This window comes from Acomys russatus, chromosome 8 (assembly GCF_903995435.1).
Source record: "Acomys russatus chromosome 8, mAcoRus1.1, whole genome shotgun sequence".
NCBI classification, from domain to species: domain Eukaryota; kingdom Metazoa; phylum Chordata; class Mammalia; order Rodentia; family Muridae; genus Acomys; species Acomys russatus.
In genome coordinates this window covers 17,257,170-17,498,096 of record NC_067144.1, presented here as the reverse complement: position 1 = coordinate 17,498,096, position 240,927 = coordinate 17,257,170, and the positions used below count along the sequence as shown (strand labels likewise).

Sequence of the window (240,927 nt, the reverse complement as noted above, 5' to 3'; positions counted from 1 at the left end):
ACATGTAATAAATAAATGTGAAAGAAAGAAAAGATAAAGGAAACAACCCTGGCTGAGCGGTGGTGACACACACCTTTAATCCCAGCAGTCAGGAGGCAGAGGCAGGTGGATCCCTGTGAGTTTGAGGCCAGCCTGGTCTACAATGTGAGTCCAGGACAGCCAAGGCTACATAGAGAAATCTTTTCTTAGAAAACCAAAAAAAAAGAAAGAAAGAAAGAAAGAAACAACCCTGACAATAACTTTGCTGTGTAAATCTCCCCATCTGCACAGAGTTGCAGTCTCCTGTCTCCGTTTAAATTGCTCAAAGTGCAACCTGAAAAGGATTTGAGGGTGATGGCCTATGTGAAATGCATAAGCCTAAGGTATTAATAACTTAGCAGAATCTTCTATTTAAGACCATCTTCTCTTTTTTAAAATATTTATTTTTTTATTTATTATATGTACAGTGTTCTGTTTGCATGTACACCTGCAGGCCAGAAGAGGGCACCAGATCTCATTATAGATGGGTGTGAGCACCCTGTGGTTGCTGGGAATTGAACTCAGGACCCTGGGAAGAGCAGACAGCGCTCTTAAGCTGTGAGCCATCTCTCCAACCCCAACTTCTCTTTGAGCAGGAGCCAGAGTTGGATTATTATTAGAGAGCGTTGTTCTTGATCTTATACGCTGTGTCAAGTGGGACATGACACATGGAGTTCTTTGCCTACCAGTCCTGTGTCAGGTTGTCTGGAGTGAGTGATGTCACTGGATTCTAGTTATCAGGTGCAGCCTTGGGTGGTAGTGGGGCTCCTGTCTAGAAGGCATTTTTCTTTTTCTTTTTTTCTTTTTTTCTTTTTTTTTTTTTTAGTTTTTCGAGACAGGGTTTCTCTGTGTCAGCCTTGGCTGTCCTGGACTCACTTTGTAGACCAGGCTGGCCTCGAACTCACAGCAATCCACCTGCCTCTGCCTCTGCCTCCGGAGTGCTGAGATTAAAGGTGTGTGCCAACCACGCCCGGCTTAGAAAGCATTTTTTTGACTATGCTCATCACACTGGACAACAGAGAGGTAACCCCCCTCAACTAAAAATAAAAGTAAATAAATACAAGTATTGGGGGAGGGGGAATAGGAAATCAGTGAGATGAAATGGAGAGCCTGATTTAGAACAACAATGTATAAAGGCATGTCTTATAACATTTAAAATGAGATGATGAAAGATGAGGAAGTTAAGGGAGGAACAATCTGGATTTACTCTGGGAAGTGAGAGCCTGAAGCCCAGAGCATGACAGAGAAAGTCATATGCAATGGGAGTGAAGAAAGGAGAGGGGTTTGGACCTTACTGTAAAGACAATGTTGTTAGGAATAATAAAAAACAAAGAACAGGGCTAGAGAGATGGCTCAGAGATTAAGGGCACTGACTGCTCTTCCGGAGGTCCTGAGTTCAATTCCCAGCAACCACATGGTGGCTCACAACCATCTGTAATGTGATCTGGTGCCTTCTTCTGGCCTGCAGGTGTATGTGTTGGCATACCACTGTATACATAATAATAAAATAAATCTTAAAAAAAAAAAAAAACAAAAAACAAAGAACAAAGAACAGCAGATTCCAAAAAGCAGGGAACACAACTCCACCTTTCTGAAAGAGAGATGGCCTCACAGCTGTGGGAGGTGAGTGGCAGCCTCACAGCTGGGGGGGAGGTGAGTGGCAGCCTCACAGCTGTAGGAGGTGAGTGGCAGCCTCACAGCTGGTGGGGGAGGTGAGTGGCAGCTTCACAGCTGGGGAGGGAGGTGAGTGGCAGCCTCACAGCTGGTGGTGGTGGGGGGAGGTGAGTGACAGCCTCACAGCTATGGGGGGTGGGGAGTGAGAGACAGCCTCACAGCTATGGGGCAGGGGGGGGGAAGAGGTGGCAGCCTCACAGCTGGGGGAGGTTAGTGGCAGCCTCACTGCTGAGGGGAGGTGAGTGGCTGTCTCACAGCTAGGGAGGGAGGTGAGTGGCAGCCTCACAGCTGGGAGGGGGAGGTTAGAGACAGTCTCACAGCTATGGGGGGGGGGGGTTGAGAGACAGCCTCACAGCTATGGGGGAGTGGGAGACAGCCTCACAGCTATGGGGGGGTGAGAGACAGCCTCACAGATGGGAGAGGTAAGTGGCAGCCTTGCAGCTAGGGGAGGTAAGTGGCAGGCTCACAGATGCAGGGGTGAGGGGTGGGGGATGGGGAGGTGAGTGGCAGCCTCACAGCTGGGGGAGGTGAGTGGCAGCCTTGCAGCTAGGGGGAGGTGAGAAACAGCCCCACAGCTGCGGCCTGGTGTGAGTGGGCCTGAAAGGGAAGAGCAATAGGAGAAAGACCATGCCAGAGACTTCATGATGAAATCCTGTGGGGAGAAAGAAAGGCTTCAGGCCCAGGGAAGAGCTGAATTATAAGACAGCGCCCCCCTGGAACATGCTCAGGGCCCTGAAGGAAAGTCTTCAAATCCCAGAACATAGGAGGTTTCCGATTTTGTAAGGGGTTGGCAGCATTTCCACTCCTTGGCCTAGCCTACTTGACTCCTGGCACAGAGGCAGGCACCAGGTACGACTACAAACTTATATTTCAGTTTCCATGGAGAAAAGCTGGACTTGCTTTTCCAGGCATAGCTGGGGCCTGACAGTTCTTTGTCACAAGGAAAGACTTCAGGGGGGCGTGCCTTATCTCTGGCCTCTTAGAGAGTCCTGGTCTTCAAGCAGCAGATCTAACAAGCAAAATGTCATAGATGCTTTTAATGGAAGAGGCCTGCGACCTGATTGACAGGGTTTTTGTTGGTTTGTTTTTGTTTTGTTTGTTTATTTGTTTGAGACAGGGTCTCTATGTGTAGCCTTGGCTGAAGGGCTAAGGGAGGCAGAGGTAGGCAGATCTCTGTGAGTTCCAAGGCCAGCCTGATCTACAGTGTGAGTTCCAGGTTAGCGGGTTAGCCAGGGCTACATGGTGAGTCCCTCTTTACTAACTAGTTAATAACCAGTATTGAGCCGGGCGTGGTGGCGCATGCCTTTAATCCCAGCACTCGGAGGCATAGAGGCAGGCGGATCGCTGTGTGTTCGAGGCCAGCCTGGTCTACAAAGTGAGTCCAGGATGGCCAAGGCTACACAGAGAAACCCTGTCTCGAAAAACCAAACCAAACCAAAACAACAACAACAACAAAAACAAAACAAACAAAAAAAAACACCCCAGTATTGACAATACGGACTAACTTACATGTTGGACCCCACCGCTAAGGTTGCGTCCTTCATGAGCAGGTGAAATGGAGGACTGCGTCAGGGCTCCCTCTTCTCTGCCTGGCCTGGGGAGCCGAATCCTCACACATCCTCTACCTGAGGAATGTCCTATAGCCCTTAGGGAAATTATAGGTCCGACTCCCTATCTCCAGGTAGTCTGTTCAGCAAGCACCTGGGATTCCTGGAATACTTCCCTATGCTAATGAGGTACCTTAGCCCTTCAGCCAATGACATTGACCCACCCTGGATTTCCACACCCACTCCCCAAAGTTCTATATAACCCTCCTTCACCCTGAGTAAACTTGATCTGCCCCACAGCTGATCCCAGAGGGTCATTTCAGTCATACTCACAGGCCACCAAACCCTCAGTTCGTCACCTCTGCTCCCTTGTTTCCTGTGAGGTGGCCAAGGACCCCAGAAACAAGGGAGACCTGCATTTACATACTGTCATTAAAAATGGAAAATGATGGCTTGGAGAGATAGCTGTCTGCTCTTCCAGAGGTCCTGAGTTCAATTCCCAGCAACCACATGGTGGCTCATAACCATCTGTAATGACGCCTTCTTCTGGCCTGCAGGTGTATATGCAGACAGAACATTGTATACATAATAAATAAATCTATTAAAAATGAAAAATGAGAGACAGGTAGATCACTGTGAGTTTGAGGCCCGCCTGGTCTACAAAGTGAGTCCAGGACAGCCAAGGCTACACAGAGAAACCCTGTTTCGAAAAAACAAAAAACAAAAAAAAGAAAAATGTTCTATATGATGGAACATTTAATCATTTTTAAAAGAAGGATGAGGCTGTAGATACTGCTCCTTGGTTACATCCATGCTGCTCTTGCAGAGGGCCAGAGTTTGGTTCCCAGGTCCCATGTCACATGGCTCAAAACTGACTCTAACTCCAACTCCAAGAGGACCTGATGTCTCCCAAGTGCTGGGACTAAAGGCCTGCGCTACCACGCCCAGCTTTTTCTTTTCTTCTTTTTTTAAAAAGACTTATTTATTATGCATATATACCTGCAGGCTAGAAGGTGGCACCAGATCTCATTATAGATGGTTGTGAGCCACCATGTGGTTGCTGGGAATTGAACTCAGGACCTTTGGAAGAGCAGTCAGTGCTCTTAACCTCTGAGCCATCTCTCCAGCCCCCAAACTAGCAGTTATTATTATAAAATATTTACTCACCAAGTGTGTAAGAAGCAGGGGCGGGGGGGGGGGGGTGCGAGGGGAGGGAGATGGACAACTCACAAAGCAGAAAAAAAAAGTTTTCTTCTTCTACCACGTAGGTTCTGGGAATATAACTCAGGTCCTCAGACCTGCAAGAGCCTTTACCCCACTGAGTGTCTCTCTGCCGCCGCCCCCCCACCTCCCCCACCCCCACGTCATTCTTCGCAGAGCGCCAGTTCTTACTTTTTTTCTACCCTTTCCCTTGTTTTGTTGTTTTTCCAGTGGGGTGTGTGTGTGTGTGTGTGTGTGTGTGTGTGTGTGTGTGTGTGTGTGTGTGTGTGTGTGTGTGATGTGTATGTTTATTGTACTGGAGCAGGCAAGTTGACCGCACTACCTCTAAGCTACACCTCCAACACTTAGGCCTCAGCCTGCAAATCTTGGTGGCACTTCCCCTTACTGGGTTTGATTTGAGCAAACTATTTTGGGAAGCTTCAGTAAGGAAACTTGTACAAAGTGCTTAGTTCAGGGGGCTGGGGAGCTGGCTCAGCAGTTAAGAGGACTTGGCGCTTTTGCAGAGCAGAGATCTCCGTAACTCCAGCTATAGGGGATCCAACACCCATTTCTGGTCTCTCTGGGCACCCGTACTCACATGGCGTACATTTACACAGACAGACATTTAGTTTGCTTTCTTTTTCTTTCTTTTTTTTGGGGGGGGGGGGGTTCGAGACAGTGTTTCGCTGTGTAGCCTTGGCTGTCCTGGACTCCTTTTGTAGACCAGGCTGGCCTGGAACTCACAGCGATCTGCTTGCTTCTGCCTCCGAGTGCTGGAACTAAAGGCGTGCACCACCACCACCCGGCTTTTTTTTTTTTTTTTTTTTTTTCCCCGTTTTTTCAAGACAGGGACTCTCTGTGTAGCTCCGGCTGTCCTGGACTCATTTTGTAGACCAGGCTGGCCTCGAACTCACAGCAATCTGCCTGTCTCTGCCTCCCGAGTGCTGGGATTATAGGTGTGCGTCATGCCACCATGCCCAGTTTTAGTTTGCTTTCTATTGCTATGTTGAGCGATATTCAAAAGCAGCTCGGGGAGGAAAGGGTTATTTCCCCTACAGACTAGGAAATAGAGGCAGGACCCTAGACACAAAAACTGTAGCAGAGGTCCTGGAGGAATGCTGCTTACAGGCTGACTCCCCACTGCTTGTTATACACCCCAGGGCCACCCCTGGGATGACACCGCCCAGAGTGGGCTGGGCCTTCCCACATGAGTCATTAAGAAAATGCCTCCAAACCCGGCAGTGGTGGTGCAGCCTTTAATCCCAGCACTCGGGAGACAGAGGTAGGTGGATCACTGTGAGTTCGAGGCCAGCCTGGTCTACAAAGTGAGTCCAGGACAGCCAAGGCTACACAGAGAAACCCTGTCTCGAAAAACCAAAAAAAAAAAAAAAGAAAGAAAGAAAATGCCACGCCGGGCGTGGTGGCGCACGCCTTTAATCCCAGCACTCGGGAGGCAGAGGCAGGCGGATCGCTGTGAGTTCGAGGCCAGCCTGGGCTACAAAGCGAGTCCAGGACAGACAAGGCTACATAGAAAAACCACGTTTCAAAAAGCCAACAAAATAAAAAAATTTTAAAAATTTAGAAAAACAAATAAATCATGGTATCATGAAACCTGGAACAAGGAAGAAATGCTACGGAAAAACTGCGGCAGAGGGCCAGAGGTAGAGTAGTTGAAAAGCAATCTCGTAAACCGAAGGCTGGATCTTGAGGTGGGTAATCTAAAAACTGAAAAGGGAGTGAGGGAGGGAACACCGTGTTCACATCCACAACGCTGTTACTCCTTTAGTATAACAACTGCGATTCATCCGGAGCCCTTCTACCATTTACCCCTGTCCATGTGGGCGGTAACTCCTTCGCATTTTCCCAGCCCAGAGGGAGAGGATTCCGAGTCTGGGCTCCCAGAGAACAGCCTTGCCCTGGAAGAGCCTCTGCCAAGCTCAAAGCTTGTTGTGGGAGTTAAAGAAACAGAACTGGCTGGCCCTTGTGTTTGGGAGAAGAAAGGAAGGTGGGGGCTTAAAAACGAGCTGCTGCTGTGCTCACATTTGGGTGAAATGGGATGTTGTCTTGCAGTGTCTGTCCCAACGTGCCTTTTCTCTGGCTGCCTGTTCAACCCAGTACACAGTACCATTAGCCTTTCAAAGCTGCATCAGAAAAAGGAAATAAAGCTCCATGTGACCGGTCTCTGGCCTATTTTTGGACTCTTTTTGGCTAGTAGTACACATAGTATTTTGCTCACAGAAACCCACACAGACGACCAAGCCTGAAGTCACATGACTTTCTATGGGCAAGTGTCAAATGTCAGGGGTTACCTTGGGAAAGCAGAGACAAGAAAAGCAACCGGTGCTCATTAACACGTGAAGTTCATGGGGGTAGGGATCCTGGGCACACTTGTGGGTCAGCCTCCAAAATGACACGCGAACTTACTGTTCCTATGAGTCAGACCGCTGGAGAGTGTTGGTTTACTCAGGAAGATGTGTACCCAGATCCCTTCTGAAAAGAGGTCAGTCAGCTTCTCACACAAACCAAACAGAAAGCAAACGGAAAGACAGGCATTTTCATTTGTTCTCCATACCATAATAGGTAGCAAGTGATTTTAAAACCTTCCTTCAGTGATTAGGTACATTAGAAAACTTTATTCTTTTTTATTTATTTATTTTGTTTTTTTCCACACAGGGTTCTCCTGGACTCATTTTCTAGGCCAGGCTGGCCTTGAACTCACAGAAATCGCCTATCTTTGCCTCCCAGTGCTGCAATTAAAGGCATGTGCCCAGCTAACACTTCATTATTATTTTTTATTTTTTGGTTTTTTGACACAGGGTTTCTCTGTGTAGCCTTAGCTGTCCTGGACTCACTTTGTAGACCAGGCTAGTCTCAAATTCACAGTGATCTGCCTGCCTCTGCCTCCCCAGTGCTGGGATTAAAGGCGTGCCTCACCACACCCAGCTTAACACTTTATTTTTTAATAAAAAATATTTTTATTATAAATGTTGTATTAGCCAGGCATGGTGGTGCACACCTTTAATCCCAGCACTCAGGAGGCAGAGGCAGGCAATTCGCTGTGAGTTCCAGGCCAGCCTGGTCTACAAAGTGAGTCTAGGACAGCCAGGGCTACACAGAGAAAACCTGTCTCAGAAATAAAAAAGTTTTATTAAAATATTTGTAATAAAAATCAAAGTGAAAGTGATTTTATTATCGTGTACCTCTTAGAGGATTTAATAGGTCAGTCCTCACAGAGGAGCTAGAAGACACCCTACAAGTCCCTGGAGGCCCAGTGTCTTAGTCAAGAATTCTAATGCTAGGACGAACCCCCATGACCAAAAAGCAAGTTGGGGAGGAAAGGGTTTATTTGGCTTACACTTCCACATAGCTGTTAGTCCCAAAGGAAGTCAGGACAGGAACTCAAGCAGGGGAGGAACCTGGAGGCAGGAGCTGATGCAGAGGCCACGGAGGGGTGCTGCTTACTGGCTGGCTTCCCATGGCTTGCTCAGACTGCTTTCTTATAGAATCCAAGACCACCAGCCCAGGGATGGCACCACCCGCCATGGGCTGGGCCCTCCCCCATCAATCACTAATTGAAAAAAAAATGCCTTACAGCTGGATCTCATGTAGGCATTTCCTGACCTGAGGCTCCTTCCTTTTTGATGACTCCAGTGTGTCAAGTTAACACAAAACCAGCCAGTATACCACATGTTATTCTTAAGCCTGTGATTCAAACACATATTAGTTTGAGGCCGGTCTGGGATAAAGAGTGAGTTTCGGGCCAACCTGGGCCACAAAGTGAGACCTTGAATCAAAACAAGCAAGCAAGGAGTAAGCGCAACTGAGGAAGCCAAAAGCAGCAAGGAGATGCTGGTGTTCTCATCCAAGCAACAACGAGATGCTCGTGTTCTCATCCAAACAGCAATAAGATGCCCCTGTTCTCATCCAAGGAACAACGAGATGTTGGTGTTCTCATCCAAGCAACAACGAGATGCCGGTGTTCTCATCCGGGATTCCAAAGTCTAATAACATCAGCTTGTGCACAATGAAAGGAAGGCCGACAAAATTCTGTTTTGAAAGGCCACATCTCAACCTTAGACTATGTGACAGGGGTGGTGTTTTACTGGCGTGCTAAGAATGGAGACAGGCCTTGCCTAGAGGAAGGATTCTGAGTGCCCCCTCCCCCTTCTTCCTCCACCCTGCAACAAATTCAAGAAGAAGTTTGGGATGGTGACGTGCTGGAACCTTGTAACAGGAAGGGAACTAGGGCTACTACCAGAGCCTGGCAACCTAAGTAACAAGTGGGCTGGAAGTGTGGCAGGTGGATATTTTTTTGCTTTGGGTCATCTTTTGACCTTCCTTCTCCTTGGGATGCTGAATGGCGTCTCCTGTGGGCTCTGTGTTTAAAGTGTATGTTCCATCTAGGGGATGTTTGTCTTTGCATGGACGACAGTTTGATACCACACATCAGGAGCTGTTCTGCACAGAACAACCAACACCCCCTCCCACCCCCCCACCCCGTCCAGGCTGTGAGCAGGCTACTAGATCTGTGTGAACGCCAACATGTCCCCTGGCACAGTGGACCTCTGTGAGTGCTTGTGGAGTGAAGGAATGACGGAGACCTCTCAGAAGGGAAAAAAACAAAAAACAAGAAACAAAAACCCACCTCACTCCCTGGCCCGGCATCTTCCCACAACAGGTCAGAGCTCTGCAGTCCACTGCGCTCAGTTAAATGTTGTTTTGTTTGTTTTAGTGTGTATGTGTGTGTGTGTGTGTGTGTGTGTTTTGTTTCTGTTTTTGTTTTTCCAAGGCAGGGTTTCTTTGTGTAATAGCCCTAGCTGTCCTGGACTCACTCTGTAAACCAGGCTGGCCTCAAACTCACAGCAATCCGCCTGGCTCTGCTTCCCGAGTGCTGGGATTAAAGGCCTGTGCCACCATGTATGGCTAAAATGCTACAGGTTTGCCATGCATAGTTAGTAAGAAGTGGAGAAGATCACCCAGTGAAATGAGAACAGAATTATCTCAGACTATTCAGAGATTGAGTACATGGAGCCTAGAGAGTGGGGTTTTCCTTTCCTGGGGCTAAGCCGTCACCTCCCTGGTCTTGGACTTGGGCTCATCTTCTGAACTAAGAAGCATGGATACTATTCCTTGTTCTCTGAAAACCTTTACTGCAGTCGCTGACTGAACAAATGTTTAAAGAAAATCGAAATGTATTTATTTTATATATAATTGTCTTACTTCACGTGTGTATATCCCCCATATATGTGGCTAGTGCCACCAGAGGCCAGAAGAGAGCATTGGATCCCTAGGAACTGGAGTGATGGATGATTGTGAACCATCCATCATGTGGGTTCTGGGAATCGAACCCACGTCCTGTGCAAGAGCAACAAGAGCTCTTAACTGCTGAGCCATCTCTCCTGCCCCATGAGCAAATGTTTATGGATTAAATGCCAAGCACTTTGCTATATCCAAAAGATGCAACCATAAGCTGCATGTTGTCTCTGCCTTCAGATCTGAGGGACAGGACAAGGAAACCAAGTGTTAAGTAAGGAAAAGAAAAGTTCGAGGCCAGCCTGGTCTACAAAGTTAGTCAGGACAGCCAAGATAACACAGAGAAAGCCTGTCTTGAAATACCAGGAAAAAAAAAAAAGCCGGGTATGGTGGCACACGCCTTTAATCCTAGCACTCTGAGGCAGAGGCAGGTGGATCGCTGTGAGTTGGAGGCCAGCCTGGTCTACAAAGCAAGTCTAGGATAGCCAAGGCTACACGGAGAGACCCTGTGTCAAAAAACAAAAAACAAAAATCCACTTTCTCCTAAATGCAAAAGAATGAATGACATGATGTGATTTGAGTCATTTAATGTAAAAAGACATTTGGAGGCTGGAAAGATGGCTCAGTGGTTAGGAGCATGTATTGCTCTTGCAGAGGATCCAGGTTCAGTTCCCCTCACTCACATTGGGTAACTCATTAGCGCTGGGACGTCTGACTCCAGAGGATCTAATGCCCTCTTCTGGTCATTGCAGGTACTTGCACTTACAGACACAAACACAATCCTACATTTTATTTATTTATTTATTTATTTTAATTTGGTTCTTGAATTTCTTTTCCTTTTCATGCAGCTGGATTCCATGTCTGGTCCTGAAAACCATGGGATACACAGAGATGCTGCCAGCAAAAAAGTCTCCCCCAGGCTGCAGTGGGAGAGTGAGCGGCAGGCAACCTCACACCACCTCTTTGCCATTCGGCTCTTCGTTTGGCTAGACAGAGGCATGTGGGTTCTCTCCTCCTCCTCCTCCCATCACCACAGGCTCTAGTGTAGAGCTGGATAATCTTCCGCTGTGTAAAAAGCTGCTCAGTGCAATGTAAATACTGTAAAGGAGTGTACTCCATCCTTTCTTCTCTTGAGGCAGCTTTGCCTTCACCATAAGCAGTTTTCTATAATAGTTAGATTCATTTGCACCTGGCTAAAATACAGTAACAACAACCCACTCCAGTTCTGTTAGGCCACTCTTTATGTTTTAGATTTTCTTTTTAATTTTCAAAAAATATAGCTAGGCATGGTGGCAGATGCCTTTGATCACAGCACCTAGGAGGCAGAGGCAGGCAGATTGTGAGTTCAGGACCAGCCTGGTCGACAAAGTGAATTCCAGAACAGCCAAGGCTACACACAGAAACCCTGTTTCTTTTTTTTTTTCCCCCAAGATAGGGTTTCTCTGTGTAGCCTTGGCCATCCTGGACTTACTTTGTAGACCAGGCTAGCCTCGAACTCACAGCGATCCGCCTGCTTCTGCCTCCCGAGTGCTGGGATTAAAGGCGTGCGCCACCACGCCCGGCAGAAACCCTGTTTCAAAACACACATACACACACACACACACACACACACACACACACACACGTTGTTCATGTTATATGAGTGTTTTGCCTGCATATGTGGCTATGTACCACTTGCAGTCCTGGTACCCACAGAGGCCAGAAGAAGGCATTAGTTTCCCTGGAACAGGGGTTATGGATGGTTGTGAGCTACCATGTGGATGCTGGGAATTGAACCCAAGAACAGGGAAGCCCACCAGTATGCACTAATGGCAACACCCTGGTTGTCATACACCAGTTAGCAAAGAGCAGAGCTACAGAAGCCAAAAGGCCAGGCCAGGACATTTAGGGACTTTCTGGAATCGTGGACTAGGTTTTGAAAGACTGGGCCTTTGTTACCCATTTTAGCAAGTGTTGGGCCTACATGCTGGGTTTTTGGCATCAGTTATGCTAAGACGTGGAGGCCTGTTACAGCAACAAATGCTCGTAACCACTGAGCCAGCCCTCTAGCCCTAGATTTCTTCATAATCCCCGGGAAGACACTAGACATACATAGCTCATGAAGGCCATAGCCCAGTAGATCAGTTCACTTCTGAGAAGCGGAGCCCGTGCCCTTGGTCCTGCTCAGTATCTGATTTGGTGTGCTTCCGACCCTGGGGCACTTGAAACCATCTCCATGCTGGCTTTTGGTAATGCGAGCAAATGCAGTCCTGTCTGCGCACCAGGTAGCTAATAGCGCAGAGCAGCTTGGTTGCCCGAGGCCAAATTCAGCTAGCCCTCGCTTTGTAGACCAAGCTGGCCTTGAACTCACAGCGATCCGCCTGCCTCTGCTTCTGAGTGCTGGGATTACAGGTGTGTGCCACCGTGCCCAGCTCACCACCATTTTCTTCTAAATTAAATATGATGGGGACCAAACAAAGCACGTTGGTGACAAGATCCCACAGTACCCACAGTTCAGAATCACTAGTCTAAAATCCGTTTGTTTTGTTTTGGGAATGGAGGGCATGTTATAGGTGGGTTTTTTTTGTTTTGTTTGTTTGCTTTTGAGACGGGGTCGCTCTACCTTAGACTGGATTTCCTGCCTCTACTGGGCAAGTGGTAACATTACATGCATATGCCACCATGCATGGCTTCAAGTTTGTTTTTACTGTAAAAAAGAAAAAAATCTTTTTAGTACTTCAGTATTTTCTAAATCTCTCTCTCTCCCTCTGTCTCTGTCTCTCTCTGTGTGTGTGTGTGTGTGTGTGTGTGTGTGTGTGTGTGTGTTGTACGACTATATCACACAATCCTTCCTCAGCCTCCTAGCTGGGATTATAGGTGTGTAATACGTGCAACCATGTCAGGTTTTAAAACATTTTTTAAAAAATATTTTTATTTAATTTTAATTTATGTGCATTGGTGTGAGGATGTCAGATCTTGGAGTTACAGACAGTTATGAGATGCCATGTAGGTGCTGGGAATTGAACCTGGGACCTTTGGAAAAGCAGACAGTGCTCTTAACCCCTGAGCCAACTCTCCAGCCCCTTTTTTTGCTTTTTCAAGACAGGGGTTTTCTGTATAGCCCTGACTGTCCTAGAACTCAAATTGTAGGCCAGGCTGGCCTCGAGCTCGCAGAGATCCACCTGCTTCTGCCTTCTGAGTGCTGGGATTAAAGGCATGTGCCATCACCACCACCTAGCTTCTTTCCTTTAATTTTCAAAATTCCATGCATAATGAAATATGATTCTATCTACCCCGCATTTCTTCCCCAATATGCTCATTCTTATAAATTCATGTCTGTCTGTCTGTCTGTCTATCTATCTATCTATCTATCTATCTGCCCTAGATTCACTTAGACCTTATCTCACGTAGCCCAGGATAGCCCTGAACTTATTCTGTAGAGGATGACCTTTAACTTCTCAACCTCCTCCCACCCCCCACCCCCTGCCCCCCCTCCACCTCCCAAGGACTGGTGTTGCAGGCATGCCATGTCATATCCATTTTATTACACTTGGCTCTTATTGTAAAAATACGATCAGAGATAAAATACCATGTTTTAAGGAGGTTTGATGAAATCTAATATGTCTTAGTAGTGTCTTTATAAGTGGGCACTTTGGGAATCTCTTTATCTTCTTTGCAGCATTAGGGATGGGACCTGGGCCTTGGGCAAGCTTGGCAATTACTCTACCCTTGGCCACGACCCTAGTCCTGGAAAGGGGTTTTTCATCCCTATGTTATCAGCCATATGCAGGGCCAAAGGACAGGTGAAAATGCAGGCATATTAACCTGCTGCCATTATTATAACAAAGGGCTAGGGCTGGGTGGCTGCCACAGCAACCAGTTGCTCACTGATCAGCCTGAGATGGCGACGGCACTGGGGTTGGTCTCTTTTGAGGCCTTCATATTGGTTTCTGTCTCAGGGATGTTATCAAAAACCTAACACGGCAACTTAAGGGTCTCCTTTGGTTCCCAGGTCCAAGGTACTGTTCATCACAGCTTATTATTCTATATAAAAATCCTGGATTCTAGGGTCCCTTTGTGACTCGGTGTTAGAGCAGGTGTCCAGCAGGCATAAGACTCCACGTTCAATCCCCACAAACCCATTCCAAGAAAAAAAAAATCCAGACCCCAAAGTCCTCACTTCCTTCAATTGCCCCCCCCACTTTATACAGGGAGGTGGGGTACATTTTCTTAGAGCCAAGGTCTCATGTAGCTCAGGCTAGCCCTGATGCCACTATGTACCAGAGGTTAGCCTTGACTCCCTTGATCTTCTTGAATGCACCCCCCAAGTGCTGAGACTACGGGAACATGCCATCAGGTCCAGTTAACCAACCCTTCTAAAACCTGGTTTCTAGCAAGCATTTATTTTGTGACCTTGTCTCAAAAGCATGAGGAAAAACAAACCCGTGATTTCAATCTAAAGCACTCACCTTGATACTTGCTACCTTACTGTGTCTTGAACAAGAAACAGACTTCAAGCTGTGGGCTGAGCGTGAAATAGATGAGATCGATAACTCCAACTGTGAGCATGGAGCAGGTGGAAACACAGCTTCTAACCATCACGGTCCGTCTTTCCATGCTCGGACACTAACCCGGGCTTTAATTCGTTGCGAGTGTGCGATAGACACCCACCTGTAGCCATCACCATCTCCCCACTGTCATCTCGCAGGACTTTTATATTGTGATAGTCTGTCGTACTTTGGATTATTTTTTTTTTCCTGGCTGTCCTGGACTTGCTTTTGTAGACCAGGCTGGCCTCGAACTCAGAGTGATCTGTCTGTCTCTGCCTCCTGAGTGTGGGGATTAAACGCATATGCCACTACATCTGATTCTTTTGTTTTCTTTCTTTCTTTCTTTTTTTTTTTTTTTTTTTTTTTTGAGACGGGGTTTCTTTGTGTAACAGTCCTGGCTGGCCTGGACTCACTTTGTAGACCAAACTGGCCTCGAACTCACAGAGTTCCTCTGCCCCTGCCTCCAAAATGTTGGGATTAAAGGTGTGTGCCACCACCGCCTGGCGAACTGGGCAAAATTTTAACTAGGACAGACCTTTCTCAGTTTTTTGTGGATGGAGTCAGCTGACACATGAGGGTGGATTGTTTCTATTCTCACTAGTTTGTCTTTCTCCAAAAGGTTGCCATTTGGCAAGATGGCTGAAATCCTGTGTCTTAGAGTTTCATTGCTCTGAAGAGACACCAAGAGTTGACCAAGGTAACTTTTGTTTGTTTTTCAAGAAAGGATTTCTTTATGTTATCTCGGCTGTCCTGGACTCACTTTGTAGACCAGGCTGGTCTCAAACTCACAGCAATCCACCTGCCTCTGCCTCCCAAGTGCTGGGATTAACAGCCACGCCTGGTTTAAGGCAACTGTAATTTTTTTTAGCCTAGCAACTTAAAGCATGTTTTCTTTTCTTCTTTCTTTCTTTCTCTCTTTTTTTCCCGAGACAGGGTCTCTCTGTGTAGCCTTGGCTGTCCTGGACTCGCTTTGTAGACCAGGGTGGCCTCGAACTCACAGTGATCCGCCTGCCTTTGCCTCCTGAGTGCTGGGATTAAAGACGTGTGCCACCACTGCCTGGCATTTTCTCTTATTTTTTTCAGATTTTTTTCTAATTTCTTTTTTAACATATACAACTCTTATAAAGGTAAACATTTAATTTGGGCTGGCTTACAGTTTCAGAGGTTCAGTCCGTTATCATAGTGAGAAACATGGCAGCGTGCGGGCAGACGTGGCGCTGGAGAAGCCTAGAGTTCTACATCTTCATCCACAGGCAGCCAGGAGGCTTTCATTCCACAATGGGCGGAGCTTGAGCAGAGGAACCCTCAAGGCCCGCCTCCTCAGGGACACACCTCCAAACAGGCCACACCTCCTAATAGTGCCACTCCTTATGGTCAAGCACTCAAACACATGAGTCTATAGGGGTAAAACCTATGTGTACACGGAGAAACCTTGTGTATGTAGCCCTGCTCTGTAGACCAGGCTGCCTGCTTCCTAAGTGCTGGGACTAAAGGTGTGCACCACCAACAGGACTGTAATTTTTTTTCCCCAAACATTGCTTACCTCCCACCTGACTCTCTCTAAAGTCGAAACAGACTGGCCCACACACTGGTTACCTTTCTGTGCTGGCCAGTTTAATGTTAACTTGACACAGGTAGAGAGGAGAGAACCTCAATTGAAAAATAACTCCAGAAGATCCAGCTGCAGGGTGCTCTCTTAGTGACTGATGGGGGAGGGTCACCCCTTGGCTGATGACCTTGGCTTCTATCAGAAAGCAGGTTGAGCCAGGGCGTGGTGGTGCCCACTTGAAATCCCAGCACTCTGACAGAGGCAGGTGGATCTCTGTGAGTTCAAGGCCAGCTTGGTCTACAGAGTGAGTCCAGGAAAGCCAGGGCTACACAGAGAAACCTTGTTGAAAAACCAAAATACAGGGCTGGAGAGATAGATCACAGGATAAGAGCGTCGTCTGTTCTTCCAAAGGTCCTGAGTACAATTTCCAACAAACATATGTTTTTGTTTGTTTTTAAATGGTCCAGGTCGGGTCAGAGTAACAGAGCCGGCCTGGTCTTCATCTCCGTGAGGTCTTCTGCCCTTGGACCCTTCATGTAGAATATTCTATGTCTTTGGTAGGTCAAAACAATCTCACGATTTGACCTCATACTTGGTCTAACTCAGTCTTCTCATTTGGTTTTGTACCAGGTTGTCTCAGACTTGTGGTCTTTATGTTATGAAACTTTTGCCAATGTTGAAGTATGAAAATATTCCAAGCATTGTGAAAATTAATTTCTCTAGGACACGCTGTCTGCATATGCCTGGGGACTTGGGTCAGGATGCATGGCTGGAGTGGAGCAAAGCTTTCAACTCTCGGGCTCGCTAGTTGCTCTGCCATAGGAGGCCATCCAAAGCAGCTCCTCACAGCCCACTGCAAAGTAAGCCCCCCGAAGGTAGGCTCTCCTTGCCGGCTCCTCTTTACGACATTTGATTCATAGGAAAGAAGAAATAAGAAAGAGGAGCTAACAGCCGGGCGTGGTGGCGCATGCCTTTAATCCCAGCACTCAGGAAAGAGAGTCAGGCGGATCGCTGTGAGTTCGAGACCAGCCTGGTCTACAAAGTGAGTCCAGGACAGCCAAGGCTAACACAGAGAGACCTTGTCTTGAAAAACCAAAAAAAAAAAAAAAAAAAAAAAAAAAGAAGAAGAAGAAGAAGAAGAAGAAGAAGAAGAAGAAGAAGAAGAAGAAGAAGGAGCTTTAGCTCAGTGTTAAAGCACTCTAGCATAACCACAGCTCTCACACACACATGTACATGTTTTAAAATTATCTGTATTATTAGTATGCCTGGCTAGAAATCAATCAAGACACAGACACTTGTTATATTTTAAAATAGCCTTAGTTAACCTGGGGCAGAGCAGATATCAATCCCCTAAATTACCTCCCATAGTGGGGCAGCCATGGGATCCCTGTCTCACTCCCATGCCATCTGGCTCTAATAATGTCTATCAAGCTACCTCCTATCCATAATCCCAAATACTTGCTAATGTTCTTCATCTGGGCCAAATCTTCCATCCACACCGGCCACGTGTTTTTCTTCCACCTCACCCATGATGGCCTTCTCCTCCTCTCTCTTCTTCTCCTACTTCCCAGGATTCCTTTGCCTCTCTAAACTGGGAACCTTAGCCACACCTATCTCATCTGCTCTGCCCAGGTGGGATGGCTTTTTATTAATTAGCATCAAAATACATCAGCCCATCCCCCAACATACACACATGCACATACATATACACACAGCCACATGCGCACACACACAGGCACACACACAAACATACCTCCAGTTCCAGAGTATCTGACACCCTCACACCAATGCACATAAAATAAAATAAAATAATTTATTTAAAAATAAAGTTTTAGGGCTGGAGGGATGCCTCAGAGGTTAAGAGTACCAACTGCTCTTCCAGAGGTCCTGAGTTCAATTCCCAACAACCACATGTGGCTCACAACCATCTGTGAGATCTGGTGCCCTCCACTGGCAGGCAGGTGTACATGCAGGCAGAACACTGTATACATAATAAATAAATCTTTAAAAAAAATAAAAATAGTTTTATTGTTATTTATGTGTGTGATATCTCTTTTGTGTGTGTGACACCTATGTGTGTGATATCTGTGTGTGTGTGTGTGTGTGTGTGTGTGTGTGTGTGTCTGTCTGTCTGTCTGTCTGTGTCTTAAGGAACCCTTCCCTGCAATCTCTCTCCTCCATTTTGTGCCTATTGGTGTCTAGGGAGCATCTGGAGCTGCAGGGGGTGCTCATTGCTTTCTTACAGTGATGAAAGAAGCAAGCTAGAACACTTTCTTTCTTTCTTTCTTTTTTTTTTCTAGACAGGGTTTCTCTGTGTAGCCCTGGCTGTCCTGGACTTGCTTTTGTAGTCTGGTCTTGAACCCAGAGATCCGCCTGCCTCTGCCTCCTGAGTGCTGGGGTTAAAGGCATGTATCTCTACATCCAGCCAACACATATTTTCTTGAATCCTTTTCAGTTCTTTAAAACTTATTGGTGGGAGCTGAAGAGATGACTTGGGTTATAATGCAAACTGCATTTCTATAAGACCCGAGCTTAGCTACCAGCACCCACATCAAGTGCCTGGTAACCACCTCATAAACTCTAGCTCCGGGAAGACAGGGGATACATCAATTCTGGCATTCAGAGGTACACCCCACCCCTGCACATTTACAAGTATAATTAAAATAAATAAATATATTTTTTAAACCAACTATTAGCCGGGCGTGGTGGCACACACCTTTAATCCCAGCACTTGGGAGTCAGAGGCAGGCAGATTTCTGTGAGTTCAAGGCCAGCCTGGTCTACACAGTGAGTCTAAGATAGCCAAGGCTACACAGAGAAACCCTGTCTCAAAAACAAAAACAAAAAAAGCAAAACAAAACAAACAAACAAACAAAAAACCAAAACAAAACAAAAAACAAAACCAACAACCAAACCCAACTATTGGTTGCGTGTCTATTAGGTAGTCCAAATTTTTAATCTCGACACTCGGAGGCAGGTGAATTTCTGAGTTCAAGGCCAGCCTGAACTACAGGACAAGTTCCATGCTAGGCCTATATCGTAAGACCCTGTCCTCCAAATAAAATTAAATAAGCAAAGTACAGTGGCAGAAGTAATTTGCACTCATAGGCCACAGTCTAAAGACAAAGATGGGCTGCAAAGCTGGGAGTGTGGCTCAGTTGTAAAAAGCTTGCCTGGCTTCAAAAGGCCTTGCGTTTAGTTCCCAGGCATAAAACAACAGCGAGAGATGGGTCCCTCCACAGATTTCATAATCTCGTGTGGCACCTGTGGTTCAGATGCTGAGTGTGAGCAAAGGCAGCACAAGTCACAGGACAGGACCAACTTTGGGGTGAGATGGTACCTGGAGGAGATGAGCCTTGGCTAAACAAATCTTAGGTGATAAGTAAGGCTTTGGCTCCTGAGATCGCTGGGAATGGCTTGTTATGCACATGGAAGACTGTGGGAGACACAGCGCCAGCCAGAGCTTGGCGCTGAGAGCAGGATTATGGGTACAGATCTAGACCCTGGCTCCCCTAGCCAAGGTGTGGAGATGAGGCTGTGTGGAGGCTGGTCCAAGATCATGGAGGTCCTTGGGAGGCCGTGCGTTTCTAAGGTCTGCCTTCTTCTCTGTAAACAAGAATCATGGGTGAGGATGGCTTCTAGGAGAGGTGTTTTCAAACGAAAGTTTAACAGGAGTGATCCTCAGGGGAGAGGCATTTTCCTCTGAGGAGCTCCTGGGGATAGAAGGTCAGCATGGATTTGTTTTGGGGTGGTGGGGGTGGTGGCAAGGGTCACTCTGAGGCCCAGGTGGCATGCCACACAAAGGCTATGGAGCAGCAAACTTAACCTGGGACCCAAGCACTTTCCTGTTTCAGCTTGCTTTTTTTTTTTAAGATTTATTTATTTATTATATATACAGTGTTGTGTCTGCACATACACCTTAAGGCCAGAAGAGGGCACCAGAGCATATTATAGATGGTTGTTAGCCACCATGTAGTTTCTGGGAATTGAACTCAGGACCTCTGGAAGAGCAGCCAGCGCTCTTAACCTCTGAGCCATCTCTCTAGCCCCCTGTTTCAGCTTTCTGTCTCCATCTTCCCCAACTACCTACACACCATGTCGCACTTTGCCCCTCCTCTGCTGAGTCTGCGGGGTGTGCTCATCTGCAAGGTGAATCAAATGCCAAGGCTTGACCCCCCCAGAGTGGTCTCCTTAACAGATGTCCTGTGTCGTAGAGTCAGTTCAGTCAGACTGACTCCTTTAGATTGGTCTCGCCAGCCATCCCCCTCAGCTTGGTTCACAAAGCCGAGCTCTCACAGACCCTCCCTGCCCCCCCTCCCCCTCCCCCCAGTGCTGTCCTCTTCCCGCCGAGGACACTCACGTGCTTTCACTCCCAAGCCTGTGTACACATGGCTCTCTCTAATAGGTTTTCTCTGCTGACGAAATGAGCCAATTCAAGTCAGATTAAAGCATAAAGACAGATTTTTTTGGTGGGTGCAGCTCTCGGGTGGGTTCACCAAACCCTAAGAATGAGGCCAGGGAAGTGACTTTGGGGAGGGAGACAGAGATGAGGGGGAACAGAAAGAGAGAAGGAGCTTGCACACCACAGGGAGAGAGAAAATGCAGAGAGAGGGAGGGAACCAAACTGTCTGGATTATACAGGGACTCCCAGGCCCTGGGCAGGAAAGTTGAGGGTAGAGGGTGGGTGGGGTATTTCAGCCATGCCCTGTAACAAGTAGGGACTGAGGGATGCTGGGAAAACCTGGAGGCCAGGTCCACTTTGGTATCTTAAATATGCACCTCAGGCACTTTTCTGAAACCCAACACTCTGTTCTCCCATTCAGCCTCTGGGAATTGGTCTGTGATACTCAGTGGTAGTGGCCTCTGTGAGTGGTTCTGCCCCCTCCACCTTGGCTCCATTCTCTAGGCCTTTCTTTGTCTGTCTGCCTGTCTGTCTCTCTCTCCCCAAGCCCTTTCATTTCCTTTGTGTGTATCCCCGTGGTCTTATCCATCACCACAGCACTCCTTACATGCTTGGTTCACGTCCTAGACCCAGGAGGGTAAAGACCTGCAACCCACCACAGAAACACAGTGTATGTTAAGTTAGGCTGCAGCTGAGGAAGCCCCAAGCCCAGATAAGCTGAGGTGACACCTCATGACAGAACAGCCAATCACCCATCTTGTCCTAGACATGCCTCCATCCCTCCTCCCCCCAACACACACACACACACACACACACACACACACACACATACACACACACACACACACATACACACACACACACACACACACACACACACACACACACACACACACACACATCAACTCCAGCACTTTGCAGCCAGTAGGAGGATGGCTTCCTGGTCCTGCACCCTCGCAGCAGCATTTGCCTGTGTGACTAGACCAGGATCATGTGTGGGCAACGTATCTGTGTGGTGCTTTACAGAAACAGCATGGTACAGGGCATCATTTCCTAAGCTTTTATAGAGAATCCTTTGATCCTCTTCTGGAGAACGTACATAGATAAAGGATTTTAAAGAGGAATGTGGTTAAATACGTTTTGGAAAGTCTGGAAATTATGCACTCTCCTTGAAAGATGCGTACATATTAGCACAGAAGAGCTAAGGCTGTTACAACTGAGCACTTTTGAGGGCATTCTTGGGCAGGACAAATGGTTTGGAGTCTGAAGATATAGAGCCTAGTTCAAATCTCCTTCCCAACCAGAGTACAGATAGATGTGCGGTCTTCAGTCAGACACTCCCCTTCCTGGGGCCTTAGATTCCTCATGTGTGAGTCCCATCTAAGGACAGCTCAGCCAAGAGTGTTTGCCACTCATCTGGGAGGCTCTTTGCACTGATTCCAAATGTCACAATTGAATTAGGCGTTTCTAATGGTCTGCCTAATCCTAATTTTCTGTCCAGCTGGACAGCTCTGGCTTTGGTTCCTTTGCTGGGCTTTTAGCTTTCAGGGGTGCTAACTGCAGTCTCAACCCTGCTCTCCCACCCAGAGACAGCCGGGTGCAGGCTTGCTGTCATGCTGCAGCCATGTCCTCCTGACAGCTGGGTCGGGACTGCTGGGCAGCTGTGAGCTGTGTGTCAACACCACAGCCTTTAATCTCCTGAAATTCGATGTTCTTCGGTCTCCTCATCTGCAAGGGATGAACCCAGCAGTTTAATCCCAGCCCTAGGGAGCTAGAGCCTGGCAGGGGATAAAGGTGTGGTGGTGGCTGGAGAGATGGCTCAGTGGTTAAGAGCACTTGGCGTTCTTTCAGAGAAACTGGATTCAGTTCCCAGCACCCAAGATGCTCAGAACCATCTGTAACTCCAGTTCCAGGAGAGCCAATGCCTTTTCCGGCCTCTGCAGGCAACAGGCACACATGTGACGCGCGGACATACATGCAGGCAAACACTCATATACATAAAATAAAGATAAAGATATCTTTTTAAATATCATTATCTCAAATTGTTAACATCAACAACAACAAAACACCAACAATGGATTATAAAGTGAAACTTTGGGTACAGGAAGCTGGTATTAGGGGGAAGGTTGCTGATTATGAGCCAGAACCATGAACGCCTCAGATAGCCACAAGGAGAAAAATGGGACCTAAATGTCCTATGGCCGTGGGAGCAGATGCTCCAAGCACCATCCCTTTAAAGTGTAGCTGTGGTGCCAGTGAGGTGACCTGTGTGTTTAGTGACCTGAATTCAATCCTTGGGACCCACCTGGTTGACGCAGAGAACCAACTCCTGAAGGTTGTTCTCTGACCTCGCACACACTATTACACCTGCGTTCATCCACCCACACGAGCACAAGATCAATTTCTGTAATATAAGAAGAAAGTACATCTGGCTCACGTCAGATTTTGGGATCTGGGGTTCACACAGATGGGTTGGCTGAGGGGCATTTCCCACTGGTAGAGGCTCAGAAGGGCCTCAGTGCTCCCAAGGGCAGTTCCAAAATAGCCAATGCTTAAGACCCGGAACGGGCATGGTGGCGCACGCCTTTAATCCCAGCGCTTGGGAGGCAGAGGCAGGTGGATCTCTCCGAGTTCGAGCCCAGCCTGGTCTACAAAGCGAGTTCAGGACAGCCAAGATAACACAGAGAGACCCTGTCTCAAAAACGTAAAACAAAAGAAAACAAAGAGCCGCACGACAAATGGGAGGTCAGTGTTGTCATCTGAACACCACCTCTGCTTCCCTGTCCTGAAGCAGCACAGGGACTCCTGTGTTCCACGCCGTGCTCTTAGCTTTGTGGGAGTGACAGGCTGCATGCGCAATGTGTGCAATGAGGATGTGACCACGCCAAGGTAGGCTGAGGAGAAGGTTTTCCTGTAGACAGGAGGGAGAATGCAGCCAGAGGCACCTGAATGAGTCCAGAGCGGGGAGAAGGACTAGTTAACTAGACACGGCCAGTAGACTAGACAGGGCCATGAGAAGGGGTGCAGGGAGGGAGGAATGGGAGAGAGAGAGAGAGAGAGAGAGAGAGAGAGAGAGGGAGAGAGGGAGAGAGAGGGGGGGGGCAAGAAGCTGGGGAAAGAGAAACCCACGAGCTGGAGATGGTTAGGGTAGGGGGCGGGGTGAGAAGAGCTGGGAGGAGCCAGAATGCCAGCATGGACTCTGTAACAGATACTCAAGGTGCCGAGAGAGCCTGGAGGCCAGCATGCTCTTTGGAATGCCAATGGGTACCCCAGTCAGCCATTTGTCCTGGCTTTCCTTTTCGACCTGACATAGATGTGTACAGAGCAGTTGGTATAGGGGCTTTGTTGAAAGTGTTTAGTGGTTTTGTTTGGTTTTGTTCTTGAGAGAGGGTTTCTGTGTAGCTTTGGCTGTCCTGGAACTCGTTTTGTAGAGCATGCTGGCCTCGAACTCAGAGATGTTTCTGCCTCTGTCTCCCAAGTGTTGGGATTAAAAGCATGTGCCACCTCGGGAGGGAGGCAGAGGCAGGTGGATCGCTGTGAGTTCGAGGTCGGACTGATGTACAATGTAAGTCAAAGACAGCCAATGATACACAGAGAAACCTTGTCTCAACTCTGCCCACCCCCGCCCCCAGCCAATAAAAAGCATGTGCCACTATGCCCAGCTTGGGCAGTGTTTTTAACCAACCATAAGGGTGATAAAATGATACCCCCCCCCCAGAAGAACTAGGGAAGTTCAGGGCTTTTTCCTTTTGTTTTGTGTTTTTCTTGTTTTGTTTTTGTTTGAGTCAAGGTTTCATGTAGCCCTGGCTGGCTTTGAACTTGCTACATTCCTCTGAGCTCCACCTCCCAAGCTGGGATTATAGCTGTGGGTCACTGCACCCAGCCAGGACTCTGTCTTATCTGTGCCATCTGTCACTCAGCCTAACTTTACCAGCACACTAAATGACTCTATTTCAGCTAATTTTCTCTCAGAAATTTTTTTCTGTTTTGTTTCCATATAATTAAATTTATCTAAGATAAATATACATTTGACATCCATTCAGATTCACCCAGGTAGCACAGGTTACTTCCTGAGTACGGACTGAAGTTGGGAGAGCTGGAACAAGAAAGTGACCATAGAGGATATTTTTTTGTTTTGTTTTTTTGAGACAGGCCCCCCCCTCAAGATTTTTTTATTTATTTTGTATACAGTGCTCTGCTTGCATGTCCACCTGCAGGTCAGAGGAGGGCATCAGATCTCATTATAGATGGTTGTGAGCCACCATGTGGTTGCTGGGAATTGAACTCAGGACCCTTGGAAGAGCAGGCAGCGTTCTTAACCTCTGAGCCATCGCTCCAGCCCCAGGCTCTCTTTTTGTAGCCCTGACTGTCTTGGGAACTCACTATGTAGACCAGGCTGGCCTCTAACTCACAAAGATCTGCCTGTTCCTGCCTCTTGAGTGCTAGGGTTAAAGGCATGTACCACCATACTATTAGCCTTCTTGATAATGTATTTATATTTTATGCATGGGTGTTTTTCCAACATATATATCTATGTACCACATGTGTTCTTTGTGTCTAAGAAATCCAGAAGAGGAAGGAGGATTCCTTGGAACTAGAGTTACAAATGGGTGTGAGCCACCTTTTACATGCTGCGATTTGAACCCAGGTCCTCCATAAGAGCAGCCACTGCTCTTAACTGCTGACCCATCTCTCGAGCCCCTATTTATTGATTTTTTTTTTTAAAGCAAGAAAATGTCTTTGTGTTTTCTCATGAAGCACTGAAAGTTTCCTAGCTAGAATCTGCAATCAGGGAGAGTCACACACAAAGGGACAGTAGTGAGACAGCACCGCACGTGCTGGGATGTGGCGTGTGCTGGGATGTGACACGTGCTGGGATGTGGCGTGTGCTGGGATGTGACACGTGCTGGGATGTGGCGTGTGCTGGGATGTGGCGCGTGCTGGGATGTGGCGTGTGCTGGGATGTGGCGCGTGCTGGGATGTGGCGCGTGCTGGGATGTGGCACGTGCTGGGATGTGGCGTGTGCTGGGATGTGGCGTGTGCTGGGATGTGGCACGTGCTGGGATGTGGCGTGTGCTGGGATGTGGCGTGTGCTGGGATGTGGCACGTGCTGGGATGTGGCGTGTGCTGGGATGTGGCGTGTGCTGGGATGTGGCGTGTGCTGGGATGTGGCATGTGCTGGGATGTGGCATGTGCGTGTTTGGAAGCCACAGTTGGGCTTTTTTCCTGCAGCTTCATCTTGTTCCCTTGTACTTGGGGAGACACAGCTGGTTGCAGTGCTGTTACCCTGCTCAGAGCGACCTGACAGGAGCAGCTTGGCCTGTCTGCCAGCTCCCTGCCGGCCCCAGGGAAGGGCAGCACTAGGATGCAGGTCTTAGAGGGGTAAACAGGGTGCAGAGACCCTGGAGGAGACATCTGTGTGACATTCCCACAGACTCTGGAGGAGGCGTCCATGTGACATTCCCACAGACCCCGGAGGAGGTGTCCATGTGATATTCCCACAGACCCCGGAGGAGGCATCCATGTGACATTCCCATCTGCCACTCCTCTGCCACAATGGGACTCTTCCTGAGGGGGACAGCTTGGATGCCTTTGCTCTGCTGGAAGCTAGGGGACTCCTGAGGAGCCCTGCTTACGATGGAAAAGGATGATTCACACAAGGAGAGACTAGGAAACACCTGAAAGCAGGGGTGGGTGTGAACCCCACTCTCAGGTTGCCCCCAGCTCAAGGCTCTGTCCATATACTTGCACCTGACCACTTACTTCAGAGGGCGGCTGTGGCCTGTGAGATGGCTCAGTGGTTAGAGGCACTTGTCATCAAGACTGATGATCTTAATTGCGTCTCTAGGACTCATGTGGTGCAAGAAGAAAATCAATTCCCTTGAGTTGTCCTCTGACTTACACACACAAATGTGTGCATGTGCACACACGCATATACGCTTATCTACTGAGCAGTATCCTGAACCCTTTGAGCTCTTTCTTATTAAAAAAAAAAAAAACCACACAAACAAAAAACAAACCACCACCAACAACAACAACAACCAAACAGTGATTTTTATCAGACTCACTCAGGTAATGGAGAAAATTCTCCCATTTGAAGATTCGTCACCTGAGTGGGGGGCATGACTCAATGGTATATCCAACATCTAACCTGTGTGAGGCTTTGGGTGCTGGGAACCAAACAGGCTCATAGGTCCCAGGATTAGGGCATGGATGTCTTTTGGGATCACTATCCTCCCCATCACGCAGGTTGTGTCTGCCTCCTTGGAAGCCTCCTCAACTGCCACATCCCAGCTGTGCCACATCCCAGCTGTGCCACATCCCAGCTCTGCCACATCCCCGCTCTGCCACATCGCAGCTCTGCACAGTGCTCGTCCCACACGAAGCTCGAGAAACATGTGTTCAGTTGATGGGGGAGGAATAGTAAAGTAGACAAACTGAAAGTGTATCCCCGCAGCTTTTGTTTCTTGCTTTCACTTTGGGGTTGGTTTTTTTGGTTGCTCTATGTTAGGATCTGCAAGGACAGAAGGAGCACCTCTCTGACTGAGCAATCTGTTCTCCCAAATGGCCTGGAATTTAAAAAGGAACAGTTGTAGACTCCAGAGGCTGTCATGTAAGGCAGGTGGAGCTCTAGGCTACAAGTGAAATGTAAATACACAGTCTGCCTGCAGCCTACAGTAGCAACGCTTACAGTTCTTTGTGTATACCCTGTACCTTGTGGTGCTGCAGCTGGGACCTCAAGGACAAGCCAAGTGAGGTGTCTGCAGGGTGCTCCATGCCTGCTGGAGGTGGCATCCTTCCAGATGACAAGCAGATGGCTGGACAGGAAGACCCCGACTTAATCATCTCCATTAGCAGCCAGTGGGAAGTGGCCATGTCTGTGAAGAGGACATTGGCTCTGTCACCAAGATCTGACCGCACAAACTCCAACCCAGCAAAGCCCAAATTGTAGGGCCAGCTGGTGTCCGCTTCTGCCCCTCAGTGAGATGTCTGTAAAGGTTCTCCCCAGTGAAGACTGGTCGGTGTACCTACTGCTGCCATCACAGAAGCCCCTAATCCCAGAAACTCCTAGACCAGTGACTTCTACCCAGGGCCCTTTAGTGTGGTGAACAGCAAGCCTCCCAGGGATGGCTCACTCTAGAAGTCTGTCCCAGCATGCCCCTGGACCCTGGGGTACAGAGGCCTTTGACATGATAGAAAGAGGCCGTGGAGTGAAAATTTTCCTAGTAACCCTGTCTATCTTCACAGTTCAAGAAATCTCTGTGTTGTGCTCTCTTTCTCATCTGTAATATTTAACTAAAAATTGAATTATTAAATGTTGGAGGTTGGGCTGATGTATTTTGATGCTAATTACTGGCTCCCACGGTCTGCTTGCTCCCTGACAGGCACATTCTCACATATTTCAAAATGATGTTAATTATCTTCCCTGAAAAACATATTCCTGTTTGACATGAAACCCGGGCAGGGCCGGAAGAGGGCGTGGCAGAGGTTCTTGGACTTGAGAGTGGAGGATCTTGGGAAGGAAAGGAGACAGCAGGGGAGGAGAGGGAAGGAGGCAGCCGCCACGGGTGAGGTGGGTAAGAAGCACATGGCCAGCATGGATGGAGGATTTGACCCAGATGAAGAACATTATCGCATATTTGGGATTCTGGATGGGAGGTCGCTTGATAGAAATTAGAAGCAGATGGCATAAGATTGGGGCAGGGAGATATGGAAGGTAGTTTAGGGAATTAATATCTGCCCTGCCCCAGGTGAAGCAAGGCTGTTTTAAAATATAACAGCTGTCTGTGTTTTTATTGATTGATAACGGGTTAGAACATACTGCCGTAGTAATTATAGGGCTAATAATAAACATTTATTAGACAATACCTTTAAAATACCACAATAATTAAAATGTGGTTGGAAAACATATTACTCCATATTAAGAACAAATAAATTAATGAGCCACAAACAGCCCTAACACAGATGGCAAGGATTGGAAGACACATCTCTCTAAGGACTACACAGAAACTGTCAAGGCACATGGAAAAATGCTAAACTCCACTGGAGAATGCAAAACCTCTTAGGTGGCCACCTCATACTGGGTGCAGTGGATCTACTTTTCCGTTCAGACAGAGTCTCTCACTATGTAGCCCAGGTTGGCCTTGAAATTGAGATCTCTCTCTGCCTCAGCACCACCACACTCAGCTATAAATAAGCAAATAACAAGTGTTAGTGATGACGTGGCAAAGGGGACGAGGAGCCGTGTGGCCACCGCGAGACAGGCTGGTAATTCCTCGGCCATTTACACTCAGAACCCTGTGATGCAGAAATCCCAGTCCTAGCATACACAGTGCCCAAGACAGTTTAAATCAGATCGCAAAACATTCCTGTTGTTCACAATAACCAGAGAGCAGAAAGGACTCCCATGTCCTCCAACAGATGGAGAGATAAAAGGAGCGTATATAATGGTACGCACGGGAGGCAGGAGAATTGCCATGAGTTTAAAGGCCAGCCTGAGTTACATAATGGGACTTTTGTCTCAAAGGAAAAAAAAAAAAAAAAAAAAAACCTTAGGGCTGGGAGGTGGCTCACTGAGGAGAGCACTTGCTGTCCAATTATGACTGAATTTGGATCCCCAGCGCTTGTGGGATCCAACCTGTAAGAAGCTGAGCATGACAGTAAATGCCTGCCACCTCAGCGCTGGGTGGAGGCGGGCACAGCGTCTGAGGGCTCCCTGGTCATTCCGTCTAGCCAAAACGACAGGCTCCAGGTTCATAAGAGACTCTGTCATAAACAGCATAGAGGGGGAGAGGAAGAAAGACCCCACATGGGCCTCTAACTTCTACAAGTACATACACAGGTGAGTGCATGCATATATCCATACAACCCAGGCGTGCACACACGCGCACACACACACACACACACAGACACACACACACACACAGACACACGCACTTACACTCTAAGAAGACTAAGATAGGAACATTTTGCCAAGAGAGAGAGGAGTGTTCAGTGAGTTAATACTGCTCCCAGGTGAGAAGCACAGACCCCGCTAATCCCAAGATTTATCACACACAGAGATGCTTAATTACAGTGGTCTGGTGGAGATTTGCTCCACTCAGCATTTGTAACAGCATAGGAAGCATCCAGCTTGGTTCTGTTAAATCCACTGTGTGTGTGTGTGTGTGTGTGTGTGTGTGTGTGTGTGTGTGTGTGTGTGTGTGTGTGTGTGTGTATGTGTTTCCTCTAGCTTACAGCTGGGAAACCAAGCCCGGAACCTGGAAACAGGAAATGAAAAAGAGGCATGGCAGCGCACTGCTTACTGGCTTGTCCTTCATGGCTTACTCAGCCTGTTTTCTATACAAGCCAGGATCACCTGCCCAGGGGTGGCACTGCTGCCCCCTGTGGGACTGGCTCTCCCACACCAACCAGTCATCAATCAAGACAACTCATACTTACCTATAAGCCAATCTTTCTGCTTGTTTGTTTTTCTCTTGTTGTTTTGTTTTTCAAGACAGGGTTTCTCTGTTTTAGTCTTGGCCGTCCTGGAACTCACTTTGGGAGAGGCTGGTCTCAAACTCACAGAGTTTTGCTTCCCCCGTCTCCCTGGTGGTGGGATTAAAGGTGTCTGGCACCGCGCACAGCCTTAGAATATACTGCTCTTGCGAGTACTGAGCACTTTTCCCAGCGTCCACATCAGGCAGCTCACAACTTCTTGTAACTCCAATTCCAGGGAATATGATGCTATCTTGTGGCCTGGTCAGGCATTACACTCAAGTGCACACATGTATATACTCACACCCAGAAACATAATTAAAAATAAAAATGGAATCTTATATTTAAAAAAGAGACAAAAGCCTTCACTTACCAGGAAACTGGGACAGAGGGGAAGGCATCCTATTGGGACTCTAAATGGGAGACGCATGGGAGAACAGCAAAATAAAAGGATACAGAGGGCCCTAGAAATCTACAAGTAGAACAATATGATAGGCAGATTTGGGCCCAGGCGTCCTGCTCAAACTAAGGCACCAGCCAAGGACAATACAGGAGGTAAACTTTAAACCCCTTCCCTGATCTAGCCAATGGTCAGAATATTCTCCACAGTTGAGTGGAGAGTGTGATACGACTTTCTCACGTACTCTGGTGCCTCACATTTGACCATGTCCCCTGGAGGGGGAGACCTGGTGGCACTCAGAGGAAGGACAGCAAGTAGCCAAGAAGAGACTTGATACCCTATGAGAATATATAGGGGGACGTAATCCCCCTCAGAAACAGTCATAGGGGAGGGGAATAATGGGAAAATGGGGGGGGGGGGGAGGAATGGGAGGATACAAGGGATGGGATAAACATTGAGATGTAACAAGAATAAATTAATTAAAAAAAAAAAAAAAAAAAAAAAAGAGCCCTAGTAGAGAAATGAGGCACAAGTAACTGAAAGGAGCACTCTGTATGTTCCTGGCAGAGCAGGGGCCAAGGCCTTAATCCTAACTTGGACCATATTTCCTGTCAGGGTTCATTGTACACATAAGGAGAGTGACTTGGGTAAGGACAGAAGGGGAGTCTGTCTTTTAGGCCCCTGGGAAGCAGATGCAGATGCTTGCAAGGCAGAGCGGGTGGCAATGCGCCCCATGCTTGCACCCACACATGGAAGTGATGACTGAGGCTTTCATCGCTGGACACAGTTGACGGCCCCTTGCTTTGCTGTGTGGTTGTAGGATGGCAGTTATCTGGTGAGGGGCGTTTGGGGCCCAAGGAAGGAACACTGCTCTGCCTGTCCTAACTCAACCCTCAGTGTCCTCTGAGGACTCCTAGGTAAGTACCCCGGACAGTTGCTGTGAACATCCTCTGAGTCTCCCAGTGGAATCGGGAGTTGGTTCCAGTGCACAGTACATCCTGGCTCTCACTGAGGTGGGAACATCTCTGGGGTCATCCTGAGTGAACCTCATCCTGTTTAACTCTCCTGCCTGCTGTCCTCTCAACTCTGTGGGGTCAGTTTATCAGGTCCTAGGGGACTGCTGGAGTGTCACAACCCATCTCCCAGTCTGAGGGAGTGCTGAGGACCTGCTCTCAAGGGCAAGGCCTTATGTGTGTGTGTGTGTGTGTGTGTGTGTGTGTGTGTGTGTGTGTGTGAGACACACAGGATCCTGGCTTGTGGACTATTTGCTAGAACTAAGGAGGTCCAAAAAGACTAGACTAAGGGGTGGGCCAAACAGATTTTGAGCTTTCAGAGCAGGCATCACAGGGCAAGCGCATCACAGGGCAAGGGCATCACAGGGCAAGCGCCTCTTGCTCATTTTTCTTCAGATATTCTTTAAAAATTAATTTTGACCTAGAGCCCAAATATTCTTAAATATTTTAATTTTAAAACATTTTATGTGCATGTGTGAGTGCCTGCATGTATGTGTGTGTACCTGTTGCTATCAGAGGCCAGAAAAAGGGGTCAGATCCCTTGGAACTGGAGTTACAGATGGTTGTTAGCTACCATGTGGGTGCTGGGAATCAAACCCAGGTCCTCTGCAAGAACAAGAGCTCTAACCACTGAGCCACCTCTTCAGGTCTATTTCTTTAAATATCTGAGAAATATTTCATGACCACCTGCTCAGTGTGTGACAGGAAATATTCTCTTGTTGAGACTACATTCTTTTCTTTTTTTGGTTTTTTGAGACAGGGTTTCTCTGTGTAGCCTTGGCTGTCCTGGACTCGTTTTGTAGACCAGGATGGTCTCAAACTCACAGTGATCCTCCTGCCTCTGCCTCCTGAGTGCTGGGATTAAAGGCGTGTTCCAGAGACTACATTCTTTACACATGCTGTTCCATGGATGGGCGAGTCTGGAGGGAAGTCTTTGGCTCTAACTGGGCAGCCCTCCAGACCAGCATGGTGGAATTGAAGATGCTTTAAGTGGGGGGAGGAATTCCCAGATGTTCCCTCCAAAGAGCCTGCTGGCTGCTCCTGAGAGAGCTATGTGCCAGGCTTGTTCACTTCAGTAACAGGCGACCGTGTTTCAACACAGTGACCAAGCCATCGGGACGTCCGGGCTGCCTTTTGGACACAGGAGGGCCACAGCAGCCAGAGCAGGGGAGATGCGTGCATGCAGGTGTGCGTGTGGACAGTGTGCTGTAGAGAGGCCATGTTGCACCGTTTACTGAATCGCTCCCCTACAGAGGGATGTTTATATTCTTTTCAGCACAACGATTTCCCTATATTTGGTTGTGGTTCCTTTAATTTTTGCATAGTGGTCACAAACAAGAAGAATTAAAAATAAAGCAAAGATCTGGGCATGCTGACTCATAACTCCAGCGTTCTCGAGGCTGAGATAGGAGGGTCATCCCAAGTTGGAGGCCAGCCAGCTGGGGGGTGGGAGCTGAAATAAAGAAAAGGAATAAGGGCCTGGAGAGATGGCTCAGTGGTTAAGAGCACTGACTGCTCTTCCAGAGGTCCTGAGTTCAATTCCAGCAACCACACGGTGGCTCACAACCATCTATAATGTGATCTGATGCCCTCTTCTGGTGTGCAGGTGTAAATGCAGACAGAGCACTGTATACATAATAAATAATAAATCTTTAAAAAAGGAATAAAGCAATGAACTAAACACTGGGGATAAAGAAGAGTAAAGACGTCTCTATTCTCTCTCTCTCTCTCTCTCTCTCTCTCTCTCCTCCTCGCTCTCTCTCTCATCCTCTCCTCTCCTCTCTCTCTCTCTCTCTCTCTCTCATTCTCTCATTTATTTTTGGAGACAGAGTTTCTCTGTGTATCCCTGGCTGTCCTGGAACTCACTCTGTAGATCAGGCTAGCCTAGAACTCATAGAGATCTGCCTGCCTCTGCCTCCTGAGTATATTCAAATGCTGAATTCTGGACCTGTTAGAGGCTGGTCTGGTGCTAATTGCTGGCCCCAAAGATCTAGTTGCTGCCCAGAGGAGCACATTCTCTCATACACCTGTCCTTGTGTAAACCTTGCTCTTCCTACTTAAAGTCAATTAGTTAATAAAAAAGGCCTACACCTGGACAGGGCAGAAACAAGGTAGGTGGGGCAAAAGTTTGGGGAGGAGATAGGTACAGAAGATAATGGAAGCTAGTTTAGGGGCTAATATTGGCTAAAATGGGGCTATTCTAAAATAAAACAGGTATCTGTGTCTTTTATTGAATATGATAGCGGGTTAGATTATACTGCCATAGTAACTATAGGCTAATTTTATAAGCATTATTAGATATATTTATTTTATGTATATGAGTGCTTTATCTGCACATATACCTGCAGGCCAGCAGAGGGCATCAGATCCTATTATAGATAGTTGTGAGCCACCATGTGGTTGCGGGGAATTGAACTCAGGACCTTTGGAAGAGCAGCAGTGCATTTAACCTCTGAGCCATCTCTCCAGCCCAGTAAAATAATTTTTGTTTTTGTTTTTTGAGACAGGGTTTCTCTGTGTAGCCGTGGCTGTCCTGGACTTGCTTTGTAGACCAGGCTGGCCTCGAACTCACAGGGATTCACCTGCCTCTGCCTCCTGAGTGCTGGGATTAAGGCCTGCATCACCATGCCTGGCTAAAGATAATATTTTTTAAAACCTGTTTTAGAGCCGGCAAGATGGCTCAGGGGATAAAGATACCTGCTGCCAAGCCTGATGATCTGGGTTTGGTCCCCAGGATCCACTTAGTGACAAATGAGAACCAACTCCTCAAAGTTGTCCTCAGACCTGTGTTGCGTACATGTGTGCATCCACATAGCACACACACTAAACAAGATACACCTATGTGAAATAAAAGAAGGCTTGAACTTACACACTGCTAGGAAAACCAGACCCAGAACAGTCGGAACACAGTGTGTATGTGTGTGTGTGTGCGCGTGCGTGCATGTGTGTGTGAGTGTGTATGTGTGTGTTTGTAGATAGGTTAAATATCTTACAAGGCCGATTGACTGATTCACTTGTAATTACACAGAACTAGGATGCTGCAAGTCAGCAGCCAAATTATCTTTGAATGGCTCTTGCCATTTCTTGCACCTTCTGTGTTTGATCTTTGATCCTGTGACTATCAGGTAAAACCCTGTTTTCAGATGTACAAAGAAGACCCCTTAGCTTCCACCAACCAAAGGCTAAGGATGCAATCAGACGGCATCTGAAGCTACAGTAGTGACCTCCCATCTTTGCTGTGACCTGCCTGGTGTTTCCACCAATGGGAAAACTGCTTGGTTTATAACTTTCTTTGTTCTGGTGCTGAACCTGCATTAAACCGTTACCATGGTAACACATGGTACTGGGGAGTAACCTGCATTTCTGTTCCCTGACCACAGTCACCCATATTTGCCTCCACAATAAACTTTCTTATTCCCTTTGAGGTAAGAGCTGTGTCTTTGTGTTAATGGTCACCACACTAAACCATCTCTTTTGCCAAAAAGCTACATGTTAAACCTTCACTATTCCTCAGACTGCATTCCTGATAGACAGAGGTTTCCTTCCTGGCATCCGGAGCCCAGCATCTCACCTCACAGTGGAGGCTAAGTGTGTTGCAGACTCTGGATGTGGCTGCCTCTCTGTTCTCAGTCGGTCCCGTCTCTTCTCTCTGGAGACTCTGCTATAGTTTGCACTGGGAAGGTCCCCTGAGCCTCATAGGCCAACAGCTCAGTCCTCAGCCTTGGCACTTTGGGCAATTGATATGGTCAGGGGATTGTGAATTAGCAGAGAAGTCAACTGGGTCCTAAGTCAGTCCGGGGACTGAGTCCATCAGTGGGAAAGCCTCTCACCTGCCTTGGTACAGGACTGTGGCTGACAGACATTTTGCTTCACCAGAACACTATCCCCAAGCATTAAGGAACACTTACACAGTCTATCTCCTTAGCTTTCTTAAGTTGACTGTGAGAAACGCAGCAGACAGTCACACAGTTACTTAGTCATGTCTCATCACACCTTTATGTATTAGGAGACTGAAAGTCCATGGCAAAGCATTTGAGTCAAGTTCCTGGACCATTTTTAGAGTAGGGACAAGTTCATAAAGACATCATAATTTAGAGAATCAAGTTATGCAAACAATTAGGGATTCTGATCTAGTATTCGAGGAAAGCTGGGGGTGGGTCCGCAGAGTTCGTAAACTGAACAATTCCTTAACTGGAAACACTAACACACGCATGAAGTCCTTCCTGACAGCGGCACGGGTCGGGCTAGGAACCGTGGCGGTGTAACGGGACAACACCCAGTGTCAGCCTGACTTCCCATGGGCAGCCAGTCAGGAGTGGCCCAGCTATTCCAGGCACTCGGAGCCGCTGGGCAGCTGTGGTGAGGCAGTCACACCCACTGGTCTTTGCGATTACCTACCTGCAGAGGTTTATGCATCCCGGGTCAAATCCGTCAGACTCTTCCCACGACCACCATTGAGTGTGCACGCACAAGGATCCTCCTTCAGCCTGTAGCACTTGTGATGCGCAGCAGGAGAGACCTAAGGCGGGGGAGTGAGGAGCGGCTCGGATGCTGTGATTTAAGTAGTTTCACCACAAAGCTGTTGAGTCCCTAACGTCTACTGAGATTGGAACAAGTATCCGGCCTGGTTGGCACTGAGTGCTAATATATACTGAATCTAAGATATAAAATGTAATCTTAAGATAGAAAGGCAGAGGATAGGGTGGAGAGATGGCTCGGTGGTTAAGGATGCTTCCTGTTCTTTCAGAGGACCAGGGTTTGGTGGCCAAAACACAGGTCAGGTGGTTCACCACAACCTGGAACTTCACCTTAGGGGATCCAATCCCTTCTGGTCTGCAAAGGTACTCACGAACACACACACACACACACACACACACACACACACACACACACACACACACACACAAAATTAACCTAGAAAGGCAGAAGACCTTTCTACATACATAAAAGGATACTGGCTATCCACAGAGCACCAGGCTCCACAGTTAATGTTTTTAAATTATTTATTGTGGGGGTGTGCTGCAGCCTGCATGTGGAGGTCAGAGGGCAACATTCAGGAGTTGTCTCTCTCCTTCTACCATATGGGTCTTGGGAAGTGAACGGTTTGTGGCAACAAACCACTGAACTATCATACCTGCCCTACATCACGCATTTATTTTTATTTATTTATTTATTTATTTTTGTTTTCTTTCTTTTTTTTTAGGTTTTTCAAGACAGGGTTTCTCTGTGTTATCTTGGCTGTCCTGGACTCACTTTGTAGACCAGGCTAGCCTCGAACTCACAGTGAACCGCCTGCCTCTGCCTCCCGATTTTTTTTTTTTTTTTTTAAAGATTTATTTATGGGCTGGAGAGATGGCTCAGAGGTTAAGAGCACTGGCTGTTCTTCCAAAGGTCCTGAGTTCAATTCCCAGCAACCACATGATGGCTTATAACCATCTATAATGAAATCTGGTGCCCTCTTCTGGCCTGCTGGCTCACATGCAGGTTGCATACTGTATAAATAATAAATAAATCTTTTTTAAAAAAAAGATTTATTTATTATGTATACGGTGTTCTGCCTGCATGTACACCTGCACACCTGAAGAGGGCACCAGATCTCATTATAGATGGCTGTGAGCCACCATGTGGTTGCAGGGAATTGAACTCAGGACCTTTGGAAGAGCATGCAGTGCTCTTAACCTCTGAGCCATCTCTCCAGCCCCACATCACATACTTAAAATACCCGATTTATTCTGAAATGTTCTACTCTCAGGACTGCCTTGAGATTGCTGCATCTCTAACACGGCCTCCCAAGTGCAGAGATTACAGGGTGGGCCTCACCTAGCTGAACATTTGTGTATGGTGTGCATGAGGGCTATGTTGATATCTGTGCACATGCAATTAGGGGACAGAGGGAGATGTCAAGTGTCTTCCTCCATTCGTCTCCACCTTTTTGTGTGTTTAATATGCATGTCCTGTGGGAGGGCAGGCGTCCTCGGAGGCCATAAGGGGCTTTGGAGTCTCTAGAGTGTAGCCCACCCCTTAACTGAGGTCCTGGGTATTGAACAAGCAAGTGCTCTTACTCTCTGCATTACCTGTCTAGCTGCCCTAGTTTTGGGGACCCTCTCACTGTAACTGGAGCTCCCCTATGAGCCCCTGAGCTCTTCCTGTGTCTGCCTTCCCGACCCTGGCGCTGCAGGTTTGTGACACCAATCCTATTTCATGTAGGTGCTGGGGTCCAAGCTCAGAGCCTCGTGCTTGCATGGTGAACACTGTACTGAAGGAGCCACATCCCTGGGCCCTTATCCTGGAAACTTTAAACCTGAACCTTCAGTGAAACCATAAAAGTTGACTCCTTCATTTAAAAAAAAAAAAAAAAATCACTGAGCTGGGCATAGTGGTGCATTCCCATAATCCTAATATTTAAGAGGTGGAGATGGGAGGATCAGGAGTGCGAGGCCAGCTCGGGTTACAGGAGACCTAGTCAAAACAAAGGAAAATCTGTGAGAAAGGCTGGGAAGGAAACGAGTAAAATCTGTAACAGGGTTCCCTAAGTGAGCTATTTTATGACCACACGGAAGGAGAAGACGATAAGACATTACGAACCTTACTGTCAGCGTGATGAGCAAATACTACTAGGTTTATTTCAGTACTTGAATTTATTGTTTGTAGTCGTGGGCACTTACATGAAATAGTTAGAGCCGGGCGTGGTGACGCACGCCTTTAATCCCAGCACTCGGGAGGCAGAGGCAGGCGGATCGCTGTGAGTTCGAGGCCAGCCTGGTCTACAAAGTGAGTCCAGGATGGCCAAGGCTACACAGAGAAACCCTGTCTTGAAAAACCAAAAAAAAAAAAACCAAAAAAGAAAAGAATCTAAAGATTATTAGGAAATCCCCATATAGCTCTCTGCTCAATAACGAGAATCTGATCAGCTGCACAAGCACGTGGCTGCGTGTCATAGCAGAGCAGCTCCAAGTGCATACTGGGAAGGCAGGTCCAGGCCCGTGGGGGCAAGGATGCTCGCTCATACCCACATGTGAGTTATCCGGAAGTCGCTCTCCATGATGACAGCCATAGTGTTTTCACTATGTGGTACCTGAACGCTCAGGCTGGTCATGGAGCGAATCTCCTGGGCTGCAGCAGCAGCAGCAGCAGCAGCAGCAGCAGGGGTCACAGTGTTCTGGGGAGATCTGTCTGGTCTGCTTTCTTCCCAGCTCAGCTCTTCGAGGGCTGCCCCTGTCCCTGTAGCTGTGTACATGACCTGCCCTGCTCTGGATGTGCGACAGCTTTGCTCACATGTACATAAATCTTTCCCCAGTAGAGTTCATGGCTGTGTTTGTGTTTCTTATCTAGGCTTTAAAAAGGTAATGGTGTTTAGGTAAAGACAAGCTGCAAGTTAGTTTCCATTTTTATTAAAGCTGTGTTCTTCTAAGGAATATATTACACTTCAAGTTCACCACCATAAAGACTAATTTTTAAATCTATTTTACTTATTAAAAATGTAAACATAAAAGAATTTTCTCTCCAGTCCCAACCTAATTAAAAAAAAAAAACCACCTTCTTTCCAGCTCAACTCTTTCTTCAGAATGAACAGCGCAGACTTCAGCAAAGCCTGTCAGTACTCCAGAGCTAGGGCAAAGGTCACAGCAGGGAGAACTGTACCCATGTGAAGCCGGCTGTACGCCTTTGAGAGATGTCCATCTCCTGCAGGGCCCACTCGGCTGTCTTTGGAGACGGTCTTTGGAGCTGCTGCTGTTCATGCAGCTTCTAAGCACACGGCCGGGCAAGGCGTGGGACACAGAACGCAGGCTGGAGACTCCGGGAGGCTGAGCGTGCCCAGCAGTGACCTAGCCCTCAGCAAGTGTTAGCGTGTAAAGATTTGGAATCACCCAGAGGTTTTATACATGGCTGCATTCGGTAAATTTTCTTCCTTGTTTCAGGTGAAGGGTGGTGGCAAAGCAGGACTGAGATACTGTCTCTCTCTGTAGCTCAGGCTGCTCCTAAAATGGTAATCTTCCTGCCTCTGTCTCCCGAGTGCTGGGATCACAGGTGTGACCTGATTACAGGCTTAATCTGTAATTCTAATATTGAAGAGAACGCTGATAACATTTCAGGAAATACTCTGATATACTTAATTGTATCTTCCTAAAGCTACTTACAGTCCATACAATTATAGCTTTAAATCTCAATAAACTCTAAGCCATCTTAGGCTGAAAACTAATGCTAAGCGTAATTCGTAACATTTTTAGAGTGCCCATTTGGTCTTAAAAAATATAAGAATACTATAGGGAAAATGTGAGGATTACTGGAAGGATGTTGTGCAGGAGAAAATTGGAGGAGTCAACACACAGACTATCAAACGCTTCCCAGCTCCTTTCCTGCCCCTGCCCAAGGCCCCTCACATGGCTTTGCTTCCTTCCTGTGAATTCTGGGAAAACCTGAGACAAGTCACTTGGTATGTTGGACACCCAGGACCTTAAAACACTTCCAACGTCCTGTTTGAACTGAACACCGAGGTAGTCAGTTTTTATAAGCACTTGACCTTTCTGATTCAGGAAGGGACTCCAGTCGGTTGTCCTCGACCCCTTGTCTCCTTCCTGCCTCTCCTCACTTCCACTCGGAGCACCCTGCCTGGGTCCTTCCACGGGCCACTGGTTTTGTCCTTGTGACGTAAGAGGGCTAATCTACCACAGACCACTAGGGTGAAGGCTGTTTCAAAATTCTACAGCTAATTCTGCACCGGAAGCTCAGACTGCAGAAGCCATTCCTTTGTTGCTATATCCTAAGTGATGACAATGAGCCCCTTACGCTGGGTGACCGTCTAAGTCTTGCTAAGCACACTGTGTGGCACTGGCCTCACTGACAAGGAAGGGACAAAGCAGTGTAGCTGGTGATGCTCTGGAGTTCAGTGTTTTCTTGACACCGGCTGCGTTAAGTTTCATGTTTGTGCAGAGGAAACGCTGGGACACCACATTCCAAGCTTAATAAATATATATTAAAAAAAAAAAAAAGGTCATTTGTAACATTTTCTCCAGAAAGTCATTAGTGCAAATATAATTATATTAATTAAAAAATAAAGCAAAAATATACTTCAAGTATAAAAAGCACCATGCTTGGAAACAATACTACCTAAACGGCATTGCTGCACAACAGTCGAGATGCCGTCGAGCCGTCACAGGCTTTCAATTGACTCCACAGCTGTTTGTGGTGAAATTCTTTATACGTTTTATAGGATGATTCATAGTCATCATAGGTATGCAGGCTTAATGTGCACCTCATTCATTCATTCTTCTTCTTTTTAAAGGCAGCTTCATCTCACTATGTAACCCTGGCTGGTCTGGAACTTGCTTTGTAGACTCAACTGGCCTTCTACTCAGATATCCACTAGCCTCTGTCTCCCAAGTGCTAGGACTAAAGGCATGTGCCACCACGCCCAGAATATTGGATATTTCTTTAAAAACATACTTGCTTTTCTCTTGCTTTGTACAACTTAAAGAGTACAGAACACTGGCAAAACATGGAGTGCTGGTTGCAGACCAGGACTTCCTTTTAGCTGAGGTTGGCGGGGGGGGGGGGGGGGGTAGGACCCTCAGCTTTGCACAATGATGAATACCTCCAACTTATACTGCAAGCAAGCGCGTCCCTTAAGGTTCTGCCTTTGAACAAAGGGCGAGGCTGCTGCAGAGCACAGGGAGTGCTACTACTTAGCACCACAGTGTTTCCCTCTCCTACACGATTCCTTTCCTTTCTCTCCTCCCTGAGCAGTGTTTCACACAGCCAGAACTGGCTGCAAATTCAAGTTCCCTATGGAGCTGAGGATGACCTTGACCTCATGATCCTCCTGCCTCTACTTGCCAAGTGCTGGGATTCCAGGCCACCATGCTCAGCTTTACTTGTACACTTCTTAAACAGAGCACTTAATAGCTGGATGCTGAATGGAACTCAGGGAGGAAGAGGAGTGTGTCCAAATGTCATGTTTCATCTAAAAAATTGTTTTACATTTATTTGTGCATGTGTGCATGTGTGTGTGTGTGTGTGTGTGTGTGTGTGTACGCGCGTGTGTGTGTCAGAGGACAACTTTCAGGAGCTAGTCCCGTTTTTCTTGCATGTGGTCTCCAGGAATCAGACTCAGGCTATCAGGCTTGACAGTAAGTGCCTTTACCACCAAGCTAGCTTGCTGGTCCTAAAGGCTGCGTCTATAACCCTACAGGAACTGATTATCTTTAGAGAGAAAAACAGGACATCGCTTCTAATCAAAGGATTTCAAAGTTGAGTTACTAGAGGGTTGGTAAGCTCTGCTACATGAGAGAACTGCGTCACAGAATCCATGTGGTGCAGAGTGTCAAACGTGGGGGCAAACGGACATTTAAACAAAGGTCAAAGAGTCAAGGATGGCCCTGTGGGCAGGCTGGGCGCCAAGCCTACACTTTGCTGTTAGGAAGCAATTCAGGTCACCTTGTCTTAACTGAGGTTTTCTTCTTGTCCATGAAATAGCTTTCCAATATTAGCAGTTCTTCTGTAGCAGCTTAGTACTCTTGTAAGTACCTGTATGCCAGTCCAGGTATGAACCTTAAAGTTTACAGAGGCCAGAGAGGCTCAGCTGGGTTTGGTGGATTACAGCTGGTCTGAACATTACCGGAAGCACACACAGTCATGGGCCTTCTGTTCGCACGATTTCAACACTCTTACAGTGCACTGCACTTCACGCTCTCCCACGGTTTTCCACGCTGCTATGAAATGAAGCGGACACTGAGCTCAGCTGGAGATGACTGAGGACTGAGGCTAACAATACATGGCAGCGAAGGCTCAGCGAAGGGCCACACAGCCGGCAGGAAAGGCAAATGCGCTCAAGCCAGAAGCGTTAGCAACATGGAACTGACAAGCAGCATGACAGTGACAGTGTGAGTGGTTTGTGTCCGGGTGTTCATTTAAAACGTGTGCAATGGTGACACGGGAGATATGACCATTTCTGTACTTGGGAGGACAGGATCATCAGCTTAAGCTCTGCAGGGCTCCACCAGCTGAGTGACCTTGGTGCTCATGGACTTTCAGTTAATGCAAACGCTGAGGTATGTGACCTTGGCAAGTTCCACCATCTGCCCCGCATTTGAAGGAGAGCTGCCAGGAGATTGCGCATACGTAAACTAAGGAGCCTTGGGCACTTGTACCTCCTCTCCACGATCCGAGGGGGCTGCATGGCTGGTGAGGAGCAGCTGCCACGGAGCTATACACTTCACAGTCCTACTGCGGTCAGCACTTCCAAGCCAGAGGTCGGGATGCCAGCTCTGCTGTCGGCATGGCACCATCTGCATGGGCGGGCGCTCACCCAGGTTTTGTGCTTTGTTCATAGGAACATGACAAAACTGTCATCTTGAGAATTTGCTTTTCCATTCCTAGTGCCACACACACAGAAGAAATCCAGCCAGCAGAGGAAACAGATTGCCTAGGAGGAGCCAGAGCGTGGCCACCAGGCTAGAAGAACAGGAGCAGAGATCTAGGGTAGAAAACAAAACAGGCACATTCTGGGGTTAGAGCATCCCAGTACTGAGCAGTGAGCAAGGACCACCTTTAGAGAGTGGGAGGAAGAGCGCCTAGAGCCATGGCTCACTGGTAGAGCACTTGCCCTGTGTGCCTGAGGCTGTGTGTTCAATCCCTAGTGCTCCATAAACAAGGCATGCTGTGCACTCCTGTGATCCAGGGGGTCATTACAGAAAGCTCCAGGCCACTCTGGGTGACAGAGGGAGACCCTGTATAGACCCTGTTTTACACTCAGTTCTTTGCTGCTTCTTGCCCAAGCGTAGGCAGCCATCCTCCTAGGTTTGTTGTGCAGTGTGGCTTTGTGGTACTCCTTGGCTCCCAACTGCCAGTGCATCTTTTCCCACAGAGCTGTCCCACTTATAGAAACTTTCACCTATAAACTGAATGACACCCTAATTTTTTTTTTTTTTTTTTTTTTGGATACAGGGTTTCTCTATGTAGCCTTGGCTGTCCTGGAACTCACTGTGTAGACCAGGCTGGCCTCGAACTCACAGAGATCCTCCTGCTTCTGCCTCCCAAGTGCTGGGATTCAAAGCATGTACCATGACAACCTGGTGACATCTGCTACTTTTAAACAAACCATGGTGGGCTGAAGAGATGGCTCAGCGGTTAAGAGTACTGGCTGTTCTTCCAGTAGACCTGTGTTCAGTTCCCAGGGGACCCAACACCCTTACACAGACAGACATATAAGCAAAGACACCAATGTACATTAGAAAGACTGTAGAGCATCAGAGGGTGGGGGGAAGCCCAGAGGTAACGGTGCACTCCAGGATAGCCAGGGTTACACAGAAAAACCCTGTTAAAAACCAAAACCAAAACCAAACAAACAAACAGACTGACTGTGGAACTTGCATTTAACTGACTAAAAAAAAAAATACTGACAGTTGGGAAAAACAGCATATAATATTCTAAAATGCTACCTTGCTGTCAAATCACTCAGACCATAGAGTCACTTTAAATTAAGGATTCACGAACTCTGGGCTTAGCGCTCAGTGTGAACCCCATCAGTGTGAACAGCCTTCTGAAACCAATCCTTCCAACCTCCTGCTAGTTCTAGAGGAAGCACTGGACGTATCACCTCACAACAGCAACTAGTCCCACGGAATGAATGTGGGTGCTGACCATCCCTAATCCAAAGACCCGAAATACAAAGTGTTCTCGGACAGACATGACTTCACTTGTGGAAAATTCCCTATCTGACCTGACCAAAACACAGGCACACCAAAAATACTGTATCAGATTACTCTCAGGGCATGTGCACAAAGCACAAAGCACACAGAAATGTCAGTACGTCGGTGTCTTTGCATTTAGGTCTCAAAGACAGCTCACTAGTGTATGCAAACATTCCTAAATCATAAAACCCTTGAATTCCAAACCAATTCTATTTCCAGATGTTTCGGATGAGAGCAGTCAGCTACCCTGAGTACTCTTCAGGGAGAACTGTCTCTTCCTTACAACCCAACGCCTTTCTCGTGTTGTGTGTGCATTTGTGTCTCGGGCACTTTTCTCCTCTTTGTAGGTGCCAATCCCTTTTTGAGCTGTGTGTGCCGACACATTTAAAGGTGTGCACATATAAAGGTGCACAGAAGCCAGAGGCTGCCGCTGGGCTTCCTTTCTTTTTCTTTTTCTTTCTTTCTTTTTTTTTTTTTTTTTCCAGACAGGGTTTCTCTGTGTAGCGTTGGCTGTCCTAGACTTGCTTTGTAGACCAGGCTGGCCTCAAACTCACAGTGACCCACCTGCCTCTACCTTCCGAGTGCTGGGATTAAAGGTGTGTGCCACCACACCCGACGAGTTCCTTTCCTGTACACTTCTGAGATGAGGTTTCTCAGTGACCTGAATTTCACTGACTGGCTAGGCTGGCTGACCAGGAAGCCCCTAGGGTCTTCCTGACCCCACTGCAAAGAGCTGGGGTTACAGGCAAGCACTACTGTGCCTGGCTTCTTATATAAGTCCTGGGGATTTGAACTCAGGCCCCCCTGCTTTGAAAGCAAGTATTTTACCCACTGACCCATCTTCCAGACCCCTTTTTGAGTATCTCACCTGATTATAACTAAAATATATTTTGTTTCTTTTTGCATTTGGTAAGCAGAATTTTGTTCATTCTTAGTTTCAAAAAGAGCAAGTGTAAGAGCCACTGCCATGGCCTTGAGAGAGTTGCCGGGGTCTTCCCCCAGAGCGGCCTTGAGAGGGTTGCTGGGTTTTCCCCCGAGAGCCTTCCTCATCCTTGCTCTTTACCAGCAGGATTTTCCTAAAGAACCTCAAATCAGAGGAAAAGGAGCCCAGTGGCGGTGGTGGTGGCGCACGCCTTTAATCCCAGAATCAAGGAGGCAGAAGCAGGTCTCTGTGAGTTCAGGCCAGCCTGGTCTACAGAGTGAGTTCAAGGACAGCAGGGCTACACAGAGAAACCCTGCCTCAGAAAAAAAAAAGGGGGGGGGAGCACAGAGCATGGCCTGCTCGAGTTCTCCTTTCAGTATCGTGTGAGGAACAGCTCACTTTACTCTCTCCTCCATTCCTCCAATTGCCAAGGGTACACTCACCCAGAGGAAGGGCTCTGGTCAGGTTAGCAGCTGGAGGGTCAGTCTCAGGCGGGCACTGCTCACAGAAGTCCCAGCAGGAAGGGCACAGCAGGTTTCCATTGTGAATCCAGCCGTTCATCTGAATGCGGACAGCGAGGACCTGCCCAGCGCGGCTACACAGATATGAGGTATCTTGAACCCAAACCTTCAGACCTTGAGGCGAGCAAGAAACCTTGGAATAGGGAGAAGAATTAAGGCAGCAAGAGTCTGTTTGTTTTTCTTCTTCTTTTTCTTTCTCTTTTGGTTTTTTGAGACAGGGTTTCTCTGCATAGCTCTGGCTGTCCTGGAACTCATTGTGTAGACCAGGCTGGCCTTGAACTCACAGAGATACACCTGCCTCTGCTTCTTAAGGGCTGGGATTAAAGGCGTGCGCCACCACAGCCCAGCTTAGCTCAGCTCTTGTAGCTAACACACACTAGGAGTGTTTATAGTTCAGGTCTGAGAATCACACTCTTTTTTTTTTTTTTTTTTTTTTTTAAGATTTATTTATGTATACAGTGCTCTGCCAGCATGTACACCTACATGCCAGGAGAGGGGGCCAGATCTCATTATAGATAGTTGTGAACCACTATGTGGTTGCTGGGAATTGAACTCAGGGCCTTTGGAAGAGCATGCAGTGCTCTTAACCTCTGAGCCATCTCTCCAGGCCCAGATCACACTCTTCTATAATGTCCTGGTTAGTTTAATGTCAACTTGACATAAGCTAGAGTCATTTGAGAACATGCCTCTAAAAGATTAGCCTATAGGCAAGTCTGTCTGGCATGGCACTTTCTGGATTATTGAATGGTGTGGGAGGGACATGCCTACTGTGGGGGGTGCCAATGCTCGGCAGGTGGGGTAGAATTGTGTAAGAAGCCAGGCTGAGACAGTCATGAGAAACAAGCCAGTAGGCAGCATTCTTCCAAGTTGTTCCTGCCTCTAGGTTCCTGCCCTGAGTTCCTGCCTCCAGGTTCCTGCCCTGAATTCCTGCCTCCAGGTTCCTACCCTGAGTTCCTGCCTCCAGGTTCCTGCCCTGAGTTCCTGCCTCCAGGTTCCTGCCTCCAGGTTCTTGCTTTGAGTTCCTGCCTCCAGGTTCCTGCCCTGAGTTCCTGCCTCCAGGTTCCTGCCCTGAGTTCCTGCCTCCAGGTTCCTGCCTCCAGGTTCTTGCTTTGAATTCCTGCCTCCAGGTTCCTGCCCTGAGTTCCTGTCTCCAGGTTCCTGCCTCCAGGTTCTTGCTCTGAGTTCCTGACTCCAGGTTCCTGCCCTGAGTTCCTGCATCCAGGTTCCTGCCCTGAGTTCCTGCTTCCAGGTTCCTGCCCTGAGTTCCTACCTCCAGGTTCCTGCCTCCAGGTTCTTGCTCTGAGTTCCTACCTCCAGGTTCCTGCCTCCAGGTTCCTGCCTCCAGGTTCCTGCCCTGAGCTCCTACCTCCAGGTTCCTGCCCTGAGTTCCTGCCTCTAGGTTCCTGCCCTGAGTTCCTGCCTCCAGGTTCCTGCCCTGAGTTCCTGCCTCCAGGTTCCTGCCCTGAGTTCCTGCCTCCAGGTTCCTGCCCTGAGCTCCTCCACTAATAGAGAAGGACCTGAAAGTTGTAAACTGAAATAAACTAAACTGCTTCCTCCCCAGGTTGGTTTTTTGGTTTCTTTGCTTGGTTTTTCAAGACAGGATTCCTCCGTGTAGCCTTGGCTGTCCCAGACTTGTTTTGTAGACCTTGAACTCACAGGGATTGGCCTGCCTCTGCCTCCTTGAGTGCTGGGATTAAAGGCATGTGCCACCATGCCTGGCTCCAGGTTGTTTTTTGTCATCGTGTTTTGTCACAGCTATGGACATACTATAGAAAACTCATCAGTTTGGTGTTCTCCATTCACAGAACTCCTGGGTCTGGACCTGTTCATTGTTTGTTTGTTTGGTTTGGTTTTTTGAGACAGGATCTCTCTGTGTAGCCTTGGCTGTCCTGGACTCCCTTTGTAGACCAGGCTGGCCTTGAACTCACAGCAATCCGCCTGCTCCTGCCTCCTGAGTGCTGGGATTAAAGGCGTGTGCTACTGTGCCCAGCTGGTTATGTCCTTAATACAGGGGTACCCTCATCTAGGGTGAGTGTCTGCTGTACCTTCCCCCTTCTGTGGTGCTGGAGATCAAAGCCAGGTCCTTGAGCATGCAAGGCAAACACTCTCCCACCGAGCTCCACCCCCGGTTTCCTCTAGAAACTTTTTGACACAAAACTGTACATTACTGCCAGGAAACAGTGCTGCTAAGGTCGCAGTCTGCTTCCTCTTCTCTACCTCAGGGAGCTCAGACGCTCAGACCCTCTACCTGAAAAACGTCTTGTAGTCCTTAGGGAAATTACAGGTCCAGCCCCCTTTCTCCCAATAGAACCTGTTCAGCAATCACTTGGGATCCCTGGATGCCTCCCCATGCAAATGAGGCATCTCAGTACCTTAGCCCTTCAGCCAATGGCCGTTGCCCACCTTGGATATCCCCACCCCCTCCCCAAAGCTCTATATAAACCTCATTCACCCTGAATAAAATTGATCTACCTCCCCACAACTGGGCCCAGAAGGTCATTTGCATTCATGCTCTTGGGCCAGTGAATCTCAATTTATCACCTCTGCTCCCTTGTTCCTGAGGACCAGTGGCCAACGACCCCAGGAACAAGGAAGAGCCACACATTGCCTTACAAAGTATCAAGGACAAAATTACATATTTTCCATTATTTCTTCAGGATTTATGCCCAGAAGTGAAAGGAAAGAATCTGTTAATATATAAATAATCTGCTTTTATTTATTTATTTATTTAAAGACAGGATCTATATAGTCCTAGCTTGGCCTGGAACTTGCTACGCAGACCAGGCTGGATTTGAACTCACAGACATCCACCAGCCTTTGCCTCTGGAGTGCTGGGATTAAAAATGTGCATAACCACGCCTGCTAGCTCAAATTATATAAACTCCAAACAGAAGGTTAAAAGCAATTTCTCTCAAAGAAATGGCAGTATTTTCACAAACCATAGAACTCAAACTAATAATTACAAAACTCAAGTAAGTGAAAGGAATGGCCAGTAAATCACCTATATAAGCTTTATCAATTACAATCTCAGATAGGAAAACACATGGAATAAAATACATGTTTGGATAGTGGCTGAGGCCCCGGTTTACCTGGTAGCACCCACTCCCCCAGTCTGGGTAACTGAGTTTCCTCTCACACTGTTCCATGACAAACGCTGACTTCTGAAGCAGGCAGACAGAGTGCGGGCCGTACTTCTCTGCACCGTAGTTTTTAAACCTCTCTGAAACAAACACAAACAGTCTTTTCTCACATTGACTGCAACTACAAAGAACAAAAAATTAGGCATTCTACTCATTATTAAACATTGTTCTGGGGATGCAAAGACAAGAAGAGGATTGCAAACTTGAGGGCAGCCTGGGCTACAGGAGACCTGGCTTTAACAACAGCACAAAAGTGGATTAAAAAACCTAACGGTTACTGCCTATATTCTCCTTGGCTGGTGCCTTAGTTTGAGGAGGACCCCAGGACCCAGATCCGCCTGTCATAAAGTTCTTCTTGTAGGTTTCCAGGACCCTGTGGATCCTTCTATTTCCCCTTTCTTCCATGCTACTCTCACCTAAAGTCTCAATAGGATGTCCTCAGAGAAAGGATAGCAAGTTACCAAGAAGAGACTCGATACTCTAAGAGCATATATAGGGGGAGGAGGTCTCCCTCAATCACAGACATAGGGGAGGGGAGAAGGGGGAGGGAGGGAGGAATAGGAGGATACAAGGGAAGGGCTAACAATTGAGATGTAATATGAATAAATTAATAAAAAAAAAAGCGCTGAGGCAGGCCTGGGGCTCACATCTGCAATCCTAGATCTTGGAAGGCAAGGCAGGATGAGCGCTGTGCGTTTAAGCCTGTCTCAGAGGGAGACTACCTCCCAGAACAAAAACACATAAACAAATCAAATTTGCCCAGTGGAAAATTTCAAACTTAAAAAGGATAAACAAGACTCCAAATTCAACTGGGGTTTCAGAAAAGAATCAGTGTAGGCCCCATGTATCTGGGCTAATTGCCCACAGAACCTGGCACTAAAAATCAGGGATTGGATACCAAAACATAAGTCACCCTCTGGGTGGCCTAAGTAAGGTGTCCCTCTCATGTGACTCAGGAAAGGTTTTTGGAGGTAGTGTCTGGCTGCGTGGTTCAGGCTGGATCTTCCTGCCTCCGCCTCCCACAGGCTGAGATTTTTGTATCTTCAGCTTGTGGTACCTTCTGGAAACTCATATGCTAGTTGCAGGCTAAGCCCATAGCAGCAGATGTGTGGGTGACTGGCCTTTTAGTCCTTTGTAGGCAAAGAGATGGCGTCTTTAGATTCTAGTTACAGTGTTTTCCTTATGTTTATACGTTGCATTTATAATTTGTATGTACACACGTGTGCCTGACATGGGGGTTTGGCCAAGCATACAAGGTGCCTGTGTGAAGGTCAGAGGACAGCTCTGTGGATTTGTTCTCTTCTCTCACTTTTACGTGGGTCCTAGGAATCGAACTTAGGTCACCAAGATTAGACAGCAAGTGCTTTTATCTGCTGATCATTTTGCCAGCCTGAGTTTCATGTTTTACTTTATTTTTAAAGATTTATTTATTATGTATACAGTGCACATTAGATCTCATTATAGATGGTTGTAGGCCACCATGTGGTTGCTGGGAATTGAACTCAGGGCCTCTTGAAGAGCAGTCAGTGCTCTTAAGCACTGAGCCATCTCTCCAGCCCAAGTTTCATGTTTTTTTTTAAATTTTATTAATTTATTCATATTACATCTCAATTGTTAGCCCTTCCCCTGTTCCTCCCATTCTTCCCTCCCTCCCACTTTCCCCCTCCCCTATGTCTGTGATTGAGGGAGACCTCCTCCCCCTATATATGCTCTTAGAATATCAAGTCTCTTCTTGGTAACTTGCTATCCTTCCTCTGAGTGCCACCAGGTCTCCCCATCCAGGGACATGGTCAGAGAAGGGGCACCAGAGTTCGTGTGAGCGTCAGATCTCACTCTCTTTAAAACATAGAGTTTAAGTAGTCCATGTTGAAATAGTATATACAGAGAAGAATTTTATTTTCTATAAGTTTTTTTAAAAAATCTTACTTTTATGAGCTATGAAAGAAGAGGGAAAACAGCAAAACCAAATCTACATAGCATTTATCTATGAATTTCAAGTCTTTGAAAAGAATAACAAACCGTGTGCAAAGCAGGGTTCAGCAACTATAATCCAAGCTAAATCTTGAGACCCTGTTTATTTTGTAGTCTCTGTAACCTTCCATACTATAGAGGGCAAAGCCTGAAACATTTGTGTTTTTAAGAAGTGGTTGAAGCCAGGTGTGGTGGCACATGTCTTTAATCCCAGCAGAGGCAGGTGGATTGCTGTGAGTTCAAGGCTAGCCTGGTCTACAAAGTGAGTGTAGAACAGGCAAGGCACCCTGTCTTGAAAAACCAGAAGCAGGAGGAGGAGGAGGAGGAGGAGGAGGAGGAGGAGGAGGAGGAGGAGGAGGAAGAGGCAAGATTTAAGCCAGGCATGGTGGTGCACATCTGCACATCTTTAATTCTTTAATCCTAGGACTCAGGAAGCAGAAGCAGGCTTATATCTTGAGTTCAAGGCTAGCCTGATCTACAGAGTTCCAGAACAGCCAAGACTACACAGGAAAAGGCTGTTTCAAAAAACAAACAAACAAACAACAACAACAACAAACTGTATGATGTACTCAGCCCTCCATCACTGGACTACTGACCTGGTTGGTTCTCCAGTATCCTACAGTCCGAGCTGCGCTGGTATTCCCCACTTAGGTGCCAGCTGAATTCCTGACTGAAAGGGCAATAGTCAGCGATTTCTACTGACCCCCCATAGTAAGGCAAATCCTCCGCAGCTATTCCGCTGAGCTCATCAAAGTACTGTGAACAAACCACAGGAGGGGAGACAAGTAAGACCAAAGCAAGACTGCAGACAATTACAACATCCTGCCTGTGCCGTGTGCCATAAAATGGTAGATCAGTCTTCTCCATAAACTGTACAGTAAAGATGATGTAACATGCCACATAGGGTTTCTTCAGGGCACTATAGCTTTAGAAATAAGTGGTAAGGTAATTAAGTTACCTATTAAGATGATGAACTTGGTTGTTTTAAAAGGAAGACTTAAAATTGACACTTAATATTTTCCTTCCTTAGCATGAAGTGTCAAACTAGGATTAGATTGTGTTAGAATGTTTGATCTTTAAAATTGTTTCTGGGCTGGGCATGGTGGCACATATCTTTAATCTCAACACCTGGGAGGCAGAGGCAAGTGGATATCTGTGTGTTTGAGGCCAGCCTGTTCTACACAGTGAGCTCCAGGACAGCCAAGGCTATGTAGAGAGACCCTATCTCAAAAAACAAAACATTTGCTCTCTGAATTGCTGACTTGAGCTTCATGAAAAGTTAGAGGAGTTTTGGCTCATATTGGCTTAGAATTTCCAACAATTTTGGAAATGGCCCTAATCATACTTCTGTCATGTTGTACTCTGTATTTTTATGACATGGTAATTATAAAGTAAAAATATTGATAATTCTGCTACACACTAGAAATGCTGAATATCCTGCAGCAAAGATTGAACTATTTATGTAAAAATAAATGAGCACGTCCACCTCATCAGCGTGCGTATCTACCTCATCAGTGTGAGCATCTACATCAGTGTGTGCATCTACCTCATCAGTGTGCGCATCTGTCTCATCAGTGTGCGCATCTATCTCATCAGCATGTGTATTTACCTCATTAGTGTGCGCATCTGTCTCATCAGTGTGCGCATCTGTCCCCTCAGTGTGCGCATCTGTCCCATCAGTGTGCGCATCTGTCCCATCAGTGTGCGCATCTGTCTCATCAGTGTGCGCATCTGTCCCCTCAGTGTGCGCATCTGTCCCATCAGTGTGCGCATCTACCTCATTGATGTGCACACCTACCTCATTGATGTGCGCACCTACCTCATCAGTGTGCGCATCTACCTCATCAGTGTGCACATCTACCTCATCAGTGTGCACATCTACCTCATCAGTGTGCGCATCTACCTCATCAGTGTGCACATCTACCTCATCAGTGTGCACATCTACCTCATCAGTGTGTGCATCTACCTCATCAGTGTGTGCATCTACCTCATCAGTGTGCGCATCTACCTCATCAGTGTGCACATCTACCTCATCAGTGTGCGCATCTACCTCATCAGTGTGCGCATCTACCATCAGTATGCACATCTACCTCATTGGTGTGCATATCTACCTCTTCAGTGTGCACACCTACCTCAGTTAGTGTGCACATCTACTTCATTAGTGTGCATATTTACTTTAGTCTTTAATAAGTGGTAAAAGTATACACACAGGGAAAACAAAAAACAAAACTCCAAAACACAATACAACAGAACCAGGCATGGTGGCACATTCCTGTAATTCCAGCACTTGGGAGATGAAGGCAGGTGGATCTGTGGCGTGTGTAGTGAATTCCAGGCCAGTTGGACCAGAATAAGACCTTGATTCACAAACACCACAGAACATAGGAGGAAAAAGAGGGCTGATGTAGCATAAAACTAAAGCACAAATATGAAATACCAGGCACCATTAATGGACTGTGTTACAGCCTGCACCCCCTTTTGGGGAGGCTGAGACGCAAGGACTACTAGGCCTCAGGAGTGTGGGGCCATCCGAGCAATATAGCAAAAATTATAAACACAGAGAAAGTATAATTAACTTAGGGGGAAAAACTGGAGAAAAATTAAAGCTATTTATATGAAATAGTCTGAATACGAAGGGAGCAAGGCACCAAGTACATTGTAAACGTTCACATTGCGCCAGCAAGATCACATGACTGTAAATCCCAGCACATAGGAGGCTGAGGCAGGAGGACTTAGAGGTCAGCCTGGGCTGCTGGGCACCCTGCCTGGAAAAATAAATCACACTCAATACTAATAGACTGTGGTTCCTAGAGGTCTCTTTGCCATCTGGTGGTATCTGATGTACTCCGTGATGTCAAGTCCATGTTGGAACCTCACTACTGAGCAGCTTCTGAGACACTGTGTCTCACTATTGGTTCCTTTGTGAGGGACCTTAGAGACTAAGAACGGGAACTTGATTTGTTGTTCACGACAGGGTCTTGAGTCTGTGAGCGCCATCATGCCTGCTTCATGAGAGGAAATTAAGGTCAGACTGGAGACATGGAGCCATTTTATTCACCTTTTAGAAAAGGTTTAGAAAATATTTATTTTCTTCTATTTTTTAGGTATTTAAGTATTTTCTCGCCTGTAAGTGTACTATGTGCGCACTCAATGCCACAGTGTTAGCTCTACCCCCTTGACCAAGTTTTAGGTCCCACAAATCTAATTTTTTTTTTTTTTTTGGAGCAAGGTTTCTCTGTGTAGCCTTGGCTGTCCTAGACTCCCTTTGTAGACCAGGCTGACCTCGAACACACAGCGATCTGCCTGCCTCTGCCGCCCAAATGCTGTGGATTAAAGGCGTGGGCCACCACCCCTGGCACGAATCTAATTATTTTTAAAGCAGACTTCCACATCTTCTAGTTAGCTGGATTAGAGTAGCTAAATTGTTTTCTTTCAAGATTTTTGTTTCTGAATAAGTTAGAGAAATTTAAAGAAGGAGACATTAGCAATGATTAGAAAGAAAAAGATCAAGTCAGGAGCTGGGATGGTGGCTTAGTGGTTAAAGCACTTTCTGGGCAAGCAGGAGAAACTTCATTTGCTCCTTAGCACCCTGTGACCCCGCTGTTGAGGAGATAGGACAGGTTCCTAGGATTTCCTAGGCTGCTATCTCAAGGCACAGCAAGGTACTATGTGACTTTTTCCCCCCCGAGACAGTCTCTCTGTGTAGCCTTGGCTGTCCTGGACTTGCTTTGTAGATCAGGCTGGCCTTGAACTCACAGCAATCCACCTGCCTCTGTCTCCCGAGTGGGGATTAAAGGCGTGTGCCACCATGCCCGGCTTTACTATGTGAGGGGTCTGCAGACATTCTTTCTCTTTTTAACATAGAAAACACACAGGAACGTATATTTTTAAAAAAAGATTTAAGAGATTTTTCTTTCTTTCTTTCTTTTTTCTTTTCTTTTCTTTTTTTTGAGACAGGGTTTTTCTGTGTAGCTTTGGCTGTCCTGGACTCGCTTTGTAGAACAGGCTGGCCTCGAACTCAGAGAGCTGCCTGCCTCTGCCTCTGAAGCACTAGGATTAAAGGTGTGCACCACAGTGCTGGATGCGATTTACTTTCTTAATTAAAACAGAGACTACTTTTAAAAAAATTCTATTCTTAAAGCTGGGCTGGGAACTAGTGTTACCTGGTACTCTGGTGGTAAGGGGTTAGGAAATCTTTGCAGGTTACACACAGCGACGGCTCTCTGGTCCTGTCTGCATGTCAACTGCAGCGGGTTACTCCTGAGCGTGTCGCAGTACGGGCTTGGCACCTGCCTCCTGCGCACAAGGAAGACAAGTTGCTGTCAGGATATTTTCCATGCCAACAGCCTGTTGAATGGAGTCTGTACAGCTTGGCATCACATTAGAAAGAAAACATCACAAATCCATCATAGAGACTGTTTTTCCAGCTGTAACAGTTTATAGTAAATTCTGATCAGGTTATTGAGATTTTCCCCAGAGTAGAGGGGAGGCTGAACATAGATGTAGAAGATTCATCTGGATGCTATGAGCATTATTTCACCTTATTAAAGAAAATTCCATTAACCCTTTCTACACCTCCGCCAGGAAAATCTCATTCCGTAGGTCCACAGTCTGAATTAGCCCAACCACTACAGGGACATTTTAAAATAGAAAAAGTCTGAAGTTTCATTTCTCCTTCCTGAAGACGGAACTGATGCATTTCCCCTCCTTCATTTGAAGCACAACTGAAGTCCCTAGATACAGGAATGACCAAAGCGAGAAACATGGAAAAGCAGAGAAAAGAGGTTAGACTAATAGGGCAGTTCAAGCTAGCCAATTTAAACTACAGGAGCCGGGCACGGTGGCACACGCTGTAATCCCAGCTCTCAGGGGGCAGAGACAGGTGGATCTCTGTGAGTTCGAGTCCAGTCTGGTCTACAAAGCAAGTCCAGGACAGCCAAGGCTACTCAGATATCTCGGGGGGGGGGGGGGTGGGGGGGGAGAAAAGAAAAACATTTTTATTTTTATTTTTTATTTTTAAGGAAAAACATTTTTGTTTTGTTTCATTTTTTTGTTTTTCAAGACAGGTTTCTCTGTGTAGCTTTGGCTGTCCTGGACTCACTTTGTAGACCAGGCTGGCCTTGAACTCACAGCAATCTACCTGCCTCTGCCTCCCGAGTGCTGGGATTATCACCATGCCTGGCTAGATTTAAGTTTTTAAGAGAAGGAAGACTAAGTTGAACAAAATGAAAATAAGCCAGGTATGGTGGCGCACGCCTTTGATCCCAGCACTTGGGAGGCAGAGGCAGGTTGATGGATCTCTGTGAGTTCGAAGCCAGCCTGGTCTACAAAGAGAATCCAGACCAACCAAGGCTACACAGAGAAACTCTGTCTCAAAAACAAACAAAACCAAAATAAAAATAAAAGCTTAGACTAACCCTCAGTATCCACTAGGAGTTGTTTTGAACACACATATAAATTGCACTTTAAAATAAAGCCAGTATCGGAGCTGAAGAGATGGCTCAGAGGTTAAGAGCACTGCTTGCTCTTCCAAAGGTCCTGAGTTCAATTCCCAGCAACTACATGGTGGCTCACAACCATCTATAATGAGATCTGGTGCCCTCTTCTGGTGTACATGCTGGCAAAACACTGTATACTTAATAAATAAATCTAAAAAATAAAGCCAGTATCTAGCCGGGCGTGGTGGCACATGCCTTTAATCCCAGCACTTGGGAGGCAGAGGCAGGTGGATCACTGTGAGTTCGAGGCCAGACTGGTCTACAAAGTGAGTCCAGGATGGCCAAGGCTACACAGAGAAACCCTGTCTCGAAAAACCAAAAAAAAAAAAAAAAAAAAAAAAAGCCAGTATCTAAGTGTGATAATGCAATCCATTACTATTCATTCTATTTGTTTTTCAAAACACATGAGATTTGAGTAAGATATGGTGTAAGGAACACGATGGGGGCTGAAGAGACTGCTCAGCAGCTAAGAGCACCAGCTGCTCTTCCAGAGGACCCCGGTTCAATTCCTACCACCCACATGACAGTTCACGCCTGCCTGGTACTCCAGTTCCAGGGCTTCTGACACCTTCACACAGATATACATGCTGACAAAACACCAATGCACGTAAAATAACTAACTAACTAACTAACTAACTAAAACCATTTTAGGTAACATGATGTACATGCTCTGAGAGCCATATCTAGTTTCAAGTAACTACGAAGAACAGAAAACTAGAGCTGGGCGTGGTAGCGCATGCCTTTAATCCCAGCACTCGGGAGGCAGAGGCAGGCGGATCGTTGTGAGTTCGAAGCCAGCCTGGTCTACAAAGTGAGTCCAGGACAGCCAAGGGTACACAGAGAAACCCTGTCTCAAAAAACCAAAAAAAAAAAAAAAGAACAGAAAACTATATAGTAATATTCCTCATAAATATGGATCCAAAGCCCATAACAAAATGCTGGTACACAGAACTCAAGAACGGACAGAAACAGCCACGTGCCAAGACTGAATGGGGTTTATTCCTGGGATGCAATGGTGGTATAGTATTTGAAAATCAAGCAAAGCGACGCACCACATTAGCAGGCGAGAAAGACCACATGATTATATAAACTAAAGCAGAAAAGCATTTGATAAGATTCTATATCCATTTGTGTGGTTTAAAAACAAAACTAAGAGTGAGAGAAGAGAGGGAAATTTCTCAAGTTACAGAGAACCTTTAAAAGCAGAAACTCAACAGCTTCTTGTTGACGATGGAAGACTGAATGTTTCCACTCTAGTTGGTCTGTGCACTGGAAAACTCCATAGAATAAAGATGGTAATTCACCTTAAACAAATGCGCAGGCTTAATGCTGGATGCGCCAAGCCATCTTGTCAGTACTTTTTTTTTTTTTTAATATATACAAGATTACTGTAAAAATTACATAGAAAGGAAAGAAGAGAAACAATAAAATTATAAGGCAAGCAACGTTCGCGGCTCTGGCCACCTTACTGTGGATTCAAAACAACCCCGTAGTAACTTATGATCTACCGTGAAGAACTGATGGAATATTTTCTACACACAGTGGCTGGTATTTTATGCTCATGACAAATAACACAGCGAGAGGGGAACTGCACAAAGACACTGTGTGGAGCCGCGTTCTTACTTTTGCCTCTGCTGATCGATCCAAAATTTACAGCTCTTCCTGACGAATTCGCAGCCCATGCCTCGGCCCCAGTCAAGCCTCTCAGCCATGCTGTAATTTGCTTTGTACCAGCTGTGGAAACAATGCAGAGAAAGCAGCTTTTACCGATCTAGCACCTATTACAGATCGCAGCGACATGACAACAGCGGCATAAGAGGGACCCAGGAGGCCATGGCCACAGCTGCACATATGTATAGGCCTCGCTAAGGCATGTGCGCGTGCGCGCGCGTGTCTGTCTGTCTGTCTGTCTGTCTGTGTATATGTGCTTGTGTGTGCACATGCTGCACATTATTGTGAGAAAGTGTTTTAAATCAAAGGCAGTTTGGTCACTAAGACTCACATTCCCTGATCCTTCTGTCTTCCCCTCCACACTGACTGACAAAGCACATCTGATTGCTTATAGCAACGAGAACCCAGCAGCGGGATGAGACAGCAGCAGCACACCAGGGCTAACGGGTGTGTGGGTAGCCTGATTTCATTCTGTTGCATTGGTTTTGAACAGAAAGAATTGCACTGCCAAAATACTCTTGCTTTGTTTGTGAGTGCTCCTTTGTGTGATACTGAGATTACTTCTAACAGGATCACTGCAGCAAAAGGTGGCTTTAATTTGCAGTATATTTGCCTTGTGGGGAAATACTCTTTTCTTTTTTGGTTTTTTCGAGACAGGGTTTTTCTGTGCAGCCTGGACTGTCCTGGTCTCACTGTGTAGACCAGGCTGGCCTCAAACTCACAGAGATCCACCTGCCTCTGCCTCCCAAGTGCTGGAATTAAAGGCATGCGCCACAACCGCCCAACCCGAAATACTTTCATACTGAGAAAACGCTGCAGGTTACTGAGTAGAGGGTGATTAAGGTGTTACTCCACACCCGGGTAGGCACTCCCCTACATCCTGACTCCTCCTTGATGACACTTTCTTGTAGCACTTGCTATCTGCTAGGCACTCTGCTGACGGCTAAGGCTACTGCAGTGAGCAAACATCCTTTCTGCTTGCAGAAAATTTCTGATCTAGGGACTAGGGAGATGTTTAGTAGTTAATAGTATTTCCTGGCCAGAAAGTGATGGTTTATGCCTGTAATTCCAGCCCTCAAGAGGTGGAGGCAGGTAGATCTTTGTGAGTTCAAGGCCAGCCTGATCTACAAATCCAGGATAGCCAAGGCTACACAGAGAAATCCTGTCTTGAAACAAACAAATGAAACAGAAAAAATACTTCCTGCTCTTCCAGAGGACTCAAGTTCAGTTCCCAATATCCACACCCGGCAGCTCACGGCTGCCTGTAACTCGAGCTCCAGGGAACCCAACTGATGCCTTCTGCCAGCCTCTGTGGATATCCACAAACCTCTAACACAGACACAGACAAATAAAAAGCTGGGTGTGTGGTGCACCCTTTAATCCCAACACTGGTAAGGCAGAGGCAGGCACAGTTCTATGAATTCAATGCCAGCCTGGTCTACAATGTGAGTTTCAGGCCAGACAGAACTACACAATGAAACCCTGCCTCAAAAAAACAAACAAAACCCCAAATAAATAAAATTAAAAAAAAAAAAATCTAACCTAGTGACAGGGACAGATAAGTCAAAATATTTTAAATAACAAGGTTCACAAAAGAAAAGTAAAACGTGCTAAAAGAAGCGCATTCCTAGCAAAACTTAAGCTGGTGTGGGGAACCTCAGCCTTTTATAAGGAAGCACTGGAAATGGGGTTTCCAGGGCCTTCCTGAGCTGTGAGGTCACTTAGTGGATTTGATGTCACTTCCTTTATTTCAAAATCAACAGAATGAAGGACTGCACTGTGAACAGTAAATCTTTTCTCATTTGGCTTCAGTTCCGGTTTTATATAAAATTCCCTCACTTGGTTGATAATTGCAGTGCACCAAGGTGCTGTACTGGGGCTTTCCACACAGTAAGTCAGTTAAGCCGCAGAAACCTCTGTGGCATGCCTGTCACTGCCACCTCTACTCTACAGGTGAGGACACTCAGGAAGGGTACACGCCAGTAGGTGGCAATGCCTGGAATTTAACAGAGTTTTCATTTCAATGTCTCTATGTGCTTTAAAAAGTGAGATCTAGCCAGGCACAGTGGCCCACACCTTTAATCCCAGCACTCCAGGAGGCAGAGGCAGGCGGATTGCTGTGAGTTCGAGGCCAGCCTGGTCTACAAAGTGAGTCTGGGACAGCCAAGGCTACACAGAGAAACCCTGTCTCGAAAAACAAAACAACAACAACAAAGTGAAATCTAACCCACACAATATGAACCTAATCTTTGCAATGGGCACATGTGCTTCTAGGGTACACACAAGGTCATGCCACAATTACATAACTTCAGGATTCTTCCATCACCCCCCAGTAAACCATGTCCTGCCCCATCTCCTGTTCCTGATGAACACCAAACCACGGTCAGTCTCCATGAATTTGCTGGACCTTTCCGAGAAATGGAATTCAGTCTTTCTCTTTCACTTAACATACTATTTTCAAGGCTCATATATGTTGTAGTGTATATCAGAATCTCTCTTTTGGTTGTTTTTGTCTTTTTTTTTTTTTTTTAACAAACTTTGGTTGGGGTTTTAAAGTACTAGCACAATTGAGTAGAGGGTACAAAGAGTTCCTGGGTTCCCTCTACCTTTACAGACTCAGTGTTCGTCATTAAAGCTACATATTGGTTACCCCAGTGACTCTACAAGGGAACGCCATTACTACTCCAAACCCACAGTTCACATTAGGGTTCGCTCTTGGCGTTGTGTACTCTTTTAGGTGAATACGTTCTGCCTAGCACGCATGTGTAAAATCCCTATGTTTGATCTCCGGCACCACAAGAAAGGAAAGGAAACATGAAGGGAGGGAAGGAATCCCAGCAGTGCCACACAGCACGACCTGGTGCCCCATCTGCCTTTTGCCTGGCCATTGTTCCTTCTGCACTAACTCTAGCAACCACCCCTCTTTACATCGTCTCTCGAGTGTCCCCCTTCTTCATACAGTTGTACGGAAGCATTCTCGGGCTGGCTTCTTCCACTTAGTAATACACAGCCACATCTCTTCATGGTCTGGACAGCTCATCTGTCGTTCGTGTTAAGTAATTCTGCCTCATCTGACACACCACAGCTGGCTCATCCAGGCAACATGATTTTTTTTTTCAGGAATAAGATTTCAACTCATGCCAGGTGGTGGTTGGCATCTCTGTGAGTTCAAGGCCAGTCTGGTCTACAGAGTGAGTTCCAGGACAGCTAGGGTTCTGTTATACAGAGAAACCCTGTCTCGAAAAACAAAAACAAACAGACCACCACCACCACCAACAACAACAACAAAAGGACTTCAATTCTCAACTCACATACCATTTCTGCTTCCTCTCCCCCTTGGGGTGACATGGAAAGCATCATGTCTGAATTTCTTCAACATCCTGCCTCTGTCTACAAAATGACCTGCCTCTTCATTCCACTCTTCCTCCCTGAACCAACAGGCAGGAAGCTGATCCCCACCTGAGCTGATTTCTTTCTCTCATTAAGCTAACTCCTTCTTGGTTCTCTGGATTTCACTTATCTTGCACTGTTAGGAAACGCTGTCTCAAATTCTTTTTGACCTAGACCTTTGGCTCTCACTAAACAGAAAAGAGAAACTCTTAGTCTCATCATTATTGTTGGTATAACTATACTGACTGATTGGGGGCATCTATGGTGAGGATGGGAGATTGGATATACTAGGCAAATGTCCTACCATTTACCCATTACACTCACTCCTCCTCACCCCACCCTTTTGTTTTTCAAGACAGGGTCTCTCTGTGTTAGCCTTAGCTGTCCTGGACTCGCTTTGTAGAGCTGGCTGGCCTCGAACTGCCAGCGATCTGCCTGTCTCTACCTCCCAGAGTGCTGGGATTAACACTGCTCCCCACCAAGCCTGGCTCACTCCTCTCATTTTTACTAAAACTATTGTCAGGGTTAGCTATGACCTCTCTATTTTATCAAGACCTCTATATTTTAAAATCTTTCTACCTCTGTGGTGGTTTGAATGAGAATAAGCCTATATGCTTATATACTTGAGTAATTGGTCCCCACTTCCTGAAACTGCTTGGGAAGGATTAGGATGTGCGGTCTTGTTGGAGGAGGTGTGTCGCTGGGGCTGGACTCTTTTCCTGCCTCGTGGCTATGGGTGGTGATGGGAGGGCTCTGATGTTCCACAAGCACAGGCTTGAAGCCTCTGAACCCATAAGCCAAACCAAGCACTTCCGCTCATAAGTTGCCTTGGCTGTGGTATTTTATCATAGCAGTAGAAAAGTAACCAAGACAACTCCTTGGTTTTTTTTTTTTGTTTTTATTTTATTGCCGTTTTTGAGACAGGGTTTCTCTGTGTATCCTTGGCTGTTCTGGACTTGCTTTGTAGACCAGGCTGGCCTCAAACTCACAGCGATCCGCCTGCCTCCACTTCCCTGAATACTAGGATTAGAGGCACGTGCTACCATGTCCAGCTCTAAGACAACTTTTAAAAAAAATTTTTTTTAAATCCAGTCTTAATTTGTTTTTTTTTTTTATTTTTATATGTATGGGTGCTTTGTCTGAATGTCTATCTGTGTACATGTGTGCCTAGTGCCTGAGGAGGCCAGAAGAGGGAATCAGATCCTCTTGAACTGGAGTTGCAAACAGTTGTGAGCTGCCATGTTGATGCTGGGAGTTGAAGGGTCTCCTGAGGAAGACTAGCCAGTGCTCTTTCACCTGTGAGCATCTCTCCAGCCTAAACTTTTAGACTTCATCAACACCTCAAAAGTTAAGGCAATATCAATATTTTCATTGTGAGTGTGTGGTTGTTTTTGTTGTGGTTTTTTGTTTGTTTTGTTTTTTTTAATTTCTTAGGCAAAGTCTTACCATATAGCCCAGGCTGGATCTTACAGTCATCTGGCGTCAGACCCTGGAATGCTCGGATTCCAGGCAGGTATCACCATGCCACTTTATTTTCAAGGTTTTAATAATACTTTTATCACTGGTTTTTAAACTTAATGCTCTTTCCAAATTTCTAGTAGGCTGTTTTAGAAAAAGGAAGAAGCAATAATGCTTCTAATAAAATTACTCTGATTTTGTTAAGTAGGAGTTATATTTTATTTAAATATAATATTCCACTGTTTTGCCTGAGAGATCCATTCCTTTAAAAACTAGGAATCTGCTGGGAATGGTGGTGCTCACCTTTAATCCCAGCACTCAGATGGAGGTAGATCTTTGTGAGTTTAAGCCCAACCTGGTCTATACTCCAAGTTCCAGGCCATTATGGGCTATAAAGTGGGACCCTGTCTCAAAATACAAAATAAAATGAAAATAGAATCTGTATTTTTGATTAAGTAATTTAATATCATCTAAGTTAGTTTTCCCTTCATATTAGCACAGGTTCATAGTATCTTAGATTTTGTTATATTCATTCTATTATTTTTAAGAACAAACTGCACAAAAGTCTAAGAATCAGTAATTACATTTTGCTTTTATATCAGCATTTTCTTTTTTAAGATTTATTTATTATGTACACAGTATTCTGCCTGCACGTACACCTGCCCACCAGAAGAGGGCACCAGATCTCATTATAGATGGTTGTGAGCCACCATGTGGTTGCTGGGAATTGAACTCAGGACCTTTGGAAGAACAGGTAGTGTTCTTAACCTCTGAGCCATCTCTCCAGCCCCATGCCAGCGCTTTCTTAAGCTACATTTTCCATACTCACTTCACTTTATAAACATCATTTTCTCAGGGCCGTCTTACCCAGTGTCCTCCATTAGTGCCAGAGTGATTCGAGAGAGGACTCGGTTCTGGGTGTGAGAACCCGTCATTGCTTCATTCTGAAAATTACCAACACATTTCATTAGAACGACTGGAACTCAGCCACCAGAGGTGACTCTATGACCCCTATGCATACTTAGGATGTTTTATGTGGTAAAAATATCCACTTGAAAATGATCAAATACAAGAGCTTTAAAATATCTAGGTTGAGGACACAGAGTCTCCTCTCTGCCTCAAGTCTCCATTGTTTATGCTTTCCCTGACATGACAGGCAGCAGTGAAGACCATGGTGACAGTGAGCGTGCGCATCTGGGGAAGTTCATACTCCCTAAGCAAAGTGAGTGGGTGCTCCAGACAGGTGCGCAATCCAGTCAGGAATGTTTACATGATCTGCAGAGGAAAATCTTCCCTAACTTATCTCAGCTTTGTGGTCACAGGAACCTATACTAATGCGAAAGACAAGCATGGCAGAGTCAGGGGATCAGGGATTGGAGCCCAAGTACCCAGGTGTCTAGTAGTTTAATTTACACTGCACCACTCCTTATCACGCTGGTGAGGGCCCCATGGCGGGGCCACTCAGGCTGTTCTTTGAGTCTCTACACTGACACTGAGTGCTCTTCCCAAGACCTTTTTTTTTTTCTCCCCCCTTTTCTTTTTCTTTTGGTTCTTCTGAGACAAGGTTTCTGTGTGTAGCCCTGGCTGGCCTGGACTCGCTCTGTAAACCAGGCTGGCCTCGAACTCACAGCGATCCACCTGCCTGTGCCTCCCCAAGTGAGTGCTGGGATCACAAACATGTGCCACCACTGCCTAGCATAGTCCTAATGTCATGACATCGCCCTTAATACAACAGGGGCACAAGGTTGACTTAAGAGAAATAAAGAAGCTAATAAAATTGGTATTCTCAGGTCTTCTGTTGGAAAGTACATTAAGTATTCACTTCTGAGTCAGGCATGGTGGTGCACACCTTCAGGAGAATCTCTGTGAGTTCAAGGCCAACTCTGGAAGGCATGATTCAGTTGCTCATTACACCCCCCCCCCTTTTTCTTTTTGGAGACAGGTTCTTACTATGTAGCCCTCAGTGGCCTGCAACTCATTATATAGGCCAAGGTAGCCTCAAACTCACGGAGATCCACCTGTCACTGCCTCCTAAGCACTGGGACTAAAGGTGTGCGCCTACTATGCCCAGCTCACAACATATTTTATGTTGTTGTTTCTCGAGACAGGGTTTCTCTGTGTAGCCTTGGTGGTCCTGGGACTCACTCTGTAGACCAGGCTGGCCTTGAACTCAGAGATCTACCTGCCTCTGCTTCCCAAGTGCTGGGATTAAAGGCTTGTGCCACCACCACCTGGCGTAACATTTTTTAAAAATAGGATATATCGGGCTGGAGCAATGGCTCAGAGGTTAAGCACACTGGCTGCTCTTCCAGAGTACCTGAGTTCAATTCCCAGAAACCACATGGTGGCTCACAACCATCTATACTGTCATCTGATGTCCTCTTCTGGCATGCAGGTGTACATGCAGATAGAACATTCATAAAATAAATAAAATTAAATTTAAAAATAGGATCTATCTCAGAAATGAAACAATTGCCCTAGTATGTACAAGACTGTGAATTCAATTCCCAGTACTACAAAGCAAAAACTCAACAGCTTTTTAGCCAGGCATTTTGGTGCACATATGCAATCCCAGCATTCAGAGGCAGAGGCAGGAGGGTTGCTATAAATTCAAGGCCAGCCTGGACTACAGAATAAGACACTGTCCTAAACATTTTTAAAATATGTATTTTAAAATACAACGCTCATTAACGAAGGCTTGCTTCATTTATATATAATATTATGTGGCTCTTACAAGAGACGACCCAAGTACGCAGTCTATGCTGTTGGTGCGTGTTTCACCTTCTTACTTCACACCCTGTTTGAATAAACTCTACCACGTGTATGAACTGCTTCCGTGAAGATGGACACTGAGCGAGAGCAGACCGACCTCGAGCAACCGCTTCTCCCAGTGGTTGAGCTCGGTGCCCATGCCGCCTTGGTTTTCAAGCTCCATCCCCTCTAGGACTGGACAGTTAAAATGCTTCCGAGCTTCTTCCTGAGAGTCAGAAAACAAAGGCCGGGGAGAGCAGGGTAAGACAGGAGCTACGCCTTCTCAGGTGCACAGTTAAATGCTTTGATGCTATCTCATTCTTCTTGGTTAGAAACCTATTATTGCCTGGGGTGGTGGTGCACACCTTTAATCCCAGCACTCGGGAGGCAGAGGCAGGTGGATCTCTGTGAGTTCGAGGCCAGTCTGGTCAACAAAGTAAGTACAGGACAGCCAAGACTACATACAGAAAAACCAAAAAAAAAAAAAAAAAAAAAAAAAAAAAAAAAAAGAAAAGAAAAGGAAAGAAATCTAGTATTTCTCTTTGGAGCTGAAGTCACAGGGCTTTGTGGGACTCTCAGCTTATAGTACAGGTGATGGAATCTGGACTCTGGTCCTCGTGGCTGCACAGTAAACACTTTTAACCACTGAGTCATCTCTTCACTTTCTGACTTTAAGGCACATATATTTTCTACAGCCTTGTGGTGGCACATGCTTGCCATTATAGGCAAGAGGACCTAGAAGTTCAGATCATTGTGAACTACACAAAGAATAGCCTGGCCTACATGTTACCCTGCCTCAAAACATACACAAAAAGTCGCATTAAAAAAAAGAAAAGAAAAGACAGCTGGCTGTGGTGGCGCACGCCTTTAATCCCAGCACTCAGGAGGCAGAGGCAGGCGGAGCTCTATAAGTTTGAGGCCAGCCTGGTCTACAAAGTGAGTCCAGGACAGGCAGGGGTACACAAGAGAAACCTTGTCTGGAAAACCCAAAACTAAAACAAACAAACAAACTAACAAAAAAGATTATTATGACTCCTGCTTGTAACTTCTAATGTTAACAATTTTAATATTTCTTATCTATTATAAATTGATAATTTATTATACATTCTTTTTGTTTTTGTTTTTTGTTTTGTTTTTGAGACAGGGTTTTTCTGTGTAGACTTGGCTGTCCTGGACTCACTTTGTAGACCAGGCTGGCCTTGAACTCACAGAGATCCACCTGCCTCTACCTCCCCAGTGCTGGGATTAAAGGCGTGCACCACCATGCCCTGCTTTTATTATACACTGTTAGAGAATACAGAAATGTTATAATTTATCATGGAATAGTTAAATCAAGTTAATTAACATATCTATTGTCTCAAATATTTATTTGTTTTTATGATACTTGAGAGAAGAAATACAACCAAAATACATTGCATACACATGTGAAAATGTCACAAAGAAGCCTATGATTATGTATAATTTATATAGTCTAACAAAAAATTTAAAAAAATATAAGATTCACTCCCAGCAATTTAAAAAAAAGATTTATTTATTATGTATACAGTGTTCTGCCTGCATGTAAACCTTCAGGCCAGAAGAGGATACCAGATCTCATTATAGATGGCTGTGAGCCACCATGTAGTTACTGGGAATTGAACTCAGGACCTCTGGAAGAGCAGCCAGTGCTCTTAACCTCTGAGCCATCTCTCCAGCCCCAACTCTGCAGCAATTAAAAAATATCTATTTATGTGTTCCCAGGTACATGTCATGCACATACCATGTGTGTGCAGTACCCAGGGGAACCAGAAAAAGATGTTGGATTCCCTGACACTGGAATTACAGTTGTGAATTGCCATGTGGGTGGTAGGCCTCAAACTCAGGTCTTCTGGAAAAACAGCCAGTGCCTTTAACCAATGAACCATCTATATAGCCTTGGTTGTCCTGGAGGACCAGGCTTGCCTCAAACTCACAGAGATCTGCTTGCCTCCCTGAGTACTGGGATTACAGGCATGTGCCACCACACCTGACTTTATTTTATTTTATTTTTTTAATGTATGTGTTTATGAGTGTGCTCACTGAGCCTGGAGCTAATCTACTGTCTTAGGCTAGCTGGCCAAGCACCTGAACTCTAGGGTCTGCCCACTCCTCCGCCATGTTCTGGGGTCAAGCACCATCTGTTCTGGGTTTTTTTCCCACCCCTATGGGGTGCTAGGGACCCGAACAGGGGAACCTGTGTGTGTGCGGAGGAACTTTTATACAGCGAGCCACCTGCCTGGGCCCTAAATAACTTTGAATAATATCGCTTCTCTCTAGGCACACAGGCACCTCTCATCTCCCTTACAGCAGCGCGCTGGGGACCACAAGATGCTCTGCTGACTTGCCGTTTCCTCCCCTGCCTTGGCTTGTTGCTTTATTATACTGTCTGCAGACGTTTTCTATCATAGACTGAAATTGAATCACATATTCTGAAACCGTAATGATCAGTCAAGTTAAGTACTGACAAGTTAGGACCATAATGAGGAGGGGACATGAGGGAGGTCAGCGATACTCACGACAACACGCGGTGTCACCAGAAGATGCACCGAGTGGCTGACTATCTGGTTGTCTCGCACATTCCACAGTCTCTGCACTTTTCGGACTACTCTATCGCTCCACTGGTACAAGCCAAGACTGAAATCACAGAATAAGAGGACAGACGCTTTTGCCGATTTACAGCTTTAAATGTAAAAGTGCTTATGAATATCAATATGAAATTAAAATACTTGAGTCTATTATGCATCATATTTATGTAATGTACTTATAAACATTTTATTTTCTTTCTTGAGACAGGTTCTCACTCTGTAGGCCTGGCTGGCCTGGCACTCACTGTGCAGACCAGGCTGGCCTTGAACTCATGAAGATCCACTTGCTGCCTCCTGAGTGCTGGGATTACAGGCATGAGCCACTGTGCCCACCTTAGGCTTCATGATGATTTCCTAACAGTCTCTTGCAGGTGAAGAGGCAGAGGCTTAGGGAGATGAAGAACATGCTCACGCTCACAACGCCGAGCTGAGATGACAATGAACTGACTGCACCGACTTGTTAGAGATGCAGCACAGGGCGCTGTACATGCTAGGCGAGCACTCTGCCGCTGAGCTGCATGCCAGCCTTCCCTGGTGGCGCACGCCTTTAATCCCAGCACTCAGGAGGTGGAGGCAGGTGGATCGCTATGAGTTCTGGTCTACAAAGTGAGTCCAGGACAGCTAGGACTACAGGAGAAACCCTGTCTCTAAAAAACAAAACAAAGAAAGAAAGAAAGGGAACCAAAGTAGAGACAGACGCAAGCACATAAGGAAATTGAAAGAGAAAATGCTACCATGTTAATGGAAAAAGTGATTTAATTACTACACACCGACTAGCAATCCCCCATGGAAAAGGTTAAATTCTTGTCTCCTGTCATCTGCAAAATTAAATTCTAGTGAGTTCTCAGGAAAATGGCAGAGTAAAGGTTTCTGGAAATGCTGGTGCAAATCCAATGAGAATTGATTTCAATATTTCCAGAGCCCTGGAAATAAGCAAACAGAGGCATCAATTTGAGAAGCATTTATTCATGAAAGCTGGATACGTTTCATGAAGAACGCCCTCCTCTGTGGGTTCTCTTACCCTGTCTATAATTCCAAGGCCACTGTGAAAACCAATAACCCATGAGGCTGGTAGCAAAAGGGATTTTTAAAAATGCATGATTCAGCAGGGTGTGGTGGCACAGCCTTTAATCCCAGCACTCAGGAGGCGGAGGCAGAGGCAGGGGAATCGCTGGGCATTCAAGGCCAGCCTGGTCTACAAAGTGAGTCCAGCACAGCCAAGGCTCCACAGAGAGACCCTGACTGGAAAAACAAAAACAAAACAAAAAGCGTGATTCGACTATGCAAGCCCAAGAAAATGCTGTTTAGATCCAAGGCCACAAATAGGTGGAAAGCAAAATGACTTAAAAGCTGTGCAACGTAGCTGGTTCTCAGAAGAGGGCTGCGGCAGCCATGGTAACATCAGACAAGAGATGAGAGACAAGGTGTTGCTGGAGGCAAGAACAGCCAACAATGACAAAAGGACTAACTGCCTTATAGAAGAACCCAAAATACACACATCAAAACTAATGTGCCAGGCTAGGGATGAGGCTCGGATGTACGGAGCCGGAACTCAGCGCTGTCCTAGGCATCATGAAAGCTAGCGCTGGTGAAACAAATGCCTGTAAGAGGGAATTCAAGGCCATTCTCAGCTAAGTAAGTGTGAGGCCAGCCTGTCATATTAGGACGCATCTCGTGGGAATAACCAGTTCCTTTTATGCTTATTATGTAACACATCTGCTTGTCTACTTGCAATTTAGAGGCATCTGATTTTGGCCTAGGATTTTAAAATGGATACAGTTAACTGGGCAATGGTGGTGCATGACTCCAGTCCTAGTACTCAGGAAGCAGAGACGGGTAGAGAACTCAGGAACTCTCTTGAGTTCGAGGCCAGCCTGGTCTACAAAGTGAGTTCAAGGAGAGCTAGGGCTACACAGAGAACCCCTGTGTGTGACGGGGGTGGGATGGGATGGAAACAGTCCATGCGGGGTGCGGGGAGTCATAGGACCAGGAGTGTGAGGCAATTGGTCACACTGCATTGTGGGGAGCCAGAATGACCCAAGACCTTCTCAGAGGCCCATGTGAAAGGACAAAGGGGACTTTAGTTCTGTGGCCTTGTTCAGGAGTGGACTTGGCAAGGCCAGTCTAGGACTAAAGCCAGTGCCTCAGAGGAGTCAAGGCTGCCATTTCTGGAGACCCGACTCTCGCCCTGGGCAGTGGTTATCAGTCCTTAGGCAGCTGAGTCTGAGGTATCCTGTGTGCTTTGTGAACACGGTCTGACTTAGCTGTCCTTGGCCATGCCCCCACCCCCACACACAGTATAAATGATGCTGTACCACCTAAAAAAGTTGCTTGGCATCCAACACCAGCCTGTGCAGGACCTCCTGGTCCCCGCTATTGCTTTTTTTGTCTTCTTTACTTCTCATCCCTGACCCTCCACTCAACACCTTGCTGTTCAGGATCCTTATTCCTATAGGTTGGGGTCACTGCATTAATTCTTTTTTTTTTTTTTTCCGAGACAGGGTTTCTCTGTGTAGTCCTTGGCTATCCTGGACTCACTTTGTAGACCAGGCTGGCCTCGAACTCACAGAGATCTGCCTGCCTCTCCTTCCTGAGTGCTGGGATTAAAGGTGTTGGCCACCACTGCCCGGCTCTAATTCATTTTTTTATTTACTTGTTTTTGGAAGACAGTGTAAACAAAGTGAACAAAGCTAGCAAGAAAATAAACAGTTTTTAACTCATTAATCAATGCACATTATGCCCTCCAGTCATTGCTCAAGGGCCACAGTTTCTCTCAGCCCTCCCACCTCCCTTTTGTTTTTGTCTGTTTTTTGGAGGGTGCAGGGGAGGTCTCATATAGTATAAGCTGGCCTTAAACTTGCTATGTAGCAGAGGCTGGCCTTGAACTCCTTAGTCTACTGTCTCAGCCCCCCAAATTCTGGGGTTCCAGGTATAAACCACAAACCTTAGCTAAAATGAATGGTTTCTCCAAACTGGCTAGAGCTGAATCCAGTTCTGCATGGCTACCCAATGAATCGATTGCTCTGGTATCTGCACGGCTACCCACTGAATCAATTGCTCTGGTATCTGCATTTATGCTGGAAGAGTTCACACAGCATCAGCTTCCCCGGGGTCCTTACACACAGCACCCTCCTCCTCATAGATCATACCAAGGTCATTATTTACATTTTCTAGCAGGACCCACATTCTTCTCAAAGACCAGACTGCCAAACAAAAAGTAGTCTAGGAAAAATATCCATTTATACATTACTGCTCTGTTTCTTTGTTGTCCACCCTGCAGCCCCCGTTTGGTTCTTTGAGATGAAGTCTCATGTAGCCCAGCCTTGAACTAACTATGCAGCCGAAGATGGCCTTGAACTTCTGACCTTCCAGCCTCTACCACCTAAATGCTGAGATTACAGGTCACCAGCCACACCTAGAATTCTGTACTTCATAGTTACTCTGAGAACTTTATAAACAAACAAATACATACCGAATAAACAGTGTGGACTATTTTACTGGAGAGTTTTGTAATTAAAGCAATGTATGCATAAAGTAAACGATAAATTCGGGAATTAAATTTTATTATTATTTTTATGTCTTGTGTGTGTATGCCACTTATGTGCAGGTAGCCAGGGAGACCAGAAGAGCATGTCAGATCCTTTGGATCTTAAGCTACAAGCAGTTATAGGCCTCCTGACATGGGTGCTAGTACTAAAACTAAGGGCCTGAAGAAGAGCAGCCAGTGCTCTTAACTGCTGAGCCATCTCCTTTAGTTAAAATCTTATTTATTAGTGTGTGTGTGTGTGTGTGTGTGTGTGTGTGTGTGTGTGTGTGTGTGTGCATGTATGAACTATGTGTTCTGTTAGGCTTGTACAGCATGCACATGCCCTGCTCAGCCATCTTGCCAGCCTCACATGAACTGTTAATGCTTACCCCGTGGCACTAGCCCAAGAATGGTATAGAACAGTCAGCTCCCAGGAAGGTTTCCCTGACACTGCCCAATGTGCAGCTACTTTACACCACTTAGCAGACTGCTCCCTAAAGTAAAGCCATGTATCTGTTATCCTAGCCAGTATATGACGTTCCCAGAAATGAGCTGTTTGAGTTATTCTGCTTCACACTATGCCTGAGAAATTCATTCATATTTCTGCATTCAGCAAAGGTGGATTTTTTTTGGGGGGGGGGCTGGTGCTAGATACTGAACCTATGACCTCACGCACTCATGTTCTACAACTGACCTACACCACAGCCAATAGTGTGGGTTTTTTTTTTTTATTATGTAGTTTCCAGTTTTATGAATAGATAATATTGTTTATTTAACCTAGTCTTGATAGATTTTTGAGGTGGCTTATATTATTTGGCTGTTAATAATAAAACTGTTGTTGGCCCACGTTTTTAATCCCAGCACTCAGGAGGCAGAGGCAGGTGGATCTCTGAGTTTGAGGCCAGCCTGGTCCACAGACTGAGTTCCAGGATATCCAGGGCTACACAGAGAAATGCTTTCTTGACAAAACCCAAAAATCTTTATAAATTCTTTCATGTGTTATTATACATATGTGCCCTTATTTTAGATATTTATTTTTAATATAAATTCATGCTGATGGTTCTTGTCCTGTGAGTTGTATTTTCTACCAAACTGATAAACTGTTTTAGTATTTTTTCTATTGATTATTTTAGGCCTGAATCTCTTAAAACACTACTAACTTAGTAGGCTAAACAAATAAAACCCGAACATAATCAATCCATGTTTCCCAACAGTCTGAGTATAGCGCAAAGTAAAACACATTATAATGTGGTGAGAAGAGCCCTGAGTGACAGGGTGTCCTGGTCCTCTGAGCCAGCTCCTCTCATGTCCATCCTGTCTTACTTTCTACTGTTCCCTTAGGCGGGCCTCGAGGACCCTGCCACATGCTGCATCAGCATGCTGTGGCTCTTGGGTTCTAGAAGCCTCTAGAAGAGGAGAACGCAATGAAAACAGCAGGTACCTGTAGTTGAAAGGTGGGAGGCCATCTGCAGACCTGGACGTCAGGGGATTTCCATCTTGATCGTGGTAGAATGCAAAAAGTCCAGCCGAGAAGCCCTGGAAGAAAGAATAGAAAGTGTCCCACAGTAGGCTGTCACATCCGAGCAGACACAGCAGCGTGTGCCGCAGAGGAGGTGAGGTAGGTATAAGTCACAAGAGGGCCGCCCGCTCTGCAGAAGTCACCCCGTGGATCAACACAACAGCAAGTGAGGGAGCTTTATTTCTTAAAGATTATTTTTATTTTTACTCATGTCCATGTGTCTGTGTAAATGGACCCAAGTATGTGTGGATGCTCTCAGAGGCCAGAAGAAGGTGCTAGAAGCCCCAGAGCTGGAGTTAGGGTGGTTGTGATCTGTCCCACAAAGGTTTTTAGGAACTGAAGTCAGATCTTAAGAAAAAACAGTATATGTCCTTGGCTGGTCACCTCTTCAGCCCATTAATGTAAATTTTTTATTTTTTTAAATTTTGGTTTGTTTCGAGACAGGGTTTCTATGTGTAGCCCTGACTTTCCTGAAACTCACTGTGTAGATCAGGCTGGCCTTGAACTCACTTGCCTCTGCTTTTCAAGTGCTGGGATTAAAGGCATGCGCCACCACTGCCTGGCTGATGTAAATGCTTTTAATACAAGATTTTTCTACAGTACATTATAGAGCTGGGCTTGCAGGTGCATGCCTGTAATCCCAGCACTCGGGAGGCAGAGGCAGGTGGATCTCTGTGAGTTCAAGGCCAGCCTGGTCTACAAAGCAAGTCCAGGACAGCCAAGGGTACATAGAGAAACAGTGTCTCAAAAACCCAATAAATAAGTAAATAAATAAATACATAAGTAAATTACATATTTAAGTTGTTTTCATGCTAAATACTATGTGTATCAATGCTTTGTTATGAAGCTATCTCCAAACACACACTACAGAGCACAGAGAATCATACTTTTTAATTCATCTGTGTGGTTTTGATATTTTGTTATTTTTTTCCTTGTTGGAGACCCTATTAGCTACCATTTCCAAATGTGGAACAAAAGCTGAAAATATAAAACCAGCACAGTGAATTGCAGGACCAACCCCTACCACGTCAGTGGCCTTTATTTATAAATATCAGATTTGAGAAGAGACAGGCCTAAGAAAAAGTTATTATCTAAGGCACCCTGGACAATGACAAGGACATTTTGGGGCTACCTTCTATAGCCAAATTTACTAAGTGCAGAAACTGCAGCCAGGTAACCCTGCTATTGAAGATTAGCAACAATACTGAGTGGCATCAAGAGAGGGGATCAAGTGTACTTCTAACAGGAGCTACAAGGGTTCAAGGTCTAAACCTCAAGCTGGCATTCCATACACATGTGTATCTACATCTATGTGTGTGTGTGTGTGTGTGTGTGTGTGTGTGTGTGTGTGTGTATGCAGCCCTGGATTTAATACCCACCACTGCACACGATGGGTATGGCAACACATGCTTGTAACTATGGCCTGGAACTTATAGCAATCCTCCTGCCTTTGCATCTCAAATGCTAGAATTACAAGCTTGAGCCATCACATCTGGCTCTAAGATGCTTTTCTTCAAAAGTTTAATGACCTTTTCAAAGGTCCTACTTACCCAATGGGAATTGTTTAACCTACCCCCCCATCCTGACCATTAAAAATTCTTATTGACAGAAAGATAATTAATCAGGTTTTATTGAACATGAACTTAAGAATTCATATATCATTTAAAATATGTGTTAAAATTACTGAATGTGCAATAAATCAGAGGTCTGAAGGACAGGACAGAGGTCAGCAGCATTTACCAGAGCATGGATGATCTCGTGTTTCACGGTGGACAGCATCCCAGCAAACTCCTGGGGCTGGGTGGAGATCATATTTGGACACAGGTTAGCATACCCCGCTATCGGCCTGTTGAAACAAATACGGCATTTTTCACTGTATTCCAGTAGTCGTCACAATATTTGCTAACCTATCTTCTCTGTGAAAGGACATTACTTGTTCACTATCAAAGACAATTTTACAGCCAATTCTTATTCTTTTTTTTACTATCAAGACCAATACATGTTGCTTTGTATTGGCATGAAGAAGCAACACCTGCCTTTTTGGAGGTATATGGGGGCTTCCTGGGGGGTTTCAAGCGCTCAACACCCTGAGTATTTACGACTGTGTATCTGTCTTTCAAAGCGGTGGCAAATGGACAACGTGAAGGAATCCAACTGTTTCCTCTATGGCCACTTTTAACAGTTTACTTCAGAGCCGGGTGTGGCGGCGCACGCCTTTAATCCCAGCACTCAGGAGGCAGAGGCAGGTGGATCTCTGTGAGTTCGAGGCCAGCCTGGTCTACAAAGTGAGTCCAGGACAGCCAAGGCTACACAGAGAAACTCTGTCTCAAAAACCAAAATAAATAAACAAATCTTTCCCAAATCAGTCAAACGATATACCTGGCAATTCTCTCTCCTTTTGTTTTGTTTTTTTGTTTGTTTGTTTGTTTTGTTTTGTTTTTTGAGACATGGTTTCTTTGTGTAGCCTTGGCTGTCTTGCACTCACTTTGTAGACCAGGCTATCCTCGAACTCACAGTGATCCACCTGCCTTTGCTTCTCCAAGTGCTGGGATTAAAGGCATGCGCCACCATGCCTGGCTAACCATTTATTTTTTTAGCTATTCATTCCTATCAAATGTGGACAAAACAGGAAGGTGCCACAACTAAGTAAGAGCAGAGTAACAAAGCTGGAGCGCGCCTCCAGCCACAGGACTCTGGTGTTTCTCGCTCCTGTGCTGAATTCTCTCTCCAGAGGAGCAGAAACAGTAGGTGCTCTCAGCGTGGAGACACAGAAATGAGATTACTTAACCTAGATTCAGTCAACTTGGGATTTGGATTTTTATATCCTCCCCCTACTCATCAAGCAAGTCACCTTGACCCTGATATATAAATTTCAACATAGCTTTTATAGAAGTAATAAAAGCTTCATAGATAAAAGAAGGCTGGAGAGATGGCTCAGAGGTTAAGAGCACTGTCTGCTCTTCCAAAGGACCCTGGTTCAATTCCCTGCACCCACATGGTGACTCACAACTGTCTGTAACTTCAGTTCCAAGGGAGCTGACACCTTCATACTAATGCACAGAAAATAAAACTAAATAAAATTTAAAAATTAATATGCTCAAATAATGTAGAAGTGTATAAAGAGAGCTACAGAGATGGCTCAGCAGTTGAAAGCATGGGCTGCTCTTCAAGTGGACCCAGGTTCAATTCCCCACACTTTCATAGTGGTTCACACTGTCTGTAACTCTGCAGGCATATAGCCAATAAGTGATATACAGACATACATGCAGGCAAAACACCCATACACATAAAATAAAAATAAACTGGGCTGGAGAGATGGCTCAGAGGTTAAGAGCACTGACTGCTCTTCCAGATGCCCTGAGTTCAATTTCCAGCAACTACATGGTGGCTCACAGCCATCTATAATGAGATCTGGTGCCCTCTTCTGGCCTGTAGGTGTGCATGCAGACAGAACACTGTATACATAATAATAAACAAATCTTCAAACAAACAAACAAGTCTTTTATGAAAAGAAGCACATAAAGAAAATGTGATAGGAGCAGACACAGCGCTGAAATAGCTCAGGTGGGAGAGCGTTAGACTGAAGAAGATAGTGAAAATGTTCTTGCTATCCCTCCTGTCTCTTCCAATTTGCAACATCAGAGATAAGTATTCTCCCCCAACAAAATGAGCCAATTCAAGCCAAATTAAAGGAAAAAAATGCAGGCTTATTGGGGGGCAACTCTTTTTTTTTTTTTTTTTTTTTTTTTTTTTAATTTTTAGAGACAGGGTTTCTCTGTGTAGCCTTGGCCATCCTGGATTCACTTTGTAGACCAGGCTGGCCTCGAACTCACAGCGATCCGCCTGCCTCTGCCTCCCGAGTGCTGGGATTAAAGGCGTGCACCACCACGCCTGGCTCTGGGGGGCAACTCTTGAGCAGGTTCCCTGGTCCCAAGGGCCAGGGAAGTCTCAAGGGAGACAGAGAAGGTAGGAAACGGAAAAAAGACTTTGTGCACATAGAGAGAGAAAGGAGAGGGGGAGGAGGGAGGGAGGGAGAGAGAGAGAGAGAGGGTGGGGTAAGGTGGACCAAAATGCCGGGATTATATAGTGAAGAGCTTCCGGGGAGAGCAAGCCCAGCCCTTGGGCTAGAAAGTTCAGCATAGAGGGTAGGAATGACAGGCACGCGTGTAACAGCTAGGGACCGAGGGATGCTGGGGGAATAGAGACCCCAGCTGCTTGTCTCAGGTCTCAATTCCAACAATTAGAAGAAACCAGTGTTGCCAACAAAACCACGTATGTTATTTTCAAGCCATTCTAGTTTGCCCAAGACTGAAGTTTCCTCTAACATGGGACACTCAGTGCTACATCCTGGACAGCCTTAGACAAAGTGGGGTGACTGGAAATTCTGTCCTTCTGAGTCTGAATCTTTTCCTTTGTGTTTTCGAGACAGGGTTTCTCTGTGCAGCCTGGCTGTGCTGGAACTCTCTTTGTAGACCAGGCTGGCTTCAAATTCACAGAGTTCTTCTACCTGCCTCTGCCTCTCGAGTGCTAAAGTTAAAGGCGTGCGCTACCACACCTGGCCTTAGATTTCTTTATTTTTTATTTTATACATGTGAGTGTTTTGCCTGCCTGCATGTATGTATGTATTATGTAATGTATGTGCATAACATGTGTGCACGATCCCTACAGAGGTCAGAAGTTATCTGATCTCCTAGGACTGAAGTTAAGGATGGTTGAGAACATCCATGTTGGTGCCTGGAACTGACCCTGTATCCTCTGCAAGAGCAAAAGCTCTTCACCACTGAGCATCTCTCCAGACCTTACGTTTTCTGATTAGATGGAGATGTACCTAAGGATGGCTTTGTGCATGTGAGTGCAGCACTCCCTCAGGCCAGAAGGGCCATCGGGTCCCTTTGGAACTAGAGGGTCACATACAGGCAGTTGAGTGTGAGTAGGGTCTGGTGTGGGTGCTAGGGATGGAACTGGACTCCTTTGGAAAAGCAGCACATGCTCTGGACCACTTGGTTATCTCCCTGACCCCTTAACTTATTTTTGTTGGGTTCTCTGGAGCAGAAGTGAGAGGAAGGATCAATCACATCGTAGTGACTGGCTACTTTCACAAGACAGCCTTATTTCCCAGACCGGAAGCATTCTTCTGTAATCCCAGCACTCCAGAAGCTGAGGCAGGAGAATCACTGTAAGTGCAAGGCCAACCTGGGGCTACTTGGCAATACCCCATCTCAAAAATAAATGAATACATAAATACAATGAAGAAAGAAAAGAAAAACAACTTTCTAAAGCCAGCAAGAAGTCTCTGGCAGATATGTAGAATCAATGGCCATGAACTGCACATGAATTAAACATGCCAAGTTCTGAACTTCACACTATAACACTCTAAGTCATGTGAGAGTTACTATTTCCCTTAACTAGTTTCCTGGTGTGTGACAGGAAACCTTTTGCATATGTGGTTAATTTTTATTGACTTACCCAGGAAGTAAAATGCTCAGTTAGTTGGTAGGTAATATAAATAACATATGAGAATAGTCTTACATTGTGTGGTGTTAAAGGTAAAAATATTCACAGTCCAGATTGCTTCCATAAATAGAAATTAACAAGACAATAAAATAGCAATCTTTTGTGTTCATTTTAATAAAAAATTCTCTTTTGATAATAGTTTTTTTGGGGGAAAAAAAGCCAAGAGAGAACAAGGCGTGGTGGCACAGGCCTGTGAGCCCAGCACTCAGGAAGCAGAGACAGGCGAATCGCTGTGAGTTCAAGGCCAGCCTGGTCTACAAAGAGAGTTTAGGACAGCCAGGGGTGTAACACAGAGAAACCCAGTCTCAGAAAAACCAACAACCAAAAACCAAGGGAAAAAAGAAGAAAAAAAAAAAAAAAAAAAAGCAAAGAGAGGATAGAAAGATGGCTCAGCAGTTAAGAGCACTGGCTGTTCTTCCAGAGGACCTTAGTTCAATTTCCAGCATCCACGTGGTGGCTCACCACCACCTGTGACTCCAATTTCAAGGAATCTGATGCCCTTTCTGACCTCCTTGGGTTCCTACATGTGGCACACACACAGATCCACAAAGAATAAACATTTTTTTCCCCTAAGAAAAGAGGAAAATAGTCAAGGGGAAATTTTCACTTTCTTTCATGTAACAACTTATTTCTTTAGGATTGAGCAGAAGCAAAACTCCTTTCACTTACAGCACTCTAGGGACCAGCCTCAGAGGGAAGCTAACCTGTCCATTTTTGCCTCCTGCTGACAATAGGCTGCATAGGAGATGATGTTTTCGTGGCTGCATCTCTCAGTGGCCAGAGCACCGACGTACAGAACAAAGTCTGCATCCTGGACGCCCTCCTGGTCGAGCACACCCACTGCTCCACAGGGCCACTTGCCCTCTCGGCAGACCCTGCATTGCTGCACACACAGGTGAAAAAGTACATCAGAGACTGGGTTAGCCAAGTGACGGTATTAAGCAATTAGAGATCGGAGACACGGTACTTAACTTTCATTTACACCCTCACCCAAATCAGGGACTGAGCAGGCATGAGCTGCAAACCACAGCGCGGGCACTTGGGCGGTGAGATTTCTAGCTCATAAACAAAACAAATCAAGGCCGCAGATCCCACCTCCTTTTCTGTTCTGTTCTTCCCTATTTTGAGTTTATTTCACTGAAATTTTTACTTGATACAAATGATCATCAATTTATAAACTCAACGAAAGCAAATAACTGCTATTATAAAGGTCAGCAAACTAAGATAGGGAAAAGAGAAGTAGATGGGTTTTAGACCGTGAAACTAGGTGTGCTGGCTTGTTCTAAATGTCAACTATACTGTGGATAGATCAAAGAAAGTATCAAACAGGCCTGCAAAACTCTGGACAACTAAAGCCAGCACCCTAGCCATAACCAGCTGTTGGTAGGCAATGGAGTTGCCGTGGCAGGGAATGTAGCTCAGCTGCAGAGCACCTGCCTAGCTGCCTAGCGTGCAGGAGGCCCAGGTTTGCTCCAGAGTGCCACAAACAAGCTAATGTGCCTCTGTGCTTTCATCTCTCTTGCGGAGAGAGCTTTTGGACGTCTTGTATACACTCTGCAGGAGACGTACCTGGAGATGCTCCTCGGGCACTATAACCGGGCCACACTTGGTGTGCACTGCACACTCCCCAGTGCAGTATCTGTGCGGGTCGTTTTCTTTCCGTAGGTACTGGTTTGTTGCACATTGTCTTTAGTTCATTCAGGCATCGAAAGTTAGAAAGAAAGAAAGAGTTAAAATGCAGCCACACACTGGGAGCCACTGTAGTGGCTCAAAATAGATGTTCCCACTAAGTCTGAGGCATCCGAGTACTTGGTCCCTGGTTAATGGTTGTTGGGGGACGCCTTGCTGGAGGAGTATGTCATGGGGGCACTGAGGTTTCAAAAACCTCTGCCACTTCAAGTGTGTTCTCTTATTTTCCAGCTCAGGGCCCCAGATGTGAGCTCTCTGCTGCCGCTCCAGCTGTCTGTTGCCTGTTGCCAGTGACCTCTCCTCCGCCACCACGGACCCTAAGCCCCAAATAAGCGCTGCCTTGGTCACAGTGCTATTTAACTAGGCAGATAGTTCTATGGGGAGTCCTCTTGACTTTGGTTACTAAGTACCTCACAAAGCAAACAGCACAACCACACGGAGGAGGGAGGAGGGAAGTGGGAGGAGGGAAGTGGGAGGAGGGAGGAGGGAGGAGGGAAGAGGGAGGAGGGAAGAGGGATGAGGGAGAAGGGAAGAGGGAGGAGGGAAGAGGGAGGAGGGAGGAGGGAAGAAGGAGGAGGGAAGGAGGAGGGAAGAGGGAGGAGGGAAGAGGGAGGAGGGAAGAGGGAAGAGGGAGGAGGGAAGAGGGAGGAGGGAAGAGGGATGAGGGAGAAGGGAAGAGGGAGGAGGAAGGAGAGAGGCGGAGACAAGGACAGCTTTTAACAGAAAGGCAGGGCCACTCAGCAGGTGCTTTCTCAACCCTTTTAAATATCTTACAGCTTACTTTCTGAAAGCACAAGTAACGAAATTCTACTATACATTTCATGCGTTGTCATGTTGGTAAACGGGGAGTCCATAGGGCTAAATGAATGGAGGAAGTGATCAACGTCTGACGTCACATACCTGCTAAGTAAGATCCTGCCGGCAGGTCTTCGAACCTGAAATGTTTTCTCTAAATAAGAAATAGCTTGTGGGAAAAGTTTGTTCTAAATAAAACAGAAAGGTCTGGTTAAAATTACAGTCACGGAATACAGTGTGTTTAAGAAAATAAGCATGGAATACTAGTGGCCATAAGGAAAAGGAAGCAAACTCCTAGCATTCTGGAATAGAGACACCTGTCCAAAGTCATGAGGCGGCAAAGAGCGAGTGAGTCCAGGGGGAAGTGATAACTTGTCTCCTGGTGGAGTTTGGGAATAGAGCGTTAGGCAGAAAATGCCCCAGCTCCAGCTCACACCTTAGAAAGCCTTACTCTTTTTTTTTTTTTTTTTTTTTTTTTTTGAGACAAGGTTTCTCTGTGTAGCCTTGGCTGTCCTAGACTCACTTTGTAGACCAGGCTGGCCTTGAACTCAGAGGGATCTACCTGCCTCTGCCTCCCGAACGCTGAGATTAAAGGCGGGTGCCACCCATGCTAGGCAGAAAGCCTTACTCTTGACGACTGACGGCCGAGAACACTAATGAAGGTGTACTTTCCACCAGTTAGCGACCATTTCAAATTTGAGGGTCATTTAGATTCCAGTATTGAGGTGGCTTGTGCTAAGGAAATCTTATGTAGACGCTCATTAAGGTCTGTGGGCCACAGAGAGATGGCTTGACATGCATGTGTGAGACTCCACAGTTAAAAAATTTGATGAGGGCTGGCAAGATGGCTCGGCATCTGCTCTATGACCCTGAGGACCCTCGCTCCATCCTGGGAATCCTCAGTGGAAGGGAGCCCAAACTCTGAAGGTTGTCTCCTGACCTCCACCTGTGCCTGTATGTGCACACAAGAAAATGCACGCACATGCACACACAGACACGCGCACACACGCTCCCTGGATTAGATGAGATCTATATGAAACACAACTCTGGGGCTGGTGAGACGGCTCAGTGGGTAGAGGCACGTCCCAGTCAAGTGTGACCGCTGATGACCTTTGTTCAATCTGGTGAAGCCGTGACGGAATGGGAGAAGCGCTCTGAAAGCTAGCCTGCACACGTGCGCCTGCACTCACATCACACACACACACAGCCACAATGACATCAGTAATGCCTCTGCCATGTCACACTGTCACGTCAGCCAATCCTTAGGAAAAAGAACATTCCCATCCAGAGAATGCTGTTCTCAGTAGATTATGAAAATTACCCTTAAAAAACCAACAACAAGGGCTGGAGAGATGGCACAGTGGCTGAGAGCACTGTCTGCTCTTCCAGACGTCATGAGTTCAATTCCCAGCAACAACATGGTGGCTCACAACCATCTATACTGTGATCGGATGTCCTCCTCTGCCTGAAGATGTACATGCATGCAGAGCACTGTATACATAATAAATAAACAAATAATAAATCTTAAAAAAAAACCAACAACAAAAAACAAAAACAAAAATTGGCCTTTGTATGCTATCCTCAGAACGTACTGTTCCCCCAAGACTTGACAGACGGAAAAAAAGGGATGAGAATACTGATTTAATACCAAATTATAAAATGATAATTTAATGTCAAACACCAACAAAGTTTTGCTAAACATATCAGAAAACTGCCTTTATTAAAGTGAGAAATGTATTTACTACTGAATTCTTTTATTCACTCATTCACAAACCAGCCATGGATGTTTTCCTTTTTCATGGAATTAGCACATAATAAGATGTACCTGTGTGACATAGCCATTGATGAGTATTTATTATTACATACCTTTACAAGGTATCTTTTCTCAGGCAGCAACCTGAAAATGAGGAGAAAAACATAAGAACTGCCACTCTAGTTCATGGCTAGCCACTTTGACAGACATTACTGTGGCAAGTGTTGTCTGACTTACTGCTTCAACAAACCAGAAGACAAGTAGTTGTGTATGAGTTAATAAAAAGAAGGAACTGAAAAAAAAAAAAAAAAAAAAAAAAAAAAAGAACTGCCACTCTAAAGCCTGGTGACACCGCTTGGTGGGGAGGGCATGTGCCTAGTGGGCACAAGGCCCTGGAGTCAGTCTCGACTACCACACAGCAAAAGTGCGGCCACCCTGGGTCAGAGCACCACCCCATCTTCCAGGACGGTATCTGTCAAGGGCCCTAAGAAGTTCTAAATAAAAGCGCAGAGCTTGTCTTCCAAAGTCTCAGTACCCCTAGGGCGTGTGAGACATTACTCTGGGCCCAAGCAAGGAACTGCACGGCCAAAAAATTATCTCATTCATTGAGAATCTCTGGGCTGGACAAAGGTGTGGACTGCTGTATGAGCGCTTCATAAAGTACTCAGACGCGTGGTCTACCTGTGGTCTGGACCGCCCTCAGACGACATATAAATCAGATAATCTATCTCTTTAACAATGCAGCAAACTTCCTTATTATGGTTTATATTTGCAACTCCTCTTATTTTAACCTTGATACTTACTGACAAGTGTCGGCCAGGTCTGCTGTGTCAAGTAAGGCCATCTTTGTTCTCTTTAAATTATCCATGGGAAACAGATTTTAATTGCAATCTCAACTCGGCTCTCTGTGAGAGCTGCTCTGGCCCTGTCCAGCTCCATCTATGGGTATGATATTAAATAACCACGAATGGTTTTTTTTTTTTTTTTTTTGGTTTTTCAAGACAGGGTTTCTCTCTGCAGCCTTGGATGTCTTGGACTCACTTTGTAGACCAGGCTGGCCTCGAACTCACAGCAAGCTGCCTGCCTCTGCCTCCCCGAGTGCTGGGTTTACAGACGTGTGCCACCATGCCCAGCTCATGAAAATATCTTTAATACTTCGACTGACAATATAAAAGACAACAAGGCTGAGGCGGGAAGATGGTGAGTTTGAGGTCTGCCTGGGCACTATAATGAGGTGACACTAGCTTGGGCAACATAGTAAGACGTCTCAAACAATTGGCAAAAGAACAGCAAACTTACTCTTCAATACTTTGGTCGTAGACCGTCTTGATTCGTAAATGCCCGTCAGCATCTCTCTTTATGACATGATTTGTCTTAAGATGGACCTTATTTATGACCTAGAAGAATAGTTTGAAAACTCTTTTTAAAAGGCTGACAGGACATTTTATTTAAGTAGAATTTAAATATAATAATGTATGTTCGTTTTAGTACCCAACTGAGACCTAAGCAAAATTAATGAGCCAAATTTTAAGTGTAATACCCCTGCCAAAAGTCCCTAACCTTATAATCTGAACCCCAAATGTTTCCACGAAATGATCATCTGAGAGGTAAGTATTTTACACTTGAGTGAAGTAAATCATTATAACTGCCAAAGAGTCTTAGGCTTTGTGAATTATTTGTAGTTTGTCATATAAATTCTAGTTTTGAAGCCGGGCCCAGTCGTGCACACTTGTAATCCCTGAATCATGTCTCATGTATCCCCGGCTGGCCTGGAACTCACCCTGTATCCTCTACCAGCCTCCGCCTCCCAAGTGCTGGGATTACAGGGCTGGACCACCACACCTGGCTTCAAGTAGTACTCATTTAAAATACTTCCTCCAGCTGGGTGTGGTGGTACATGCCTTTAATCCCAGAATTTTTGGCTTTTTGAAACAGTGTTTCTCTGCATAGCCTTGGTTGTCCTGAACTCTAGACCAGGCTGGCCTTGAACTCATGGTGATCCACCTGTGTCTGCTTCCCAAGTCCTGGGATTAAAGGTGTGCGCCATCATCCCCTGGCCCAAAAATTCTGGTTTTGCGGACTCTAAGTCTTTAGAAAATGATGAGGGAGGCTGAGCACGGTGGCTCACACCGCTAATCTCAGCGCCGAGGGCCTATCAATTCTAGGCTAGCCTGGCTGCAGAGTGAGTTTAATGCAAGCCTGGGCTGCAGAAAGAGTCCCAGTCTGTTGTTTTGTTTGTTTGTTTGTTTTAGTTTTTCGAGACAGGGTTTCTCTGTGTAGCCTTGGCTGTCCTAGATTCACTTTGTAGACCAGGCTGGCCTCGAACTCACAGCGATCCGCCTGCCTCTGCCTCCTGCGTGCTGGGATTAAAGTCCTATAACGCCAGCACTTGGGAGGTGGAGGCTGGCAGAGGATACAGGGTGAGTTCCAGGCTGCCTGGGCTACATAAGACCCTGACTCAGAAAACAAAACAGCCTAAGAATTCTATTTGAAGGCACGAGAAGAGAAAAAGGCACAGCCTGTGAGACTGTGCTCTGGACATACGGGAACTGTACCTCTGATTTATAAGGGTTCTTCCCTGCCACCACCCCCACCCCCCCGCCACAGGACACTTCCCATTCTGGTTTTGTGCCAGTGGCAGAATACAGAGCTGTGCAGGTGTGATGGGTACAAGTGCTCACACCTCACAGCGGCACAAAGTTATGGGAGGAAGACAGCGAGGGGGAAGCCCACAGTGTCCATTACCTAATGAAGCCCTAACAGTCATGGGAGCCAGCGGAAGATGTCACCTGTGCTGAGGGAACAGCAGTGAGCAGAGAAGTCTTTGGACCTGAACTGAAGCGTCTACTTTAATGCGGCTCCCATGTGCTCATGGGCTTAAAGCATGAGCATATTGTAAGAGCCCAGCAGGTAACAACAGAAAGAACCAAACGGAGGGGAATACCGCTTAAAAGAACACCAGCCACAATGAAAAGCTCACTGCAGATAGTAAGAGAAGAGCAGAGCCAGGAGTACTGTCACTGCATATCTATAACCTCAGCACTGTGGAAACTGAGGCAGGAGGATCTCTAATTCAAGGCCAGCCTGAGCTACACAGCAAGTTCAAGGCCAGTCTGGACTACAGTCTGAGGGCTGGAAAGATGGCTCAGAGGTTAAGAGCACTAACTGCTCTTCCAAAGGTCCTGAGTTCAATTCCCAGCAACCACATGGTGGCTCACAACCATCTATAATGAGATCTACTTCCCTCTTCTGGTGTGCAGACAGAATACTGTAAGCATAATAAATAAATCTTTTTTAAAAAAGAAAGAAGTTTGGAGACAACAAAAACATCAGAGAACATTTAGAGATGTTATCCAGTGCATCTTAGAAGCCAACCTGGGCTACATAGCAAGTTCAGGCTAGCCTGTGTTACAGAAAAGGATTCTGTTTCAATAAAACAAATAAAATAATCCAGCTAAAAGACAGTGTCGTGATAAAAGCTAAAGCCCTGCATGTAGGTACATACATGGGCGTTTGAGAGATAGGAGCCGGCTTAGCATCCTCCAACTCATGGCTAGCTTGGGCTATACCAAACCCTGTCTCAAACAAAACAAAACAAACAAAACCCCACAAAGCAAAAAGTGATAACACAACCACCTAACATTTTGGCTCATGTAATTAAACAACATACATAAAACATTCTTGGAAATTACCACAAAATGAATAGGTTGAGCTTTCTGGGCTGAAATGACTTTCTAGGCAACGTTTTTTGTTGTTGTTATTGTTTGTTGTTTCTCTGTGCAGCCCTGGCTGTCCTGGAACTCCTTCGGTAGACCAGTCTGGTCTCAAAGTCAGAGATTCAAGTGCCGGGGCTAAAGGCGTGTACCACCACTGCCCGGCTAGTAAAGCTTTCTTGTTACGGTCCCTAATGACTCACTGAACAGTAGTTAAGTGTAGGACCGCCTCTGAGTGGAGGACTCAGTATAACACAAATGTTATCTCAAGGCATCTTCCGACTAAATTACACTGCAAGGCAGATCTGAAAGCTAAGTAGTAGAACCTGGTTAAGTGCCAGAATACAGGGCAGATAAGGCGTTCCGGGAAAATGGAAAGAGCATTCTACCGGGGTGGTTTTGGTAAGCAGATCAGAGGTTGAGAGTTGAACTGTGAGCCGAAGAATTTACACTGGGAGAGAACGAGGAACAGACTTTGCAGGGCTAGGGGGATGGGATAAAGGCAGCAAAGTGATAAATAACTAGAAAATAAATGCTGGACTTTGTCTCCAGAGACCTTTGAATAGCCCCCCAAAAGCTCTGGTTCTCCCATCATCTGCTTCCGAAGTCTCCAGATAAGCGGTTCCCGGTGTGGTACTTGGGTAAGCAGCATCAGTATCTAGGAATCTGAATTGTGGGGATCCGTGCCAGACCTCCTGAGTCAGAGAGTGGGGGAGTGCGGCAGCAATCTGTTTTAACAAGTGAGTCTGTTATTCATGCTCGCCCAAGTTTGTGGGGCTACTGGCTAAAGGGAATGGGAGGAGACAAGCCGCTCGGCGGGGAGCAGGGGCTGACAGCGGGTCGGGCTCTGGTTTCTCCTGCAGGGCACCTGCAGTCGGCCGCCCGGGACGCCCCACCCTCCGTGGTACTCCAGTCACTCGCTGGCCCCGCGCGCTCGCGCCCCGCTTCGCCCTACCTCGGTGTCAGAAGGGACGTGATGCCGACATGGAGGCGAAGTGCCCAGGGACACGGGAGCAGCCGCGGCGCCAGCTGGGAGCCCGCCAAGCACGAGCAGGACGCCTCGCATCCACAGGCAGCCGCCCCAGCGGCCTCGCGGCCCAGGTCCGGGGCAGCCCGCTCCTCCTGCCCCAGCGGCCGCCATCTTCCGGCCGGCGTCGTTTCCATGGAGCGCGACGCCTCCCCACCGCCGCCCGCCCTGGCCGCGGACAGGTGGCGGGCCGTCAGCCGCCTCGCCATTGGCCGGCATCACGCCGGGCCCGGCGGAGGACGAGGGCAGCGGCGACCGCGCGAGGCGCCGTGCTAGCCAATGAACGCCGCCGGGCAGCCCACGTGAACTGAGCTGTGGGAACCCGGGTCTGGCGGGGATTAGCGCTGAGCGGACGGGCGTGGGGGCGGCGTCTTGAGAAGCAGCTTGTCCTACTTCATTCACTAACGTGGTACCCAACAGCTTGAGTAGTCCTGTAAGCCAGATCCTTTCAGCCCATTCCAGCACCATAGTTTAACTGCCAAAGCTACCTATACAACAACCAGGATTATGGTAGGATAGATTCTAGCTACATGTTTAAAGTCTTAACACAAAGCTCACTTGACATGGCAAATACAAATCATTCCTTATCCGTCAAAGGAGGCGCAATCTTCCTCTCCTTAACTGCCCATTTCTTCCCTACCCCTCCATACTACACAATCCAGTCACTGCTCTTGTTCAGCTGCCTCAACCTTGTAAGCCTACTTACCTATACAACCACCAAACAGGGGAAAATCTTTGAAACCCTCATAATCAATTGCTTTTAAAACTAAAGTTTTTAGAAAACTAAGTTTTAGTGTTTCTGGAATCCACTCGAATGGGGGGGGGGTCAAAACACTTAACCTCACACCTCCTGTGACTTTCCATTCAGCAAAACTTGAAAGGCTCCTTTTATGCCTTGCTTCGTAAGACCTTTGTCCTAGTCTGAGACACCTAGCTTTTCCACTATGTACTTTTCACATAACATTATACATGCTTCATTTCTCTATTCTTGGGGTTGTTGACATTTTAACTGAGCCACAAACACAAGTTGCTTTGTTGGGCTTTTAGGGGAGTTTACATTAGAGTAAGCCCAAGACTGGAACCTCTTACCCTTGAAACCTAGATTTTTCCAATCTGAGGTCCACTAGGGATCTGGAGCTAACCTGCATTTGTGATCTGATGGAGAACTCAACTGACCCACAACCTCCAAATTTTTTCTTTTGGTTTTTGTACACTACCTGCCACTACCTCCTGAGTGCTGAGATTCAAGATGTGCACCACCATGCCCAGCTCCAAGTTGTTACACTCCCTCACTTTGGAGACAGCACTCCCCACTAGTCCACCAAGTACTTATTTCTAAACGTGCAGAATGTCAGTTTCAGCTTTAACCAGTCAGTAGAGTTAACCTCCAGTAGAGTCCTAGCACCATCATTTTAGTGGGAAGAAGGACTCAAACGCTTCTCAGTTAATTGCCCTGTAGTAAACATTTACAGTCCAAAGACTGGTTATTAAAAGACTTGCTAGCAATCTATAAGATGCCCTCATATTCCCAGGACATCCTCAAAACTATAAGTATTTTAGTGCCCTGCATACTCTCTTGTAAATATGTTATCAACTCTGAAACTACTTGTTAAAACAAATAAAAATCAAAGAAAGCCATTAAAAAAATTTTTTTTAGAGACTAAATTTGTGTTAGCCTTGACTAACCTGGAGTGGCTTTGCATATCAAGCATTCCTCAAACTCATGGTGATCTGCCTTGCCTCCCCACCTGCCATTTTCCAGGGCACCCCCCACCCCACCAAGGTAGAAAAAACATGTGGCAGTCTGCCCCTTTCAGAACACATTACCTCCACTCACTCGATCCTAAATTAGCAGCCCTAGTTTATCCAAAAGGCAACAAACACCAAGAGAAGCACCATTCAAAAATTTCCCAACTCCCTGCACCGAGCTTCTTGGATTTATCCTGAACAAGTATGTACTATCTGCCACACGGCACTCAGCTTGTATATCCACGGCACCCAAACCCAGGGCACGCCATCCAAGCGTTCCACAGCATTCCACCCCAGGGGCAGAATGGAAATCATTCTGCTAAAACTCATTCACCCACCACTCTATGCTCCGGCATTAAAGTACATAAAAAATTTAGTTATGAAAAAAATACAAGAGCACAAATCCACTTTTATTATTTACTTTTCATTAGTTTAAATCCGAGAAGGGTACAGCATCTGGAGAAAAAGAGAAGCATTAAAAACATTAGGTGAATGATAAATATCCCATCGCCCCGTTACTCACCCCCAAATGCTGCATTTGGCCTTAGGTAACATGCTTAGGCACTAAAACTCATTTTGTAAAGATACATGTTCATCTATGTGTGGCATGTACATTTCCCTCAACCCAGGTGCTTTTCACTGCTATGAAAGGCCTCTCACTAAATGAAACTAGAGCTCACTGTCCCAGTAAGCACCAGGGATCCTCTTGTTTCCCCAGGGCTAGGACTAGACACTGCTGTGCCAAAATTTATGTGGCAGCCAGGCAAAGAACTTAAACCCCACTCTTGTGCACAAGCACCTTACCAACTGAGCAATCCCCCCAGCTCCAAGAACCAGCACTTCTTTTCCTGTTACTTAAGCTCAAGGCGTTATGAACTATAATCTGGCCACCAAGCTGAGCTATCAACCCTGCCCCCAAAACAGCATTAAAAACCAATACTCCAAGGATAAAAAAAAGGCTCAGCGAGTAGGTACACTTTGGTTTCTTGCAACTGCCATAGTGGAAGAGCGAATTGTCCTTTGACCCGTATACACTGCCTACACAATTATACATAAATGTAAACTCACAGCCCTAAAATCCAGGTTATTAGAGTCAGGTATGATGGCACTGAGTCCAAAATTACCACCTAAAGAACAATGACAGGAGTCTTATCATCTTAAGTCCAAGACTTGGGCCAAAGTCCTGAGATCTAGCATGAGCATGTTTCCCACACACAAGTCTGACAGTAACGACACGTGTGACACGAGACAAGCGGGGTGCATTGGCCTGAAACCCACCTAGTTGGAAGGCTGAGGCAGGACTTAGTTCAAGGCCACAGCCTGGATAGCTCAGTGGGAACCTGCCTCAAAATAAAGTAAAAAGGATCAGCCTTGCCTACACAACAAGTTCCAGGCCACCCAGGGCTACACAGTGAGACCTTGTCCCAAAGACACAAACAACAAAAACTCTGTCCAAGATATTTCTCCTCCTAGGCAGCTTTAACAAGATGTGAAATACAGATGCAATTCATTTGTGCACACACCTTCACCTTGCTTTATTCTGCCAAGAATCAGATTTTCTATTAAACCGTTCTCTTAAGCAAGTCACCAATTCATAGCAGAATTTGCTTTACACTCACAAATCTTAGTAAGTTCATCCCTTAAATCTATTTTGCTGTTTGTACCCACCACACGGATTCTGTGTCCAATGGCCTTCGCTGGAAGGTTGCTTCGGAATTTGGCACGAACCATGCCACTGTTTCCATGGGCCCGAGTTACTTTTCCCCAGATCACTCTGGTTTTGTTTGGTTTGCCTCCAGGAGTCACTGTGTTGCTGGTTTTAAAGAATACAAGAATGAGCTCAAACATCAACCTAATCTGACCCAAATTCAGTCACTTTCTAGGACCCAATGGCTTCCACCTCTAGTTTCCACACAGAATCCCTTGAGAAACTGAAAAATATAAAATATTCATTTAAGAGTTTATATATACAAAGTATTTTTTATAATATTATGACACAAGAACTTCCAGGTGTGGTGGCACTCTTGACGTTTCTGCAGGATTTCTGTGAAGCCAGCTTGGTCTCCAGAGTTGAGTTCTGTAACAGCCAAGGCTATACACAGAAACGCTGTCTCCAAAAACCAGTCAAATGAAAACAAAACAAAGCATACTCATAGCCCAGCGTGCATAAAGCCTTATGCTCCATTCTCAGTAGGAAAAGAGTGACAAGAGAGCAAAATAGTAACCATTTTAAGCTGGGCCCAGAGGCGCATGCCTATGATCCCAGCACTCTGGGAGGCAGGCAGGCGGACTTCTGAGTTCGAGACCAGCCTGGTCCACAAATGGAGTCCAAGATAGCCATGGTTACACAGATAATCTCGTCTTGAAAAGACGCCAGGTGGCGGCAGAGGCAGGTGGATCCCTGCGTTCAAGGCCAGCTTAGTCTACAAATCAAGTCCAGGACAGTCAAGGCTACACAGAGAAACCCTATCTCTAAAGACCCATAAAACAAAAACAAAACAAACAAAAAAGTAGCATAACTAAACCTGTTCTGGTGATTACCATTTTAAGGAATAAGTGAACCAAGATATATCAACAGCTGTAATCTTTCTTTTTTAATGGACCCAAGGCCTTTCTACAACTGTAATATCTGTAAGAGGCGACAGCACCCATATCCAGTGCCACTGACAAAAGGACACTTCTCTAATTTCCTACTAAGTTCGTGGCCTCTAAGAAGAACAGCATTGATTTTTCACTAACACCTCTACAGTTCAGTAGGAAAACGAGAAAACTAAAAGTTAAAAGGCATCAAAACCCACACTTACTTTTTTGCTTTATACACGTAAGCACATCTCTTGCCTAAGTAGAATTCCGTTTCATCCCGGGCATAAACACCTTCAATTTTAAGAAGAGCTGTGTGCTCTCTTTGGTTCCGGAGACCTCGTTTGTAGCCAGCAAAAATGGCTTTGCACCACAGCCTGGGACACATAAAAAAGACGTAATGAACAAACTATTACTACCTTTTCCCTTAATTTAAGCAAACCACCATGACCTGTAACTCCTACTCCAGCAAATATGTAGCTCCCCTCCCGCACTATCTTAAGCTTGGGTTACACATCTATTTAATGTAAAAGAAAAAGAAAGAAAAATGGAAGTAACAATATTCGGATTGCTTACCTCCCAGACATAGTCGCGTTTTAGAAGCCCTGTTCCCAGCAGGCCTGAAAAACAAACGAGAGCTCAACTGAAAACCATGCAGCACGTTACGTTTCCTACCTGTCACCTCCATTTCGTGAACGTGTTGGATGGATTTCAGTAGCACTTCAGGCACGGGGCACGCTTACCTACGCCGTGCCACCTACAGAAGCAGAGTCTGGCAAAAAACACTCAGACTTCTGTGAATGGATGACAACTCAGGGCTAGGACATGCGGGCAAGAGCTGGGTGGCTGGACCTAAGCAAGCCAGAGGCAAACTCACGCCTCTGCCACTGGACAGAACTCCGCTGAGTGCACAGGCGACACACGCAAGGTCCCGCTCTGAGCGGGGAGCTCATCTCGCGGGGACCACCGCTTCCTGGGCAAGCAAGGCGGACTAAACGCACCCATCCATTCCCTCCTCCGGAGCCCGAGGAGCAACTCTGACTAGCGCGAGCTTTCCCTCCTCCCCAGCCAGGGCTCAACACCATCAGTGTCGCATCTCCTCCATCCCGCCCTCCCTCTTCCTGGAATCCCCAGAAATCGCTGCCGGCCGGGCTCTCCGAGATGTAGGGCTGCCTCGGCGAGCGACCTAGATCAACCTACGCCAGAAATCGGACCCTGAAGAAAGGAAGCAAAAAACTCCGCTCACCTACACAGGCGCCAAGATGGCGGAAAGAGGAAGGGAGGGCCCGCCGCGCGGCCTTGTGGGATGCACGCCCCGCCCCCTTCCGCGCTTAGGCCGCTTGCACTCCGCCGGAAAGCAAAAGCTAGGGAGAGGCCCCGCTCAGCCAAGCCACGCTCGGGCATTTTACCTTCTTCTCCTGTCCTTTCGTCTTTGTGAGCGGCATCACGTATTATTTCGGGACAAACACAGGCAAAATTGTAGTCGACTAAGAAAGAGGCAAAGGTCCTAACCGGGGAAAAAAGGGGTGGGCCTGTCCGTTGCCATAACTACGCCTTAGTTTGGGTCCTTCCTCCAACTTGGCTAGAAGGTGAAGAAAAAGTTGAGTCTTCCTGCAACAGAGACTGGGATCCAACCAGAGGAAAGAAAAACCTAGAGCACGAAGGCAAAGGACCGCTACCTTCTTCTTGTTTGTTCTCTTTTCCTCTCTACACCTTTCTCTTTCTAGAGGCAAACGGCGTGGTGGCCCTTTCCTGTTATTCTCAGTACTCATTCGGGAGGCTGAGGTAGGAGGATCACGTCACAAATTTGAGGCCAGGCCGAATTACATGTAGCTAGGCCCCCATTCTAACAGCAACAAACACTTAGGAGTCAAACCGCGTGGCTCTCGCCTGTGATCCCAGTATTCTGACTGGGCAAGCAGAATACAAGTTCAAAGGCCACCCTCTGCTCCAGCCGTAGGGCGTGCCAGTCCGCCTGAGCTACGTGTCAAAACAGGGAGAGGGGAAGTGAGAGATGGATATATTCGTTCCTTTGCTTGACTTTACAGGGTGGGGTGGAGTGAATTTAATAGCCTCAGATGTACATTTCCTAACTATTTTTGCATCAATTAGCTAGGACTGATGGATCTGTTCATTTATTCACTAATTTATTGAATGACCAGATGGTGTAGGCTTGGAGGGCAGTGAACAAACTAAAACTTATGCCCTCTTGCGCCCTACACTAGGGGGCAAGGCAGACTCTTTTGCCTGTAATTCCTGCCCATGGAGGCCCCAAGAAAACCAAGACAACAAGCAGATAAAACGTGTGGCATGTTAGAAGGTGACAACTTCTTGATATGCCACATGTATGTGTGTGCTTTGTGGTCAGAAGATAGCCTCCGATTTCCTGGAGCTGGATTTTACACACAATATTTGTTTGTTTGTTGTTTTGTTTTAAGACAGGGTTTAGGCTGGAGAGATGGCTGGAGAGATGGTTAAGAGCACATACTGCCAGCCGGGCATGGTGGCACACGCCTTTAATCCCAGCACTTGGGAGGCAGAGGCAGGTGGATCACTATGAGTTCGAGGCCAGTCTGGTCTACAAATCGAGCCTAGCCAAGGGTACACAAAGATACTCTGTCTGGGAAAAAAACAAAAAAACAAAAAACCTCACATACTGCTTTTGAGGAGGTCTTGGGTTAGATTTTCAGCATATACATCAGACACGCACAACTACCTGTAACTTAAGTTCTAGGGAATTCTCTGTATGTTCATGGTGCACACAGAGACAAGCTGGTGCATGCACATAAATATGGACAGTGGCAGCACACACCTTTAGTCTCAGTTTTTGGGAGGCCAAGGCAGAGGCAGGTAGATCTCTGAGTTCAAGGCCAGCCTGTTCTACAGAGTGAGTTCCAGGACAGCCAAGGCTATACAAACTCTAGAAAAAAAACAAAATATAAACATTAACATTAAAGACAATGTATTATTTAGATTAGGCTGGCTTCAAATTCCTTATATTAAGCCAGGGATGGCCTTGAACACCTGATTGTACCCCCTCCACTTTCCCAGAACTGGGATTACAAACTTTTGCCACCGTGCCCAGCTCTGAGGGGTGCTAACTTTTATTGTTATTGTTTTGGTTTTCAAGACAGGATCTCTCTGTGTAGCCCTGGCTTTGTAGGCCAAGCTGCCCTCACGCAGAGATCCACCTACTTCTGTCTCCCTGAGTGCTGGGACTACTTAATAAGCCTGCATCCCATGAGCCTACTCACCTAAAGAGAATGAGACAAGCTGGGCATGGTGGCGCACACCTGTAATCCCAGCACTCGGGAGGTAGAGGCAGGTGAATCTCTGTGAGTTCAAGGGCAGCCTGGTCTACAAAGTGAGTGTAGGGCAGCCAAGGCTAACACAGAGAGACCCTTTCTGGAAAAACGAGAGAGAGAGAGAGAGAGAGAGAGAGAGAGAGAGAGAGAGAGAGAGAGAGAAAGGGAGAGGGAGAGAGAGAGAAAGGGAGAGGGAGAGAAACACATGAGAATAAAAGAAATAGGATTGAGCATCCCCCTGAACTAATACCAGTGTTTCTTTTCCATTTTAGATTACTTCATTCTACTCCAGAAGGCAACAAAACTACCTGAGGAAGAATGGAAGGGTATGTGTTCAAAATCCTGTTTTGTTTGTACATATACTGTTGCGTTATGCCGTCTGTTAAATGCTGTGGATGCTGTAGCTATGTAACAAACTGCCCCCACATCTAATGGCCTAAGAGATAAGCATCTGTCATTAAGCTTTGTGTTGCCTGCTACTTTGGAGGGAGGGGCCCATTGCCGGGGAGGGGGTGGGGAGGTGGGGCCTGGCAGCAGGGGCAGAAGGGACTGCCATGTGGCATCCACAGTAAGGAAGGAGAGAGAGAGAGAGAGAGAGAGAGAGAGAGAGAGAGTGTGTGTTTTGCTGAGATAGAGTTTCTCTGTGTAACAAGCTTGGCTATCCTGGACTCACTCTGTAGACCAGGCTGGCCTTGAACTCACAGAGATCACCTGCCTCTGCCTCCCAAGTACTGGGATTAAAGGCATGCGCCACCACGGCCGGCTACAGCTCTCCCTTTTATTCAGTCCATATAAGGTAACTTCCCTAGGAAGTCCTTAACAGCCATGGCCATAGGTTTATCTCCTAGGTGATTCTAGGTCCAGTCAAGTTGGCAATATTGACTAGAAGGTTGAAGTTGGCCCCTGGGTGGCTTAAGTACCTCATGGCAGTCAAGGCTCTTCCCTCGGAGTGAGCATTTCAGTGAGATGGGAGCTGTGATGCTATTTCCCACCTAGCTCTGGAAATCACACTCTCCAGATCCTTGTAGCTTCCCCACTTAGTGTAGGGGAAAACCACACAAGGTCACAAAGACCAGAGTTATTTGGGCCACCTTGCGTGCTGGCTACCATAGCCTGTCTTTCAGTAATCTCGAGGCACTTATGATTAGCACCTAAATATGGTGCTTTCAAATCAAGGTAATTGTGGCTCAAATTCAAAATGCATTAGCATAGCCAAACAACATAGGTGGCATGGCTTTACCTGCCAGTGCATTGTCCTTGGCTGGTGCTCCTTGAGGGGCTTTGGTGGACCCCCCATGCAAACGCCTGCCTTTGTCTTTCATATGACAGGGGAACTTCACAGGAGTCGGTCTACATGCTACCTGTGGTTTGGAGAAATATTTCCACATTAGCCCCTGACAGCCTTTCTTTCCTCTCGGCTTTAGGGACCAGCTGGAAGCCTTGGACTTTCCTTCAGAGGATTTGCCTGTTGAGGTCACCGTAGAGGTGACAGGAGAACCGCCTGGTGCTTTGGAGGAAGAACCAGATAGTGAAGAAGAGGAAGAGACGCCCTCGGAAGTCATAAAGTCACTGTCCCTTTTAGACGTGCTGAGGGTCTCCACAATTATGGAGGACATCCTCGACCAGCTCTCTATCCTAGGCTACATCATTCCCCTTCAGTATGAGAGAAGGCAGAGCATGAGCCAGGTGAGGGTGTGTGCGCGTGCGCGCGTGTGCACGTGCGCGCTCGCGCTCGCTTTCCTCCCTTTTGAGCTTGCCGTTCTTTGTACTACTTGGGTCATCACCTCAGCTTGGAAAGCAGCACCGTTACCGCAGGTCAAAGGCCATATCACAGTTATTAGAGATCTAGATCCGTAAAGGAAAAAGTGGCATACAGCTCGGGGTGCCCCAGGAAGCACCATGTACTGTTGCAGTAAGTTGGCACTGGTCCAAAAGGCTCCAAACTAAGCCTGTGTAAATACAGCCTAGACAGCCTTCAGTGCACACCGATTCTGGATCTCTGGATTCAACCAACCTCTGGTATTTAAAAAAAAAAAAAAAAAAAAAAAAAATCTGGAAAAAGTTTGGTCTTCGTTAAATATGTTAGACCTTTCCCTAAACAAAACATTTCAATATAACAAATGATTGTGCATTGTGTTCACCATCATGAGCAATCTAGAGCCTATTTAAAATATAGGGAACATTTGCATAGATCACATACCAACACTGCACCAGCTTTTTAAAGGGGCTTGAGTATCCAGAGGTGACCTGGAAAGGATCGCCTCTGTGCATATACTGAGATAGTATGCTAAGTTTTCTCTGCTAACAGCCAACTGGACACTATGGGGAGGACATTCATCTGGACCCCATCAACACTGCTTTGGTAAAAAATAACTTTGTTGTGTTGTAACTCTATAGCCCCTCCATTGAAACCTACTTTGGTTCCTAGCATAACTGTGGCTCCTATGGTAACTTGAGCTATCGTTCTTAGCATATTAGAAGCCATTTTACTCCTGAGTCTCCATTTTGATCATAAGGTGGAATTAAGTTCAAGTTCTCAGGCCCTACGTGCCTGAAACCAGCAAGGTTCAATGCTTGCTGCTTAGAATAAAACAATAGGCTGGGCGTGGTGGCGCACGCCTTTAATTTAATCCCAGCACTCTGGAGGCAGAGGCAGGCGGATCACTGTGAGTTCAAGGCCAGTCTGGTCTACAAAGTGAGTCTAGGACAGCTAAGGCTACACAGAGAAATCCTGTCTCGAAAAACAAACAAAACAATACAAAAAAGAACAAAACAATAGATGATAAATGCATGTTCTACTTGGGTTAAAGATAAATGTATGTTCTATTAGAGTTAAGACCACAACATCCTGATATGTTCCTTACTCCCAGAGAGCTGGAAAGCCCCCAAGAGCTCTCCTACCCTAAATCCCTGCCAATCAGCTTAAAATGTTTTGTCTAGCTACCTGGACATTGTGCTCAGAACAAAATCGATTCTTCTTGTGTTTAGCTAATCAAAATGATGTAATGCTGCCCTCCCCTTCCTTCCCACCTGGTTACCTGGTTGTTAACCTGGTTATAGTTTTTCTTATAAAAAGCCTGCTTTAGAAACAGGCCAGTGTCTAGCCGGGCATGGTGGCACACGCCTTTAATCCCAGCACTCAGGATGTAGAGGCAGGCGGATTGCTGTGAGTTCGAGGCTAGCCTGGTCTACAAAGCGAGTCCAGGACAGCCAAGGCTAACACAGAGAGACCCTGTCTCAAAAAACAAAAACAAAAAAGAAACAGGCCAGTGTTGCAGTCTGGTGCTCAAGCTCAGATTATGTCCCTGACCAGTCAGTTTTTGTTCAGGGTTCAAATAAACTTCCATCAGTCTGTATCTGCTATTCCAGGGGTGTGGCTATTCTTGAACCCATAACAGTTGTTGCTGTTAAATACATTGTAGCCTGCTTTTGTAAATCTTTGGGCTCATTACCATGTCAGCAATTATATTTTCAATGATGAATTGGACTTCTGGGCACCACTGAGCTCATGTCTGTAGTCTTAGGACTGGGGGTGCAGAGACATGAAGATTGCAGTGAGTTTGAGGGTAGCCTGCTCTGCACAGAAAGTTCCAGATCAGGCTGGTGAGATGGCTCAGTGAGTAAAGGTGCATGCTACAAAGCTTAATGGCCTGAGATTGATCCCTGGGACCCACAGTTGGAAGAAAGAACTTATTTCCATAATTGTCCCCTGATTTCCATACGCACTCTGGTCACATGTCCACCCCACTTAAAAAAAATGTTAAATATATTTTTTAAAAAGATTTAATATTTTTATATGGGTATGGGTGTTTTGCCTGAATGTATGGAGGTGTGCCACATATATGCTGGTGCCCACAGAAGCCGGAAGAGGGTTACTGATCCTTTGGAACTGGAGTTGCAGATGCTAGTAAGATGCAGTTTGGGTGTTGAGAGCTGCACCTGGGTCCTCTCCTAGAACAGCAAGTGCTCTTAACCTCTGAGCCAGCTCTTCAGTCTCATAAATGTAATTTAAAAAAATAGTGGCACATGCCTTTAATCCCAACACTTAAGGAGACAGAGACAGGTGGACCTCTGTGAGTTCAAGACCAGCCTGGTCTACAAAGGGATTCCAGGACAGCCAAGGTTGTTACACAGAGAAACCCTGTCTGGAAAATCCAAGAAAGAGGAAAAAGAAAACACTTTAGAAAAAGAGTAGTTTGTTATAAAAGTTCAAGAAAGACAGAATGAAAAATATTTTTTTTGTTGTTGTTTCTTCTCCAGACAGGATTTCTGTCCTGGGCTCACTTTGTAGACCAGGCTGGTCTCAAACTCACAGCAATCTGCCTGCCTCTGCATCCCTGAGTGCTGGGAGTAAAGGTGTGCACCTCCATGCCTGGCCAGAGTGAAAACCTTGAACTGATAATCAGTGTTCAGTGAGGTCGTTGCATAATGAAGTCTCTGCAGTCTCATTCTGGCTTATGATAGTGGTCATTCACCTGCAAAATTGCCTGGCACAGTAGGAGCCTTCCTCTTGATGTCTGTTCCTTAAAAAATTCATTTTTATTTTGAATTATTTGTGTGTGTGTGTGTGTGTGTGTGTGCGCGCGTGTGTGCGCGCGCGCTGCATGGATTCTCTCATAGGTGAGATCTGAACTTATATACACGTCAACACTCACACAGGACATGAAAGCAGGAGGGAATGTCTTGAGGGAGAAGGGAGTCTGGGGCCTGGGGATAGAGATTAAGAGCGGGAGAGAAATTAAGATGCCACATTTTCTCTTACATTCCCATGCCCCCTCCTTGTACAATTTCTAAAATATTAACTGTTTATTTTGCCAGTGGGAAAGTAGAGGCACAGAAGTTTTAAATAATTACCCAAGGTCAATATGGTTAGTAAGAAAAAGAGCCAGGATTCAGACATAGAAGCTGTCTTTATGTGCAATCACCGTCAGTAGCACAGGCATTAATCACAGGTTAAATAAGAGTTATCAATTAGAAGACACATGCTGTCTTTTAGTTTCTTGGTACTTGAATTTAAGTCTGAAAATTATTTTGGCTTTTCCTATATGATCCTTAAGATCTAAACTGCATCACTAAATCTGACATCAACTTCATTTTTTTGTACAAATTCTCCTTTTACTTTGCATAGCTGTTTGTTTTGTTGTTTGTCTCATAGTGTTGTCCAGGCTAGAATGGAACTGGAGTTCTCTCATCACCCGACGCAGCCTCCCTAGTACCCCACAGCACAGGTGCTTGCCACCATGTGGCCTGTGTATTTCATATGAACATTTGAGTTTCTGATGTGCCCTAGGCATTATGCTAAACAGTGAGGCTATAGAGATGACCATGTTTATTAACAGTATCCAACCTTATTCTGGAGAGAATTTGAGATGAAAGAAAATTAAGAAGTAGTGATTAAACCAGGAGTGGTGGTGCACGCCTGTAATCCCAGCACTCAGGGAGGCAGAGGCAGGCGGATCGCTGTGAGTTCGAGGCCAGTCTGGTCTACAAAGTGAGTTCAGGACAGCCAAGGCTACACAGAGAAACCCTGTCCCCCACAAAAACAACAACAAAAAGTGGGAATTAGGTCTGAGTCTAACATGCCCATATACAAGGCCCCATGTTCCATTTCTAGTACAGGAAGAAAAAAGTGAAAAAGAAAAAGAAAGAATGGAGGGAGAAATAAAAGCAAGAATTTGAAGTGAAGCCAGGCAGTGGTGGTGCACACCTTTAATCTCAGCACTCTGGAGATAGAGGAGGCAGATCTCTGATTTTGATGCCAGCCTGGTCTACAGATTGAGTTCCAGGACAGACAGGACTACAAAGAAAGAAAGAAAGAAAGAAACAAAACAAGTCTGTCTCAAAAAACAAACAAATGAACAAACAAAAACTAAAAGAAAGAGAAGAAGGAGGAAGAGGAGGAGGAGAAGTGGAACTTGGAGTGAACTGATGTCTGTCCCTAAGACAGTCTCTGCTCCATAGAGCCCATGACCTCATGTTGATATTTTGTTTTTGTTTTTGTTTTTTTTGAGACAGGGTCTCTCTGTGTAGCCTTGGCTGTCCTGGGCTCGCTTTGTAGACCAGGCTGGCCTCACACTCACAGCAATCCACCTGCCTCTGCCTCTCAAGCACTGGCATTAAAGGCCTGTGCCACCATGCCTGGCTACGCAACTTTTTTTTAAAGTTTCTTTTGAAGTTGTGTGTGTGTGAACGTTTTGCCTGTGTGTATGTCTGTGCATCGTGTGTGTGCATGGTGCGTACAGAAGCCGGAAGAGGGTGGTAGATCCTCTGGGACTGGAGTTACAGATGGGTGCAAGCCACCACACAGGTGCTGGCAATCCAACCCAGGTTCTCTGCAAGAACAGCAAGTGCTCTTAACCACCGAGCCATCTCTGCAGCCCTAAAACAGTATCTTCAACAACATTTGTTTTTAGAAAAGCAGCCATGAAGGAACATCTATGATGTCAAGTACAAGGAGACTATCGGCTTCTTTAGTAACTAGAGAAAGATCCATGGTGTCGGAGGGCAAACAAAGAGGCCAGGAGTTTACCTTTAAAAAACCAACAAGACAGGCCATAATGACGCTGGAGACCCTGAGGAAGATTCAGAACGACAGGTGAGCAGGGAGAGCAGGTGTGGGGAGGTGCTGGTGGCAGAGGGTAGTGTGAAGGGGTTGTGGCTTCGCGCTGTGTTCAGTGAGGAGGAGATTTACAGGGTTAGCTGTAGGTCCTCTGGAGGTGGGGCAGTGCAGCGGAAAACATGGCAGCTAAGTTAAAGAGCCTTTGTTTCTTCTGTTTCTCTCTGTATCTTTCTGTTGGTCTGTCTCTCTCTGGTTTTTTGAGACCGGTTTCTTCTGGCTGTCCTAGAACTCACTCTATAGTCCAGAAACTAAGAGATCCACCTACCACTGCCTCACCTAGTGCTGGGAGTCCAGTGGTGCGCCACCACAGGCGGCTGAGCTATTGTTAATAAGTGTAAAATGGTAAATATAACTTTCCTATTCTGTATCAGAACAATAAATAGTAAGTAAAAAAAATTATTTTTAGATTTAGCCGGGCGGTGGTGGCACATGCCTTTACTCTCAGTACTTGGGGGGCAGAGACAGGCGGATCTCTGAGTTCCAGGCCAGCCTGGTCTACAAAAGTGAGTCCAGCACAGCCAGGATGTTACACAGAGAAACCATGTCTTGGAAAAACAAAAAACCCACAAAAATTTATTTTAGATTTGATTTTTTTGTGTGTTAGATGTTATATGTTATACCTACATGTATATGTGTGGACTATATGTGTGCCTCATGGTCGGACAGTTGTGAGCTGCCATATGGATGCTGGGAACCAAACCTAGTTTTCTACAAAAGCAGCCACTGCTCTTGACTACTCCCTGATCTATCTCTCTAGGCCCTTCCTGGTTCTCTCCTCCTCCTCCTCTTCTTCTTCCTCCTCTTCCTCCTCCTCTTCCTCTTCTTTCCTAGAACTCAACTCACTCTGTACAACAGGCTGGCTTTGAACTCAGAGATTTGCCTGCCTTGCCTCCTGAATGCTGGGCTTAAAGGTGTGTGTTCCTGGTTTTCTTAATTAGAGAGAGAGAGAGAGAGACAGACAGACAGACAGACAGACAGACACAGACACAGAGACAGAGAGAAAAGAGAAAGGGAAAACCCTTAATGATTAAAAGTTTTCAAAACTATGGCATACTAATTTTTAAAGATTTATTTATTTATTATTATGTATACAGTGCTCTGCCTGCATGTACACCTTCAGGCCAGAAGAGGGCATCAGATCACATTATAGACGGTTGTGAGGCACCATGCTGGGAACTGAACTTAGGACCTCTGGAAGACCAATCAATGCTCTTTTTTTTTTTTTTTTTTTTTTTTTTTTGAGACAGGGTTTCTCTGTGTAGCCTTGGCTGTCCTGAACTCACTTTGTAGACCAGGCTGGCCTCGAACTCACAGCAATTTGCCTGCCACTGCCTCCTGAGTGCTGGGATTTAAGGCATGCGCCACCCACCACCCGGCCAGTCAGTGCTTTTAACCACTAAGCCATCTCTCTAGCCTTGTCATATACTTTTTAAATATAGAAGTATATAATGAAAAATGGTTGCTTCTTTTTCTTCTATGTCTGTCTGTCTGTCTGTCTCTCTTAAAGTCTCATGTAGCCCAGGCTGGGCTCAACCTTACCACATAGCTGAGGCAGACCTTGAACTACATATCCTCTTACCTTATAAGTGCTAGGATACAGGTGTGCATCTGCAACTCACCATGCTTGTTTTTGTTTTTTGGTTTTTTTTTTTGGTTTTTGGTTTTTCAAGACAGGGTTTCTCTGTGTAGCCGTGGCCATCCTGAACTCACTTTGTAGACCAGGCTGGCCTCGAACTCACAGCGATCCGCCTGCCTCTGCCTCCCGAGTGCTGGGATTAAAGGCGTGCGCCACCACGCCCCGCTCACCATGCTTGTTTTTGAGGTTTTTTTGTTTTGTTTTATTTTTTGAGACAGGGTCTCTCTGTTTAGCCTTGGCTGTCCTGGACTTGCTTTGTAGACCAGGCTGGCCTCAAACTCACAGGGATCCACCTGCCTCTGCGTCTCGAGTGCTGGGGTTAAAGGTGTGCACCACCACGCCTGGCTGCTTTTGAGTTTTTTAAAAAAATGATTTTATTAGTAATTATTAATTTTACATAAGCGGTTTCATTATGACTTTTTTTTTCTTTTTTGGTTGTTTGAGACAGGGTTTCTCTGTGTAGCCTTTGCTGTCTTGAACTCACTTTGTAGATCAGGCTGTCCTCGAACTCACAGAGAACCACCTGCCTCTGCCTCTCTGAGTGCTGGGATTACAGGTGTACCACTGTGCCTGGCGTCATATGACATTCTCATAGGTGATGTAAAATGTGTTTGACCACATTCATCACATCTCCTGACTCCCTCCCCCGCCTCTCCCCGCCTCTCCCCTGCCTCTCCCCCGCCTCTCCCCCGCCTCTCCCCCGCCTCTCCCCTGCCTCTCCCCGCCTCTCCCCGCCTCTCCCCCGCCTCTCCCCCGCCTCTCCCCCGCCTCTCCCCCGCCTCTCCCCTGCCTCCTCTGCCCACTGCTAATCCCATGGGGTGAGAAGACCACAGTGTTTGAGCCAAGTGTGACGCAAGCTTTATTAAATACCTGCCAGGACGATGGACGCTGGCCAGGCCTGTACCTGGCACTCTGAGAATGACAATTATATTAGTCAGGTGTTTATAAAGGCAGAGCCCGTGGAACATGCTGGAGCATGCCTTTAATTCCAGCACTCTAGAAGCAGAGGCAGGCAGATCTCTGTGAGTTCGAGACCAGCCTGGTCTACAGAGGGAGTTCCAGGATAGCCAGGACTACACAGAGAAATCTTATCTCAAAAACCCAAAAAGGCAAACCCTACAAGGCTATGTACTTCCTGCTTTTGTCCAATCAGGAGCAAGCATACATCCTGGTGTGCTTCCTGCCTATGTAGTTCCAACCTACACGTGATCAAGCACATCCTGTACATTTGGGGCAACCAACCTAATTTACAGAAGTGAAAACGCACATGTGGGGTTGGAGAGATGGCTCAGTGGTTAAGAGCACTGACTGCTCTTTCAGAGGTCCTGAGTTCAATTCCCAGCAACCACATGGCAGCTCACAGCCATCTATAATGTGATCTGATGCCCTCTTCTGGCCTGCAGGGGTACATGCAGGCAGAACACTGTAGCAGAGGCAGGTGGATCACTGTGGGTTCAAGGTCAGCCTGGTCTACAAAGCTAGTCTAGGACAGCTAAGGTTACACAGAGAAACCTGTCTCAAAACAACAACCACAACAAAAAAGTCTTTAATGTCTGCAAAGAAAAAAGCAAAAACAAACAAAACACACACACACACACACACACACACACACACACACACACACGTGACTTGTTATCTTCTCTGAACAACAGCCCGCCCCCTCATCAGCAGTCCAGAAAGTTATCTGTCCTTGGCAAGTGGGGCCTACAGGTTAGAGGCCTTTTTGTTTTCTAGATCTCGTAAGCCCAGCAAGAATTTAAAACATAACTTTAGCCTTCGCATAGCCAGCTCCCAGGTCTAATCTCATGCTTTTTTCCTGAGAACTGTGTCTTCTCAGGGGTGAGTACATGAGTGCGGATGAGGGCTTGTTTCCAGCATCATGGACACTTCAGCAGAGCTGTACCACTAAAGACAATCTCTCCCTCTCTCCAAGCAACCACTAACTTCCCAGCTCCTAGTGTGGGTGGGGAGGGGGAAGGGAGAGGGAGGGGAGGGGTGGGGGTGTCCAGGTAGTCCTCCCCACTCTGTGACCTCATATTGGTGGGCACAGTCCTCCCCAGGTAGTCACAGCTGCTGAGAGTTTCAGAGTGCAAACGTCATGTCCTGCCTGGGGGACAGCATTCCACAACCCCGAACCCCTTTCTCTGCTCTTGAATTCTTCCTACCCTCCTCTTCTGAGCTGTTTCCTGAGCCTCTCAGCAGCCATGTTTTCTCTGCACTCTGACCAGTTAGGAGCCTGCATTAGGAGCTGCCCTCTGCAAGGAACAGCTCCACTAGTGCTGACCTGTGCGCAGGGATAGCTGGAAGGCAGTTTGCCGGGTGCATGTTCTTTCTTTCTTTTCTTTTCTTATTTTTTGATGTGTGATATGCACATATCTGTGCATATTTCTGCATGTGTAGACGTGTGTGGGCACATGTGCACAGATATGTGCATGTAGAGGCCTGAGATTGATGTTGAGGGTCACCTTCACTCACTGTTCTACCTTATTCTTTGAGGCAGTCTTTCACTAGAACCTAGGTTAGCTAGCCAGCTTGCTCCAGGGCCCTGCCTCAGCCTTCCTTCCAAGCAGGTTGCCACACCCACCCTGCGTTTACCTGAGTTCTGGGGATCTGAACTCTACTCTCATCACGTATACAGTAAGCACTTTATCCACTGAGCCATCTCCCAAGTGCCTGTTTCTTTTTTGAGACAAGGTCTTTGTAGCCTAGGCCAGGGTGGACTTGAACTACAGTGGTTGGTTCTTCAGATTCCCAAGTGCTGGGATTACAAGTGTGAGTCGACATGTCCAGCCCCTTCCACCTTTTACCAGGTGTGACTTCTGCAACTTTCCTCAAACTCACAGACATCTGCCGCCCTCTGCCTCCCTGAGTGCTGGGATTAAAGGTGTGTGCCACCATCACCTGGCTGGACTTCTGCAACTCTTTAAGGAGGTGGGGCAGTATGTCTTATGAAATTATTATTACTATTATTATTATTGTTGTTGTTTGTTTCCCTCGGCAGGCAGTATTTCAGTGATGTGATTACAAATGCCATGATGGACATGCAAAATTCTGGCTCATTCAAGAGTCTGTTAGAAGCCTTGGACAAAGAAAGAGAGAAAAAAATGAGTTTCCATGAAGTCATCACAAGGTTAGGGTGGTGATGGGTTTATCTGCTTCGCCAGTCTGTGTTTACATGCCCTCTAACTGTACTACTTAGGCAATTCTTAGACGCCCTAGGAGTTCCTCCTGCCTCAAAGTCGCTGGAACTACAGGCATGTGCCAAACATCTTGGTCTGCTTTGCAATATTTATTTTCTCACATGTATGTATATATGGTGTGCATTTGTGTGTATGCATGCTTGCATGTGTGTGGACACATATATGTGTGTGTAGGCCTGAGGTTGACATTGAGAGTCTTCCTTGTGTGTTTTCCAACTTCTTCTTGGAGGCAGAATCTCTTATTGAACCCAGAGCTCACCTATACAGCTAGTCTGGCTGCTCAGCCTGCTCTGGGGATCCCATGCCTCTGCCTTCGGAGTGATGCAATTACAGAGTGCCAGGCATATGTGTAAGGTCTGTGGATCTGAACTCTGACCCTCACACTTATGTGGCAAATACTTTAACCACTGAGCCATCTTCCCAGCTTTGCAAATTTGTGTGTGTGCATTTATGTGTGAGTGCAGGCACGTGTGTGCCACAGTATCTACATGTGGAGGTCAGAGGACAACGTCAGTTGTTGGCCCTTCCTTCCAACCTGGTGGAGACAGGCTCTGTCTGTTGTTTTGTTTCTGCACATGCCCAGCTTCATCTCACTCTATAGTGGGTTCCAGAGGATTCGGTTCTGCTGCACTTGGCTTTATGTGGATTCTGGGTTTCCAAACTTCATAGCTAGCACTTTACTCAATGATCCATCTCTCCAGGCCTGGATTTTATTTTAAGGTGGTACAAAACTCTTCCTAGAAATCCTAGACTTCTCAAGCATCAAACATGAACTTTCAGTTATCACTGGAAGGCAGACTCGTGGGTTCTGAGCTCCTGGGTACTCCTAACGGGGGCGGGGGGGTGTCAATCATTCTGATTTAGGAGCCTCAGGGACTTGAACTCAAACTATATTAAGGGCACTATAGGTAGGAATGTGGTGCAGGCTTGTAATCTGAAATACTCAGAAACTCTGATTGCAAGTTAGAGGCCAGCATGGGTAGGTTACTGAGACTTAAAAAATCATGGGAGACAGTGCTGGGAGGTAGTCATGGGAGACAGTGCTGGGAGGGAGTCATGGGGAGACAGTGCTGGGAGGGAGTCATGGGGAGACAGTGCTGGGAGGGAGTCATGGGAGACAGTGCTGGGAGGGAGTCATGGGAGACAGGGTTGGGAGGGAGTCATGGGAGACAGTGCTGGGAGGGAGTCATGGGAGACAGTGCTGGGAGGGAGTCATGGGAGACAGTGCTGGGAGGGAGTCATGGGAGACAGTGCTGGGAGGGAGTCATGGGGAGACAGTGCTGGGAGGGAGTCATGGGGAGACAGTGCTGGGAGGGAGTCATGGGAGACAGTGCTGGGAGGGAGTCATGGGAGACAGTGCTGGGAGGGAGTCATGGGGAGACAGTGCTGGGAGGGAGACATGGGAGACAGTGCTGGGAGGGAGTCATGGGAGACAGTGCTGGGAGGGAGTCATGGGGAGACAGTGCTGGGAGGGAGTCATGGGAGACAGTGCTGGGAGGGAGTCATGGGAGACAGTGCTGGGAGGGAGTCATGGGAGACAGGGTTGGGAGGGAGTCATGGGAGACAGGGTTGGGAGGGAGTCATGGGAGACAGTGCTGGGAGGGAGACATGGGAGACAGTGCTGGGAGGGAGTCATGGGAGACAGTGCTGGGAGGGAGTCATGGGAGACAGTGCTGGGAGGGAGTCATGGGAGACAGTGCTGGGAGGGAGTCATGGGAGACAGGGTTGGGAGGGAGTCATGGGGAGACAGTGCTGGGAGGGAGTCATGGGAGACAGTGCTGGGAGGGAGTCATGGGAGACAGTGCTGGGAGGGAGTCATGGGAGACAGTGCTGGGAGGGAGTCATGGGAGACAGTGCTGGGAGGGAGTCATGGGGAGACAGTGCTGGGAGGGAGGCATGGGGAGACAGTGCTGGGAGGGAGTCATGGGGAGACAGTGCTGGGAGGGAGCCATGGGAGACAGTGCTGGGAGGGAGTCATGGGGAGACAGTGCTGGGAGGGAGTCATGGGGAGACAGTGCTGGGAGGGAGTCATGGGAGACAGCGCTGGGAGGGAGTCATGGGAGACAGTGCTGGGAGGGAGTCATGGGAGACAGTGCTGGGAGGGAGTCATGGGAGACAGTGCTGGGAGGGAGTCATGGGGAGACAGTGCTGGGAGGGAGTCATGGGAGAGCGCCTGCCTGGCCTGCAGAGCCCTGGGTCCCACCTCTTGCACTGTGTCAACAGTAAAGACACTGCCCGTCTGTGAGCTGGCCTTCTCAAGATGGACCAGATAAAAACTCTTAGTCAGTGTCCTAAGATACAGTGTAGTGGCCGGGCGTGGTGGCGCACGCCTTTAATCCCAGCACTTGGGAGGCAGAGGCAGGTGGATCACTGTGAGTTTGAGGCCAGCCTGGTCTACAAAGTGAGTCCAGGACAGCCCAGGCTACACAGAGAAACCCTGTCTAAAAAAATAAAAAAATAAATAAATAAAAAGAAAAAAAAGATACAGTGTAGCTAGAACGGAGCACTTCCTAAACACATAGCACTGCAAACAAACAACACAGTAACAAGCAAAAAGCCAGGTGCTCACCACGGACATCTTCCTTCCCAGGAATGTTCATTATGTTCAGAAGGATTATGTTCAACCCAGGACTGGGGATGTGGCTTGGTATAAAGCCCTTCTGTCACAGAAAAGAAAAAAAAAAAAAAAAAAAAAAAGGATATTTCTTCAGGTGACTGAAGCAGGAAGGTTTTAGCTGAGTCCAACCTGAGCTATGGAGCAAGACCTTGTTCTGTCACTCCATGTGCGGTGTCCTCACTGGGCTGGGCTGGAGGGAGGGAAGCATAGCTGGGGCAGGCAGGGGTAGTGCAGGGCCCTGGTCGCAGTGAGCTTGAGCACGCACCTGGGAACAGTGTCAGAGAACTGGTTTCATTTACTGGGGGCTGGGTATTTATGGCCCTGGGTAGGTGGCCAGGGTCTCTGGGGTGAGGTTGTGTGGTCCTGTACAATTGGCTCAGACAAGGGTGTTGGAAGATACTTTATCTGCATTCTCGGGGCCTGGGGCATCTGAGAAGGAAAAGTCTCATAAGGTCAAATGAGGAGTGAAGGCTGATAACTGTCAGGGTGGTGTGGGGATAACGGAGCAGGGATTATAACACCATTGAGTCATGGTAAAATAGAAGGTCAACTTGACCCTCTGGCAGGTTCTGTTAGTGTAGGACAATACGAATACTGACATTTTATGGTTAAATTTTGTGATCATGTGCACTGGTGTGTGTTACTGTGCACATGCGGAGGTCAGAGAACAACGTGTGGGAGTTGGGTCTTGCCTTCCACCATGTAGGTCCTAGAGTTCTGAACTAGGCCAACAGCCTTGGCAGCCAGTATATTCATCCACTGTGCCATCCTATGGGCCCAAAGACTATTTGCTTGTTTGTTTTTAAAGATGTATTTATTTACTATGTATGTAGTATTCTGACTACATGTACACCTGTACACCAGAAGAGGGCACCAGATCCCACTATAGATGGTTGTGAACCACCATGTGGTTGATAGAAATTAGCCACAGGACCTCTGGAAGAGCAGCCAGTGGTCCTAAACTCTGAGCCATCTCTCCAGCCTCCTATTTATTTTGTTTGTTTGTCTTTTGGTTTTTTGAGGCAGGGTTTCTCTGTGTAGCCTTGGCTGTCCTGGATTTGCTTTGTAGACCAGGCTGGCCTCGAACTTACAGAGATCCTCCTGCCTCTGGCTCCTGAGTGCTGGGATCACAGGCTTGTGCCACCACACCTGGCTCCCTATTTGTTTTTTAAAGACTCGTTTTCATTATTTTTAAATTATGTGAGTGCACGCATGTGTTATGTCCAGGTGCCTGAAGAGTCCTGTAGAGGGTGTTGGGTCCTGGTAGCTAGAGTTGTCAGTGGCTGTGCACTGCCCAACATGGATGCCGAGCATCATCCTGAGGTGCTCTGTCCTTGACTCTAAGCCATCTCTCCAGCCTAAGAGCCTGCCCTTAATGTTCAGCTGAGCCTAACATTTGAGAAGCCCTGTTCTTACCATTCTTACTTCTTTTAGGGAGGAAAAAGGAAGAAAACAGATACGATCTCTTCAAAAACAGTTAGTTGATGTCAAAAAGGAGCGTCAAATGCAAGTACAGGTAAGAATCGTCTGTGAGGAGGACACCAAAAGCTACCGAGCTGAGCCTGAGCCATGGACGTGCCCTTCACAGCAGAGTTAGCTATTCAGGCCTTTGCTTCTGCTGGGCTACGTCTGCAGGAGACAGGGCGATGCCTGGTGTGGTGGTGCGTGCCTTTAATCCTGCATTCAGGAGGCAGAGGCAGTGGATCCCTGAGTTTCAGGCCAGCCAGGGCTACAGAGTGAGGTCCTGGAGGGAGAGGGACAGAGAGGGGAAGAGAGAACGAAAAAGGTGCAAGTGTGTCTGGAATAGAACTCTGAGGCCAGCCCCTTGGAGCTCCTGGTCTGCTGTTCCCTTCCTAGTGCAGGCCAAGCACACCTGCCTCTCCTTGTCTCAGTCAGTGGGGAAGTGTATTCCCAGGCCAGACATTGGCAAGTCCTTCTATGTGATGATGATGTTTAGTAATCACCTTGACTGCAGTTCAGTAAAAACTGGATTTGAAGTTTTGTCCCTACTGGGGCCTAATCCCATCTGAAATTTCCTTTTAGAAAGATGTGATGCCCAAATCCCCCCCCCCCACACTTCCCTCCCCCACCCACTGAGACAAGGTTTCTCTGTGTAGCCTTGGCTGTCCTGGACTCTCTTTGTAGACCAGGCTGGCCTTGAACTCACAGTGATCTGCAACAGAGAGCGAGGAGACACTCAGTATGCATCCATTCCTACATGGCTTCAGGTTCTGTGTTCAAAGACCCAGCCAGCCAAACAGAACTAGTGTGAAAGATAGGATCTGTACGTATAGACTTTATGGAAGGCCGGGGGTATCTGCAGGCTTTGAGTACCTTGGCAAATCCTCAGTGGGAACTGGGGGATGACTATAATCACTCTCTAGGTGCTAATGTTCTGGTTTATGAAAGATAAAACTTCGGCCTTAACTGGCTTGGCCAATTTCAGACAGCTGGTGAGCTGTGGGAAACCAGGACTTGCCATCACCTTTGACCATTGCTCTTTCCACCAAAATGAGATCATAATGGCAAATCTGTGTGGGAAATACGGACTACCCATAGAAGATTCTGGGGAGACTCAGTCTTGGTTTGCTACCTAGCTTGTTTCCTTCATTTCTTCTTCTAATGTTTATTTATTATTGTGCATGGGGGAACATGCGTGGAGTTCAATGAACAACTTGAGGGAGTCCGTGGGTTTCAGGGGTCAAATTCAATCATAAGGCTTGCTGGCAAGTGAACCACTGAGCATCTGGGTCTCCTGTAGCTCAGGCCTGCTTTGAGCAGCTAAGGATGACCTTGCACCCCTCATCATCCTGCCTTCATTCCCCAAGGGCTGGGATTACAGGTTGCACCACTACATCCAGCCTCACTTTCTTTTCTTCTCAATGTATATCTCTGCCTGGTTTGGAGCTTGCCATGTAAACAGGATGCACAGAAACTCACCTGCCTATGCCTCCAGAGTACTGGAATTGAAGGTGTGTTCCACCAAGCCTAACATTGTTTTCCTTTTTAATGAGACAATTTCTCACTCTGTGGTCCTCATGCACATGAGAAGCCTTGTGCTCGGCCTCCAAACACTGCTTCGTTTTCTTTTCTTTTTTTTAAGTATTTATTTTTATGTATGAGTATTCTATCTGCATGTACACTTCAGAGGGCGCCATATCACATTATAGATGGTTGTGAGCCACCATGTGGTTGCTGGGAATTGAACTCAGGACCTTTGGAAGAACAGGCAGTGCTCTTAACCTCTGAGCCATCTCTCCAACCCGGACACTGCCTCATTCTCTTTCATGTTATCATGATGGCTGAGTACAGTTCCCTTAGTGTGCTGGGTGGAAGCCACCTCCACTTGCCTGTTGACGCATGCGCACAGTGGGTTTTAGTTCAGAAGCCAGGTCTTGTCTCTGCAGAATGGGAACGAATACATTGCTCACCTCAAGGATCAGTTGCAAGAGATGAAGGCAAAAACCAACTTGGAGAATCTTTATATGAAAAGGAACACCGAGCTGCAGATTTCCCAGACCCAGAAGAAATGTAACAAAGCAGAGGAACTTTTGCTAGAGGAGATAGAGGTAAGCGACTCCACGTGAGGCTGGGGATGGAGCCCAGCGACACAGCACAGGCCAGATTCGGAGCCCAGCTTACTATATCAACAACACAACACAAAACAAAAGCCCAGGCAGATGACTTGATGATGTCGTGGGTGCTGTCACTCTAAAAAAGGGATTTACCTTGGGCCAGAGAGATGGACCAGCTGTTAAGAATACGTCCATTTCTTCCAGAGGCCTTGAGGTCAGTTCTCAGTACCCATGTCAGGAAGTTCACAACCTCTTATAAGTCCAGCTCTGTATTTTTAAACTATGTGTAGGTGTGTGCCCGTGAAAGCCAGAGGCATTGGGGCCCACGGGGCTGGAGGTCCACGTGGTTTCCAGCCCCCCAGCCTGGGTGGTGGGAACCAAACTTCTGTCCTCTGCTCAGAGCTGTTTGCACTCTTAGCTGTTGAGCTCTCTCTGTCCTCAGTGAGCTGTGATTCATGATAATGTGTCAGCCAATAAAAGACGCCAGTAGGGCTGGAGAGATGGCTCAGAGATTAAGACACTGACTGTTGTTCCAAGGTCCTGAGTTCAACTACCAGCAACCACATGGTGGCTCAAAACCATCTATAATGAGATCTGGTGCCATCTTCTGGCCTGCGGGTGTATGTGCAGACTGACATTGTATACATGATAAATAAATAAACTTAAAAAAAAAAAGAGAGGCCAGTATAGCCTTGGAGGTCAAACATGAGAGACTGACTGGGGTCTTAAATACTTGTGAGTAGAGAGATTTTATTTATTGTTTTTTGAGACAGGGTTTCACTGTGTAGCCTTGGCTGTCCTGGACTATGTAGACCAGGCTGGCCTCGAACTCACAGCGACCCACCTGCCTCTGCCTCCCATGTGCTGGGATTAAAGGCGAGCGCCACCACGCCTCGCAATGAGTAGAGACTTTAATGATGTACCTCTTGCTTCCGTAGATGACTCTGGAAGGCTGCTGTGAAAGCTCACTGCCCAGGTGGTGCTCTCTGGCCACTCTCAACCATGCTTCCCTTTCTTTCTTTCTCCCACTCCTCCTCCTTCTTTTTAAAGAGTGGCTTCTATAGTCCAGGCTGGCCTCAAATTCACTTTGTAGTGCTGGGCTGGCCTTAAACCGGTCCTCCTGCCTCAGCTTGCAGACTGCCTGGATCCCAGGTGTGGGCCAGCATGCCTGGCTCTAACCACACAATTTTTGAATGCTCTGATAACCTTCTCTGGGACAAGAATCTTGTGTCCTTGAAGCATTGCTTTCCATAAGACAGGATTGCGATGGCTTATTCTGGGCCCTGCGTGTGTCTAAGGCGGGGAGAGCCCATGGCTCTGAAGTATTTGTGAAATACAAGCAGAGTTGAGTGGAGCCACATGACAGCGCTGTAGGGCAGCCTTGGCATGCCTGGGGCCCTTGCTGCACACATCACCCGAGAGCTGCTAATTCTAGCCTGCTGAATAGAGAGCCTGGTGTTTGGTGCATTACAGAAACTGAGGATGAAAACTGAAGAAGAGAACCGAGTCCATATGGAGATCGAAGTGTTCCTTAAGAAAGAGCAGCAGGTGAGTCACCCAGACATTTGATTCCTCAATTAAAAAAAAACCCATTTATGGCACCAGAGAGATGGCTTAGAGGTTAAGAGTACTTGCTGCTCTTGCAGAGAACCTGGGTTCAGTTCCCAGCGCCTGCATGTCAGCTCACAGTTATAACTCCGTCCAGTGACTCAATGCCCACTTCTGGCCTTCACAGGAACTGGGTGTGTGTGGTGCACATTGTGCACATACATACATGCAGGCCAAACACCCTTACACAGAGAATAAGGTAAAGATATCTTTTTTTTTTTTTTGGTTTTTCGAGACAGGGTTTCTCTTTGTAGCCTTGACTGTCCTGGACTCGTTTTGTAGACCAGGCTGGCCTCAAACTCACAGCGATTCGCCTGCCTCTGCCTTCTCAGTGCTGGGATTAAAGGTGGGTGCCACCATGCCCGGCTAGTACAGATATCTTTAAAGAAATTTCATGTATAAAATTCTGAGGAAAGCAGTGCTTCTGCATTTGAGGACAATGGTGTCTACAAAGTGAGCCCAGGACAGCCAAGGCTACACAGAGAAACCCTGACCTGAAAAACCAAAGTGAGAGAGAGAGAGAGAGAGAGAGAGAGAGAGAGAGAGAGAGAGAGAGAGAGGAAGGAAAAAGAGAAAAGCCTGGAATCCCCACAGTGGAGAGGCCTGGGTCGCTCACCTACTTTCCGGAATTAGGTCAATTAATAGACCCAGCGGCCCTTTATTATACAGAGTTGCCGGGGTGGGGGTGTGTCTCTAAGGGTGAACTTACAATGTTAATCTGCTCTAAGCCTTACCCGGGAGACTCATGGAGTCTGCAGTGACTTACCCAGGCCCCCTGAGACCAGTCAGCTCTGAGCTGACAGTGACTTATGGGGGCCAGCCAAGCAAACCCGCAGCCCCTGGGCAAGTGGGGATTGAGGTAGATGGCAAATGGAGTCTTAGCTGTTGTTTCTGCTGCTCCGGTCCTGTGTGTGCCACGGAGCTGAGCTGTGGCTCCTTCCCAAAGCACTGAATATATAGTGGAAAAGACGTACCTGGCACAGCTGCAATCACAGGAGTGTCTGGAGCTTTCCCTCCCCTCTGCAAATTAAACCACAGGCTCGCTGTGCGCCTGGCCACCCAGCACCTGACAGACGCCCAGGGCCTTGGACGGGCTGTCTGGCCTGAACAGAGGCTGACTGGCTCTTGTACAGTGACTGGGGGCAGTTGTAGCGGCTGCTGTGGTTCATAGTCTTTGCTTGTGCGCATCTGCAGTACAGCTGTTAATCTCGAAACCAATTTGAAAGTTCCTACACAGAGTAGCTTGCTTTCACCAGCAGGGTGGAGTGTGCCTCCGCCCCCCCCCCAGGGCGGGGCTGCTGATTCTCCTGTTGTCATAGCTTTGACAGCACATCAGCTCTCCCATTGCATTAATGACTGTACATGATGTTTACTAAGACATCTTTGAGTTGGAAGGTGGGCTCAGCTTCATTCCTGGTACCAATTCTGTGTGATTATGATTCATTTAAATAGCACACACTAGGCCAACAATTTAAACAGAAATTTAACAGAAGACTCCAGAGCTATTAATAGATTACAAGAAGGGATAAAGAGAGCTCTGGAGAGCAGCACATGCAAGCTCCGGGACCCGAGAAAGGAGCGAGGCAGCTGAAAGAAAGCACAGCTCTTTCCCGTGGCCTCATTAGAGAAAGTGTGGCCGTGGTTTCCCAGATGGCAAGAGGTGCTCGCTGGCCAACCTGAAGCCAGGTGAGCTGGCGATCAGGAAACACAGGCTTGGCTGACAGACCCTTTTTTTTTTTTTTTTTTTGTCTAGACAGGGTTTCTCTGTGTAGCCTTGGCTGTCCTGGAACTCACTCTGTAGACCAGGCTACAGGGATCCACCTGCCTCTGCGTTGGATTACAGGTGTGCACTTAAACATTTAGTTTTCTCCTTCTCCCTCTTCTCTTCTTCCTTCTTCAATGAGACGAGTACTCAGTTGTGTAAGATGGACTGCTTTCATTCATTCAGATTGTCATTCTCTCTCTCTCCCCCTCCCTCTCCCCCACCTCTGGTTTTTTGTTTGTTTTATTTTTTTGAGACAAGGTTTCTTCATGTAGCCTTGGCTGTCCTGAACGCGCTTTGTAGACCAGGCTGGCCTCACAGTGATACAGCTGCCTCTGTCTCCCAAGTGCTGGCATTAAAGGTGTGTGCCACCACGCCTGACTCGTTTTCTCTTTTAAAATGTTAAAATAAAACCCTTTAGATTTACTGTTGAGTCTTTTACATTCTTGGAGGATATGGCAAGCAAATGCTGTGGTTGTCAGTTAAGTGTGTTGATGACTGAGTGCCACCAGGTGTCACACAGAGCACTAGCAGTGTGCCCAGGGAAGCCTAGCCCTGGTAGCCTCCAGCACCCTGTCATGTCCTCCAGCGCCCTCTACTGACAAAGCTTAGTGTTGTGCTATGTGGCCAAAGAAACATTACCAGTAAGGCCAGGCCATGCTGAATGAACTTGGAGCTGAGAGACAGTAAGCTGGTAGCTGACACAAATGGGGTGGATGGTGGGTGGTAGTGAGTGGTGGGTTTTCTCTGAGGATCACTGGTGTGCATGTCTTATTATGTTGAGTTTTTTCAAATTATGTTTATTTTTTTTATTTTTGACTTTTCAAGACAGGGTTTCTCTGTGTAGCTTTTGCTGTACTGGACTCTGTGTAGACCAGGCTGGCCTCAAATTCACAGAGATCCACCTGCCTCTGCCTCCTACTGCTGAGATTAAATGTGTGCACCACTACCACCTGGCTGCAACCTTTACTTTGTTCATTTTGGTTTTTTGATACAGGGCTTCTCTGTGTAACCATGGCTGTCTTGGACTCCCTTTGTAGACCAGGATGGCCTGAACTCACAGTGATCCACCTGCCTCTACCTCCCAAGTGCTGGAATTAAGGGCGTTGGGGTGCACCATGCTCGGCCTCTTTACGTTTTTTATACCTGCTTGGGTTTTGCTTTCTCTCTCTTAAGTCTAGAATTAATCATTGTGTAGATTCCGTTGCTTTTATTAAAGTAAAACCTTTTATTTACTGCCCCCTTCCAATATCCTATGTTGAAATCAATTTTATACAAATGTCAGTACAGCATGCAACATCTGCTACACTGCACTGTGCTGCACGGAGAGTGCTGTATTTGCACTTAACAACCGCTAGCTAGAAGTCTTAAGGATTCAAGCAAACTTGAGTGCAAAACTTGAATCTGACCCTTGCAATCTGACTTTGCTCCACTCATTAGACATGACTGCCTCCTGCAGGACTGTCACTAAAATCACACTTTACTGGCTTTTGGTTTCTTACACATCTTTCATTTTCCCTTGCAAAAGTGTGCATCTTCAAGCAACTTTCAAAGACTGACTCTCATGTTTCTATCATATTTGAAAGGCTGGCTAGGCATCCTAGATTCATATCCATTTTCATTTAGAATTACTTTTTAAGATTCCCTCCCCCAAGACAGGGTCTCTTATATCCCAGGCTGGACTAGTGCTCTTAACCTCTAAGCCATCTCTCCAGCCCCCAAGCACGTCTAGTTTTATGCGGTGCTGACTGTCAAACCTAAGGCTTCATGCATGCTAGACCAGCACCCCAACTGAGCTCCCCACCCACATTTCAGTCTTTTCAACGAGTGTCAGTATTGTTAAAGAAAGACAGCTGATGTCATTGCTTATGTTTCAGAATTTTCTGCCTGTCTCTAGAAACATCCCATTTTTTATCCTGGTCTTCAGTGTTGATTCATGTCTGATATGTTCAAGCATTTGTTTTGGCTACTATGTTTTGCAGTGCTGGGTGTCAAACCCAAAGCACACATACAAGGCAACAGCTACACTGACCCCAACCCTTCCTCCTGTTTTTTGTTTGTTTGGGTTTTTTTTTTTTTTGTCATTTTATGTATTTTTCTCATTAGTTTTTTGGGAATTTCATAAAATGTATAGTAACCATATTTACTCCTCTCCTCCAACTCCTCCCAGATCCAACCTCTACTTCCCTATCCACCTAAACTGTGCCCTTAAAAGAAAACCTCACCAGCTACAACCTGTGCTGCCCATATGCTCTGGGAAGTGTGGCATTGCAGTGGAGAGTGGTGACTATCAGGGGCCATGCCCCCCAAAGAAAACAGACTCCTCCTTTTCCAACACCTATCAATTGCCTTGGGCTTCTTAGCTAGGGGTGGGGGGATGGGGGCTGAGGAGGGGGGGACTTCTTGCCCACCTGCACACTCTATTCTGCGATTTTGTCTGGCTTGAGTTCCACATGTCTTGTACATGTTTTCACATGCTGTGAGCTCATAGGTGCCTCTAAAACTCAAGTGGCTTACACACAGAAAAGTACACAAATATGGAGGTATAGTTTGCTGTAGTCACTAATCAGATACAAACAACATGTCAGCATCCCAGCTGGTCTCCCTAAGTCTGTTCTGGCTGGAGCTCTGTAGGAAAACTGGCTTGTTCTTGAACTTACTGCAACTGTTACTTTGTGACTGGTGGGAGCCATGTTTTCATGTTCTTTCCAAGTAGAAGCTTGAGGAGAAACTCGAGTTCTGGATGGAGAAGTTTGATAAAGACACAGAAGCAAAACAGAACGAGTTAAATGCTCTCAAGGCTGCCAAGGCCACTGACCTAGCGCACCTTCAGGACCTCGCGAAGATGGTAAGGCGTGTTGGGGTGACCCCGGGGAAGGAGTGGAAGCTAAGCCAGCTGGGCAGACTGTTATGTCCAAAAGTAGAGGTGTGTCTGTAAGCCAATGGGATTCTCAGATGATGACAATAGTGATGACGATGATGGTCGAGTGATGACAGCACTAATGCTGGACTGATTCTGCCCTGAGTAAATTTTTTTTTTTTTTTTAGTTTTTGAGACAGTCTCTATAGCCCAGGCTACCCTCGAACTCTTCATGTAGTGAGTGACTTTCCTACCTCAGCCTTCCAAGTGCTGAGATCACAGGTATGAGCCACAGTGCTCGGGTCAGGGGCTTTTCTTGTACTTTAGGTATAATTTATTTAAAACTCCTTGAGATGCTGCATTAAAAAACAAATGAACAAAAAACCCCCAAAACTTTATGGTTCCTAAAGACAATTTACAAGTGTTAATATCTAAAATACTGACTTCATCATCGGACAGATGTAGAACTTCCTAAATTTCTATTTGCAGCCAGGCATGATAGCACAACAGATCTCTGTGAGTTTGAGGCCAGCCTGGTCTACAAAGGGAGTCTAGGACATCCAAGGCTACACAGAGAAACCCTGTCTTGAAAAAGCAAAACAACAAAAATGGCTATTTGTATATGTACATTCTATTAAAGTTTTAAAAACATTATCTTGAGGTCACCAATGAGTAGTGTGTGTGTGTGTGTGTGTGTGTGTGTGTGTGTGTGTGTTTAACTATCTAATTTTAAAACAGAATCTCATAATTGGCTTAGGCTAGCCTTGAACCTGTTACGGCTGTCCTGCATCTGTCTACTTAGTGCTATGATTACAAGTGTGTGCCACTACATCTGGCTTAAATTTCATCTTCATTTTAAAGCTCAACTTCGAATTTTTAAATTGAAAAAGGCTGAGTAACAATTATATAATGTGAACGGACAGAGTCTGGGACTTCAGCAGGATTTTTTGAGACAGACACTTGCTGTGCAGGTGGACTGGCCTTGGCCTTCCATAGCCCTCCTGTGGGTGTCTCTGGGGTTCTGGGATTACTGGCACACAGGGCTGGTTGGCTGCTGCCAGACACCACCCCGTGTTTTCTTGTGCAGATCCGGGAGTGTGAGCAGGTCATTATTGAAGACCGGATAGAGAAGGAGAAGACCAGGAGGAAGCTGGAGCAGGATGACTTGGAGCTGAAGAGCATTGTGAAGGTAGGAAGCCAGGGTGCAGGGGCCAGCCCAGGGCTGTGCGGGTGGGGGCGGGGGGTGTGGTAGGTGTGCGGGTGGGGGGGGGGGGTGCGGCAGGTATGTCCACAGCACACGGGTGAGGGTGTGCCCACAGTCCACAGTGCAGGGTAACAGCTGACAAAGCAAAGGGCATGCCTGGCTCCTGATCTGGGGAGAGGAGCTGAGCAGTACAAGCGAAGCCTCTGTCCAGCTGTAAAACCTGGGCAGGTGGGTGAGGCAGCTGCGTAGACAGGGTGTTTCTGAATGCCCCTACCTGCTGTGACACCTTGTAAGTCAGCCCTGGCTGTACGATGCCTTCCAATATGTTGTTTAAAAAAAAAAAAAAAAAAAAGGTGAGCTAGGTGGTGGTGGTGCACACCTTTAATCCCAGCACTTGGGAGGCAGAGGCAGGTGGATCTCTGTGAGTTTGAGGCCAGCCTGGTTTACAGACTGAGTTCCAGGACAGCCAAGGCTACACAGAGGAACCGTATCAAAAAACCAAAGAAACTCACCCTTGAGTTCCCTATTAGAACAACCTGGTGTATAATCAGCAAATGTTGACCAAGCTTTTGTTCTCACTAGTGGACTCAAGGGCTCTCAGCAGGCAAGGCTAGTCTCACTTCCCACCAGAGACTGTTGAGAGCAGTGCTGTCACACTGACAGACACTCAAGGGGCTATCTAAATCCTGCCTTTAAACATATGTGATGTGCCATCAGTCCCTGAGACTTCTGAGTGCATCCCTGACTGAGCACAGGTAACAGGCATTCGTTCATTCCCTTTGTAGCCAGTGGTGTTTGCCAAGGGAGCAACCCCTACACAGAAGTTGGGGCTCTAAGTCTCTCACTCCCAGGAACAACAGGGCGGCCATACCTGGGTACTGTACAGCAGCTGTACTGAAAGCAGCCTGGCCACTTCCATGTCTCAGATGTTCCTCAGACACAAGCTTTAACTGTTGGTTCTCTTGTGTGGAAAGATCGCAGCGCTGTTGGGAACACTGAGATTAACTCCTCTCTCTTTGTTCCAGCTCCAAGCCTGGTGGCGAGGTACAGTGGTCCGGAGGGAAATTGGAGGTTTCAAACTGCCCAGGAAAGACAAAGATGACAGCAAAGACTCAAAAGGCAAGGAGAAGGAAAAACGGAGAGGCAAGAAGTGACTAGTTTCTGTTGTTCTTTCTTCTGGTCTCTGGCATTCACTGTGCCTGTGAGAGCTCTCTCACGGTTGGGAGCTCTCTCATGGTGGGGGCCATGCACACCGCACTTCTGGGGAAGCTATGCTGAGTAGCTTTGTGAACATTCGTCTTGTTCCTTCTCACCAGAAAGCAGCTCATCAGCTGACAGTGATGCATTAAAAACTCCTGTAATATGTCTGATTCTCATTTTATACCATGATTAAAGAACTGTTATAAGCAAACGTAAATATTCAGTGAGAATTTCAAGGTTACCATCTAGCATAATATGCATACACACAGCAGTTAATAAATGTTGGTTCTTGCCTGTCTTGAAGGGTTGGTGGTGTTGGGGGACACGCTATACCTCTTACATAAGCTGTTCCAGTGACTTTTCTGGGGATAGGTAGGGATGGAAGAGGCTGACATGGGATACAAGTGGAGTGTGGACAGGCAGTCCTCCAGTGGTAGAGACTGGGACATGAGTTCTCCAGGCTGCTAGAGATCTGTTTGTTAATTGAGGCCAACTATGTCCATCATCTGGGATAGTAAGACTTTTAAAGAAACAAGACTTGTGAAAACTAGCCTGGTTCTCTGAAGTTCTCCCTTAAAACCAGCAAGCTCACTGGGTCACTTTTTTTTTTTTTTTTTAAAGTCAGAGTTTCTCTATCCTAGACTCACTTTTTAGACTAAGCTGGCCTCAAACTCATAGACATCTGCCTGCCTCTGCTTCCCCAGTGCTGGGATTAAAGGTATGTGCCACCATGCCTGGCTCCACTGGGTCACTTTAGCTTGAGCTCTCAGCCTGGCTGGCTCCTTTGTCTCCACCCCCCTGCCTCAACTTCTGTGCGTGTGAGATGTGCACTGGGGCACGTGCAGAGGTCAGAGGACCACTCTGTGGACTCAGTTCTCTCCTCCCACCTTCTTGTGTGTTCTCAGGCTCAAGTTCAGGTTGCCAGGCTTACCTTGGAACTCACTGTGTAGACCATGCTGGCCTCGAACTCACAGAGATCTGCTTGCCTCTGCCAACCTGTGTGTTGGGATTAAAGGCGCACACCAACACGCCTAACTTGTTTCTTAAAAAAAAAAAAAAAATTGAGTGTGTGGGCACACACATGGAAACATGTATGCATGTGCACGCCACACTCGTGGGAGGTGGGGTCAGAGGACAGCTTTCAAGGACTGCCCCCTACTGAATCCCTTTGTGCCTTTACCCGCTGAGCCGGTTCATTGGCCCTCAACTGATTTTTTTTTCCCGAGAGAAAAGTTATCTTAATGTGTCTTACATATTTCAATGAATTAAGCCTTTTTAGCTTTTTGAAACAGGGTCTCATGTAGGCCAGGTTGGTTTCAAATTCACCATGTAGTCTAGGCTGGCCTTGAACTTCCATGTGTGCCTCCTAAGTGCTGGAAGGACAGGAGTGAGTGATCATGCCCGGCTTGTGCGGTGTTGGGAATGGAGCCCAGGACTCCATGCACACTGACTGCATGATGGCCTGAGCCTGGGGCAAGCCTCCCAATCCCACTGCCATTGCAGGCCGTCTTACTATCTGTACCTCTTTAAGAAAGTGGAAATTAACCTCCAAGGCATATTTTAACAAGGTTTGTTCCCTCAGTGAGCCAGATCAAAGCCTTCCTTGATTTGTCTTTGCCGACGAGAGCATGCGTCAGGCTGTTTATTACATGCTACAAGTATTGGCTTTTATTTTAATGTCCACATATAAGATTACATACAGGCAATTTAAAATAACATACACAGTATTGACATATTTATACTTAGAACTTATTCAATATATTTACAGACATACAAATATAGGACAATGTTTACAAAACCTTTTACTAATTACATGTTTATAACACCTCAGAAATAAAATCTGCTGTAAACCATCTCACTGCAATGTATATATAAAAGGCTACTAAATGACCAAGTTTTCCTTCATTTCTATAACCATCTAAGTACTTAGTTCTTAAAAATCAAGCTCATCAGCATTATCACGTTATTAGTCACTGCTGACTAGAGGAAGCCAAGGAAATTACAGGCCTCCTGATTAGGTGCAAGGGTGTATTTACAGTTGCTGTCTGTTGGAAACCACCCACTGTCCGCCTTTTTTAGTCTGTTCTCGCTAAATACAAAGGTGCCTCCTCTTGCTTGGAGTCTATCAGACCTGTTCATTATTGGAGAATCCTGGTCGGAGAGCCTGGAGACTGCTGACATACATCTCTGTGGGTGGCAGGGCAGAGCCGGGCAGGTGCTTGGCTTATCCACGTTAGCACTGGTAAGGTAGCAATTTCTAGTCAGGGGACTGTGACATGGCTAGCTTTATCTTCCACTGGGGGTCCAGCAAGGATAACTATCTAAATGAATTGTTCTGTCCAATTTGGAAATGTATAGGAAGCCGCAAAGGCCCAACAAAGCACTGATTTCTTGTTGTGTGTGGACTTGCAAGAACGGCAACAAGGTCTTCCCTTTATGTCCACTAACACTGTGTAGCTGTGTCCCAGCCACCCCAGTCTGCACTAGTTTGGTAAGTACACTAACGTCTCACATGAAAACTCAAATGCTAAAATGTCCTCCTCCTCTTTCTGAGGTCGGGTCTCACAATGGAGCCCTGGCTCGCCTGGAACTCACTATGCAGACCAGCTCTGCCTCCTCTGCCCCTCAGAAGCTGGCATTAAAGGCACAGGCCATGCTCAATGTCAGCTTACGCTTAGGAACTCTTGTAGCTATTCTAAGTGCTGAATTATGTAATGTCTTCTGGACTCATTTTCTACACAATTAAAAGCCAGAATTCAGCAATTATGTTGAGGTTTAATGCTGACTAGGATAGTGTATCTACAGCCCAGAAGCAGAGCAGAGCTGGTTGTCTGGCCGCTGAAGAGCAGGGCTGGGTTCCAAGCTGTGCCGGTTGCTCTGTGAGGACCATGAGTGGCTGGGCAGGAGTGCAGATGCCTCTGTTATACTTTTCCTTGAGATAAGTTGTGGGCTTGCTGTGTAGCTGGCCTGAAATTCATGATGTGCCTGCTCTAGTCCCCTGAGTTACAGGTGTGTGCCACCATGCCTGGCTGTTTTTAAACTTGGATAAAGTGGCTTTGTCCTAATAAAGACTTCTCTGTACTAACAAGGAGAAATTCAAACTAGACATTCAAAATGATTTTGTTCAAATTCACTTTTCGATGAAAGATATTTAAGTATTTATATTTATTAATTTTATGTGTATGAGTGCTCTGCTGCAGGTGCACCTATAGGCCAGAAGAAGGCACCCCAGATCTCATTATAGATGGTTGTGAGCCACCATGAGGTCACTGGGAATTGAACTTAGGACCTTTGGAAGAGCAGCCAGTGCTCTTACTGCTGAGCCATCTCTCCAGCCCCCAATTTATGTACTTTTCAAAATGAAGGAGTGCTCTGTCTGCATGTACACATGCATGCCAGAAGAGGGGGATATGTTTATTTGTTTGGTTTTTTGAGACAGGGTTTCTCTGTGTAATAGCCCTACCTGTCCTGGGCTCCCTTTGTAGACCAGGCTGGCCTCAAACTCAGGAAGATCCACCTGCCTCTGTCTCCCGAGTGCAACCATGCCTGGCTGGGGATATGTATTTTCAATATTCTTTTGTATGTGTATGAGTGTTTTACCTTCATGTATGTATGTGTACCATGTGCATGCCTGGTGCCTGTGGAAGCTGTTAAGAGTGCATCAGACACTTGAACTTGGAGTCGCAAGGAGTTTTGAACTGACTTGTGGGTGTTGGGAATTGAGCCCTAACCCTCTCTGCAAGAGCACGTGCTCTAAACTGCTAAGCCAGCTCTTTAGCCACAGTCTAAGGCAGCCCAGGTGGGCTGTAGCTGGCCATTGCCAGCACAAGCTCCAAACCCTGACTGTCCAGCTTTTGGAATGTCTGAGTGCATCTCTGCACCTTGGTGCTGGGGACAGAACCCTGGTCTAGTATCAAAGTTACTTTTAGATGCCACGCAGGGTAATACTGTTCTGACATGACAGCCGTGGGACAAAAAACTACAGTAGTTAGCGACTATAGGGGAAACACTATAAAACAAACAGCTTCATGTAATTATTCTATTTAATTACTTCATGTAATTACTCTGCAGTGAACACCAAAGACACAACAACTAAGAAGGGGACAAATTCTAGGGGAAGAAAAACCTCAGTGCTTAAATTTAAATAAAGATACCTACTTTGTGCTGGAGCCCTAGGCCCTTTTGTTCTCTGCTCACAGCTGCGTGCGTGTAGGGTACAGGAGCGGAAATGGGGGAGGGGACAGATGAGAGAGACAGGAAGTTGCTCTGAGTGCTTTCTTGTAGTTATGGAAACTGGCTGTCACCTGTAAGGGCTGTTAAGAAATGTGGCTTTCCTTCAGCAGGGAGCTGTATGTCTGCAGTGCCTGGGATCAGCATGCAGGGCTCGCTGACAAACGTAATCACTGCTGGGTAGTGTGTAGTAAGCTGTAAGATGTTACAGCTTAGAGCTGTGGGTTTAGGAAATGGCGGGTGATGCACACAGCCACCCTCTAGAAAACATGGGGTGGTAGAGGGCAGGGCTCGGGGGCTGGGCACTGGCTTTAAATACCCACCACACCGAGCAGAACCTAGGGCTTCTTTATGGTTTTGTTCTCTTTGGTGGAGAAGTCCAAGTCATCACAATATGTAAGCTTTGATTTAGATGCAGCTGAGGATGCAGCAGGGGTGGTGCCCTCAAACCACATAACTACGTGTCTTGGCACAGCGGTTTCCACTGCCTGAGAATCACCTACAATGTCTGCTGAAAATGCATGTTCCCAGGGCACAGCCCAACCTTTGATGCAAATCTGGATTTCACAAATGCTCCAGGAGAATGAAGGCCAACTGTGGAAGCCAGTGAGCTGCAGACACTCAGAAACTGGCAGAGATAATAGCATGTCTGTCCTCTGAGAGCCAAGTATCTGGCTGTGGAGATACTGGCTCTGGCATGGAAAACAAGCCTGCTTCCCACGAAGAAAGCACAGCCAGAGCTTAGGTTTCCATGTTGAGTCCTCAGTAAGCAAAGGTCCACTTAAAAATTTGTGCCTTAATTTAAACCAAAAAATAGTAGAAATGGGTTTAATCTCCCCTAAAATGGAGAGATGGGATGAACATTCCTGGCAGGAATCATGAAGACAGTGCTTCCACGAACACACAGGGCTGTCTGAGCAGGCGACACCAGCACTCACATCCTCCTGCTCCTTGCTTTGGCCATGCCCACACCCAGGGGCCTGGGAGTCCTCAGACAGTGGAGAGCTGTGGCTGCTGCGGCTGCTTGGGTGGGGCAAGTTCCAGGAGGGCCTGGACCGTCACTGCAACCTGGCTCAACCCTTTCTCTTCTAAAATGTGCAGAGGCAAACATAATTGCTCCTGAAAGGGGACAATGTAATGTAAGACAGACAAGAGAAAACAGGGTGAACATCACAGAACTGAAAGCAGAGAGGCACTTCCACCCCACCCCATAATAACCATGGGAACCATGGGAAGTCCCTGGTAACCCACCCTGCTAGAGGAGGCAGGCGCAGATGGCGTCTCACACCCAGGGCCACTTTATTAACACAACTAGAGTTGACACAGAACACTGGGAAGCGCAGAAGGTTGACAGGTGACACATTTACACAGCAGAGGAGGAACAGCGCGCTGGGCAGGAAGCCACACCATCTGACAAGCATCAGGCGACTTACGAACAGCATGGCTCAAGTGGAATACAGGGTTCACAGATAGCAGGAACACAACATGGCTTTGTGAATGAATGGCTAACTTAGGAAAGGGAGGGGGAGGCGTAGATATAAATTAGTTAAAGAGAAGTTGTATTTTAGCTGAGCGTGTTTGATCCTAGGACTCAGGAGGCAGAGCCAGGCAGGGCTGTGGGTTCAAGGCCAGCAAGGGCTACACAGTGAGTCTTAAAAAAAAAAAAATCCATGAATCCAGCAGCTTGGATTCTGCTGGAGAACTACTGTGTAAGCTTACATCTTAGTAACTCCCTGCAGAAGGTGACTACCCTGTGGGTACATCTATCTTGTTTGACTTAGTTCAGGTTTGGTTACTCTTGAAAGAAAAAGGCAGATTTTAGCACAACACTTTCTGGCTTTTCTTTTTTCATCAAAATTACTATTGTTTGTGTTTTTGACACAGGGTCTCTCTAATGTAGACCAGGCTAATTTGGAACACACAGAGATCCTTCTGCCTCTGCTTCCCAAGCGCTGGGAGTAAAGGCGTGTAACACCACGCCCAACTAAAAATTAAGTTTTTGTCTTAAGTTGAGAAGGGTCTTGCTGTACAGCTCAGGCTGGCCTCAGACTCTTGTGAGGGTCACAGGAGTGCTCCAGCACACTCTGTACCACACGAAACGTTACAGAATGACTTGTAATACAAGCACAGCAAGTATTTGTTTTTGAGGCAGCTATCAGTACTTGAATATAATTACTTTTTTATTTAATGCTGGTTTTGATAAAGTCACAGCCATCTCTTGATGTGCTAATAAAGCTAGCAGTTTAGAATTAATATTTTGAATACCTCTGCAACTACACAGAGTAGCTGTGTTTAACATGAGTCTGTACTGAGCAGTGGTGGTGCACACCTTTGCTCTCAGCTCTCAGGAGGCAGAGCAAGCACATCTCTGACTTTGAGGCCAGCCTGGTCTACAAAGTGAGCTCCAGTTCAGTCAGGGCTACAGAGAGAAACCTTGTCTCCAAGAAACAAAAAAAAACCAAAATCAAAACAAAACAAAAAGATGAATCTGCATGTGCTCTGGGTGGGACATTCCCTATTGTCTGCTCAGCAGCACCCACGCCTGAGCCAAGGGCAAGCGGCTTGGTGCACCACAGTGGTCCAGACGCCACTCTGAGGTGGCACTTCCACTTGCACATCAACTTTGCAGATGTTTCCTAGGAACCTACCACTGCCAGTCTAGTCCACACAACAGTCTTGGTGGCAGTTTTTTGCTTTTTGTTTTTCTTTTAAAGACAAGGTCTTGTTGTGTAGCCCAGGCAGCACCAAATTCAAAGCAATCCTGTTCCAGTCTCCTAAGTGCTGGAATTGCAGGTGTGTATCACATACTTGGCTTTAAGCCTGACTCTGCGTGTATATAAAAGGACAAAGCTCTACAGAACCCAGACAACGATCACGGACTTCAAGGTGGCAGAAGCACACTCTGGAAGGCACTGTTGTAAAGCACTGCAGCCGTCCCTGCATCAGCATTAGCAGTGGACAGTAATCACTTCAGACAGAAGGAAATGAGGGTAAGGGGTGCCCAGGTGGACTACAGCAGGGTGCTGTGTTCCTGGCAGTCTCCCCTGAGCTGCTGTCCAGTTTTGTTAGTGGAGTGTGGAGACCCCATTTGTGAGGATGCAGCCATGTTGTTCTCAGCCCAGGCCCTAAGCATCCTGAGAGTGGCTGCTGTCTCACTGGAGCTGCAGCTCAGACATGTGCTCACCTATAAAAATGGCTCAAGCATGATAGAAATAACATGAATTGCAAACATTCTTTTTCCCCCCCTGGTTTTTTGAGACAGGGTTTCTCTATGTAGCCTTGGCTGTCCTGGACTCGCTTTGTAGACCAGGCTGGCCTCGAATTCACAGAGATCCGTCTGCCTCTGCCTCCGCGAGTGCTGGGATTATAGGCATTGCCACCATGCCTGGCTTTTTTTTAAAAATTATTTTTATTTTATGTGCATTCATGTTTTAAATACATGTATGTTTGTGTGAAGGTGTTAGATTCCTTGAAACTGGAGTTACAGGCAGTTATAAGCTGCCATGTGGGTGCTGGGAATTGAACCCAGGTGCTCTGGAGGAGCAGTCAGTGTTCTTAACCACTGACCCATCGCTCTAGGATTCTAGCAGGGGCTCTGTTAGAGGCAGCACACATGGTAAGCATGGCAGCTCTCCTGAGATGCAGATTCTGGTCAGCTGCTTAGTGTGCACTGTCTTAAAAGGACACACTGGGCTCAGAGCGGTAGTCTGGGTCAACTCTTGTGTCTTTAAACTAAATGTCCAAACACTGGTAGAAATAATGTCAAGTTAAGACTTCAGGCCAGAGACCTGAGTGACAGGTACTCCAAATTAGAACAGCTATCAGTATTTTGTGGTGAGCAGCTGTTGAAAAAGGTCAGGCATTCTTTATTTCAAAACTGAAGTGTATCACAGTATAAAAAGATGGCCAGAGTTCTCTAGGGCAGATATGCCTTAACCTTTCCCATATGAGAAACAAGGCCACAGGCCACGAGGGAAGCGACTGAATGAGGAAGAGCGTGAAGGGAGAGAGAATGCTGACCCTCTCCCTGCTGGCCAGCCTTAATGCCCACCATGTGACGCACTGCCCCTGGGGACACCGGGTAGATAATGCACCTTCTCAAGTCAGACTCTGAAAGCACTCAGTGTGTCAGCGATTCGCTATGAGAAACAAGCTTCACCAAGCACAGGAAGGTGGAAGGCACCGGCTGCACTGTCAGCTATAGGGGAAGACGCGGTAATAAAGCACACAGAGAGTTAACATTAAAGCACAGTAAAATGCCACGAAACCCAGAAGCTGGACAGACAAAGAGACAAAGCTGGATTCTTCTGCATGTGCCCCAAGAGAAAGCAGAGTTTCAACAGTTCTTTTAACGCTGAGGTTTAGCTGAAGGATGTCGGAGGGGGAACAGAGATTGTCCTGTCCAAACGTGAGCAGGAAAGGAAAACAGAAAACAAAGTCAGTGCAGAAACTCTGAGACAGGTACAGAGCTCAGTAAAACCATGTTAGCCATAGTCAGACACACATCCTCGGCATTTTAGCATAAGAAAGTGCTGAAAAGCAAAAGTGTGGGCTCATCTATGCACACAGGACTGAGTGACAGAATGAAGCTCGCTTGTTGAAAGCTAGCCACGGGCACTAAGGGGACAATGGACAGAGCTAGCTTGTGGTTCAGGGCTGCTCGAGGCCTGAGAGTGGGGAGGTGAGTGGGAGGCCACCTCAACTCAATTCTCATTCTTCCTTTCTGCTGAGGAAGAGTAGGGCATAGCTGAGGATGCTGACTGGAGGGGGCTTCTCATGAAGCAGGGCAAACCACAGATGTTCAAAGACGGAGGAAGCCTTGTGAGGAGGGAGGTTTGGTTACTGTGGAGGAGTCAGGTGTGCTGACTCAGACCACCGCCAGATCAAGTCCATCATCCCTAGATCTAGGTCACTAGGTCCGCACAGTATGGAGGGAGCAGCTAAAGTCACCACTATAAAGTATTAGTGGTCTCAGCCTGGAACTACTGTTTAGTGGACTCCAAGCTTTTTTTAAAATGTAAAACATTTAATAAAGGCATAATATATATGCACAAACTCCTCTACCCAGAGGCTTTCTCAGGACCCTATTTTTTAGTGATTCTTTTGCAATTTGAGGGTGAGCTGGGAATGGAGTCTAGGAAAATGCTCTGCCATTGCTATATTCCCAGCCTGTTTTCCTCCAAAGTTTGACTTATTTTTGTCATTTACCTTTCATTTCTTTTGTCTGAAACAGGGTTTCATATTGCTCTATTGTCTCAAATTCACTATATAGCTGAAGATGATCTTGAACTCCAAATCCTACTGCCTACACTTCCCAAGTGGAAGGATTTCAGGCTGCTCCGCCACCGTGGACTCACAGTTCAATCTACACACACTTTTTAGTCATGCTGAAGCAATGGCCTTCATACTTATCTTCATTTAAAAAAATATTTTTATTTAATTTTAATTTATGTGCATTGGTGTGAGGGTGTCAGATCTCGGAGTTACAGACAGTTGTGAGCTGCCATGTGGGTGCTGGGAATTGAACCCAGGACCTTTAGAAAAGCAGACAGTGCTCTTAACCACTGAGCCAACTCTCCATCCCCTTATATTCATTTTTTAAAAATTATTTTTATGTACATTTGGTGTTTGGCCTACATATATATCTGTGTGAGGAAGTCGGATCCACTGAAATTTGAGTTACAGATAGTTGTGAGCTGCCACGTGGTTACTGGGAATTGAACCTGGGTCCTCTGGAAGAGCAGCCAATGCTCTCAACCACTGAGCCACCTCTCCAGCCCCTCATACTTATCTTCTCCGTGTCTGATATACCTAAATACTAAGATCTCTGTTTATAGTTTGGTTAGGACCAAAAGTAGGTGAGAACAAAGCAAGACTGAGAATGCTAGCTTGAAGCTGTCAATTTGTGTATTTGTTTCTTATCCTTCAATCTGTCCAGAAAAATGACCGATTTTTAGCGGAAGTAGCAGCAAAACTAGAACTCATCTGGAGCTTCTGGAGAAGTGGGTGGAAGGCAGAGGGGAGAAGGAACAGGTGGTTGGAGTGATGTCCACTTCCTCTTTCTGGCAGCGATGGGGGCGGGGTGTGGATGTAAAGAACCCCAGTCTAACCACTGTACTTTTTCTATCTCTGTATCTGCCTTCAGAAAGCTGAGCTCAGGTAGAATACCGGCTGGGCTGTAATGAACACTCGTAAGCCCTGCTTGGAAAATGCTGACTTAAACACATGCTTTAAAGTACAATGTTCTTATTTTTATGTTCTGCTGGCAACGGCCGTAACATTCTGAAGAAGCTCCCGGTTACAACCTTTACATCTGAGATGAGATGGCTCTGTAGAGCCTGGCAGGCAGCTTGGCTGGCTGGAAATGGTGCTGAGGAGAGCTCTTGGGCAGAGCCTGCACGCTGCTCTTTCTGTGCTTCCCATGTTCTGCACCAGTGCCAGCCACACTCTGGGTCAGAACACATGGTGTGGTACTGGAACATGCTAATGTGCACACATACAGATACCAGGCCTTTTACTGTGAACAGAATACATGTCAGCTCCTGAGAAAACATGCCAAATGGTCTCAGTATGTGTAAAAGGGCTTCACAAGCTTTTATAAAACAATGATATAAAATGAAAATGTCTAGTTTGAATTTGTCCATAAGAATTAAAAAAAAAAGTCTTACTTGAGTTTGGAAAAGAGGAAAAGCAAACCCACAACACAGCAGAAAAATAACAGCGGTCTAAAGAGCAGGTGTGGACTTGCTGGCAGGCGGGAACTGGTTTCTTCTCTACTCTGAACTGTGCGCAGCTGGAATACAGGTGCTCCTGGGTACATGCTCCTGTGGTCCCTGGCTCTTGGTCATTAAGAGCAGGATGGTGAGCTAGGTGAAAAGCATCACTGGGAAGCTATGAGGGTTAAACAGGGCATAACTTGGAGCAAAACTGGTGTTTCTGATAGGCCCAGGAGCCAATCCTGAATTTCTGATGGAAGAGGCTTGTGGTTTTCTCTCTGCAGACTAGATGAAACCAAGGCTTAGAGACTGGAGGATGTGGCTCAGTGGCAGAACATGTGGTCAGCAGAGCGTGTAGGAGGCCACAGCTACCATCTCCGGCAAGAAAATAAAATAAGAAAACAGAAACTGCCAACCACAGAACACAAGGTGTTGATCCTTTACACTGTTGTTCAGCATGGTGGTGTGCACCACAGTCCCAGTGCTGGAGACTGAGGTGGGAAGGGAGCCCACCCAGAGTTCTAAGACCAGCCTGAGCATAACGCTATGTCAAAAAGACTCTGTCCCTTATCTTCCAAAACTCAGGCCATCCTCAAGAATAAAGCCATTTTCAGCTGTTCTTCAAAAGGGCCACAGAAAGAGTGGGCAAACACTCCTTTTCTTATTAAAGCTATGACTAATGTTTAGTTACAGAATGACAGGAAACACAGTTAAACCATGTCTCCACATCCCTAATGCTGTGACCCTTTAATACAGTTCCTCATGTTGTGGTCACCCTCAAACATGGAGTTATTTCCATTGCTACTTCATAACTGTAATTTTGCTAGTTATGAACCATAATGTAAGTATCTGATATGCAGGTGGTCTCCCCGTGAAAAGATCATTTAACCCCTAAAGGGGTTGTGACCCACAGGCTGAGAATTGTCACAACAGAGATACACGGGGGCACTGCCTCCTTAGAACAGAGCACGTGCTTACAAGTGGTCTCCACTCTGCTGACTTCCAAAGGATACAGCTTGGTGGGAGACAGGAGGAAGCTGGATTAGGCCTCTGATTCGGTTAACAGGGCTATCATTTAGATTTCCTAGTTGTACAACTATATTATTTGCATAATTGACGTTAGCATCGGGGAAATTTGGGTGAAATATACATGAGAACTGTATTTTTGTAACATTTTGTGAAGGATAATATTATTGAAAATTAATATATATATATTTAGAATGTATTAAAAGTGTTTTTAAAAACCCTGAAGTGGGGCTAGAGAGATGGCTCAGCGGTTAAGAGCACTGGTTGCTCTTCCGGAGGTCCTGAGTTCAATTCCCAGCAACCACATGATGGCTCACAACCATCTGAAATGGAATCTGATCGCCTCTTCCAGTGTGCATGAAACAGCACTCATAAGCATAAAATAAATAAATCTTAAAAAAAAAAATACTCTGAAGCTAACAAAAGAATTTCCACTCTGAAAGGTATTTGTGGGAAAATATTCTGTTATATGTAGCTGTTCTTAGGTCAAACAGTGAGTGGGATGCTTAAGAAAACAGAACAATCATTTTTTACTTATTAGTTATAATACAATTATTTAAATCAACACTTAAGTTTCTTTAAAGATCTTGGAAATTTGGGAAACATGAAAGAATATTGCTGGAGAGAATACTGACAGTCTTGGAAAAACACATCGTGTTAGTAGTCATCAGCTTAGTTTGCAGCTACTCTTGGTAAGAACATTTACACACACACACACACACACACACACACACACACACACACACACACACACACACACACACACACCCGTTACCTGAGGTACACCGATTTTTCTGCAAGCATCTAGGAAGTTCTCCACATTTCGCCTGCACTTTGCCATTGTTAGTTTAGGCTGCAGTGAAGACAAGAAAAGAGGGAAACTGTGTTATCAACAAAGATTTAAAAATAAATACATAAAATTTAAAAATACTCTTGCCAGTTGCTTCATATGCTTACTGCTATGTACACTAGGGGCTCAGCAAACTTCTTCTTAAAGATCAAACAGTGAGTGCTAATCTCAAGAGCCACAGAACTGTTACCACTCCTCAATTCTGCCAGGACCATGAAAGCAGCCAGAAGGAGGAATAGACCAGTGTGGCTGCATTCCAGCAAAATGCTATCTACAGAAATAGGTGCTGACCTATGAGAGGAGTTTGCACCTTCCAATGTCTATATTTACTTTGGTTTAGTAAGGAAAGTGCTAAGAAGTTTGTTTTTTTTTTTTAAATTTGGAAATGAAATAACAAAAGAATATTGGAGTGAACATCAAGAAAGTAGTTCACTGTACAAACATGGCTACAATTAACAGTTTATTTTCTTTTGGTTTATTATTATTATTTTCATTTATTTGTTTAATCACTTTACAACCTTATCACAGCCCCTCCTTCCTCTCCTCCCAGTCCTGAGGTAGCATCTCTCTACATAGCCCTGGCTGGCTGAGACCTCATTGTGTAGACCAGGCTGGCCTCAAACTTGCAGAGATCTAACTGTGTCTGTCTTTCAAGTGTTAGGATTAAAGGTATGTGCTACCATGCCTAGTTCTATTTTTAAAATATTTTATTATTTTAAAGGTATGAGTGTTTTGTCTGCATGTATATCTGTATATCATGAACACACAGTGCCTGTAGAATCTAGGTGTTGGGTCCTTGGGAACTGGAGTTATGGACAGGTGCAAGCTGCCATGTGGGTGTTGGGGATTGAACCTGGTTTTCTGCAAGAACAGCCAGTGTTCTCAACAGTAGTACTAATTTTTTTGCAATTAACTCATTAGGTACTTTGGAAATTAAAGGTGTTTTTTTTTTTTTTTTTTTTTTTTTCTTTCTGAGACGCGGTTTCTCTGTATAGCCTTGGCTGTCCTGGACTCGCTTTGTAGACCAGGCTGGCCTCAAACTCACAGCAATCCAGCTGCCTCTGTCTCCCTGAGTGCTGGGATTGCAGGTGTGAGCCACCACTGCCTGGCTGGAAATTAAATTCATTCATTCATTCATTCTTTCTTTCTTTCTTAATTATGTATACAGTGCTCTGTCTGCATGCACACCTGCAGGCCAGAAGAAGGCACCAAATCACATTATAGATGGTTGTGAGCCACCATGTGGTTGCTGGGAATTGAACTCATGACCTCTGGAAGAGCAGTTAGTGCTCTTAACCTCTAAGCCATCGCTCCAGCACCCGGAAATTAAATTCTTAACAGTGGCTACAAAGCTACTTTACAAAAGGAGAAAGGTTGATGCAGGAAATTTCTTTAATTACTAATGAGTGAGATTACTTTTCTGTAAAGATCTCTAAAGACTAGAAATAAAGAGGCATCTCTAGTCTCAGCACTCAGGAGGCAGAGGTAGGTGAATCTCTGTGAGTTCAAGACCAGCTTGGTCTACAGAGTGAGTTCCAGGACAGCCAAGGCTACAAAGAGAAACTCTGTCTGGGGGCGGGGGGTGAGGGGAAGAGGTATCTCTTATCCTCTCAAAGTTTGTTTCTCACCTAGTTGGTTATCATGGAACAGTATGTAAGAAAAAATAGGAATTCCATATCCTAAAATGAGTTCAGGTATCCTGTATGGAAGGCAGATGTTTGCAGGGAGTTTGGCATACAGCTTTTTAAATTAGTAACTGCATGGACTCTTGTGTCATCTCTAGAAAACAAGACTTTACTTGTAAGATCTGAGTTTTCTGCAAACACGAAGCATAAGAAGAAACAAAATAAAAGCAGTGAAAGCACTGTAATTCTGACCAGACAGGCAGGGTGGGCTAGGGTCACCTTTGTCAGAAGAGATAAAAAGGCAACCAGTGAGACCTTAGGAAAGAGACTACTACCTCCCAGCTCTGATGGGACAACTTGTAAAGGATACGGAAAAAATAACTCTCAAGCTTCCTGGGAGGAGAGGGCTTACTTCATCGTACACTTCAGTCACCATCAGGGAAGCCAGGCAGGAACTCAAGGAGGACAGGAACCTTGAGTCAACACTGGCACAGAGACCATGGAGGAATTATATTTACACTGGCTCGCTCTCCATCCATGAATATCACTGTCCCCAGTAGGCTGGGCCCTTACAGCAAACATTAAATAAGAAAATGAGGCACAGACTTCCCTCCAGGACAATATAGTAGAGGTGTTTTCTCAATTGAGCTTCCTCTTCCCAGATGACCCTGGCTTGTGTCAAGTTGACAAAAAACAGACCAACACGGCTCCTGTTCTCACAAACACCAGATTCTTGGCTGAAAAGGTAGGTGGGAAGATGAACCATCACCATCTCCTGACAGATAGTGACAGAAAGCCCTGGGCTTCTCCACCTGCTCCTTCACACTGGCATTGGCTCTGCTGCTGCTGCCACCAGAAAAAAATGAAGGTGTGCACAGACACGCAGTGCTGGCCTCTTCAGCTCCAGAGACAGGTTAAGTTGAACTGAGAGGTGAGACAGCTGCTAGGAGGAGCAGCCACTGGGTAACTTTCACAGCAGCCCTGCAAATAAGGAGCATGCAGGGCCGTGTACTAAGACATACATGGAATGCTAGAATGAAGATGGTACAGGCAGGGAGATGGGAGCTCAAAGCCAGCCTAGGCTAAATGAGCAAAAACTAGCACTCAAGAGGTGGAGGAGGTGGAGTTCTGTGAGTTTGTAGCCAGATTGGTTTTATACAGTTCTAGGCCTGTCTCAAAATTAAAAAAAGCCTCAAGTCCAACCGGACAAACTGCTTCACTGTGGCTTATCTGTCTAGGCTGGACATTCTCTCTTCTCTTTCTGCTTCTCAGGGTTGGAAGCAAAAGCAAATATATTTTCTTCATCTTATGAGCAGTTCTTTTGACGTGGGCGAGACTTGTCAGGATCAAGGTCTGAGTTTAGGAGAGAAGGCTAAGCGGGAGAAGCAGCCATGAGCACTTTGTTTTACAAAAGAGGGAAGCCTACATTTCTGAAATACTCATGTTTATGGAAGAAAAGACTGACATAAAATTCGCTGTCTCTATAAGTTTTCCCAGCACTTCAAAGGGCATGCATGACATAAGATTTTTGCCAGCATAGTCTCTTATTTTTATAATGTAGAGCCTACAATGAATATGAGATCTGAACTGGAAAAAATAGGAGATAAATAATTAGTTCTGGAAATTTAAAATGATTCAAACACTTTTTTAAGGCATTGAAACTTTATTGGTTTTTCAAGATAGGATTTCTCTGTGTAGCCTTGGCTGTCCTGGACTCGCTTTGTAGACCAGGCTGGCCTTGAACTCACAACAATCCACCTGCCTCTGGCTCCCGAGTGCTAGGATTAAAGACGCCACCACACCTGATGCAACTTTATTATTTTTAAAGCAGGGTCTCATGTAGCACAAGCTGACTTCAAACTTGCTTTATAGCCCAGATTGGCTCCTGCTCTGCATGCTCAAACTCCTAAGTGCTTGGATAACAGGCATGACCCACTAAACCCAGCTTAAAACCTTTAGATAGCTTTTATTATTACCATCACTATGCGCATTTACACGGCATGTGGGTATGTGTGCTGCGGCACTCATGGAGGTCAGAGGACAGCTGTGGAGCTGGTTCACTCCTTCTCCTTTTATGTGGGGTCCAGGGATCACACTCTAGTGGCCAGGCTTGTGTGGCTAGCCCTCTACCTTTGAGCCGACTTACGAGCCCAAAATTTTATATTTGTTTTGTCTTTTTATGTTTGTTTGTTTTTGTTTTTGAGACAGGGTCTCGATATGTAGCCCTGGCTGGCCTGAGCTGACCAGGCTGGTCTTGAAGTCACAGAGATCTACCCGCCTCTGCTTCCCAAGTGGCAGGATTAAAGGAACGTAGCAAAATGTGGGGATGGAATGATGGGCTTGGTTCATAGCTCAAAGCCACCTCTAACTTCAGTTCCAGGAAATCCTGCATGCATATGCCGCACATAAACTCATCCAGACACACGTGTACAGGTGCGTGCGTGCACACCCCTCCCCCAATTTAAAAACCTTTTTCTTAAAATATAAGGAAACCCTTTTAACAGCATATCTAAAGCATTAATAAGCATATATAGTAAAACAAACTCATTTTAAGAAGGCTATTAAGGGCTGGAGAGATGGTTCAGAAGATGAGTGGATACTGTCCTTGCAGAGGACCAGAGTTCAACTCAGCACCCACATGGTAGCTCACAAGTACCTCTAAGTCCAGCTCTAGGGGACGTGACACCCTCTTCTAGACTCTGCCAGGACAGAGCTCATTTGTATAGACCCATATTCAGATATACACATATACATAATAAAAAAAGGAAGATGACTGAAAATGTAAACGGCAATGTCCAAAGGCCCTGATCCAACTTCTACAAGGAAGTGTATTCTCCAAGTTAGTGAGGCCGAACAGCTATCTGAATATAGCTTAATTTCTTACTGAGAACCAAAAAGAGGAAAATTAGCTAGTTTACCAATAGGGAAATATTCCTGGCTTGACCCCTGCCTGCCCACTTGAGAAGATGATGGATTTCTTTACTGTGGCCCTTGTTTGCCAACCCTTACTACTATTATACCACTGTTTTGTTTTAAAAATTTGTTTTTAGATTTATTTATTTGTTTCAGTGTTTTGCTCGTATGTGTACCACTTGTGTGCCTGGTGCCCACACAAGTCAGAAGAAGGCATCAGGTCCCCTGGAACTGGAGTTAAGGATGGTTGTGAGCCACCATGTGGGTGCTGGGAACCTAGCCCAGGTTCTCTGCAAGAGCAGTGCTCTTCATCTCTTTAGCCACTCTCCAGCCCCTATAGCACTGTTCTGTAAAGATGAATCTAAACTTTCTTCAAACAGTATGATATTGGATAAAATCTGATATTTAAAATGACTGCTTCATAAGTGACTGGCCTTTCAAGGAGAAAGCCTCTTAGTGACACATTTCAAGATTCCACAGGAGGTAAACAGTAAATGAACTCAAAGAGCAAACAGGGCAGCCAGTCTGCAGACACAAGTCATAAGCCTGGCTCCAGTCTGGGGCCAAGGGTCAGGTCAGCAAATTGCTAACTATAAATGGACAGAAAAGTACAAAGAGTCTTTTCTGCATGATCACTCTCCACTGCAAACCAGGCTCTGAGGCTTAGTGGACAGATCCTTTATTGGCTGCGCCATCTTGCCAGCCCTCCTTAGTGAAGTTCTAGCAGTGTGCATTGTACGGCTACTCCTACTGAACAATCATCAAGTACTTTCAAAATTTCCCCACTATTTACACTAATACAAACGTCTAACTCCTTTACATGTCTTAAGGCCTCTAAAACACAGCCTAGGCTTACCACTTAGCTCCATGCACGGTCATGTGCACCCTCTCACCCACCCTGTGTGTGATCTATTCTGAACAGCTGATTTCAGTTGCTAGCTGGCCAATTCTTATCCACACTTCATAACTGAATTAGTGCAACTTCTCCTCCAAAAGGCTTCACTGAATTCTCTAGGTAGTTAACTGGTCCCTTTTTGGTACCTGCATAGCACACTTCTTACACTCCTCTTCAATGTTCAATACATAAATTATTGTTTATGTATCTGCATTTTCTCTAGTCAAAGTGAGAACAGGAAGAAGGGGACTGGCTCCTTGCATCTGCATCGCTAGCTCCCAGCACAATGACCCACTGAGCTGAAAAGCTTCCGATGAACAGCCAATGCTGTCTGGGACTACAACTCACCACGGCTGGAGACGGAACATGAATGCTTGGGACAGATCGAGGCCGAACATGATTGGCCAAGTGGCAAAGCACAACACCGTCAGTGAGAGCTGCTCCAAGATCACAGGGCAAAGATACCTTTAACCGGTACTCAATATGCTGCAAGGACAGGAAATGTCATGCATCAACTGAAGAGTAATTATCAGATAGGACAGAGAGACAAGACAATGGGATATATCTAGCTAGAAATCCAGAAAAGGGCTGGAGTGATGGCTCAGCAGTTAAGAGCTCTGTCTGCTCTCTTCCAGAGGACCCGGGTTCAATTCCCAGCACCCACGTGGCAGCTCACACCTGTCTGTCTTATCAGTTCCAGAAGATCCAACAGTTGCACACAGACAGAGAGGCAGGCAAAGCACCGATGCACACTGAAACAAACAAACAAACAAACAAAAAACAAAACAAAACAAAAAAAGAAATCCAGAAAAAGCTGGACATGATGACATATGCCTGTAACCCCAGCATTCAGGATGCTGGGGCGACAGAAGAATTACAAGTTTAAGGCCAGTCTGGGGTGCTGCCCAGGGACACAAAAAAAGACCTTGTTTCAAAACAAAACAAACTCAACCCCCTCCAAACCCCCTATAGTCCCCAGTTTCCTTCTAACTCAAGCTGGTAATGCACAGAGACAGAAGCATGTATCACGCCCAGGTCACAGTGACAGAAGCATGTATCACACCCAGGTCACAGTGACAGAAGCATGTATCATGCCCAGGTCACAGTGACAGAAGCATGTATCACACCCAGGCCACAGAGACAGAAGCATGTATCACGCCAGGTCACAGAGACAGAAGCATGTATCACACCCAGGTCACAGAGACAGAAGCATGTATCACGCCCAGGTCACAGTGACAGAAGCATGTATCACGCCTAGGTCACAGTGACAGAAGCATGTATCACGCCCAGGTCACAGAGACAGAAGCATGTATCACACCCAGGTCACAGAGACAGAAGCCATGTATCACGCCAGGTCACAGAGATAGAAGCATGTATCACGCCCAGGTCACAGAGACAGAAGCATGTATCACACCCAGGTCACAGTGACAGAAGCATGTATCACGCCCAGGTCACAGAGACAGAAGCATGTATCACGCCCAGGTCACAGAGACAGAAGCATGTATCACGCCCAGGTCACAGAGACAGAAGCCATGTATCACACCCAGGTCACAGAGACAGAAGCATGTATCACGCCCAGGTCACAGAGACAGAAGCATGTATCACGCCCAGGTCACAGAGACAGAAGCATGTATCACGCCCAGATCACAGTGACAGAAGCATGTATCACGCCCAGGTCACAGAGATAGAAGCATGTATCACGCCCAGGTCACAGAGACAGAAGCCATGTATCACGCCCAGGTCACAGAGACAGAAGCATGTATCACACCCAGGTCACAGAGACAGAAGCATGTATCATGCCCAGGTCACAGAGACAGAAGCATGTATCACGCCCAGATCACAGTGGTACAAAAGCACAAAAGAAATGACTACAGTTTTGTGACTTAGGAAACCACCACGTCCTGGGATGGTAGTGTGTGCCTGTAATTCCAGACTAGAGAGGGACAGGGAGAAAAACCGAGAATTCAAGGTCAGCCTGAGTTACTATTGAGAATCTGTCTCCACAAACAATTAGATTCTTGTTCGAATCTGAAACAAAATAGCCAATCCTTCAACATGTACATTAAGTTCTCTCTAAGAAAGGTTCTCGCTATGTAGCACAGTCTGGTCTCAAACTGGTGATCATCCTGTTACCTCAGATTACTACTGAGTGGCTGTCCTTGTGGTACACCAGACCTGGCACTCACACACTGTAAGTGCTCTTCTTAGAGTGCCTTTTAATATGATGAAAAACAGATATGGGGAAAAAAGAAAAGGAACATGGCTATAAAGTGAACTTTTAGAGTTATTCATCTGATTTTCTCAATAAAAAGGTTAAAGGAATTTCCTCAATGGTGAAATCTGTTTTACACTCAGCACAAAGCACATACAGTGTGTGTACACAGTGGACACCACTGGCCTAATGAGCGTGTGGCCTAAGGCTGTGGACTACCAAAGTGCAAATGCGGAGATAAAGCACACACCTTCCGCAGCTGCTCTATTAGTTTCAGCTCTTCTTCTCTCTGTCTTGTTAAAGGATCTGAAGAGTCAGTCGCAGGTGCAGGAGACAGAAGGGGTGAAGCACGGCCTGCAACAGACACGAAGTGGGGAGGTCAATTGCCAACGCTAGGAAAAAATATTTGTCTGGCAGGTTTCCTTGCCAATACAACATTTTCTAGTTGCTGAACTTACATTTTAAAACCATTATCATTGGGGGTTGGAAAGATGGCTCAATGGTTAAAAGAACTTGTCTTTTATTGATCTTGTAGACAGAAGACCCAGCTTTGGCCAGGCATGGCTGCACACATCTTTAATCCCAGCACTTGGGAGGCCGAGACAGGTGGATCGCTGAGTTAATGACAGCCTGGTCTACAGAGTGAGTCCAAGACAGCTAGGACCACACAGAGAAACCCTGTCTCAAAAACCTAGAACATACAAAAAAATGATGACCCAGGTTTGGTTCCAGCACCACACGGTGGCTCATAAGCACCTGTCAGTCCAGCCCCAGGGATTCAATGCCTTATTCTGATCTCCTCGTGCATGTGATGGACAGACAGACAGGCATGCAAAACACCCCCACACATAAAGTAAAACAATAAAGGTTTTTAAAAAAATTATTCATTATGTATAAGGTGCTCTGCCTGCATGTACACCTGCAGGCCAGAAGAAGGCATCGGATCACATTATAGATGGTTGTGAGCCACCATGTGGTTTCTGGGAATTGAACTCAGGACCTCAGAACCTTTGGAAGAGCAGTCAATGCTCTTAACCTCTGAGCCGTCTCTCCAGTCCCAAAGGGTTTTCTTGTTTTTTGTTTTTAAAGCATCATTATTATAAGAAAATGGGCTTATTAAGTAAATTGGAAGGGGTAGTGGGCTAGACAAGTAGCTAAAGCACCAGTTGGAAATTTCAAGTAAACAATTATAATGGCAGAACAGTATTAACATTTTAGTTTGAGTTACATCCACTTACAAATGTTTTTATTGGAAAATACCACTTATATGGAAAATCACACAGTTCTAAACAGAGGCCAATAAATCATCCTCACCAAAAAAAAAAAAAAAAAAAAAAAAAAAAAAGGCTAAGTGCTGTAAGTGAGACTTACTCGTATCTCTAAGTCTCTTGCACATTCTCTGCCCATGGAACCCAAAGGTAACAATATCCCTTCCTTGAACACCATAGATTTATTTTGTCCACTTTTGAAAATTTGTATAAATTAAGCCAGATTGCGAATATTCTTTGTGTCAGCTTCTTTTGATCAACATGATAGAGGTATCAGCAGGGATAGTCCAGATCCGTCAGTGCTGCTGTGTCGTTCCTCATTGCTTGCACAACGTCCCCTCTCTACTTGTGAACACTCAATTTTGTGCCATTATAAAACTGTTGCTGTGAATGCTTTTGTACCTATCTTTTGTTCTATGCATCTGCATATTTTTCAGGGTATTAACTGCTGGTAATAGATATACAAATCTTTAATAGTTTATCGATACAGAAAGACCTGAGAAAGAGTTCATAATAAGGGAAAAACATTCTCTAACTGAAAGAGGATTTTACTTGTTCAATCTGTTTTATGGTTTTAGCTTTTGAGACAGATCTTAAAATGTAGCCTGGACTAGCCTTAAAACCAAGGCTTAAAACCTACTGCCAGCTGGGCCCAGTGGCACACCTGTAATCCCAGCACTCGGGGAGGCAGAGGCCCATGGATCTCTGTGAATTTAAGGCCATCCTGGTCTACAAAGTGAGTCGAGGACAGCTAAGGCTACACAGAGAAACCCTGTCTCAAGAAACAAACAAAACAAACAAACCTGAGGTTAGCCTCAGCCTTCTAAATGTGCGGCTTACAGGTATATACCATCATGCATAGCTGAAACAGTTTGTTTTATATGGTACTGAGAAAGTTTCTAATCTAAACAAAAACCCAAGATGCTCCTGGTTTAATGTTACTGAGATGACAGCTAGGTATGCAGCTGGAAAGCATGTAGAGGCCATGGCACTGTGTAAAAGCCATCCCACTCTCTGCGGTGCCTTTAACATTGCCGCCACTTACCTCTACTAGTTTCTGCCCTAACAGCAGCTCGGAAAAGGAAGCTTTCGGGGCGCTGGGGCTGAGTTCTCTGGGTAGCAGCAGGAAAAGAATATGCAGGGGAATGATGAGCTACATCAGCATGGAAAAGCAAGGTGATGATGTTAAAGGAGACGGAAAGACATCAAAGACGATGTAGACAAATGTCACAAAAGTCCAATAAATGAAGAACATCAAATCAAACATGGCAATGATATAAATGATGATTCTATTCATTAATGAAGAACTCTCATGAATAAAAGTAAAATTCTGTTATTTTTTAGTACATCGACAAATGCACACTAAAGTTAATACAATGAACTTAGTCTCTTGCACACCTAGATCCCTGCTAATTCATATTTGTTTTTTCCTTATCAAATGGCTAACTAGTAAAAATAGAAATTCTGGTGAGGAGGGGCTGAGGCTGTAGTTCAGTTGTAGATTGCTTGCCTAGCATTCAGGTTGGATCAATGTGCTCCCCAGCACCACAGAAACCAGGCATGATGGGACAGCCACATGCTGGAGCCAGAGGTAGAGGCAGGAGAATCAGAATATTCCTTATCTTTATACCAAATTACAGGCCAGCTCAGACCATGCCAGATTTTCAACTCAGTCTCACTTTCCATCTCTCTCTTTGCCTCTCTGTCTCTGTCTCTGTCTCTGTCTCTCTCTCTCTCTCTCTCACACACACACACACACACACACACACACACACACACACACACACACACGGAGCTGGGGAACAGTGAGAGAGAGGGGGCAGGGAGGGGGGAGGGAGGGAGGGAGGGAGGGAGGGGAAGAGAGAGAGTGTGCGCGCATGTGCTAGCGAGCCAGCCTGGTGACAGGGCACCCAGGATGTGGGAGGATGAAGAGGAGAACTATCAGTTCTCGCTAGCCTGGGCTATAAAACAAGTCCCTGTTCTCCCTCTCCCACAACCATTAGATACATCATTTTTGTGTCCATTACCTGTCTCTGTCGTAGTAAAGCTTGAGGTGGCATTAACTCTGTCATCACTCTGTGGAGAAACAGATATATTAGCAGTTACTACTCAAGAAAGGACAGTTTCCATATTTTATGAACTTAGGAAATATAGGAAAGCCATGCAACTTTTCTAGAAATGAAAGTTTGGTGAAATTCACCTATTTTGTACTTTTCCTAAAACGACAAATTTTTTTCTGTATAATGCATTCTCTGAAGATATAACTGACCTTCCCAAACACTGTGAAAAAGGATCATTCTAAGGTAAAAACAATTATTGAGAAATATACTGGAAAGAGAATCGATCAATTTCTCTCTGTTTCTTCTTTCTTTCCTCCTCCTCCTCCTCTTCCTCCACTACCTCCTCCTCCTTTTTCTTTCTTCTCTTTCTCTTTTTATCAAGACAGGTTTCTGTGTAGTTCTGGCTGTCTTAGAACTTGATTTGTAGACTAGCTGGTCTGAAACTCACAGAGATCCGCCCAGTGATTACCACTTTTTCCCCCCTTGTTTTGTTTTTCAAGACAGGGTTTCTCTGTGTATCCTTGCCTGTCCTGGACTCGCTTTATAGACCAGGCTGGCCTCAAAAAGCCCAGAGCAGTGCCACATGCCTGTAATCCCAGCACTAGAGGAGGCAGAGGAGGTGAGTTCCAGGCCAGCCTGGTCTATGAAGCAAGTCCAGGACAGCTAAGGATACACAGAGAAACCCCGCCTCAACAAAACACACACACACACACACACACACACACACACACACACACACACACACACACACACACAGCATGATAGCTAACTGCTCGGGTGTGACTTAGTGGTAGATGGGTTATATATACACTATATGTTGGGTTCAATCCATAACACTATACACTCACACATGCATGTGCACATGCACACACACACATGCACGCACATACAGAAAATAACATGTAGTTTCTAGACTATTTCAGTACTAATATTTTTCTTTTGGTGTTATGTGACAGGGTCTCCCCGTGTAATTTGGACTTTCCTGGAACTCTAGGTAGATTAAGCTGCCCTCAAACTTACAGGGATCCTGAGTTCTAGGGTTAGGGGCATGCACCATGACACCTGGTGAAGTCCTAGCATTTTCAGTTCATCAACACAAGTATAAAAACGGAGCAAGAACTAGTTAAATGGATATGGACATAAAGTTTTATCTGCATAAAGGAAATATAGTTTCAGTTAATTACTCCCCTAACCACTGTCCACCTCATATGCCCACAAACCCTTCTGTGTCCAAGTACAATGACTGGTGACAAGGGAACCTGGCTGCTGGGCACTATGGGCTCTATAGCTGGACATCACCTACTTGAAGGACAACCCAACTGTGACCGGAACATTCAACATCAACCAAAATGACACAATTAGTAGGAACTGTTGTGTTGGTGTGGTGACCTTGAAAGTGTGGGAAGGAAAGGACGTCCTGGAATCGCAATTGGGGATAAATTCAAATTCTAGCTTGTTTTTCCTGTTAAGGATAGTTGCATGTGGCTCTTCCTGATGCCAAAGAGGCCACCATAAGCATGATCAACAGTTCACAGACAGCTCTGAAGGCCACTATTGAGAACTTATACAAGTGCAACACTGAGGAGCACATCTACGTAACTGTGGCAGTTTGAATAGTTTGGGCCCAATAGACTCATGTGTTTGAATGGTTGGCCCACAGGCAGTGACACCGTTAGAAGGTGTGGCCTTGTTGGAGGAAGTCTGTCACTCTGGAGGCCGGTTTTGACGTCATATATATGCTCAAGCTCCTCCCAGTGTGGAACACAGTCCTTTTCTGCTGCTTTCAGATTAACATGTGGAAATCTCTGCTCCTTCTCCAGCACCATGTCTGTTGGGATGCTTCCCGCCATGATGATAATAGACTAAACCTCTGACCCTGTAAGCCAGCCCCAATTAAACGCTTTCCTTTGTAAGAGCTGCCATGGTCACGGTGTCTCTTTACAGCAATAGAACCCTAACTGGTACCATGACTGTGGGTACTGCTGGGATAGGCCTGACCATGCTTTTGTTTGGAGAAATGTGGATTTTAGGACTTCGGATTAGGAAAGCAGTGGAATACTTTAAGTGTGGTCTAATGGGCCATCCTAGGAAAAGCATGGAAGACAGTGGTGCTGAGTGTGATTTGATCTGTGGGGGCCTGGCTCAAGAGGTTTCAGAGGAGAAGAATGTTAGTATGTTGCCTAGAGTTTGTTCTTGTGATATTTTGGTGAAGAGTGCGGCTGCTTTTTTGCTCTTGTCTGAAGAGTTTGTCTGAGGCTAAGCTGAAGAGATTTAGATTAATTGTACTGGCAAAGGAAAACTCAAAACAGCCTAGTATAGACTTTCCTGTAGTTCATTTTTATGAAGAGCGTTTTGATGAAATAAAACAAGCTTAGAAAGAAAAAATAAAGTATGGTTCAGAGTTAAAGGGGTACTAGGAAGTGGAATGGAGCTAAATTCTGTGTTCAAGGAGATAAACAGACTAAAGATATTAAATGGAATTAAGGGAGTGGTAACTTGGGGCAAGATCCCATCCAGCTAAGCGTCTATCTTATGAAAAGGAATTAGAGAAAAGCTTAGGTCCAGGCGTGGGGGGTACATGCCTTTAATCACAGCACTCAGGAGAGAGAGGCATGCAGATCTCTGAGCTCAAGGCCAGAGCAAGCTGGTCTACAGAGCAAGTTCTAGGAGGCTAAGCCTAGGCAGTAAAAACAGAAAGCTGGTAAAGATGTAATTGAACAATTAGATTATTTTCCAGCCCCAGCAAGCAGCAGAACTTGGCAGCTTCAGCCATGTGGTCCCTCCGTGACTAAAGAAAGTTGCTGAGGCCAGGTGCGTGGTGGGGTGTCCCTGCATGGAGGCCCAGAGAGACCACTGTATGAAGCTGTGAAGGTGAAGCCTGGCTGGCCTGAGAACTCCCAAGACGTCGGAGATGTCAGAGTCATGGGATAACTGTTAAAGAAAGTTGCTAACAGGGAGTGCATCAGCCCAAGAGAAAAGTGTATTGCCGTCACCAAAGCTGACAGGAGTTGGAGACCCAAAGAGCACTTTGACATCAGACATGAGGTGTAGAGTTTGGAGTTTTCCCCACTGGTTGTTGGTTTTGCTTTGCTCACTACCCTGCCTTTCCTCCATTTTGGAACAGTAACGTATATCCTGTGCCATTATATGTTAGAAGTATGTGATCTGCTTTTTGGTTTTGATTTTATAGGGGATTGTAGTTAAGAGATTATATGAATGTCAGAAGAGCCTTAGAAGAGACACTGGACTTTTAAACAACTTTGCTACTGTTATGTATGGGTAATTTTGAAACTGGACTGAATTAGTTTTTGCATTATGTTATGGCTACAAGCCTATAGGGGCCAGGGTGCCTTGAATGTGGTGATTTGAATAGATATGGCCACCACAGACTCATGTGTTTGAATGCTTGGACCATAGGGAGTGACAACACTATTAGAAGGTGTGGCTCTGCTGGAGTATGTGTGGCCTTGTTGGAGGAAGTGTGTCACTGCAGAGGCGGGCTTTGAGGTCTCCTATGCTCAAGCTACACCCAGTGTGGAGCACAGTCTTCTCCTGCTGCCTGCAGATCAAGATGTAGAGCTCTCAGCTCCTTCTCCAGCACCGTGTCTGCCTGCACGCTGCCATGCTTCCCACCATGATGATAATGGACTAAACCTCTGAACTGTTAAGCCAGCCTCAATTAAATGTTTTCCTTTGTAAGAGTTTCTGTGGTCACAGTGTCTCTTCACAGCAATGAAACCCTAAATAAGACAGTAGCCAAAGTGTTTTCTTTTCGTGTCTTCAGCATTCAAGTCTAGGCTTTCATGGGTGAAAGTCTGTGGAAGAGTATGTGGAAGGTGGAAACAACATGCTGATGCCCACTGCTGTGGGAGTGCCCTGTCATGGCTGCTCCTCCTCCTCTTCATTGTCTACTCATCAGCAGGAGGAGGAGTCATTCCAGCCACCAGACCATCACAGACACATAGGAGCCTGTTCTCATGTCGCAAACTTAGATGCGTGTGGAGGGAGGCACACTCTCTGGAGAACTTTTAAAATCTTCTTTATCAAACGTGAAACTTCCATTGCAGCATTTACTATGCGTGGAGGAGTAACTATTGAAATGATGGTGAAACTAGTGCTAACACAAATACTTCCAAAACCTTAGGAATATTGCATGCGATCCCTCAGTCTGGCTTGCTATTATACCAATCCATTGTTAATATAAGACCCCCTGCATACCTCCAACCCCCTCCCAGAATGTCCTGGTGCATTAATGCAATAAGAGATACCTTAAGAGGTGTGAAGGCAGAAGAATGAGGCAGGGTAGCCACGCAGCTCACTCGATCCAATCCTGACAGCGACTAAATTTCAAATAAGGAAGAAGAAATAGAAAATAGCATCTGAGTTAGCAAATGGCAAGCAGGCAGGCAGAGCTAAGCAGTAAAATTAGCACAAGAAAGGTCATCACAAACTTAAATTCCTTACTAGGACAAGGACAGGGCTGACGGAGGAGAGAGATGGGGGTAGTGCACCATGCAATCATTTACAGGATAGAATTTTCCACCTGTATATAATCCAGAATATTCCTAAAACCTCACATCACATTAATCTAGAATCAAGAGGCATTATTCTAGTGCTATAGCTGCTAAGAAATCACAGTAAATACAAGGACAAGTGAATGTTTCAGAGCTCATGTTTCCCTAAAATACAATCTGTAATAAAAATTATTTCATATGGAAATAAAACTTAAGACATCCGTGACTTTAGCAAAATAGCTTTGAAACTAATGCATCTTCTATTGTTCTGTGAAAAGGAAAACAAATACAGTCAGAGAATTATTTATTTATTTATTTTTATTTTATTTGGTTTTTCCGAGACAAGGATTCTCTGTGTAGCCCTGGCTGACCTGGAGCTCACTCTGTAGACCAGGCTGGCCTCAAACTCACAGAGATCTGCCTGCTTCTGCTCCCTGAGTGCTAGAATTAAAGGCATGCACCACCACTGCCTGGCTCAGAAAATTAATTTTTAACCAAGCAGGGCTAGCATAAATCAAAATATTTTTCAATATTAATCCAAGTTATACTGGAGAGGAGTCAGGTCATGAAGGTTCTGCTTCACACTGTAAAGACAGCCTAGCATTTCGTCTCTGCATCTATGCAATTCCAAATGACTAGAATTTCAAAGACAGTAAATTGTAATTTTTACTTTCATTTGGTTTAGCTTAAACAGAGTCTTTCGTGTGTATGATGTGTGTGTATGTATGTAAACACTTGTGGGGAGGGCACAGGTGCACTAGTATCACGATGCATATGTGTAGTCAGAGGACAGCCTTAGGCTTTGGTCCTCACCTTCTACCTTGTTTGAGACAGGGTCTCTCTGCACAGTTGGCTTACAGAGTTTGTCTGCAACACTCTCACTGCAGAGCACTGGGACCACAGATGCACTACTGTATCCAGCATTATGTAGCTTCTAGGGATTCAAACTCAGGTCCTCACACTTGCACAGTAGATGCTTTATTCACTGAGTTTGTCAAGTATGCTAGGCTAGTTAGTCAGCAACCCCCAGGGATGCACCTTTACATGTCCCCAGTACTAGAATTACATGTGTGTACCACCATACATGGCTCTTAAAGTGGGTACTGGAATCAAATACAGGTCTTTATTCATGCAAGGCAAGTACTTTACCCATTGAGACATCTCTTCATGATGATATACATACATACATACATACATACATACATACATACATAATGATCTTTGAGTGTTTTGCATCAATGTTATGTGTCCACATATGCACCATGTGTGGGACTGATGCCTGCTGGAGGTCAGAGGAGGGCATTGGACTCCTTGCAGTGGAGGTACACATAGTTGTGAGTCACCATATGAGTGCTGGGAACTGAACCTAAGTTGTCTGCAAGAGCAGCAAGTGACCTTCATTGCTGAGCCACCTCTCCAGCCCCAGAAAGGCCATTTAAAGATGTGATACTTAAGCAGATCCTTGGTGAATGAATATAAACCAATCAAGGAGTCTAGGCAGACAGCAAAGCAGCCCATGCAGAGAGAACAGCAGTTACAAAGATCTGAGGACAGGTTTTTCATAGTTGAAGAACAAGAAGAACAAAAACAAAAATGAAAAAAAAGGAGGAGGAAGAAGGAAGAAGAACAGGAAGAAGGAGGAGGAAAGGAGGAGGAAGAGAAGAAGGAAAAGAAGAAGAAGATTTAGAGAGAAGAGAGAAGAAGAAGGAGGAGGAGGAGGAGGAAGAGGAGGAGGAGGAGGAGGAGGAGAAGAAGATGATGATTTAGAGGGAGCCCAGAGATAAGGATGGTGACAGAGTAGCCAGGACACATAAAGAATTCGTTCGGGCTATATTTTTAAAATGTACATTTTTTAGGGCTGGAGAGATGCCTCAGTGGTTAGTTGCATGGGCTGCCTTTCCAAAGGTCCTGAGTTCAATTCCCAGCAACCAACATGGTGACTCACAACCATCTGTAATGGGATCTAATGCCCTTTTCTGTCATGCAGGTGTACATGCAAATAGAGTACTCATAAACATAACTAACTAAATAAATCTTTTTAAAAATTTAGATTTTTAAAATCCCGGGCAGTGGTGGTGCACGCCTTTAATCCGAGCACTCGAGAGGCAGAGGCAGGCGGATCTCTGTGAGTTTGAGGCCAGCGTAGTCTACAAAGTGAGTCCAGGGCAGCCAAGGCTACACAGAGAAACCTTGTCTCAAACAACAACAACAACAACAACAACAACAACAACAACAACAACAAGGTCTGTGCACTACTTAAACTCCTGTCTGAGAATTCTCCAGCAGAACGGATACACACGTTGTATCAGCATAGAACAGGGGGTTGTACCCCAGTTGTGAAACACTGCCCTACATTCCCGGACTGTGGTAAATACTGAGGGAGAGAAGGAGCTGGGGAGACAGAGTCTCAAAAAACCAAAACCAAACCAAACCAAACCAAAACCAAAACCAAAACCAAACCAAACCAAACCAAACCACCACCAACAACAACAAACCCACGAAAAAACAAAACAAAAACAACCAACCAGCCAAACAATTTAGATTTTGGCTAGGTGAGGTGGAGCACGCCTTTAATCCCAGCACTCTGGGAGGCAGAGGCAGGCAGATCTCTGTGAGTTCAAGGCCAGCCTGGTCTACAAAGTAAGTCCAGGATAGGCAAGGCTACACACAGAAAAACACTGCCTCAAGAAAAAAAAAAAAAATTAGAATTTTAGGAGCAGTATGAATTGAACCCTTTGAGGAACAGTTCTGAGAAAATCTGAGATAAGATTTAAAAAAAAAATAAAAAGATCTATTTATTTATTATGTATACAGTGCACTGCCTGCTTGTACCCCTACAGGCAGAAGAGGGCATCAGATCACATTATAGATAGTTGTGAGCCACCATGTGGTTGCTGGGAAATAAACTCAGGAACTCTGGAAGAGCAGCCAGTGCTCTTAACCTCTGAGCCATCTCTCCAGCCAAGAGAGATAACATTTTCACAATGGCTGACAGCAACTTCAGATTTCATGCTAAAGGCATTTTGCTATTCCCTCCCAAATTCTACTTTTTCTTTCACAAAAACATTGACCACTCAGATTTTATCACTAACTCTATGTGCGATTATATCTCATCTTTGGTCTCCTTCAGGGTTAGCATAGAGGGCAATCCAGCATGGGACCACACAGGTTAGCCTGATCTATGTGGCCTCAGACGAGCCACATCCAGACAAGGCATTCTCTGCCTCACTAAGTCATTAGCAGCAAGTTTAACCTGAGTGAACTGAGTGAAATAACTGACTTGCATCAGAAACCTTCATTATTTCTTACATTAATTAAGTTTTCACTCCTTGTGGCAGTTACTGTCTGCTCATACTCCAGAAGCTGGTCCTCAGGGCCATTTTTAAGACTGCCCCGTTAGCCGGCGGTGGTGGCACATGCCTTTAATCCCAGCACTTGGGAGGCAGAGGTGGGTGGATCGCTGTGAGTCCAAGGCCAGCCAGGGCTACACAGAGAAACCTTGTCTCAAAAAAAACAAAAAACAAAAAAACCACACACACACAAAAAACAAAAACAAAAAAAACCAAACAAGACTGCCCAGTTAATATGTACTTTATCCACTTTAACAGACATGAAGGCTGTGGAACACGCAGGAATTTAAGCAACAATGTAAGTTATATTGTAAGAACCTCACACTAAAGCCTGTAATTCACACTGCACATAAGATGGGAGTTTCTAGCACTTAAGACAGGAGTTGCTACAGACATAAAACTTTTGAATATAAAATTTAAAAATTTAAAAAGCCAAATCTAGGGGGCTAGAGAGATGGCTCAGAGGTTGAGAGCACTGCCTGCTCTTCCGGAGGTCCTGAGTTCAATTCCCAGCGACCACATGGTGGCTCACAACCATCCATGGTGAAATCTGGTGCCCTCTTCTGACCTGTAGGCAGAATACTGTATACATAATAAATAAATTTTTTTTAAAAAGCCAACTCTATAAAAATAGTATCATAAAACATGATGGGAAAAGCAATTTTATAAATGGTTAGAATTCTCTCCCAAGACTGATCAAAATCACTTTATTTAGATAAAGCCTTCGTGCTACATTCACTTTAGGTGGATGAAGCAGTATGAAACCAAATACAGTGTCATCCTAAACCACCAACAGACACACTCCAGCCATGTTTTCTGAGTTGAAAGTGAGTGTGGAAGAACAGTCTTCAAATGGGAGGATTCGAATGTGAAGCTTTCGTCACCACTTCTCCAAACAGTGCCAGCGTGCACATGAGACGCTGCTTATATTTGCAAGGTGGAGGGAGGGCATTCTGTAAAAATTAAAACAACAACAACAACAAAAAACAGACAGTACAGTAGGTGGTCACATATAATTAGTGTCATGGAGTGTGGGGCTCCATTTAACACACAGGAGTGACTCATGAGCCAAACTAATGATTAACAAGGTACCCTCGAAATTAGAAGACATTAAAAAGTAATTATTATATTATATCTCATCACATAGAAAGCCAGTAGGGTTGGTTCTTAATGCCAATGTTTTCCCTTGGGGAGCACTGGAAAGATGTACGTGTCAAAACTCTCGAAGGCTGGCTAGACCATGAGGTTAACAAAGAGAGGCAGCTCTGGTTATTTAAAGAGCAGTTAGTGACGGTGCCCATCATGTTTTATGGCATTTATATCAATTCTGAGTAAAATTACAACAGCTACTCTAAAAACAACATTCTTTACATTCTCTTACCACTAACAAGGCACTATCGTCAGTGTGCTGAGACCTTCTGGATGGGAAAGGACACTGGGAAGGTGAAGAAAACAAGCAATGTCAAAAACAAACTAAGTACACAAGTGACACATTTCACAAGTACATAAACACAAGGAAAGCAACACGTGAAGGCACATTTCCAGAGATGCTAACGTGGGACTACATGCACAACCTGCAGTTCATTCCCCATCGCAGGCAGTGGACTCTGAGTACTGACTTCCTCCTAGAGACCTTAAACAACCTCAAATGCAGCCTTACTGCCTACACACCTCCCAAAGCTCAGGCACAGCAGGGATGGCTCTGCCCACAGAAGAGAGGCCTAAAGGACTGGCACAGCAGCAGCAAAACCAATCTGTGGTCACTTTGTAAACCAATGACATTAAATGCAAACCTGCCAGTCATGAGCCTTTCTCAGATAAATAAGGAAATGCTAGCCGATGTGTTGGCCCACAGTACTTGGGACATGGGGAGCAGTGAGTGTGAGTTCTAGTTGGGCTCAAACAGGAGGCATCATCTCAGAAAAAGAAATCTTGGGGTTAAAAATGTATTAGGTTCATCAAAGTTTGTTAAAGTTTGTATAATTATAACTCTGTGAAGAAAGGACAAGTGGAAATGCATGAGTGATGCCATAAGGTCTCATGCAAAGTACTTATACAAAAGCAAAACAAAGTAAAGCAAAGCAGTTACTAAGAACTTGTGCTTCAGGGCTGGAGAGATGGCTCAGCGGTTAAGAACACTGACCGCTCTTCTAAAGGTCGAAACCATCTGTAATGAGATTTGATTCCTTCTTCTGGTGTGCATGAATACAGAGCCCTCATATTATATAAAATAAATAAATACTTAAAAAAAACTTATGCTGTAGAAACAATGTGCTGTAAAATGTTCCACACCAGGCCTCACATCTATCTATCTATCTATCTATCTATCTATCTATCTATCTATCTATCTATCTACCTACCTATCGTGTTCACCCACACGCATGTACCACAGCACACATGTGGAGGTCAGAGGACAATCTGTGAGAGTCAGCTGTCATCTTCCACCAAATTGGAATTAAACTCTGGTTGGTTATCAGGCTTGTGGGAAGATCCCTGACTCGATGAGCCATCTTGCCCCACTCACATTAATTTTATTTTCAAATAAAATTCAAATTAAAAGTCAAATAAAGCAATAATCATAAATTGAAAATACAGGAGGTGAAAATAAGGGAAACTGGTCAATAAGAAAATCAACTGGGGCTGGAGAGATGGCTCAGAGGATAAGAGCACTGGCTGCTCTCCCAAAAGGACCCGGGTTCAAACCTCAGCCCCCACATGGCAGCTCACAACTGTCTGTACTCTAAGATCTGACACCTTCACACAGACATACATGTAGGCAAGATACCAATGCACATAAAATACAAATATATACATTTAAAAAAAAAAAGAAAAAAAGAAAATCAACTATATTAAAATAACATTTATTTGGTAATCTTCATTTTAACAGACCAATAGGCACATAAAACTTAAATAGTTTAAGCAATTAATCTTAAATATTTATTTGAAATGAAACTGTACTGGCTGATCCAGAACTAACATATCTAAGTAAGTAGGCAAGTAAGCAACAAGGAAATAAGCCCAGAGGCTGAATGAACGCCAAACCATTCACCTGCAGAGGCTGACTGAAGCTGCAGCTGAGGAAGGAGAGGATAATCTTAGATGGGTGGTGTATAGACAACCTTAACCTATATATTCTCCTAACCTCCTTCCTTATCTTGCACCTTATTTTCCTTAGTATGTAGAATTCTGTGGTTGGGGGAATAGATAATTTTGGGGAGCAGGTTGGTTTGAGACAGGGGTTTCTCTCTATAGCTCAGGCTAGCTCAGAATTCACTATGTTGCCTAGGCTGGCCTGCACTCTTTAGCCTCTTGCCTCTGAGTTCCAGGTGATGGGATGACGGGCATGTATCCACTCCACCAGCCCAAACCACATGCCAGACGTTCCATTTTCACTGCAAAAATAATTAATTCCAAGAATAAGTAATTATATGGACTTACCTCACCATCTCCGGGGAGTTGCTGCTTCTGTGGGCTTTGAGATGCTTTTTGCTATGTGCCAGAAAGAGACAGCTAGTTACAATCTCAGCACTGGGACTTAAGCACTCATTTAATTACATGGCTCACATCAATTTATTTCTTGTATTTACTAGTTAAGGAGTGTGTGCTCCTGTCTTAAACGCTTAGCCTAAATGAAGAACAACAGTAAACTACACTATCGCATTAATAGGAAAACCGACACACACATTCAGAGTGTCATGTGAACACTTATCATGAACTCATTCACTCAATGGCTTTACATATCACATTGTACTAATAAGCTAGCTTTCTATTAGACAAATCTCAAGAGTTATTTCATTTATTTATTAATTTACTCTCCTTACAGCCTGATCCCAGCCAAGCATTTTCAAATGTACATAGAAACTCAACTCAGACCTTATTTTTTCAAGACAGAGTTTCTCTGTGTATCTCTGTCTGTCCTAAAACTCACTCTGTAGACCAGGCTGGTCTTGAATTCACAGAGATTCACCTGTCTTTGCCTCCCCAGTGCTAAGATGGCAGGTGTGCAGAATCACACTTGGTTTAAGCAGTGCTAGGGGTAGACTCTAAGCCCATCCCTGCACACTTCCCCAACTGAGCTACACAGCCACACAGCATCTCAAGTGACTTTCTCACGCTGTAAGAGAAACAAATAGCAGTCATCTTCACTTAGAGATGAGAAACTGGGACTCCAGGATATGAGACATGAGGATGGTAAGTAGTGTAGCTTTCACAAAGCTAACCTGGACTCTCATTGAAGCTATCCTTGCTTTGGGTCCATCCCTGCCCCTCTTCTCTCTTTCTTTGAATCTTATCTTCAATGCTTTAGTCATTGTTAAGTACCCATTGATTTAGAAATTTCCCATATAGGTAATTTACAAAAGTCACAGCACCTGCCATGGTAACAGCAAAATTAGTAATAGATATATGTTTAGTATCATGCATATGGGAGGGCACAGAACAGCTCAGTATAGCACACAGCGACACATGCAGACACAACTCAGATGCCTCAGATTCTCCTTCACAACAGGCCAAGCAAACCTACAGGCCACACCTTTCTTCTGTGCAGTCTAACCAGTGCGGTTCCTCTCTGTTCCAGCTGCTCCTTCTGTTTCTTCCCAGACTATTCTAACATGAGTGGATGGGTTTTTTTTTTTTTTTTTTTCCAGAAGAGTCTTTCTTCTCATGTTTTTCTCCTACCTAAGAACTTACAATTTCTTTCTTCTGAATAGATCAAACTCTTGGGAAATTAGTTTGACCAATCTGATAGTATGATTATTTACCTCTACTAGCTGTTAGGCTTCTGCAGAAGGCAAGCTCAGTGAGGTAACAACAGGAGCTGAGGTATGTCAGTCACTATGGATTACCGAGACGCTGTATAGCAGTCTGGTCAGAGCCAGCGGGCTTTATTAGAATCCCCACTCTATTACTAGCTGCGCCCTGAAGCATAGCTTCAGGCAAACTCTTTCCCTTCATGCGCCTCAGTGCTCTGGGGTATAAAAAGAGGAGAATGGTAATTCCTTTTTATAGGACTTTTGGGAAGATTAAATGAGCAGAGAGACAGAGAAACTGCTTAAAACTATGTTTGCTATTCAGAAAGCATTCAATAAACTTTTTAAGTATTATTATTACCATCGCCATCTTCGTATTCTCAATGTACTAGTTTTTGTTATCTTCAATCCAAATTATAAACTTGCTGCTATTTTCCTCAATCGTCATTATGTCAAGCGTGTAAGTTATGGAAGAGCATTCCTAGCTCCCCAACCACCCACATCCTCTCAGCCTGAAGGAACCCACCCTCGCAGCCATTCCTAGGGCGCCCTGTCATGTCCCGCTGAGGTCAGTTCTGATGGTTTGTTCTCTAGCTGCTTCTCTGCCTTGCTTTAAACTAGTGCTTTCCTTCCAAGCTGTTTACTCTGACTTCTGTCTTCACTGTTCCCTGACAAGACTTAGGATGCGCCTCCTACTTTATTTACCTTTACAGGCAGGCATGTCACCAGCACTCCATCAAGGCCTATCAAACCAGCGAATGAGCAAATGAACTAAGTTAGGTTTTAGGAAATCTAGGTTTGTCTTCTACCATGACAACTGACCTACTATTTATGGATCTGGTGCTTTGTTTCTATAGAGTTGCAACTTCATTTGTGAAACACACTCTCATCTTCCCTATTAGAAATATAAAATAAATGGACAGAAAGTCTTGACTATATCTTAAAAGTCTTTATTTGGTAATAGAGACTTAAGGAATAGGGCAATACTTGACAAATTAGGAGAAATAGTGTGTGGTAATAGATGATTTGACCAAGAACATGACAGGAGGTAGGAGTGTGTAAAACAGACATGTTAGTGATCTGCATCCTCAGCGAGAAGGCACAAGAGGAGCCCTCTCAGGCAGAGAGGGGAGGGCCTGGGAGGCGATGAAGCTGGCTCAGATCACTTTTCAGACCTCTAAACTTGCTCTAAGAGCAGTGATTCCAGCTTTTGCCACTGGACAAATGATTTCTTACGTTTTGATAGAAACAACAGGCAGTGAAACATGTTCGATAAAGAAGACTCCAATAAGGGGGAAGATCATCATCATTACAGGATTGAAATAGCCAGAAAAAACACACGAGTACAGGGCTGGAGAGATGGCTCATTGGTTACGAGCTCCTGCTGCTACTGAGAGAACTTGGGTTTGGTCCCAGGACCCACATGGTGCTTACAACTCTGTTCTACAGGGTTTGATGCCTTCTTCCATCCATCCATCCATCATACACACACACACACACATACATACAGGCAAAACACAGACATGAGATAAATGAATTCATTGTATAAAACAAAAATGCATAGAGTAGTTTCAGAAGATGATCTTGGGCTAAAGTTCTAAAACACAGCAAAGAGACTTTTATAGGCCAGAGTGACTCATTCAACAAAAATCTCTAAGATTATCTACTTAAAGCTGCTAGGTTCTAGCAAACGAACAGACACTGTTCCTATCTTGAAGTCTGCAAATGAACGGGAGAGAGAAATTAAGCAAATTATACTTAATTATGAAGAAAATTCCAAGTGATTTCAAAATAAAAAAACAAATCATACAATCCAAGTTTGTTTTCCATACCACTGAGACTGCAATGCAAATGACAAAATACAATAAATAGAAACAGGGATAGCCTAGCTGAGTAGGTATGGAAACATGAGAGGGAAAAGAATCAACGACCATGGAAGAATGAAGCCTGGGAGCCTCTCAACAAGTGGCACATTTGCTACAGGAAAAAGCTGGAGGTAAGTTTGGATGACAATGGTTTAGCATTCACATGGCACTGCCATGTCCATGGTCTTTACTATGACACACAAGACCCTCCAGTCCTATAGTAAGGTGGTCAAGACGGTGGTTTCCATCAGCCACAACTCTGACTATGGGAGACAGTAACTCTCTTTAGTCAAGATTCCTTAAGAGAGAAAACAAATTGCCCCTTTGAGGCAACAATAACTGACAGTCTTGGCAAAACAAATGAAACTTCACTTCTCATAACTTGACGAATGTCCATCGATGACAGTAAAAGGCTTACTCTGACAAAGTCCAAGACGGCATCTCTCTGAATCTGCTTGGTCCTGACTTTCTCCTCCTCATACTGCAGGGCAGCAAGCTGTGCCTCTCTCCGCACACACTCGACTGACTGTTCTCTCCTCTGATGAAGCTCCAAGTCTGAATGTGAAAGCTGCAAGAGAGGGGTCATTTTGGACATGCAAGCAGGGCAAGGGTCAACATGTCCATAACCTGCACCAATATAAAGAACACTGCTAATTCATGTTTTACTTTGCAGTACTAACATTTAAAAAAATGTATTTATTGTTAACCTTTCCCCCACAACACTGTTTCAATACATACAAAAGCACTAACTGTCATGTACACATGCTATATGAACCAATTGAGAAGACAAACAGTAAGATTTATAGGTTTCTAGCAATTAATGGCAGTTCAAGTATTATAAAAGAAAGCCCGACTGGTAAGAAAGCCCAGCCCGTAAAGGTCCTTGCTACCAAAACCTACTGACCCGAGCTCAACCCTAGGAGTCCGCACTGTGGAAGTAAGTAGAGAACCAACTCCCCAAAGTTGTCCTCTTACCTCTACATGTATGCTGAAGGATGTGCATACATAGGCATACATTCATGCACAAGGACACACACACAAAGACATACAGAACACAGCACAGACGCACATAAGTAAATATAAAAAATTAAAAGAAAGCCATCTTATCTTAGCAAAATCAAAATTGAAATAACGAAGATAAATCTAAAACCTAAGCCAGGTGGTAGTGGTACACGCCTTTAATCCCAGTCCTTGGGAGGCAGAGGCACGCAGATTTCTGTGAGTTTGAGGCCAGACTCATTTATAGAGCGAGTTCCAGGACAGCCAAGGCTACATAGAGAAACCCTGTCTCCAAAAACCAACCAACCAACCAACCAACCAACCAACCAGCCAAAGCAAGCAAACAAAACCAAAAGAAAACGTACCCGATTGTGACTCGGTGGCAGTGATAATACAGATGATGTCTCAACTGGAACCCTGGTCCCCAAAAATAAAAAAATAAGAACTCATTGACAGCAAGATAAGGGACAAGTGAAATTTTCATTGTTAACAATGCCCCACCTGATGTGCCTATGTGGCATTTTCTTAGTGTTTGGTGTGGCAGGGCTCAGGCCACTGTGGGCAGTGCCACTGTGGAGCTGGCTGTCCTGGGTTCTATACGCAGCAGGCTGAGCAAGCCACGGGGAGCAAGCCATTAGTGTCATTCCTCCACAGCCCCTGCTTCGGTTCCCACTTCTAGTACTTCCTGACTTCCTGCCCTGGCTTACCTCAGTGATGGACTTAAAAACTAAGGTGAAATAAGTCCTTTCCTTTCTGAGTTGCTTTTGATTGTGGTGTTTTACCATAGCAATGGAAGACAGACTCCAATTTATGGAAAACAACTAAAAAAAATTAGTCTCTTCTTAAATATATTATTTTTATTTAAAATTGAGATTTCCTCTTAAAAGTTGTATACTACCTTTAATGACTGATTGATTTTATGTATGTGTGTGCTTGTGTGCACCCCTGTGTGGAAATCAGAGGGAACTTGTAAGAGCCAGTCTTCTTCTCCACCACACTGCCTCCAGCGATGGAACTGCAAGCTGCATTACCTGCTGAGCCATCGTGTCAGCCCAGGACTTCTCCCTCTGATATGCTTGTGAAATAAGGTTTTTCATATATAAAATAAAGCACATGTCATTTTGGGGGATAGCATCTTTCTGGGACAAATAGGAACGCACACTCATTGAGATCGTACCATGCATGAACACACCCACTGTCCTAAGTACCCCCACACTCTGTGTTCCTGCTTCTGCCTCACAACAATCCTCTGAGCCAAGAACTCCTACAGTCCTCTGTAGAGAACTAAGAGATTTCATCCACTAGAAACAAAGTGACTTCCCAAAGATGACATAGTCAATAAGTTAGATTTCAATCTTGTTACTTGATTTTACGTTCTCAATTACCATGAAATCTATGAGAACTAGAAGGGATTTCAGGTACTGTGCTATACCGTATAAGCTACTACTTTTATAAATGAGAAAAATGAGCCCCTTGGGGCAGAATAGTTACACACGTCTGAGTCTGAACTAGAACTCACACTTCCTACTGAGTAGCTGAGCTCTTCCTACTCTGTCACCCCCACTCAACACAGAGCAGCTGAGAAAGGGAACCGCTCTGGGGCTTAGAAGCAGAGCACTACATGCGCCTGTGATGTCAACGCCTAAGCTGTGAGAAATTAGGAAAGGAGACCAAGAGGGAAGCACGTGTATGCAAGAGCCAGTGAAGATGACATCTGGGCCCACAGCTCACCAGCGCTCCCACAGCATTACTTGGCGTGCTGTGGGTCCACCACAGCTTTGTTCCCCCTGGTGGGTCACTTTCACACTTCATGCCACAGGGTCTTTTCCCTCAGGGACATTTTGCAACAACAGCATCACTCACATTTCGCCTAAGATAAGGCTGTCTCTCACATTAGAGGTAGGCCAGCCTTAGTAGTACCTACAGTCATTTTGGGACCTGATTCCCATAAGGGGTAAATACATGTTTAAATAGCCTCTAAGGCGTGGTGTTAAGTTCTGTTGAGGAACACCGGCCTACTTTATATGTTTAAAATTTTTTATTATGATAATTGATTCTGGGCCATTTCCAGCCCCTTGAGGCAGAAGAGTGGCTAGACCTGCCTTACAGGAAAACAACAACAACAACAACAACGAATCCCCCAAGATCTAGGGTCACAAAATCCCACTAACCCCACGGCACTCTAGAAAGCTCCATCCCCAAGAAACCTTGATTAAGCATTCCTCCTGCCCAGTTCTTTGCTGCTTCTCTCCCCAGTAGAGGTAGCCACCCTCCCTCTTGTGTCTTACCCAATAAATCTCTTGTATGAGGTTTAGTGTGAGGTTTGAGTTTGTGGTATTCCTTGGCTACCAACTGCCAAGATACCTTTCCCCTCAGAGCTGTTAGCACAATAGCTGCATTTTCTTTATTCCATCTGCATCACAGTTCCTGAGACAACATTAGCAAGCTATTTGGTATAAAGATTTATGGATGGATGACAGATGCTACATACTGAATCCACTGTCATTTAAGAACAGACATATCATGCCAAGCATGCTGGTATACACTTTTAATGCCAGGAGGTAGAGGTAGGCAGATCTATGAGCTTAAGGCCAGTCTGGTCTACAGATTGAGTTCTAGGACAGCCAGGAATACATAGAAGAACCCTAACTTAAAAAAATACATGAACAAGAACAGATATATCAAACCTACTGTTTTTTAAAAGATTTTATCCACAAAGACTGGAAAAAAAAAAACTGTACTATGATACAGTTTATAGCCAGAAATATTCTGGAATTCTAGAATGAAAAACAGCACTAAGCTAATTTTAGAAATAGGGGAGTCTAAGTACAGTGGAGAAACTGTATAAATTGAAGAAAGAGTGAAAATAAACATAACCTGTCCTGTTAGCCTATTAAAAATTTAAGTTACAAAATAAGGCTTCTAAAAAGCCTTAAACTTTCTCTCTATATAAATAAACTATCTTTAAAAAATCTTATTACTACAAAGTTCTTTCAAATCAATTCTAAAGTAATGGTGCGAATTTGAAATCAAGTAATTTTTTACTCTTTTATAATAGTGTTAATACAAACAAATGCAGACTGATCTAGTTTTTGTTTTTGTTGTTTTTTTTGTTTTGTTTTTGGATTTTCAAAACAGGGTTTCTCTACATAACAGCTCTGGCTGTCCTGGACTCACTTTGTAGAGCAGGCTGACCTCAAACTCAGAGATCCTGAGTGCTGGGATTACAGGCCTGTGCCACCACGCCTGGCTGACTGATCTAGTTTTAAATGCATGGCCTCTGAAGCACATATAAGCCAAATACTTTCATTATATTTGGATTTGCACAAAACTAAAATCATTCACAGTCCTATTATTAAGTTTCAAGGCAAAGAATTAAGTTGAATTGCTTTTTCAAACCTGCTTTGATGTGAGTATCTTTTCATGTCTTCTGTTTTTTGAAACTCTCTAATAGCTATTGGCTTTACCGGTGAACCCTAGACCAAAAAAAAGAAAAAGAAAAAAGAAGTCAGTAAATAAATTTAACATACATAGTATATCAAAATGATGTAATTGTATTTTTCAATTAGTTTGACTTCTAGGAAACTGTGCAGTAAAAACACTATTTGTGAGCTTCTGTTAGCAGGCTGGGATGGTGCATGTCTATAAGCCCAACACTCAGTAAGCTGTGGCAAAAGAATTACGAGTTTAAGGACAGCCGGGGCGACACAGCAAGACTCATCTCAAAAAACAAAAGCAAGGGCTGAGGAGATGGATCAGTGTGAAAAGGCACTTGTGCAAACCTAGCAACCTGAGTTTGATCTGCAGAACCCATAAAACAATGGATGGAGAAAACCGACCCCACAAAGCTATTCTCTGCTCTTCATGCTGTGCATTGTGATATGCAGGCACACACATACATAATATTTTTAAAGGAACAAAAGCAGAATCAAACCAACACACACACACACACACACACACACACACACACACACACACACACACACAAATGTAGGCTGTATCACATAGGCTTTGATAAATAAAAATATGCAAAATCTATGACTGTGTTTTATTTACAAGGTTCCCTTCTCACTGTATTATAGTGATTAAGCAGAGTAATATTTTCAGAATTAGAAGGACCTTAGAGACCGGGAGATGGTGGTGCACACCTTTAATCCCAGCACTTGGGAGGCAGGTGGATCTCTATGACTTTGAGGCCGACCTGGTCTACAGAGTAAGTTCCAGGAGAGCCAGGGCAACACAGAGAAACCCCATCTCAGAAAGACAAACAAAAAAGACTTCAGAAATCATCTACTTATAAGCTTAACTGCATCTGCTGTGTTACTTCATTAGTCTCTTTCACAGGCTGCTAAACCATTTAAACTAACTTCATCATACTTTTACATACTGCCCAATTTTAGAGTGCTGTATGCGACACAAAAATACCAAGAGCTTTGTGGCACAGAATCCCTATGGCTATCACACACAAGCAGCAGCTAGTTTTAAAACACTACAAGGAGCCTCTATGTGTCAGGGGAAGAGTAATACAATACTGCTCAGTAGCCAGTAGGCAGTGTCTGCTGTTCTATAGAGACACCCCACTTAGACAACATAACTCATTATAAAGTGATTAAAGGAAAATGGACAGAAGAGTATTATGTAGCATTAGTAGCTTATTTTGTTAGAAAGTAATTCTTGGCTCGAGCAGAGAGATTAACAGCTTGAACCACAAGGCAGTTTTATCAGTCACTGGTCTATCATTATCGCTTGGCTTAAGGATCTGATTTATGTGATTTTATCTGATTTTGGAAACAAGTGTCTTCTGAAGAGTAACAAAAGCCCCAAACAGGAACCAAAGGATTCTTTTAAGGAATGCTATTACTCCACAGTGCACTCCACTTGAAGCAAGTGATTCTTGATTTCCAAAAGTTAAATACATCATTCTTTAAAAAGGCCCCTAGTGTTTCTCAAACAAACCCTGCTCAGGGTCTGGGACAAACTCCAGACATCAACACATCACACACTAAAATGAAGCCATTTTTCTATGCTGACTAAAGAGATTGAAGAATGCTATTCTATTTGAGACCCTTGAGGAACTGGCGGAGATTCCACAGTGGTCTGAATGCTTGCTTGTTCTTTAGGCAATTCAATGCTTCACTATAAGAGACACCAAGAATTTTAACAGCAAACAATTTATATTCTGTTAACTTAGCATAGAAACACCAGCATCCTTCAACTTCTTGATAGTCTATGGGTAAGTTGATTGTTTCCTGAAAAGTCTACTTTAGTTTAATTAATGATAGATCAAGTTATGATTTGTTATTATCAATAATAAAGAAGTAAAGCAGTCAAGGAAAAAAAAGCCTGCAAGAAAGCAAAACAAGACAATGAAAAGTATTCTATCTCATGCACTCTCTTCAAAGGCCTGAGGTAGCTCTCAGGTGTTGCTCTCAGGTCTCTTTTCACTGCATCTTCAAATGAATGAAATCTGCCTTCTTATTTGAATAAACTTGAATCACCTTTGGGACTACTTCCTGATTCAGAAGGGAAAATAAAACAATTAGGCCTAAATAAATAAATTACTTGATATGAGAGAAATCTGTGCCATCACAAACTGTTTTCAGTAGGGGATACTAACTTATTTGGGCTAGAACGGGTATACTACTACCTCATGGGAGACACGTCGTTGTTCAATATATGCCATAAACTGTGAGCTGAGACTGTTGGTGTCCAGGCCTTTGGGCTGTCTGATATTGGTCTCTTCTTCTTCTGTAGTACAGCTGTCAATGTAGTCAATCTGATCCAGATCATGCTCCACTGTACACGACAGAGAGAGAGAGAGAGAGAGAGAGAGATTTGCTTAAATTACATTCTCCCTTTTCCCTGAATCTGTTCTGCACACAGGAAGAAAGTGTTCCAATGAAACAAGTCTTTATTATTTAGTCTATGGCCCCCACAAAAATCATCTCTTGAAACCTTAGTCCAAGTACACTAAAGAATGCAACAACTGAGGGTGAGTTACTGAAGTACAGACCCTTGGCGTTTATTTTCTCTGGATGGCTCTTTAGTGTTTTAAACAGGGCAGCCTGAGTCTGAGACAGAGAAGATGGCTGCTGTGTAAAGACCGAAGGCTGTATCATTTTTTATTAGTTCAGGACTTGAAAATATAACAGTTAACTCAAAAGAAAATAAAAGACAATAAAAAAAGGCACAGGATAAGAAGAAACTGGAGTTGGAGAGGAAGAAGCTTATTGACGGTTTCCCTTCCTGTAGTTCAAATTAAAAACAAAAAAAGAGAACAAAGATTTCCCTATTTAGAGAATTACTTGCTATTAGTCAGTGTGCTAGATATTTTGCAGTAATCTGTAAGTGAAAGGGAATCATCTGAAGAATTTTTTCTTCTCAAGATGCTTTATTAAAAACTCAAATACTGACTGGAAAGTGTATCTTATAACTTATTAAACAAAATGCTACTCCATTAAAAGAGATACTTTAGAGAAAAGGGAGACAAAGCCATTCAATTGTTTCATCTGGTAAGCTTTTGAATATCTGTAACTTTTTCCTTTTTTTTTTTTTTTTTTTTTTTTCTTTTCCAGACAGGGTTTCTCTGTGTAGCCTTGACTGTCCTGGACTCAATTTTGTAGACCAGGCTGGCCTTGAACTCTCAGAGATCCACCTGCCTCTGCCTCCCGAGCACTGGGATTACAGGTGTGCATCGCCACACCTGGCTCAAAAGCTAACTACTTTTAACAGCTAATTAAAAGTAAATAGCACTATAAGAAAGATCCCACTGTGAAGAAATTTGTAAAGCAAAGCATTAAATTCCAACTACTGTTGGAGTTCCACTGTCCTGGAACACTGAATTGAACTGAACTGCAGTTAATACTAAGTTGAATTTTGTGTTACAGGTTTATTAAGATCTAAAAGGTTATAAAACCTTATAAAAAGATATAAAACAATTTTAAGGTGACATTACATTCGAGATCTGATACATACATTCATTTATTCCATGTGCTATAATTTGCCCAACTAAATAGTTTATACATTATGGCCATTTCTCAAGAAAGTAACATCAGGCTTTTATTCTATCCAGATCAGCATAGTCAAAATTTGATGACGATTTTGTAGTTATATCTCAATTCAGAAAAGCCACATTTCAGCTTTTTAAATTTGTGTGTGGGAGAGATCTGTGGTGTATGGGTGTATGCAAGTGTACATGTGGATATATGTGCACGTGCGGGAGCAAGAAGCTGATGCTAGGTGTTTTTATTGTTAACCACCTTAGTTTTAGTAAGCTAATAATTGATTTTTAAACATTTATTATTCGGGGGGCACGTATGCCATGGCATACATGTGGAGTCACATTTATTATTAGAAGTCGTATTTACCATGGTATACATGTGGAGTCACATTTATTATCTGGGGAAGCATGTATGCGATAGCACACATACACAGTTATTATTGGGGGAAGCATGTGTGCCATGGCACATCTGTGATGTCAGAGAGAAACCTGCAGAAACTGGTTCTTTCCTTCCATCATGGGAGTTTCAGGGATCAAACTAAGTCATAAAAATTGGCTGCAAGTAGATTTACCCAGTGAACCATATTGCTGACCCTCCACTTTATTTTGCAAACTTTGGAGCTCAGGATCTACCTGTCTCTGCTCACCAGGTACTAGAGCTGTAGCCGTGTGCTGCTGGGCCTGGCACGGGTGTGGGTGCTTGGGATGCAGCTCAGGCCCTGTGCTTTTACAGCAAGCATTTACCCACCTCAGCCATCTCCCTTGCTTCCAAGTGCCACATTTCAAATGCTTAGTGAACATATGGGACTAGCTGATACAAAACTAAGAAGCACAGCTGGAAATCGTGCTGTCTTACATAACAAAATGATGGCACAGCTAACTCATATGAGAAAAACCTTAAAATTACTAAAGTATGAATGGGATGGTAAGTGATAGGAATAAAAGCCATGTAAGCCAGAGAGGACAAAGTAACAAAGTGACAGCGTTAGAGACAAAAGCACTTCTCAAAAGCATACGCATTTCTAGAAACCCATGTAACCTTGGCATTGGCCCTCAAAACGTAAACATTAGGCTTTAAAAAATCAAATTAACTCCCAGGACACCTTTGAAAAAAGCTTTCAATCCCAATTGGTCCAGCATTTCAGACTGTCCCACAGAGGACTCTAATTAAACCTGGAATTTCTCAACATTTAGAAACTGGACCACGAATGCTATTCCTAGCTTGTTTAACCATTTCCCCAATTTTATTTGGGCCCCTACAAAGATATTATTCGCCCCAAGTCAGCCAGAAGAAACCTTAAGAGAACGATGGCCCATTTCCTTTAAGGGGGTCAGGTAGATTTTGGTTGCTTTCTTGGGCTATAGAGGGTTATTTTCAGTGGGAGTTGGTTACAAATTATTATTGGTCTTCTTTAGAGAGAAAACAAGGTTGGACACAGGGACGTCTCTCTTTTCCTTTATCTTACATTCTTAGGTTTGGAGATAGGGGCTGAAAAGAAAGAAGGGGGAATATAGAAATATATAGGGGAGATAGAACAAAAAGTAGATTAGTGAATCTACTCCTCAACTTAATGCCTCAATTGTCACTCACAAGGTTATTTTTAGTTCGCTGGCATAGAATTTTGTATATAGATACAAAATAAGCTTAATTTTAGATACAGTGGTATAGAATTCAAATGTCAGATTATTCTTCACACATATTATATATATTTCTACTCTACTATGAGGTATTGTACCCATATAACTCAATTACAATACAAGGTTTACTTCCAATATTTTGAAAGTGCTATTGCAGGCTGTTAAGGATAAGTAAGTTATACAAGTTAATTGTTAGTTGATCAAATCATGGTCATATCAATTACTAGGCTATTTTTAATCACAAGAATATACATCTTAGGCACAACAGATAGATATGATTCTACAGAAAGATAAGATAAAAATAGATAAGGTCTTCAAAAACTTCAGAAATATACAGAATATGGCATTTAAAGATATTTTTATTATTTTTAACTCCTAGCAACACCCAGCCTACCTCAAAGAGGATGATGAGCATCAAAGAACCTCCTTATGGAGATGGCTTCAAATGTGGCAAATAAACCACTGGGCAAAATGTCCTCGTTTCTACCACAGACAGAATTTTACCAAAGAAAGGGTAAGCTTGGATGCAGGCAGAGTTGACGGCCAAACTCTGCCAAGACAGGGTAAGTAAGTCCTCAACAGTTCCTGCCTCACAAATATGTCTGTCAGATATATTGGGCCAGAAGGCTGAAGATGATGCTTCAATGTTATAGAGAGTTTTGGGTGACTGTTCAGGCAGCAAATTGTCTCTGTCATCTTCTCATTTGGGAAACTGCTAACCTGCACTTCCTGAAAACTCAGGTAATCAATTTTATTCCTTCTCAAGTCTCTGATGGGGTTTAAGACCAGATAGTTTACTTTTATAATTAGTTGTTTAGGGATTAAGATGTTTTAAGGTCTAGATAGATGTTTTAAATTGATAATGATGAGATATGATAGATACTGATTTACATTCAGAATTTTAAATGCACCAAGATAGGAAAGATCTTCTCTTCAAGGCTGCCAAATACAAATAGCCAAAACACTAAGAATGTAGTATTTATATAATTCCTGATTGTTTCATGATTCTTCTTGCTGTAGGTAGTTTATTATACATATGTATAATAATATAAATGTATATGTAAAAAATTTAATAAGAAAATGAAGAAAATTTCAAATTAAAAGAATACAGAGTAGAATTCTAAACCTACTTCAGAAGTACATGGAAGCAGAAAAAACCGATTTATTTTATGAAAATGACTACTATGTTCTAAGTGTCAGAATAAGAAAAGGTAGGATTCAGAAGCTCCAGAGAACATTACTTCAGACGGAAAACAACGTAAATGTTAAGATATGCCTTGGAAGACAGGCATGTTGGTAGGCACCCATAGTCTCAGCTGCTCAGGAGGCTGACATAAGGTTGCCTGAATCCAGGAGCTTGAGGTCAGCCTGGAAAACGGGGTGAAAACTCAGTTTTAAACAGTGTTAGCTAAATGACTTGTGATGGCCTGAATTTGCACCCTGAGATCTGCAAGGCAGAAAGAGAGAACAAATTGTCATCTGCCCTCCTCATGCCTGTGGTGGCACACTCCTTGCCAATAAATAAATACCTATTTAAAAAGGTTAAAAAAGAAACTACACACACAAGCAGACAAACACAATGGATTGCTGAAAGAGCTTAAGAAATCACTTTAAAATGAAGAATCTTAGAAAGAAACAATGTTATTTCAGTTGATTGTACTTAAAATCAAGATTAACAAAGATCTACTCCAGATTAACTGTCCTTCCTAAAGTTTGTCCCTGAAATAGACATGAAAGAGAAGTGATTTTAGTTACAAACTGAAAATATAGAGGAAGTGAAATTTCATCCCAGTGGTAAGCCTGTTTTTTTTATATAAACAAAAGTCTTTAGAAAAATGAAAGAGCTATAGATAAGCAAACAAAAGAGTAGGGTGTGACAAAGACTACTTCAAAAAGGTAAGGTGACCAGCAACTTCTGCCTTCCACCACCATGCCTTCCCCAGCTGCAGCCATGTCTTCCTCACCATGAAAGACTGGGTCCCTCTGGAACCCTGAACCAAAAGAAACAGTTTCTCCCTTAAACAACAACAACAGAGTTAAGGTTGGAGCTGGTCAGTTGGTACAAGGCCCTGGGTTCAATGCTCAGCACTCCAAAACCAGGTGCACTGGAACAGAGCTATGCTCCCAGGGCTTGGGAGGAGCCAGGCAGATCAGGTAGTGGGAGGAAGATGAAAGGTTCAAAGTCATTCTTGGCTACATAAGGGGCTTGAGGACGGTAAGGGTTACAGGAGACCCTGTTTTAACAAACAAGTTAACTATAAAGGCTTTACTGTCATCAGAACTATGCTTACCTCCACCATTTGTGACTACCACACTGTTCCGATTCTCCTGGTACTGGCTTTCTCTCCGCAGTCTTTGCTCTTTAGTAATTTCTGCCACTCGAAGAGGCAGATCTGAAAATTCATCTGTAGGCTTAAAAAGCAGAAACATTAAAAGCCATCATTTCTAATTTTAGATAATATAAAGCACAGGGCTATAAACTAAAATTTATATAGAAGATAAAGCAAAAAAGTTTTGGAAAATTGACAGTGAATATTGTACAATATTGTGAATATAGTTAATGCAACTGAAATGAATATTTTAAATAGGTATACTTTACCACAATTTACTGTCAGTAAATATATATACATGGGTTCAAATTATCTACATATATATACAATGCAATATTCAAGAACACAGTCAGCAAGACTTAACTACATATTTTAAGTAAGTTGTGGTCTAGTTTTATTTTGTTTTACATATTTATTTATTTACTTATTTATGTTTGACAGGGTCTCACTATGTAGCTCTGGCTTGCTTGAAACTATACAGTCCTGGCTAGCCTTGAACTCACAGAGATTCACCTGCCACTGCTTCCTGAGAGCTGGGATTCGAGTCATTCAAGGTCTGTGCCAGGCTTCTGTTTTGGACTCTTAATGAAACAATGCTATAAAATGTCTGTTATCAGTCCATCTAGCAAAAGGGCAGTCATTTAATTAGTAGTTAAACTATATCCTAGTAATTTTAAATGATACAAAGTCTAATACTATTAATTAATCAAAACAAAACCTATGTAATAAGTGCATGTGAATGAACTCACTAAGATGTCCCACCTTCCCTGGGACCGACGCCGGGGCCTGGCTAGGGAAGACTCCACCTGAGCTAACATTTGCAGCTCAGGTTCCACTGCTCTACCCATCAGTTGACAGTCGTATTTACTTTTCCAGCTCCCAGCACGCCCCCCATCACTAACTCGCTCCAGATTATCCTAGCTCTCAAGTTCTAGCTGTCAGGGGGTTTACGGTTGTGTTTGAGACAGTGACTTGCTATGCAGTGCAAGCTGTCCTCGAACTTCCTACATAGGCCAGGCCATCTTCAGATCATCGTCCTCCTGCCCTCAGCCTCCTAACAGCTAGGGTTACAGAGACATGCTACCACAGCCAACTAGGCTTCAGCTTCAACCACCTCAACTCCTTTCCGCTTTCCAGACTATGCATACCTGAGATGAGGTAATAATCTTGTAAGAAGACACATGGCAAAAAATGCTGGCAAAAGAAACTGTACAAATTTCAGATGATAAAACTATATAGGGTTTTTGGTCTTTCTTTGACATTTCTCTATTTTATGTAATAAACTGAATTCCAAATTAGATACTCCCTTGTTAATTTTTAAACTTTTTTTTTTCTAAATTAGGAATTTTAGCATACAAACAGGAGACATTTACCTCATTCCCTGACCACCTCTTGTCACCACTGTCCACACTGTTAAAGCCTGAGTCAAGGGCTCCATAAGGACGGCCTGAGTACAGTTCTTCATGGCTGTCCAAAAGAAGTGTTATTTGTTATTGTGAGGGCTTTTATTTTTTTTAAACATAGCATCTGAGATTAACCAGTCACAGTTTTATTAACAAGCATTCTTGTGACACCCCGTCACATATTAAGTTAGAGCTAAGTGAACATTCTCTGAGCTTTTTAACAAGGAAATTTCAAATAGGAACAAAAGAAACAGATAGTATAAACTCCACACTCAGAATTCACTTTCAAAAGTACCGCTCAATTTTTTGTTTGTACTTATTTTTTTTTTAAGGATTTATTTATTATTTATATAATGTTCTGCCTTCATGGACACCTGCAGGCCAGAAAGGGCACCAGATCTCATTATAGATGGTTGTGAGCCACCATGTGGTTGCTGGGAATTGAACTCAACACCTTTGGAAGAGCATACCTGAGATGAGGTTAGAAGAGCTTCTAATCTCTGAGCCATCTCTCCAGCCCTGTACTAATTATTTTTAAGATTTATTTTTAAAAATTTTTATATGAATGTTCTATCTGCATGTACACCTGCAGGCCAGAAGGCATCAGATCCTAGGATAGATGGTTGTGAGCCATCATGAAGTTGCTGGGAATTGAACTCAGGTCCTCTGGAAGAGCAGACAGTGCTCTTAACCACTTAGTCATCTCTCCGGCCCCTGTTGTATTCATTTTTAATGTCACAATGGACGTCATCTCACAGCCTCTCCACATTCACGTGCTATCTATCACATGTTGTTGTCACTGGTCCACATCACTCCTGTCTTCCCTCCCAGTTGTTTTCTCTCCCCTATTAGCCCCTCTTTCTGCTTTTTCATCACAGGAGTTCTACGGCTCTGTTTCCATTTCCCTTAAGATGAATCTTCCACTCTCATGATCCTCTTGCTAGCTTTCACACACATGCAAATGCAGGTCCTCCCATGAATGAAAATATTATCCTTATCTGGTTTTGGCAGTAGTATAAGCCTGGCTTCTTAGGTAGGTTTGGCAGTGTTATTTATTTCTCTTTCAATGGACAGTCTGAGGGACACTGGTGCCAGGTTTGGTACAATTCAGCACTGAACCCATCTGGTCCTGGAATTCTCTTTGTTGGAGACTTATTACAGCTTCAGTCTCATTGCTTGTTACTGCTCTAGGTTGTTTATACCTTCTTAATTTAATTTTGTAGGTCATATGTGTATAGAAATTTACCAACTTCGTAAGAGATCTTCTGTGTTTTTGGAACATTTAAGTTTTCAAGTGTACCCCAAGTAATTCTCTGTATTTTGGAGTCTGGTAAACTCCTTCTTTTCATCTATAATTTCTGTGTCTTTCCTCTTTTTCTTTTGGTTAATTTGGCTAGGCGTTTGTCAATCTTGATTATTTATCAAACAACCAACTGTCTTAAGTCTACCTGCTGTTCTTCCATGGCTGCAATTCACTAACTTCTGCTCCATCTTAACTATGTCTGTCCATCTTCTACTCTGGGGCTTGGATTGTTTGTTTTGTTTTGTTCTTCCTAGGACCCTGGAGTGCACTGCTAGGCTATTGGGATCTGAAGGCCACCACTGCCCTGCTGCATCCTCATCTTAAAAGCACAATCTCCAGAATCTCTGAATTCTCTCTGTACCCATCACTGCCATCTGCATAGCACACACTACTCCCTGCATAGCCCCCACTGCCTGGCTTACTGTCTTTTGTTTTTCTGCCCCTTTCCTGGGATTTTTCATTTCCTCTGGATTTCCAAAGCTCTTTCTTCTTTTTTTTTCCCCCAAGATTTATTTATTTACACAGTATTCTGCCCACATGTGTGCCTGCCCACCACAAGAAGGCACCAGATCTCATTACAGGTTGTTATAAACCACCATGTGGTTGCTGGGAATTGAACTCAGGACCTTCGGAAGAGCAGACAGTGCTCTTAACCTCTAAGCCATCTCTCCAGCCCCTACTCTTTCTTCTTTACCAGCCACACAAACAGCCTCTACTCTGCTGTCTTGCCGACATATCTGTTATTCTGCAATTTTTGTTTACCTTAAAACTATAGCCATTCTCTAAATCTCTCCATTGTTTTTATGCTTTAATTTTACTTATTTTATTTCATGCTTTTTTGAGACAGAGTCTCACTATGCAGCCCTGACTGTCCTGGACCTCAATGTGTAGACCAGGATGGCCCAGGGCTCACCAAGATCCACCAGCTGCTGCCTCCTGAATGTTGAGATTAAATGCATGTGCCATCATACCTGGCTTATTTTTTATTTTTAATGATATTTTTCAAAATGAAATTTGCATAATTTAAATATTAGCAGTACAACTTGACAAAATACTGTATCTTTATAACTCTATCACAAGAGAGGACATTTCTATCTGCCAGAACATTCCCATACACCTCTCTGTAGTTAATTCTGGTCATCTTGTTATTGTTGTTAGGGACAACCACTGTTTTGAGATTTTTGTTTTGTTTCAATTTTTAAAAAGTCTTAAATTAGTGTGGAAACTAAATAACAGTTGCTAAATATACATATAACCATCTGAGAACCTCAGATCTTCCGTCTATGCATCAACAGCGCAAGATGCCACACCCTGACTCCACTCATGTGAGACCCTGGAACAGGCAAGACAGTCAGAAGTGTGCCAGCTGTCTGCTGAGTCTTGGGGTAGAAAAAAAGAGCTAGCCTTGAGGGACTGGAGGGAAATGGAAATGCTGTGCACACTGGCTGGGCTGGTGGCTTAATGACTCTAGCTAGTTCCCCAAACTCACAGAACTACACAGCCCACCTGGTAGAGTTTACTGTTTGTAAACCGTGTCTCAGCAGAACTGTTAAAGCACTGAAAGCGCTATTCCTGCTTCTGTAAGCAAAGGCGAGCACCCTCCCTGGATGCTCCACATCCTCACTTTCGGCACGGTCACCTTTCTTGAACTTAGTCATTCCCGTGGCCCCAATCTGCTATGCAGTGACTTCACATACATTCCTGTGATTAGTTACAATGCTTAGTACTTTGTTGTGTATGTCTCTTAGTGAAAAGTCTTTTCAAGCTCATTTCTCACGGGGCTGTTTATTACTAAGTTGCAGGTATTTGTTGTATATCTGAATACAGGCAGACTTTCATTCATATGCTTTCCAAATATTTTCCACAGGCCATGACTAACATTTTCTTTATATGGACAGCTGCTCCTAAGTTTGATGAAGTCTAAATTATTCTTTCTTTTATAGCTACCATTGTCTCTTTGATCAGCAAGATATCCGTGTGTGTGTGTGTGTGTGTGTGTGTGTGTGTGTGTGTGTGTGTGTATGCATGGGCATATGGAGGCCATAGGTAAACATCAGTGTCTTCCTCAATCGCTCCCCACTGTCTTTTTGAGCACTGTCTTGCATTGCACCTGAGCTCCCTGAGCGGACTAGAAGGTCTGGCCAATAAGCTCTAGGGATCGACCTGTGTGTCTCCCCTGTGCAGAATCACAGATGGGTGTTGCCACGCCCAGGCTTTTATATGGGTGCTAGGCATCTAAACTCAAGTTCTTAAGCTTTCCACTGAGCTGTCTCCCAGACCCAGAGGCATAGTTTCACAAGCTTTATATCTTTATTTATTTATTTATCTTTGCTTCTTCTTAAACATACTTTTAAAGATGTAGCTTAATTAGAAATCTAAAAAATAATAAATCCGATTTTTAAAAGAATTAATCTAATATATTAATTTAATAAATCTTCCTAAGTAGATAAGCAACTTTAAATTGTATAAATTAAAAATAAATGATGATTAGGTTTTTTTGTTTCTTTTTTTTATTTGCTATAGGGTTTTTTTTTTTTTCAGCTCAAATTGGCCTTGAATCTTGATCTTTCTGTCTCCATCTTTCAAGTGCTGGAATTACAGGCATGTACTAGTATGTCTGGCTAAAATATAGTATTTTTTGATAGTGACTTTTATATTCCATATTTTTTTGGTTCTCGCATGAACATAATTTTTATGAGTTATAAAGTCATGTTACAACATAGCAGGACATAAAATGACAGCTGGATACTATTTGCCAACCACCAGCTCAGAGAAATCATTTAACCTCTGTAAAACAAAGATGTACCATTTCTATTCACTTACAAAACAAAATAAACATGCATGCAAATGCAAGGCAGCTTTAATAACTTGTCACTGTCCTTACTGATAACAAAGTGACTTTAGGTGGGCAGTATTCTTGTTCTCACTCAACCAGCCACGCCTTGCAGTATATTCAACAAATCTACTTTTTTCTTCCTGCTTTACTTTCTTTTTTTCTTCCTCCCTTTTTTTTTTTCTAATAATTTATTTAATTTTATTTTAGTGTGAGGGTGTCAGACCCATTGGAACTGAAATTACAGACAGTTGTGAGCTGCCATGTGGTTGCTGGGAACTGAACCCGGGTCCTTTGGAAGAGCAGACAGTGCTCTTAAGCACTGAGCCATCTCTCCAGCCCCCTTTCCTTCCTTTTTTGAGACAGGGTTTCTCTGTGTAGCCCTGGCTATCCTGAAACTAGGATCCATAGACCAGGCTGGCCTTGAAATGACAGAGATCCACCTGCCTCTACCTCCTGAGTGCTAGGATTAAAGGGGTGCACCACCACCAGCAGCTGCAGCTTAAACCTAGTTTCTTAACAACAAACAAAAAGTCCTACTTTATAGGCAATAATATAAAGAGCTATCTCCCCAAAGTACAGAATGATATATATATAAAACCATAGGTCTCCTGGCATTTTCTTTTTTCTGCCTGCCCCCACAGAGATCATTTAACTTAAAAGCATAAACAAAATTAAAAAAAATTAAAAACTTCTCATTATAATTATAAATTTACTTTTCTAAATTTCCCCCAACTTTATATTTTGAAAGCAATTCACATCACATAAAAGTTGTTAAAGTAAGCTGGGCATGGTGTTGCATGCCTTTAGTCCCAGCACGCAGGGAGGCAAAGGCAGGCAATCGCTGAGTCGGAGGCCAGCTTGCTCTGCAGGTCGGCCAAGGACCCACAAGGAAACCCTGTCTAAAAAAAGGTGGTAAAGCAGCACAATGAGTACCTACACGTCCTAGGCTGACAGCGGCTCTGTAAATTATTTTATTAATAGTCTCGCTAAGATCTGTCTGCTCTGGTGTTTGTTTGAAAGCCCAGACCTTAAGGTATCTGTGTGCATTTCAACAGAGCAAAGTCAGGCCAAGGTGGCCAAGGGCGACAACTATCTAGTGAGGTATGCAAGCCATACTGGCACAATCCTTTTTGGAGGCAGGGGCTATAGCTTCATGGTAGAGAATGTGCCTAGCACACACATTGTTGTGATTTGCTTTTTATTGCTGTGATAAACAAAAATTTTGACCAAAAGCCACCTGGGGGAGAAAGGGCTTATTTGGTTTACACTCTTGCATCACTGTTGCTCATGAGGAAGTCAAAGCAGGAACCTGCAGGCAGGAACTGAAGCAGAGACCACAGAAGAATTTACTGGTTTGCTTTCATAGTTTGGTCAGTTTGCTTTTCACACAACAGAGGACCACCTGCCCAGGGGGTTCCTCTTTCATCAGTCAGTAATCAGGCCAATGCCCCACAGATTTGACCACAGGCTAGCCCTATGGAGGCATTTTTTTTCCATTAAGGTTCCCTGTTCCATAATGACTCTAGTTTGGGTCAAGTATGACAAAAAACTAACCAGCACACTCTCATTGGTTTAATCCCCCATACTGCAAGCAAGCAAGCAAGCAAGCAAGCAAGCAAGCAAACACTTTCTACAGCTGCCAGAAAAAAATATGTATTCTCTTCAGATTTACCAAATGATTGTTTATAACACACAGAAATACACAGCCTGAAGCCAGGAAGATTTCTGTCATAGTCTACTCATAAATGTCAGTCTCCTTAACAAACTAGCCCCAAAGGTGCTTCAGATACCCTGGTAGGTTCTCTACAGGAAGACGGGTTTACAGTATAGCTTCTCTGCCTTACAGGTCAGGACTGTGGCACTTACTGAAAATGTAAGCTTCAGTATCTTCATTTAAACTACATCACCACCTGCTTCACAGAGCCGTGTGAACACACACAGAACATACAGCTCAGGACTGTACAGGGCCTTGTACAGAGCATCAAATATCACCTCAGCTAGAATGGGCTCTTTAGAAAGCATTTTGTGATAAAAGTCACTCTTATCTATTTTAACAGAGCTTATGCATCTAGCATTTATTGAATGCCACACAATGTTCTAGGTCCTTTGTTTTTAAAAGATCAGACTTGCTGAACAAAACTAATTCAGTGGGTGGAGTAATAGAGGTAGTCCAGGGTTGACCTTGACCTTATGACCCTCCTGGGTGCTAAAATTATAAATATGCTCTCAAGCCTGGATGGATTTTTCTTACCAATAGCTTAGTATTTCTTTGGTTTGGGTTTGTACTCACATCAACAGAAATAAATGTTTAGTCAATAACATAAAGCTGCCTAAAATTATCTTATCAAAAAGCAGGTTTCAGCAGGGCATGGTGGTGCATGCCTTTAATCCAAGCACTCTGGGGGCAGAGGCAGGCGGATCTCTGTGAGTTGAGGCAAGCTTGGTCTACACAGTGAGTTCCAAAACAGCCAGGGCTACACAGAGAAACCTTGTCTTGATTACCTATAGGTCACTAATGAAAACCATCATGCCTCCAAATAAAACAAAGGTGATAACAGCAGTGCAACGTACCAAGTGAGATGGAAACATTTGTATCTAAAAATTAATAAAAATGTGTAATTTTTATTAACTGATTTATGGGATTTTTTGGTGGGTGCTGGGTTTTGTGGTAATATTTTTTTTAATTAAAAGTAATTTTTTTTATCAGCACATACTCATTTCACATACTGACGCATTTTATAAAGACATTTTCATAAAATCAATTACATCATTATTTTGGCCATTACCGCCATGCTTTTTAGTGGTTAAGACTGGGTTTTGTCCTGATGAGGCTCAGGATCCTTTTGCTTGCCTCCAAGTGCTGGTTTATGTACCAGCTGGTAAGTACCACTACGCTAAGCTGTGGGTCTTTTGAAACACTATACACAAACATTAAGACATTTATATCTGTCCAGGCATGATGGTGCACACCTTTAATGCCAGCACTCAGGAGGCAGAGGCAGGCAGATCAGAGTTCAAGGCCAGCCTGATCTATATATCAAGTTCCCGGTCAGGTAGGGCTCTACAGTGAGATATGTTTCAAAAAACAAATAACATCAAAAGATGAGTAAATCTAAGAACTAACAGTACTAGCCTCTCTAGTTTGTATGGAATATTCCAAGAGTTAAGGGACTCTTTAGGAGGCCTGGACTCTTACCTAAATTAATCCTAACCTAATTATTATGTCTAATATTTACATGGGTTTTTATGGTCTCTTAAAGAACTTTCAGATTTATGGTATTTGATAGTTAGAAGCACTGCAAGAGCATAATCAATGCCAAGATTATACTGAAAATGGGAGCTAAGAGAGGTTAAACAAATAGCTTAGAACCCTAAGACGACGGAAACTCAGAACCAAGAGCCTCTGACTCCATGCCTACCCTTTGAATAGTAAACCAGTAATGGTAATGCAATTCTATTAATCTGTACCTCTGAAAGAAAAACAAGAAGTCACAACATCTCATTCCCTGGTACCCAAGGAATGAAATGAAGTATTACACATAAAGCCTCCCCTCAGTATTCATGAGGAACTAGTTCAGGATTCTTCACAGATACCCAGACCCAGGGAGACCGAAATGTGTAAGAAGTCAAAGCACTTAAAGTCTGTAGACATCTCCTATGTATTTCTGTTGTTGCTGCTAAGACAGGGCTGTATGTAGCCTAAGTTGGCCTTAAATTCCCTATGTAGTTGAGGATGATCTTCCCAAGTGCTGGGCTCACAAGAATGTACCACCGCACCCAGCAGGGGTTTTTTTTGGTTTGTTTTGTTTTTTGTCAGTTTGTTTGAGACAGGGTTGTCTAGGATGTGTCCAAATTCCTGGGTTCAAGCCATCCTCCAACTTAAGTCTTCCTAGGGAGAGAACTATAGACACGTCACCACACCTGGTGACTTTCTGTCTATGTATTTTAAATTGTCTCTAAATTATTCATAATGCTTAATATTTAATAAATGGCATGCAAGTAGTTGCTGTACTGCATTGTCTAGGGAATAATGACAAGAAAAAAAGTATAAATGTTTAGCACAGGTACATCTTTTTTTTTTTTTTCTGAGTACTTTCAATCCACACTTGGCTGAATCCATGGAAACAGAAGGTCAACCATATCTACATATATGCAACAAGTTAACACTTCTAAGAATTTATCTGAAATAATAGTTTGGCTCTGAAAAAATGGAAAATACAGGAAACAGACTAATTGGTGACCATGACTAGAGAGTATGACAGAGACTATGACGTATCACTTCTGTAACCTCTAACTCCTTTGGAGAAAAATGACATGGTTATGCCATTTAGGTTTCCCATTTCCTTAGAAACCTGAAAGTTCATTTTTCTATTATTTCAAGTCTTACCTGTTAGCAAATATGCACTCAAGTCCTTTGCCACATAATATTTTTATGTATTTCATTATGTATTTAAAATATGTACTATATTATTTATAAAAATAAATTTAGGCCAGCCTCAGAGCTAAAAACAGGTCATGGAGAAGCAGGTCCTGCAAATAAAACGTCAGCCCTCAATCAGAGCGCTCACCCTTCACTACTGTCTCTTCAGGCGGATCCTCAAACACACACCTGCACTCCACTGGCATTAGCCAGCTTACACTCAAACCTCAGCAGCAGCAATTTCCCATTCCTACTCTGCTATTTGAGGAGAGGGAAGTTTTTCTTCTAAGGATCAGTAACTCCACCAGGGAAGAATCAATTGTGTATTCAGGAAAGAAAAGCCAACTTTGGTTTGTTTTAAGTCCTGTTAGAATATCATATAAAACACCCTTACTGAAAATTCAAAAAGGAACATCAAGGCTTTTGTCCACACCTAACAAACATTTCCACAGCATAAGAAATTAACTGAGATAGGAGAAAAAGCAGGAGAAAGAGAAAATAGATGGTAAAATGAAACGTCTTGGAAATAAGAATTTTATACTTGTCACTGCAAAATCCTCCTCCTCCAAGAGGCCTATAGGCAGCACAGTGCACGACTCAAACCGCCCAGAGCTCACCTGCCACGTCCCTAGCACCCTTCATCTGCTTCCGTCCTCCCTCCCAGAGGTGCGCACTGAACTGAGGGTGTTCCCTGGGGGGTAGGTATGATTGCAATATGACTTTCATTTTCTCTGCCGTATTAATTTATGCTTAAGCAACTAGGCCAGAGCTTTGTTCAACTATCCTTCAGTGTTCGAGCCTTCAATCTAATAGCCAGGCTGAGCATCCCAGAATGCCATCACAAACAGCCTTCTGATGATTTTATGTGGAGGAAAGCAGTATTTGTTTGATTAAATCAGCTTTTCTTTCATTCAATGACTATTTCCTGAGTAATTACTTTGTATACCAAATGCTTAACCAAGTGAGGAATACCATAAGAAAGGTGTCAGGAGCCATAGGACCTTGCCTGACCTGCCCCAGTGGCTGAGAGGCCCTGCTGGCTGAAAGCCACAGCTGTCTGCATACTTGAGATAATTATTCTGCCTGGCAACCACAAAGATCCAGCCTGACCTTGAGAAAGAGAACATTCGGTGTATCGCGACTTCTGAATAATCGCCCCACTCCACACCTGCTGTCCTTGGGCCTGGCCCAGAAGATTTTATAACTTTCCACTGCATTCCTTTCCACCCCCCGCCCTCTCAGAAGTTCACTTTAAATTTGGATACCCCCTTACAATAAACAGCCCTCGATAAGCAACGTTTTCCTGGGCCCGTGTCTCTCTTTCGCCTATTCTTTATTCACAGGTCGCGACCCTCCTCGCCACTCCACGAATAACTGAACCCGCGGGTCGGGGACAGAAAGGCAGAGTCTGCAGCCAAAAGTGGGAGTCCAATCCCTTTAGAGGAATTCTATTCACATGAGAAGTCCTGTTACGTATCAGTGAAATTTTCATATGGCTTCAAATTACTCCTTTATAATATGAAACACTTGAATCTTTTAATAATTTCTAATAAAAATTTAATAATAATAAATTGCCTTTTCTGAACATAATGCATATTTAGTATACCATACCAATGCCTGGACATTTGTTGATATATTTTAGGCTAGAAGGTTGCCAAGCAAGCTCCTCTGGACTGTGGTCTTAGCAACACTGACAGGTCCTAAACAAAGGCACGAGAGGTCCTCCACTGAGTAAAGTCCGTGAACATCACGGCATCTCTACTGTGATATCTATCTCACCTTTTGAAGGCTTTTTAATTTAATCCCTACACTTACAACTGCTCCACACTGTTGGGCGTGGCAAGTAGATGATCATACACGGCATGTGCTATGTAGTTAAGAGATCCACAGACTAAAAAATCCTGATGTGACGTCAACATTCAACAAAGCCAATCCCTCTTCACACTTATAAAGGAAAATGAAGCAAAATGTTCAAGTAACTTGCTGTAAGTCAGAAATTTTGTAAGTGGCTGAGCTTAGGTTAGTATTCAAGCCACTCAAACCAGTGAATTTCAACTGGGGGCCTGCCAGGGACACTGGCAATATTTGGCTATCTGAAATACTTCAGTGCATTATCAGAACCTAGGAGGTAGGGGCCAGGATGCTGCTAACTATCCACCAAACGGGGAACAGCCTTCATGACAAAGAACTGCTGGACTACAATGTAAACAGTGCCCAAGCTGCAGAAGACTGACTTAGAGCTACACTTTGTAGGCTCTATGTAACCAATACCTATATGATAAAAGCATTCTGAGGGTAAGAGTGTTACTTTCCTTCAGGCAATTCAAGAATAAAGTTTATTTGATTTTCCCTGTGATGTATAGGACAAAAGAATAAAATATACTTACCAAGAGCCAAACCCCAAGGGTCTCCTTTCATAATCCGGCAGATCTGGAGCAATCTTACAAGCTTGTATGTTCAGGTATTTAAATATGTGGATTTTGCCTTTTATACATATCTAAATAAAATAACAAATGCAGCCAAATTACTATTCATCTGAAATACAGGTGTTCTTTTAGAAATATTTATATTATTTTATATGCATTGGTATTTTGCATAAATGCATGTCTGTACACATGCATGTACCATGTGCATGCTTGGTACCCACGGGGGCCAGAAGATGATATTAGATCTCCTTGAACTAGAGTTATACACACTTGTGAGCAGTCATGTGGATGCTGGGTAGCGGGCCTAGATGCCCCGGTAAAACAGTCAGTGTTCTTAACTGCCACCTTTCCAGCCCCCAGATGTTCTCTCTGTCTCTCGTTTTTAAAATCATAACTAGCTTTTTGTGTAACATAACTTAGGTTTTAAGGCATCTCTATTAAATATATAGTGCATTCATTAAAAACAACCTGTATCATCTGGTTCAATGTTTCGTTTGGGTTTTGTCTTTGTCTTTTAGTTACTAGAAACTTTCCATAGCAGAATTAACTTACGATTATAAACACTGTTACATTCCAAGTAAATTTAACACACTGATTATTAGTTAGTTATACATAGTCAGGACTTTAAAGATTTCTCTTTAGGTATTAATTAATCATGTACAATTGCTGATCTCTGTAAAAAAGAACTAGCAATGATAAATTGGTAAAATTTATACATAAACAATTTTGTTGTGACCTGTCTCATGAATCAAACAAACTCTTTAGGCTGATGAAACTATGGTTTGAGTCTGAAAATGTTCCCCGAAGGCTTATGTGTTGAAAGCTTAGTTGTTAGCTGATGGGCTTTTAAGCAGTGAATGGGTTCTAAAGTGATCAATAAATTAATGGATGATGACCTCATGGCTAATCGGGCCATCAGGAGACTGGGTGTGGCTGGAGGACGACAGCACTCTCTGAAGGGTGCACCTAGTCCCTGAAGCCTCCTCTCTGTTTACCCTGGCTGTTGTGAGTCTAGCAGCCCCTCGACTACAACATGCTCCTGCTGCCATGATACCATGTCTCACCACAAGGGCAGAGCACCGGAGCCAGCCAACCAGAGTCTCTGAAACAGGAGCCTCACTTACTTCTTCTAACATACTTTCTCTCAGGGACGCTGTCACAGATTAAAGACTGACTAACACAAACCCTTCTTGTAATTGTGAGGTCCTCATACATCTTTCACAGATTCTATGATGACTGTCAGAAGCTTATATAAATTATTAAACTGCAAAGTGAGGGTGAGATAGCTCACAGGAAGGGTGAGATAGCTCACAGGAAGGGGTGCTTGCTGCCCATGCCTGGTGATATGAGTTTGATCCCTGGGGCCCACATAAAGGTAGAGAACCAACTCCAGGAATTGCCCTCTGAATCCCACACACCAGAGCACATGTGCACAGATTCCATGGGAAAAAAAACTCTAGGAAATTTCACAGTGAAAGGTACAGGCTTGGCAAGTATTTTATAGATTATAGGACACAATCTGCCTTATAGTCACTAGTTTCATTTCAGTTACTGATCACTGGTTAAACGGGGAACTTGGCATTTCAGAAAATAGGAGGGCACAGAAACAATGTTAACAAGAATACACTGAGAATGTTTAGTTTGGAAAGCTGTTGTCTACGGCATTTATGTTCTCCAACTCAAGCTTTAATAGGAGAAAATTATAAAAGAAATGAACTCAAATTTCATTTAAAACTCGGGTGTTTTCCTCCCTGAAACAGGGTTTTCTCTGTGTAGTCCTGGCTGTCCTGGAACTAGAGATCCACCTGCCTCTGGCCAAGTGCTTGGATTAAAGGTGTGCGCCATCACAGCCCTGCCAGAAAACTAGCTTTTGAGGAATTCCTCAACTTAAAGGACTTGAGAGTCAGCAAAATGCTTGCCCTGCACAAGCACGAGCCCCGGGTTTGGCTCTTCAGTCCTCACAGAAAGCCCCACACTGGGGGGCGGAGGCGGAGGGTCTCCGAGTTTGCTGGCTGAATTGCTGAGCTCCAAGTTCAGTGAGAAGTTTCAGCTTCAAAATCAAACATACACAAAACAGTGAGGTGGAGAATGTCTGAGGAAGACACCTGTCGTCAACCTCTGGTACACACATGAACAAACACACAAAAGTGCCAAATTAATGAAAGGAACATGTTTTTGGGAAACATCAAAATCCTTCTTCATCCCTTTATTGAGGGCATGTGCGGTGGTGGTAAGGAAATGGCAGGACTCACACGATGCACACACGCAGACTTTCTGTAGCTTTCTAACACAAGTTACCTTCTGGCAGACTTTACCCATGTTTACCTGTGCAGGAGGCGACTGCAGCGGGTTGTTATCCAGGGTGATCACCTGGAGGTGCCGGAGGTTCCGGTAACAAACAGGGATGGCTGTGATTTTATTGCAGGAAAAGTCGAGTCGTATCAAAGGCACCTCGGCCAGCTCTACATGGAAGTAAAACGGAAAGGACAATCGCTGGTATTTTGAAACAACAGTTTTTACTTGTGCTTCCAGTTAAATGTGGAGGATTAAAAAAAATCATTTACTTCTATTCTTAGTGATTAATAAAATAAAGTCTGATTGCTTAGAGATAGGAATTCTATTAGAAACCAAGCAGCGTGACTCCCTTCCCTGTGCCCAGAAGCTGTACACCACTCAAAAAAAGGACGATGAAGAAGTTAGATGGAGGTCTTCAGGGACAGCTAAAGTTAAATGCCTGTGTCCCGAGTCCCGCGTCCCTTAGCTGGGCACTCATAGTCATACCACTGGAACCAGAAAGTTATTCCCTACTGAAATTGTACAAAAAGGCTCTCAACTTAGGGAGCAAGACTCATTGGGAAGTGAGGATGTTGGCAGTTAAAAATAGAGGATGTAACAGTGAACACACTAAGGCAAGGCCACCCTTTTCACCTGCCCTGCCCTAGCCCTGGCCCTGAATACCAGTAACAAATGCACACAGTCATGTAGAAGGGACGCCAGATACATCTTTCTCTGGAGAAACGACATAGTGCCACATAAAAGGTCTTTAGATACAGACATGGAGTTTCCCTCAGTAAAATACATAGCCTCTTGCTTAACTATCCTTCAACAATTTCTGCCCAATGTATACAGAACTTCTATGATGCTGTGACAGATTGCACATGACCCACAGAAATTGAGAGGTCTCCAACAACATGTAAGACAGAAAAAAAAAGAATAAAAGAAAAAAAGAAACAAGTAAGTACATAGGAACAAAAGGAAATATGAAGTCAGAATGTTTTTTAATTTCAAAGAAGTATGATATGGAATCACTAAAATATAATTTTTTTTCTAAATAGTCAGAGAATAACAAGCATTTTATGATGGTAGAAACTAAAAGTTCTGAATGAATTTCTGAAATTAAAAAAATTAGAGAACGGCTTGAACTATTTTACTCCAGAGTAGCACAAAACTGTGAAGAAAGAAATAAGAAAAATCAAAGCATCATAGATTTAGACATAGCATTCAATTTGAAAAACAGGACGGAAAAACCAGAAAAAATAAAAATAAAAAAGAGAGGGGTTTCTAAGTTGATAATGACAATATGTGATGGAGAGTGTTTTACAATCAGAAATTTAGACGCACCAAGATAGGAAAGATGTCTTCTTAAAGGTTGTCAAATACAAATAGCCAAACACTTAGAATGTAATAACATTTCTAGAATTCCTGATTGTGTCATGGTTCTTCTTGCTACAGGCACTCTATTGTATATATGTGTAATAATATAAATGCATATGTAAAAAAATTAAATTAAATTAAATTTTTAAAAAAACAAAAGAGAGGGTGGCCAGCAAGGTGACCCAGTAAGTAGGTGTGGTGACCCACGGGAGGACTTGGGAGGCAGAGGCGGGTGGATCCCTCTGAGTTTGATGCCAGTCTGGTTTACATAGCGAGTTCAGGCCAGCCAGGGCTGCACAGGGAGCATAGGGAGACTCTGTCTTTAAAAAAAAAAAAAGAAAGAAAGAAAAAAGAAAAAAAGGGGACTCAGTAGACAAGATTCAGGAGAAAAAGGAACTTGCTGCCAAGTCAGAGGAGTTTGACCCCTGGAATCCACATCAAAGAAGGCATGAACCAAGTTGTCTTTTGACCACATACTTGCACTGTGGCACATGTGCACACACTCAAATAAGCAAATGTAAGAAGGTAGGGGAGGGGGTTAAGCAAATAACTATCTCAAGACAAAGGTCTGAAGTGTGTCCTTAAGTAACCATCATACGGGGCTAGCCCATCACAGAAGTTCAGCGAGCAGGAAAAAGGGAAGCTCTTGAGGCCCTCCAGACTGAAGAGGCTGGCCACAGAGCAGTGGAGTAGGGATGGAGCACGCTTCCAGCTACCAGGTCTCAACAGCACTTCAGCCATGCGCAGCACTCAGGACGCTAAGGCACAGGACTCCAGAAACGCAACCAGCTTGGTCTGTGACTGAGTTCAGGACACACACACACACACACACACACACACACACACACACACACACACACACACCACACACACACACACCACACACACACACACGTTCTCTTTCCCAAACCACCATTTAAAAACAGTCAAGAAATAGCAGAGGAACTAGCCATCAAAGTTAATAAAGACTCCTAGCCACGGAAACTTGCATACTGGGGTGGTAGTGCTGGCGGTGGGGAAACAGCATGAGGAAAAGGAATATTAATAATTACTCTGAGCTTTTAAATATCTTTTGAATAATAGTTAAAATTAATTTAAAATGAAATGGTAATGTAACAGAAGATATGTTACCAACCAAAATACAATGTCAGATTGCTAGTCAATACTCAAATGAACTTCCTGCCATCTCAGGTTAGCTTAACATGCTGATTACAAGCTGCACAATTAAACATTTAAAACTGTGTAATTCATATTTTCAAGTTTATAATAGGTGTAAAATAGATGAAAAAGCTACTACACTGTACTTGTCAGCTGAAAATCCCAATTTTCACCACAAACTCAATACTGCAGGCATCGTGGCACTAACCTGCAATCCCAGAACTCTAAGGCTGCAGTACTGTGAAGTCAAGGCTATGCTAGGCTACACTGCAAGAGCCTACTTCAGGGAAAAACCCAAACCCACACCTACAAAATCCCAAACCTCAGTATTTCCATCAGTAATCTTACACCATGAACGAGCCTAGAAGATGGTGACTAGATCCTGAATAAAGGGATGGCCCTAGAGGATGGACCTGGCATTGTAAGTGGGTTGGTAGGTGTAATCCAGCTACTTGGGAGTCAAGACAGAGGACTGAAAATTTCAGGACAGCCAAGGCAAGTTGAACTTTGTTCAAAATGAAAATAAAATAAGAAAAAGTGGAATGGGAGCACAGCTTAATAATAGCAGCTTGCCTAATATGTACAAGGCCCTGTGTCCTATTTTCAGGCCCTGAGGGAGGAAGGGAGGGGGCAGGACACACACGCACACACACACACACACACACACACACAAACACACACACACAGGAGGGTGGTGGCGGGGGAGAATATGAATGTGTCAGACTATGAGGACATGGGTCATAATTCTTGTTTTCCTGAGTTGGCAGCAAATGCCAAGAGGCAATGGAGGAAGGCCTGAAGGCACATGGTGTGAGTGAGAAGGCTACCAGACCAGTTCAGAGAGAGCATGTGGGGTGCCAGGTAGTGCGTGGTGGTTAAGTGTGTAAAGTTGAACTGAGGAAATAATGTTCTAACTGTTTATCTCAGATCCAAAACGTTAAATGTGCTAAGTATTTCACCAGAAAAAATTGGAATAATGTTTAGACTCCGCAGTAAAAGCAAAAACATCATTACTTAACATTTAGTATAAATTCTGTCATGTCTTATAGAACCTACATCATTGTTATGAAAATATTTTTGAATATTTTCTTCCTGTTTAGTTTTTTCTTCTGTGCTTATTTTTGAGATATAGTCTCTCTATTCAAGACAGGACTGAGTCATACTCACCATCTTCCTGTTTCTACCTCCCAGTGCTGAGGTTACAGGCACTTGTCAGCATAGAAGACTGACTTCTTTCTTTCTTTCTTTCTTTCTTTTTTCTGAGTCAGGGTTTTTCTCTGTAATAGCCCTGACTATCCTGGAACTCTCTTTGTAGACCAGGCTGGCCTAGAACTCACAGCAATCTGCCTGCCTCTGCCTCCCAGCGTTGGAATTAAAGGCATGTCTCCCCACACTTGGCTCCCTGATTTATTATTTTAAAATATAGATTCTGAAATGTTCATGAATTATTTTCTAGAATTTGCTTTGAATTAATCTGGAGGATTAGGGTGGAGAAAAGTAGGTAAGATATATATACATATATGATTTTTTATTTCAGCTAGAAAACTTATATAAGTGAACTTCTATGTGTTTATCACATGCTGCTACAATGAACAGCTCATGGTCATTTTTATTTCACATATATGTTTCATGTATTATTTCATGTATGTGAAATACCACCATATATATCATATATGTATCACCAGGAACTGATCATAGTAGCAGTGAGACAGGCATATAGAAGTTCATTTATATAAGAAAATTTCCAAAACTAAATTAAATAAATATAGTTAGAATTTATTAAAAATGGTTCTCATTTTTGTTTCCATTTGCACTTTCCTTTCCTTTCATAGATTTGTAAAAAACATAATTTGCTATACCATTTCTGTCATTGCAATCCATGTCAGGATTTATGGACAGCTCAGACTCTGCAGGCGCTCACTTCATTTGTTATTGCGTATCTACCACCTTCACATGCTTAATTAGACCTCGGTTGAACTTTTCCAGTAAAGGAAAAAATTAAGTTCAACTTGAATTCTGTTGATTCTATTTAATTTTCACAGTCCATGTACAAAACAGGACTAACATATCACACCAGACTATCTCTTTATCAAGCATACTACATTTCTCCCCAGAGTCATGCTTGGTTAAGTTCACGTGACACTGCCCTGCAGGACCAACTACACTTGTTCAGCAGCCAACAGCATCTAAAATGGAATACTGAGCAAGGGTTACCAAACTTTTTCTCTGAGGTTTTTGCTGTTGTGCTGGTATCTAGGATTGAACCTGCAGTCTTGACTGCTAGCCAAGTGCTCTACATATCCCTATCCCCCTTTAGTTTTGTTCTTTGTCCCTCTCCCCGCTCTGTCTCATAGCTACTCAGCAGGCCTGAGTCACTGGAGTAGGTAGGGTACCAGGCCTATGCCAGGAGACCATTCTTTTGTTTGTTTGTTTGTTTGTTTCCCGAGACAGGGTTTCTCTGTGTAGCCTTGGCTGTCCTGGACTCACTTTGTAGACCAGGCTGACCGCGAACTCACAGTGATCTGCCTGCTTCTGCCTCCCCAGCTCTGGGCTTAAAGGTGTGTGCCACGACACCCAACATAGGAGCCCTGTTCTTCTTTTTATTTTTTGAGACAGAGTTTCTCTATGTTAGCCATGGCTATCCTGGATTCGCTTTGTAGACCAGGCTGGCCTCGAACTCACAGCGATCCACCTGCCTCTGCCTCCCAAGTGCTGGGATTAAAGGTGTGTGCCACCTCATCCAGCCTAGGAGCCCTTTCTTAACAGAGTTCTAAAGTGCACAGTCTAGTAGATGATGCTGAGTGAGTAAGCCTTAGACCTCAGACTCTGGCTCTAACTCATACACATTTTTGACTTGTGCTCGCTCATTAGCCTGAGAGATCTTTAGAATAAAAAGGCAAATACCAACAAAATAATTATTTCATAGTTTTTTTGGGTTTTTGTTTTGTTTTGTTTTGTTTTTACCTTCAGGCAACCGTACTAGATGATTTCTTCTCACATTAAAGTCTCTCAAAGCCTCCAGGTTACCAATCTGGGAAGGTACAGTTTGAATTTCATTGCAGCTCACATCCTATTTCAAAAGGACACAAAAGTAAGATTATTTTAATTACAAACTTGCCTGCTTTGAACTATTTACAAAATGACATTATGCAAGAAACACACACACACACACACACACACACACACACACACATCATCCTGTATCTAAAAATAATCCATAGTTTATACTTTTTAATCTATTTTAATTCTAACTAAATTAATTTAATGTAATTATTTTGATTAATTCTTTATGTTTTATAGATTTTTGTTTTGTTTTGTTTTTCAAGACAGGGTTTCTCTGTGTAGCCTTGGCTGTCCTGGATTCACTTTGTAGACCAGGCTAGCCTTGAACTCACAGAGATCTGCCTGCCTCTGCCTCACTGAGTGCTGGGATTACAGGCGTGCGCCACCACTCTCTGCTCTATAGAAAAAAATTGAAATTAAAATGAAATTAAGATATAAATAGAAGGCCTAGAATATCAGATCAAATGAAAATGTTGGAAGCTGGGTGAGGTGGTGCACACCTGTAATCCCAGAACTTGGGAGACAGAGACAGGTGGATCTCTGTAAGTCTGAGGCTAGCCTGGTCTACAAGGTGTGTCCAGGACAGTCAAGGTTACACAAAGAAACCCTATCTTGAAAAATAAAAAATTAAAAAAGAGAGAAAGAAGGAAAGAAAAAAAAATGTTGGTGGAAAGGTAAAGCAGGAGAAGGTATATTTTATTTTATACTCTTCTAATTAAAACAGAAAAAAAAAATGATAAAAAATAGTTCACAGAAAAGCCTTCATTTTTCAAAATGCCAGTTTGACTGTTTAAGAATATAACATTAAAATGTAGACAATCACTCTAATTTTTATCCAATTGAGTATAAAGAAAAATAATAAAACATACACAGCTCAAAGACTATGAAAAGACAATCTGTTAGTAGCTAGTCAGCCTGAGCTTAATACATATGATCTGGAGGCCTGCTGGTAGCTTGCTTAAGTGCTGGTTCTAATCATCTGAGAAGAGAGGACTAGCTACAGCTTCCAAGATTAGTAAATTCAGAATTCTGTAACCCTGAGACTAGCCAGAATGACTTAGAAAAGTACAGCCATGTGTAGCCGAAGGAAGCACCAAGCTGTCGGTGAACACTTTGAAAGGTCCCCACACATGACTGAAAGTACAGAGCTCACACACTACTTAAAAAGCCAGGCACTTGTCACACAACTCAGTACGCTGTGGACAGCTTTAGGACTTCTTTACACTTACTATTTATTTGTGGATCAGAGAGGCTGGGGAGGAAACGTTAGTATGGCGGTCAGAAGAAAAGCTGTGTGGTTTGGTTCTCTCCACCACATGGCCTCAGGGACCAAATCAGGCTTGTCAGCTTGGCTGCAACACTTTTACTTGTTGACCTATCTTGCTGACCTAAAACATTATTTTCTTTTTTTAAATATTTATTTATTTATTATGTATACAGTGCTCTGTCTGCATGCACACCTGCAGGCCAGAAGAGGGCACCAGATCACAGTATAGATGGCTGTGAGCCACCGTGTGGTTGCTGGGAATTGAACTCAGGGCATCTGGAAGAGCAGTTAGTGCTCTTAACCTCTGAGCCATCTCTCCAGCCCCTATTTTATTTTTTTTCAAAAGATAAAATAATGTGATTTTCAGCTGGGCGCGGTGGCGCATGCCTTTAATCCCAGCACTCAGGAGGCAGAGGCAGGTGGCACAGTGAGTTTGAGGCCAGCCTGGTCTACACAAACAAGTCCAGGACAGCCAAGGATGCACAGAGAAAAACCAGGCTCGAAAAACAAAAAAAAAAAAAAAAAAAAAAAAAAGAAGACTGAAATAGAATAAAAAAATTAGACTTTAAGTCCACTGCTCTAAGTATCAAAATTTTAAAAGGGTAGTTAAAGAAGCTGAAAGGGCAAGAAAAGCAGGTCTGTGCTAAGAGTTTTGGTAATTTAGGATGTGTCTCTTAGAAAATATCTGTGCTGCCGGGCTTGGTGGCACACACCTGTAATCCCAGCACTTGGGAGGCAGAGGCAGGTGGAACGCTGTGAGTTCGAGGCCAGCCTGGTCTACAAAGTGAGCCCAGGACACTCAGGGTTACACAGAGAAACCTTGTCTCAGAAAACCGAAAGCACCCATGTCACAGAAAGTCTGGGAGGTGGGAAAGAAAGAAGAGAGAAGGCTGCGTGACAAGACCACCAGGGATCAGTCTTTGAAGTGACTTCCTTTGTTAAAAGTTCCCTGAATGTCCAAGGGCATCAACGAGCACCTCTTGTAGAAAACTAAAAGTAGCACTTCAAACATACTGCATGAAAAAAATTGAGTAAGATGCTCACAGTTTGTCTATCATGGGGGAAAAAAGAACTTGAAGTGTAATTTATACTTATTTCATGTTAACAAGCCAGGTTCTGAAGACTGTCCCAAAACATGTATTTTGGATTCTATTTCCACACAAAAACAGTAGCTTAAAATGTCAATTCTAGATTTAATGTCTGTGAATCCTGACATATAACTTGCTAAATTTAAGTCCTCCTACCAAAGCAATCTAATTTGTCCAACTAGATGTACACCATGTATTTTTCTGTGTACTATTGTCTTTGTTAATAAAACACCACACACATACACATACACGGCCCAAACTGAACTGCATTTCTAAGTCTCAGTGGACACAGTTGCATGCGATCATTTTAAGTAACAAAGTATAGGCTTTAGCTCAAGAATGATGATTTCCAATCTTTTTTTTTTTTTTTTTTTTTTTTTTTCCTTTCTGTGTAGCCTTGGGCATCCTGGACAGACTAGGCTGATCTCGAACTCACAAGGATCCGCCTGCCTCTGCCTCCCGAGAGCTGGGATTAAAGGCGTGCGCCACCATGCCTGGCTCTGATTTCCAATCTTATAGTTATTACAGCCTCTGGCAAACTATATCACCTAGTGTTAGTTTCCTTAGCTATAAAATGCAGACAATATAGAATCCAGCTCATAATGTGACTTTGGGGATACAAATGGTCTGACTCCTAAACTAACTCAAACATAAATACCTTTTGTTGTTTTTTTTTATCCAGACATGGTTTCTCTGTATAGCCCTGGTTGTCCTGGACTTCCTTTGTACAACAGGCTGGCCTTGAACTCAGAGGTCCCGTCTGCCTCTGCTTCCCTGAGTGCTTGGATCACAGGCATGCGCCACAGCACTCAGCTTTAAAAAAGATTTAAATGGTTTCTTGGGCTGGCAGTGGTGGTGCACACCTTTAACTTCAGCACTTGGGAAGCAGAGGTAGGTGGCTCACTGTAAGTTCAAGGTCAGTTTGGTTTACAGAGTGAGTTCCAGGATAGCCAAGTATGTATAGAACAACCCTGTCTTGAAAAACAAAAACAAGCCAGGTGCAGTGGCATATACCTTTAATCCCAGCACCCAGAAAGGAAGAGGCAGGTGCACTGCTATGAGTTCAAGGCTGGCCTGGTCTACAAATCAAGTCCAGGACAGCCAAGGCTATACAGAGAAACTTTGTTTCAAGAAAGAAAAAAGAAAAAACAAAACAAAACAAACAAACAAAAGATGGTTTCTTGTATATTTACAAATAATAATAGGTTAAGTTTAATGATATCTTAGAAAATATATAATAGCAAATTGTAGCTGGCTATATATTCCAAAGGTATGACAAGAAAAAAAAACAAACATAAAAAAACCAAAGGCCAACGTTTGGAGTGCCTGTTCACCTATAAAGGCTAATAAAAATCATAAAAATATTGATATTAAAATTTTACTTTGGAGCAGGTGAGATGGCTCAGTGGTTAAAAGCAGTCTGCTTTCCCAAAGGACCTGGGTTGAATTCTCAGAACCCACATAGCAGCTCACAACTGTCTGTAACTCCAGTTCCAGGGAGTCTGACACCTTCACACCAATGCACATAGAATAAAATTAAATAAGTTAAAAAGAATTTAATTTGAAGGCAGGCATGGTGGTGCACAACTGTAATCCCAGCACTTGGGGGAGGCAGAGGCAGGCGGATCGCTGTAAGTTTGATGCCAGCCTGGTCTGCAGAGTGAGTCCAGGACAGCCAAGGCTACACAGAGAAATCTTGTCTGGAAAAAACAAAACAAAACAAAACAACAACAAAATTAATTTGAAAACTCAACTACACTATTAACTTATGTCTCAAAAGTCTAGTAACACAGAAATCATTTATGCTGGTTACAAAATAACCAATGACATTTCCCCATTCTGTGTAGAGATAGTAAGACTTGTACATTCAAGTCTTTTTAAATTATGTATCAAGCTAACACTAGAAAATTACTTCTAAAACACTCTTAACATCCTATTTTTATCACATAGAAGACTGCAGACATGTTGGGCAATCAAAAAATAAAATGTTAACTTACAAGTTCCATCAAATGTCTGAGATGTCCAATTTCTTCAGGAAGTGAGACCAATTTGTTATTGCTAGCAATTAAGACTTTCAGTGGTAAATTACACAAGTGTACTGGCAATGTTGACAGCTGGTTCCGACTAAATGAATAAGCAGAGAAAGAGCAGTCAGATACCACTGATGGAAAAATTTTCATCTTTGTCATTTTAGATCCAAAAATAAGTCTTACAAGGAATAAATACGATACTAGATTTGAGTCCTTATCAGTTTAATTAATTCCCAGCTGATAAAGTTTATACAGGTAATAGGAATCTTTATTTTAAAAACCCATAAAAATCAGAAACATAAAATAGTAAAGCATAACTCTCATTAGAATAAAAACAAATTAAAGTTTACCATATAAATTTAACCCCATAATAACTCTTTTAGGGCCAAGTCTTTGCTCATTTTAAAGATGTTTTGTTGATTAATATAGTTTATGGACCTTTTAAAATGTTTTAATCCAACAATAATTCTACTCCTACACGTTTATTAAGAAAAAAACATTTACATACAAATTTCTCTAGTCGTGCTATTTTTTTTTTTTTAAGATTTATTTATTTATTATTATGTACGCAGTGCTCTGTCTGCACGTACACCTAAAGACCAGAAGAGGGCATCAGATCACATTGTAGATGGTTGTGAGCCACTGTGTGGTTGCTTGGAACCTCTGGAGAGCAGTCAATACGCTTAACCTCTGAGCCATCTTTCCAGCCCCTAGTAATGCTCTTTTAAACATGATTTTAAAACAGCCAGAACTAAATATCTAAAAGGAGTGGATTTTATTTTTTAAGGTTTTGCTTTTATTTTTAAGTAAGTGCAGTGGGTTTAAGCAGTACCCAAAGCAGCCAGAAGAGGGCATCAGACTCCCCAGGAGCAGCAATTATAGGCAGTTGTGAGCTGCTTGGAAAGGATGCTAGAAACTGAACTCAAGTTCTCCGAAAACAACAGTATATGCTTTTAACTATGGAATCATCTCTCTAGCCCCAGGGATGTAATTTTTCTTTAAGGTATATAAACTGGGAAACAATATTTACTAGAAAAGCATTTTCAATCATTTCCAAAGCATTTACTGAGATGGCTCAGTAAAGGCATGTTCTACATAGGTATGGCAACCTGAATTCAAACCCTGGAACCCACATGAAAGTGGAAGGAGAGAACTGATTCCACAAGGCTGTCCTCTGCCTCTGTACATGCATCACAGCACACGGTCAAACACTCACATCATGCACACACACAATAAAAATAAACAATGTATTGTGTGTATGTGTGTACTGTGGGAGACTGAACCTTGTGCATAGCAGGCTAGTGCTCTACCAGCTAAGCTGTATCCCAGCCCATCAGATCTAGTATTTACTTGATAAAGTTAATTTGAAAACGTAACTGGAGAACCACAGCTGCAAGACTTCTAGAGGCCTATTAAGCTAACAGCTAACAGGGTGTATTAATTATGCAAGGCTAAAAATAAAGGGAGAAACAGGACAAGCCTGGGGAAAATGTTACTATACACTAAGAGCGTATTAGAAACTGCTGGTGTGGACAGGTAACAGTAACTGTAAACATTTCGGTCACACAGAGGAGAAAATAAAAGATCATATAAAACCACTTTTTCTGAAGGAATATTATTCTTACCTAAGATTTAGGAACGTCAGAGCTTGTAAGTTTAGAATGGCCTCTGGGATATACCGAATACAATTCTGGTATAGGTTAAGACTTTCCAAGGAGACAAAGTGACACGCTTCCATAGGAATTTCTGAGAGGCGATTTCGTGACAGGTCTGAAAGAAAATATAAAAGCTTTTAAAACCATTCATTCCTTTGAACTGGTTTTACTGAAATTTAGTTAGTATGCTTCATGATTCCTTGAATTCTCCAGAATTCCTATTGTGGAAACTGGCTCAACATAGCACTGAAATATTTATTAACTGGCTGAGTAACCCATTAAACATACATCTTTAAACTGTTGCTAAGAAACGTTGTTTCCTTTTCAATTCCAAACACACTAAAAATAAAATTGTTATTTTTTGTAATACACATACTAAGACACTGGCCACCCATTATATCAAAGTTGCATAAGTAAGTTCCAAATATCATCAGAAACAAATGGATCCCTCCAAAAAACCCACTTTCCCAAGTATGTATGGGGGGGAGGAAGAAGGCATGATGCTTTGACGAGTCAGAGGACAACTCTCCAGAGCAGGTTCTCTCCTTGCGACCAGAGATCAGGTTGTCAGGTCGGGGCAACAAGGATCTTTTATCCGCTGAGCCAACGCCTCAGCCCAATTGCCCTACTCTTTACCAGAGAAAGTCACAGTCCTTTGTTAAAATGAACTTAGGAACCTTTTTTGCTCCCAGTGACACATGAGCCTCAATAAAAACGGGGGAGAAATGGTTCAGTACTTAAGAATACTTGCTGCTTTTCGAGAAGACCACCAGAGTTTAGTTTCCAGAACCCACAACTGCCTATAATGGTCTCTGTAGGAGGGAATGAGCACACAAGGGTGCACACACACACACACACACAAAACAAAAAAGCCCACTGCTTTTTGGTTTTTTTTAAAGACAGGGTTTGTGTAGCCTTGGCTGTTCTGGAACTCACTCTGTAGACCAGGATGGCCTCAAACTCAAAGAGATCTGCCTGCCTCTGTCTCCCAAGTTCTGGGATTAAAGGCATGGGGCATCATCTCCCACTTTAAAACTTTTTTCAAAAACGTAATTTCAATGAATAAAATTCATCACGCATATTTGATCATGATTTTAAAATGATACATTCTCCCAAAGAGACAGAAAACAAATTCATACACTTATGAACTGACCAGAAGAACCAACCCTTTATCTTACCTTTCCTATATGAAAAAAAAAAAAAAAAAAAAATCACTGTGTAACCTAGATACTCTAACCAGAGTGAGATGACGAAATGGAAGCATCCTAGTTGTGGGTGAAAAAAGCCCCAGGATATCATTATTTTACAACTCCCAATGAATTAATAGATCTAGAACAGAGCAGGAGTGGCTATCAACTTTTAAGATGAACTTTGTTTGCTTATTTGTCGCACACTCCCTAAGGAAGTCTCCTGCTTACCTACCATGTGGTAGTAATTTAAGAAAGACATCACCAACTTGCCCAACCTTCTGACACTGTGTGCACTTGGAAAAAGTCAAAGCCCAAAGTGTCTGTGAATGTAAAAATGCTATTTCATAAAAGCAAATTTCACATAAAATGAATTTTAGGGCTGGAGAGGTGGCTCAGAGGTTAAGAGTACCATCTGCTCTTGCAAAGGCCCTGAGTTCAATTCCCAGCAACCACGTGGTGGCTCATAACCATCTATAATGAGATCTGGTGCCCTCTTCTGGTGTGCAGATGTTCATGCAGGCAGAACATTGTATAAATAATAAATAAATCTTAAAAAATGATTTTTGGACAGTAAATATAGCCTCTCTTTTTCCTGAAGAATTATAAGATGAAATTGTTCATAATTTGATGTATTTAAGTGTAAACACTTCACACAATCACACTGACTTGCTTTAATACAAAGTACAACAATTATTTTATCAACTATCACTTAATTCATTTTAAAAGTTGAAGTAATAAAAGGAATTGTTAATGTCAATTATAAAATGCTTCAATATGAGGCTGGAGAGATGGCTCAGCAGTGAAGAGCACTGGCTAGTCCTCTAGAAGACGTGGGTTTGATCCCCAGCTCCTGCGTGGTGGCTTACAACCATCTGTAACTCCAGTCTCGGGGGATCTGACTCCTCCTGGTCTTCAAGGGCATCAGGCACTCGTAAGATGCACAGACATGCATGCAAACAAAACACCCATTTACATAAGTAAATTAGACAAAGTAAATGTTCCAATGTTTAAGTTTCATGCAATAAACTTCAGGCAACAGTTAAAATGAAGGAGAGATTTAGCTTACAAACCTGAGTATTTATTTATAGACTAGCCTTGCATTTTGTGAAGGCTGGCCTTGAATACAGCATTCTGCCTCAGTCTCTCAAGTGCTGGGATTATAGGTGTATACCACACTTTGGCTTAACTTGGACTATTAAGATCCAAGAAAGGGACGGGTAGCTTGGTAGGTAAAAGTGTGTGCTGGATGCAGAGTGAGCATCTATAATCTCCATGTTCCTGTAGGGAAATAAAAAACGAAGACCAGAGAATGCCTGGTCTCTGGGTCTGTGGGTCTGGCATACGAAGGGGAAAAGAACAAAGAGGTGCTGCATCAAACAAGGTGGAAGGCAAGGAGCAACGCCCAAGACCGGCCTCTGCCGCCCGAGTTAGCTAGAGGCGCATGCCCAAGTCCTGGGCACCTGCTATCCTGGCTTCTAGGCCCTTTGAGTTTCTCTTTTAAAATGAACTTGCTAAAGCTCCAGAAAAAAAGCAACAAAACAAAACAAACAAACAAAAAACATTTGTTGAGGGCTTATCAGAATCACACCAATTCCAACAATCTGGGAAGAAAGAACATCCTTACAACACTGAGCCTTCTAATCTAAAAGCACAGCTCATTTGCTCAGCAAAGAAAAGCTCAAACACTTCTAAGTAAAACCTCATAGCTTTTCTTAGAGGTTTTACAAAAATGCTAGTAGAGTCTCACATCTTATTACTTCATGAATGACATACTTCTAACTACTTGTTACTCACATACAGAAGTAATTGTCATTATGCTGATTTTTGCGTCTGACAGCCGCAGTAAACTTTTAGTTCAAATAACTGGTCTCCAGATCCTTTCAGACTATTTATATGACTCTATGAATAATGACACCTTTGTTTCTTCCTCAGTGCTTCTCATTTATTTACGCAATTTCCTCACCCTGTTTGTTAGAACATCAAGTATAATGCTGAATAAAAGTAACAGTATCTTCTTTGTTTCTAATTTCAACCATTTTTTGTTGACTCCCTATGAAATTAAAATGTAAAAAAAGAAAAGAAAAAAAGAAAACCTAAGTTTGCTAAGATTTTTTATTAGTAATGGTTATTATATTAATAATTTTTCTTCCTCTGCTGAGGTAATCACATGATTTTTATATTTCATTATATTAATATGGATCCCCCCCTTTTTTAAAGTAGATTCATTTTTTAAAAATGGGAGAAATGCCTGGTGTGGTGGCACACACCTTTAATCCCAGCACTCAGGGAGGCAGAGGCAGGTGGATCTCTGTGAGTTTGAGGCCAGCCTGGTTTACAAAGCGAGTCTAGGACAGCCAAGGCTACACAGAAGAAATCCTGTCTCAAAAAACCTAAAAAAAGGAAGGAAGGAAGAAGGAAGGAAGGAAGGAAGGAAGGAAGGAAGGAAGGAAGGAAAAAAAAAGTGAGAAAGAACTCCTGAGAGTAGAAAGGAACCCAAAGGAGGATTTCTCAATTTTTACTTTTTTTTTTTTTTTTAATTTTATTTACTACAGACTTTATTTAAAGTGAGGCATCTGCAGAGCCAATAATTCTTAAATTGTGATTCAGGTTGAAATAACTTCATAAAAATATGCTGAGAGCAGGCACACCCACAGGTCTCAACTACAAGATTACCTCTTCACCCATTCTTCTCTTTCTCAAATAAGTGTTTCAGGTAGGGGTCAAGGTAGACTGTGTCCTCCTTGTATTTTGTCCACTGCTCTTTAGGGAAGATCTGATGCCTCAGAGTCAGTTCCAAGGCTCTCTTACTGTGAAACATTCTGTCATTATGAAGGTCCCCAGGAAGCCTGCATATGGCTTCTTTTACTTCTTCAGTTCCGTATACTGTATCGGCTTGCATTAATCTCAGTTTATTAAATCCTGCAGCATTATAACACCGTTTTCGAAAACCATCCAGCCACTTGCTTGACATTGCAACAGCAGGTCTGCCTGCCATTTTGATCTGAGACTGAAGGTCAATTTTTACTTTTTATTACACCATTATTTTATTCTTTTTATGTAGAATTAATTATTATTCTCACAAATTCTTCACTTTATTAATATAGAATGAAACTAACTTTCTAATGTTGAAGAAATTTTATAATAATTTGAAGTAAGACATGATGGTTAATATTCACTGTCAACTTGGCTAGACAAAGAATGTCTCTGGATAGTCTATGAGGTTCTTTCCATGAAGGTTTAACAGAAAGGGAAGACCCACGCTGAGTGTGGGTGGCACTACTGATGAGGTGGGGTCTCAGATGGAATGAACAAGTCAAAGGAGGGAGCACCAGCATTTATCTTTCTCTGTTCCCTAATTGTGGATACTATGTGACAGGCTGCCCCAAGCTGTTCTGCCTGGTACAAGATCGGCTGTCCCCTGGAACTGTGAGTCAAGCTAAGGCTACCTTTTTAAAGTCGTGTGTGTGGAGAGTAGCTCCTACAAACCCGTCTCTCCGTGATGCTATCTCCTCTACTGCATGTCCTCTATACTAGACTAAGTTTGGTGATGTGCAGTTCTAGTTTTTTGTTTGTTTGTTTTTAACATATGTCATCATGAATGACTGACCTAGGATTATAACGTCTCTGTTAGGGTGTGACAGCAAAATTGTACTACTCTCATCAATTTGGTCTGGGGGCATTCCCTCCTTTTCTGTTGACTGAAAAAGGTTATGTATGTTTCAAGTTATTACTATTATCTTTAAAGCTTGTTAGAATTTGTTGGCAAAGCCATCTAAGCTTGGAGAATTACTGTACTGGTTGGATTTCTTTAATATTTTAAGATTATGTATTTTCTTGAATTACTTTTAAATTATATTCTGGGAATTTGTTGCCTTTGCTTTATTTTCTGCTTCTATTTTCATTGAGAATGATGTATTATGTAGTCCAGGCTGATCTTGAATTCATAGGCTCAATCCTCTCTCCTCAGCCTCAGAAACTATGGGACCACAGGCATTTGTTTGTTTGGTTTTCAAGACAGGATTTCTCTGTGTAACCCTAGTTGTCCTGGAACTCATTCTGTAGACCAGGCTGGCCTTGAACTCAGAGATCCACCTGCCCCTGCCTCCCAAATGTTGGGATTAAAGGCATGCACCACCACCACCCAGCTGACCACAGACATTGTATATTATCTCTAGCTGTTTGCTATTTTTCTTGGCATAAAGTTATTGATAATATCCTTTGTTTATAAGCTTTTACAGTATCTATGGTGACTTTCCCTGCTATGCTCTTTTGTTTTGGCTATTTATACCTTCTTTCTTGAACACATGCATCAAAAGTTTACAGCAACATTAGCATTTTCTTTGCCTTTCTTCGGTGGGCGGGGTTGGGCCTGGGGCCTTGTGTGCTACACTCTACCCCACCATTAGCTTCTGCTTAGTTAGCCTGTTCATCAAATATGTGGTTCCTATTTTGTTTATTTCTGTTCTATCAGGAGGGGGATCATACTGTTTTGTTTTTATTTTCAATTTACTGAGATACTTAACCACTAAATCTTACTTATTTCCTCTTCAAAGATATGCATTTAAAGCTATAAATTCAGCATACATGATGGTACATGGCTTCAATCTTAGGAAGAAGCAGGGTAAGTTCCAGGCCAACCTCAGCTACATAAGACACCCACCTGCCTTTAAAAGCAAAACAACAACAAAATAACAACAACAACAACACACACATACACACACACACAAACAAGCTATAATCGCTCAGGAGGCATAGGCAGGTGGATCTCTGTGAGTTCACAGCCTATATAGTAAGGACCAGTCTAGTACACTAGCCAGGGCTACATAATGAGACCCCGTTTTTAAGGGGGGAAAAAAAAGAAAAGAAAAGCCGGGCACGGAGGTGCACGCCTTTAATCCCAGCACTTGGGAGGCAGAGGCAGGCAGATCTCTGTGAGTTCTGAGTACAGCCTAGTCTACAAAGTGAGCCTAGGACAGCCAAGGCAACACAGAGAAACCCTTTGGTCTTGAACCCCCTCCCCCTAAAAACCAAACCAAACCAAAAAAGAACATATCTGATTTTAATCCTTTGATATTTGTTCATATTTCCTTATGATTAAGCAAATGACCAATTTTTATAACTATTTCATGAGTCTGAAAAAGACTTCTACACTGGACATAATGTTGCAGTTAAGTCTATAGGTCATACTTATTTGATAATATTCATTCAATACTTGCCACTTTCTAGGTGTTTTTTTTTTTTTTTCCTATCAATTGCTGGGTAAGAAGGATATATTACATTCTTTTACTGCTGTTGCTTCCTGGTCGGTCTCCTCCCTCTGAGATGCAGTAGGATGTAGCCCAGGCTGGCCTTGAGCTCACTATATAACCAAGACTGGCTTTGCACTCCTCATCCTCCAACTCACAGTGCTGGGATTACAGGTGTGCACCATATTCTATTTATCTGACAGGATTTTTAACTGAAAAACATGGTTTATATTTAATAACATTACCTATTAGAGTTGGATAGTCAAAAGGGACACATAACAAATGCAACCTCATTGTTCTTTGAATTATCTATGCTTTCTTTCTTTCCTTTTTAACTATTAGGGTTTCATTTTTGTTCAAAATGGCAGTGTATCTAGATCTTTAGCTAATAGTTCTGATTTTATTAAAATTCAAATTAAGGAAATAAAGATAGATAATACATTTTAACTAATACAGAAAATTTTTACTTATAGAAAATGTTCTGAATCTGTATGTTAAGTTAACGCCTGAAAACTGCCTATTTCACTAGAAGGGGAAAAAGACTTATTAGCTTAAAAAAAGATTGATTTATTATGTCTACAGTGCTCTGCCTGCACGTATACTTGCATGCCAAAAGAGAGCATCAGATCACATTATAGATGGTGGTGACCCACCATGTGGCTGCTGGGAATTGAACTCAAGACATCTGGAAGTACATCAGTGCTCTTAATCTCTGAGCCATCTCTCCAGCCCAATTTATTAGCTTTTACGTTGTTTTTTTTTTTTTTTTTAATTAAATGGGACAACATTTTTTTCAATTTCTTTTTTATTAATTTATTCATATTACATCTCAATTGTTAGCCCTTCCCCTGTTTCCTCCCATTCTTCCCTCCCTCCCACTTCCCCCCTTCACCCCTCCCCTATGTCTGTGATTGAGGGAGACCTCCTCCCCCTATATATGCTCTTAGAATATCAAGTCTCTTCTTGGTAACTTGCTATCCTTCCTCTGAGTACCACCAGGTCTCCCCATCCAGGGGACGTGGTCAGAAAAGGGGCACCAGAGTTCGTGTGAGAGTCAGATCTCACTCTCCACTCAACGGTGGAGAATATCATGTTCGTCGGCTAGGTCTTGGTAGGGGTTCGAAGCTTACTGCCTATATTCTCCTTGGCTGGTGCCTTAGTTTGAGGAGGACCCCAGGACCCAGCTCTGCCTGTCATAAAGTTCTTCTTGTAGGTTTCCAGGACCCTGTGGGTCCTACTATTTCCCCATTCTTCCACGCTACTCTCGCCTAAAGTCTCAATAGGATGTCCTCTCCTCTGACCCACAACATTTATTCCTTTTCCAAATGTTACAGTAAATCCAGGTGGCAGAGAACGGTTTTAGCAGTTAGAAAAAAAAAAAAAGTACAAATCCAGGGTTTGGCCATTAGAAGTTATTTACAACGATGGGAGAGGGGGGAAAAGACAACAAGTTGTTTCACATTACAGACCTCCCTCCCGCCCAGAGCCTAATACTTGTTTATCAAGTCAGAGACATGGTTGATTCACAAGCTGGAGGTTTGAACTTGAGTAAGACATTTATAAAAACCCGGGCAGGGGCAGTGGTGCCACTAGGCACAGCACAAGAGACTAAAAACTCAAATTGTGCAGCCTGTCCTTCGAGAGAAATCAGAAGGAGGGTGGGAGGTGGGGGGGGGAGGGGGTGATTCCTTGGCCTCCTCACCAACAGAGGAAGAGCAGGAGCAGGGGGAAGCCAGCGCCTGCAGCGACGACGGAGGGCACTGCCCAAGAAGGGAAGGCAGCTGCCACCCCTGAAAGCCAAGAGCCCCAGGCCAAGGAGGCAGAGGCTAGCGATGTCTCCAAGGGAGGAGACACAGAAGAGGAGGCAGGGCCCCAGGCTGCAGAGCCATCCACTCCCTTAGGGCCCAAGAGTGGCCCTGCATCAGCCAGTGCTGAGCAGAATGAGTAGCTGGGTGGGGGCAGGTGGGTGATCTCTAAGCTGCAAAAACTGTGCTGTCCTTGTGAGGTCACTGCCTGGACCCGGTGCCCTGGCTGCCTTCCTGTGCCCAGAAAGGAAGGAGTTTGTTGCCCCCTCCCAACCACGTTCCCTTTCTCCCGCCGCCTGTGGATTCTCTCATCAGCCATTTGGTCTTACTCTTAAGGCCAGTTGAAGATGGTCCCTTACAGTTTCCCTGTTGCCCTGAGTTAGGTCAGTGATGTGCGCTGCTCCTGTCCCTATCTTCTTCCTGGCCCCACCCCGGCAGAAGGCAATGGCTTTCCTCCCAGTTCTTTTCCAGGTACCTTTTGCTTACCCCACTTCCCAAACCCTGAATGTCCAGCCTTTTCCCTTGTTGAGCTTTTACATTGTCTTATGTCTAGTTTTGAGATGGAGTCCTGCTCAGACTGGCCTGGAACTTCAGATTCTCCTGCTTCAGACTCCTGAATGAGGGGATTACAGGCATAAAAGCTGCCCATCTCTGAACTACTGAGAACTCACTTTACACAGAAATACTGTGCTAAAATGTTATGTATTTGCTAACGTGTTGTATATTTCCAGTAGTTCCTGTCTTTAGTGCATGATATTTTTTCTGCTCCCCCCTCCCCGACAGGTTTTCTCTGTATAGCTCTGGTTGTTCTGGAACTAGCTCTGTAGCCTAGGCTAGCCTCAAAGTCATAGTGATACACCTGCCTCTGCCCCCAAGCGCTGGGATTAAAGGTGTGTGCCACCCAGCATGTATGATGCTTTTATTTATGTAGTCAGAACTTTGAAACTGTTCTAGACAGCCAAGCCTAATCCTACTAGCAAATGTCAGTTTCTAGGTCCAAATGCACGTGGAGTCCACTAATCTCATCTTTTCTACCATTGCTTCTTGTGCCTATTCTGAGTCAAAACGTTCATGGAGAATTTTTTGTATAGAATAAAATACAAAGATACAAATTCAATACAAAGAATAAAATACAAAGCATATGTCACAACTTCCCAAGTTTGACATATGAAAAAACAAACAAAAAAACAAAACCCACAAAAACCAAATACCAAGTCTTCCCCAAGTTACTAGTATTTACACTATTTTTGCTTTTACAAAAGGGGAAAAAAGCATTATATATTTAAAGATCTACATTAAAATGTTTCAGATATTTCCCCCTATCCTGTAGTAAGATTCGGGAAAAGGGGAGACTACTGTATCACTGTGTTGCCAAAACAAGCTCCTTGACTTCACACACATACACAGTACCATGACAGGCCTCTGAGGTTTCCATCCCCCTGTCAATATAACCAATCATCTGTTGTTTTCCAGACTGCAAGCCCAATTGAGACTGCCAAGTACTGTAAAAGCCACAGTCTGGATCATAAACAACTTTGCAATTAAGCTATTAAGTGACTTCTGTGTATCACATCCTGAATGTGGCCTTGGTCTTCCAAATGCCATTCCTGCCTGATGACAGTGAGGCAGGCCAACAACTACACCAATCTTTATTCAGCTCAGCAAGACAGACAAGGCCTCTTTAGGCCTGATACAATACAAGAATGCTTCTGGCATGGAAAAAGATGAAAGGTTCAATTAATTAAAAGAAATATTTCAATTCCTCTCCAGCATCTAGCTGGGTAAGTGTAATGCTCTTCCTTTATCAAGGAAACTTCTTTTTGTGACAGACAAAGATCATTACAGAAAACCACAACTGATCTAAATACTGAAGTGTAGAGCCCGATCCCAGCCAGTGTGTCTACAGGACCACTCCTATACCTAAGGCTTGGGGAAAATTGTGGAAGAGGGACAGAAAGATTCTAAGAGCCAGAGGAACAGGAAGTTTACTGTGCAAAGTGTCTCCTAAAAATAGCAGAAACTACAACCATAAAGTCTTACCAACATGGCTGCCTAAACATGCCCTGAACGTGGGCAACACTGATACACACGCTAACATGGACAGGGAGAAGCTCAAAAGTCCTCAACCCTTCAAAAAGAACTGAAGGCAACCAAAGAAAGCTGAGAGCAGGAGAAATAGTCTCCCCTAAGGAAGAGCAACCTAACTGGTTACCCAGCACCAAATGTTCAGCCTTGAAAACATACACACAAACACACAAGTAACATACAGATTAAGCAGGTTGTATCTATGCATTTGGAAATACACACACACACACACACACACACACACACACACACACACACACAGTAAAGGGAAAAGAGGCCATGAATTTGAAAGAGTATACAAAGGAAGCATGGGACGAATGGAAGGAAGGAAAGGGAAGAGGAGAATGACGTAACTCTGATCTAGAACATGTTTAAAGAGCTGTCCCCACTGACATGTGAGTGGTACTTATTGTGCCTTTATGCATGCCATGCCATGCCGGTCACTGTCCTAGTTCACAGGTGTTGAACCAGGTTGCAGCTGGGTTAAGTCTGTTTGTTTTCCTCCCTTCGCATCTGAAACCATAAATGGTAGACCACAGGAGAAAGGCCCTCAGTTCAGATCCGAAATCCTAAGGGATTCCATGTTTTCAGTGAGAGGCTCACATCAGCCCCTGCGAGCCAACCAAAGGCTACACAAATAATCTACATTATTTTGGAAGTCACTTGGACTACCCTGACCAACCATTCAAAAGCAGGTTTCTCATGCCTGGTTCTGGGGTTTTGTTAGTCTATGTTCTTGTGGGGAGCACATCTGTGGCAACCAACAGCTGTCTAATTGGACTCAAGACCCTCTCAAGCGAAGGAAGACCATCTTTAGCACAGCTCCTGCACACTGACACCATGCCTGATACTGGAAAGCCAGACAGTTCCAAGGGCTAGTGAGGTCACAGACTCTAGAGAAGAATCCAGTACTACCCCTCTGCTGGACCAGCGCAATTCCTTACTACATTCTAACCTACCTGTATACCCGCAGGTTAGTGTAAGTAGCCCCTCTCGTCAGAGAAGCGTCTTGCTCTGGCAAAGGAGACCATCAGAGAAAACCGCAAAATCATCATGAGCCTGTCCCAAAAGACAGACACATCTTCACCACAACTCCAGGGAGCATCTCTGAAGAGGGCAACAAAGACTGTAAGAGACAGAATGCCAGGGAGTCTCTCCTAGAAATGGCTCTGTAAACAAGATCAGAACACTGATATCAAACATAAATTAACACGAGAGGAGGAATTTTCATGGGGTCCCACCTATGGACAAAGAACTACAGGCAATTAATGACTGCTGGAAGGAGACTTCACCTTCTCATTAGGATGAACCTCTGACTGGTCGTCCAATGCAGAGCGGGCAACCCTGAAACCCTGAAACAGTACCAACAAAAAGTGGGAGCAACAAGTTGTACTGATATATATTTTTGTCCACATATGTACATACACACATACACATATGTAACAATAAAAAGTCAAGAAAAAGAGGACAACTTGAAATTGAAGGGGGGCATGGAAGAGGTTTGAGGGAGAGTAGTTGGGAGGGGCTAGAGGGAAGAAAAAGGGAAAGTGATGTAATTCTATTTCAATTAAAACATACTGGGGGCTGGAGAGATGGCTCAGAGGTTAAGAGTGCTAGCTGTTCTTCCAAAGGTCCTGAGTTCAATTCCCAGCAACCACTTGGTGGCTCACAGCCATCTATAATGAGATCTGGTGCCTTATTCTGGCCTGCAGTGTACATACAGGCAAAGCTCTGTATACCTAATAAATAAATCTTTTTGTTGTTGTTACTTTTTGGGTTTTGTTTTTTGGTCTTTCGAGACAGGGTTTCTCTGTGTCCTGGAACTCTCTTTGTAGACCAGGCTGGCCTCGAACTCACAGAGATCCACCTGCCTCTGCCTCCTGAATGCTGAAACTAAAGGCAGAGCCACCATGCCTGGCTAATCAATAAATCTTAAGAAAAATATTAAAAAAGAAAAATTTCAGTGAAAAATGCCTTAAGTAATCTTCTTTGCTATCAAAGTCTTGATTATTTTATTTACAAAAACCACATCTTCAACATTAAACTCATTTCAAAAGTATTTATTTTGTTTTTAAATATAAATGTAAAATATAAAAAACCCTAAACAATAGTTTTTTAAAAATCTTTAAGAACATAAGAACAATCATCTCAGATTCACAATCAAATTTTTATGAGTAATATTATTTTTTTATTGACAGATTACAATTGTATACATTTATGGAGTACAGGGGGCTTGCTACACTGTGATTGCTGAGCTCGTTAGCATACGCATTATCTTGTTTACCTATTGTCTTTATGGTAGGATATCTGAAATTTACCTTGATAGTTATTTTGAAACACACATCATTACTGCAGTCATCACACCACACAGTAGTGTTCTGAGGGAAAAAACTGTATTGGTCAACTCTGTATACTATACACTTGTCACAGAGAATATAACAGATGCTCAGTAAGAAACAGTGAATGTGCTGGATGGATGTGGTGGCACACGCCTTCAATCCCAGCACTCAGGAGGCAGAGGCAGGTGGATCTCTGAGTTCGAGGCCAATCTGGCCTACAAAGAGTCCAGGACAGCCAGAGCTACATAGAGAAACCTTGTCTGGAAAAACAAAACAAAAATCCTCAAACCAAAACAACAACCCCTACCCCTCAAAGAGTGAATGCATGAAACAAAAATTGTAGGGGCTGGGGAGATGCTCAGCAATTAAGAGCCCTGGCTGTTCTCCCAAGGGCCTTGAATTCAGTTCCTAGTACCATCATGGCAGCTCACCACTGCCGTAACTCCATCCTCTCCTGGCTTCCAAGGGCACTTCATACACATGGTGCAGACACACATCAGGTGGAACACTTATACATATTTAAAAAAATAATAATTTAATTTTTAAAAATTGTGGATTCAAAAAAGTCAGCCTATCCTTTCTCTTTAGAACACCATTTATATAAGGCTACAATATAATTAACTGAAATACTGAAAAGGGCCAAGATACAACTTTGCCTTTTTGTTTGTTTGTTTGTTTGTTTGAAGAAATACTATTTAATCTAGATTGAAAACATGATTTTCTCAGGAGGCTGAAGTAGGAAGATCCTTTGAGCCCAGACTTTGTAAGGAGAAAATGAAGAAGAGAGAGGTATAAAGCAAAGGCCATTCATTTCCAAACAAGCATCAAGGTAAAACACATCAAATCTAACATCTGTATCCCCAAGTTTATTGGAGCAGTGTTGACAATAGCAAAAAGAAAAAGGAAAAACAAAAAGAAAAGAGAGGAAACAACCTACATGTCCACCAGTTAATTAATGTATAAAAACATTTGGTACATATACGACTGCGATACTATTCAGCTATCACTCATCAACAATATGGAGATAGCTGGAGGCCACTATGTTAAGCCACATACAAAGGCAAACAATGCATGGTCTCACTCACAGCTGATCTCATGCAAGCTTATCGGAGAGTGATGGCTACCAGAGGTTAAGAGTGGAGGGAGCCAGGAGGGTGGAGAGGTGCTCAGAAGGCACAAGCTAGACAGACAGAGGATGTTCTGGCGTGCTCCTACAGGCGCTCCTGTAGATGACTACAGACAACAGGAAAGTACAGATGCTCAGGAAGACAGGAGAAAGGGACACGAACTTCTTACCACAAAGATGCTTAAGGTAATAGGTAAGCTCACTCTGAGTTAAACATTACACTATACATACATGCATTAAAATAGTACAGGGTATCCCATAAGTATGTAAATTGCTTTATTTATCAGCTAAACAAATTTAAAGATAAATAAAAATACATAACTGAGTAAACATGTACAAACAAGTGAAAAAAATGAAACCAAAAGCTGAGATAGGTTACAATCATAAAAAAGTTCTTTGGGAATATTTGCCTATGTGACACTGGACCTTAACATCCTTCCTAACTTACAAATGGGTTACTTTAGTTTTGAGACAAGCTCTTACTTACTATGTAGTCCTGGCTGGCTCTGAACTCACAGAGATCTCTCTGCCTCCCAGTGCTGAGGTTACAGGTGTGAGCCAACATGCCTGGCTAAAATGTTAATTTATGGGATCCCTTTTCTACTTTAAAACATCCAAGTAATCATTTTACTCTTCTATTTAGCTTACTGTAAGCCTTGTTTATTTTGGTGCTCATATGGTTCCGCTTCTGACTCCTGGGAACTCCCCTTCAAGTTGGTCCTGAATCTTTCTGACACACCACTTCTTTGTTTTTAATATTTGCTAACATTCTGACACAAGATGTCCCAAGATTATCTCAAAACTTCCTTACTCTGGTTCAGGAATGATCTATTTTCTTACCCTGTGGTGGACAGGGAGGGGTGAAGCTAACAATCCTAAAGGAAATTTCAGAATACAGTAAGACACTGTTGCATTGTGCCACTAAGTTTTGAAGTGTTTAATTAAACAGTAATAGAAAGGCAAACCAGAAATTTATACTCCTGGAAGCAGAGGTCTGGTATAACAAAACCTACAATATTTTGTACTGGCCCTAAAACCATCAAATAGAGGCTTGAATGCTGAAGTGCTACCTAAGGCTGTCCGGTCAAACTACCTGAGGGGCATATAAGCTGCAGCTCTGTGACAGAGGGGTTGGCACATTAAAGGAGCCAGAAATATATGCCGTGAGACCTGTTTCTTAAGAAATATTTTAAAGTAAAAAGAGAACCATCATATAATCAGATATACCACTCCTGTCATAGAGCTAAAGAACCCTATATCCTACCACAGAGATATTTGTACAACTATGTTTACTGATGCTCTATTTCTAACAGCAAATGGAGCTAGCCTACACATCAATCAGTAGAATACAAATGGGACATATACACAGAATGGGAAGTTAGTCAGCTGTAAAGAAAAATGAAATCTTCAGGAAATACATGGACCTGGGAGTATATTAAATGAGGTGGCTTGGGGGCTGGAGAGATGGCTCAGAGGTTAAGAACACTGACTGCTCCTCCAGAGCTCCTGAATTCAATTCCCAGCAGCCACATGGTGGCTTACAACCATCTATAATATGATCTGATGCCCTCTTCTGGCCTGCAGATGTACATGCAGACAGAGTACTGTACACATGATAATAAATAAATAAATCAAACTTAAAAAAAAAAAAAGAGGTGTCTTGGAGCCAGGCATGGTGGCACACGCCCATAATCACAGCACTTGGGAGGCAGAGGCAGGCGGATTGCTGTGAGTTCGAGGCCAGCCTGGTCTACAAAGTGAGCCCAGGACAGCCAAGGCTACACAGAGAAACCCTGTCTCACAAAACCAAAGATCCAAAATCCAAAACCAAAGAAGGAAAAAAAGTGAGGTGGCTCAAACCCAGAAAGAAAGAAGAAGAAGAAGAAAAAAAAAAGGCATGTTCTCCCTCATAGGCAACCTTGCCTATAATGTATATATGTAAAGAGGTATATAAGAGTTGTATTAGGTGATGAGAAAAGACGGAATGAAGGCAAAAGGACACATGACTCATTAAAGAAGCTATAAAGGTATTTTTTTTTTTCTCCTCCCATAGTTACTTCATGGTAAATATGTGGGCTCATCATTCTGTGTATCAAAGTAGCAAGAACCACTCTGCATTTCAAAGACTCCAACATGTGCTATTCCTTTGAGATAGTGATTATAAAAGCTGGGCTTTCTTTTTTATTCTATTGACTTATAGTTCAATAGCAATCAGACATGACTGGTTAGGAATACACTAGTCACATGGACCTACTTAGAAAAAGTGATTTTTAAAAAATTTGTTTTAAGGGAATGGATTTTAAATACAATTATTTTATTAATTTGTGAAAAATTCATACTAGCATACAATGTATTTTTATTATAATCACCCTCCCCCAATCCTGGTGGAGGGATTTTGTATTATCTTGACGTTTTTCCTGGTTTTCTTCTGTTTAAAAAACCATACAAGGCCAGGGACTGGAGAGATGGCTCAGAGGTTAAGAGCACGGAATGCTACTCCAGAGGTCCTGAGTTTAATTCCCAGCAACCACACAGTGGCTCACAACCATCTATAATATGATCTGACACCCTCTTCTGGCCTGCATGTGTACATGCATGCAGAGTACTCTATATATAATAATAATTAAATATTTAAAAAAACTATACAAAGACATTCTATTATAGTGTTATTTTATTTTAGTTTTTTGTTTGTTTGCTTGCTTGCTTGCTTTTGAGACATGGTCTTACTATGTTGCCCTAGAACTTGCTGGGGTTTTTGTTGTTGTTGTTTTTGGATACAGGGTTTCTCTGTGTAACATCCCTGGCTGTCATGGACTTACTTTGCAGACCAGGCTGGTCTCGAACTCACAGAGATCCTTCTGCCTCTGCCTCCTGAGAGCTGGGATTAAAGGCATGTGCCACCACACTTGGCTATTTTAAACTATATTGCTATACATAAAATAAAAATGTGTTTTTAAAATTGTTTAAAAAGAAATAAGTATGTGACAATAAGCTGGGCCTTCAAAGGTTAAGGTCATCCTTTAATTCTTCTTTTATTTTTGAATGCCGCTGATCACATTTTTGCTCACAGGTTGTTTGAAGGAGCATGGCACTTCATCAGTGCCTACCTCACAAGAAGTATTCAATCTTTTCTGTCCCACTCAGCCCAAGCTCTATAGCAGAGGGCGGCCTTGAACTTCTGACCCTCCTGCCACTAGTTCGTGAGAGCTGGAAGTCTATTTTTTTCTCCTTTAGCGGTTTGTGATTTTTAGGAACTAAGAGCTACTTTTCTGAGGACAAGCCTGGAGCCTAAAGAACTGAGGTCCTTTGCAAGACCAGTAAGCACTCTTAACTCTTGAGCCATCTCTCTGGCCTCCAACCTTATTTTTTGAGATAAGGTTTCTCACTGGGATCTGGGGCTCACGGTGAACTAGGTGACTAGGCCTGCTGGCCATTGAGCCCCAGAGATACTCCTGTCTTGGCCTCCCCAGCACTTTGCTGAGATCGCAGCCTGAACCATCACCCTCAGAGTCTTACATTCATTCTAAGGATTGAATGCAAGTCCTCCTGCATGGGTCAGCTGTGATGGCTAATGCTGATTATCAATTTAGTAGGAGTCACCTAGGAGACAAGCCCCTGGGCATGCCTGTGAGGGACTAGCTCACAGGTTAACTGCTGTGGGAAGACCTACCCTAAAAGAGGGCGGCCTGGACTGTATAAAAAAAAGCATTTACAGCTGTCTTGAGACTGAGCAGCTGACCTGTCACCATGACACCTATCCTGATGGACTGTACTCTAGAACTGTCGGCAGAAAGAAATCCTTCCTCCTGTAAGTTGCTTTTGTCGGGCATTTTATTAGAGCAACAGGAAGGCAGCAAGACAAACAGCGAGCACCGTACCAACTGAATTTTCTCCCCAGCTTCAGCTGACACGGCATTTTCTGTCTAGCTGATTTTTTTTTTAAACTTTTCTACTTCAGTTTGAGACTGTGCAGATTATAAGGTACAGAAATAATTTTGACTGCTATAATACTGCTTACTCCAAATAAGATAGCAAAGAAAAGTAGAAAACACATCAAAACCACTAGATTCCAATTTCAATCTTGTAAAGGAAAATAACTGCACGTATCTCAGTAGTTTTCTAACATTTAGCTTAAGTTATTGTCTATTCTCGGAGAAGTCTATAATTTTGTCTGTTTTCTTTCTTTTTGCAATTTTATCCTTTGATGCAATCACCCTTCTTGGCCCATCCTAAGTTGCTTGAAGCAACATTCTTTTTGCACAGACTAGTATCTGCTTTTCATATTGAAGGTGCCTGAGATCACTCTGTCTTCTTATCAGATCGAATGGCTCTCCTTTACCCCATTTTACTCATGCTCATGAACAATACCAGAACACTACTACGGTAATATCTGACAAAAAAGGAACTACTTAGGTGGTAAATTAAAGTGACTTGACTAATCAATCCAAGTACTTTCAATGCAAACTTAGGTTCTCTATGCCCATAGAGATCAGCTTCAACTCATTCAGTAGTACAGAGTTTAGACTTTTAGCTATCCTTTAAGAGCAAGCTGCTTAAAGCACTAGGAACTAGGAATTAAGGGACAAATTCCAAGCCTCTCATTTGAGACTGCTTTTAGCACCAATGTCTCTTTCTAGTCAGGCAGCTATGAGTTGCTCAGCTCATAGTGTACTCATTTCTATTTTATTCATAGAGGCTAACCTAAGTCCCAGGGATACTTAACTGTGGGGACCCACTCTCTCACAGTAATACTGAACTTTGAGCTCTTGAGTCCTGACAACCTTGTCCACTAATATTCACATTAACAGTCAATATTAATATCAATAACAGTAAGAGTCAAAAAGTATAAACAACCCAAATTTGTGAGTAGATGAATGGGAAAACAAAATGTGCTGCATGTGTGCAACAGAGTACTTTTCAGCCTCTAAAAAGAAAATAAAACAAAAAAGTCTGGGTCTTGCTAAATAGCCCTGGCTAGCCTGGAACTTGAAAGGAATGCAATTCTGATTCATGGTACATCACAGATGAACCTATTAGACAAAACTAAGTAAAACAGGCCAAACAACAAAGGATGGATACTGCAGGGCTCTGTCCACACGGGCCCCTGAGAAGAGTCAAAGCCAGGGTCACAGAGACATTTGGAAGAACTGGGGCAGGAGGGGGGAAGGGAATCAGAGCATTTGTCTGATGGATAAACTTGTTTTGTTTAGGATGATGAAAATTCTGGGCATAGACACAGAGGTGACGACTTGCATAACAATGTATACTTAAAATTAGTGGATGAACCCAGCTTGGTAGCCCTCAGCACTCAGAGAGGCAGAGGCAGGCAGAGCTCTGTGAGGTCAGCCTGGTCTACAAAGCAAGTCCAGGACAGCCAAGCTACAGAGAACTCTGTCTTAAAAAACAAAAAAGAACAACAGAAAGCTACTTAATAATAGTAAATTCAGCATGCATAATTCATAACAATAAAAATATCAAATGTGTCAGATTCAAAGTAGAAATGTAATGTCTCTTTTTAGTAACAATAAAAATCTTAATGATTAGTTTAAAAATAATTATTTTATGCTTCAGCAATAAAATGAGTAACGCATTACAAAAACTCAAAGCTGAACTTTAATCTCAAAATTTTGTCTGTGAAACAGAAACTGACACTTGCTCCTTCCTAATCCCACTTCTCTTTACCAGGGAAAATATATTTTAATATTTTCTTCAATCCAGCTATATAATTGCGACAGTAAGGTTTACTTCTCTGACTCTCAGTAAGCAAGCCAGGAAAATCCAGGCTCATTCCAGTCCAAACACAATGTTTTCAGCAGAATGGTATTTAGTGAGAAATGCTAGCACTCAAAAGTCTTGTGTTCCTTAATAACTGCTTCAGGCCATCCCACACAGTGACATCATCCCTACCAAATAAAGCCCATTATGCAACTGCCACATACCGTATCATCACTTTCTATGTGGACAGTCACTACTGTGGAAGTAAGAGAGCCTGAGATTAGGACAAACAATCTCAATATGAGGTATTTTTTTCAACACTGAGCAACAATAGAAACAGTGAATATAAACTATAAAAACTTCTAACACACACACACAGTTCAATAATAAATAAACTAAAAACCAAAATTCTTAGGACGGCCAAATACTTAAGTGCCATATCAAAGTAATATGACCACTTAATAAAGCACAGCACTGCCCATGCTGTTCCCAGCCTAATATCAAACACGAGGAACACACAGTCGCCTTGTCGATGAAGATAACCTGATGATGGATGACTGTCATACTTTTGATATTTCCTCTTTAAGTTTGCCACACTGTAGAACTACTCTATGCATACATATTTCATTTTTGTTTTTAAGCACTATGCTATTCCTATGAAATTTTTGAGGTAGAAAGCAATATTTTTACTTAGCTATTAATATTATTAAGCCAGAAAAGTTGAAAAACAAAACAGTATTTTCTAAAGCATTTCACTTAAGTCACGACATTTATATTACATGTAGATTATTTTTAAATTTGTTTTTAATTATCACCAAAGGTATAAATTTCTGATTTTAAACGTTAGTGACTTTTGCTTCTAGGACAGGAATACTTTTCCTTATTCCTTCTGATTAATAAACCTAAGAATCTGAGATGTTACACATAAGACACATACTCTAGAGGACTCTAGAAGGTTCAAAGGCCAGGGCCTCAGGGCTCCAGAGACAGTGACAGCAAGTCCCCTGGGTTTTGTTTGCTTGTGCTGCTTTGTTCTGTACCTATATTCCAGACATGGAGCTCAAGGCGCCAAGCTGCCACCCCAGAAACACCAAGCCACAGTGATAAGGGAAAGAAAACAAAGTGGTCAGGGAGCTGCTCAACCACTGTGAAAACGCTTCAGTGAGCAATCACAACTCTGAACACTAGAAAACCAGAATGCCTCATCAAATAAACGGAAATTGTCCGAAAGAAACAAGACTTAAAGAACACACACACACACACACACACACACACACACACACACACACGGAATGGAAACTAGAACTGAAAAGTAAAGTAACTGAAACAAGCACACCCAATGGGTGGGTCAGCGGCAGGATGGAGGGTATGGAAGAAAGCCAGGGAGATGGGTCAGTGGAGAGGAGTCTTGCTGTTCTTGTAGAAGAGCTAAGGCCGCTTCCCAGTAGCCACGTCAAGTGGCTTACAATTACCTGTAACTTTAGCCCCAGAGGGATGGCAGGCTTGCAGCCTCCAGGAGCACCTGGACTCGTGTGCACAGATACACACACAATTAAAGATAAAATAAATCTAAGAAAAAAGCAAAGAAATATAGAACACTAGAAAGTCTCCACTCAGAATAGAAAAAAATGAACAGAGAAAAAAGAGTTGCAAAAAACTAAGACTCCTTGTGTCATCAGAGTTCTGTGAGAGCAGGAGGATGGGCCTGGAAAAGCCACTGACCAAAAGGTTCCTCAGTTTCAAAGTAATAAACTTAAGAGACTCAAGGCACTGAGCAAACCCCAAATAATTTTAAAAAGAAGAAAATGGCATTAAGGTACGTCATAGCAAGCTGGGCAATGGTGGCACATGTCTTTAATCCCAGTTCTCAGGAAGCAGAGACAAGAGGATCTCTGTGAGTTCAAGGCCAGCCTGGTTTACAGAGTGACTTCCAGGCCAGCCAGGGCTGATGCACAGAGAACCTCCCCTGCCAAAAAGATACATCCTATCTAAAACTTCTGAAAGGTGAAGATAAAGAAAAAACTCTTGTAAACAATGAGAAAGAACAGAAATGTCAGTTAATACCACACTGTGATCCATGAAGGACAGAGAAAGTGAAACATCTTTGAGATGCTGAAAGAAAACAGCTGCTCACCCAGAATTGTATCTTAAAAAACAAAACAAAACAAAACAAACAAACAAAAACCTTCCAGAATGGAAAGGGAAATCAAAGCATCTTCAAATGACGACAAGCTAAGTGAACCTGTGGTCATCAGAGCTAATATAAAAGGATGGCTAAAAGCAGTTCTGTAAACAGAAAGGAAGCAATGCAAGAACAAACCGTAAAACAGTAAGAAAGAACAGTTTATCAGCTTGTCAGGGCTGCTATAATAAACACCACACACTGTGGTTTCAACAAACGAACTCTAGTTTCTCTTGGCTCTACCTTTAAAAGCCAGGAATGGAGGCACACAGCACTCAGGAGGGGAGGCAGGAGGAAAGAGTTCAAGGTCATCCTCTAAGTAGCAGCAAGTTGGAGACCAGCCCCATGAAACTGTCTCAAAACCAAGCAGGACAGGGGTGCAGTACAGCTGGTAGAGTGCTAGCCTAACATGCACAAAGCTCTATTATCCCAACACTGGAGGCAAAGGCAGAGGGACCAGAGTTGAGGGAAACACTCAAACTACACAGCAGGCCCAAAGCCAGACTGACCTGTAGGAAACTGTCTGTAAAAAAGGCAGGGTGAGGACATCAATTCTAAGTTTTTGGATTTTTGTTTTGTTGTCATACTACTAATTTTTTCAGAGTTCCTTTCTGTTATATATTACTCCATCCTCGGTGTCAGATGTTCTTCAAATATAGACTGTTTCAGTCCAGCATATGTCACCCAAACCAAACTTTGAGCCCAGGATAGTTCTCTGAGATAAATTGAGTTGTAGTTCTTAGTTTTATTTTTCATTTCTCTAGATATGTTTCCTTATATCGTTTTTTCATAACCCAGTTTTGGAAAAATGCACCATAACTATATCAGCCCACATACATTTTTCAGCAACCCACTCACTGGATATGTGGAAAGCATAGCTGTGAGAAGAAATAAGGCTGTTTTCAAGCATGATTGATTTCCTGAGAGAATGGACACAAACTAATAACGTCCAAAAGCAGGAGATTGACCAGCTGGGTACATAAGCACATGCCCACAGTGACAGTAACTTATAATCATGGAAATACTGCTGCAAGCATGAAGTTACCATGAGATAGTTACTTCAATTAATAGGGAGCCTAAAAGTAACTAACATAAAGATGTTCTCACAGTGAGATGACAGTTGGTAAAGGCACTTATCACAAAACTAGAGGACCTCCGTTCAATCCCCAGGGCCCACATGGTAGAAGAGAATGGAGCCTACAAACACACACACACACACACACACACACGCGCGCGCGCGCGCGCCTCACCCCCACCTCCTCAAAAAATAAACGTTAAAAAAAATTAATAGAAAACCCTTAAAATAACAACAAAACAAGGTAAAATAAGAAGTATCATTTAGGAAGGAATTAAATTATGCAATAAGAAAAATAAATGTTTTCAACAAAGCACAGAGCAAGTGCCTAAGATATACTAGGGCCTGGGTTCTAGCAATATAAAAAAGAAAGAAAAGGTAGGAGGCGGAGGCAGGAGGATGGCAACGAGTTTGAGGCCACCCTGGATTCCTTGGTGAATTGCAAGACAACCAGGGCACACAGCAAGACTCTATTTCAAAAAACAAAACAAAACAAAAACAAAAAACACAAACCCAAAGAAAAAACAAGAAAGTGCCAGGCACATATAAATAACAGCACCTTTGTAACTTTGTTCCATATGGCTGTAATCTCAAACTGTAAAACCTCTTTATCAGGCAGACAGACACTGCATAGATGGGAATGTTATTTGAGAAGGTTAATGTTATTCAAAGTCAAACTTAAATTTCTTTGAACTCAAGGTCAATGCAAAAAATATTCCTATCCTATATATAATTTTTAAATGTATAGCCAAAAGTTGTGGTGTAAGTCTTTTAATTCCAACAGTGGGGAAGCAGAAACAGGAGGATCACAAGTTCAAGGCCAGTGTGAGCTATATGACAAGTTTCCTACCAGTATGGGACACACAATAAGACTGAGACACTTCTTAAGAACCTACAAATAAGATGCAGGGTGTGGCAATACACCCATGAAGCCCAGTGCCTGAGAGGATCAAGAGTTCAAAGCTGGTCTAAGCTACAAGAGACCCAGTTTCTTTCTTTCTTTCTTTTCTTTTCTTTTGGTTTTTTGAGACAGGGTTGTTCTGTGTATCCCTAGCTGTCCTAGACTCACTGTGTAGACCAGGCTGGCCTCGAACTCATAGTGATCCACCTGCCTCTGCCTCCTGAGTGATCCAGTTTCAAGAATAATAATGATGATGCCAAAAATCAAGTATGCACCTCCATTAACCTAGTCAAGACCAGGGTACTAACCAATAAGATACTGTAATGCTGTCAACCTGACCAGATTGAGAGATGCCTAGAAAAACTGATAACGCATATCAAGGTGGTATCTGTCAGGCTATTTGCATGTGAATCAGCAAATTACAGGAGACCCATTAATGTCAACTGCACTGTCCAATGGGATGGGAGCTTGGGAAGAACATATTATAGAAGACAGAATAAGCCACCTTGGTAGACAAGTTCAATTTTTCTTGAGAGGGTCCAAACTTTTGCTGCTGCCATTGCTTTGAGAGGGGCCATCAAACTCCAGCTTCTTTAGCTGTTGAACTAGACTGACACCAGTGTCTCCCTAGGATGCTCCTCTTATGCTGAGGTGTCTTGCTTCTTAGATTGAGCAGCTACTGCCTTCCTTGCTCTCAAGCTTGCAGATAGCCATGGTGGGAGTCTCCAACCTGTGTTAAGCCAGTGTAATAAATCCCCTATATAATTACATATGCATTCAACTAGTCCCCTTGCCTAGCACAGATCCTATCATTAAATCATCTTTCTTCACTGAGGCTCTTACTAAATATGACTTAAGATGTGTAGAGATTATAGGTTAGGACCTATGTTATGCTTCTATGCTACAGTGTCACCAGGCTGGATTTCCCTTCAGCTCTTGAGGCAGGGTGGTTTGGATATGGTTTGCGTGTGTTTGCCATAGGTCCACGTGTTGGAAAGCTGGTCCCTAGAGTGGCACTAGAGGACCCTGGTTAGCTCCTCTCCGAGTGAGATATTGTAAAAGTGCAGTACTAGTCCTTCTCTGCTCTCTGTTGTCCTGTCTTGTCATGTGACCTCTTCTGCATGTGTAATGCCATCAGCATAAGGCCCTGATTAGAGCTAAGCAGAAATAGGTAACACTCTCAGACTCTCAGAATTGTGAGTTAAATAAATCTTTTCTTTATACATTACTCTTCCTGAAATATTTTATTGCAGCAACGAAAAATGGACTAATAAAAAAAGGTTAAAAGAATTATATTGGCAAGAGATGGGGGCCTGCTTTTTGAGTCTTTGTCACATTCCCTATCCTAATTTTCCTGTTCCCAAAATTTGTACTCCTTTTCTTTGTTTTAGATGGGGCCTTACATAGCCACGGCTGGCCTTTGAGCTTGCTAGACAGGTAAGGAGAACCTTGAACTGATCCTCCTCCTTCCACTGAGTACTACGGGATTGCAGGCTTATACCACCACATCCAGTGCCCACCGTGTGTGTGTGTGTGTGTGTGTGTGTGTGTGTGTGTGAGAGAGAGAGAGAGAGAGAGAGAGAGAGAGACCTCTTAACCATAAATAATGCTTTTCATAAAATATTCTCGTATTATGACGACAACTCTATCTCGTATGCCTATCCTGCTCCTATAGACATCTATAAACAAGCACACCTGTAATGGCCCCTATGCATGTGTCACCGCCTACATCATTTGGCAGGCCTACTTCCCCACAGTGCTCCTGAAAAACACAGACGATGTAGGCCAAGAGTAGAGCCCTTTCTAAGTCTATCCTTAAAGAGCTCGGTTCCTGTTAGCGAACAAAAGGACGAGAAGTTTCGGAGCCTAATTTTATGCCACCTCACACGGCACTAATGCCGGACAGAACGGCAGTAAGAACAACTTTAATCATTTCATGAGGAAAAGCAGCAGACTTTCAAAGTCATGAAAAAAAACTATCCTACATTATTTTAAATTATTAAATTATTTAAAATTTAGAACAATAAAGCCTTAGGAATTCTTTCTCAAGAGATCGTTCTTGGGCTACAGAGATGGCTCAGAGGTTAAGAGGTTAAGACTGCACTTCCAGAGGTCCTGAGTTCAATTTGCAGCAACCACACGGTGGCTCACAACCATCTTTAATGTGATCTGATGCCCTCTTCTGGACTGCAGGTGTACAGGCAGGAAGAGCACTGTATACATAATAATAAATTTTTTTTTTTTTAAAGAGAGAGATGGTTCTTGTCCATTCCTGTCCATCTTCTGTACCTCAGACCATTAGAATGCTTGTCTCACAAGCAGCTTTAAAACACTCTAGCCCCAGTCTGAACCAGACTACAGGTCACCTGCTAGGGCTACATATTGCTTTAAAACTGCCATGGGTGATTTTATGCACTCAACTCTGAGAACCAACAGGCTACAGGGTTTCACTTGATAATGAAGTGGCCATGAGCTAACAGCAGCAGCTCACAGCTGTGAGCCTGCTGACACTGTGAACCCAGGACAGCCTGGACTACAGCCTGAGATAAGCTAAATGAAAAGAGACTAAGCTAATTAGCTAATTAAACTGGCCAGAATCTGCAAGTTTATTACATAGAAAGAAGAAAAGAAACAACATGCTTATAATCTTAGTACTTAGGAGGAGGAAGGAAGATCATAAATTTAAAGACATCTAAGGCTACATTAAGAGTTTAGGGTCAGCCTGGGGTATACAATACCCCATCTCCAAAACCCAAAATCACCATGTTATTGGGATTCTATTAAACTAAGTAAAACTTGTGCAATTATCAAATTATATACCAGTTAAACATAGAAACCCAACATTTTTTTGGTAAGGACCTTACAATTTTGTCAGACTTGTAAGCTGTTATATTGCTACTGGTTTTATTTGTGGTACTAATTGTCTGTGACATCAATTAAAGAAAGTCTGAGTGCCTGTCTGTTTTACAAAGGGGTGTATTAGTATCTTTAAGGATGTTTTGATCAAATTCTACACACACACACACACACACACACACAGAGAGAGAGAGAGAGAGAGATAAAGGGGGGGGGGGGCAAGCCATCATTATTTCCAGAGCAAAGAATCACCTCATTTTCTCATCCACCAATTTGTTTTTTAAGGAATGGATATATTTCCTAGGAAAATACAACTCATCAAATAGGAATCATAAAGAAACAGATTTTAAACAGATGAATAGAGAATGACTCAGTAACAAAAAGTCTCTCATCAAATAAAAGCCTGAGGACCTAATGATCTCACTACATTAAAGTACACTGTCCAGGCTAAGGAGATGGCTCAGCAGTCAAGAGCAGTGACTGCTTGTTCTTCCAGAAGACAGGTACCTCACTACTACCTTACCAGCTCCAGGGGTCCCAATATCTCTGAACGCCACAGGCACCTGCACTCACATGCGCATATGGCCCCTATACAAGTAAAAGCAATAAAAATAAATCTTTAAAGAATATTGATCTGGGAGCTGGAGAGATGGCTCAGAGGTTAAGATTACTATCTGATCTTCCAAAGGTCATGAGTTCGATTCCCAGCAACCACATGGTGGCTCACAACCATCTACAATGAGATCTGGTGTCCTCTTCTGGTGGGCAGACACACATGGGGGCAGAATACTGTATAAATAATATACAAATCTTTAAAAAACAACAACAAAGAATATTGATCTGTCAGGCGTGGTGTCTTTAATCAGCACTTGGGAAGTAGATGTGGGACTAGACTGGTCTTCATATAGAGTTCAAGGCTAGCCAAGGCTATGTAGTGCCACCCTGTCTGAAAGAGTAAAAACCAAACCAAAACCAAAACAATCTTTCTCAAACTCTTTCCACAGACTGAAGATGAATGAATAGTTCTTAGCTCCTTTTATCAAGTCAGGACTACTTTACTTTTACAAAGCCATATAAAGAAGGCACAAGAAAACAGAAGCACAGGATAATTACCCTGAACGATATAAATATAAATGCACCAAACCCTTAGCAAAACACTAACAAACTGAATTAAACAACACACTAAGATGATCACATGATCAAGTGAGATTTACACCTAGAATTCAGGAACCATTCAAATACCTTGAATTTAACCAAGGAAAAAGCTGTGCACCAAAGCCTGTACGATACCAATGAGAGAAACTGAAGGAGGAACACAGGATGCTCACGGTTTAGAAGAATTATTACTATTATTAAAATGTCCATAATCACTTATAGGTGCTCTTAGATTCAAGGAAAGCCCTGGTAAAATGACATTTTTTTCTTCTTTTTTCAATGTGACACTTTTCACAGAAACAATCCCAAAATTAGTTGGACATGGTGGTACTTGTATGTAGTCTCAACTAATGAAGAGGCAGAGGGCTTCCTGATCCTAGCCTCGGCAAGATAGTTAGGCTCCATCTTCATAAACAAAACCAAACAACGCTCCCCCCCCCCCCGCCCCACCTCCAGGCTCCATCCCTACCACCAAAAAGACAGCCCTAAAATGTTTATGTGACCACAAAGACTGGAGCCAAAGCAATCCCCGGCAAAAAGAGCAAAGTTAGAGTTGCCATACTGACTGACCCCAAAGCCTGCCAGGCTGCAGTATTCAAAACAGAGTGGCAACAGCATGAAAACACGCGTGCAGTGGGAGAGAACAGAGTCCAGAAATAAACCCACACGCATTTGGGCAAAAGACTCTGAGGACACCACCAAGAACCACAATGGGGAAAGAGCAGCCCTTTAGTGAGCAGTCTATCCACCTGCAGAAGATTAAATCAGGTGCAGAGATGACTCAGCCGTTGAGAGCACTGGTTGGTCTTGCAGAGAATCAGAATTGAGTTCCCAGCATCCACTTGGCAGCTCACAAGCATCTGTCACTCTAGTTTCAGCAGATTAGATGAGCTCTTCAGACCACCGTGGGCACCCATGGTGCACACACATACACACAGGCAGAACATGCATACAACTAAAATAATATCAGAAAGTGAAATTGTACTCTCACCATGTTAAAAAAAAAAACAAACACCTCAAAATGGTATTAAAAACCTAAATGTTTACACAGAGAAACCCTGTCTCAAAAAACCAAAACCAACCAACCAAACCACCAAATAAACAAAAAACTAAATGTAAGATCTGAAACTATAAAACTACTAGAACAAAACAGGGGGAAGGTGGTTGCAGCTTCCCACCACTTCACACCTTTAACCCCAGCAGAGGGTGGATCTCTGTAAACTGGGAGTCCAGCCTGGCCTACAGAATGAGTTCCAGGACAACCAGGGTTAGACAGCAAGACCCTATCTCAAAAGAACAAAACAACAACAAACCCCAAAAGATTTTTTTTTTTTAAACAAAAAACACAGAAGGACTCCAAGACTTTTGTCTTGAGAATGTTTTTGTAAATGACCCTAACAGAAAAGGCTGAGTAAGCAAATGGTCCCAAATGCATACAGAACTCAAACAACTCCAGGCAAAAAAAAAAAAAAGGGGGGGGGGGAGGTGGTGGCTGGAGAGAGAGGTTAAGAGCATGGATTACTCTCTTCCAAGGGTCATGAGTTCAATTCCCAGCAACCACATGGTGGCTTACAACCATCTATAATGTGATCTGATGACTCTCTTCTGGTGTAAAGGTGTACATGCAGGCAGAGCACTTGAATACGTAATAATAATAAATAAACAAATCTTAAAAAAAAAAAAAAAAAAAAAAAAGACCTGCTTAAGAATAGACAAAGAGCCAGGCGATGATGGCTCACACCTTTAATCCCAGCACTCAGGAGGCAGAGGCAAAGCGGATCGCTGTGAGTTCGAGGCCAGCCTGGTCTACAAAGCAAGTCCAGGATGGCCATGATAACATAGAGAAATCCTGTCTTGAAAAATCAAAATTAAAAAAATAAAAATCTTCCACTTCCACCAGCAGTGCATGAGTTTCTCCACTTGCTGCATTCTTTGTGGTATATGGTATTATCAGCTCTCTTAGTGACCTCAGTGCGGTTGCATTTTCCATCTCCTTGCCTACTGAGGAAGTTGAACACTTTCACATATTTATTGGACATTTGGAATTCCTCTTTGGTAAAGTATCAGCTCAAGGGCTTCCTCAGTGTTCTTATGGGTTCTCTTTTTATTTGCAAAATTCATATATATATATATTCTACGTACCATCTGTATTTATTGGAAATAAGCCTTCTTTTCACATTGTGGCTTCTCTTTATGATGTGCAAACCGTTCACTAAAATGTTTTGTTTTGTTTTGTTTTGCTTTCTGTGTTTTGTTTTGTTTTGTTTTCCCAGACAGGGTTTCTCTGTGTAGCCTTGGTTGGTCTGGACTCTCTTTGTAGACCAGGCTGGCCTCAAACTCACAGAGATCTGCCTGCCTCTGCCTCCCGAGTGCTGGGATTAAAGGTGTGCAACACCACGCCCAGCTAAAATATGTTTTTTGTAAAAAACACTGTTAGCAATAGCTTTTGAAGGATTAAGATTAAACATATAGTAAGAAAATAGCATACATATATATACAAAGTTTCATGTATCTCAGGCTGGCCTCAAACTTGCCATGTAACCAAGAGTAACTTTGAACTTCCACTTCTCCTGCCTCTACTTCCTGAGTGCCAGGATTACAGACTAGTACAGCCACATTCGTTTTATGCCGTGCTGAGGACTAAACCAAGGGCCTCATACAAACATTTTAACAACTGAACTACAGCAGCTTGGAAAGAAGTTTAAGAAATCATTTTACATACTTGCTTAAGACTCCCTTCAAATAGAATAATCTAAACTTTAGAAGACCAAAGCAAGCTGAAAATGAGTAGGAAGGGCGGCGATGGCACTTGATGCCAGATGGCCAGAGAGCCACCTCTAGAGACCACACAGTGGAAGGAAGAGACCGGACTCCCACAGGCTGTCCTCATCTCCACAGGCCTGCCCTGGAAGGCACACAAGAAATACATGTGTTTGTTTGCTTTTTGAGACAGAGTTTCTCTGTATAGCCTTAGCTGTCCTAGACTCACTTTGTAGACCAGGCCGGCCTCAAACTCACAGCAATCCGCCTGCCTCTGCCTCCTGAGTGCTGGGATTAAAGGTATGCACCACACCGCCAGGCCAGGCTACCTGTAAAGATTTTAGTAAATAAGAAAATACCATAATTTTTAGGCCCAGTTTATGATTCTAAAATAAGTAGCATAACATTTAATGCCACTGGCTTCCCTGGAAATTAAAAATAATTTCCTTCGCATGAATTATCACACTTACTAAACTTTTTTCCTTAAGCACAAATTACTGCCTCATAAATGAACTAAGAAGGATATCTGATGCTATATAACTTAAGAGCCTTAGTTTTTATAACACTACCTCCCAAAGAAATATATGTAAAAAAAAAAAATCAGAACTTAAGAAATCTTGGCTGGGGAAATGTCCTGGGGGTTCAGGGTCTGCCCCCTTCATGTGGGAAACTGCCAAGGACTGCGGCTTTGGGCCATGGATAGGAACGGCCCTGCAGTACCAGGCAGCCTGCCCTACGCAGAACACGCATGTCTACAGCAGTTGCTATTGTGAAGAAAACATTTGTAAGCTCCATGAATACATCAAAACTCATGACCAGTGTCCCTTGGAAGAATGTTATGCTGTCATCATATCAAATGACAGGAAGATGGTACCTATTTGGAAACAGCAGGCAAGACCTGGGAACGGACCTGTGATCTGGGATTATCATGTTGTTCTGCCTCATTTATGATCTTAATACTATTTTGCCATTTCCCTGCCCTTTCGACACTTACATAGAAGATGCCCTTAAGTCTGATGGTGAAATTCAGAGTGGTCCCTGCTGATTGCTACTTGAAGAACTTTGCTTCTGACCAGTCGGTCGGTCTCACATGAGAGATTCCAGTGGGAACGGGAGAGAGCCTCCCCCAGTGTAGCCCTGCATTGAAACTGTAGAGTCCACAATGAACCTGAGTGACTTCATCAGCTGGACCCTGAAGTAGGATGGGGAGCCATCTACACAGTCTGCATTTGTCCAGGGGTCAGCAGTAAAAGCACTGAGCCTGACGCTAGCTCCTGTGGGGCGGGAGGGAGCCATCCTTCCATTTAATAGAGCAGCGTGGTGCAGGCAGCTTAGAGATATGTTTTCATTAGATTTGATTGGAAACATTAATGAAAACAATAGAAGTGAATGAATAAACCCTCCTTCCTTTTAGCTTGGGGATCTACCCCAGAGTTCTGTCTCCAAGCCTAAATCAGTTAGTCCTCAGCCTCAGACGTTGACACATAAGTAAAAGAAAAGCTTTCCTATTGATATGCCACACACGGTATATGGCTGCTAAGATAGTCCCGTGGCTTACTTGTTTGGACATACGATGACCTAGGCCAGCGACTGCTTTGTTAACCTAGAAGTGTGGACTTGGAGCCAGCTCCTTCTGTCTGCCCTCCCCGCTTCCTGTGCAGCTAGATTCTATACTCCTCGGACACAGGCTTGTGGCCCGAGGCTCTAAGAATCCATTGCCCGTTAGAGGTCCCTGTGAAATGTTCCTAGAGACAGCTCTGCTGCTTGGAAAAGGACACTGTTGTGAGCTGAATCAGCTGTAAGTATTAGTCTTTGTGGACTACAATATTTAAAAAGTTGCAGATATCTTGTCTGAGTGTTAGTTGGCCCACTATATTCACAGTTTTAAATAAAACGGACTTGAAATTAAAAAAGAAAACAAGAAATCTTGGCTGAATGCTGCTGGCATTCTTTTAGTCTCTACACTGACGCTGTGGTCACCATCCTACCATTTACCCTTCCTGTATCAAAAGTCATCCCAATGTAGAAAAGCCTGGATTTACCCCTGAAACTCCAGCTTAAACCTTATTTTTAAGGCGCTTTCAGCCTCCATATTTCCAACACCACCACAGCCGTTGTCTCACTTTATAAGCAAATGTGTGCACAAGTATTTGTGTGTGTGGTTAAGTAGCAGTCTTACCTCCCATGTCCCCTCCCACTGTGTCAGTACAGTACACAGCGTGGGTTTGGGGGGGCAGGAAAGAAAGGAAGAAACATGAGGATGAGTCTTTATTAGAGCCAAAGTCTTCAGCTTTCCCACTGTGTGCGTGTGTGCACACGCGTGCACACAGACCTCTCTGTTTACATGCTTGTGAGTATTTTATAACTGAGTTCAGCTTTGCTGTCACCATCCCTTTGCCTCTGTTCTCACCTAAGCCTTTACTTCACAGCTCTGTCACACAGCTGGCTTACTATTTTTATGGATATAATAAAACTGGTAAAGTATGACTTATAATATAAACAATAGATACAAATTTCAATTCCATTCATTATGCCTCAATATCACTGTGAAATATACTTTTCTCTAATGATGAAAAGGTTGCCGGCAATGGTGGCACATTGAAAAGCACAGTTCTAGAAGAATTTATGAATATACACATATCATGATTCACACACACACACACACACACACACACACACACACACTATTTCCACTTATGACCTGGCACGCTAGTACATATTTCCAAGACTTATAAAACCATCATTTTGTGGGTTACAAATTATATTCTTGACAAATTAAATGGCATTTTAGCTGTTTCCATTCTCCTTCTTTTTTTGTTGTTCTTTCTTAGTCAGGGTTTTTCTGTGTAGCCCTGGCTATCCTAGAACTTGCCTTGTAGACCAGCCTGTCCTGGAACACAGAGATCTACCCACCTCTGCCTCCCTGATGGCATGCTCTACCACCTAGATCCCTTCTTCTTGCATAGGAATAAATATTCGCTTCTCACAGTCTCACTCCTCATGACTTTGATGAGACTGCATTATGTTGGTACCCTGCTACATCTCCATTTGTTTGTTTTTCATGTGTGCACTCGAATTCTTCCCTTCCCATCTGGTCCTCAACCATGTGTTTTTCCCCAATTTTGAGGCCTTGGTTTCTTGTTTTCTGTCTTTCATTCAAAAGATATTTCTTACCATTTCAACTCTAACTCGTGTTTGCTGTCTGTGAAACACTACCTATCCGGTCACCTCACTGCGCAGTCTGAAGCACATCACTTAAATGGGAAGGCTTCTCTTCTATGAGGTAACTCAGATGGGACTGCAGCTCCTGCAAGCTTCAGAATCCTATGAGCTCTGGAACAGGCCTAGTTAATGAAGTTGTTTGCTTTTTTCTCAGGCTGATTTTTCCTGCTTTTCCAAAGGCCAGCAAAGACTCACTTGTCTATTCTGGGGGGAAGAGCCTCACTGTCTGAACTTTCCCTGACATTTCCTTGAATGGATGCTGTAGCCGACTTTACTCTAGAGCTCCAGGTTTGTAGTTCTTCTGGCTGTATATCACTAACCAGGGTGTTACCAGTCACAATACCAAAATTCTTAAGCTTCAAACTTGTATGGCTCAGTGACCAGAAACACAAGCTTTAGAATAACACGTGTATGACGACTCCTGAGACAGGGTCTCACTATCTAGCCCTGACTCCCCGAACAGCTCAGGCTGTCTCAACTGCTCAATCCTCCTGCCTCAGCTTCTTAGAAGCTAGGATAAGCATACACCAACAAGCCTGGCTATATGTGACTTTGAATCCTAGTTCGGTTGCTTTCTGGCTATGAAGTCCTGACCACATTATAGCATCTGCTGATGTGTGGAGTGAGATAAAAATAAATTAGTACTTACAACTCACATAATTGTTCTGTGCTTACGATGTACCTTAGCACAATTCCGGGGTTATGGGAAAGCTTGCTGCAGTTTGCATTTAAAAAGTCTAAGGGTAGAGAGCTTGCTTGGTCCTGGCCTATAATGCTACTGGGAAATGGTGGAACCATTAGGAAGTTGGGTCACTGGAGTTTTGTCCTTGCAGAGGATGCAGGGAGCCCAGCTCCTTCCTGGTTCTCTGTTTTCCACACCATCAAAAAATTGGCACACCTCTGCTTTTGGTAATTTGGTAAAGTGACCAGGGACTAAAGCTTTTGAAGCCACGAGCCAAATAGCCTTTTCCTCCTCCTTTAAAAAAAATGTGTGTATGTGAGGGGGTGGGGGAATATGTGCACATGAGTGCGTGTACCTTAGGAGGCCAGAGGTTTCAGACCTGGAGCTGGAATTCCAGGCAGTTTTGACCTGCCTGATGTATGTGCTGGGAGCCAAACCCAGCCCTCTGCAACAGCACCAGTTCTGCTTCTGCCTAAGCTGATTACCACCTTGCTTTTGCTACAGTAACACAGACAAGGACAGGCTTATGTCAAGCCCTACTACTAGCAATAGGATTAGCTTTCTGGTCCTCCAGCATCAACAGCTCAGCTATCTTTATTATTAAAATAAATCCAAGCAGCATTTTTACACTTTTGATTCCCATGATATGTTTTTCATGCTCTCATATATTATTTTTTCTACAGCCACCAAGCCATATTTCTAGATTAAAAAAACATTTTTTTTGGTCTTCCTTTTTTAGATATTTACTTATTATGTATATTGTGCTCTGCCCGTGTGTATGCCTGCAGGCCAGGAGAGGGCATCATATCACACTATAGATGGTTGTGAGCCACCACACAGTTGCTAGGAATTGAACTCATGACTACTCTGAAGAGTAGTCAGTGCTCTGAGCCATCTCTCCTCTCCAGCCCCACTACTAGAGTTATAAACACTCACAAAGCTTCCCGTTTTTACCCTTCCTATAACATCCTGCAAATTCCCAATACATAAAAGTTTTGCTCTCAACTATTTCAAATACCCTCAAACTCTTTCCAGGTGTCTCTTGGACCTATAACGTTAAAGTCCCTTCACCAATAAATGTTGGATGATTGTTGACCTCTAAATCTATGCTTGGTCTCTCTTCCTCACATGTGGAAGGCAGTTCTTACACTCTCTTGGCCAATCATCCATTCTACCAAATTGTCCTCATTACAGTAAGAGCAGTTTCAATCTCTCTCAGGTCTTTCTTTCTTCTTTCCTTTCTTTCTGGAGACAGGGTTTCTCTATGTAGCCTTGGCTATCTTGGACACAGTTTGTAGACCAGGCTGGCCTTGAACTCATAGAGATCCACCTACTTCTGCCTCCTGTGCTGGAATTACAGGCGTGTGCCGCCACCACCCGGCGGAAAGCTGCTGCTTTCTACCACAGACATTTCATACTTAATGAAAGAATAACCTATAAGCCAACTTTGCTACAATTTTACATGGTTTTAATTTTCTATAGTATCCATTCTAAGCAAAATATTTTAACTATTCTAAGTCTGAATTCAGGCTACAGAGATGGTTCAGTTGCTAAGCATGCATACTGCTCTTGCAGAGGACCTGAACTCCAGCTCCAGGGGAACTGGTCCCCCTTTTGACCAGTCTCCTTAGCACCTGCATTCAAATAAACATACCCACACTACACACACACACACACACACACACACACACACAAATTTAAGGAGTACTGAAGTCTGGATTCATCAAGTACCTGCAAACAAATTAGAATGAGTTTTGGAGTTATGTCAAACAGGGCTCCAATCCCAAAGAACATCCTCTTCCTCTGTCATCTGGTTACAGGTCTTTGAGCACATTATTAAGCATCTCTAAGCTTTGCTTTCACTACCTGCAGCAAGAAGGAAAACGGTGCCTCACTGCACACAGAGCATCTGCTTGATACAGTAGTATCTCTGAGTTACTTTTCCTATGAAAGTGGGTATAATCATATTTAATCCATATGTTGTTTTTAACAAGGCAGTACTTCTAAACATCTACAGATGAATACAAAATAATGAACACTCAATAAATTATGTCACTGGCATTAGATTGCCTGTTTAAAGCTATTTTTGTTCTAATTACTGAGTGCTGCTGAAGTTAGAAATGAATCTGGTCTAGCAGGTTATAAAATACTTTGTGATCTTTTTAATCTCTCTTTTAGAAATATTTTTGACCAGATAAAATGTCAATCAACAACAGGAAACCTTTGATTTAATATAGTAACATTAAAATATGTAAAAAACCAGAGCTCAAAAAGGAAAACTGTTTTGAGAGCAAATACTATTCTTCATAAATGTCAAGTTTTGTCAATAAAGCTTTTATTTCTTGATAGCTCAAACTTTTGCTCCTGCAATTACTTAAGAACAGATAAGATGATAAACTAGATAGACTCCTATAATCGTCTTTTTCCTTACCTTCAGGCTTAGGTGGCAATAGAAATGACTCACCTCAATCTGAAACTCACCTGCCAATCAGCCCTCTCCTGAGCAGAACCAAGAAGGCAAGGAGGGGCAGAACGACAAGTTCACAAGATGCCACCAACACACATAAAACTCAAAGAACTGTTGATGCTCAGATTAGCAAGTGTGACTTTGGTACCATCCAGTCAGAGGATGCAAATATTCAAAAACTGCCTCCCCAAAGTAAGCTTCAGTAAGCAGAGGAAAAGTTTATTTGGCAATAATAGTTTCTAGGGGGTAATTTAACATCTTTGCTTTCAATTAAAAAAATATTTAATACAGTTGACCCTCTCTCTCTCGCGTGTGTGTGTGTGTGTGTGTGTGTGTGTGTGTGTGTGTGTGTGTAAGGCAGAAGACAACTTCAATAGTCAGTTCTCTCCTTCCACTATGTGGGTTCTGGGGATCAAACTGGTTGTCTCGACAGCAAGTGCCTTTTCACCCACTGAGCCATATCACCAGCCCAATTCTATTTATTTTTTCAACATGAGTGATTACACGTAATAATGACCAATCTTTGATGACAAAAGCTTAAGAAAGTGTTAGCTTTAAGATTTTAAAATTAAGCAGAATGAAAGTGACACAATATATGGCACATTCACTAACTACATAAACACAAAATATTTAAGAAACTTTGTAAGGGACCACTTCCTTTACATTTTGTGTAAAGTAAAAGGACCCAATTCTTAATCTACTCCCTGAGGAAATTATATTTTAAACACAAGAGGCACACATTATAGAATGTTGAATACCTCAGTCACATACATTGTTTCCCACAACTAAGGAAACCAAATAATACTTAATTCCAATTCTCTTTCCTGTCTTAAACAATATAAGGCGCAGCAATGTTTTTAAAGGGAAAAGCAAATATAGATGTGGTAGACAATTATCTTACTAAGTTTTTCTTTTCATGTTTTCTTGGGAGTAGAAGATGAAAGTAACGAACACCTGAAAATGGGCTATTTTTACAAGCACTTTTCGGAAAGTCAACAGACCGAGGCGGGGAAATAAGTTGTTACAGCGTTGTAGTCTACATTACACACGTACTCGCACACACTGGGGAAAACACTAGCAGGGCCGTGGGGTCCTTTGACAATGCAGCAAGCACCCAGAGTCACCGGTACTATGATGGAAGAACTTGCCCGCCACACTCCCCAACTCTTTAACCAAGTCAAGTTGGCATCCCAAATCCGAAGGGTCTGCAGACACCGGGGTGAGGTAAAAGTCTACAGGGGTCACCGACAGCGGGATTTCTAAGAGTGACTCAAGAAACATCACCCCTCAGTCGCCTCTGGCCGGCTTCAGAGATGCTGTTGCTCGCCGCCGCACCCCAGGCTCGGGGTCCGGCCAGGCCGGGAGGATGCTAGGTCCCGCCCGCCGTCTCCGTTACCCCGGGAGCCTCGGGCCGGCCGCCACACACACCCCAGCCGACGAGCCCGTCCCCACCCGACAGGTCCCGGGTGGCAGGGATGCCCGCGCCCCGCTCACCCGCCCGGGTAGTGTCCGTCAGGTCATGGTTGGCCGCTCCCCGGGGAAACTCCCTCAGTTTCCGGCCGCTCAGGCTCAGCACCCCGGTGGCCGCCGCCTCCTCCAGGGCTCGGTCGACTGAGCGGCTCCACGAGCCCGGGCCAGGACCAGGGCCTACCCCAGGGCTCGGCCCACAGTTGGCGCCGGAGAGGTTTGCCCCGGACGCCACTGGGCCAGAATACTCCGCAGCCGCTGCCACAGCCACCAAGCCCGCGGCCGCCATTTCCCAGCCGACAACTCCCCGGCCCGGCTCTGCGCATGCGCCAACCGAACCGCTGGGTGGGCGGGGAAAGGGGCTCGTGGACCCGGGACTGCTCTCCCGGAGGCGCTGGGCTCAGCTGGGAGCCTGCCCCGCCCACACCGAGGTTTTCCAGGGAAGCAAAGGGGACGCCTCAGAGCCGCAGCAGCCCTGAGCTCCCTAAAAGGACACTACGGAAACCATCTTCAACAGCGGTCCAACCCTGTCTTCCTCCCTCACTGGTGGATTACATTAAGGAGCAAAGATTCTTAGCACTGTTGTTGCCAGAGACGGACAGTTAAGAGGGGACTCCCTGGGATATACCCGAAATTCTCTCTCCACTTGTCTGTCACCTTACCTCCAGATGATCTAAATTGAGATTTCTTGTATATACTATTAATTCTTGAGGGGGGAAATAGTGTGTGTGCAGATTTGGCTACAAAGTCTCCAATTTTTGTTGACATTGTTACGTTTTAGGTTCTCCTTTTTATGAAAGAGCTCTTAATGAAACCAAGCATCTATATAGTAGGCGTGTTTGCATGAATTTTATCACTGATTAGAGCAGAATCAAGTGTTTAAGTCTAACATCTAAATCTGATATAAATATAGGAATTAAATTTAGAACCAAAAGACCAAAACTGAAAACATTCAAGTAATGGAAAAGTGGAAACTACTACGCAAATTAAAATTAGGCTTCCCTAGTACTGCTGTCTCTTATTTAAATTTCACTTACCATCAATTTTAATTTGCTGTGGAAAATACGAGCGCCTGTCAGAGGAAGTCGCTTTCCTAAAGAACTATCTAAGCTTATTTCGGGACCCAAGGAAGCCAGTTAAAATTCAGACAACAGTAAAATGCTGTGTGTGGAGGAGGGAGGGTTATCTAGCAGCGCTCTCAGCAAAGGAACGGCGAATGAATGAGGCTTTGGATCAAACCTCAAGGATTATAAAGTAGGAAAGGATGACAGAGCAAAATTCCATAATGGATGATGAACATACACATAATTCAGGTACGGTTTTGATGCATGTGAGAGAATTAAGACATAAGCGAGGAAATTCATCACAGAGCATCAAAGAAAATATGAGGTGTGAGAAGCTTCAAGGCCCAACTTCAGTGTAGCCCAGACAAGAACTTTCCTGAGTTCCTAAATTCAAGACGTTGTAGATGTCTCGAACCCCGCCCCCCCCCCAAAAAAAATCAGTAATAACATTGCTCAGTAATGGCTACTCAGAGAACTGCTCTATGAACCAACCTCCCTCCCTCCCTCTTTCTAAGAGTCCCAACATAGCTGGGGATCGTGGCGCACGCCTTTAATCCCAGCTCTAGGGAGGCAGAGGCAGGCAGATCTCTATGAGTTCTAGGCCAGCCTGCTCTACAAATTGAGTCCAGGATAGCCAGGGCTGCACAGAGAAACCCTGTCTCGGGAAAGAAAAAGAAAGCTTGCCACACAAATTCAATGACCTAAATTTAACCCACAGATCACACGGTGAACAGGGAGAACGTACACTCACACATCACACACATAAAGCAACTCTCTGTAAACCAGATGCACCTTTCCAAATGCACTGCTGTCATCGCAGTTCTTTATATTTACATGACCTCTTTTCCTATTGACACACACACTCCACTGCTATCTCATACTATGCTAGTCCTTAGCTGACCAGATGTGTAAGTTGAGGATACTCTGACTTGAAGTCATTAATAAATTAAAAAACAAAAGATTAAAAAATGGGAGTAGAAGGAAGGCTGGAGTTCAAGTCAGTGTAAAAGAGCTAGTGAAATCCTGTTTCAATTAAGCAACTAATGAATGAAAGATGAATGAAGCTGGACTCTGCCTGTATTTCCTGCTACCCAAGAGGCTACAGCAGGGGATTACTGGAACAGAGGAATCTGAATCCTGTATCAGACTCTATGCCAGCGAGGGAGGGAGAGAGAGAGAAGGGGGAGAGGGAGAGGGAGGGAGAGAGAGAGAAAGAGAGAGAGAGAGAGAGAGAGAGAGAGAGAGAGAGAGAGAGAGAGAGAGAGAGAGAGAGATGACTTAGGCCAATGAGATAGCTCTGTGGGAAAAGCACTTACCACCAAGCCTAATGGCCTGAATTTGATCCCCAGAACCCATGTGTTGGGAGCAAAGAACTCCAGGAAGCAAGCTATCTTCTGACTTCCACATGTGTGATTATATGTGCACATACACACACGCAAACACATACACATATGCATGTAAAATTAAGTCTTAGGGCTGGAGAGGTGGCTCAGAGGTTAACAGCACTTAGCTGCTCTTCCAGAGGCCCTGAGTTCAATTCCCAGCAACCACATAGTGGCTCACAACCATCTATACTGTGATCTAATGCCCACTTCTGGTGGGCAGGCATACATGCAGGCAGAGCACTATATATAGTAAATAAACCTCACACACATCACATGCTCCTTAAGTTTAAGAAATTGACTTGATGAATATTCAACAAACATTTGATCATTTTAGTTTTGGTTTTGTTGAGACATGGTCTGGTCCTACCTGGCCTACAACTCACTATGCAGACTAGAACCTGCAGCAATCTTACTGCCTCTGCCTTCCATGTGCTACAATTACAAGGCATATGCCTTTCTTACCTACCTTTCTTATTCCTTTAATAAGGTCTAATTGATTTTAAAAACGTATGCAACAAAGTTTAATGTGATTTTTTCCTTATTAGAGAAAATGGGAAAGGGAAGCAGACACTAATGGCCATACACACTAGGTAGTTAACTCCCTATTTATCTTTAGTATAGAATATATACATGGGTATACCTCATGTGAGTATACTTAGAAGTCTACAAGTTCCAAGCAAATCTTTACATCTTAGTAGCCTACAGTATCCAAAATTCTTTTCCCAAATGCTTAGGGTTTATTGAAATATTTGTTCTGAAATGTGTTGAATGGGCTGGAGAGATGGTTGAGAATGCACACTGCTCTTGAAGAGGAAGCAGGTTCCGTTCCTACCACCTCTATAAAGCTGCTTACAGCCTCCTCTAACTCCAGTTCCAGGGGAGAGAATGGGAGAGAGACTGATTGTAATACCACCACCCCCACCTCGTCCCTGAGCGCCAAACAGAACACCATCTTTCAAGGGAAGCTTACATCCCATATGCAGAGGCTAAATAACTACTATAATTCCTTATAAGTGTGAAAAGCCTACTGATCAGAAATGAGTAAATTCAGCTGGGTGTGGTGGAGCATGCCTATAATCACAGCACTCAGGGAGGCAGAGGGAGACAGATCTCTGTGAGTTCGAGATCAGCCTCAAAGCAAGTCCAGTCAAGGCTACACAGAGAAACTTTGTCTTGAAAAAAGCCAAAACAAACAAACAAAAAATTGAGTAAGTTCTTTTTTGTTGTAATGTTGCCTGCATCTGAAATATATGGAATTCTTTGTAGTGACAAGTGAATTATTTTTTCTAATCTCTTCATAGGTAAATACCCCAAATTGCATATACTGTGTGAATTATAGTACAGGCAGCAACATTTAACATGAATCTCTAACAAAACTAAAATATTGACAATGCCTGTATGTTTATTAAACAAAGTATTGTATAATTTGGTTATAATATAGTAAAAACTGTACCTGCTTTAAAAATACCTGTCAGATTAGAACACCAATCTTTTTCCTCCATGTGTTCTGGAATTAGCAATCATCTTCCTGGTGTATGCTGGAAACAATGTCCTTTCCTAACTTGTTTCAGTAAGTTCAACATCAAAGTCATAAAGTAGATTTAGTGAATACACCACAAATGCTGATATAGGGCTATTACTAATTCTTAGATAGCTGACACATTAAATACCACGAAATTACTGTCTATGTGCAAAGTAGTTTATTGTCCACTGAGAATTATAGGACTCAAAACATGACTGCTAGATTTTTTTTTTTTTTTCAAGACAGGGTCTCTGTGTTAGCCTCGGCTGTCCTAGACTCGCTTTGTAGACCGGGCTGGTCTTGAACTCACAGTGATAAACCTGCCTCTGCCTCCCAAGTGCTGGGATTAAAGGCATGTGCTACCACGCCCAGCCCATTTACGTCTTAGAGAATGTTGGGTCCCACTTTACTAAGATGTAAAAAGAGGACGTAAGCAGACGGCTTCTAAGGGCTCTGTCCAGTTTCGTGCTCTGCATTATAAACAGTGTATCTTTAATTCCCCTAGGCTACCTCAGGTTTGAAACTCATGTTACCTAGACATGAAATAGCCAAAAGGCAGTCTGAGTGTAAATTTAGCTTTTCAGTAATTTCAAAATCCTAGAAATCATAAATATAATCAGTACAAAAAGCTTTGTAATACAGAACAGTCCAAAAAACACAAACAAAAAAACCAACTCAATCTTTATAGCTCAGAATAACTCATGTGAAACCTGTTACATTTTATTTGTCATAAATGAACAGCTTCAGAATAAATCTAATGTAACTTTTCCAAAAAACACCAAAAAGTACAGTGTAAAGCACCTCCTCGTTAAATACAAACTTTCATTTTGTGATGCACTGCATCAATGTTTTGCATACACCTTGATGCAAAGAAAATTTTAAGTTGCACCCTGTTTAAATAAAAATTAAAAAAAAAAAAAGGCTTCAAGAACTGAACAAGGATGACTACAACCACATTCCAAGAAAAGAAATTTTCCTCCAACAAAGCATATTGTTTTGTTAGCACTCAAAGAG

At 44.1% G+C, this 240,927-nt stretch overlaps 4 protein-coding genes and 1 pseudogene across 13 annotated transcripts; 2 read left to right on the top strand and 3 right to left on the bottom strand.

Annotated features, from left to right (window-relative positions):
- Positions 1-41,961: 41,961 nt before the first annotated feature.
- Positions 41,962-87,431, bottom strand: Lmln (leishmanolysin like peptidase). Its single transcript, XM_051149815.1, has 17 exons — positions 87,141-87,431; positions 83,772-83,869; positions 82,586-82,616; positions 80,825-80,907; positions 79,805-79,922; positions 78,940-79,118; positions 74,462-74,567; positions 72,644-72,738; positions 67,608-67,725; positions 65,192-65,299; positions 63,190-63,266; positions 57,427-57,537; positions 54,469-54,601; positions 50,902-51,061; positions 48,284-48,414; positions 45,117-45,327; positions 41,962-42,535 (listed from the first exon to the last, which is right to left on the bottom strand). The coding sequence occupies exons 1-17, from the start codon at positions 87,429-87,431 to the stop codon at positions 42,435-42,437; spliced, it is 2,151 nt and encodes a 716-aa protein (XP_051005772.1). The 3' UTR covers positions 41,962-42,434.
- A 1,919-nt stretch (positions 87,432-89,350) lies between these two features.
- Rpl35a (ribosomal protein L35a) lies at positions 89,351-92,245 on the bottom strand. 2 transcript variants are annotated; one of them, XM_051150430.1, is made up of 4 exons: positions 92,118-92,245; positions 91,766-91,918; positions 90,630-90,774; positions 89,351-89,417 (listed from the first exon to the last, which is right to left on the bottom strand). In XM_051150430.1, exons 1-4 carry the CDS (start codon positions 92,126-92,128, stop codon positions 89,394-89,396), a joined length of 333 nt encoding a protein of 110 aa, XP_051006387.1. In that variant the 5' UTR covers positions 92,129-92,245; the 3' UTR covers positions 89,351-89,393. The 2 variants fall into 2 exon arrangements, with proteins under 2 accessions (XP_051006387.1, XP_051006388.1); XM_051150431.1 differs by lacking the exon at positions 92,118-92,245 and having other exon boundaries at positions 91,766-91,929.
- Positions 92,246-92,881: 636 nt separating this feature from the next.
- Iqcg (IQ motif containing G) lies at positions 92,882-121,106 on the top strand. Of its 3 annotated transcripts, none has more exons than XM_051149813.1 (11): positions 92,882-92,975; positions 95,119-95,172; positions 96,271-96,532; positions 101,260-101,441; positions 106,103-106,231; positions 110,353-110,434; positions 112,326-112,487; positions 113,967-114,041; positions 118,580-118,711; positions 119,811-119,912; positions 120,953-121,106. In XM_051149813.1, the coding sequence occupies exons 2-11, from the start codon at positions 95,165-95,167 to the stop codon at positions 121,079-121,081; spliced, it is 1,263 nt and encodes a 420-aa protein (XP_051005770.1). In that variant the 5' UTR covers positions 92,882-92,975; positions 95,119-95,164; the 3' UTR covers positions 121,082-121,106. The 3 variants fall into 3 exon arrangements, with proteins under 3 accessions (XP_051005770.1, XP_051005771.1, XP_051005769.1); XM_051149814.1 differs by lacking the exon at positions 92,882-92,975 and adding an exon at positions 93,096-93,141; XM_051149812.1 differs by lacking the exon at positions 92,882-92,975 and adding an exon at positions 93,416-93,548.
- A 5,151-nt stretch (positions 121,107-126,257) lies between these two features.
- Positions 126,258-236,273, bottom strand: Lrch3 (leucine rich repeats and calponin homology domain containing 3). 7 transcript variants are annotated; one of them, XM_051149807.1, is made up of 21 exons: positions 235,970-236,273; positions 197,640-197,784; positions 195,982-196,108; positions 191,531-191,636; positions 186,080-186,216; positions 183,716-183,825; positions 172,740-172,833; positions 171,328-171,448; positions 166,046-166,194; positions 163,798-163,874; positions 160,764-160,815; positions 159,818-159,967; positions 156,225-156,275; positions 154,168-154,221; positions 149,191-149,262; positions 144,890-144,938; positions 143,908-144,015; positions 141,845-141,948; positions 139,731-139,868; positions 133,875-133,952; positions 126,258-126,476 (listed from the first exon to the last, which is right to left on the bottom strand). In XM_051149807.1, the coding sequence occupies exons 1-21, from the start codon at positions 236,229-236,231 to the stop codon at positions 126,348-126,350; spliced, it is 2,313 nt and encodes a 770-aa protein (XP_051005764.1). In that variant the 5' UTR covers positions 236,232-236,273; the 3' UTR covers positions 126,258-126,347. The 7 variants fall into 7 exon arrangements, with proteins under 7 accessions (XP_051005764.1, XP_051005768.1, XP_051005766.1 ...); XM_051149806.1 differs by lacking the exon at positions 126,258-126,476 and adding an exon at positions 129,456-129,755; XM_051149811.1 differs by lacking the exon at positions 143,908-144,015.
- LOC127193201 (protein N-terminal glutamine amidohydrolase-like) lies at positions 228,765-229,412 on the top strand (annotated as a pseudogene).
- Positions 236,274-240,927: the final 4,654 nt, after the last annotated feature.

What these genes read in the sequence shown, in the direction of transcription:
- Lmln (XM_051149815.1), bottom strand. Translation starts at nt 87,431, where the DNA reads ATGCCGGCCAATGGCGAGGCGGCTGACGGCCCGCCACCTGTCCGCGGC. An exon ending in GGCAGGATCTTACTTAGCAG is followed by an intron (nt 79,923 to 80,824) that starts GTATGTGACGTC and finishes AATGAACTAAAG; the next exon opens with ACAATGTGCAACAAACCAGT. An exon ending in GACCAGAGCCCTTCCTCTGG is followed by an intron (nt 42,536 to 45,116) that starts GTGAGTGTACCC and finishes TTTCTACCCTAG; the next exon opens with ATCTCTGCTCCTGTTCTTCT.
- Rpl35a (XM_051150430.1), bottom strand. An exon ending in TACGTGTATAAAGCAAAAAA is followed by an intron (nt 90,775 to 91,765) that starts GTAAGTGTGGGT and finishes CTTTAAAACCAG; the next exon opens with CAACACAGTGACTCCTGGAG. An exon ending in TTGGACACAGAATCCGTGTG is followed by an intron (nt 89,418 to 90,629) that starts GTGGGTACAAAC and finishes CTTTTTCTCCAG; the next exon opens with ATGCTGTACCCTTCTCGGAT.
- Iqcg (XM_051149813.1), top strand. An exon ending in TCCTTAAGAAAGAGCAGCAG is followed by an intron (nt 114,042 to 118,579) that starts GTGAGTCACCCA and finishes CTTTCCAAGTAG; the next exon opens with AAGCTTGAGGAGAAACTCGA. An exon ending in AGCTGAAGAGCATTGTGAAG is followed by an intron (nt 119,913 to 120,952) that starts GTAGGAAGCCAG and finishes TCTTTGTTCCAG; the next exon opens with CTCCAAGCCTGGTGGCGAGG.
- Lrch3 (XM_051149806.1), bottom strand. Translation starts at nt 236,231, where the DNA reads ATGGCGGCCGCGGGCTTGGTGGCTGTGGCAGCGGCTGCGGAGTATTCT. An exon ending in AGATACTCACATCAAAGCAG is followed by an intron (nt 160,816 to 163,797) that starts GTTTGAAAAAGC and finishes TTTGGGGACCAG; the next exon opens with GGTTCCAGTTGAGACATCAT. An exon ending in ACGATAGTGCCTTGTTAGTG is followed by an intron (nt 149,263 to 154,167) that starts GTAAGAGAATGT and finishes TTTGAAATTTAG; the next exon opens with TCGCTGTCAGGATTGGATCG.